The following is a 288358-nucleotide window of genomic DNA, read 5'->3' on the forward strand; positions in this document are numbered from 1 at the left end:
TTCCTAAAGCTCATGCTTCAGGGTTTCAGCTGGCCACTGCCAGGGGTCAGGGAGGTATCTCTCCCCCCCAATGTATTCTGGGAGCATTTTTTATCTCCTTCCTCTGAAGCACCAAGGATGGCCACAGCTGGAGATGGGACACTGGGTGGGGAGGGCCAGGGCTCTGAGGTGGCGCTGAACATGCTCTCTCTCAGGTGCTTGGCTGGCTGGTCATTGCTCATGTGCTCAGGGTCTAACTGCTCGCCATCTGTGGGGTCAGGCATGATTCCCCCCCTCCCCCGGTAAGATTGGCAGTGACCTTGATGGGAGGTTGGGTGTGGTTGCCTTCCTCTGCAGTGTAGAGTGCAGGTCATTTGCCAGGATTATCTTGGTATCTCTCATTTAACCATCTCCTTGTCACTGCAGGTGCCTCAGGCACTGGTGCACCTTGGTCCCGCCTGTGGCACACAATGGGCTTGAGGGCTGTAATACTTTGGTCACATTTCGGTTGTGGGGTTTAGTGTGTGGGTGCTGGATGGTGTTGGTGGCCTGTGCTATACCGGAGATTGGATTGGATGATCAGATGGTCCCTTCTGGCCTTAAATTGTGACTAACAAAAGAAAGTTGTGTTCATTCTGCTTCTGGCATCATCTCTGGCATCACGATGCCACCACCATACTGCACCAAACTTCCATGGGCAGAGCATAGCTGGCATCGGTGTGGCTGAGTTAACAGGAACAGCCTTTGCTTCTGGCTCAGCAGGGCTGCTTCTCAATGAGCCAAATCCTGCCTGTGGCAATAAATGCAGAAGATTTGGCTCAGAGGCTTGCTGGGGCAGGAATGGGGGGCAGAGATGCCACTTGGATGCACACACATCATGGCTATGGCCTTGATCACACTTCACGTTTGTTCCCCACTCTTGCCACATGGCGTCTGGCATCTTGGATTTATAGTGTGAGCCGTGAAGTCCTGGGGCCGTGGTTTGTGTTAGTTATGTGGTGCTGCTGCTGCCCCCTAGAGTCCATTGTAAGCACCAGCAGCAGAGCATCCGTCTGTACAGCGTGAGCCGGCCTCCCCGGCACCTTCAGTTACCTCCCTATACGCAGCGTGCACAGAATGGCAGGGACTTGGCAAATCCCCCATGACTCTGTGCAGGGTGCAGAGCGAGAGGGGGGATGCAACGCTCTTGCCTTCCAGGGAGTTGGACTGCCCCCCCTCCTGCCTAGATACCACGGTGATGGGCGCCACAACTAGCTAGAACAGTCACATGGAGCTTTCTGCAGGGAGTTGCATTGTGCAGTCTGCACCATGTTACGCTGTGGTATTACTAACCCATAAATCTGCAGCACACAGCTTATTGCGACTCCTTGACAGCGAGGAGACGGGGAGTTGTTACGGTGACAGATGGACTGACAAGTCTATTCCCAAAGAAAAAGCTTTGTTAAGCTAGAGTTAAGGCTGTAAATATATAAGCCCTACACAACAGGCCTGCGATTAGAACCCTGTAGCTCAAGAATCGCACACAGCTCCTGGCAGGGAATTCAGGATACAGGTTACCCAGCTAGCTTTGCTGCACGGGGGTGGGGCCCGTGGGTCAGGCATGAATATCGAGCCGTGGTTACATGGGTTCAGTTCTCTGCACTTCCACGGCTGCCCTGGGGGACTTTGGGAAGTCACTTTGCGCCGGGTTTTCAGGGGTAGTCAGCCCCCGAAAGCTGCCAAGAGACCACAAGTGGCATTACGACAGCACCCAAGCATGAACTTCAAACAGGCTAACTCACCTGGGTTCTGTCATATGTCCCACTGGGTGCCCATCTGAATCTTTAGGTGCCAACCACCCTTTGTAAATCTGCCCCTCAGTTCTCTTCTGTACAATAGGGATAACAGTGTAGCCTATCTCCTACGGGGTGGGGAGAATACATTAAAGACGGTGAGGTGCTCAGATACAACGGTAAGGGGGACTGTGGTGGGGCAACGACTCACTGGCGCAGCGCCGTCTCGGGAATTAGCTCTTTCCAGCCTGGAGCGCCCTCTACAGGCCGATATCTCACCTGCTGCTGGCCCCCGTGTCCCTCCTGGACCCCGGTGCCCTTTTACACTGGGGTTCTGCCCCCAGCAGTAACCCACAATCTGGGTCTCCCGAGCCAGGGGAACCTCCAATCCTCTATTCCCGCCTTGCCTCAGTGGCTCCTGCCAGTCACCATCTAGCCCCGATCACGGGGGCAGACGGCAGCCTGGAAACCACCCATCATCGGCAAGGGGGGTTAGGACCTCCTGCCTTTGCCTATCTCCGGGCTGCCCCTCTGCAGCTCCAGTACCTTTTTGGCCTTTTAGCAAGGCCTGAAGCCTGGGGCTTGACTAGGGTGGAGCTCCCCAGCTCCCTCTGCCCTTCCCCAGCACTGCTCCACTTCAGGCATCCTGCTCAGCTCACAGGCAGCCAGGTTCTTCCCTCTCCAGAGCGAGAGAGAGATTCTTCTGCTTCTGGCCCACTGCCCTCTTATAAGGGCCAGCTGGGCTCTGATTGAGCTGGCCACAGCTGTGGTCAGCTCCTCACTCAGCTTTCCCCAGCTGTTCTTAACCCCTTTTACCCCACCACAGCCCTCTCCAGGACTGCTTTTAACCCCTTTGGGGCAGGAGTGGGGCAGCCGCCCCACTGCAGGGACATAAAAGTAGCCCAATGGCCTCTGTACTGTGATTTATCCACCTACAGGAGACCTGGGTTGCACTTCAATGGCTTTTCAAATTGTTTGCATCATTAGCAAGGGGAACATGAACACTGTTTGCAAGTGTCAGCTCCACCCGGTGTTGGGCATGGACTGGACAAGGGCCCAGGACGGGCAGCGTGGGAGGGAGAGGAGATTGGCTGAGCCTGGTTGCAGAAACAGCAAAGAGTCCTGGGGCACCTTATAGACTAACAGACGTTTTGGAGCATGAGCTTTCATGGGTGAATACCCACTTCATCGGATGCATCCGACATGCATCCAACAAAGTGGGTATTCACCCACGAAAGCTCATGCTCCAAAACGTCTGTTAAGGTGCCACAAGACTCTTTGCTGCTTTTACAGATCCAGACTAACACGGCTCCCCCTCTGATACCTGGTTGCAGAAAGAAAGCAAAGTTTGTAAACGAGGCAAAACAAAACCCGCCAACAGGAAAACAGCAGGGTAGCATGGATTGGAGAAACACGAGCAAGAGCCGTTGTCAGGAGAGGTACCCTCTGTGGATCCCACTTGCCCTAGGAGTGCAGTGCCACACCAGCGATAAGTGCGGCTGACACTTTCTGTGACACTTCCCTTGGTACCCAGGGTTGGGAGGCACCTCGCTCTTATCACCTGCCCTTAGCGTGAGCAGGTCTTGGTTCCACTGGCCATGGCCTCAGCCTATGCAGGCCTCACTCTCTATACAGGCTAACCCAACCCCCAGCCTGAGCGGTGCTAAGAAGGCTACTGCATGGCCGAGTGGCCACGCAGCTTACAGGGAACTTAGTTCTTGGTTACCTGCCTTAACTCCAAGGCTTTGAGAACATCATTTCCAGTGTAAACTCCTTACATGTCATCCATACTTACCTTTGGAAATGACTATGACAACCAGTGAGCTAATGGTGCTTGATAAAAATGTTACATACCACCCTTTGGTTAACTTAATATGCAAATATCTGACCCAGGAGATCCCTGAGAACCCCTGTGCGCTTCCTGTACCCTCTGCCTGTTGGCACCACCAGGTCCCTGGGTCACCCTTTCCCACAAGTTTCCTGAAGGGTGACACTAGCTTGCTTTGGAAGGAGAACCCCTACTGGGTTGTTGCCATCAGCTTATGCTGGAGCTGCTCACAAAAGTCCCATAGAAACAGTTATTCAACAGAAAATTGGGTTGTGGATGGAATAACAATATTTGTGGCAGTGTCTGTGTGTTCCTCAAAAACAAATGTTTTCAGCCTAAAACCTGGTGGAAGGTCACCCCACCACCTAGCAGAGAACAGGTGCTGGTTCAGGCTTAATCCCCACAATGCAGTGGATGCAGGTCAGTGGAGGAGCCAGCCTATTGTCGCAGTTCTTTGCAGTCTCAGGACACTGCTAACCCCCACTGCTTCTGGGTGCCTGATGTTGTTAAGTATGTTGCTGAAGGATGTTGTCCAGTCTGCCAGGTTGTTACGGCTGCTGCGTGCTTCTGTTCTTGGAGCTCCAGTGTTATTAGCACCAGCAGATAGCAGAGCCTGCTAATTCAGCAGACCTCAATGTGATTTATAAAGAGAGACTGCAGGAACGATTCGGTGACAAAAGCACTCAGCCAGGTTTATTGTCCTCAAGGCACAATATTAGCATCCCATAGGAGCTACAGGGACACTAACACACTAGTGCCCAGTGGTAAGGAACGGCTCAGTCAGCAGTGGGAATTTCTGCTGTTCCCTCAGCTGCACAAAGGGTTAAAGTGAAGCACCCTGATGTTTATAGACTGAGACAAACAACTCTCATACCACCGTACATGTTTCGTGACATCTGCTTGTTACCTGCCCTTGCCCCAGGTGTCTTGGCAAATCCATATTCATCCCTTCTGCAAACCCTTGTGTCTGGTGTAAGGTCAGGCTGGACCTGGGTTAGTATTTTGGAATGTGTCCACATACACACCCAGTATGTGCTGGGTCCCAGGAGTGCCTGTGTTTTAGTAACACTAGCAATACCTTTACCAAGGTCACATATACGTGGCCCGACTTTGCTTCATGGCCTGGACTGATTGTGCAGACTATGGTTCAGGCCATCTGGTCTTACACCAGGCCCTGCTTCCAGGCTCTCTCTCTCTCTCTGACACCTGACAGCACCTGTGGATAGACCCCCCCCTCTCATTTTTGGTTAGCCATGGCACTAGCCTGTGGCTAACCCTGAAATCCATCCACAAACTCCAGCTGATGCAGGCTGCAAACCCATGGAGGAGAGCAGACCAGGAGCCCATCTCACCTAAGCTCCGGGCTCTGTACTGGCTGCCAGTTCTTCTCTGACTGCCATTCCAAATGTTGCTCACTTCCCATAAAACCCTAACTGGTGAAGGGCCCCCGTTATCACCACGTGACAGCTGTGCTTAGAGAGAACACACCCCTCAGACATAGTCTCCTTAGCGTCACTCTCCAGGGAGGTGGGGCAGGGCATAAAGAAAGATGGGTTCTGTTCCTGGCTCTGCCAGACTCCTTGTGCCTCCTTGGACAAGTCCTGCCCCTTTCTGTGCGTCAGTTGCCCGTTGTGCGTAGCACCTCCCTGAGGTGTGGGTCATGCCTCCTCCCTGGTGCTTGCTAATTGAGTGGCTTCTCCCCCCCAACCCCGCACCTTTGCATAGGTTGGATCCTGAGTTCTTTATTTCAGCACCCGGTGCCTCCACCCAAGCGGACTCCTCTCTGGGGCTGGGGCACAAGGGGTGCAGTCCTTTTGGAAGATGACTAATTCTAGTACTCTGTTCACAAGGAATATAACCCTGCACACCACATACACCACACAGTAATGCAAGCCCCAAACACACTCAAAGTGAACAGTTTAAACCAGGGGACTTTACAGGGACAGGAAATAGAGACTCCGGGGCAGGAAAGAGCTAAAAATAACTAAAATACTCAAATTTTGACAATATAACACATTCTCCTCCTTCCTGCATTTACCACTATACATAACCCCCAGCTCCCTCTCCAGCCCCTTCCTGGGGCATGGGATGCTGAGGATAAGTCCTACGACGAGTGCTTCTCTTATGGGGCAGGGTCCTCTCTGGATCCCTGGTCTGGAGCCCTGGGAAAGTCTCAGTAACCTCCAGGTACTGGCGCCGGGTTAGTTCCCTGCCTCAGTGATCACTGGCCTCCACAGGGCTGCTGCTCCCTGGTCACATACTAACTCCCACAATAATTTGGCGTCTCCCTTTGTGTGGGGAGTGGGAGCTGATCAGACTCCCCGGGCTGCGCTGGTCCTCTCCCAGCTCCAAATTCAAACCGCCTAAAGCGACAAGTCAACAGCCCTGGCTCCTCCCTGGCCGGTGTAAATCACTCCAGAGGAAATGGCCATTGGCATCTGTAGGAGTTTCCAGCCTACTCTGTCCTTGCCCTTGACCCTGAGCAGGCTGGGACACGGCGGCTGGAGGTTCCGGAGCTCTTGTCGCTGTAGCTGCAGAAGCCAGCAAACTCCACAAGGGGTCACATCTGTAAAGGGGGATGATGCTACTGACCTGCCTCCGGTGGGTTTTGTCAATGTGCCAGGTGCTCTGGGAGCTCAGAGGGCAGGTGCCAGAGAGGGGCTATTGCAGATGAAGCAGATGTTGCTGAAACCAGTCCGAACATGGAGGTCACCCCGATCTGTATGCTCCTTGTGCCTCATATGTGGCTGCACGGCGCCTTAGTCCAGCCAGCCAGAAGTGGAATCCATGCACATCCCTCTCCACCACTCACCTCCCTTCCTTCATTCTGTCTCAGGCTTTAGGCCCATCGATGCCTCCTGCTATTTGGGGCTCCCTTTTCAGCACTCACTTCACCTGTCCCCTCCCCCCACACAGCCAGGCCCCAAGGCTCTTTCTCTATAGACATTTCCAGGGGCCAGGGTCTCACGTCCTTCCGACCGCTGTCCCGGGCACGTGGCTGGCTGTGTGCATGCAGAGAGTTGACTCACAGGGCTCTGTGCCTATGCTCTCAAGGGTACCAGGTGCTGGCTGCAACCCCACCCTGACTCCAAACTCATTCTAATACACGGAGGTGGTACTTGCACTTAACATCTTTGACACTGGATTTGGGGAATAAAGGTCAGACTCCTTAGAAAAGGGCAATGCAGATTTAATACACAAAGCCTGGCAGAGTCCAACGGCTGCAGCCTTTTTTAAGGTGACCAGATGTTAAGGGGAAAATATCGGGACCGCTGCAGGGGGGGCATTTTTTTTGTTTTGTTTTTTTACACTCACTCGTCCAGGAGTTCAGCTGCAATTCGGCGGAGAGCCCTTCAGTCACGGATGGTCTTCAGTGGTATTTCGGCAGGGGGTAATAAACCTTGTGTCCAAAGACAGAAGCACCCGCCGCCAAAAACTGTCCGCGATTGAAGGACTCTCCGCTGAATTGTCACTAAAGACCAGGAAACAAAACATGGGACAAATGGCGTCCTGACCATACTCTGGTCGGGATGCGGGACAAACTCTTCAAAATTGAGACAGTCCTGATTTTATTGGGACGTCTGGTCACCCTAAGCCTTTTGGAGGGAGGGGTGGTGATGGGATCTAGGGAATGCCACTGCCTGCTCCAGAAGTGACTGGCAGGTGAGCATGGTGCTGCGTCCCTACAGAACTCCCCAACAGTACAGCTCACATCTGCATCGCATGCCAACCCCTGCCAACCCACTGCCTGCATATCCCAGGACACAATGCAGCTGTTCTCACCACAGACCTGAAATTACGCCAAGTCAGTAGGAAATCCCAGCCTTCTGCATGGTCAGATGCCAGATATCCCGCTGCAGAGTGTGGTTCACTCCTCACCTTTCCCAGGTTTTTCCACTGGCAATGAGTTGAACCTACCATTCACATTCACTTCTGTCCCCATTCTCCAGAGCTTGGCATTCTGTGCAATAAGGGGAACTGATCACCAGCTAAATGTCAAGTATCCCCCTGTGAAAATGTTCAGGGTCCCCCCACCACACACACAGAGAATACGTTTCAGTGAAGAAAGCATCCACACCGTCAAAAACAAACCAAAGATGAGAGAACTCAGCTATCCCAGAGACCGTGTCCCCTGCCTCCCCAGCCCCGCGTGATCTCATTCTGTAGTAGCATCTGAAAGCCTATTCCATCACATGGGCATGGCGGGTGACCCACCTTCTGTGCAGTCTCCCTCAAACAACCAATGAAATTGTTGCATGTAAATTAATTGTCAAGTAAGTGTGGTGACTGGCTGAGTTACCTCACAGTGGCCTAGGACCCTGGGCATGGCACAGATACATGCCTGACTGTAGCTGTACATCACACGGGTGTAATTCGTGAAGACAAAATGCCTGAGAACTTAAAAACTGAATGGTAACAGACCGTGAATCCCACTGAAGACTGAACCTGGTGATATTCTGAAGCAAAAGAGCTCTAGAGGCTGCCTGTAGCTGCTTCCACCATCTCCTCACACTGACTCAACAGACATTCCAGGCTTCAGGGTGACGTTCCTGGAATCTTCTTATATCTATGAACATGCACAGCTCAAGGACTGCAGGACAGTGTCAGCATGGGGTGAGCACTGCTTACTACTTGGTATGTCCCAGAGCCCTAATGTGAGCTTTCAAGGTTAAGAGCACTGTCCACTGATCCAGAGTGGCAGCCTGGGGAGATGGCTGAAAACCCAACATCGAGCAGATGGCATCTGTGGCAGTGGGAATGTGTGACCTTACGCCTTCCAGCCCCACAATCCATATGGTCCCATGCCTGCCCCAGCAAAGGGAAGGGTTCTGGCTGCTTGGAGTTCCCCAGAAGAGCCATTCTCCTCGATAACAGGTTGGCTAGAGTAGTTAGGAGAGGGGAAACTAACAGCAGAAGGGGAGGGTAAAAAGAGGGAAGATATGAGCATCTGTTAGCACAGAATTGTCATGCTGAGAACAAAATTAATCTAGTAACCAAAGGACATGGAGAGGAAATTCTCAAATTGCCTATACACCACTGAGAAGAGCCTGGGTGATGAACGAGAGGAACTAGAATGGCTCATTTATGAGCATAAATTTGATCTAGTTGGTATGATTGAAACCCGGTGGGATGATTCGCACAAGTGGAAAGTTGAAATCCATGGTTATAACCTATTTAGGAAGGACTGAGTGGGCAAAAGCAGAGGGAGGTGACATTCTACATAAAAAATGTTTGTGTCACTGATAACTCAGAAGAAAATGATCTTGAATGCTTACAGATCAATGTCTTAACATAGAAAGCACAAGATGGGGTATAATTGGTGGCTGCTACAGACCACCAAAATATTCTAGGGAACAGGATGACTGCTTCCTTACCCACCTATCTACAATTTGTATGGGGGGCGGGAGAGCTGCATGATCATGGGTTCTTCAAGAGTGACATATGTTGGAAGTCTCAGGCTGCCAGTACTAAAACATGGTTTGAATTTCTAAACACTATCATGATTTCCTAACATAAAAACTGTTGCAGACAATGCAGAGGACAATGTCTAATATAGAATTCCCAACAGTTAAAGAAGAACTGATCACAGAACTAAAAATTAATGGTACCTCGGGTACAAGTATTCATGACTTGACCGCATTTATAGTGTGCCAGCAGAATAAAGTCCGGACCAGTCATATATATACTTGGTGCTTTAATAGGCCTAATTTCACAAAGCTGAAAACAATTATGAGCCAAATCAGCTGGGAGGAAGAATGTAATCAGACAAATGTGAATGATAATTGAGAATCATTAAAGAACACCTTACCAGAGGCCCAAAAAGTCACAATCCCACGAATGAGGAAGACGGTCATGCTGGTTAAAAAAAAATGACCTGGTTTAGAAGGAAAGTTGAAGGCAACTATTATATGGGTATAGATACAGATATATAGATATAAAATTACAAATGGAAGAAAGGGAAAGTTAATAGTAATAAATATAAATACAAGCAAAGTTAAGGACAATAAGGAGGAGTTTTTAAAATATACTAGGAACAAAAGAATCCTGACAAGGCTATTGGTCCATTACTACATGGAAATGGTAGAATTATCAATAATAATGCAGAAAAGGCAGGGAAGTGTTCAATAAATATTTCTGGTCTGTATTTGTCTCATCACTCTTTCCATTCCCCTAGTACCTCTGGAGGATGTTAAACAAAAGCTACTAAGGTAAGACATTTTCAAAGCAGCAGAGTCAGATAACTTGCATCCAAGAGTTTTAAAAGAGCTGGCTGTGGAGCTCACTGGATCATCAAGGTTGATTTTCAATAAGTCTTGGCGCACTGAGGAAGTTCCAGAAGACCGTAAGAAAGCGAATGTGCCAATTTTTTAAAAGGATAAATAGGATGACCTGGGTAATTATGGGTCTGTCAGCCTGACATTGGTCCAAGGCAAGCTAATAAGTGGCTGATACAAGACTCAGTTAATAAATAATGTAAGGAGGGTAATGTAATGAATGTAAATCAACATGGGTTTACAGAAAATAGATCTTGTCAAGCTAACTTAATATCTTTTTTGATGAGATTACAAGTTTGGTTGATAAAAGTAATTGTATTGATGTAACATACTTAGACTTCTGTAAGACATTTGACTTGGTACTGCATGACATTTTGATTAAAAAACTAGAACTATATAAAATGAATGCAGCACACGTTAAATGGATTAAAATTGGCTAACTGATAGGTCTCAATATGTAACTATAAGCAGAGAATCATCACTGAGTGGATGTGTTTCCAGTAGGGTCCCGCAGGGATCAGTTCTTGGCCCTACGCTAGTTAACATTTTTAATGACCTGTAAGAAAACAATATCATCGCTGATTTGCAGATGACAGAAAAACCGAGGGAGCGGTAAATAATCAACAGGACAGCTCACTGGTTCAGAGTGATCTGGATTGCTTGGTAAACTGAGTGCAAGCAAACAATTTGTGTTTTAATACAGCTAAATGTAAATGTGTACATATAGGAACAAAGAATATAGGCCACACATAAAGGTTGTGGGAACTCTATCTTGGGAAGCAGTGACACTAAAAGAGCTCTGGGGGCCACAGTGGATAATCCGCTGAACCTGAGCTCCCAGTGTGATGCTGTGGCCAAAAAAAGCTAATGCGATCCTGGGATGCATAAACAGTGAAATCTCAAGTAGGAGCAGAGATGTTATTTTATCTCTGTATTTGGCACTGGTGCAACCAGTGCTGGAATAGTGTCCAGTCCTAGTGCCCACAGTTCAAGAAGGATGTTGATAAACTGGAGCAGGTTTAGAGAAGAACCACAAGAACGATTAAAGGTTAAAAAACCTGCCTTCTAGTGATAGACTCAATGAGCTCAATCTACTTAGCTTAGTAAAGAGAAGGTTAAGACATGACTTGATCACAGTCTATCAGTATCTACATGGGGAACAAATATCTAATTATAGACTCTTCAATCCAGCAGAGAAAGGTCTATCATGATCCGATGGCTGGAAGTTGAAGCTAGACAAACTCAGACTGGAAATAGAGTGTGAAATGTTGACAGTGAGATTGTAACCACTGGAACAATTTACCGAGGGACGTGATGGATTCTCCGTCACTGACAATGTTTAAATCAAGATTGGCTGTTTCTCTAAAAGCTCCGCTCTAGGAATTCTGTTGGAGCCAGTTCTCTGGGCTGTGCTGATCATCAGCCTAGATGATCACAATGATCCATTCCGGCCTTAGAATCTGTGAAGGGTTGGCAGCATCTGCATAGTTCCTGCTCTTGCATTCCAGGTGGCTTCAAGGCACATCTTAGACACACTTTCTCTGTTCAGAAAAGGCTTTTCCCAGTTGCCTTTTCAGACTCCCAGACACCTGGCTTGACGTATTCTCCCTGTCAGTGCAAAGACAACACAGTCTGGCAAAACACCTGCCTGAGCTTCCCAGGTTACTGTGTTTTACATTTTAAAATGCAGCTTGCCTGGGGTTTGACTCCTAGCTCAGGACAGGAGGGGCAGAAAATGTTTCCATTTCCAAACCATTTCCTCTAGAGACACTTGTCTCCAAGTAACACACATTAGCTACCCACAGGTCACCAAGCCATCAGTGTCTGAATCTTCGATGCTGTATCACTGCAGCCCCGTGCAAAGGCTCTCAGGGAGCTGCAGTGACTAAACTGGCATTTGGGCCTCATGGGACTTCAGGTCTCGTGTTTGCTCTTGGCAAAGGATGAATTTCACTGTCTGGCAGTAGAGAGGGAAGGGGGAGGTTCTGAGGGCACTTAGCTGCAGGGTTACAATGAATCACTGGAAACAGACTGACAAACGTACACCGGAGAAACTCTGCCAGCAACAGTGCAGGCAGCGAGTTTATGCATCGATCTGAAGGCCAGAAACGAGCATTCTGATCATCCAGCCTGACTCCTTCATAGTGATTCCCGCATGGAGCCCATAATGCCTGGCTGGTTGAAGCCTGGTGTTTAGAAAGAGCTCCAATCCTGATTTTTTAAAAAAAAATCTGTTTTTTCTTTAGGAAGTATTAATTGGTTTACAAATCATTGCCATGCAAATATCGGCAACATTATTTGTGTGTGTGTTTGTTTCCAAACTGACCAGACATAATTTCTATTGAAGTTAGTTCCCATATAAAACAACTTTTGAAAGTTGGGAAACATAATGCGTAACCCGTCCTGATTTAAAGACTCCAAGTGCTGGAGAATGCATCACATCCCTAGGTAAGTTGGTCCAATTATTAATTACCCTGGTTATTAAAAATTTGCACCTAATTTTTTCTGAATTTCTCTAGTTTCCACTTCCAACTATTGAATCTTGTTATGCCGTTTTTGGTTAGATTAAAGAGCCATCCACTATCAATAATCTCTTCCCTATGTAGGTACTTGTAGATCACGATCAAATCTTCTCTTGGACAAATTGAATAGATTGAGCTTCTTTAGTCTCTCACTATAAAGCAGGTCTTCCAGTTCTCAAATCATCCTTGGTGCTCTTTTCTGAGCCTCTTCCAGGTTTTTCCAATACCCTTTGTGAAGTGTGGACACCAGAACTGGACCCAGTATCCAGTAATGGTCTCATTAATGCCATATACAGCGGTAAGGCTGCCTCTCTATTCCTACTTGGTCTCATTCCCTTGTTTATACATCCAAGAATTGCACCAGCCTCCTTAGCCACAACATTGCATTGGGATCTCAGGTCCTGCTGGTTCCTACCAGGACCGCTAAGTCCCTGTCAGAGTCACTGCTTTCTAGGGTACAGGGCCCAATCTAGTAACGTGACCTACAGTTTTGGTTCCTAGATATATGACCCTGCTTTTAAGCACGTGTTGTTCAAATGAACCCAGTATATCAAGTGTTCAGAACACTCTGTATAACTAACCTGTCCCCATCACTCCACCATTTTTCAGTAATTTACAGACTTGGCATGCAATGATTTTATATTTCCCTCAAGACCATTGATAAAAGATATTGAATGGCACTGGGCTGAGCACAGGTCCCTGGGGGACCCCACGAGGAACATGCATCCCTACTGGATGAGGCTTTCCCACTTCCATTTTCGGATCTGCCACTTAGCAGAGCAGAGCACACCCCAAGGGGGTGCCTGATAATCCCAGATGCTCTTTCCGTTGATGACCAGCTTTCAGAGAATGCCTGGGGGACAGCAGCCACACCAGCAGGCCTCCTTAAATTCAGCTGATACAGGGTGTGGCCAGCCAGCATACCCATGAAGACTGGGGGGCCACCTGACCTCAGATGTCAGAATCAGTCAGGGCCTCCGGTCCCTGCACACATCAAGCTGTTGGGGAAACTCTTCATCCACAGCAATTTCAGTCAGGGCTGGAAATTACTCATCCAGAGTGAATGGCGCAGCCGAAGTCCGGGCAGCCCGGCATGGATCCTGTGCTCTCACTGAGTTCCCATGAGGTGACCTTTCATAGCAGAATGAGCCAGACTGGGCCTTTCTGGTGGGTCAGTTTCTCTGTTGCCCCAACCCATCTGAAACAGCTTTGCTGGAAGAAATCTCCAGCCAGTAGGGCAGATGCATACCTCAGCTCGAGATGGTAACACTACAGAAAGTTCAGTAGAAACCTGAAGGGCTGGCTGCTTGTATCATAGAATCTCAGGGTTGGAAGGGACCTCAGGAGGTATCTAGTCCAACCCCCTGCTCAAAGCAGGACCAATCCCCAACTAAATCATCCCAGCCAGGGCTTTGTCAAGCCTGACCTGAAAAACCTCTAAGGAAGGAGATTCCACCACCTCCCTAGGTAACCCATTCCAGTGCTTCACCACCCTCCTAGTGAAATAGTGTTTCCTAATATCCAACCTAAACCTCCCACACTGCAACTTGAAACCATTACTCCTTGTTCTGTCAGAAGCTTTTACCAGCCTCTCAAGGGCTTGCTCTTCATGCCCTGACCTCTGGTGTCTCAATTACTCCCTCTCACCTCCAGTTCATCCAGACCTCAGGAGTTCTTCTCTGGGTCACACACGCCCCATAATGCTTTACTCGTCCTCCCCCTTTACTCCAGAAAGCTCAGGAACACACTAGCTCTGAAGAGAGCAGCTGGTCTAGTAGGGACTGTCAAGGCTGCTGAATGTCTGTGATGGGTTCTGCCACGGTGGAATAGGTGCCCAGTATATTGGAATAAGTAGTATCCCTTTAAATAGGGCGTGAGCCCGTCAGTGGCGCTCACTGTGTCCTATGTTGCAGGAGTGGCTAGAATCCTGCCAGAGCAGCTGTGGGTATGTAGCTAGGCCTGGCTTGTTGTACATGCTCAGGGAACACGGTTATCTGGACCCCACTGGGCCTGTGCGGCTCTTTCGTGCGTTCGTTGTGGAAAGAGCAAAAGCCACCACAAACGGTGACAAGGGAAGGACTCTAGTCCAGAAGAACAGTGACCCAGAGAGTGACGGCAGATGCCTAGTGAAACTGAAAGCGCAGCCACTAGGACTGCAAACTAATTGCTCATTCAGAGAAAAATAAATAAAAGGGGGTTAAATATGTCTGACTACTTGGGGAACATGGACCTGTTTGGTAGCTCGGTAGAGAACTGGCCCACCCTGTACCGAGGGACTGGGACAGCCTGGAATAACAACGGGACATGTGATGAGAAAAAGGTGATGGCTTTACTGAGTGTAATGGGAGCTAATGCCTGTAGCTGTCTATGCAGCGTAACGGCTCCTGTTAAACCCATCGACACAATATGTGCTGAGTTTGTGGAAATTCCACCCACCCCCTGATCTCCAAAGCTGCTGGGGATTGCGGAGCCGCTTCGCTTTTATAGACAGACTCCAGAAAACAAAACCAGACAGTTCCTGAATCTGTGGCTGGATTAATGAGCTGGACCGAGCACTGCTCGTTTGGAGAGAGTTTAAATGATGCATTAAGGGACTGGTTAACGGGAGGGGGATGCAAAACAAAGCAACCTAGAAACGGCTGTTGACTGAGGCTGATTTGACCCCAAAGTGTGCACTAGAAATTGCCGTATCACTGGACACAGCCATTACCGCCGCCAGGGAGCTGCAACAGCAGCATGTGATCTGGGCGTGTGATAAACTGGGGAGTCCAACGGAAAGCACAGACTGGAGGCTAGTCGATGACTGGGGGCTTTCGTTGTGCAAAACCGTCTCATACTGCAAGTGACTGCTGGTTCAAGGACAAATCTTGCAGAAACCGCAACAAATTGGGGCACTGTCACAGGGTCCACTCACCGGTAGGGGTGCCTCCTCCTGGCCACTTTGGGGATTAGCTCCTTCCAGATGCTGTGCCCATCTCTGGCAGTGTCTCCACCAGTCATCCTCTCTCGTCCTGTGGCCCCTCTCGCTCTGAGAGCTGCTGCTTCCTCTTTGTGATGTGGCCCTCCGGCCAGGTCACCATGGTCCTCCCCTTGCAGGGCAAACTGTCCCCAGCTGTCTGCTCTCCGGTGCCTGGTCTGTGCCACTTCCTCGGTGGCTGTTCAGGGAACCCCGACCTGCCCTCTACTCAGGTGCCCAGCTCAGGGACCCTCTGATCAGCAGCCAAGGTCTGCACTATCCTATGCCTTGCTACTTGTCCTCTAAGCCTTTCCTACCTTTCTGGTTCCCTCTGGGTTTGCCAGACCAAACTCCTCTCTCTCCCACCCGGAATAAGTGCAGACTACTCTGTAGTCACAAACACACCTCCCGTCAGTGAGTGCAGACCACTTCCCTGCAGACCCCAGCTGCTCGCAGCTCCTGAGCTTTATACACCCCCCATTTCCTGTCCAGCTGAGCCTGGTCTAATTAATCCCTGCTCCCTGGCTTCTTCTCCAGGTGCAGCCTGGGCAGTTAATTGGCTGACCCAGCCACCTTAACCCCTTCAGGTCTTGTGCGGGGTGCACTCCCCACCGCAGGCACACAGAGCAAATGAGCAGGTCAGTGCAAAAGGTACCACCAACACCTCACAAGGGACTACCAGTAGATTTCAGATGAATCATCTTGCAGATGCCAACGTGGAGTCCAGTCAGAACATTCTAGCGTCTCTACAACTGTCTAGTTTAGAAGACAATACATGCAGTGTTATTTGCATTTCTTTACAAGTGGAAGAAGTAGGACTGAAAACCGAGCTTGATTCGGGCTCTTCTGTGTCTGTAATTTCATAGCAGGATGATCAGAGAATTGAGGAGATGAAGTTGTAGCAAACTCAGTGCCCGTCAAACATATACAGAGGAAATCCTCGCTATCCTGGGAGTTATTACAGTGTAAACAGCAGCTGCTAAACCTCTGTATTGTGATGCGAGGGAGTTCTGCATTATTTGCTAGAGAGAGGCTTGGAGAGATTCACCTGGACTAGCAAAGCATACAATGCCTGCAGGTTTTAAAAACAAAACAAATGTTGAACTCTGGCCCCAAACAAAAATCCGCTGAACTTTTGAATGAGGCAGCTGACACCTTTCAGTCTGGTATCAGAGCCTCAAACTACATCAAAGCAAGAACTGTGCTTGAAGACAGAGCAGCTCTTAAATGTGGTAAAGCTCATCCACTGCCTTTTGCTTTGAGTCCAAAGGCAGGGGCAAAACTTCTGCCCTTACTAGACTCTGGAATTCTATCAAGGTTAACCGGAACGAATGGAGGGCCCCATCAGCACCGGTAAGGAAAAAGACTGGGACGATCTGTATTTGTGTTGATTTCAAGGTTACCACTGATACCACCCAGTACTGCAGGCAGATTGGTATCCTTTACCTGGGACTGAGGATATATTTGCCTTATTCACTGTGGGATGCTTTTCTCCCAGATTGACCTGACCTGAGCCTATCTGCAAATGAGATCGAAAACAGAACCTCCCGGTTAATGGACGTACTGTACGCGTACCCTGCAGATAGAAGGTGTGATTCCCAGCTGAGGCAGCCCTCCTTGAGTTAGGGGACTCAAAATAGCCACGTGGGCCTGGCGGCACAGGCAGTGTCTCAGGCCATCTGAGATCCTAAGTACGTACCACTTGTGCCATCACAGCCTGTTATTTTTACTGCCGTAGCCTGAGCCGTTAGCATGTGTATGTCTGTGGGAGCTGGGAATTACACCCCCACCTCCAGTGTAGACATGCTCAGATGGGCTCATTCCGATATAACAGGGTGGTATTTTGACAGACCAAGTCATACAGGGCATTCCTGGCTCTCAGCGTTACTTGGACAATATGCTCGTCATGAAAGCTGGTAATGAGTGTGGTCTAGAGCAAACAAGGAGAAGTGTGAATTTTTCCAAGACCCAGTTACATACCGCGGCCTTTCCATTGACAAGACGGGTGCATAAAGCACAAGACACAAAAGCTGAATGTACGCGTACAGTACGTCCATTAACCGGGAGGTACTGTTTTTGATCTCATTTGCAGATAGGCTCAGGTCAGGGCAATCTGGGAGAAAAGCATCCCACAGTGAATAAGGCAAATATATCCTCAATTCCAGGTAAAGGATACCAATCTGCCTGCAGTACTGGGTGGTATCAGTGGTAACCTTGAAATCAACACAAATACAGATCATCCCAGTCTTTTTCCTTACCGGTGCTGATGGGGCCCTCCACAAGACACGAGTGCAGCAGGATGTTTTATACCAGCCATACCTATTGAACATACCAAGCCACTATACGGCTGCTGACAATGCCTGGTGGTAGTGCCAGTGTGTCTCCTGGCCCTGTTGCTATGAGTGATCTTGATGCTACCTCAGGAAGAACAGAAACTAGCCCAGACACTGCTGGGAGGCCTTTGAGAGGTTACCTCCTGAACTGAATGTGTAGCACGTGGTGTGTTCAGGGACCATGGATCTGACAGCAAGACAGATGGAACTTTTCTAGGCCCTTGTACCCTAAGGTGGTGGAGTATGTAGTGTACAGGAATAGGGTGATATATCTTTACACAGCTCATGAGCCCTCGAGTGGGGCACACACTGTCCTCTGTTTTCGAAGCTGCCAGAGCCCAGCCACAGCCGCTGTGTGTATGGAGCTGGGCCTGGCATGTTGGGTGCAGTTAGTGAACGCAGTTAGTTGTTCTCACCCTGCCCATGGTACATGGTCAAGCTGCAACATTTTCTCCACTCAGGACCATGCTGCTGCTGCCGCCATTGCTAAAGCCGGTATTCCTGTGTTTGCCTGGAAATGGGAGACCGACGAGGAATACTTGCGGTGCATCGAGCAGACCCTCTATTTCAAGGATGGGCAGCCATTAAACATGATTTTAGATGACAGTGGGGACCTCACCAACCTGGTTCACACCAAACTCCCACAGCTCCTGAAAGGAATTAAAGGCATCTCGGAGGAGACAACTACCGGGGTTCACAATCTGTATAAAATGAAAGCCAATGGGAGCCTGAAAGTGTCAGCCATCAACGTCAATGATTCTGTCACCAAGAGTAAACTCAATAACCTTTATGGTTGCCGAGAGTCCCTTATTGATGGCATTAAACATGCCACGGATGTCATGATTGCTGGGAAAGTGGCCGTCGTGGCAGGCTACGGTGATGTTGGCAAAGGTTGTGCTCAAGCCTTGAGAAACTTTGGAGTCAGGGTCATCATCATGGAAATCAATCCAATCCTGATCCAATGGATCCAGCCCTTTTCTAGGAAGACAGTCACTAGTCTACCAGCTCCGAGTATGACCATGAAACAGCAAACCCAGCCTCAGCAGAGCAGACGCCCCGGCCGTGAGAGTCACCAGCCCCCTTTCTTGGAGCCAGCCCAGAGGGATGCTGTGGCTCAGTGGCAGGGTCTCAAGCACATCTGACATGTGGTCACTGCAATTCTGCAGAGTGCAGCTCCCCAGGACCAGCCGCTCCAGGGTCGCTGCTCTGAATTTCTAGCCCCACTCTGCAGATCCTACTTTGCAGAGCCCAGCTGCTTCAGTTCAGTGCTGCAGGGCCCACCCATTGTGATTCCAGCCATCCGGCTCCGATGCTACCCGCCTGGCCTGGCTTGAGTCCATCCATCTGGAGCCTGGATCACTGGGCCCACCTGGGTCAGTGACACCCATGCAGGTCGCACTTCTCCCAGCTCCCCCAGCTCTGAATAGCTCAAGTGCCTGTAAGAGCCATGAAAGCCAAGGCGTAAGAGGAGCGACACTGAGTTAACAAGGCAGAGAAAGCTGGGATGAAAGGACCCTCCCCGACGACAGCCCATAGTCTGCCCAGCTCTGAGCACATAAAATCAAACCCTCTGGTTCTGCTGCTCCTGGGTCAGCCCTGTCTGCTCTTCTCCTCACGCCCTGGGACATTCAAGGAGTGTCTCTAAACACAACGCTTTGCTGCTGCTGTGAGTGTACGAGACCTGCTGCAGAGCTGAAAGAACCAGGCCTGCTGGAGCCCTTCCCTCTGTCAGCCACAGGGCACTGATCACCCTGCCCCAGCTCTGCGAGTCAGCACGGTCCCCCAGAATCCTTTAGGCCTTTGACGCACCCAGGCACTGCCCCAGATACGTCCAGCAGAGAGCAGCCCTTGAAAGCTCGAAATGGGCTCTGTTATTTTGAGCACAGAGAAATGTGATGGACTGTTTCCCTGTATGAAAACCTGAGGCACCAAAATGGGAAACAGATGGGAGCCTCTGAATCTGGGCAGTGTTTAACAATAATACCGGCCAGTAGCATTGTTATAAAAACTCAGTAATAATTCTGTCAGTGTCTGTGAGTAACAGGAGTACTTCCAGCAAGTTGCACGCCTTGTTTCTTACACAGGCCAAGCTGTACACCCAGCCGGGCCCCTTGCTTCACTCCAGCCCCTCGAGCAGCCCTTTTGGTCACTCAAGATACAGCGGTGGTGGGTGAGGGGCCTAACCGGGGGGGGGGAGGGGAGGGTTGGCCAAAGCAGAGGTGAGAGGCCCAACTGGAGGAGCTGGTGGCAGAGATGGGACAGGGAGCTGCCCGGAGAGGGAGTGAGGGGGACTGGCTGGAATAGGGGCAGTGGGGGTCTAACTGGAGGGGTGAGAGGTCCCTTGGCAGGAGGGCTGGCTGGAGGGGGCAGGGGCAAGAGGCTTCCAGGGGCCTGATCTCTACTAAAATCAGGCCCACTGACTGCCCCTTTGGTGCTGCAGGCAGAGGAAGCTCTCAGCTGCCCTAACTCCGGCCCTGACGTCACTGCCTCCCTCTGAATCCAGAGTGAGCACAGGGCCACTTGGTGGGCCTGACTTTTCTGGTTTTCACCAAACAGTCCCTGAAACGTTGGCACTGATCAAAGGTGACTGTGGTCCATACAGAGAAACCCCAGCAGGTCGAGCGTAGAGCTCTGCTTCACGTGGCTAAGTATCAGTGTGGTTTTGCTGTTTGTTGTTGCAAGGCCGAGGGCACCAGTCACACAGCAGGGCCCTGTTGTGCTTGATGCTGTACAACCACAGAACAAAATGACCAGCCTTACCCCAAGGAGCTTATCATCACAGTAGCACCATCGCTGTGCCTATGGTGCATGAGCAACCTTCAGTGTGGCACTTTCCTCACTTTTGAGCACTTGATTTTGCAACCTTAATGTTCTTTTCAGCCATGTAGTTGTGTAGAGGTTCTTACCCCACCCTCATCACTGCAGCATCTGAGCACCTTCCAGCAGTGCATTTTGCGAAGCGGCTGTCACGTGTGGTTCTTTCTCACTCATCTTCTCGCTGGGGTAGAATTGGATGCACAGAGGCGTGATTTGTTTTCATAGATTCCAAGGCCAGAAGGGACCATTGTGATCAACTAGGCTGGCCTCTTGCATGCCACAGGCCAGAGAACTGCCCCCCAAATAATTCCTAGAGCAGAGCTTTACCCAGCAGTTCTCAGGGCATATCACAACTCCCATAAATGCAGAATCCTGTGGCCAGGATGCTTGTTCTCATTCCTCCAGCCCTCGCAGTAAGTACTGGGGTCTCGTGGAGGGGCCCCTGTATTTGATCATTCATTGTCTCCTCCCCACCTCCCACTGCGTCACAAACAGCCTCTCCCTGGTTCTGATAAATGACAGCATATCCCATTGCGTGGAGACAGCTAGCAAGGCACCACGGGGATCAGAATCAGGCTCAGCTTTATTGAACAGCTTAATTAATGATCCAGAAGTGCTGTACAAACCGGACAATTAATTAAATAAGCTGATGACATTAAGCTGGCAGGTGCTGCGAACACCATGAAGCCAGAGAATCAAAGCAAGGGGCTGAGAAGTGTTAGAAAGAGAGGCAAGAAATAATGGAACGAGCTTCAGCCTGGGAAATGCAGCCACTGGACCCTGGGAAAATCCACTACGTCTCCTGGGCAGCGCGAGCCTGTTGCTTCTGGTCTTTACACGGGAAGCAGACATAGCACTAGAGAATACACCACAGGGCACAACCCTGCTCCGGACAGGATGGGATCAAACCCAGATCCTCCACCTCAGCTCCCTCTGATCCTGTGAACACAGGTGGACACACTATTAATTATTTGGTGCTAATTAATGATTCATTTTAAGGTAGCCACCGGGGAGACAATTGCGACAATGCAGCAAAGCAGGGCTGCTGAGAAGCAGATGTAGGGCATGCCCACACAAACACTGATCTACAACGCTCCAGCCTGCTGCGCACTGACTGTCCATGTGAACCCTGCTGCCCTGCACCAAACGTTCCCCCGGGTACAGCAGGGAACTTTTAGAGTGCAGCAGCAGAGTCCACATGGACATCTAGTGTGCAGCACGTTAGAGGATGTCAATGTACACTCCAGCTTGCAGTGCAGTAAGTCTTCCTGTAGCCATGCCCAAAGAACCAGAGAGCAGCTGGCTGCCAGCCTGCTGTGGTGCCCTGATACAGAGGGGACGGGTGCTGTATCATGATCAGTCGAACCGGAGTCAGAGGGCCCCTGTTCCCTGGAAGGATTGTACCTGGTGGGGACACCAAGAAAATAGGCAATGGAGGAGCTGGGCTGGAAGCAAGGCGGTCGCATGGACAGAGCCATGAACATGGATTTGTAAATTTCCTCTTGTTCAGTTTAACCTGCACTCAGTTTCACTCCTTGCAAATGAAGCATGGCGGGCAGCGGCCGAGCTGTGAGGTCTCTGCAGCGCAGAGCCAGCCGCATGAGCCATGGAACTAGGTCTCCTCACAGCAGAAGGACTGAAATCAGATCCCAACATGATCCAAGCAGGCAGAGACCTGCCGGGTCCAATGGCCAGGGGAGGATTACAGTGCTTCATAAGAATGGTACATTTTTTTCTCCAAAAGTTCTGTCCACACCTGATGGCAGCAGTGGAACCCACACATCATTAACAAGGCAGAGTGTTGAGTTAGACTGGACAGATCCCCAACAGGAAGCATTTGATGCACTGAAACAAATGATAACAGATGCCCCATCCTGAAGTGCTACCAGCCAGAAGAGCTGCTCATACTCCAGTGTGCAGCTCTTGGACAGGAGCAGGCAGTCACTTATGCTGGGAGAGCCCTGTCAGAGACTGAACGGGGATATGGCCAAACAGAAACAGCTTCTGGCTGTGATATTTGGAGTGAAACGATTCCATCTGTACACCTACGGCCACCCAGTAATTGTGCAACCAGACCACAAACCCGTAGAGACAATCATGGCAAAAGCCTCCTCATAGTGCTCCAAAGAGTTTGCAGCACATGTCGCTGCAGCTCCAGAGTTACCAGGTAGAGATTAAATAGTGTCCAAAATGATTACTGCTGTTAGTCGACACCCTGAGCAGGCCCTAACCACCACCACTGGTGAGCTGGGGAAACGGGGTCAGGACACTGAATCCATTAACGTGCTGCTCTGGCTCCAGTTTCAACAGCGAAGCTGATGGAAATCAATGAGGCTACAGAAAAAGACATCCAACTGCAGGCAGTCAAGACTGCAATCCTATCAGGGTGGCCAGAAGACAAAAGCCAAGTTCCAGTAGGAGCACATCCATGTTTCCAAAAGAAAGATGAGCCAAGTGCTCATGATGGAATCATATTTTGAGGACAGAGACCTGTCGTCTGTATCTCATTATGTCGGGATGTCATGCAAAAAGCACATGCATCACACCTGGCTATTGGCAGCTGTCTTAGAAGGGCTCAAAAGTGTGTTTGCTGGCCAGGAATGAGTACACCACTCTGCTCCTTGATAGAAAGGTGTGACACCTGCCAGTCATGTGATAGCTGCCAGCATGAACTTTCCACCTGGGGAAAGGTGGGAGAGGACTTATTTACCTTCAGTGAAAAGCAGTCCTTGATTATGGTGAACAATTACTCCAGTTTTTGAGAGATTGATGCCCTGTCTGAAACAAGAAGCAAGTCAGTCACTGGCAAACTGAAGGCCCACTTTGTAAGATATGGCACTGTGGACACTGTATTCACCAACAACAGACCCCAATTGTGCCGTGGAAGAATTCAAGGAACTTGCATGCCAAGGGGAGTTTGACCACCACGCCACCTCCCCAGCATGCCCACAGAGTAGTAGTAAGGTAGAATCTGCTGTGAAAACAGCTAAGAGACTGTTACACAAGGCTGTTTCTTGTGGTTTGAAAGCATTTTTGGCACACAGGAATAACCCATAACAGAGGTGCCAAAACAGTCCAGCGCAGGCACTGACTGGACAAAGACCAAAGCCCTGCTACCATGGAGGGAAAACCTGTTGCGGCCAGATTGATGAAAACACCCGCAAGAGGAGATGGCCAACAATTGGAGAAAGCAGGCATTAGAGTACAACAGGCCAGCCAAGGACCTACCAGCCCTGGAGACAGGCACTTCTATAAGGATCCACCAGAAGGAGGGGACTGAAGTAATAGTGAGAGGTGTAGGGATATCCAGGTCATAGGAGGTGACTATGCAAGAGGGACAAGGAGACACTTGTTAGCTAGCAGACAGAAGAGTCTACAGAGATACACTGGTCCTCTCAGAACAGAAAGGCAGAACCATCCAGAGGCCAATCCCACAGGGAGGGAGGAGATAGTTTGCCAGACTCGGAGACAGGTGACACGGAGACAGAGCTAGGTCATTCCTGGTGCCGTTGCCTCCTGAGGAGACCAAAGTATCTCAAAGACTGTAACCAGCTGAGTTTGTGAGACTCCCATTTGGCTTTGTGCTAGCAACCTCTGGCTGTAGGGACACAGTGTGGGGGTTGGGTGTCATTTCTTTGTTTGTAATGTTTATATTGCAATGTTTGTAAAATAGGGAAAATGTATCATGACCAGGGATCCTATAAATCTGTTTGGCATGGAAAAATGCAGAATGTGTGTTTTTATAGATAATCTTTAGTTTTTCCATTTTGTGGGGAAAAAAACCCCATATATCAACTAAATTTTACTGAACGTACCAGTGTCACTTATTCAATGTGCACAACCTCCCCCTCTTGTGGTTGATTTTTGAATGTGCTTTAAATTTACATCACTAAACAGACTCCAATAAACTGCTTCCGGAGCATAGAGGTTACTCAATGGCATATAGGGGGTCATGTTTAAATGCATCTCAAATTTCACTTCAGTGTCAAGACATGAGTAATTAAAGTTATGAAAAAATGTCAAAAACTTTAAAAATCACCCCTCAAGATCATGACATGGAGTTTGGGAAGGAAAAATGTCATGTTCATTGTAATGTGTTGCTCTGTACTGCATGCAGCAAGGCTGTAGATTACGTTTGAAGGCAGATAATTGTAGAATACATGGAAAGCCCTAAACAAACTGCATGAAAAGAAACAAAACCAAGAGGCTGAAACAGCAGGGCCATCAATGACAGTAAAGAAACAATGCAATGTGACTGGATCATTCCAGCGTTTCACAGCTGCCAAAGAACAGCGTGAAACTGTCACTTCAGATTCTGTTCAAGTGTGTGTAGAAACAGACCTTCCTCTGCATAAAATGGATTTACCTATTGTCAGAGATTTTGTTGAGCATGCATGTTAAGGGAGGTGGTGCCATTCCCAACTCAGATCAGTTGTATTCCCATTACTTACCAACTCTTTTTGAGGAGGAAAAAACTGCGCCTTCTCAATGACCTGAAAGGAAACTCCATTGCTGTGATTGCCGGCAAAAAAAAACAAAAAAACTGACTTCCAAAATAGATCAGTTGGCAACATTTTATTTCAGGTGATCAAGGTAGCTCCTCATAAGCATGCTGACATTACCACACTACAGCTTGTAAAGACAGTGCACCTCAGAAAAGTTAATCATGCCACTGTTTCAGAAGCCTTTATTTTTTGTACGTTGGAATTCAGCACCCCACTTGATTGTTACAAATGCTAATATTCAGACAGTGCAAGCTACATGGTAAAAGCTTGGAACAATGTGCTTTGCAAACAGTGCTCAACCTGTGCCCATATTGGTTGCTATGCACATATAGTCACTCTGACAGGAAGTACTTGGCCAAATACTTTTAAGCAAGTGGTCACTTTGATGAAGTCACATTTCGTGAAAGCTCCAACTCCTCACGCACGGCTCTTGAGATACTTGAACAAACAGAGTGTTGATTCCCCAACACTTCCACCCAACCATTTGTAACAAGGTGGAACACATGGTTCAACTGTGTAAAGTACCATGTGCAGTACTACCTGTTCTACCATGGGTTCATGGAGATTGGTTTTTTATCTTGGAAAACTAGGATTCCTGATCATGACCAATGGGGGACTATTATTGAGGGGACACCAGGGAAAGAGAATGTGAGGAGTGGGGCTGGAAGCAATGCAGCCACCTGAACAGAGCATTGCACAGGGCTTAATGAATCATAGAATCATAGATCATAGAATCTCAGGGTTGGAAGGGACCTCAGGAGGTCATCTAGTCCAACCCCCTGCTCAAAGCAGGACCAAACCCAACTAAATTTCCGCTTGTTCACCTTAATCTGCATTCAGCATCACACTTTGCTAAAGAAACAGGTGCCTTGGGATTCATCACTAATAGTCCTGCTACTGAAGTCCGTGGGAGATGCAAGTACTTGGTAGCTCTGATATCAAGTCTGAGGTGTCCCAGCTTGGGAACCAAAAACAGAGGCTCCCTTAGAGGCCACTTTTGAAAATGTTCCTTTTCCCCTCTGCTAACTACCCAAACACATGGCCGCTAAGAGCTGAGGACAGCTGCCCTGGCGCTGTGCTGAAGAAGACCGCTCCTTTATCTCCTCTGCCTCTTGCCGAGACATTCCACCCTGCATTGGAGCCCCTGGTAAATCACCCCCATGTTCATGCTGCTGGTGCCTGCGTTTATGCTGTATCCTCGCTCACTGCTGTCTGCTAACAATTGCTGTTCTGCATACCCCAGAGTGGTGAATCACTCGCCTCCTCTGTATTTAGATCTTTATATCTTTGCCTGGTTTACGTGGAGTTACTTCTTTAAAGAGAAGTGGAATGCTCCTTCCTGCGGATGCTAGACTTTGCAGCAAGATGGTCTGGTGGGACACCTATCTCCCTTCGGCCTAGGGCTTCTCTCACCCTGAAGCACCATGACACCGTGCATGTCCCTGCAGAGTTGGGAGGCAGGGCCAAGTATTCACTTGTACCTGGAGATGAGCCTGAGGGAAGGGGTGACAGATGGACTTTAACTCATCAGCAGTTCAGACGTGATGCAGGTTGATTGGTAAGAGGCAGCTATCTGGAAAATGTAAATACTGCTGCTTCAAGACAGACTGACCTTGACTCAGTCCAACTATTTCAGCCAGAGCCAAGTCACAGGCCAACCAGGACCTGGTGAAATGGGGCCTTTGGGGAGACTGACCTGCAGGCAAGATCTAAAAAGGGCTCTTGGAAACTGGGAAGTGTCCCCAGAGCAAGACAGAGGGGTGTTGGGCAACAGAGAGTCCCGGTGGGAGAGGCAAAGTGCCATCACAGATCAGACACACAGATTAATGATTTGTTGAGGAAGAAATCAACACAAGTTTTATAAAGGGAAATCATGCCTCACCACTCTATTAGAATTCTTTGAGGAGGTCAACAAGACCAGGGTGATCCAGTGAATAAAATGTACTTGGACTTTCAGAAAGACTAACGCTCTTAAGCAAAGTAAACAATGATGGGATAACATGGAAGGTCCTCTCATGGATCAGTAACTGGTTATAAAACAGGAAATGGGGTACGAATAAATTCTCAGTTTTCAGAATACAGAGAGGTAAATAGCAACATTCCCCATTGATCTGTACTTGGATCAGTGCTATTCAACCTCTTCATAAATGATCTGAAGAAAGGGGTAAACAGTGAGGTGGCAAAGTTTGCAGATGATACAACATTACTAAAGATAGTTAAGTCCAAAGCAGACTGCAAAGAGTTACAAAGGGATCTCACAAAACTGGATGACTGGGAAACAAAATGGCAGATGAAATTCAGTGTTGATAAATGCAAAGTAATGTACATGGGAAAACATAATCCCAATTATACATACAAAATGATGGGGTCTAAATTAGCTGGTACCACTCAAGAAACAGATCTTGGAGTCATTGTGGATAGCTCTCTGAAAACATCTGCTCAATGTGCAGGAACAGGAGTCAACAAAAAAGTGAACAGAATGTTAGGAACCGTTAGGAAGAGGGTAGATACTAAGACAGAAAATATCATAATGCTATATATAAATGGTACACCCACACCTTGAATACTGCATGCAGTTCTGGTCACCCCATCTCAAAAAAGATATTAGAATTGGAAACGGTACAGAGAAGGGCAACACAAATGAAGAATATGGAACAGTTTCCAAAAGAGGAGAGATGGAATAGAGTGGGACTATTCTGCCTGAAAAAGAGACAACTCGGGGGATATAATAGAGGTCTATAAAATCATCAGTGGTTTGGAGAAAGTGAATAAAGAAGAGGTATTTACCCTGTCACATAACACAAACGTCAGGGGACACCCAAAGAAATAGACAGCAGGTTTAAATCAAACAAAATGAAGTTCTTCTCCACACAGTGTTCAATCAATCCGTGGAACTTGTTGCCAGGGGATGTTGTGAAGGCCAAAAGTATAACTGGGTTCAAAAAAGAATTAGATCAGTTCATAGAAGATAAGTCCATCCTCCCTGATTGAACTAACCTTGTTAACTCGAGCCTGATTCTTGCTTGCATATTTATACCTGCCTCTGGAAATTTCCACTACATGCATCTGACGAAGTGGGTATTCACCCATGTAAGCTCATGCTCCAATATGTCTGTTAATCTATAAGGTGCCACAGGACTCTTTGCTGCTCTTACAAGTCCATCAAAAACTATTAGCCAAGTTGGTCAGGGATGCAACCCCATGCTCTGGGTGTCCCTAAATCTCCAACTGCCAGAAGCTGGGACTGAGCGACAGGGGGATGTATCACTCGATAATTGCTCTCTTCATTCCCTCTGACAATTCAGATATTAGCCTCTGTCGGAAGACAGGATACTGGGCTAGATGGACCATTGGTTTGACCCAGTATGGCCGTTCTTATGTAGACACTGGCCAAAGGCAGAAAATAAAGAGCTAGAAGAAATGGTCAATATTCATCATGGCGAACTGTTTACAGTGGGGTGCTGAGCAGTTGCATGGTTTAAAGGTTGAAGGGGTGTCTGGTAACAGAGATACGGACAAGCTGCCTTTGCAGATCTTCACACCCTATTTGAAGGCGGAAAAATTTGAGAGAGACAGGAAGTCAGGGCAAGGAAGAAGCAGCATAAAGATGCAACTAAAAGACACTGAGGGCTGGAGAGTCATGTGGAGCGGAGTGGACTGAGTAACAGAGCAAAGGAACAAAGGAAGAGCCAAGAGAAACATGGCATGTCTTGCAGATTGTAAAGAGGAATCCCCCAGAAGAGGGTGGCATGCTCTGTCATGCGGAGAGAAGTGGTTTGTTAGCATGCCCAGTGAATTGGCACACTGCAGCACACTGCACTAGCTGAGGGAAGCAGTCGAGATGCAGTGTTGCACACTGCACTAGCTGAGGGGAGCAGTGAATATTGGTGCAAAGTACTTCACTTTACAGTAATGCCATGCAGCATGTTCCAGTGAGTGTAGGAATCAGCATCTTGATGGAAGGTAGCTTGCTGCAAAGTTCGGTGATGCAGTGCAACACAATTCAGGTTTCACTGAATTGGCTGGAAATTGGGATGAGGGTTGTACAAATGTGCAGCGATGGGTTGTACAAATGGCACAATATCTGAACGAATATTTTGCCTCAGTCTTTAATGAGGCTAATGAAGGGCTAAGGAATAGTGATAGAGGGACTGATGGGAATGAAGATATGGGGGTAGACATTACGGTATCTGAGGTAGAAGCCAAACTTGAACAGCTAAACGGCAGTAAATCAGGGGGCCTGGATAATCTACATCCTAGAATATTAAGGGAATTGGCGAGTGAAATTGCAAGCCCGTTAGCGATGATTTTTAATAAATCTCTAAACTCGGGGGTTGTACCGTTTGACTGGAGATTAGCGAATATAGTTCCTATATTCAAGAAGGGGGAAAAAAGTGACCCAGGTAACTACAGGCCTGTTAGTTTAACATCTGTAGTATGCAAAGTCATGGAAAAAATTTTAAAGGAGAGAGTGGTTACGGACCTTGAGGCCGATGGCAACTGGGACAAATTACAGCATGGTTTTACGAAAGGTAGATCGTGCCAAACCAACCTGATCTCCTTCTTTGAGAAAGTAACAGATTTTTTAGACAAGGGAAATGCGGTGGATCTAATATATCTTGATTTCAGTAAGGCGTTTGATATGGTACCGCATGAGGAATTACTGGTTAAATTGGAAAAGATGGGGATAGAAATGAAAATCCAGAGGTGGATAAGAAGCTGGTTAAAGGGGAGACTGCAGAGGGTCGTATTGAAGGGGGAACTGTCGGTTTGGAGGGGGGTTACCAGTGGAGTTCCTCAAGGTTCAGTTTTGGGTCCGATTTTATTCAATCTATTTATCGCTGACCTGGGAACCAAGAGTAGGAGTGGGCTGATAAAGTTTGCGGATGACACCAAGTTGGGAGGTATTGCAAATTCGGAAAAGGATCGGGATATCCTCCAGGGAGATTTGGATGACCTTGTAAACTGGAGTATTAGTAACAGGATGAAATTCAATAGTGAGAAGTGTAAGGTTATGCATTTAGGGATGACTAACAAGAACTTTAGTTATAAGCTGGGGACGCACCAGTTGGAAGTAACGGAGGAGGAGAAGGACCTAGGAGTCCTGGTTGATCATAGGATGACTATGAGTAGGCAATGTGATGTGGCCGTTAAAAAAGCTAATGCGGTCTTGGGATGCATTAGGCGAGGTATTTTTAGTAGGGATAAGGAGGTGCTAGTCCCGTTATATAAGGCGTTGGTAAGACCTCATTTGGAGTATTGTGTGCAGTTTTGGTCTCCCATGTTTAAGAAGGATGAATTCAAACTGGAACGGGTACAAAGAAGGGCCACTAGAATGATCCGAGGAATGGAAAGCCTGTTGTATGAAAGGAGACTTGAGGAGCTCGGTTTGTTTTCCTTAACCAAAAGAAGGATAAGAGGAGAAATGATTGCACTCTTTAAATATATCAGAGGGATAAATACCAGGGAAGGAGAGGAATTATTTCAGCTCAGTGCTAATGTGGACACGAGGACAAACGGATATAAATTGTCAGTCAGGAAATTTAGGCTTGAAATTAGATGAAGGTTTCTAACCATCAGAGGAGTGCAATTCTGGAACAGCCTACCGAGGGAAACAGTGGGGGCGAAGGACCTCCATGACTTTAAGATTAAGCTAGATAAGTTTATGGAGGAGATAGTATGATAGGATAACGGGCTTAGTCAATAGGTCAATTAAGTGCCACACTGGTAATTAGTACAATGGGTCAATGATAGGATATTGTTAGCCTTTTTCCAGAGGGTATGGCTGGAGAGTCTTGCCCGCATGCTCGGGGTTCAGCTGACCGCCATATTTGGGGTCAGGAAGGAATTTTCCTCCAGGGTAGATTGGCAGTGGCCCTGGAGGTTTTTTGCCTTCCTCCGAAGCATGGGGCAGGGGTCGCTTGCTTAAGGAGTGGGTGGATCGGCTTATGTGGCCTGCATCTTGCAGGAGGTCAGACTAGATGATCATAATGGTCCCTTCTGATCTTGAATTCTATGATTCTATGGCTGGCTGCTCTGACAGCTGGGCAGCAGTGTAAGATGATGCAGAATGATGTAGCCAGAGCTGATTACTGGGCTGGTTTGAGGCTCCTACTGCAGCTGGAGGGCCTGCATTGAGATTCTGTTGCACAGTGCAATGTGGGGAGAGGACAGGGGGTGCTGCCATGGAAAAAGTGTTGGGGAAGGAATGCTGGTCTTGAAAGAGTGGGCAGCTGTGGGAGAGGGAACGTTTTGGTATGTGGGTGGGTGAGGAGCAGGACATCAGGGTTCTAGTGCTGGCTCTGCCCTGACTCAAGGAGATGGCAGACAAATCCCTTCCCCTCTCTGGCCCTGTCTCCCAGTCTGTGAAGATGGGATAGTGACCCTGTACCAGCACTGGGCTCCATGGACAACAATGCTGAGCAGTCTAGGGGTTATTACTCAGGGGTGAGGAGGATGGTTGCAAGTGCCGATGGCTCTGTGATGTCAATAATGAGCATAATATTTCAGAGCCTTTGCATGGTCTCTAGCCATTTCTCCTAGATGGCTCCCAGCTTTCCCCCCGCTCCCTGCAGCTTGTCCAGGGCTCACCCTCTCTGCAGAGTAGCCCATTTAGGGCTCAGGCGTGGACTCTGAGCTGCTCTCTTTAGCTGAAGGCCCAGAACTTTTTCTTCTGTTTAAAAGAACCAGATGCATGTCAGAGACTCTGTCAGGAGAGAGTTCAGGCTGGAGAAAAAGCCCAGGAATAATGAGGCTAAATCATAAAATGTGTGAACTTCCCTGCTCACATCCATTGCCTGTCACTCTGACAATCTCTGGTGGGCTGAGGGAACTGAGCAGCCAGGTTTTATCAAAACAGCTCCAGGGTCAAAGTGAAGGAGCAGAGAATAATTCTGTGTGGGCAGCCGCTCTGTGCATGCCCCTTCCTGCCAGCAAAGGCTGGGGCTGTGCCAGGCTGCTGGGATCTCTGAGAAACAGGAGGCAGGAGCCATATTATTCCAGGCACAGGAAAGAGAAGTTCAGAGGTTTGTCCAACGAGCACCTGGCTTTGGGGGTCTGGGTTCTGGTTGCTAACCTGGTGGGGATGGAGGAATCCCTGCTTACGGCAGCCGCTTCCCCTGGGCCTGGCGTGGGCAATAAGAAGAGTGTTTGGACTGGCTCTCCCTTCCGACGCCGGGCTCCGCGGTGAGCTGTAGCTGCATGGGCATCCCGGGGATCACGCAGTTATTAGAGAGGGGGAGCAGCCTGGCTGGTGACGTCCCCTGTTGCTGGCACACCCACTCCTGAGGCAGATACGCTCACTCCTTCCCCCCGCCGGGGGCTGACACACCTACTTCTTCCCCCTCCAAGAAGGGCCAGTGGGAATTCTGCTTCCTGGGTTGCTGGTCAAGACTTGACCTTACTCCCTCCCAGAAGGTCTCGCTGAGTCTAGGCTGGGCCCAAGGCCTTTCTCCTTCCTGAACCTGGGCAATAGCTCTGGTCTATTAGCTCAGAGTGACCTAGGAGAGCTGCTTTCCCCAGGTGCTAGTCCAGGCTGTCTGTCTGCCCACGGCTCTGCATGTGGTCTGGGCTTCACCAGACAGGCATGGAGCTGACCAGGGAGACTCCCGCTATGCGTCAGAGAGAGCCAAGGGCCACAGCAACCCAGCAGAAATCTCTGTTCAAATAATTGACAGGTGGGAATGCCAGGCCCTCCCTTGCATCACCTCAGACCACCTGAGCCTGCAGCAGGACAGCCAGCCACTCTCTGTGCTTCAATCCACCGCAGGCAGCTCATATTCACAGACACTTTCCCCCTCCCCATTGTCTTCTTTCCTAGGCACCTACTTCGCTCCATGGCGATTTCCATAGCCTTTGTCTGTCTCAGCACTCGGTGTGCCCTGGCGTCTCCTCTCTGGCTGGATGCTTTACCCCCAGCGGCTCCCATGTGTGGTTCACATCCCTGGTTTAAAGCACCCCTTAAGCATGCACCTGTTTGCTGTTGCTTTTGCAGCATGATTGTAACTGGGTGTGAATTAAATGTCTTTAAAATGTATGTATTTATTTATTTTTTCCGTGTAGAGTTTTGTGATAAGCCGTAAAAGGTACGCTATAAAAATGTGTAATTGCACTGTATTCTCCCCCCCACCATGACACATGGCAAAAATATACGGTATTGGGGGCAATATGGAATGTAGGGGGGAAGTGGCAACAGTCAGCTGGGTAAAGATTAACTGCAGAGCCTGCCTGCTATGCATTCACGCCAGATATTCAGAAAGGAGAAATCTCAGACACTGGTGCCTTTGTTGCTAGGCTTTGTCTGTGAAGAAGCGGCCACTTATTCTAGAGAGAGTTCTGTTGAGTTGCAGGTAGCAAGGAAGCAACAGTTCAGTAACTGGGTGGCTGTTTCTACATGTGTCAGTGTTCCTCTTCGTTCCTACTTGTTCCCTAGGAAGTCAGTCAGCCATGCACATCTTTGTCCTAACAAGCAGAGAGAAGAGTTTAGCGCAGAGGTTAATTGTAGTCCAAGGCAGAAGCCCTACACTCCATTATTTCTTAGCCTGGGTGGTGAGTCTGAGTTCTCAGATTCGGCTGCATCGGGCTAGTGTGTGGGACTTTGAATTAGGTTAGCTACAGCGATCACACTCCCAAAGCCTTGGCTTGTGTGTGCTGAGCAGACGATTAGGGAGAGAGGCTGGTGGGAGCTGGGGGTTGGGTTCTGGACTGCAGTTGAAATAAGGTATCACCGTTTGTCCCATGTAACTGCCCGGCTGGCGGGGCCCCAGAAGCAGAAGTCTGTGGAGCTAGTTTGTTTGATGTAAAGGATCTCTGGACTTGACTCCAATGAGACCCTTGTTTAGGAACAAGTTAAAGAGCAGGGAAAGAACTGGGTAGCTTAGTAATCAGACTGAGCCTACTTTGTGGTCATGCTTTGTCCATGGGAAGATCCTAATTTCCATGAACTTGGTTTCCAGCCTGTGGTTCACCCCCAGGTGGATCAAGGTGAACATACAACGGTCACAATTCAGAATTCAAGCTGTGAGATTGGTCACCCCAGTTGCAATGATCTGGGGAATTGGTATGTACAATCTGACATTGGGGCTCTATACATACGTTTGTCAGACTACAGACTCCATTTGGGATACGATGCTCTTCCCCTGCTCTGTTGTCCTGTTACCTCCATGTTCAACTGACATTCCCAAGGCCAGTGGCAAAGCCTGGACAATAGAGGGCTGTTAACTCAGGGACGTCCTCTGTTCAAATCCAAACACTTTTGACAATAGCCTGGCTCCCAGCCAGGAAAGCTGTTTTGTGAGGGCAGAGGTCACTTGGCAATGAAGTCACCCATAGAAGGTTGAGATCACCTGAGAAGACTGATTCAGGAGTCAGCTGAATGTTTAAAAGGGGACTGGATAAATTCATGGTGGCTAAGTCCATAAATGGCTATTAGCTAGGATGGGTAAGAATGGTGTCCCTAGCCTCTGTTTGTCAGAGGATGGAGATGGATGGCAGGAGAGAGATCACTTGATCATTGCCTGTTAGGTTCACTCCCTCAGGGGCACCTGGCATTGGCCACTGTCGGTAGACAGATACTGGGCTAGATGGACCTTTGGTCTGACCCGGTACGGCCTTTCTTATGTTCTTATGACAGAGGGACTGGAAGGTTATAAAAGGGAAGAATCACAGAGCAAGAGACACATAGGAAGGACCGGGACCAAGTTAATGAGTCACATGATGAAATTCCTGGAAAGAATCATCAAGAAAAGACTTTGTGAGGAATTGGAGCATTGAGTAAGCGACATTCAATTCGACTTTACGCTGGGAAGGTCAACCATGGATGCAGTGTTTGCAGGCTGAATATTTCAGGGGAACAGCAAGGAACTGCACGTTGTGTTTGGGGATCTAGAGACAGAGTTCCTAGAGAACTGATATGGTGGTGCCTGCAATCACACAGTCTACCAGAGTCTATCATGGACTTGCAGAAGGGTAGTGAGAAGTAGCTGTGGGAACAGTGAGTTATTCACTCTGAGGGTGAGTCTGCATCAAAACATCAGCCTTTGGTCCATTCCTTTTGTGACTGTTATGGACACCTGTTGTAGTAACTGGGCCTACAAATGTACCACAGTTGTGAGCCTAACTGTGGAAAAGGAGGTAAAAAGTTTATAAAATGTCACAACAGCCTATAGCGAGTGTTGAAGGCAAAAGGTGCAAAAGTGAGAGAGACTGAATTAGTCCCAACAAAAAAGGACTGTGTTAAGATCATGCTTGGTAAACAAGAACATGGGGGACCAGAAATTAATTGTACCAAAATTGTGTGTCAGATATCAAGCCTAATTGGTGCACAACATAATGAGGGGATGGGCTACTCCACCAGTCACTCACTTTTCAGGGGTCCCTAAAGAAAGACTTTGGGGAGAAAAATTGACTACTGGTGCAAGCTTCACCATCAGGGCTGCTACCCCTACAATCTCCTGGGTCTCTGGATCTTCTTCATCCTGACTCTGAGAGATGTCCTGAGCAGCATGGCCAGAGAGAGGGACCCAGATGACCTCACCACCTCCACTGGCTTCAGTTAAATCCCAACCACCACCTGGGTTAGAATCATAGAAGACTTTCTCTCTCCCCGTCCCATGCCCCCCGCCTCCCAGTGTGTCCTTTTCCTTCTATTTTCTGTCCCTCTCCGTTTGTCTTCTGTCAATGCAGCAGAGCAGAGGGAGCCCCTCTGGACTGGAAGGGACGCGCTGCTCCTTATCTGACATGATGCTGTTGATTTTGCAGTGGTTTATGACTATACAGAGTGAGCTCCACTGTGCACTAAAAACCAGCTCCAAACTGGGGGCAGAGGGCAGCTGCATCAGCTTAGCCGGGGCTACTCCACAGAGCAGGGCCACTGTGCCACTCCGTAACAGGGGCAGCCGGCCTGTCCCAGCATAGAGCCGGCCCCAGCCCCCACTGCCTCCGGGCAGGGCCAGCTCTAGACCCCAGCGCGCCAAGCGCGCGCGTGGGGCGGCATTTTGCCGGCAGGGTGGCAGGCGGCTCCGGCGGACCTTCCGCAGTCATGCCTGTGGAAGCTCCACCGGAGCCGCGGGAGCAGCGGAACCTCTGCAGGCACGTCTGCAAGAGGACACCAGGAGCCGCGGGACCGGCGCCCGGCAGCGCGCCCCCCGCGGCATGCCGCCCTGCTTGGGGCGGCCAAATTCTTAGAGCCGCCCCTGCCTCCGGGATGCTAGCAGCCCGAGTGTGGCACCAGGGACCTTGGGCTGTTCTGTGCTCTAGGAATTTTGGGGGGGCAGGGTGAGAAGTTCTCTGGCCTCTGTTATACAGGTCAGACTAGATGAGGCCAATGGTCCCTTCTGCCCTTCCAGTGTATGAGATGGGGAGGTGGCTTCCTGTATCCCTTCCCCTGCCACACACAGAGCAGGCCATGGCCAAGCCCGGTATTTTCTACACAATAAATATCAGACTGTACTTGATGTCAGCCCTGGGTGACCCCTGCTTCACTCACGCCGCTGCATGCTGAACTCCCTGTTCTGTGTCCCAAAATACCTCATCAGAGTGTCAAGACAGCTGCTTCCTGCCTCACCCTGACACGCCTGGCAGTTGTAACTGCTTTGCCCTCCTTTGCAGGGACGGGATGTAATTAGCTGCCATAAGCAGGAAAGCTCTTAGAATCTCAAGGGTCATCTAGTCTAACCCCCAGCCAAGACCCAGGATTTGTTGGGTCTAAATCAGCCAAGACAGCCTCCTTTTGAAAACCTCCAGTGAAGACGTTTCCACGACCGCCCAAGGCAGTGTTCTGTGCAAATTTCCTTGAGGTAATGCTACAACCCCATCAGGAGTAAGACCTAGCCGGGCATAGGGATATTTATTCTCTCCATATACTGCATTACCTAGGAGGAATTCCTTGCTCCGAAGGCATGTGCTTCATTCTGCTAGTTCCTGCAAGAACTTTGCCAGGTGCGACACATTGTGATTGATTGTTTATGGGGACGGTTGGTGTGTTGTTTGTATCTGCAGTTTATGAGCCGTGTCGTCGCTATTTGCAGGATAAATACAACTCAACGACGAACGCTATAGAAGCAGAAATGTCCCCCCACGTAACAACAACTACACAATGTGCAATAATAGGCATTAAAAAAAGTTTGAAGCTATTAGTCAATTTTAGCTGCATGAAATTTTGGTCATACAGCATTTCGCTTCTGGTTAATATCCTCTTCTAAGTGTAATAGAGCCGCGATTGCCTCCCCACTGTCTCGGGGTGCAGAAGATTGCTTCTCTAGGAAGGATGTAATGGGCATTTTAATACCTATTGTGTGGCAGAGGCAAATAACTTGTGAAGGTTTGAACTGTCTTGACAGCTACAACGGGCAATAAAAGGAAAAGCACCACTATGACCGGTACGTGCATTGCTGCTTCTAACAGCTTTGTCTTGCAAACTCCTTTCTGTTGATTTATCTCCTTCCAGCCTGCGGTCTCCATGAGCCAGACCACAGCCTCCCACTCACAAACAGCATGCAGTCACTTGCTTAGATGGAAGCAGCGCCCTCTAGTCCTTAAATATCTCCCAGGCCCCCATGGCCACTCAACACTGTGACCAGGCCAGTGTCTGCCTGTCCATCTGTAATGAAATGGGAATTTCCTGTAATATTTTTATGATGCCTATGCATGCCTCAGTTTCCCTCTGTACTTTGCAATGGGGCCAAAGGACTAAAATGCTGCTCTTGGGGCAGAGCAGGAAGCATGAGGTGCTGTGTCACATTCCTGTCTGGGGTGGAATGAATGGGTTGGTAACAGAATGGCTGAAACCAACCCATATCAATGGAGGGTCCTCAAAGAGGAGAGGAGCCCCAGCAACTGAATGATTGACACTTATCCCTGGGAATCTCCAGCGAACAGAGCATGTGAAGGCAGCATGGGTCAGCAGGAGTTGGACAATGGGCTGAAAGGTGGCAGGGCTAAGAGTTAGCATTTGCAGAAGCAGCGAAAGCATGAGGAGGGCAGCAGAAGCACCAGATGGGTTAGCAGAAGAACTAGGAAAAGGAGCCGTAGCAAGAACTGGATATGGAGAATCAGAGAAGCAAGAGGACACGCAGAGAGGTAAGTGGGGAGAGACCACAGGAAGCCAGTTGCACATGAACCTAAGGTGCCAAATGTCGCCCCAGTTTAAGGAGGGTGCAGGGGAATATAGATGCCTACCTCTCTGCCTTTGAGAAAGCCTGCAGTGTGAACCCAGGTTGATCCTGCAGACTGGCTCTGCTCTCTCAGCCCCTTACTTGGCCCCAAAGTGATAGAGGTGAATTGCCAGATGGACGGAGTGGATACTGGGGACTAAAAGCAGTAGACCCTTGAACTGTTCAAAGTTGGAATTGACATGTGAGATGCTGTGGGGCTGGGGATGCTGGGGAGGTATGCCACCCGCCCAGGGTTGGGGGGGCGGGGCTGGCAACTGTGATGGGCAGTGGGCTCTGGTGGGGGAAGGAGGAGCGGGGCCTCAGGCGGAAGGGGTGGACCAGGGTGGGAGCTAGCCTCCCCGAGCCCATGGTTTGCCCATCGGCCTTGCCTTCAGGAGTAGTCGGAACCCTTTGAGGATCTGGCACACTAAAGAGGTTCCTCCCAAGAACTGTTCAAAAGCTGAAGCATAGCACGGATCCTGTGCATCTGTGATGCCCCCTCTCACAGGGCTGTCGTTATTTCTGCCAGTGGTCCTGGAGGGGGAGATTAAAAGGGCTATTTGAGACCCTGTGTAAACAGTGGCAACTGCGTCAGGCTGGGATTCTCACATGAGGCCCTAAATCTCTCCAGAGTGGAAACTTAGATCATCCCCCCATAGCTTGATGCGCACACACATGCATCCGACGAAGTGGGTATTCACCCACGAAAGCTCATGCTCCAAAACGTCTGTTAGTCTATAAGGTGCCACAGGACTCTTTGCTGCTTTTACAGATCCAGACTAACACGGCTCCCCCTCTGATACTTCACACACATATTGTCTGTCTGTCCTGACTCTCCAGGAACTGCCACAGAATCTGGGACTTTGGGGTGCAGAGTCCCCTGCCCCCAGGGAGGCAGGTCAGTATGTTTATCCCACAGTACAGGAGTGGGGGAAGGAGACACCGAGTGCTAGAGTAACTCCCTCAGAGGCCCAGAGCACTGGGGATTGAACCCACAACTCCTGAACCAGGTCCCTAACCAGGAGCCAATGCTTGTGTGTTTTGCACACAGCTGAATGCCCCAAGCTTGGTGCCAAGAGGAAGCCCGTGTTGTGCAGGGCTTGTCGTGACTAGGAGCGGGATCTGTGAAACTGCTTTGGGGCAGCCTTGGCAGTGTCACTGAGTGAGCCGCTTGCCTGCTTCCTGTTCCTTTTGCAAGGACCTGTTATCAGACACTGACTGGGGAGCAGCATAACACGGACCCACCTGACTACCAGCCTTTAACTCAGGGGGATGCAAGGAGCTCAGAGTAGAGGAGAAAGGGCAGGAAGTGGTGTCAACAGAGGTATGTGATCTCCAGGAGCAGGCAGTGACGGGCCCATAGCTTCAAACCCCAGTGGGGATGTGTAACAGGGTGGCACTCGCCTCTCACGAGGGCACCCTTGTTCAGGTGTGCCTGCACCTCTTTCAGTCTGTGGCGACCCCTTCTGGCAGTGTCTAGTGACAGTCCTGTGGCCGAGTCTCACACAGTCTGTGAGAAACACCTCAAACTGACCCTTCCAGGCTATTAGTCAACAAAGTCTTTAAGCGCTTGTGGCCCTGCTAAGGGCCCATGCCCCCAAGGCTTCCTCCCTGGAGACTCTTCGCTCACTCTGGTCTCTTCTGGCCCTAGCTCTCCAGCTAGGTGTCCTAACAGTTCAGATCCCTTCTGGGAGTTTATTGCTGTCCAATTGTAGGCCACTTCCCCAGTGGCTTATGTGGGGACCCAGACCCACCCCCTACTCCAGGTCCCAGTCCAGGGACCCTAAGAATAGCAGCCACTCACCTCCATGTCCCTTAAAAAAAACAAAACTGCTTTCAGTTCCCTGGGCCACTTCCCCACAGCCCCAGCCTTCACCAATGCTTCACCCTTACCTCAGGGCTCTTCTGTGTTCAGGCCCAGCAGCCAGCTAGGAGCTCATCCTCACTCCACCCGTTGAGCTGTCCAGGGTGCGGCAGTCCTTCAGCCCACTACAAGCACCAGCTGCAATCCTCAGGCTCCAAGACAGAACTGACTCTGAGCTGCATTGCAGCTCCTTTTATACTAGCCTTCAACCCTCTGATTGGATAGCGCTTGCAGGCTCCCCCTGATTGGCTGCATCCCACAAAGCCTCTCTATGCAGCTTGGAGGACTCCTCTACTATTCTTTTCCTGGGATGAGTGTGGCAGGACTCTAAGGCCTCCAGCAGGGAGCCTCTGTGCCTAGTCCAGCCCACCACAGGATGACTTTTCCCTCTGTCCCAGGTCAGGTTCTTCCTTCAGTCATACATCGCCACATCTAAACTGTTACTATTTGTCCTGTGTTCTCTTAGGACTTGGGGCTGTGGTGTTATGCTGGAAGGAGCTAATGGCCATCAGAGACTCTTGGATCCAAAAAGAATGACAGACCTGCTTAAAACCAATGTATGTGACCAAGCCCCCTGTGATGGTGCACCCCATAAGGCTTTATGGAAATATGCTTATTGATGTGTTATATATGACATAACTGGAATATGTTTTATGCTACATATGCCATGTAACATATCTCTGCAAAGGTTATGATCTACTGAATCTATTCATCCTATTAATATGCATGTGTCATTGCTGTATTCAAAGTTATGAATATTGGCTGTGTACTTGCTTGATTTCTATGTAGCCTTAGTAAAGCATTTGGTCAGCTTCTTGAGTATGGAATGTGCAAATTAAGTGCCTAATCAAGAAACACCTAAAGGACAAAGAATCTTGGAAGGCTCCAATCCAGATAAGAAGTCTACCTGAGGACATTCAGGGTAACATGTAAACAATGGCTGCTGCCTGTAAAAACTGAGTCATGCATGGACATGTGACTTGCCCATGTGACTCCAAAACTCCATCTTGGAGCTGGACTTTGCATAGGAGAGAGGAGGGGGTCTCCACCCACAAGAAAAAGTCTATTTAAACCCCTGGGACACCCCTCCATTTTGTCTTCAACTGGCTCAAGAGATAGCCTCTCCACCCCCCAAGGATACCTGAAAGAAACTGGAACAAAGGACAGTAACTACAGGGAGTGTGACCCAGACTAGAAGGAGACTAGTCTGTAAAAGGAAGCTGACTGGAACTCCACGGAGGGTGAGATTTTGTCTGTATTCAGTTTTCTTACTGTATTAGACTCAGAGTTGTGTGTTTTATTTTATCTGACTTGGTAATTAACTTTATTTTGACTGTTACTACTTGGAACCACTTAAATCTTACTTTTTATATTTAATAAAATCACTTTTTATCTATTAATTAACCCAGAGTATGTATTAATACCTGCGGGGGGGGGGGGACAGCTGTGCATATCTCTCTATCAGTGTTACAGAGGGCGGACAATTTATGAGTTTACCCTGTATAAACTTTATACAGGGTAAAATGGATTTATTTGGGGTTTGGACCCCATTGGGAGTTGGGCATCTGAGCGTTAAAGACAGGAACACTTCTTAAGCTGCTTTCAGTTAAGTCTGCAGCTTTGGAGCACGTGGTTCAGACCCTGGGTCTGTGTTGGAGCAGACTGGCATGTCTGTCTCAACAGGACAGGGTGCTGGAGTCCCAAGCTGGCAGGGAAAGCAGGGGCAGAGGTAGTCTTGGCACATTGGTTGGCAGTTCCCAAGGGGGTTTCTGTGATCCAACCCGTCACACACCCATCTTCAAGCTCACCAGTGGGTGCCCAGACCCCTGTGTCCTAGAGCAATTCCCTAGAGCAATTCACAGGCTAGGGGAAGACAGGCACCTGGCCTCCTAAGTCATGTGCAGGGCCCAATCCAGTAGGTGTGTTCAGAGGGTGCTTACTGGATCAGGGCTCTCAGGTGAGTTCAAACAAAATGGGGGCAGGAGGGAAGGCAAAGGTGGGGATCTTCCTTATGACTTTTAGCCCAATGCTCAGGGCACTCACCTGGGCTTGTGGGAGACCCTTGGTTGAAGTCCTGTCTCCAGCTGATGGGGAGAAGGCTTTGACCAGGTGAGTATCCTAACCACTAGGCTAAAAGTTATGAGGAATGTCCTTCCCCCATGTCCCCGGCTTCTTGCGAAAAATTTCTTCAGTGCTTAAATCCAAAGAGGGCTCCTGGCTGTGGATTGCAAGCAGAACTAGGTGCCTCCCTGCAGCCTAGTCTGAGCCACCTATGTCTGTGAAGGGGTGGGGCTTAGCCCTGGGCTGCATCTCCAATTGGCTAGCTCTGATAGCTCGCCACCTAGCATGCTGGCTTTTGTGGCTCACAGTCTAAGGCTGCAAGTTCCAGTCAGCGGTCCGCAACCCCATGGGGGGCTGGACGCAGGTTTCAGGGGGGCTGCCAAAATAAACCAGGGAGCATACAAAAAATTAAAGCCATTTCACCTCGTGCTATTTGGACACATTGTTTTTTTTTACTTACCAGACAGTGTGTTAATTTTCCTACGTGATATGCTGAAACCTATGGGGTTCAGTATATCTAAGCATGTGCAGAAACGAACACATTCACGTTCTCAGGTTACAGAGCACGTGCTCCGTTAACGTAAGGTGTAAAGGAGCTATTTCAGCAAGAGCGCAACAAGCTACACAGCGCAGAGAAAACCCTTGTAAACACAAACAATAAATATCCGATATGGATAAAGTTTTAATTTGACCAACTTCAAAACAACAAAACCCCCAGAGTGATGATACCAAACTTCCTTCCACAAGTTCAGCCACCGGAAGGGCTGAAGGGCACCGAGGAGGTGGTGTGGGTAAGAAACATAAAGCTGTTATTAACCTGGCCACATTTAGGAAATATGAAGACAGCTATTTGAATTTTGGTATTATTTGCTCTGGAAGTGGCCATATACCTGAACCGCAGTGTGTAATTTGCGCACAAGTACTGGCCAATGAATGTGTGAAATCCTCCAAATTACAGAGACATTTAATTACAAAGCATGAAATCTGTAAGGACAAACAATGTTCATTTGTTTGAAGAAAAGGACAAGGAACTGCTTGGTACTAAAGCAGTGATGAAATCCACAACTACAGCAGATAAAAAGCTTGTAAGGTCATTCTGCATAGTGGTGCAGAAAACTACTAAAGCAAAAAAATGCATAGATTGCTGAGACTTTGATAATGCCGTGTGCTATTGAAATTGCAAAGGAAATATTTGGAGAAAAGAAGGCCAAGGTACTGGCAAAAATACTGATGTCAAATGACCATGTCAAATGACAGATCACTTCTATGTCAGAAGGCACAGTTTCACAGTCTATCGATCAGCTGGGTGACAATGATTTTGCTATACAACTAGATGAATCCACAGACATTTCAAAAATGTCGTAAATGTCCCCAAAATGTCCTTGCTCATGTTTGGTATGTGTGGAATAAGGAAATAAAGAAACCCTTTTTGTTTTGCCAAGAGCTCAAGATGACAACAAAATCAGATGACATTTTCAAACTGTTCGATGATTTACGATTTCAGCAGAAATCAGCTGAATTAATTGCATCAGGGTCTGCACTGATGGAGCCGCAGAAATGACCAGAAAACATTCTGGTGTTGTGCAAAAAATAAAAGCCGTTCCACCTCACGCTGCTTGGACACACTGTCTTTTTACACTGAGAGGTGCTTGCTGCAAAAGATGTTGACGCAGGTTTTCACAGTGTTCTGAACACGACAGTAACACTCGTTAATTTTATTAAATCCAGAGCAACAAACTCCAGGTGTTTTGCTGGACTTTGGAAGGAAGTGGGTGCAGACCACCACTCCTTGCTCATGCATACAGAGGTGAGATGAAGATCTCGAGGCAAAATGCTTACCCATATATTTAATCTCAGGGAAGAATTATGTACTTTCTTAGCCATTAAGAAACCTAAACATGTCAAATTGCTGAAAGATGACGTGTGGCTGGCAAAACTGGGTTACCACGCAGACATATTCAGTTAAATGAATAAGATGAATAAAGATATGGAAGGTGGGAGCACTAATTTTATTGCCCAGTGTGAAAGAATTGAGGCTTTCAAAAGAAAATTACAACTCTACAAAGTTTGTGTCTGTGGGGGCACGACTGATATGTTTGAGCTCTTACATTCTTCCACTCACAAGCGAAACGTTGACTTTGATGTAATTAAACCTCAGCTAGCAAAGCGTCTGGCTGGTCTGTTTAACAAATGGAATGCTTATTTTCCCAAAGTCACAACAGAACAAGCCACTACACACATATGGACTATAAGCCCCTTTAGTGAGAACATTAAAGCTAAACTGCCATCCACTGTCCCATCAAAACTGTTAGAAGAGCTCATTGACATTTCGTCAGACAGCTCCCTCAGAACCAGGTTCAATGGGATGCTGTGGGAGACATTTTGGTGTGAGTGTTCTGATGAATACATAACTGCTTCTTCCGCAGCGCTGAAAGTTTTGATCTCCTTTGGTACCACCTACTTATGCGAAGCCGAATTGTCAGCCATTTATTTAGCATGTGCATAGTCATCTAGCCAGCGATGACATCTTCAGTGGCATGATGCAGTTCTTCTAGGCCACCGCTGAACCTAAACAGCAGGTGTTCATCTACAATGTGCGTCTGTGACGTTGCACTCCATATGCTTTATGAAAATATGCTTATGAATGTGAATATGATGTAACTGGAATATGCTTTATGTGAAAAGTCTCTTGTAAGGTATCATTACAAAGCTTATAATCTACTGAGTGTGATCACCCTATTTGTTTGCATGTATTATTTCTATGTCTGGAGTTAGGAGTATAAGATATAAACTTGTATTACTGATGTAAACATATTAAGTGGAAGCCATTAAGGGTGCTTCAGAATTAATGAACTGTAAATGGCTGTTTACTTGCAAACCTTCCTGTGCACCTGTGAGCCAGCCCGGGAAGAATGGAGGCTGGGGCCTCCCAGGACATGTGATCATGCCACCTGATACTGGAAACCATCTTAAATCTGGTACTTTTCCATTTTGAAGGAGGGGTGGAGACCCAGAGAAACAAAAGATTCCCACCTTGTGCCAAAGCTATAAAAGGGGGTGGAGCAGGACAAAGGGGGCGGTCATGAGAAACCCCCCGATTACCACCTAACATGTCTGCTGGAACTAACAAGGGCTGTGCCAGGGGAAAGGATTGGGCCCAGACTAGGAGGGTGTCTAGTCTGGGAAAGAAGCTTATTAGAACATCTCTGAGGGTGAGATTTCTGAGGGCTTGTCTACACTACCGCACGGGGTCAATCTAAGAGTACGTGAATAGCGTTGCTGAAGTTGACGTACTTCGATCTATTTACCGCAGTGTCAAACGCTCTCCTGTCGACTCCACTTGTGCTCCTCGTTCTGGTGGAGTACCATAGTCGACAGGAGAGTGCTCAGCGGTCGATTTATCACATCTATACTGCCCACCGATCCAGTGGGTAGTGTAGACAAGCCCTAAATGTATTAGGCTTAGACTTGTGTGTTTTTGCCTTATTTTGCTTGGTGACTTACTTAGTTCTGTTTGTTATTACTTGAAATGACTTAAATCCTACTTTTTATACTTAATAAAATCACTTTTGTTTATTAACGAACCCAGAGTAAGTGATTAATACCTGGTGGAGCGAACAGCTGTACATCTCTCTCTATCACTGTTATAGAGGGTGGACAATTTATGAGTTTATCCAGTATAAGCTTTATACAGACAAAATGGATTTATATGGGGTTTGCATCCCATTGGGAACTGAGTGTCTGGGTGCTGGAGAGGTAACCTGCTGAGTGGTTTTCAGTTAAAGCCTGCAGCTTTGGGGCCGTGGCCCTGAGTCTGTGTTGCAGCAGGCTAGCGTGTCTGGCTTAACAAGACAGGGTTCTGGAGTCCCAAGTTGACAGGGAAAATGGGCTCAGAGGTAATTTCTGCACATCAGGTGACAGTCCCAAGGGGATCCCTGTGACTGAACCCATCACAGTGGTGTAGTTGGCAGGATCTGTGCACAGCTGATTGCTTTGAGATACTGGTAGTGATTTTAAGTGAGTTTAAAGTGTGCTGGCTAGAGAACAGACAAATTGGTTACTGGTTTGTTATTTTCTGTTTGCTTATTACGGGTAAGGGAAATAGAGGCAGGAAAATCAGCAAAATGAGTGAGGATGAGGCTCAGAAGAAACTAGAACTGCACAGGTTGCAGATTGCTGAGAAGGAAAATGAACATAAAAGACAAATGGAATTAAGACAAATGGAGATTGATGCACAATTTGCCCAGTGAAAAGCTGCTCACGAAAGAACCATGGAAGCCCGGATGTTAGCCCAACAAGCTGCTCAAGAAGCAAGGCAGCAAGCACAGGAGGAGAAGGAAAGAGAGAGGCAGCAAGCCCTGGAGTTAAAAGACAAAGAAATACAGGCCCAAACTGAGGCCAAGAAACAGGCTCAAATTGAAGCACAAAAAGCTGCCCTTTGCACCACAGTTGCACAAAGGGCTGTCACGGAGGCCCCAGTGATACTGGTTGGCTTCACAGAAACCTTGCCCAGTCCAGAACATGTTCAACAGGGACCACTGGTGATGCGACAGGTCAAAACCAGGCGGGTAAATTGTGGGGTTGGCAACGAGGGACTGGTTGGGGATTATAACAGATCCATTCCTCTCACCAGAGTGTTTCTGCCCTAACATCCTGGCATGGCGGATGAGACCATAAATGGCGACGTGACAGCAAATGTGCAACTGGTGGTTTAAAAAAGTAATTGGCGCTTTCTCCAATAACTTGCCAGTGGTAACCTCTCATCTGATCTGAGGAGGAGCGACATTGCTCAGAACTGGGAGCCCTGGGAGTGGAGTCGACGCAGAATGCCGGAGATGATACACATGGCGGCATGTAACTGCGTATCCACCATTTGGTGTGTGACGATTGGCTCCATACTGGTGCGCAGGACTCCACCACTGAATACGAGGTGGCAAGAGCTGACGTCCACGGAGTTGGAGCATGAGCACCCCATGACGAACCTGCCAGTTTGTTAAGATGATTGTTGCGCATCTTAACTTTAGCTACTGTCTTCCTCAGGTGGGCATGGTAACTCAGTGTGTGGTTTAAGGTCACACCTAGATAGACTGGTTCTACTTCATGCTTCACCTTTTGACCGTTCAGATAAATATTCAGTTCTCGGGTTGCGCTGGCATGATGAAGATGGAACAAACTAGAGACTCTTTTTATGACGCTTGTCTGGGGGTGCCAAGTCTTACAGCAGTCAGCTAACTTTGTCAGGTTCCGCTTTAAAGTGGCATCAAGCTTGTGGAACGTCTAGGCCTGGATACCGCTACAGATGTCGTCTGCATAAATGAACTTTTGTGACTCCGTTGTTGGCAGGTCATTTATATAAAGGTTGAACAGGGTTGGCAAAAGCACAGAGCCCTGGGTAACCCATTGCTTTGTCATCTCCAGGCACTCGTCTTCTTCCCCATATGGACTCTGAACTGCCTATCATGGAGGAACAGTTCAACGACACCTGTGACCCAAGGTAGCAGGACCCGTGATACCTTCAAGAGCAGGCCAGTGTGCCCTCCCCTATCGTTCGGTTGATGAAAACAGCACCTGTTTTCAATTTTCTCTGGAAGCCATTTTCAACAAATGTGGTCAGTGCATGTACTTGGTTGCATGTGCTATGGCCATGACATCAATGAAAACAAAATACCCAGCCAAGATGAACACTGACCATGACATGCGTGTGTGCTTGTCAAAGACACCCCCATGCCTGGACAGAATTGTTGATCAGCACCAGCAACAAGTTTCACACTAAGGGCAGGTCTGCACTACGGTGGTAAGTCAACCTAAATTACACTACTCCAGCTATGTGAATAACGTAGCTGGAGTTGACATAGCTTTGGTCAACTTACCCTGGTGTCTTCACTGCGCTTCGTTGACAGGAGACGTTCTCCAGTTGACCTCCCTTACTCTTCTGGGAGAGCTGGAGTACTAGGGTTGTCCAGAGAACACTAGACCCACTAAATCGATCCCTGCTGCATCAATTGCAGCACTGTCGATTTCCCCGTAGTGAAGACCAGCCCTGAGTAAGTAAAATAAAGATAATATTTTTATTTTTGTACTATATTATTCTTTTCTTTTTTTATATTATATATATGTGCGTGTTTGTGTGTGTTTAACTGTCTAATTATCCATTTAATACAGCCTTTAATCTACTGGATATGCAGAAAAAATGTTGTTGTAGCACAGGTAGGTCATGGAGTTTTTACAGCATGTCGGGGAGACTCAAAAAAAAAAGAAAAAGGTTGAGAACCCCGATCTAAGGCGCCCATCTCGCCGCATTCATTGTGCATGATGCCAGACGCTTAACTCAGGCTTTGTGAATCCCAGTGTGCTCCTGGGATTTTCCAGGCACTTGAAAGTTAGGTGTGGTAACACCAAGCATTGCAGCGCCTAAGTCCCTTCATGAATCTAGGCCTTAGGCACTTTTGAAATGTGTGCCCCATGTCTATGAGGAAATACTTTGTATTGACATCAACAGATCCATAACATAGGTAGCCTTCAAACAGCAGTGTTCTGTGCTGAGTGCATTTATTACACAAGCTGTAACTAATGCGAGCAAAGAGAAGTGATTTCCCATGTATGTTGTGACCACAGTGCAACTGGAGTACAGTCAACGTACAGGCTTGGCACGCTGTAAATGTAACTGTAGCCCCTGGCTCAGCATGTGCTACTTGTCCCCATCTGGTCTGATGCACACAGGATAGGAGTACGTTACAGGCCCCAGCTACAGAGACTCAGACCTTGAGCTCTGCAGGTCCCCAGCTCAGCCTCTGGTGTGTCAGCCCAGGTGTGGCCATCATGCAGCAAAGTGCAGTGAATGCACATTGACAAGGGCTGTGGACTCCAGTGGTTTCAGACCCAAAAGGATAGCTCAAGAGGCCTGAAAAAACATCTTCCTGAGCCTGCCTAGCACTGATGAGGGTTGGTAATTATACCCTCCATCGGAGGGCTCACCAGCTGGGCACAACAGGAGGAGAAAGACCTGGGGGCATGGGTTGATCATGGGATGTCTATGAGTCACTAAGGGTTTGGCCCCTCACCCTGAATCAAGGGGGCGGCGAGAGGGAACGGAAGAGGGACGTGACCACCCCAATCACCCTGGCAATCCTTCTCCCTCAATCAGCAGGAGACAACAGCAGTCCCCAGCAGCCAGTCAGAGGGCAGGAGCGGGGCCGGCTCCAGGCACCAGCCCAGCAAGCAGCTGCTTGGGGCGGCCAGCGGTGAGGGGCGGCACGTCGGGCTCTTCGGTGGCAATTTGGCGGCGAGTCCCTCACTCCCTCTCGGAGCGAAGGACCAGCTGCCAAATTGCCGCCAGAGACTGAAGCGGCGGCGGTATTGCTGCAGATCGCAATCGCGGCTTTTTTTTCTTCTTCGTTTTTTTCTTTTTGCTGCTTGGGGTGGCAAAAACCCTGGAGCCAGCCCTGGGCAGGAGGCAGCCTGCAAACAGTCTCTGACCCTGGGAGAGCCCAGGATGCTGGGAAAACAGAGGGAGTCTGTGAATAGCCTGGCCTTCCCTCCCTGTGCAGAGCCCAGCTGTGGCGTGGACATCTCCCTGCAGCCGGCCAGCAAAGCACTGCCAGGCTCGGCACCTGGCCTCTCTCTAACCCCAGCCTGCAGACAGGCCTCAGGCGGGGACAATCCACTTCTTCTGCCCCTCCTGCCTGCAACAAGAGGAGACCACCCGTCCCTCCTGCCACCACCTGCAGCCAGCCCACACCAGACACAAGAACAAGGGGATGTTCAGTGACATTGAAAAGTGGGCAATTAAAAACTAACAAGGAAATATGTTTTCCACACAAAGCACAATAAGCCTGTGGAACTCACTGCCACCGCAACTCAATGAGGCTCAGAATTTAACAAGACTAAAAAAGGGACTGGACATTTCTAACAAGAATATCCAAAGCTGTCATAATTAATGACACCAGTTTTGGAAGGTATATTAAAGCCCTGGCTTAAGCCAATCTCTGATATTAGAGAGCAAGATGAAAGCTACCGGGGAAAGGGGCAAATTATCCCCCATCTGCTACTGCAGAGTTCTTACGCCTTCCTCTGCAGCATGTGGCGCTGCCACTGTTGGAGACCGGAGACTGGGTTGATTGGACCCCAGCTGTGGCCCAGTCTGGCAGTTTCTGTCACTGTTCCCACCTGCGCCCCTGCACCCCCCCCCCCCGCACACACACCGTTTCCCTCGCAGAAAAGGACACACAGGGGCGGGGATCACTTGCTGTTTGGAATGAGTCACTCAGCTCCAGTCTCACCTGTTTGCAGCTCCTCTTGGCCCCTTTCTAGCACCCTCCTGTAACCCTGCAGCCTGGCTGCAGTCATGGGGGGCCGGTAGCTGCACTGCCCTGGAGCAGAGTCAGAGCCACAGCCCCCCGCTTTGCACTGGGGGGGCAGTAAGTTACCTCACCTCTCTTTGTGGAGCAGCTTACTCCCCGCTGTGCGCCTGGAGGGCAGGACGGAGCCAGGGCTACTCCCTCTGCCCTCCCCCCCCAACCACCCACAGCAGGAGGCCTGGCTGAATAGCCCTTGTTCTCCCCAGCTTGGCCAGTCCATCTATGAGTAGGGGAGAGCAGAGCATGGCCCAGGAGGGGCTGGAACAACCTAACCCCATCCCCGGCTGGCTCTGCCAGCCCCATTAGCCTTTGGGAATTACTTTGCCATCACATGTGAAGTTCACACCCATGAGGTGCCCCCCCCCCATGCCTGTCTGGCTGTCCCTGGCTGGTTCCGGCATTGGGCTGTCTGGGACAGGCAGACATGTGAGCTCCCAGGAGCCCGCTCTGCTCCCAGCACCACATAGGCAGCACGTGGGCATGCCCGGCATCCTAATTTAGTCAGTGTGCTGTGCTGTCAGCTGGTGTGCAGTTCAGGGCGCCTCCTGTCCCCCTCCTGGCAGCCCCCCCCATCTCCTCCCTGTGCACTGCCAGTGATTGACAGGCACTCTCCTGCCTCCCAGAGACAGTTCAACAGCCAGGAAAGGGGGTTTAATCCTCATGTCTGGCTCTCTTATTTTTCTCCCTTCCCAACTGATGTTCAGGGAGCTCTTCCGTCTTCCCAGACTCCGGGTATGCTGGGAAACACTCCCTCCATTCTGCAGCAGGGCCCGGTCATTTCCCTTGGGCTCAGTTCATTATCAGAGCACAGGGAAACCAGGCGGGACAGGACCTTGATGGCATGTGAACGTCATGAGGGACGGACAAACGATTGGCCCCTAACAATGCAGACAAAGCCAAGGGCCTTTCCTTTGGTTCTAACAACTTAAACCAGCCCTTCCATCTTTATAATTTATATTACCACAGCGCCTAGGACCCTGGTCACAGACTGGGACCATGCTGGATAGTAGAGAGACAAGCTGGGGGCGGGTAATGTCTTGTATTGGTGAGAGAGCCAAGCCTTCGCGTTCAGACAGAGCTCTCCTTCGGGTCAGCAAGCTCGGAAGCTCGTCTCTCTCACCAACCGCGGTTAGTCCAATACAAGATATTCCCGCCCCTGCCTCGTCTTCTCTCTTCCTAACAGGTGGGCAGGTGGGTCCTCAGTCCAGAGCTGTGGGCTTCTCCTGAAACAGCCTGAGACCTCACAGCCCCCACCCCAAACCCAGCTGCTTTCTGGCAACTCCCAACTCCCTGCGTGGGGCAGGGAAAGCACAGATGCTGAACCCACAATGAACAGGGGACAGGCCAGCACGGGCAGCAGGTGTCCTGCACAGAGCCACCGGTGTTGCCGAGACTTGCACAGTGACCTCGCCCTTGCCCCACCGGCTGCCACTGCTTGTTTCTGCACCGCGGCCTCACTTTACACCTTTGCACAGTCGCCTCAGCACCTGCCTGTGTGCAGCAACCCCACCCTGTGCACGTAGCGGGTTGACCGCCAGCCTGCAGGAATGGACCTTGACTCTGGGGCTCTGCTGCAAGCCAGCCAACCCACCAGACAGCTGGGGTCCAGACCCCGGTTCCTTTCCTAACTCATTGTCTGGCTGCAGCAGCTTGGGTAGATTTAAGGGGCTGAATCCTCATCTCAAACCATCCCACGATAAACAGATTTTATTTTGTTCCAGCTTTTCAGCTCGGCTTTAAAGCAGCAGATAAAACAAAAGAAGAAAAGCAAAGGGCTCTTTTGATTGCACTCCTCTTCCATCGCAGCAAGGCTCCTTTTTGGCTCACGCAACCGTCACATGGGGCCTGCTTCCCTGCCGTCTCTCAGCCCCTGCCCCATTCTCTGAGCACTGGTCCCAGTTAGTCATTAACCAGCAGCTACTTTGTGCTAATTGACTTTAGCCAGCTTTCGCCCACCCTTTTCTGTCCTGCTCTGCAGAGAAGGGAAGGCAACGCTGACTGAAACTGACAAGCTTTCTTTTCATAAAAGAAAAGGGAGTGAGCCTACACTGGCTCCATCAAAGACTTTTATTAAAGCCACACGGGGAAAAAGCTGCCCTCTCAGACAGCTCTCGGTATCGAGAAAACATGAAAGAAACCATCAGCTATAATCAGCTCAAGAAATTTATTGCATGTTTGACCCTGATGTGGTTGTGCGCTGCTCAAGGAAGATTTCTTTGAAGGTGTTGCAGGTTTATTGATTGTGAAAAATGTCAATGTGTCACATGCCCAATTAACTTGGCACTTCTTGCAATCAATACACTAATTGCCTTCTCTTTAGAGAGAACTTTAATGTAATTAACCCTCCCCCCCACTTGTTTTGCCAACTATCATGTTTTAATAAATAGTTGATCCAGGCTCTGTATTCAGCGTGCCTCGGCAGAGCAGAGGGGATGGATTTCGTAAAGGAGACTGGCTTTCTCATAGAGACCTAGCATCCATTTTCAGGAGCCCATAAAGCTGTATATCAACTTAGCAGCAGTGCCTGTAACCCTCACACCTTCTGGGTGTGGTGTTCTGTCCCATCTAATGGCACTGAGACCACTTAGAGAGAGAAAGAGATTGTATCTGCTCTACAGCCTTAGCTAATAGCCAGTTGGCTTTTAGCTCATGCACTAAGCTCCAGAGGTCCCTGGTTCAATCCTGCACACTGACGACCAGGGTCTGTTGGCGTGATAGAACACTACACCCAGAAGGTGTGTGGGTTACAGCTAGCCAGAGCCAAAGGCATCATTATACTTATTCAAAGAGTGGTTTGTCTGTGCCGCTCTTCAGACACAGAGGGACAAAATCCCTTTCGTGGGGAAGAATGTGAGAAACTGGAAAGGTCCTGACCTCTCTGGGCACTGAATGGGGTGGCCGTTCATGTGCTGCCGCAGGAAGGTCATGTCTGAAATGAAACGTTAGGAGATGCACTGATGGCAGCCTTGGGTTTGCTGGAAGCTCCAATGTCACCGTTAATTTGCATATATATTGGCAGCTGCAAAATTGATATCACAGAGATTAACTGGGGTTACAAACTGACTAACTGATAGATCTCAAGATGTAAGTGTTAATGGGGGATCAGCACCTAATGGGGGTGTTTCTAGGGCATTCCCACATGTAACTGTTCTGGGTCCAGTGCTATTCAATATATTTCTCAATGATCTGGAATAAACTATAACATCATTGCTGGTAAAGTCTGCAGCTGATACACAAAGATTGGCGGGTGGTTAATGATGAGGGCAGATCGGTGATAGAGAGTAATCTGGATCCCTTGGTTTGCTGGGTGTGATCAAACAACGTGTGTTTTAATGCAGCTATCTCCAAGGTCACCGGTCTGAAACCAAACATATAGGTCACACTGAGAGGATGTGGGGCTGTGTCCTGGAAAGCAGGGACTCTGGAAATGACTTAGGGTCAGAGCAGAAACCAGCTGAACATGAGCACACAGTGCAGTGGTGGGGCTAAGAGGGTAAACCTGACGCTTAGGTGTAGAACTGGATGAATTTTTAAAATTTAAAAATGTTGCTGAAATTAAAAATTTTGAAGTTCAATGAAAAATTGGCAACATTTTCAACATTTTCCACTAATTTTTCCTTTTCCATTTCCTAGAAATGGGAAAAATCTTCTAAAAGTTTTGATTTTTTTTAAAAAAGAAAAAAAAAAAAGAAAAAACTGTGTGGCTGACTTTTTTGGGCCCTTTTTTTGATTTTTTTTGTTTGGCTGCAGAAATGAAATGTTGAGTAAAGCACACACAGCTGCAGCAGCACTGGAAGGAGGGAGGCAAGGAGGAGTCCAGCCAGAGCCGGCCCTCCCCCCCCCCCCCCCCCAGCTAAACTGTACTACAGGTGCCCTGCCCTCTGAGACACGACGACGATGCTCCGCCCGACCCGCCGCCATAAGCTGCAGGGAGGAGCCAGCCAGAACCCAATGACTTAGGAAATCATTGTGGATAGTCATCTGAGCTTGAGCTCCCACTGCTGTAGCCAAAGGTGATAAATTGATCCTTCCATAAACAGGGGTATATGAAGGAGGAGTAAGGAGGTTATTTACTTCTGTATTTGGCATCTTTGGACCATCAAGCCCTTGGGACCACTCAGGAATGGACCAAATGGTGAAGGATCATTCAGCCTAGCATTAAAGAAGAAGAATTTGTCACTGGTGCGACCACTGCTGGAATGCTCTGTCCAGTTCTGGTGCCCACAATTCAAGAAGGATGTTGATAAATTGGAGAGGGGTCAGAGAAGAGCCACGAGAATGATTAAAGGATTAGAAAACCTGCCTCACAGCGACAGTCTCAAGGAGCTCAAAATATTTAGCTTAGCAGAGAGAAGATAAAGGGGTGACTTGGTTAGAGCCTATAAATATCTACATGGGGAACAAATCTTTGATAATGGGCTCTTCAGTCTAGCAGAGAAAGGTGTGACAACATCCAGAGGTGGAAGTTGAAGCTAGAGAAATTCCGACTGGAAATAAGACGTACACTTTTAATGATGAGAGAAATTAACCCATTGGAACAAGTTGCCCTGGGGGTGGTAATTTTCCATCACTGACCATTTCTAAATCAAGACTGAATGTTTTGTTTTTTTCCCCTAAAAGATCTGCTCTAGTTCAAAGAGGAGTGAATCCAGGGCAGGTCTCTGGCCTGTGCTATTCAGGAGGTCAGACTAGATGCTCACAGTGGTCCCTTCTGGCCTTATGGCTGATGAATCTAAGGAAGAACTGCTACGTGGCTGCGAATGGTGGCCTGGTGCTTGGATCAAAACCAGAATGCGAGGGGCCGGAGGCTGTAACCAGGCCCAGGCCGCGCTTCTGGCTGTGCCCATGGTAGTGGGGCTGGTCACACAAGTGCCTTCTCCTCGTGGCCTCCTGCTGCTACAGCTCTGCTCTCATTTCCTGCCAGGCCCCTCCCCTGCTGCCACCTCCATCATCTGCTTTTCCCATTCTCCTTCCATGCACCTCCCTTGTGTGGAGCCGCCTCGCCTCTGTCCTCCTTCAGACACCCCTCTGCTAGGCAGAGAGCTCCCAGGGGCTGGGATCGGGGCTCCTCGTGTGCTTAGGGGAAGCCATGTATATTTATGTCCCCATAGTAAGGGGTAATGCAGGCCCAGATCTACAGGGAACTGTGATGTCAGAGCAGGCAAGCTCTGCCCAGCCTCTCTAGCCTGCTCTCAGGCCACAAGCTTGGCTTCCATTGTCTAACTGCCCTTGTCACAGCTTGGGCCCTTCTCCAGGCATCCTGTGACCCCAGAACAGCCTCCCACCCTCCTCACTTCTGTGTGTCCTTTCGTGCCCTGGGCCTGCCCTCCAGAGCCACACACACTCAGACCCTGTCTCTCCTGAAACAGAAGCTGTCATAAATAAACAGATCAGGGTTAAGGTCTCTTTTACCTGGAAAGGGTTAACAAGCTCAGTAACCTGATGAACACCTGACCAGAGGACCATTCAAAGGACAGGATAATTTCAAATCTCTGTGGAGGGAAGGCTTTGTCTGTGTTCTTTGTTTGAGTTGTGTGCTCTCTTTGGAGCTAAGAGAGGCCAGACATGTCTCCAAGTTCTCCTGGAGTATTTCCTACTATCCAGTATAGTGAGTATTAGAAAGGCAAATTAGTCTTATAATTTGATTTCTACATTTGCAATTGTGTGTTTGCTGGAGAAATATCTTTATTTCTGTTTGCTGTTACTTTGATTATTCTGAGAAAGGGGGCGGGGGGAGAGCCTCTCCAGGTTTATAAGTTAGACCCTGTATTTTTCCATCCTGGTATTACAGAGATAGTGTACTTTCTTTCTTTCTTTTAATAATTTTTTTTCTTTTTAGAATTTGATTGATTTCTTCCCTTGTTTGGATTTTCAGGGGAAGGGGAGGGGGAAAAGTGAATCCCTCTTTGTTTGATTCAAGGAGTTTGAATCAAGGTATTTTCTCCAAGGACTAGGGGAAAGGGAGGGGGAAAAGTGAATCCCTCTTTGTTTGATTCAAGGAATTTGAATCCAGGTATCTTTCCCAAGTACTAGGAGAGGGGAGGAGGAAAATGGATTATTTCCCTTTGTGTTGAGATTCAAGGTGTTTGAATCTGTGTCCCCCGGGGGAAGTTTTTGGGGGAACAGGGAGTGTGTCAGACACTTAAAACTTGACTGGTGGCAGCAAAAACCAGATCTAAACTAGGATTTGAGTTTAGAGGAGTCCATGCAGGTCCCCATCTTGTGAACGCTAAAGTTCAAAGTGGGGAATAAACCTATGACAGAAGCACAAAACATTGAGGAGCAGGTAACACACCAGCTCTGCGATCTGGGTCCGGTGGGGAAAGAGCCCTCAACCAGCAGCCCCTTCCCCCGTATTTCCTGTTGTCTCTACTCCTCTCCTGCCTCTCTTGGCATTGCCGGAGCACCTCCAACTCCCATCGACCCTACAGAGAGCTTAGAGTGGGGGCAGTGAGCCTCAGCCTGATTCTGATCTCCCTTCCGTTGGTGTCTCCCTATTGACTGGAGGGACTTACTCCTGATTTACGCCACTGAGATCCGAATCTGGCTCCTCTGACATATTACATTGCACCTCTGTGGTGCTCTGCGCTTCATCCTGACAGCCCCAACCCCTCTTCCTTTTACTGGTGACAGCACCGGCACTGCACAGAGCCCAGACTGACCCGCTTTGGGTCCCACTAGCTTTGCATTTCACCTCTGCATTCATGAGCAGGCCTATTGCCCAGGCTGCTTGTGCTGAGGATGCGGAGTGCTGCAGGTGAGACAGGACAGGTTATTTCTCCTCCCTGCTGGTATCTGCTGCCCCCTTTCCACTCTCATCCCCCATGGCAGATTAGAGTTCGGGGCTCTCCCCTGTTCAGTGTCAAGACATTTGGTTTAATAAAACACCGGGGAAGTCCTGGCTAGCACTAGGGTGACCAGACAAGAACTGTGAAAAAACGGGACATGGGGTGGGGGGTAATAGGCGCCTATATAAGAAAAAGGTCCCCCAAAACGGGACTGTCCCTTTAAAAATGGGACAGCTGGTCACCCTAGCTAGCACTCACTTATTGACTGGAGGTGCAATGCTCAGTGGAGACAATGGCGATTTACTTTACAGGCCTCACAATTAGAATCGATACAAATGGCTTGTAAATCCCTGCTGTTATCAGCGTTATCATCAGTCACTGGAGCAGTGCCTGAGGCTCTGATCAGGACTGGGGGGGGTCTCACTGTGCCGGGCAGAGCCCCAGCACGCAGGCAGACTGCCCCAAGGAGCGCTCTGTCTAATTTCACAAAGTGTGTGACCAAGCCTAGGAGGCAGTGAGAGAGAGCAGGGCCCATGTGTGATAAGATCGCACGCCTCCCCTAGCGGACAAGGGGCATGGCCCGAGGGCCCAGACTCTCAGAGGAGAGCGTTGGTCCTGAGGGTGAGTTTGTTAATTTGTTTCTGGCCCAGTCACCGCTGGGTGGCTGGTTTCTTGCAGGTTTCTCCTCTGCAGGGTCTTGATTATGGATCTGAAGCAGTTGGGTAATAGATGTCCAGACAAGTTCAGGGAGGGCAGCCCTTGTAGAAGGGGCGGCGTGGAAGAAAGTCTGGAGGTGGCTGTGGGAGAAGCAAACTCAGAGGTGGCTGGCATCACTGGCAGGACGGAGAAGGCAAATACGAGACAAGAAAGGAAGTGCTGATAAGCCATTAACATGATTGTGGCCATCCCTAGACATTCCCTGAAATAACACTGTGACACTGGCAGACCAGATGCCACCGCATGCCAAGGCCTCACTGAACACTGACAAATGCGGAGCAGGGAACCAGTCTGGCTTACACACGTGTTAGCATTACCAAAATCAATATTCAATGTTAAGCTGATGAGAATGTGTTTAGTGTTTTATAAAATGCTTGTAGGATGCTGCCGGTGTTATACCCCATGTTATAAAGTGAGAGCAAGCAATTGCATTGTAAATCCCCCCCACAACTCGGCAACTCACCAGACAGGAAAAATGCCTTGTCTACTGCAAATGATGGTCTCTAACAAGAAGATGTTGAATCCTGTTCATCAAACGCAAACGAGCCATTGTGTGAGATCAAGGGTCAAAGACTTTGTTAAGTGCATTCTCTCCCACTCACCCCATGAAGAAGGGACCCGTGCAGTACCGTATTTTCCGGCGTATAAGGCGACTGGGCATATAAGACGACCCCCTAATTTTACAGATAAAACATAGGTATTGGCCTATACTCGCCGTATAAGACGACCCCCCCCTTCCGAGGGGGGGAGCCCAGAGCCTTTTAAAACCCAGCCGCGCGGGGAGTCAGAGGGCTCTGGGCTGCCTGCTGCGGCGGGGAGCCCAGAGCCTTTTAAATCCCAGCCGCAGCAGGGAGTGCGGCGGGGAGCCCAGAGCCTTTTAAATCCCAGCCGCGGCTGGGAATAAGAGGGCTCTGGGCTGCCCGCTGTTTATACCCGGCGTATAAGACGACCCCCGATTTTAGGGGGTTGTTTTTTAGTATATAAAGTAGTCTTATACGCCGGAAAATACGGTAATCGTTGCTGTCAGTTTGATTTCAGAGGAAAAGAAAATATAAAAATGCCTCACAAGGACACAGGATCGTCTGTTGGCTGTTTGGACTCTCCCAGAGCCAGAGACTCTAAACTGAAGTGAGAGATCCCCCAGGTTTTCCGTAGGTTTGCCCTGAAAGACATTTTGAATTGACAGATTGCTACAACTCTGTCACTCGCAGGATTTAGATTGGAACTCATTTGTGTGTATATCTGTGCTTGCTTTAACCAGTAAATAACTCTTGTATTTCTTTCTCCTACCAGTCAGGGTGTCTGCCCTGCTTTTTGACAGCATGCCCCAAGGTTGGCACTCACGGTCGTGAGCTCCTCCAGGCAGTGTGACAAACAGAGCATGAATAGATGGCATTGAGAATAAACCTGTGTGAGAGACTGTCCTTCTTAGGCAACCTTCTGCCTTTAGAGACCATCCCAAAGTATCTCCAAACGCTGAGTACCGTTCTGTTCCATCTTGAAGAGGAGCAATGATTTTTGTTGGTCCCTTGAGTGCTCTCTTTGGAAAGGTTTCACTGACTGGCAAAGGCAAAACTGTAAAGATTTTACTGTCCGTCCCTGTGTTCCAAGCCGGTCTATCTGCATGTTGATAAGAGGGCTGCAGTGCATCTAAGCTGGTCTCCCATTTCCTTCCTGCTCTCCCAGCGGCTCCTTTTGCTTAAGTCAATATTTGTGTGTGTGGAAGGGCAGGAAGGGTTCCTGTGCATGAGCATGCTGTGACAAAGTTCCTCCCCTACCTTGGTGGGTCCTGCGCTTATTGGCGGATTTGCTCACCTCACAGATTCACCCTGTGGGTCGGGAAATAGCCCAGAGACCTTCCCCTCTGGTAGAAACCACAGTCCAGGTCAATACCTCCTGTGTTTGATCAGGAATTGGGAGGTTTGGGGGAACCCAGGCCCACACTCTACTCCAGGTTCCAGCCCAGGGCCCTGTGGACTGCAGCTGTCTAGAGTGCCTCCTGGAACAGCTGCGCGACAGCTACAACTCCCTGGGATACTTCCCCATGGCCTCCTCCGATCACCTTCTTTGTCCTCACCACCAGACCTTCCTCCTGATGTCTGATAACGCTTGTACGTCTCAGTCCTCCAGCAGGATGCCTACTCACTCTCAGCTTCTTGCATGCCTCTTGCACCCAGTTCCTCGCACGCACTTCCTCTCCTCTGGCTCCCTCTGGCCTGACTGGAGTGAGCCCTTTTATAGCATCAGAGGGGCCTTAATTAGAGTCAGGTGCTTATCAGCCTCACCTGACTCTTAGCAGGTTAATTAGAGTCAGGTGTTCTCATTAGCCTGGAGCAGCCCCTGCTCTGGTCACTCAGGGAACAGAAAACTGCTTATCCAGTGGCCATTATCTCTCCCTTCTACTGCTCTGCTGTTCCCAACTGGCCTGGGTCTGTCACAACGCGTACCCCACTGAACCAATTCTTAAAATGCACCACGGGGATAGACACAGCTGCAGCAATAGCCTGGCTAGCATCAGCTTCAGCACTGGCGCACATCGACTCACTGGGAATGTTAGTGTGTGGGGGGTGGACTCCAACCCTCTGATCAACACGTAATGACTCCTGTCCTGCCACCGCCCTCCTCAGGCAAAGATATGAGGGGCAGAGGGGCATTATGACCAGTGGAGTCTGGCTCAGGTGGACCAATGGGAACAACAATTTCCTGTGTCAAGGGCTACAGCTGAGAATCTCTCCCTCCAGCCCCCTGGCAGTCACAGTTAGCAACTGGAGTGTAAAAGCCTTAGATGCCCTAAACTCTCATTGCAGCACACAGGGAGGCAGTGTGTGTCCCACCCACACCCACACCAGGGGAGAGAGAGTGTCACCCCATCCTCAGAGGGAGAGATGCATTGTGTGTGTGTGTGTGTGTGTCTCTCTCTCTCTCTCTCACACACACACACAGGGAGGCAGTGTGTGTGTCACACCTTCCTGTTAGTATCTAGGTCTGTTTGTTAGCCTGGGATAGAATTTTGGGTTTGCCTTTTTGATACTTATACTAAAATGTGTAAACAAGGGACAAAGCCACTGTGATGTTGCTTCTGCCTAGTCAGCTGGATTTGTTAGTACAGTGGGATCAGATCAGAGCAGTCAGTGTTACCGGCGAGCACACTTGAAGATTGCCTCAACCCCTATCCCAAAGCAAAGTCAAGCAACCAATCGGGAGGATCAAAGGGGTTGGGGTGGGGGGGAATAAAACCCTAAAAGACCAAGCAGCACCTCCTCACTCCTTACCCCTCCCATGGGGTACAAAAGAGGTAGGATGAAGACCCCAGACCCAAAAAGGGAACATGACCCTTTAACTTGTTAGGGGTGGGACTATGGGTGGGCATTGCAGGTATATTTGGGCCTGTTAAGAAGGAGGAAGTGGGAACAGGGAAAATGGGGAATGGAAAATGAGAATGGGGAATAGGGACATGGACAAGGCTCTGCAGTGTCAGAGCTGGGAGGGGGACGTGGGGTAAACGCTCTGCGGTGTCAGAGCTGGGAGGGGGACATGGACAAGGCTCTGCGGTGTCAGAGCTGGGAGGGGGACACGGGGTAAACGCTCTGCGGTGTCAGAGCTGGGAGGGGGACACGGGGTAAACGCTCTGCGGTGTCAGAGCTGGGAGGGGAACACTGGACATGGACGCTGCTGGCGTGTAGAGCTCTGGATATGCTTGTTTGGAACTAACCCCAATAAATATCGCATTGTCTGCGCTTCGGACATCTGGTCCTTTGCTGCTTGCTGTCTGCGTGACAAAAACCAGGGAAGTGGGAGGGTGGCGGGAAAGCCCTCTAACACTTCCCACACACAGGGATAGAGGCATTGTGTATCTCTCTCTCTCTCTCTCACACACACACACACACAGAGGGAGAGAGACATTGTCTCACACACATAAGTGTGGGTCTCTCTCTCACTCTCCCCAGTTGAAGGTGCTCCACTGTGTATAAAATAATGAGACCAGAGAGTGTGAATGACTACTGGGGACAATGCTAAAAAAAAGAGGGCAGAGTTAAGGTTACACGGGCAACTTTAACTGTGCATTTCCTATTTTCAGAAGTTTTTTAGTCAATTCAGAGGGGACAACCTCCCACCAAGCAACCTTAACTCTGTGTTAACATAGTTTTTTGCCACTGAATTCTTATTCTTAGCATCATCATCTGGGAAAGGCAAGAAGAGAATGTGAACAGGGGGGAGTCATTAATGGACTTAGGAGAGGAGCATAGGAGAAAAGCCTCATCCCAGAAATAGTTAACGTTAAAGGTATGGAGGCAGGATGGCCACAAAGTGGTAAGTACAAGTGACTGAAAAAGAGCAGTAGACCATGGATTTATCATGAGCAGAAGGCCAGAGGGATAAGAGTGGCCCGGAGACAGAAAGTGAGCTGGGAGGAGGGAAACAGAGCTGTCTGAATAGCTACAGCAAGCAGGTAACCAAGGCTGATAGCATCATGAATGAGAACCGTAAAGACACAGATTTTGTGGGCCATGAAGACTGAATTTCACTCCTCAAAGTGCTTCCTGCTAGCCCAGGTGATGGGACGTTGGCGGGATGATGTGGGAAGCCCCTGTCATGCCTGTTCTTTGGATGGGGCTTTGTTCTCAAGGCCTCTCTATCAGGCACCTTCCCCAGTGCAAGAGTCACTAGTTTTCTTATTTCTGAGGATTAAAAATAATAAGGGAAGCCAGAGAGCGTCTGTGTTCATCACACATTCTTTTTCCAATCCTGCTCCCCAGCTGTGACTCATCACCCCCTGCCCACTGGGGCCTGGTGGAACGTCTTCACAGAAAGGTCACGGGCTGCCTCGCAGACTCCAAAGTTAGCTCTGCGTGTGTGTGTGCATGTGGAGGAGCATCCCTCTGGCCATATGGTGGGGTAGAGCTGCTGAGTGGCTGTACCCACCACATTTCTCACCACTTCCTGATGGCAAGAGGAGGAGAAAGCCGGGGGATTCTGCTCTAGAGGAGAATGCCCGCAAAGGCAGTAGCTCCCTCCAGAAATCCGGGCAGGGCAATAGGGCCTGGGGCAGGGTTTGTCGTGCTGTGACTCTCACATTATCCTTCCCCTGATGGAGAGGGGGGATTTAGGCCAGTCCATTTAAAGGTGATTTTGTGACCATGGCGACAGAAGAGGGCAATGTGCCCTGAGCTTGGAGTGAAGCTGAGAAAATGCCTGACAGGGGAGCTCTCCAGCTCCGCTTTTTTGGTGAACTGCTGCCAGCACAGTTACTATTGCTTGTGTAGGATAACAGAGCCAGGTACCGCGTAGCCACTGGAGACTGTTGTGGGCCCCCTGCTTACAGCACAGGCCTGGCTATTCTAGGTGCTGGACTATCTCTGTCACATGCTACCTGTGTGGCTTTGGGCCCGCCACCTGGGCGCACTGTGCCTCAGTTTCCCATCTATACAGAGGGATTGTAGGGCGTCACCACTAGCATTTGCAAAGGGCACTGGATGGAAGATGTGTGAGAAGGGCAGCTCAGCCCATTGGATTTATGGGGGGGATGATGTTATACCCCCAAGGGATTCTGAGGGGTTGGGCCATGATCTGGGACCGACTATACACGCACATGCACCTCAGACAGAGGCTGTACCTGGCATCTGGGTACGATGGGCCCAGTTCACAGATTTTAATGCAAGCAGAGACCATTGTGATCGCCTCGTCCTGACTTCCTGCATAGCACAGGCCACAGGACTTCCCTGAATCAAGTCCTGCTTCAGAACCAATAGCTGCACTATTAGAAAAACATCCAATCTTGGATTTAAAAATGGTCAGTGATGGAGAATCCACTGTGACACCCTGGTAAGTTGTTCCAATGCTTAGTTACCCTCGTTGTTAACAACTTGCATCTTATTTCCCATTTGAATTTGCACCGCTTCAACTCCCAGCCATTGGATCATGTTACACCTTCCTCTGCTAGACTGAATAGCAAATTCTCAGGTTTTTGTTCCCCATATAGGTACATACAGACTGTGATCAAGTCACCCCTTCACCTTCTCTGGGCTAAGCTAACCAGTTTGAGCTCCTCGTGTTTCTCACTTTAAGGAATATTTTCCAATCCCTTAATCATTCCCGTGGCTCTTCTCTCAACCCTCTCCAATTGATCAACCTCTTTCTTGAGCTGTACGCACCAGAACTGGACACAGTGTTTCAGCAATGGTTGCACCAGTGCCAATTACAGAGGTAAAAGAGCCTATTTACTCCTATTCAAGATTCCCCTGTATATACATTCAAGAATCACATTAGTCCTTTTGGCCATAGTATTTCCCGGGAGCTCATGTTTGGTTGAAGCAGCAAAGAGTCCTGTGGCACCTTATAGACTAACAGACGTATTGGAGCATGAGCTTTCATGGGTGAATACCCACTTCGTCGGATGCATGTTTGGTTGATTATCCACCTTGACACCCATGTTTTATTCTGAGTCAGTGCTTCTCAGGGTAGAGCCCCCACCCTGTAACTAAGACCTACATTCTTTGTTCCTAGATGCATACATTTACATCTGGCTCTATTCAATCTCTGTTTGCTCGTGCACAGCTTACCAAGCAATCCAAATTCTATATTCACTAGGAGGGTGGTGAAGCACTGGAATGGGTTACCTAAGGAAGTGGTGGAATCTCCATCCTTAGAAGTTAACAAAGCCCTGGCTGGGATGATTTAGTTGGGGTTGGACTAGATACCTCCTGAGGTCGCTTCCAACCCTAATCTTCTATGATTCTATATCAGTGACCTGTCATTGATCCATTGAAGTGTGTCGTATTGATTCTCTACAGCTTCATTCACTAACAAAGGGGAGTGGAGCAAGGTGGCACTAAACATACCTTCCTGCATTCTTGGCCCTCCCAGGTCCCAGCCCATGTTTCAGCTGCCCTGAGGTTCCTGTAACTTATACCGCACTGCAACGGCTCCCTGTGGATCACTGCAGCAGGGGAGCATAAGTGAAGCACAATGCTTTCTGACTCTGCCCCCTTCCTGCCCAGCACAACCCCTCTCACCCCAGAGGAGCCACCTGCAATGATCAGGGCCTGGGCAATCACATCTACTGGTCAGCCAAGAGTCAACACCAAAGCCAACGTCGGTGCCATGGCAAAGGTCAGAGCTGGAGACAATGTCAGGGGTAAGGCAGAGGAGCAAGGACTGAGAGTAGGTGGGGGTCTGGGATGGGTGGACAGGAACCAGGAGCAGGTGAGGAGGCAGGACTCAGGTAAGCAGGACGAGTCCATAGTAGCAGCCAGCCAGGAATTCTTCTAGCTGCTCAGACAACTTCCTGTTGTTACTTCCTGGTTTATATAGCACTCCTCAGCCAGTCGTGGGGCTGGATATTTCCCCCAATCAGGAGTTTTGGGGGTGGGGCCCTCTGCAAGCTAACCCTTCCCTAGACCCTTTCCTGCTTACTCAGGTGAGCAGCTGGGAGATGGTTGTGGTCTGAGCACAGCCCAGGGACCCCGGGGCCTAGGTTCAAGGTCTGTGATCCCTCCCACCACATCCTATTGAGGATCTGGGGCAGAGCATAAGCCAGTGACACAGCTTTAGCCAGGCTCTGTCTCAGCACAGCCTCTGTCTAAGAACGTGACTCATGACACACAGCAGCAGGGGTGAGAAGCTCTTTGGGGACGCGTCAAACAATGCTAACCCCAGTGTTTAATTTGTGCCAGATCTGAGCCCCAGCACCTCTGGGCCTGGCGGTTCAGAGCCCGGCACCTTTGGGCCTGGCAGTTCGTAGCCCCAGCACCTCTGGGCCTGGCGGTTCAGAGCCCGGCACCTCTGGGCCTGGCAGTTCGTAGCCCCAGCACCTCTGGGCCTGGTGGTTCAGAGCCCAGCACCTTTGGGCCTGGCAGTTCGTAGCCCCGGCACCTCTAGGCCTGGCAGTTCAGAGCCCCGGCACCTTTGGGCCTGGCAGTTCGTAGCCCCAGCACCTCTGGGCCTGGCGGTTCAGATCCCCGGCACCTTTGGGCCTGGCAGTTCGTAGCCCCGGCACCTCTAGGCCTGGCAGTTCAGAGCCCTGGCACCTCTGGGCTTGGCATTTAACAGCCCCGGCACCTTTGGGCCTTGCGGTTCAGAGCCCCGGCACCTTTGGGCCTGGCAGTTCAGAGCCCCGGCACCTTTGGGCCTGGCAGTTCAGAGCCCCGGCACCTCTGGGCCTGGCGGTTCAGAGCCCCAGCACCTTTGGGCCTGGCAGTTCACAGCCCCAGCACCTCTGGGCTTATTGCATCAGTTATGAATGTAAAAAAGTTACTTGAGCCCCGGCACTTCTTTCATTACAAATTAAGCACTGGCTGAGGACCGGGAAAGCTCCAATTCTCTGTTCCTCTAAGGAGCCCTCCATCAAACACAAGACAGAACTGTGCACATCAGGGAAACAATAAAGGTCACAAGTGTTGTTTGACACTGTTGATTCCAAACCCTGGTGGGTTTGTTCTAACTTAGGATCCTGTTGGGATCTGCAGGATTGGCGCTGACTACAAGCCTACTGGTCAATTCTACAAGAAGATGGTTTTTGAAGATTAAGCAATTGAACTTGTCCTCAGTGGAAGGGTCAAAACATCTGCGTCTCCCATGCACATCAGTATGAATCTCCTGTTTCTCCGGTGTCAAACCCAGCCTCCCTGCTTCCTGCCTGGCTGATGTAAACCCAAGTTGCCACATGAAAGGTGGTAATTACTCCCTAACTGGCAGCATGCGGATCCACGCATATGTGTACTTCACAGCTTCTGGGGAGAATGTGCACTGAAGCCCCTTGAGAGATTTCTGGGAGTCCTTGGAATGGGAAGCAGGAGTTGCTTCTGGTTTCCATATTGGTTCGCACACGGGCACCAGTTGCAAAGAGGTGCGGGCTCCCTTGTCAATTGCATCTGTTCTGTTCCACTCCACAGGCAATTGGTAGCTTTACACAGCTCTGTGCCTGCCGCCATACCCAAGGGTCAGATCCTCTCAGGGCATCATGGGAGGAGCTCAGCACGTGCAGGAGCACAGGGATTTTGCACCCTGTTCACGGGGGGCCTGCTGTGGAGATTCTGAACAGCACCCACATCAACAAATATCCAGGGCTGAAGCGGAAAGCCCGAGTCCCGCGGAGGAATTCTACCTGCCCAGACTGTTCCCTAAGCGAGTTCTCAATGGCTGGGGCTTATTGCTCTCCCTGCGGAGGCTGAAAGTAAGGGAAGGGCACTTAGGCCTTGGGAGCAGTAGCTGCGGTAAGTGGTGCTAAGATGGCTCTGTGGCCATTGCCTGCTGTTCCCTGGCACTTTGCACAGGAGTGGGAGAATGGAATGTGCCTGGTATTGGAATTGGGGAACGAGCTCTCTGAGGAGGAGAATGAATTGCCTGCCTGCCTCCCCTTCAGGCACTCAGCCTCTCCTCCTCTCAAGGAACACTCAGGGAAGCAAGCTCCGAGCCCTCCTCCCACCCCACACACAGCACAGCCCTCCACACACACAACAGGGCTCAGGGGTCTGGGGGTTACCCACCCACCCCCAGTGGCAGTGGCTCGCCACCCACTGCCTGCTGAAGGGTGTCCTCTTTGAGCAAGGGTTAAACGGGTGCCCGGACACACAGTCGGCTTCCTTGGCGACCTTCGCGGGGCCTGGAAGAATAGAGCCCTGAAATGAGATTTTGCATCTGCATTAGCATCCCAGCAGGCCGCGCCGGCCTCTCCACGCTGATTCCCCGCAGCGTTAGACAGCAGCACTATTTTTACCTAAGCAGTGGGAAATTTCTCAGCGAACTGAAAACGAAGAGAAGAGAGAAGCAAGCGCAGCAGGTGAGAACTTGCGATTTCCCATCTGGTGCTGCAGACTGGTCGGGCTGCCCCTCCCCGTGTGCTGTACTTGGAGACGATAAGCCCAGGATATCGAGAGAGGCGCTTCTCGAGCTCCCCGTGCTCCTGGCCACATTCACAGCGAAAGCCAGTGATACAGCTGAGGGCCTGGGCCTGCCCTGCTCGCACCCAAAGCAAGGGCCAAGGGTCTGCTGGAGCGATGGGAGCTGCCTTCGGCCCTTACATTTCCCTTCTAATCTCATTTTGTCACCACCACCTTTGGCATTGCCTGCCCCCTGCTGAGTGCCCCTTGCCCCCATCTAACTCCTGGCGCTGCACCTCCCAGCTGTCCCACCCAGCTGTCCCCACACCAGGCCTCTGCCCCTGCCCTGCCTGCCTCCCCTCCCCCTTCCCTCATCCCAGCCTCTGCTCTGCCCCTCCCACTCCCTCCGCCTCTGCCCTGCTCCGTCTTGTCTCCCTCCTCCCCTGGCAGTGATTTCCAGGCTAGTGCCTCTGGAGCTCCCCCGCCTCTGCCAGCCTGGGCGCTCAAGCACCAAGCTCTACGTGCCGCCTCCCACAGCGCCTGCACCTCCCCCCCCGTGAATCCTCAGGAGAGGCAATTCAAGCACGTTCTCCTACAAATAGCGGCATAGCCTTGAATTCACAATGGCTGAGCTCGCCGCCTGCCTCTTGTCGTTCCTTTGTTCCCCTCAAGGCCAAGCAGACACCTACCTGCATGACTCTCCAGAAGGATTCCTGAAAACACGGGCCACAATGCGGCAGGTCAGATAGTTCAGCTTTTGTGCTGCACACTCAGGCTAATGGGGCGCTTCTTCCCTGCATTTCAGAGCCACGTGCGCTGTGTTACGTTCCGAGTGCTGGTGTGCATCCGTGGGAGAGCTCGCACCACGAGATGGGACACGATTCTCTTTCCTAGCACCAGCCACTTCCAAGCATCACAGCTAAATCCGCAGCCATCCCATGCATGGGCACACATGCCAGACACGCAGGCCTACGCTTTCACAAGCTGCCTCTGCACCTAGCTACGCACCAGGCACCCCCACATGCCAGCTTATGCAATCCCACACACCAGCACACCCTCCGAAGGCTTTGATTCCCAACCGGGGTCTCCCTGGCTCTGTCAGGACAGATGTCACTCAGCTGCCATACTGGCACTTGGCCGGCTCTGTTTGTGAGTCCTGGTGTGTGTGTCGCACAGATCCCTCAGAAAACGCCAGTCAGTCTTTGGGGTGAATGTCTCAGACTCGTGCGCTAGTTTGACAGCTCCCGTTTTCTGGTTGCGGGTGGGCCCCAGTGTAGCGGCTCTTTGTTTCCAAGGCCTTTTCATTGCTCTTCTTCCTGCTGCCTCAGCAGATCCAAAGAGACGGGGGTCTCGAATGGCCACGCTTTGGAGCGCTGACCAGGAGGGTTCTGACGTGAGTGCAGATAAGCCTGAAGAAGCTGAGGCGAGCAGTGCCAGAGAGGCACTGAAGTGGATTCCCTTCACCAGCCTGGAGACTGACAGTATCTCCTTGGCAAATAGCAGGAGACCAGCTCTTTTCCAGTGGCTGGGTTTGAAGATTAGGGTCAAACTGAAAAGCAACAAAATCCCCAACTAAACTAAACGGAGCCCTGGCCTCGGTATGGAGCGGGGGAGGAAATCAAACTCAACCAGGGAGCCCCAAACTCAACAAGCAGCAGAGAAGTTTGAGCCTGGCTGCAAGAGGAGGAGGTTCCAGGGATGTGTGAAGAGAAAATGAGATAATAACGTTTGGATTTATTTATAAACCAAACCCTGCATCTGCTGCACCCAAGATAGCTTGGTTCAGTCTTCGGCATTAAACATTTCATTAGCCCACAGCCCCGCTGGCGCTGCTCACACCCTCCTGCTGCCTGCCAAGCAGCCAATCCATCTAGGCAGCTCTAATTAAACTTCAGAGGTAATGAATTTTTCAATGGTTAAATGATTAAATCAGTTAAAGTAGAATATGGCCGGATGGCGTGACTGGTTTGCTCATCTAAACTGACTGCAGCGGGGGCGCATGGGAGCACCTGGGCCATTTGCTGGGCGAACAGGTCTCTTGTGGGTGAGGTTCTCTGGAAATACCCACCCTGCCAGAATCAGGCGGAGGCTTTGATCTGAGGACGTGGGAACAGTCGGCCCCACCACCAGACAGGCAAGATGAAAGGGTTGGGGAGTCTTTAAAGGGCCAGCTTTCCTTTTCTAAGTTACTATTTGTGGCTTTTGTTGGGACAATTATGTGAAAGATAAATAGCCACCACCCACCTTTCATGCTGCTGACAGCTCCTCAGCTTATGAACAGCTGCTATCAGCTTAATCAGCTGAAAAATCATCTCTAAATGAGAGAGTCCCAGGCAGAAGAGTGATTTATGTCTGTGCACCAAAAATAAAGGGCTCCCATTAGCACTTGGAATGAAGAACATTCAACGTCATGTTCTGTAATGGGTCAGTGATCATGGGAGGAACCTATAATCCGTGGCTTTCAGAGAGCAAGTGTAACCTATGCACCTTCTGGTGTGCCAGTTGGCTTTTAGCTTATGCTATAGAGGCTCATGCACTAAGCTCCAGAGGTCCCCGGTTCGATCCTGCCTGGTGACGACCAGGGTCTGCCAGCGTTACACCAGGCCAGGGCATTATAGAGAGAGGGAATGGCTGGGAGCTCACATCATATCAACCCTCCATCATGGAGATGCTTAGCAGAATTTACGGAGGTGTATACATTGGGCTGGGAATCCTATAAGGAAGGGCACACTCATGAATTGAGGGCTCTGGAGAGTGATGTTCTATACTTACTCCCAGAACATGGCACCACCATGCCAACGATCCTCAGTCCTTGCATGGGATGACAGGATAATTCGGTCTCCAGGGACTGTCCAGTTTGTTATCTCTCTGCTGAGACCGATAACGAGAGGGCCAGTGCAGTGATGCTGATTTTGTGATATAGGCCTTTGTTGGCTCGCAACTGAGTGGAGACCCATCAACTCAAAGATCTGAACGTGGAGGAGGCTTGGAATGACTTTAAATCAAAGTTGCAGAAACCGGCATCTCAAGCCAGGGGGAAAAAATCATAGGGAGGAGCTTCAGACCAAACTGGATGAATGAGCATCTCCAACAGGTTATTAAGAGAAAGCAGAAAGCCTACAAGGAATGGGCAACGAGATGGATCAGCAAGGGAAGCTGTACACGTGAATGGCAGATCTCTGCTATGAAATCACTGTTGCAGACGGCTGGTTCCCTTTCAGTGTTTGCCTTTCATTAGACATGTATACGAATAGGAATTGTGCCTGAAGTTATACTAGCTGAGAAAGAGTGTGGAGAAAACCCAAGTTAACAAGCTTCAAGCTTCAGGGCATAGACTCATCCATGATCAACTGGGGCAAGATAAAAACTGCCCTTGTGGTAGAGATATGCACAGTAAGATGCATGGGAGGGGCATTTAAACTTTCTTATGAAACATCCACTATGAGTCACTTCTGGAGACAGGATGCTGGACAATTGGCTTGTTCCAACATGACAATTCCCACATCTCCAATTTGCCACTGTTGTTATTATATTGCCAGTATTAATATATTCTGCTCCTCCATGATATTTTCTATGTAGGTGACAGGCTACATAGACACCACCAGCAGCATTTGCTTCCCCGGGGGAGAGTTTGCATCTGGGAAAAGTGAGTTAGGCACCCCAAAGCCGACACGTGACTCTGTGCCCAGCCCATGGCTGCTCTCCAGCACTGCCAGTCTGATAATGTACAAAAGCACAGATCTTCCTTCCTCTAAGCAAAGAGACTAATGAATCAGTCCCTCAATAGAGATCAGCAAGAAACGAATTATCCAGTGACTCAAAATAAGGCCCTTGTCTGCCCTCAGCTATGCCAGCTGAGCACCGCTTTCCGTGGGCGTCCATGCCAGCGAGATGTTTCAATGGACTCTCCTGCATCAATTAACGTGCTTGAGACCAGGAAGGCCCTGGCATGCAGAAGAAAGGAAACATCAAACAGCCACTCTGACACATGCTTAACATTTTATATTTCTTGTAAAAATGCAGAAAGGTTGAGTTTTAAATATTCATCTCCCGGGAAGACAACTGGGGTGGATGAAAGGCTGCAGGTCTCCAGGGTGGGGCGAGGTGGCTGACGTGTGATTCCTTAGAGGGGTTACGAGGCTGTCGGGCAGTTCCCTGAGGGGGCGGAGAGGTGTCGTGCCATTACTCGGGTGAGGGGGTGGGGTAAAATGTTGGTGTCATAACAGCGCCGTGCTGAGCTCTTCACACCCCTTGCTCTGACTGAGAGCATGAACACAGAGCCAGTGTCGCCACTCTCTTGAGTATATCACAAGTCTCATGATATTTGGTGGTTTTCTGAAAGTCCCACTCCCAGAGGCCGATGATTAGAGGAAAATCCCAGCTTTCATTTTAAAAAAAGCAAGTGCCTAGCCTCACAGTGGTGGGGAGAAGCTTGAAAATGTGACCTACGACTTGGAAACCATGAGGCAAATAAAAAGAATATATTTTTTTAAATCTTGTGGTTTTTAAGCCAATCTCGTGATTTTGGAGTGTCTGGCTCATGAGCTTTAACAAGACGGGTCAGCAATGCGCATACACAGAAGCAAGAGTCACCTGTTCAGCTTCCAACCTGGAACAATCTAATCCCCAGACAGCATAGGCTCTCAACACCTCCACTCTCCTATGAACCAGCCCCAGGGAGCATCGCTCTGCTCTGTGTGGCGAGATCAGATGACAGTGCTATTATGCTCGGTGAGAGCAGGGGTGAAAGTCTTCTAAAAACCCGAAGCCGGCTTTCAAGGGCCTTTCATAATTGTACAAGCCCTTCTGTGGCGGTTATAATTAGGAGAGCTCATTGAATTCCTTTCTCAAGGCCAGACAGATGCGTGGTACAGCAGCTTCCTCTAACAAGGGAGCAGAGCGAGCTGGTGCCGCGTCATTCAGGGAAGGTTCTGATTAACTTCTCCTCTTCCCTGGCTCTCCCAAAGGCGGCTCTTCCACTAAAGTCAGACATTGCGACCCACATGAGCAGCACCCAACTCACAGTCCCACACGACAGGCCTAGGTCCTGCCAAGGGCCTGCTCAAACCCTGCCGTGTCTGGGATTCCCTAGGTCAAAGGATAAAGTCGAGGGGAGCATGGAGGGACAGCTGCCCTCCCCCGCCTTGGCTGGACAGTGCCCGTTCCCCCTCCCGCTCCCTTTGGTTGGGCAGGGCCCCCCACAACTCCCCTCTCCCTCTGTCTTGGTTGGGCAGCACCACCACCCCCGGCAGCTCTCTGGCCCCCTTAGTTGGTGCACGCCTCCCATCTGGCTGTGACCAGGGGTCCGGATGAGGGTAGGAGGATGTCCTGGTATCCTCAGGGAGCTGCTGGGCTCCTCAGGAATTGGGGACACTCAGGCCATGTCTACACTACACATCTTAAGCACGGTGATGGACATGGGGGTGCTGGTGTCTATGGATGCGTACCCCACAGTATGGGCTCTGGTAACATTCCTGAGGGAGCTGTTGTAATGTTAGGGGAGCAGACAGTGTCAGAACCCCCCGCCACAGCCAAAAGGCCTGTGATTGTCAGAGTTTAAAGCTGAGTGGGTCTAAAGAGCGGAACACCCATCACTGGGCATCGATTTAGATGGGCTGGCTGGTCAACCGGGGAAAACCAGAGTGACTCCATAATGGCCCTGTAACAGAGGCCCCTGGGATATGTGGCAACTGGGCTTCAGGCTTACCCAGGGAAGGTGAGGCTTTGGGAAAGAAGTGTTTCCCTGCGTGGGTGGCGGGCAGGCAGACTGGGATGCACTCTCTGGAAGGGAGGTTGGGTCCCAAGAGCTTGGGGGCATGCTAAGAGATTGCAAGATGGGTGGGTTCTACTCTGGTAAATCTGCCTAACTTAGCTCGCAGAGGAGTGTTGTATCGGAGGAGTTCAGACCGGTGCGCTGGCTGTTTGTGGTTGTATCATCCTTTTCTCTAGTGCTTTGTTCCCTTTGCTGAGTACATCTACTTGTTGTGAGATCACTGTTGGACACATGCTCCCGAAGGGAAGAAACACCAGTGTCCAGTTGCACCTGCATGGTAACAAGCACTTGGCTTGGGTGGGTTGCGGTACCCAGATCCCAGACGAGGAGTGAGAGAATTGCACAATTGCTCTCCAGACAGGTAAGGGCCCTGAGGCCTACCACCCAAGGGAGTGCACGCCACAGGGAATGCAGACCACGCTGCAGAACAGGGGCTATGTCCTGGAAAGCAGGGGCTATGAAAAGGAGTTAGGGGTTGGAACAGGCAAGCGACACAAAAAGAGCGGCAGCAGGGAGGTGGTTTCACCCCTGGATGTGACAGTGGTGTCACCAATACTGAAATTCTGTGTCCAATTCTGGTCTCTACGTTTTAAAAAAGGATGCAGAAAAAAGCTGCACAAACGACTTGTGGGCTGGAGAAAATGAGGTAGCATGAGAGACATAAAGAGCACTGTTACCTGGGGTTCTTTCAACCCAAAGCTCTTGGTAACGACCTGTTTAGCTGATCAGAAAGAAGACTGAGAAATGACTTGATTACAGTGTATAGATATCTTCATGAGGAGAAAATACGGGGCACTGAAGGGCTGACAGGCAGAACAATACCCAAAAGCTGGAAACTGAAGCCAGGCAAGTTCCAACTGGAAATCAGGCCCCCATTTTTATCAGTGATCAACCGTTGGAACAAACACCCAAGGGGCGTGGTGGACTCTCCATCTCTTGATGTCTTCAGATCCAGCCCGGTTGCCTTTCTGGAAGATGCTTTAGGCTCAGTAGAAGGGTAAATGGATGAGATTCTCTGGCCTGTGATGTAGATGCTGTCAGACTGGATGAGCTATGACTCATTCAGAGAGACCAGAAAGGGAACAGAGGTGCAAGCAACCCCAGCACCATAACAAACACCAGCCAGCCGGCCAGTGCTGAGCTCCACCTACCACACTATTTTACAAACAGACAGACAGGATCTGAGGCTCCTACATGCATCGCCCAGGGCAGTGCTTTCCCCAGGAATTGAAATTGAGAGGTGTTCAAATGTACAGGGAGGCGAAGGCCGAGGTTGTGCCAAGAATGCAAAATTATATTAATTCCTTCTCTATATGCATAAACTTTCATGACATTTCAATAAAAAAGAGGAGTTAAGCTTCCTGTGGCTGCCCCGGTTGCTGTAAGCACGTTTCGGACGTTTTCGTCGGCAAGGCGATTCAGTGCTAACTCTCGGCCACACATTTGAAACATCAGAAACCATCACCAAACACCAGCAACTGAATTTCTGATGATGCACTGTTGGCTACAAATCATCATTTGAAATGATTAGGCCCGCCAACATCGCCAAAACGAATGAGCTGACATTGTCATCAAAAACAACAGCTGTGAGAGGCAGCTCGGCTTTGTTCATACAAACCTATTGTGCGTTTTCAGGTATGAGGGTCTTTTAATCATATATCTACTTTTAAATTAATGTGACGCCAGCGTATGAATGTTTCAATTTCAATTCGAATTTCCAACCGACGACTAAGTGGAATGTTTGTCCAACTAGAAATGTTTTAAAACAGCTAGATCTGGTTGGAAAATGACTAAATTGGCAATGCTGTGAAGTTGACTTTTGTTTTTGCCGGAGAACGCTCCTCCGTGTGTGTTGTGGGCGTAGCCTCCCGGGGAAAGAGACTGAGTGGAGCCAGGGCCTTGGGGCAGAGCATGGGCAGAGCTGGGGGCAGGGCCACGGTCTGGGCGCCAGAGCTCTCAAAAGATTAATCTGGCCCTATGGGTGCTGAGCACCCGGTATTTTTTTTCAGTGGGTGCTTGAACCCCGGAGCACTCATGGAGTCGGCACCTATGAGTTGACCACTGGAGTGAGGCAGGGGATCCCTGACCCAGGGAATTATTTTACAGATAGGAAAGGAGTATGCTCGTCTTGCTCAGGAGCATGAGCCCCCGGAGTGCAGTGCCGGGAGTGGGAGCAGGTACATCATAGTGACAGACTGCAGATCCTAGAGTGGATAAATAAGGCAACATTCCCCACGTAGGGGTGGGCAGGGCTTCCCTGTGTGAGGAGGCACCATGCACTGAGATGCTGACAGCTAGTGGTGCTGTCTGCTGCAAGTCCGAGACGGGGGCACGGGGCATGCACCTGTGGGCAAGGAGGGTACCTGGCCAGATATGTGCACCGCGGGGTGCACTGATATCCCCCTTGTGAGGTTGCCTCGGCCGCTCTGTACAGTGGGGTTTGCCTCTCACGCCAGTGACCATGAGCTGGAATGACGACAGCCAGCCAGGCCCAGGCTCCATGTTTAGGGAGCCATGTCAAGAGGGCACCTCCTGCCCCAGGGCTGCTGCTCGCCTTATGGAGCAGCCAGCTGGGCAGGAACAAAGTGATGGCAGCTCCACTCCACAGCGTTTACGGGGCATGTGAGCAGGACGGGGCGCATGCAGGGAACATGGAGGGGCGGGTGATCGTGATGAGCTGGGGAGGGCCTGCAAGGCCTCACAGGCCTTTGGGGGCGACTCTGACAGGCAGCTGGAGTAGATGCTCTTCGGGAGGCCCCTGCCAGGGGGTTCCTCCTCGTCCCTGAGCCCTGCTAGGGGGACCAGACAGCAACTGTGAAAAATCGGGATAGGGGTCGGGGGTAATAGGAGTCCAAAATCAGGACTATCCCTATAAAATCGGGACATCTGGTCACCCTAGGCCCTGCTGGCTCTGAGTATCACACCTCTCCATGTGCCCTCTCTGCATCCATGACCAGGATCCAGCAGCCTGTCCCAGTGCGTGCGGGGGCCCAGAGAACAGGACCGACCGGCCTGCTGGCTGGGTCCCAGACGGGTCTTGACGCCAGCTCAGCGAGCCTCAGGATAGCCCAGGGCACATGGAGCCGCAACCAGCTCGCTGGAAGACGCGGCAAGAGCCACAGCTAGAGACATTCTCACCGACGGGCTAAACATTCACTGAGAAGCACATCAGCTGCCTCCCCCCAAAGGTGCCTGAGCTCGAAGGTCAGCCGGGAGCAGGTGGGGGTGGGGGGGCTGCACGGTGGGTCGGGATCAAGCTGCCAGGGGCTGGTGAGGAGAGAAGGCAGATGCGGCTCCCCAGCGAGAGGCCTGCTGGCCTGTCTTCAGGATGTTTGTTTGTGAACATGGGCTCTGGGCTGCTCCCTGGAGAGGGCTCCTCTTTCACTGATCTCCTAAACAGCCTGTCTGTGCTGTCCACATGAGCTCCCAGCTAGACTCCACACTGCAGTCAAAACAACCCCTGTCCTTGCTCCCCGCAGCAGCCCCGCCTGGCTCCGATGGGTCACCGTGACTCACCTGGGCCGGCCTGTTTGCAGCGGCGGGGGCGGGGCTGGGTGCGCAGGCTCAGGTAATGTTACACTGTTCAAGGTATCAATATTATTGCCCATCACCCTGGCCTCTGGCTCCCCACTCGCAGCTGGCTGAGGATGCTCTGCCAGCTCTTCTCATCCCTGCTCGATGTGCTTTTCAACCAGCACCCACCAGCCTTTTGGTCAGTTTTGCTCCTTTGCCCTTTGCCTGCAGTTTATGGCCCATCTTCCTGGTCCCCAGGAGTGAACTCAGGGTCCCCCTTTGACTTGATGCTTCCAGATTTTTGGCACTTTTGTGTTGTTGTATTGAATTGTGAGCCTCCAATTTGCTACTCCCCAGGACGGCCAGTGCATTTTCCCTTCCCATTGGCTAGCTGCATTCCGGATTAGTTCCCCCAGACTTATCACCTTGTATTTTCCTATGCCCAGTGTCAACTTGTCATTTCGGGAATGTTTACACTGTGGAGACAGCATATGGCAGCAAAACCCTGTAGGATAGACACAGCCTACACAGGTGGAAGGGGCTGGTCCATCGGTGTAGGAACATCACCTCCCCAGACAACAGTTGCTATGGCATCAATGGAAGCGTTCTTCCATCGACATAGCTGTGTCTACGCTAGAGGTTAGGATGGCATACTCAGTTTTGAAGTGTGGTGCAGGTCTTCCTGCCCATGCTTCAGATCCCTTTGCATTGTCAGCATCCCTCTATGTAATGTTGGCTGCAAGTCTGCGGTGCCAATCAGCCCCTTGCTCGCTCCTGCCTGCAGAGGGGCACGGCCTTTCTGATTGCTGCTCCCCTGTCAGATGCCACCTGAGAGGTCAGTGCATCGGGAGACACCCATGCTGCTATTATCAGTTAATCATAACAAGGTCCCGCTTCAGATTGTCACTAATGCATTGAGCAACTCTGGTCTCAGCACTAACCCCTAGCCTCTCCACCCACTCTTAGTATCTGTCCACCCATAGGAATAGCTGTTCCCAATGAGCTTGTGAGTCCCATTCCATCCATGACAGGGCTTTGCTCCCATTGATTTTCCCAGATCCTCTTATCAGGGTCTCACCAGCATTTTTTGGAAATCGAATCAGGTCACTTCTGCAGTTTCCTTATGATCGGTGGACAGTGAGGGGCCGCCCTGCCCTCTGTCCCATGTGTGAGGGGTGAGTGGGACCCCTCATCCCAATCTAGCCCAAGGGCTGCCCTATATTATCCTTAAATTCCCAGTCCAGCCCTCTGCTCCTCACCAACATGCAATTATCAGCCCTTTTCTCCTGTTCTGTGAGAGTAAGTGGGAGTCTGCACCACACACCCCTGTGCTGCACCACACACCAGGGGGCTGGTTACAGGGGACGGGCCGCAGTGGTGTGCCTGACACTGGACCCAGAGCAGATAGGTGACAAGGGGATGGGGAAAGGATCTTGGCTCCACCCTCCAACACTCTTGCCAGGTGCAGAGTAGGTGTGAGGACGAAGTCAGCTGCACCCAATAAAGTTACATACCTCCCGCGACAGAATGGCCCCTTTCTGCATCCTGGTCTGTCCCAGGGATGCAGCTGGCTGACACTTTCTGGGTGAAGAATTCTCCCACTGAGAAATGGATTTTTGTCAATACCAAAAATGTTCATGGGAAAATCTGGTTCGGATGGAATTTCTGGATGTTTATATAGATGTATATACACAAAACAAAACTTTTTTTCATTTACATCTAAACAGAAAATGTTTGTTTCATGTTCAAAATCTGGAAAATGTCAGCTTCTACTTTTCAGATTTGGGGCTTTATTTCTCCCTTTTTCGCCTTTTTCTTATATTCTCTCTTTTTTTCCCCACTGAGGAAGGAGGGAAAAAACATGTGAAACTGAAAAAAAAAGTCAGTTTTTCCCACTTTTTAATTTTTTTCCCACTTGACCAAGGAGGTGAAGGTTCACCTGGGGAGTGCGAGGGAGAGGAAGGGTCTTATCCACTTTCTCAGTCAACCCAATGGAGTAATAGAGTATCTTAGAGATTAGCCAGAACACTCAGCAAAATACATACATATTTTAAAATCTGTAAAATAAAAAAGCGCAGATTCTCCCCTTCACTTAGATTCAATTTATACTTTTGAAACAGCCCATAAAACAATATACAAAAATAAAATTACAATATTTAGGAATAAACGGCTCCATTTAGGCCCTTAAGAGTATTAGTTTCACACAATTCTTTTTACTTTTGCTGCTGGCAAGCAAACAGGGAACTGCCCATAAACCCAAAACGTTATCACTGCTTAACTGATACTCCAGTTTTCGACCCAATGAGACAATAAGGTTCTAGCTATTTAGTTTCAAATGGCAACAGAAGTAGGTCATGTGGCAAATCTTCGATCTGGCTGAACCTACATGGGCAAAAACATTGTGTGTCAGTGCTAGTGACCCGCCATTCCCGATGAGCCAACTGCATTGTTTGAAAACGGAGAGCTCTACGGGGCCTCCGCTGCTTATTATTATTCACAATTTCCAAATACTTGAGTCTGTGGGCTCAAAGAGGGATCCAAGAAGACATATCTGTTTTGTTAACCTCCACCATAGCCGCTTGTTTGCAAATATCTTCAGCTCAATGGGAGTTTCCACATTGTCACAGCCCTAGTAATCAGATCCTGGCTCACATCTCTTCTCCTCATGAGACAGAGGAGGAATGCGAACCAGGAGGCTTCCACATGCTGAACGCTCTAACCACTGGGCTGAAGGTTATAAGGGCGATGGTGCTGCTTCTCTGCCTCTCCATCCCAGGTATCTTGTGTGGATCTAGTCATCCTCTGAGCACCTACCAGACTGGGTCCCATATAAGAGTAAGGCCGAGACACACCTGTTTTCCCATGGCTAGTGAACTGAGAGCAGAGATGGGCAGACCCTTGCATCCCTGACTTAGGGACCTAGTTCTCAGAGAGGGGTGGGGTTTACCACACATCCTATAATTAGCATCTCCGACCACCTGCCACTCTCGCTATTCAATGGATAGGGAGGCAAGGTGTCTAACTCGGGATCACAGCGTTTCTGCGATTTTTCTAGGCATCTTAAAGTTACATGTTGCAAAACTCAGCGTTGTAGTGCCCAAGTCCCTTTGTGACTTAGGGTCACTTAGCTCAGCCTTCCATTCTATCTTGACCCTGGCCACTGTTTGGCCAAGCAGGGCTCTCAAAGAGAGCTGAGTGAATAACTGGGTTTTCTGTTTGGTGGCTGAACTGAAAAATAATTTAAAAAAAAAATCAGTTCATTTCAAACTGAAACTATTTTTTTTTCCTGACTGAAACAAGAAATTGGAAACATTTCATGTGTGTCAAACACAATGTTTCCCATGTCATTTCAAAATGACATTTGCTAAATTAAATGTTGAAAGGGTTCCTATAGAAAATGTGAAAAACAAACGTTTTCAACATTTGAGGGATTATTTTCTCTCAGGGGTTTTTTGTTTGTTTTTTTGGCTGAAACAATTTGCCACCTTTGACTTAAATTCACAAATCATTGTAATGCTCTGAAAAAATCCAGTTTGGGGGTGAATTTACTATTCCTTAGAAAAAGTTTTCAGTTCTACTCTCAGAAGATAAAGTACCCTAAGATCTATCCCAGCCCTCTTATGTTTTTTTTTTCAAAAGACGATCTCTGTCAACAGAACCAAAAGCAGATTTCAAATCAAAGACCGCATACAATTTCTACCCTTGGAGGAACCATATTTATAAATCAGAATTGGGAGCATAAAGCAATTATCCATGGTTGAGGGACCATTCCTAAAGCCGGCTTGTTCCTCTACCAAAAGGTTTCCGTTCTGAGCCCAGTTCTCTAAACGCCACAGAAGCCTCTGGTATGGATTATAAAGACCATATCTAAAAGGCTGATTGGTTGATAATTCCCAGGGTCATTTCTATCATCTTTTTTATGAAGAGGGAAAATAATACCCAGAGACCATCCTGCAGATAAAACCCTGGTGTTGTTTACCTTAGCAAATAATTTTGCTAAAACAGCAGCCCAACAATTAATATTGTCCTTGTAGACTAAAATCTTCACTCAGAACTTTATTATTGTAGTGTTTATACTTCTTCCTTGGAAACCGCTGACCGTTCTGGAAGACTACCACAGGAAAAGACTATTGGGACAGACTAGGCCAGAGTGTTAGTAGTTGGGAAATAATTTAAAGAGCACGTTTAGGGATACAAGCTTCAATATTAACACTGACCCTATCATGGCCCATTGCCACCAACTTCCAAAATAAAAATGAATTTCTCTCTAGGGCAGCAAGTTCAGATTCCTTCCAAAAGGGCCCTTTGATGATCAATCTTTTTTCTTATGTGACAATTGTCTAGACTCTCTTCCCAAAAGATCTCACTTTCGAGTGGAATCTGACCAATGATTATTTCTAACAGAACTTGCCCTAATCTGAAGCTGTTTCTTATGAGTGAAGCATTCCATGTTGTATCAGATTCTTTTTTTTTTTGTGTAGCAGCCAGCTCATCCTGGAGTTCTGTTAATGTCAGGGACTATTATACAGACCTGCAGTGCAGCCTTAAGCTCCGATAGCTGGCTCTTCAAAACAAACAGGTCATTGGATGCAAGTTTCTCTTTGATTTTGAGCTTCACTAAGGGATTGTATTTCATTCACCTCAAACTTACAACTGCAAATTCAGGAATGCCTGAACCTATTTCGCCCCTATAAAAAAGGTGGCAGACAAGCCAAAAGTCACCAGAAGAGGTTGGTGATCACTATCTGGTTTAAAAGCCACTTTACAAATAGAAACAGGTGGTGATATAACCTACCCCGGAGGTGAATTGAATGTAAACTGGCTCTCCCCAGAATTGCAGCCTCTGGCATTCAACACTTCCAATCAGAATCTATTGACAATTACAGAAAATTCACAACCCTGGTGTGCTGGGATGTCCACTCCCAACAAGACCTGAGGGGGCTAAGGCGGGTGGGTTGGCCAATTAACTGCCCAGGCTGCACCTGGAGGAGGAGACAGGCAGCAGGGATTAATTAGAGATCAGGCTCAGCTGGATAAGAACAGCAAGGAGCTGTATAAAGCCCAGGACTGAGAGCAGTGAGGGGCTATAGGGAAGCAGTCTGTACTGACTGTATAGGTGGTGGGAGGGGCGTTTGGGACTATAGTGGGAAGCAGCCTACAATTACTCTGTGAAAGGAGGGAGTTTGGGCTTGTAAACCCAGAGAGAGGGAGACAGACAGGTAGGAAAAGCTTAGAGGACAAGCAGCGAGGCATAGGATAGTGCAGACCTTGGCTGCTGATCAGAGGGTTCCTGAGCTGGGCACCTCAGTAGAGGGCAGGCCTGGGTTCCTTGACTAGCCACTGGGGAAGTGGTGTGTACAGCTGGGGACAGTTTGCCCTGAAATCCATTGATACCATGGAGAGGGAGGCACTATCATGACCTGGCCAGAGGACCAAGTCACAAAGAGGAAGCAGCAGCTCCTGAAGCAAGAGGGGCTGCAGGGTGAGAGAGGATAATGGGTGGAGAGACTGCCAGAGGCAGGTGCAGCACCTGGAGAGAGCTAAACCCCACAGCAGCCAGGAGAAGGTGGTCCTAGGGGTGAGTGGACCCTGTGACACCTGGATAAGCTGAGAAATACCCAAGGATGAAAGGAAAAGATCCTTTCTCTGAGTTAGAGAAGAGAGTAAGAGTCCTTGTCCCCAGGACTCATCAGGTGTTAAATGCTCCCCAAAGAACAAATGACTTCCTAAACAAGTCAATGGGAGACTCAAGGTCTGCCCAGGTGGAGACTTTCATTTTTTTTTTAAAAATGAGTCCAAGGAGGACAAACTAACATCCAGGGCTAATAACTTTTACCTGGAAAAGTAAAACTAAAGGCCTTGAAATAGGGGTACCCTGCCATTAACTTGATGATCCCCCCCCCAATGTTAAATGTGATATTAAAAGAGCTAGACCGCCTGCCAATCTGTCCCAGTTAGCGCATTCAGCGCTCTCCACTACAAAGGATTCCTAGCCAGGGAGACAAAGTCTCTTCTCTTGAAAGAAGATTAAGTCAAACGGAGATAAAATTCCTATGAAACAAATCCAGAGATTTACATACAAGCTCAGCAATATTCCATGAGACAATCCGGAGCAAGCCCATCTGCTCATTCCCCCTCCTGCTGTAGGGCCTCTATTGGAAGATTGTCTTTGCAACGCTAGGGGCACTGTTTGCCATCAGGCTTATTTCCCCCAGAATGCTGAGCTTTAGCCCTATGGTTGAGTGTAGGTCTTAAGTGATAAGGCCTAGAACTGGGCCATTTGGTTGAACCTGAATTACAGGATAAAGGCTGACTGATTATTTTATTGTTATGTGGAGTAGAAATTCTCCCTGAATGAATGTTTTTAGGCTGTTTCCCTATCATCTTTACCCCTGTTTGGGTTAGCAGGTTCAGAGAGGAGGCCTGAGCGGTAATGTCTCCTGAGCTGTTTTGCTAAATGTGCCACAACTCCCCCCCCACCCCAACCTTGAAATAAAAAAGTTTGTTCAGATTTCTGAATGCGATCCTAGGTGACTATCGAGTAGAAGTTGAGAAGTGACTGTGCCTCTGTATGCAGCACTGGCAAGATCACTCCTAGAATAGTGCACCCAGTTCTGGGGTTCACACTTCAAGAAAGATGTGGAAATATTGGAGCGTGTTCAAAGGAGGGGCCACAAAAACTGTGCAGGGGCTGGAAAGCAACTTATTCAGCTTAGTGAATAGAAGGTTGAGAGGTAATTCAGTCATTGTGTCTAGGCATTTACACACGGAATAAAAGATCTGATAGTGGGAGAGCTTTTCAATCCTACAGACAAAAGCACAAAAAGATCCAGTGGTGGGGATTTGAAGCTAGACAAAATCATCCTTGAAATAAGATGCAATTTCCTAGCAGTGAGGCTGGTTAAACAATGGAACAGCCCACTGCGAAGGTGGTGGACTCACCATTGCTTAGGCCTGGTCTACCTAGGGGACTTTAATTAAATTTATCAGCGCACTACTAAACCAACAACAACCCACACCAGGAAGCCATTTAATTTCGACTAGGGGGGCTTTTGGTTCGGATGGTACCACACCCGCCCGTGGAGTAACGCTAGCGCCGCGCTTTTGCTGCGAATGAACTTGGTGGGATGCTGGCTAATCTTAGCAGCTAGCTCCTCAGCACCACCACAGTGCACCACTCTGTTGCTGCTCTGGTCAGAGCTGGATTTTGGATCAGCTGGCCAGCCACACAGAAATTTGAACATTGAATTTCATTTTCCTGTTTGTCTGGGCGGTTTAGATCTGACGTTCTGGTGCATCATTGGGGCACATTGGGGCCTGCAGCAGAGCAGCAGAGAGCAGCAGAGAGCTCCAGAATCAATCCAATCCCAGAAGAGAAGGAGCATGGACTGAGATCTGGGAAGATCAGGATGTGATGCTCTGTGGTCGAGCTCGGGTCTGCTCTCGGCCAGCGCTCAAGCAAGAACGCGCAGACCGAGCAAGAAGAGAGAAAGCCTAAAAAGATGCAAGACAGAGGAAGCAGATGCGCCGTGATGCCGAAGAGTGTAAGACAAGGTAGGAAAAGCAAAAAGTCAGAGCGGCAAGCAGGCACTCGAGCGCCCCCCACCCGCGCCCCAGCCGCAGGCACGAGGCACCCCATTCGCACTGCTGGCCATTCTAGGTGGGTAGTGGACGTGTGCGGGTGAGTGGAAGGGCGAGTAGTGTACCGGGATCTCCTGTTCCCTGGCTGGATGGATGAGGAAGGGTCTTTCTCTTTAGAGCGAGGCGCAGGCGACACCTCCCCACTCCGCTCTTCCCTGCCAGCCAGGATCTCTCACACACAGAGATCCCCTCCCCCCAACCGCCCCCCCGGAAAGGACTAGGAAGGATCAGGAAGGAAGGAATACAACAGGGAAAAACAGATTACATTTATTATTTTATATTAATTTAAATTTTATATAAAAAAAATAAAAATTATAAATAAACAATAAAAATTTTTAACAAACTAAACAAACAGCAGGTCTAGCAATGGAGCAATAGATAAGCAAAATCTGGGGAAAAAGCAAAAAGAAAAGCAAGAGAGCTGCTGGAAAAGCAAGAGAGGTTTCTGGGTGAGGTGCTTTATTGGTGTCTCCGCTCCATCACATCCGCGCCATCCGCCATGCCATCCTCAGGTCTAGTCCTCAGCTTCAGGTCTGCATAGGGGTCTGGGTCTGTGCAGGCTTCTATTTCTCTCTGTGCTCTCGCTCTGTGTCTGCTGTGACTCCCTGAGTGGTGATGTTGGAATTAGTGCATGCAATGTACTTAGAACTTTGTGCATGGTAGACTGTGTGCATGGTAAGACTTTTACTTTTAGTTTGCAGACCTCAGACCCTTACTTTTTACTTTGCATGACCCTGACTTTTTCTTTTTTAACAGAGTTTTACTTTATGTGCAGGCCTCAGAGGGCAGTTGAGAGGCTCAGGGCACAGGCTCAAGGGCACTGCGCCATCTCTCATCTTACCTATCTTTTCTGATTGCTGCTGCACTCCCTCTGCTTAGCAGCAGCTAAGCACTAATCTGATAGGCAGCTGTAACTGTAGAGCAGCAAGAGGAGGCTTACCAGGACTTTGCTGTGTCTCTCGCTGCAATCGCTGTCAGCGCAAGATCGCCGTCTAATCGCATAGATCTCCTCAAATCGGACTAGTTCCGAGATCTCCTGAGACAATCTCCTGAGACTTGACTCTTCTTGTGAACTCTGTTTAGACTGTGTTTTGTTCTGGGAAACATTACTTTTACAAATCACCTACTTTTTCTGTTCACCACCATTCGCTCCTCACCCACACGCTCCTCACGCTCCACGATCAGCTTCAAGGAACACGGCCATTAGACGCCAGAAGAAAAAGCAAGGGAGAACCATGAAGGGAAAAGACATGGGAGAGCGGAGAGCAGGAACTGTGGCCAGCAGGCGGCGGCAGGGAGAGGCAGAGCAGCAGGGCAGACAGCAAGACAGGCAGGGCAGGGAGCACGCGCGGGAGGGAGCAGGGCAGGAAGACCAGCAGGCAGCGGGCGCGTGGAGCGCTCGCAACCATGTGGAGGAGGCAGGAGCGCGCCTTGTAGATGTTCTGCAAGACCACAGGCAGCCAAGGCAACAGGCAAGAGCCCAAAGAAGTGAAGGACCCCGAAGACCTGTCCCAGAGAGAAGAAGTGTAGGGGGACACCCAAACTGTCACTGCACCTCGCGCTCAGAATTTGTCGCAGACTTCCCTTAAGAAGTTCGAGTCCCAAATTCAACAGGATCACCCCAGTGTTCTACAGGTAAACTTATTTACCAATACAAGTTTCTTTCCCCAGTGTTTTTTTGTTACTTGTCAGTTCTGGGTGTCTTTTACTTTGGTGCCAGCCCACACTCTCGTTTCAGAAGACTTTGTGGGGAGACTACTACAGGGGGGGGGGCAGTGGGAGAGGTCAACTGCAGGGCAGGGGTCACTGGCAGCAGGGTCACAGGGTCACTTGCAGTGTGAGGCTGTGTGGTGTGTGTTCCCGTCCCTGGTGTAGTCTTCCCTGCCCTGGCCCGGGTCTTTCCTTGATGTGTAGGGTGTGGTGCCCCTCATCCCCGATCATCCCTAGTGCCACCTCCACTCCACCACCCCCCCCCACCCTTCCACTCCTCCCCACCCCCCACCCCACCCACCCCTCAGTCACAGCACCCCTGCCCACCCCCACCCTCAACCCCCCACTTCACCCATCAAACCACACCCCTCATTGCACCCCCCCTTTCCTTCCTCACCCCTCACCCCAACAATGCAAGTTTTATGTAGAATTAACAGAAACATTCCTGCAAACAAAAAAAAACAGAAATGCAAAGTCAATGAAAAAGTTATTATTAATTACTAAAATCAGTAAAAGTTTTAAAACCAGTCACAGGAAAGTGGGAACTGCGTGGAAAAATTGAGGTTCTTAAAATCCTCTGCTTAAAATCAAAGGGTTACCCTGCTCTCTGGAAACTCTGCTTTCTGGCTGATCTTCAGCACGGTGTCTGGCTGATCATAAACAGCAGCCAGATCGCCTCCTCAGCCATCAGGCTTGCTCAAAGGTCTCAAGCAGCCAACAACAGCTCCAGCATTCCCCAGCGGCGACTCGAGCAGCTCATGTGCACTCGCATGAACAGGGCATGTCTGGGCAGAACCTTGATCAGCTTTCTGCTCAGTCCGGAGATGTCCCATCTCCCTTCAGTGTTCCAGCACCTTCCCTTCATGAAGTCACTTTGCAGCATAAGTCAGTTGCCCAGGCCCCAGGTGGTTGTATAGGGCTTCGGGCCTCCCCCATTAGCGGGCCGGCCGGGTCCCTGAGGATCACTGTAGGCATCTGCACATCCTGTCCCGCTATTTTGTGGTCCGGGTGCAAGTCGCCTGCGGACCTGAACCGAACAGACCGCGCATTGGTGTGTACACACGCTAAACAGCCCACCACCATGAACACCCCTTGGCCGTTGCCCTGCCCGCCCATGTCCCGGCTTCAGCACCTGGCACCTGCAGCACTCCCCAGCTAGGTCACCAACTGGCCTGGTGGCTTGGCTTAGCTGGATGGCCTGGCCCCATCATGCCCCACCGCAGTTTGGGAATCCCATCGCGCGGCGATGTCATTCTATGATTGACATTTCAGCTGGTATGACAGTTGATCCAGTGCTTACCGGACGACTTGGTTGCTTTGAGCAATCTGCACTTTGCTTGGATTGAATGAGATTTGCCCACGCCAAGGCTGACCGCCGCTGCTGGCTGGGCTACTGACCTGGCACCAGGGCGTGGCTGTCCCAGTCTGCACAGTGCAGCACAGCAAGTGCTTCAGTCCTGCTGCTCAGCATCCTGCAGGCCTTCAGAGTTATGCAGCTGGTGTGCCCCCCACAAAGTGCAGGTACGCATCCCTCAGTTCTGTGTCTGCCCAGAAGACTCCCACTGCACCAGTTGTCACCCCAGTTGCCAGGCACCCCGCACACCGCCACCAGTGCCCGCGCCACCTGATTTGACACCCTCTCCCCACCCCCTCCTTCACCTGCGGCCCGTGCTCCCCCTGTCTTCCTGCCCTCTCCAGGTGTCCAGAGTGTCTCGCTTTGCGCGAGGGCTTGTGGCCGGTTTCTCGTGCGTGGAAGGGAGCCGGCGAGCAGCAAGAGTGAGCTGGTGGCGTCCGCGCGATCGCAGATAGCGTGCAGTGCGTCGACAGCGGGCAGCGCCAGCGAAGGGACGGGAAGCGCCAGAATGCTTTTTCGCCGACGCTTCCGACGGGGAAGGGCGGAGCAGAGATCGGCAGGTTTCGCGACGAAGCGGAAGATTTATTGGGGATCATTTTCCCAATCCCCCCAATAAAGTCGAAGCTGGCCCTTGTAGCTTGGACTCAAGTTCGAATTTGTGTATTGTGTATGGACACACAAATTGGATGGTAAAGTCGCAAAAGTTCGACAAGCCCTTAGAGAGTAGGTATCTTTCTAAAGGATACACTTTAATCCAAGTTCTGTGAGGAAATCTATGGCCTGAGGGGGGCAGTAGAGGAGGAATGGGCTGGATGGGCCCTTCTGGCCTTGAAGACCATGAATACCCCTGTGTATTCCATTCCTTCACGTGCCATGGGGAGTGCAGGAAGTTCTGCAGTGCCCTCGACATGTTCGTAACCCCTTGCAGCTCTGCATTAAGACAAAGACTATAATCAGATCTCATGTTTCAGGGCTTTAGCCGGTTGCCTGCAGGGGTCGGGATGCGCAACTGGCCAGATGTATTCTGGGGATTATTTTCCACTTTCCTCTGATGCATCAGGGATTGGCCACAGCTGTAGACAGGACATCAAATGGGGGGGCCGGTGCTCAGAGGTGGTACAGAGAACACTGTTTCTTAGATGACCGGCTGTTGAGTCTTGCTCACATGCTCAGGGTCCAACTGATCTCCAGATTTGGGGTCAGGAAGGAATTTCTGCCCCAGCTCAGATTGGCAGGGACCTTGGAGTTTTGTTGGTTTTTTTTTTTACTTTCTCTGCAGTCTGGGATGTGGATCACCTTGCTAGGACCGTCTGGGCATGTTTTCCTTGTCATTGTAGCAGCCTTAAGCACTGGTGGCACTTGGATCTCCCCTGGTCTCTGTCTGTGGCACACGACAGTGTATTCTCTTGTGGACTGAAATGCTTTAGTCTAACCCAAGTTATTGGGGTCACTATGGGGGCAACGGGGTGAAATTTAATGGCCTGGGATGTACAAGGGGTCAGACTGGAAGACCTAATGGTCCCTATAGTGAAACAGTGATCAGCACATGGCAAAGCTCTGCTGATAAGCTTGGAGGACAGGCAGTGCTATTTCCCCTGTGCAGAACCAAGGGCAGCAAACAATCTTGGAGTGAATCAAAAAGGGAGGGCTGCCTGCCTATTAGGCACATTATCGTGAGAGGGCTGTGCAGTCCTCATCTTACAGGGAGTGGTACCCAACCCTTGATCACTCCTGGGAGCCACACATTGAACCAGAGAACTCAAAATGGGGACGAGGCAGGTGCCAGAGAGGACAGGTGGATCAGAAAGCCCATCAGATAAAACATTCTCCATGAGCCCCTCACTCAAAAATAGCTGAGTGAGAGTTTGGGGTACAATGAAATTCTCCAGTCTAGTCGAAGCAAAGGTGGGAATGGAATCAAAAGCATATGAACGTTTTGTTTTGATTTAGAATTTTCCAGTCAACAACTGAAAAATGTGCAATGGAAATTACTCATGTGGAAATGTTTGTGGGAAAGAAACGGGTTATTTTTTAGCAGCTCTGCTCCAAACACGGCTTCCAGCTAAGGCTCAATCTGTCCCTGTTAGCAACTTTTCAGTCTTCAGAAACAGCTGCTCTTTCTAGGGTGTATGACACACCCCTGCCAAGATCTCCATTATTTCAGTTCCATACAATCCAGCTCGGGTCATTTACTGTGCTTGGCTCTCCCTGACTGCTCCATACCCTCCTCCTTAGGGCTGGCAGCCTCCACAAGGCAATACACACTACAGCAGGGTGGGAAATGGTTTTCCGGCGTGCAAGAATTTTCATGATTTCAAACAAATTTTCCCATCCTGAATCAGGACAAAAATTTGAAATTTCAGATAATCAGTTTGCAAACATTTATGACAAGATTCAGGCTGGGACCATCGAAATGTTTCGTAGTCATAATTTCAAAACATTTTGATTCCAATCTTTGTAATTTGACTGTAAATTAACTAAAATTTTGAAATGAAAAGTCATTCTGAACTGAAACATTTTGTTTAGAAAATGGGAGGTTCTGACAATTTCAGAGTTATTTTTTTTTCAATTGGTTTTCCTATCGGGAGATTCGGCAAAACTGACCCTTCCCAGTGAACAGCTCTGGTTTTGGCCTGTCAGCATTTTCAGATGAAAAGATGTTTTTTTTTCAAAAAATTCCTGACCGGTTCTAGCTACCACTGACTTCCCAGAGAACCAGCAGTCAGGGATCAGCAGTCACCCAGTCCAATCTACAGTAAAAATGGATGCAAAACATTTACTTTTCCCACCCCCTTGATTGTCTACCTCCCCTCACCTCTAGCTGGGGGACTACAATCCCTCGCTCCCAGTGTGGGCAAACATTTTGTGCTATCTACCTAGACACTTGCCTGGTCTCTGTAGCATTGCCTTGTCCTTCTGATTTTCAAATTCTATCTTAACCAGCAAAGTTGTGCCATCGCCTTCTACTTTTCAAGGATGTTCTTGATACCCTAGTAAACCTATGAGGTCAAATCCTGCTCGCTCTTACATTGGTGTAGATGGGGAGTAAATCCATTGACATCACTGGAGCAGCTGGATTTATACCTGAGTGTCTGAGAGCAGGATCTGGCTCCTGATACTTTTCAGCTTAGCCAGGCAGGCTTTGTACTTTTTGGTTTTGCTGGTAAGTGCCCAACCATCGGCCCCACTTCTCCAGTGCTCTCTGCAGGGGCGGCTCTAGCCATTTCGCCGCCCCAAGCACGGCGGCACGCCGTGGGGGGCGCTCTGCCAGTTGCCGGTCCCGCGGCTCCGGTGGACCTCCAGCAGTTGTGCCTGCGGATGCTCCACCGAGGCCGCGGGACCAGCGGACTCTCTGCAGGCATGTCTGCGGGAGGTCCACCAGAGCTGCCTGCCGCCCTCCCGGCGACCGGAAGAGCGCCCCCCCTCCCCCCGTGGCGTGCCGCCCCAAGCACGCGCTTGGCGTGCTGGGGCCTGGAGCCACCCCTGGCTGTCTGCCATCTGTCCTAGGGAATAAGACCACTGTCAGCTCCCAATGCTTGTAGATGGCCGAGTTAACAACTGAAATGATGCTGACTTTGCCGAAGAGGAGACAGAGGCTACAGATTATTCATTTGCTTTATTATTTTGCGCTGACTAGACACTAACCTGAACTACTTGGGCAAATACTATGGAGACTGGGTTTAAATAATTCAAGGAGCTTTATGCCCACAGGCCTTGTAGAGCCTGCAGGAGCCAGGCTCAGAAAAACCCTCCCCCTGCACAAGGCTCCTACAATAGTGTCTGCGGCCACGGACAGGCAAAGAGAAAGTCAGTCCGCTTGGCGAGGAACAGACTCTCCAGCTGGCAGGCAGAGCTGCCACTCCTCGGGCACTGGCACACCGTGGCCCACACATGGCAATTGCCCTGGGTAAAAGAGGCCAATGGAAAAACAGCCAGCCTTTCTCCAGTCTGGGGAATCCTTTCTGAGGTGACTGGTGCGCTTTACAGCGGAGAGAGAGGTCTGAGGGCGGGCCGAGTCAGAGCCCAAGCAGTATGTCTGCACCTTAGGCCACAGGAGAGAGAGGCCAGCTGCTGACCTCAAAGTGGCAGCTGTCACATCTGGCTCAGGCCCAACAGGCCTCTGGGTTGAAACTGAGCAGAAAACTGCTGCCTTCGGGCCTGATGAGACCTCACTCGGGGGCAGTAGATGTCCTTGGAAACATGTTCTCTAACTCCTGCCTTGTCACCTGTGCCAGCTGCCTTGTCTCAGCTCAGCTGCCTCCCTCAGCAGGGGACCCTGAGCCCTGCTCAGCCAGCTTAACAGCAGAACCAGACGGGGTCACACTGTTCGAGGGGGTTCTGTGAGAAAGGTCCAAAGGAAATGCACGGGTTTTCTTTCATTTGGGAGGTCTCACTTTCCCCAGGTTTTTCAACATGATTTGAAACTCAATGAAACTTTTCCATTGAGAATCTTAAACTCTGCTCTGTCCACCCTGGTTCAAGTGGGACATTAGCTGACAGGCACATAGCGTGTGAAAAAGTGAAAACAGATTTTCTGCGTTCCCCTCTCAAAGCAAACAGCCCCTGTACACTGACACAGACCACGCTGTCTGAGTAGCTCCTGAACCTACACATCTCTTAGACCTTATGTACCAGCCAGCTCAGATTAGAGCTTTACAGCCCATAGCCAAAGAAACAGGATGACCAGCTGAGCTAGAGAGAGATGGCAATGTTTAGCAAACACTTCTATACAAGTAGGTTGGACAGTAGTCAGTAGCAGTGCAAGGGTGCAGAGGGAAGATTTTTTGGGGTAAGTTTCACCAAGATTTTCCATCCCTTTTTCTTCTTTTTTCACCTAAACTTCCAATGTCCAGGTTTTTCAACATTTGTTTTTTAAAAGCTTTGTTGTTCCTTTGTAGGGTCATTTTGTTTATAGGTCTGATCCAAAACCTATTGAAATCAAAACGGCTCTAAATAATTGCCATGTCGCTACAATCATATCTACTTCTTAATCAAGTTGCATGGTTTTTGGTCAATAAGCATGTGCTGATAATTTTAACTTTTACGGAACTAATTTGTATACAGCAGTAGTATCTATCTATCTATCTATCTATCTATCTATCTATCTATCTATCTATCTAATCATGCTCATCTGGGCAATCAGCCACAGCTTGCCTATGTGACAGCTATTTACCAAATAACTGAAATGACAAAAAGGAGAGAAGCTGAAAACCAGAGATGAATTGATGTGTTTTTGATTGAAGTTTGCTGTTATTGATCATCTCACCGGTTAAAAGATTGAGACTCATAATATAATCTTCACAGTGAACATTGATACACTGCATTCCACCTTCCTTATAGATTTAGGTAAATAAGCACAAATATTTAGCATCTCATCACAAAAAAAGTCAATAATGAAATCATATTGTACAATCCAAGGTACAACCGTGGCACTTTTATTAAGATATGTAGCATATTGTCACCATAAGAAAGGAATTCATAATAGGGAATTCTCAGATGTGCCATCAGTCTGTGGCGTAAATATATGTATATTAAAATTAAAACCAGTAACTTCTACACTGAAATGATATTATACCAGGCAACAGATTTTATATTAAAATCTGTTGCAGTGTTTTTAAAACATGTAACATTCTCCCCACGAAATTGCTGTAACTCATATGATGGAGGATTTTATATCACACCATATGCCTTCATTCCATGTATATTTAAAAATCATTAGCACATTTGTTCAGTAAAATTAACGCGACTCATTGCAATGCCACCATAGCACTGTAGATTGAGAGATCCAGTGTAGATTCAGTTCTGGGATTCACAATGGGAGGATGGGTGCAACACATCATAAAGTTCCAAGGTGATTACAGCGCAGTGTGAGCTCTGCTGAGGGAGTGTTCTGCATGTGGAGCTCCTCCCAAAGCCAATGGGAGTCGGGCGCACGGAATCAGGGCCGCTCGCCCAGACATATGGAGGTGATAAGGGGGAAGACAAGATAATTGACCAGAAAACAGGAACTATGAGCGTATATTCACTGGAGTTAGCAATGCCCACAACAACTTCTCCGCTGCTACAATCCTGCTATTCCCCTTACTTCTTCAGAGGGAATGGAGCCTTTCTTTGTCTGAGGGCTTCCTGGTTTTCTTTGCATTGTGACCAGGGGAGAAAGTAACTTAAAGGACTTACTGGTACTCCGGAGTCCTTAGGAGGGGGCAGGGCCTCAACCGGAAGAGGCAGGGCCTTTAAATACCTGGGCACTTTAAATCAGGATTTAAAGGGCCCAGGGCTGGGGCTGTGGTAGCAGCAGCTAGGAGCCCCGGGCCCTTTAAATCACCCCCAGATCTGCCGAGCCCTGGGGAGGCGGCGGTGGGTCTCCTGCGGCTATTTTAAGGGCCAGGGCTGTAGCGGCTGCCGCAGCTCCGGATCCTTTAAATAGCTGCCGGAGCCCCGCCGCCGCTACCCCAGGGCTCCGGGGATAATTTAAAGGGCCTGGGATGGTAGCTGCGGCAGGCGCCCTGAGCCCTTTATATCACTGTCCGAGCCCTGCCACTGCTTCCCCAGGGCTCTGGCGGCAATTTAAAGGGCCCAGGGCTCCAGCCTCAGCTACCGCCCCAGGCCCTTTAAATTGCTGCCAGGGGAAGCCGGGTCACCCCGGTACGGCGCACCGGCTCTTGCCACTATGCCGGACCGGGGAGTACCAGCTTACTTTCACCTCTGATTGTGACATCCTGGGTGTCCCACTGACAGATCTAGTGCAGCATGCTGAAATCAGCTCCTCACCTTTCCTTCTAAAGCCTCCAACCTAGAGGTGGGTGAAATTTTTCACCTGAAACTTTTTTCCAGAAAAAAAAGGCAGATTCAGCAGCACTGCAATGTTTCATGAACTTGCATCAGTTTCATCAAATTATTTGGTTAAAAAAATCTGAAAAAATCCAAAACATTTGACGTCAACATTTTTATTTTTTAGTTTGAAACAACTTTTCAGGTCAACATTTTTTTTTTTAATTTTAAACAATTCCAAAGCATTACAAACGGTTAAATGAAAAGTTTGTTTAAATGTTTAGTTTTCCCTTAAATTAATTTTTTTCAAACTTTTCGTTTTCACTTTAACCTGAAACTAAATGGTTTTTCAACTTTTTGAAATTGTCAGTGAACCAGAAAAATAAAATCTTGACACCATGCAAGGCACTGCATTTAGCCGTATGGAGTGGAAATCCATCAACCTCATGAAGCTTTTTACAAGATCCAGACTAACACGCCTACCCCTCTGATACAAAAAAAAAAAATCTGTTATTCACACAGCTCCACTCCCTCCCATTCCATATTCACAATTGTCCTTTGCCTAAGCTCATAAGCTTGGTCTTACATCTTATTTGTGGAGTGCCGCCCTGCCCTGTAGAAACCTCCATCTTCACATCTGACTTCTGTGGGTCCTTGTGGGGCTGGTCCTGCTTTGAGAAGGGGCTTGAACTAGATGACCTCCTGAGGTCTCTTTCAATCCTAATCTTCTATGATTCTAAAAAGTCTAAATTCCTCCATGGGCCCTTTCAAGCCATTTCCCTCCCCCCTCCCCCCATGGCTTCTTCTGCAGTCTTTGTACACAGGTTCATTTATGAAATTCATATATTAACCAGCAACTTTTTAAGAGCAAGAGATGGCTGTTGACTGTAAGCAATTGTCCTTCAGCCACTTCAACTCCCCTGGAGGGATTTGGTTCTGGATCACAAAAGGACATGGGTGTTGTGACGCTGAGAGTCACCACGTCTAACTTTGAGATGCCTAAAAAAATCACAAGAGTCAGGCACTGCTGCACTCAGGCACCTAGGCTCCAAATACAACGAATGGGGAGAGACAGGAACTTTAGATGGTGATTCACAAAACCCAGTACACCAGGTGGGCAGCTAGCTAATCGGGGGTGCCAACCAGTGTGTGCGGGTGTGCATGGGGTTACAGTCCACCCCTTTCTAGGAGACAGGCCACTGAATTAGAAGTTTAGAGGGAGTGCCTCCTCCAGCTGTGTTGCATGAACTTGCCTGAGGGGCCCAATGCAGTAGGCTTGCTCAGAGGCTGCCTAGTGGATCAGGCCTGCACACGACTTAGGCAGCTGAATGTCTCTTTTCCCTGGTTTGTGAATCACTCCGGGGCTCAGGTGCCAGGTGCCTGGACAGAGGCAGCAGGGCACACGGACAGAGGCTGAGATTTAGGCACCAAGGGAACTTTTTACTGCCAGAATGTAGGTGCCCAGTGAGTTTAGTCACCCAGAGGGTTCAGTGGGAGTTTTGTGAAAGGCAGGAGAGCCTAAAATTGGCATGTAGGTGGCTAAACCCCTGACTTGGGTGCCTAAGTGCTTTTGAGAATGTAAGCCTTGATGATTTCTATTATCAACAGCAGGAGCATCTTCCTCAATGGACAGGAAGGTCAGTGGTGCTGGGTAACAGAGTGTCTCCCACCTGAATTCTGAGTCACTTCCATCCTGAGTCAAGCACTTTAAATTCTTCCTCAGCAGTTTCGACTTGAATGGTACAAAGCTCTAGTCCTAGATCTTGCAAATGCCTTGGTGACTGAGAGCAGCTTGTTTCCAAAGAGAATTATCCCTGATTTCTACTTGTTTTTGTCCAGTACATATAGTGAATAAAGCTGCTAAATATACTGAAGGTTATAGTCTTACCTGTAAACAAAATTTAGCTTCAAAACATGCTATCTGATCCATCTATCCACTTGTCTACACATAATAACTAAACACTACCCAGGTAAATTAGATTGGTATGGATATATAGACTCATTCATTGACAATAGCTGAGTCCACTAAAAGAACATCCATGCCAGAAAAGCCCTTTGATGCGGTGGGTGAATTACTAATCCATGTGAACACTCTGATTCTAGATGTGATTTATCCTAATTTAGCTCTTGCTATTGTCTTGTGTATCATCTTGGAATAAGGCAATCTTGAAAATACACCCCAGACACACTAATGCATGTTGAATGCTCACTGCGGAATTATGGAGTTTTTCAGCAGCTCCTCTTTTTATGCCCAATGACGCTTTTTTGGAAGGAATTTTTTTCAGCTGGTTGCACTTTTCTTAGAATTTTCTTTTTAATACTATGGCCTTTTTTTTTCCTTCCAAAAATTAAACTGTTGGCAAAAAATTGTCAGCATTAGCCACATTTTTCATTAAGGGCTTGGCTACACTTACAAGTTGCAGCGCTGGGAGTTACAGCGCTGCTCATGCAGCTGTGTAAGGGCCAGCGCTGGAGTGTGGCCACACCTGACAGCGCCCAGCGCTAGTGTGGCCACCACACTGCACTTTCAGCGCTGCGCTGTATTGGTGCATTGTGGGCAGCTATCACAGAACACTCGTCCCGTTGGCGCTGCGTTTTGGCGCTGTATGGGAAGGAAGGAAGGAAGAAGGGTGGCTCATTCCTTCCTCTTCCTGCCGCCCCAGCGTGGTGCATCACATCATCACATCATTTTCATTCCGTTTGCGCGCCATTGTGAGTGTCTTTCTGTTACTCTCTGTGAATCTTTTCTGTGGGCAATGGAGCCCGATCTGCTGAGGACTGATGATGAGAGAGAGCTGACAGCAACAACCAGTTGGCAGTCGAGCTATTCCTTCAGCTCAAAGTCGTGATGAGAGTGACGAGATATAGTCCGTGATGGATATCAATATGGATGACACTGCAGTGCTTGCGGGCATTGTGCGCTCAGCCTCAGCACCGTTGAACCGCTGACTGAGGCTCGAAAGCAAGCACTGAGTGGGTGGGATCACATCGTCATGTCGTCTGGGATGGGCGCTGGGCTGCAGAACTTGAGAAGAAAGAAAAGCCACTTTCACTGTGCTGAGTGGCCCCTGTCGCCACTCTCTGCCACGCAAGGACAGAAGAGGAGTGAAGAAAAAGCTGCCGGTGGTGCCCTGATGGCAGGCTGCAATCTGGCTAATCCATCATCTCGGACGGCTTCCAGGTGTGTCAGAAGTCGTTGGGAAGGGAAAGTTGGTTTGCGTTTTTGATGCAAGTTTGTTTTGCATCAAATCAAGAAGATTAGTGAAGACAGACCGTGACTCCGTGTGGTGTGCGGATGGGGTGGGGGGATCCCTAACCTTTCTGTGGAGGCGGGCGATGGATGGGGCGCTGTCCTATTCACCCCCCCACTATTCCTCAGATTTACGTTAATAGTAAGTAATGGTTCTTGGTTCTCTGCTGGTGCTTGCTCGCTTTCATGGATCACCATGCAGGCAGGCTGGGCTGGAAAGGTGCATGATGCATGATCTTGGAATCTGATGAACAGTCAGGAAGGGAGAGGCAGAGAGGCAGAAGAGCAGCAGTGAAGAAGAGAGGGATGTCAGGGAAAATCCAAATGCCCACTGTGATCCCGCATGCCCGACCATACCCACCTTGACTACTGAAAGAGAATACAGGGAAGCTTGACAGGAGCAGAGGGGCGGTTCAACTACAGACTGAGCCGGTGCAGAATGACTGTGTGGTGTGCTTTGGGCGTTTAAGGGCGCTTCTTGGAGATGTTTGTATGGGAAGCTATTTTTGGAAAGCAGCATCCCGGCGGTTATAAAGCAGCTACTAATATCCATATAGGGAAGGAAGGAAGGGAAAGGGTGAATGAGGCAGAAGGCACCGAGGTTCAAGTTGAAGTCTGAATATGCACATAGCCAGAGCAGAGGGGGGCTGCAAGGAGGAGGCCAGCACAGGGGGGGAAAGGGGAGGGGGGATTGAGGGAGGGAAAGGTTTGCTGCCTTGCCCAGCCAATGCTTGCTGCTTTGCAACAAAGTCATTGCTGCTTACAATGTTTTATTCTATTATCCAATATAAATATGATTTGCAGTGCCTCTTTTTCTTTATTTTAATATAGTGCTTCTTTCTTTGCTATAATAAAGACTGTTTTTAAAAACAAAAAATTGTTTTATTACAAAAAAAAAAACACACACACACACACACACACAACACATTTCACAACACAGGTGGTTTCCACAACACATTAGGAACTGGTATGGTGTTACAACTGCTATGCTGTTGCATATGCTGTCTGGCACTTTGTATGGTGAATTGCACATATTGAGGGGTGATGATGCAGGGGGGGTGGTGGTGGGGTGGGTGGTGGGTAGTGGGGGGGGGTGTAGGTGGGGTAGGTTGGGGGGTGGGAGGGTGGTGGTGGTGGAGGTGGTGGGTGGAGCTGGGGGTGGGGGAGTGGAGGAGGTGGCACAAGGGGAGCACAAGGGGGCGGGGGGGGGGGGCATGGCAACGCTACTGTGCTTATGGACTCTCCTTGCAGCCTCCTCCGCTTGCTCCAGCAGGATCTCTCGCCTCCTCCTTGCCTCTTCTTCTTTTGCCAGCTTCCTTTCTTCTTCTTTCTTCTCTTCTTTCTCCTTTCCTCCTTTCTTCTTTCTCTCTCATCTCTTTTTCTTTGCTTCTTCTTTTTCTGTTTTTTCTTTTTTTTTCTCTTTCTTTGCTCTTTTTGAAGGGTTGATGTTTTTCAACAGGTCACTGTTCACATGTCACACACAACACAACACATTGGCAGCACAGTAACTACAGAAATGACTACATTTAACCACTGGCATGTTTACTCTTACATTCTCACTTGCAAATCTTACACTTTGGGACAAACACAAAAGAAGCCACACAACAGGCATTGGGAAATGGGGAGGAGAAGGAGGGAGAGGAGAGAGTGGTGCTGGGGGAGTGGGGAGAGGGTGTGAAGGGAGAGAGATGAGTTGGTGATCTGGAGTGTCTCCTCATCTCTTTCTCTGAGAGATGCAGTCTCTTCTCTTTCTTCCCTATCCCAGATGGGTCCCCTCTCCCAACATTTAACTAGGAGCATGTTTTCCGGGGAACAGCCCTACTTCCAGTCCTCAATGGGCGCGGCGTGCCTGTGTTCAGTTCCATGCCCCCGGCCCCTGACTTGGTGTGCCGTGGGGGCGTCGACAGTCCCCCCGACGACACAGGCGCTCTGCTGGGCACTGCCTATAAACAAAGGGCTGAGACAGCTACGGGAAGCTTTTCACGAGGCATATTATGCACAGCTCTGCTGATTACTTTTGCTGAGATGCATCACATCATATTTCCACATCAGAATCCATCCATCCATACTCCACATCCCATCCATCCATCCCACCACCCAAAATTAATCCTCCCCTTCCTGCTCTGCTCTGCCTGAAAATTGCCCTGCTGCTGTGCTGCTCTGCTGCTGCCTGCTGCTGGCTGCTCTCCCTGCTGCCTGCTGCCCCTGGCTGCCTCAGGCTGCTCACCTCTCCCTTCCTCCTGGCCCCCTCCCTCCTCCCCTGGTTTCCCCCCCCCCCCCATCCCCTCCCTCCTCCTCTCCCCCCCCTGTCCCCCCCCTCCCTCCCTCTCCCTGGGTGTCCGTTGGTCACATCACCCCGGGCGGGCGGGATCTAGAGTCCCAAGGGGCGGGTGGTCCTCTCGATCCGTACCAAGTACCTGCGTGAGGCGGATCGGATCATCCCGCCTATTCTTTTACTTTCCCCGGCCCTTGTAGCAAGCACTCCGTGCTCCTTTGCAGCAGCATAGCTGTGCTCTGATATCACGCCCCCAGCATGTCCTCGCGGCCGTGCCTGGCTCTGTGACTCAATTCCTCACCTAACACTGATGAGGTGCTGCTGTTCTGTGCTCCTGGCACCTGCAACACTGACTGGCGATTGCATTGCACTTACTGCCTGTAACACAAGCTGAGATTGCACTCACTCATGGCACTGCTGCACACCTGAGGAAGGCAATTTTTTTGCAACTTGGGCTTCAAAAACAGGACGAGGAGCAGCAGCAGAGAGCAGTGCCATCCAGGGAGTTCAGGAAGCGCTGGTGTGAGTGCAGAGGAGCACTGAGAGGCGCTGGTTCCCTGGTGAGCTGCCAGCGCTGCTGCAGCTGCCTGGCAGGATGCGGTGCCCTGAGTGGACACCAGCGCTGGTGAGCCGAACCGCCAGCGCTGCCCAGGCCAAGCTGGGCAACTACCCAGCGCTGATGGAAGTGTGGCAGGTGCTGGTGCAGGCAGCTGCACAGGTGTTGCCAGCATGAGTGTAGCTAAATCTTCCATGATCGTTTTCACTATTCTTTTTAGAGCAAACATTAATGACATTTTCAGTTGACTGAAAACTCCTTTTTTTAACTGAAAACCACATTTTGGGCATGTCCACACAGCTGACGGTAAAGCTCTGCCGCTTTAATTCAGAGCTCTCCCAACGCTGTAAAAAACCCACCTCCGCGAGGGGGAATAGCTACCAGCTCTGGGAGTGCACTGTAGCGCTGTCTACACTGCTACTTTACAGCGCTGAAACTTCCATCACTCAGGGGGGTGTTTTTTCACCCCCTGAGTGAGGAAAGCTTCAGCACTGTGAGTGGCAGTGTAGACAAGTCTTTTCTGTAAAGAAAGAGTTTCAAAATTGGTTTTAGTAAATTTTTTATGCAAATTTCAGCAAAAAAAAAATCAATTAAAATATTGTGGAAAAGTTTACAAACCATGGATCTATCTTGAGCCCTGCAAAATGGAAACCGTTTGGAAATGTTTCTCAAAATCCATATTTCAGCTTACTCCAGAACGTTTGCAGCCACTGGTGTGTTCAGAGGCCCCTGTGCAGACACTGCGTGTCATCAGTTATTGCTGTAATGCATTTTCCTGCTGTCAGTTCCATGGTAGATGCACCATTTCCCCGATGGTATTATCTCAGTTTGTATCTTTAATCCGTTAATTACTATCTATGTACAGTTACTTTCTCCTACAAAGCCATAGTCTCACAGACACACACGGACCTCATTAGCCATTGCTTATCCTGGTAGAGTATGTCCTCATTCAAACCTCAGGTCCCCCAGATCATGGGCAGAGCACTAAGGTTATGGCTAGCCCAGAATAACATCCCCCGCCTCTCTGGGACCCAGCCACGGAGGGGATGGGGCAGGGAGATATGGTAACGAATAAAGTCCCTGTTGGAATCCAGGATACCAACATGACTCTGTTATTAGTCACTGTCTCCCACAGAACTCATGTGGCCCAGCTGGAAACAGCTCCCGGCAGGGACGTTATTAAGAGACAGGTCACTAGCACTCCCAGCAACCTGCCCCAGCTGGTCAGAGGATGCAGCCTGAAGCGGAAGCAGGGACTTTAGATAACACTATCGCAGGATAGTGTTGTCTGGTGGGGTGAGGCCTGCTCATGTCGGACGCTCAGGACTTGACTCCCGCACAGGGAGATGCTATTGCACCTACCTGTGGGGATTACCTACAGGGCAAGAGCAGGTGGCTGTATCACTGCAGGGGAAGGCAGCTTTAAAGCCCACAGAGTCCCGAGCATTTCCGGGGACCCTGGTCCCACACACTGGCCAGCTGGTCCCTCCCATTGCATGGGCTGCAGAGTAGGGTTGTGAGCAGCTTTTGCCATTGCGTGGAACTGTCCATCACTGGGGTAGCAGCCAAGGAGTTTGTCCAGGCCGCAGGGTGAAGCCAGGAGCAGTGGGTTTAAAGCAACCAAAAGACAAATTCCACTGGATGCCAGGCAAAGCTTTCCTATGGCCAGGAGACCGGCTGCTTAGGGACATGTTCTGACATTCAGATTAGACATTGGCATGGGAGGGGCAGTGTAGATTGGCCCCTGCGTGGGGCAGGGGCTGAACAAGGGGTCTCCTTGCTGCTCTAAGTGTCCAACCAACCATGGGACAAAGCCACCCGGCCCCTTCTGCGAGTGGCCCTAGGATGGTGCCCCTCCTGCCAGGCATAGTCTGAGTCGTGGTGATCCTCCAGTCACTCTGGGCCCCATCAGTCATGATGCGAGGGGTCCCCCTGCATTCCGGTGGGGCTGATCAGGAAGCCTGGCATACTCAGCATGAGGTTTTCCCCCTAGCAATGTCAATGTTTTTTTCTCAGCGTTTTTCTTCACAATGTTGTGTGTTTTCATCAAAAGGCGAAAACTGAACATTTTCATTTTTTGTCAAAAACCAAACCGAACCAACAACAAAATGGTGGACAATGGACATTTGCTGTGGAAATTTCCATTTTGACCAAAAAAGAGCCTGTGTTTGACAAAAAATATTTTGAACAAAATATTTTGAGCAGCTCCAGTAACAGGGCGGAGGCAGGACTGGGCCTTTCATCTAGAAATGAAGACACTGTTCAAAAGCACCAGCTGGTACAAAATGCAGGAGCCCTGTCTTCAGAGTCATCAAGATAGCCAGGAACACATCACTAAGTGCTCATCTCTGCCTGGGCTCTCCAGGGAATAGAGTCTAGCTCAAGGGGCTCTGAACTGGTCAGGCTCTGTGGGGTAGATAGACGTGTGACTGAGGACTAACTCTCCTGAATCTCACGGAGTAAAAGCTGCACTCAGCAGAAGGGAGTTGGCTCAACGTTTTATCTGAGCTGCACTTTAAAATGCAGAGGAGGTTCCCCAACTGTTGCAGGAGCAACTGTTGTTTTGCATTTCAGATGTAGTGCAGAATGTTAGTGTGAGTCACACACTGTGCTCACTCTCTCTCTCTTAGACTTTATATATGGTCTTTCTTTGTTGCTTTCCTTAATCTGTGCTATTTCACAGACTGAACGTGCATGTTTTGCTCATTCCTAACTTAAGCAAATCCTGTGGCACTCCTACCCGCCCTGAAGAGGAGCTGGGAATGTCTCTGTTTCCGAAAGCCCCCTGGTGCTTTCTGATTTCTTTGGCTCATTTCTTGTAACTAGCACATTGTAACTCTGCTCCAATTGACCTCACTTAACTGGCACTTAACAACAATTTACACTTGGCAATTTGGAGCTTGTATTGCCCTGTTTATTTACATCTGTGTATTTCTGGCACTAACCCCTGCTGCTCCTGTTTTAGAAGCCAGCAGAAGTGCAGCAATTAGTTTGTTCGGATGTACCTCCAGTATAATCAGGGGTGTAATACCTGGGGGCAGGGGAGAGCTGACGCATGGCTCCAGCCTGGAAAGTTCAGGCGTGCTCTTGGCTTTTGCTGATCGTAGCACATCCTGGCTGGAGTCTGTCCCAGAGTCAGCGCTATTTGGAGTTGCTGCCTGGGCTTGTGTGTGGGACTATGCCATGGGAGAGAACTGCGGGGGAGAGCTATTCCCAGCACTTTCACACTGCTCCTGTTGCTACGGAAACAAGGTCCTTTGACTGTCGGTCTGAGGCAGGGCTGTGCTAGGCCTGAGCTGCTGGGGATCATTAGAGAGCAGGCACTATTCTGGGAGAGTGCCTGGGTGAGGAATGAGTCGAACAGCGGGAGGCCCCGCCAGGGCCCGGGGATGTGGCCCAGGGGATGCATCAAACAGGATGCCAACAACTGCATGTGGTCTCAGCTGTGTTAGCTGGACTTGTGTACATTTCACGAGGCAGCACTTTATTTCTCCTTCTTCTCATGAATAGATCACGGGTTCCCACCCTGTGGCACGTGTACCACTGGGGGTTCGTTAATTTGTTGGAAATGGCACACCACGGCCAGGAAATGTCTGAAGCAAAGTGCACTCTTCTGGGTTTTGCACACACACAAACACCCACACTCTCTCTGTCTTCTGCCTTTATCAATACCCACCCACCCATACACGCACTTAATGCTGATTAATGACATGTTGTTCATTTTCTCCAGTGTTTGGTATTTTCTCGATTTCCATTGTATAAAAGGCTTGCAGAGCAGGCTTCAGCTCACGTTCACCAACAATCCAGATGCAAATTGGTAGGAACGTCAAACTTAAATTCGACAAGCTACATAGTCAAGCCGCTGGCTGCAGTTCAGCTGCACTCACCAAAACACATCACATCATTTATGACATCTTCAATTGTATCTTGCAATTTGAGTGACACCAAAAACAAACCATAATAATGGTGGCTTTGTGGCTGTTTCTCTTTGATGCACTGTCTAAAACCCTGAACTCTTTGTAGAGGATGCTATACTCCAACATTTAGGCCTCTTTGGGCATTTATTTTACTGCAGAGTCTGGAAGTATTTAAGGCAAGTCTATTAAGGCCTAAAATAGATGTGCCCCAAAAGAAAACATTTGCATGTGGTACTTCAAACATCCAATACTTACAAAGGTAGAATGTGAACCACTAGAATAGAACGTCTGTCCCATCTCATTTTGTGGCCATCTCTGACCATGCCAGTCAGAGGAGGCTGGTTTGATTTTTGTCTTTTACATTAAAGTACCAACTTTTCCCCCAAAGCTACACAACCCTAACCTCTGTTCATGTGAGAGGCTGTCAGTGATGAAGGGTTGACACTGCTCTCTTATGAAGAGAGAATATTTATCTTAGAGAAGAGATGAATGAGAGGAGATTTGGTAAAAATCTATAAAATAATGACTTGTCTACAGCAGGTAGATTGGGAGTTTCTATTCTCCCTATCTCATAACACAAGGGACATACAATGACATTCAAAGGTGAGAAATTCAAATGGAGCAAAGGAAATACTCCTTCAGAAGAAGCATAATTAGCCTGGGGAACTCACTGCAACAGGAAATTACTGAGGCCAATAATTTAGCAAGATTCAAAAAGGGATTGAACATTTCTATGGATCACAAGAATATCATAGTGATCATAGTTAATGTGAACAAATTTCATTAAGGAGATAAAATCTCAGAGATCAGGTTTTAAGTTGATCTCTGACAAAAGGGTTTAAAAGGAGACATAATGTGTATGTTGGGATGGGGGTGCAAATTATCTGTGTACTGCAGCATCCGGTGCTGGGGCCACTGCTGAAGGCAGGAAAGTGGCCTAGATCGATCTCAGGTCTGATTCAGTCTGTCAGTGTCTATGTTCCTATGTTCTAATTTGTGCAAAGCCTGATGCTTTCTTCTGAGCCATCCCCCTCACTCATCTGCCCACTCTGCCCTTTGCTACCTCTCATCATCCTGACTTGGTTTCTTCCAGCTGTTACAGAACTCAAGAATTCAGCATGTCAAGCTGCCTGAATATGCTGACAATGAGCCATGGCATTCCTTTTAATCAGGGTAGCTGAACCATCTTCCATCAAAACTTTTTTTTGATAGTACACTGGGTTTTCAGCAAATATTTTCAGTTTCTGCTTTCCTGGGCATTTTAAAATTTGTCGCCAAAACTGGCTGAAGGAGCACCAAGCAGCCAGAGCCAGTTATGGATCTGCCCCACTTCTTTTACCAAGTGAGGGCAGCCTGGATTCATCAACCTCTGCACTTCTCCAGCCCTACTGGATAAGACTCTGCAGATCCCTGAAGAGAAGAGGAAGAGCCTCCTGGGGCAGGGGTTTAAAATATTCTCTCCCCTGCAGTCCACTTGGCTTGGAGTGAGATGAAAGTCACCATTACTTTAACCTCTCTCTGATAGCTGTTGCAGGATAATGTAATTCTTCACGCAATGCACAGTTACTCTGTGGAACTCACTGCCAGGGGATGCTGTGAAGGCCAAAAGTGTAACTGGGTTAAAAAAAGAATTAGATTAATGGCTATTAGCCAAGATGTTCAGGGACACAACCCCATGCTCTGGGTGTCCCTAAACCTCCAGCTGCCAGAAGCATCTGGCACTGACCACTGTCAGACAGGATACTGGGCTAGATGGACCATTGGTCTGACCCAGTATAGCCAGTATTTTCTTAATGTCAAGTCCTAGCCAACAATCAGTATAATGGTCCACAGAATGCACAGTACTGGTCCTAGAGATGTTGGATTTGTCTCTCCAGATTGACCAGGAAGCTAGGTTGTCCTTCCTGTCCTGTTTACCGTAACTTGCTGCCTGCTGTCCCCCATCCCTCATCCACATCTGTATTCTGTCATATCCCACATCATGGGAGAGCTGTAGTTTGCATTATTTCTCCCCCGCTGGGCTAGGTTGCAGTTATCCGATCTGAACCTCATTCTCTTATTTCTTGCCCATATTTTGAACCTATCTAGGTCCCTTTGTATTCCGTTCCTGTCCTTGTTAACGTTCAGAACACCTTCTAATTTAGCATTAGCTGTGAATTTCATTATCATGGTGCTAAACCCAGCTCCTTAACAAGGATTAAATAAAACCAGACTGAACAAGGATCCTCATGACACCTGCTAGGCCTCCCCCAGCAAGAGTTAGCAACAATGAACAGACTCCTCTGAGAGTTCTAAAACAATTAACCATGGGGGCTCAAAGCTATGAGTCTTCCAGGAATTAGAATAATTTTCACTAACACCCTGGGAATAACGAGCATAGTGACCTCACCAAGCCTATCAGATCTAAGTGGTCACTCCTTCTCCTTCAGTGGAGCCACTTTGTCTTCATGAGAGCTACCCCCAGTTAGCTATGTGGGAGGAAATTTGGGTCCTGTGTTTCAGCAGAGCCATATACATGGGCTGTAGAAATGTTTCACAATAATAAAATTAACAATATTGACAATCTGTGGGTCATTTGCTGCCCTAAGAACGGCTATACCAAGTCAGACCAAAGATCCATCTAACCCAGTATCTGTCTTCCGACAGTGGCTGAAGCCAGATACATCAGAGGGAATGAACAAAATGGGTAATCATCAAGTGATTCATCCCCTGTCACCCATTCCCAGCTTCTGGCAAACAGGCTAGGGATACCATCTCTTACCGTCCTATCTAATAGCCATTGATGGACATATCCTCCATAAATTTATCTAGTTCTTTATTGAACTCTGTTATAGTCTTGTCCTTCCACAAAGAGTTCCACAGGTTGTGTGTGCATTGTTTGAAGAAATAGTTCCTTTTGTTTGTTTTAAATCTGCTGCCTATTAATTTCATTTGGTGACACCTACTTCCTGATCCATGAGAGGACCTTCACTCTTATCCGAAAAAGCCTTTTGACAAGGTCCCTCACCAAAGACTCTTAAGCAAAGTAAACCAAACCCATTGGATCAGCCTATATGACTATGGCCACAGTCAAATCAGTTTGAATTATTTTTTGGCGTACAGTTTCATAAGACACTATATCAAATGCTCATAAAATCCAGATCGACTGCAGCTACTGAGTGTCCTTCATCCACTAATTAGGCGATTCTATTCTAACAAAGCAATCAAGTTTGCCTGAATGACTTTTTATGATCCTCGTGGTTGTATTATCCTCCCGGTGTTTCTTTCATTCAGGGTATAACATGCGGTATGTTGTTTTGCCTGGGACTGAACAGCTAGTTACAGAATAGTCATTGCCAGGATTGTATGGCTGTGATTTTTTAAAGATGGGTTTCCCATTTGCCTTGCTGCTGTCTCTCTTGCCTCCTCACTGCTCCCTGACTACACAGAAATAATTGTCAGTGTCCTAGGCCAGTCAGTGACTAATTCTTGTAGTGTCCCAGGGTACGGCTGGGTGAAATTTTTAAAATAGTTTATTTGCCAAAAAATGCAGTTGTGGGTCAACCCATGCTGTTCGTGGATTTGACATGAATTCACAATAGTTTTGGTTAATTTTTTCCCACAGGGACACTTAGATGCCGTCCACAAAACCACTGGAAGAGGAGTCCCCCACCACCTCCTCATAGTCGATAGACCAGTAGCTAGAACCTTCACCCATGATGTGGGAGACCCAGGTTCAAATGGCTGTGCTGCATTTTGTCGAACAGGGACTTGAACATAGGTCCTCCTTATCCCTGCACTCTTGGCAGAGCACTACCCACTCCTCCTCTAGCTGCTCTGTGATTAGGCCCATCTTGTGACTCCTTCGCACAGTCTGCTGGCACCAAGGGGCCTTAAAGTCGCTCTGCACGAGAAGGGTTGAGCAGAGGGAGAGACAGCAAGACAGAGAGATGGTAGAAAGTGGGTCAGTAGTAGCATGGCTTTCTGAGGGGATGGCTCCCTTGGGCTGTGGTCTGAGCCGTCTGTGGAGGCTCCCGGGAGGAAAGGAATTCACCCAGGCTGCTGTTCCTTGAAAAGGTCTCCAACTTTCTTCTCCATGGTAAGTGCTGTGGACAACTCCCACTTCCAGTCTTTGGGGTATGTCTACACTACAATTAAACACCCGGGGCCGGCCCATGTTAGCTAACTCAGGTTCATGAGGCACAGACTATGGGGCTGTAAAACTGCAGTGTAGACACTGGGGCTTGGGCTGGGGGCCGGGCTAGCGGACTCTCCCCACTCTCAGGCTTACAGAGCTCAGGCTCCAGCCCACAATATTCCAGCCCCACAGCCTGAGTCCTGTGAGCCCGAGTCAGCTGAGACAGGCCAGCCACAGGTGTTTAGCTGCAGTGTAAACGTACCCTAACAGGGAAGGACCGGGATCTTTCTCATAGCGAAGGAGAGTTCCTGTACAAACAGCGCTCACGGCCAAGGATGCTTCCCCAAGGCAGAGTGGGTAAGAGGTACCAGCCAGGCCTGCTAGGCACAGCTTGGCTCGTCCAGCTAGGTCAGCAGGGATCCTGCCTGTACTGGTTTCCAGGAGGTGCCTCCTAGCACCCTTGGGTGCTTGACAAACAATCAGTGAGAACGAGGCTGGAGCAGCAGAGCAGCAAAGCGCTCATCCAGCAGGGGGCAGTTCTGTCGCAGGACCAGGGAGCACTGGAGAAAGGCTGCAGCAAGTACTGGCAAGGTTAGCTTTTTAGAGATTATCAGTCTGGCTGCGTGGAGTCTTGCTGGGTCCCACAGGATCTATTGCAGATGTAGTTTTGGAGGGAGGGATGAGGATGGTAGCCTGGCACTTTACCATTTCCTGTGCCATCTGGCTGGGGGAGGATAAATTCATGATTTCCAAGGCCAGAAGGGACCATTGTGATCAACTAGTCTGACATCCTGTACAACACAGCCTGGAGAACTGCCCCCAAGTAATTCCTAGAGCAGAGCTGTGACAGAGGCTCCTTGGCAAAAGGTCCTTTGCAAACAACTCTCACCTCAGACCTGACAAACTCACTACACCAAACATGTGTCTTGCAGGCTATTTATCCATAGAGAATAGCTGGTAAGGTATTTACAGAAAGCTGGTAACTTCTCAAGATTCATAATCATTGTGAGATGTATGTTTGGGTAATCTGTAAGGAATATTTTAATTGAAAACATGCTTTATGGCCTTGGAGTAAAAGTTAGTCACCAGGGGATAACTTGTTCCAGTGATGGCTCACTCCGGCAGGAGGGAGATGTTACCCTGACCTGGTTAATGGTGATGCAATGCAAGGGTCAATTATTCCACCTTGCTCTATCCCAAGACTTGCAGTGGAAGACCACCAGAGACAGCTGCAAATGGAGACCACTTGGAAGTAAAAAAAGAACATTACAAAAGACAGAATTACTGTACCTCTGAATAAAGACACAAGACTTGTTCAGTATAACGCAGGGTGGGGAAAGGCACGCTGGATCCTTTTACCAAGGGGACATCTTGAGGAGCCCCGAGGGGTGTACTCATGAAAAATTGGATTTTGGTTTCTGTGAAGACAGACAGCTTTGCAACAGACTGACCTCCTGGGTGAACCTACTTGATTAGATAGGAAAGGAAACTATTAATAAGTGTGCACCCAGGTTTGCTTTGTATGATTTTGTTTCCACCTGTAGCACGGTGCAGCCTCACTCCTGCGGCGCCTCCTGCTGGTGACTCCTGGGAATTAGCTCTTTTTCCAGCCAGGAGCGCCCTCTACAGGCTGGTGATCCACCTGTCCAAAGGTCCATCCAGCCCAGTATCCTGTCTACTGACAATGGCCAATGCCAGGTGCCCCAGAGGGAGTGAACCTAACAGATAACGATCAAGTGATCTCTCTCCTGCCATCCATCTCCACCCTCTGACAAACAGAGGCTAGGGACACCATTCCTTACCCATCCTGGCTAATAGCCAGTAATGAACTTAACCTCTATGAATTTATCTAGTTCTCTTTTAAACGCTGTTATAGTCCCAGCCTTCACAACCCCCTCAGGCAAGGAGTTCCACAGGCTGACTGTGCGCTGTGTGAAGAAGAACATCCATTTATTTGTTTTAAACCTGCTGCCCATTAATTTCATTTGGTGACCCCTAGTTCTTATATTATGGGAACAAGTAAATAACTTTTCCTTATTCACTTTCTCCATACCACTCATGATTTTATATACCTCTATCACATAGCCCCACTTAGTCTCCTCTTTTCCAAGCTGAAAAGTCCTAACCTCTTTAATCTCTCCTCACATGGGACCCGTTCCAAACCCCTAATCATTTTAGTTGCCTTTTTCTGAACTTTTTCAATTTGCCATTTATCAGTTTGCCATTTTTTTAATCCATTTAATGTGTGCCATGATAATTGTATATTGTTCTAGTTCTTAATCAGAATGCCGTGCTGCACCGAGTCAAATGCCCTACAGATGTCTAAGTAGATGACATCAGCACTTTATCTGTATTGACCAAACTGTAATCTTATTTAAAAAAAAATCAGGTTAGTTTGACAGGATCTATTTTCTATAACTCATGTACACCCTGGGGTGCCTTTCAGCATCCCAGCCCTGAATATCGACTCTAGGACAATTCCTGCAGCTCAGACTAGCTTTGCTGAGAAACATGCTGCCAGGGGAAGAGGACGCAAGGGGGAGCAGTAGACCCAGCCCTGCGAAGCACTTCGGAGAGATGGATTCTGCATGTCAGAGCCCTCAACGGCTCATTGGAACTAGAGCATTCGTCGCTCACTCCCCCCTCGGTCATTTCTAACAAAAATGAAGTCATTCTCTGTAATTGCCAATTAGTGGCATGCCACTATTTTACCGGCTTTCGGTAATTAAAAAGGACTGTGCACTTGTTTTCCCTGACTCCAGTTCTCCTCATTCAGCCCGGGTCTGCTCAACGCAGATCCTGGCTGAGTGCAGTGCTGGCTGTCACAGAACGGGGGAGAAAGAAGCGCAGTGAAACATTGGGCCATTTTGCCGGCATTGGGGCCCAAGCTAAGCCCCAGTGTAAGGGGGCAGAACTCCAGTGCCAGTCAAAGGAGTTGGGCCCACTGAGCCAGAAGTGACATGTGGCGGGCATGTGGGGTCATGTGCCCGCTCCAGATTTGCTTCTTGGCTTGTACTGAGCATGCCCACATGGACTGAGCATGCTCAGTAACATCTGTGGAAGCCGCTGCCCTCAGTCTGCCCCCCACTATCGGCAGACTCAGGTATGCCTTCAACCCATGGTGACTTTGGTCTGCTGGGTTCTACTAACCCCTAGGAAGGACAGTGTATTCAGGGAATAGCACCAACTGAGTCCACTCGCCTCAGCCTTCGACACCTCCTGTTTGGTTGCCCGTTTGCAGAAATCCCGGTCTGATCGTGGGAGGTATCAGATTCCCCATCACTGGGAGGCGCTATGCGAAGACCAGGCATCTCTCAGTGCAGGATCGGCTCTAGCGCCATCAGAAGCTGTGGGCTTGATGCGGGAGTCGCTGAATGAAATCTTACGGCTGGGGCGCTGCAGGGGGTCAGCATGGCTGATGACACGGGTCCCTTCTGGCCCTGGAATCTGGGACTGTGTGAAATAAGTGTCAAGGGAATAACACACTATTCCTGCTACAGCTGGCAGCATTTCTCTGGGTCTCCTCCATTGTTTCATGAAGAGGTGGGCTGCCCCCCAACCTAGAAGATGTCCAAGGATCAGTGGGAGGTAAAGGCTCCAGGTCCTAACTCACGGGCCTTCCTGCCCCTACAGAATGTTCACAGGCAGGTGACAGTACATCTGTGCATGCAGAAGGGCAGTGCAGACGAGTGATGTCAAAGGTCACGGTGATCATCCAGACCTCAAGGCATGTGGGGTCACCTAGTCATTCAGGGCACCGTGCTCGTGCTGGTTCGGGGCATGCCAGAAGGACAGAACCTCGGAGTGAGATGTGCGGGGCCGGCCTGAGAGCAGGATCCAAGCCCGATGTGACAATGTAACACACATGGGCTATTGCTTTCTAAAGGGAGAGCAAGGCCCAGCCAGCTGAGCAGTGATCGCCTGCCCCAGGTTTGTACCGACTTGCACAGAGGGCTTCACGTCCCATCCAAGCTGACCGATTTCACCCCTTGGAAAGGGGAGAATCAACTGGCTCAGAAAGCAAAGCTCGACCCTGAGGTTTCTAACATGAGGCTCTAGTGAGAGGGAGTAAAGCTCCACAATCCCACCAGGTGACTTGGACCTGATTTGCCCAGCACTTCTCAGCCAACACTATTCGGGGCTGTGGGATCCTCTATGCTGGTAGCACAGAGCCATGTGCGTGTTTAGGGAAATGGCTCCACAGAGGGGGTGGAAAGGGATCCGAGGGCGCATGTTACCTCTTGTTTGGCTAACGAGGGATCCCCAACATGCCTTGCTCTGCAGGGCTGCCCAGAGGATTCAGGGGGCCTGGGGCAAAGCAATTTCAGGGGCCCCTTCCATAAAAAAAAGTTGCAAAACTATAGAATATGATATGATATTCTCATGGGGGCCTGGGGCAAATTGCCCCACTTGCCCCCCTCCCCCCCCCCCCCCGGGCAGCCCTGTCACTCTGAGCCAGAGTTTGCTTTTACTTATAATTTCTGCTTGATTGGTTCGTCATCAAAAGCCTGTTCGCCTGGGAGGATTCCAGGCAAGCGCTAAGTCTGTTCCGACTTGGGATGGAGCACAGACAGTCTAGCTCAGTCTGTCTTTGTAAGTTGCTGTAATTGGAAGAAACAAACAATGGGTCAAATTCATCTGTGGTGGAACTACTGGCTTCAGGGGATCCCCCCGAGCTGCGTTGTGCCCATTATGTTTGGAATAAAACATGCCAGGCCTCGAGTTCCACTTTAGAGTCTTAATTAGTTTTGCAAGTGTTGCATTGAGTTGGTGTCCCTTGCTAGATGGCCTGCTGACATGGTCTCCAGCAGGCCTGGCTCGGGGCTCTGGTGTGGGGACTGTGCCCTCATTTGCAATTGCTCTTCTCCCCCCCCTTCGCTGGAACAGAACACTTTGCTTTTGTGTTTATTCAGGGAAGCAAGTAATTATATGAGTTGCATATGGTAATTAAACCCAAAACCACATTAAAACCTGAGGGTTGGCTTCTTTATTTGAGATGATGCATTCTAAGAAATACGCGTTAGCAAGGGAATTGAGTTTCTCATTCAGAGGAATGACTGTGCTGCTGGCGGTTGGATGCTGGGAATTTGGCTTCTCTTTGGTCCACAGCGGAACACTGTGGTCTTGTGGCTAGATCGGCACCCAATGCCTGACAGGTCTTGTAGTTGGGCTAGAAGTTTCAGAATATGATGATGAACTTTCTCAGCCTGTGTCATCTTATTGCTTCACCTCAGCAAATAATGAGCAGCAAACAATTTATCCAGTGAGTTTGTTCAGCCAGTTCACTTGACTTGCCTGTGAAGATCCTGACACCATACCGTGTTGTCTAATAGTGAGATAAGTCGCATGGTATTTCTGTCCCTTGAATGAATGAATGTTGCTTGCCACAGCAGTATTGTCAGCCCCGAGTGTTCAAAAATCATGAGATTGGCTTGAAAGTCATGAGATTATTTTAAAATGAATAAAGCTGGGGAACTTCTGGCCTTTGAGCCTTAAGGTCTGATTCACGTCATGTTTTCGAGCATTTCTCTGCAATCACAAAGGTTTTTGTTTTTAAATATAAAGAAATGCAAACTGAGATCTTCACATAATCACAGGACTCCAGGAGCTGGAGATTTAAGAACCACATTGTAATGAGATTTGTAACAAAATCATGTGAATTGGAAACACCGATTCCATGACCACAGAGGCATTTAGGCCCCGGGGATGGTTGCTGTAGACAGCTCCATAGCGTGAGTTCTGGACAGCCCTGCCCTGGTCAGGTTTCCCTCGTGTTTGCTGTGTCCATCCTCCCCTGAACAGCGCCCTTTGCTACAAAGGCCCTGCTGGAAGAGCGAGAACAGCAGCAGGCTGGGGAAAGGGCAGGGGATGCTCCTTGTGCTGCATCTTGAATGCACTGAAGCCCTTCGCAAGGCTGGGCAGAGGGCTGACCTTGTTGTTAAGGCTGGGGCTGATTGGTATGCTGCAGGCTCAGCAGCAAAATGAGCAACGTGAATGCAGCACCGCATGAGGAATACATTAGAGACAATCAACCCTGGATCCATCTCCCATTGTCTGGGCATGGTCAGAACACAGAGCTCACGGACTGCCCTGAGAACAAGACCCATCCTGGGACCCATGCTGTCTTGGTGTGGATACAGGGTCCTTGCCCCACCAGAGTCTGGGGCTGCAAAGGCCTATTCTGGGATCCCCCCCGCCGGACTCCGTTGTCCCACCAGAGAGTAGCTGCTTCACACACAGACATGCGGGGCCGCTGCAGTACATGAGACATTGTGATAAATGAAGTGTGCGTGTGGGCCAGTTATCTGTAAAGTCCCTCTTGGTGTCTGTGGTCTGCTTCCTTAACTGTAAAGGGTTAAAAAAGTCTTCCAGGTAAAGAGAAGGGAGTTGGGCACCTGACCAAAAGAGCCAATGGGGAGGCTAGAACTTCTTAAAATGGGGGAAAACTTCCCCTTTGTCTCAGTGTGGTTCTCCGGGACAGAGGGGAACAGGGAGCAGTTGTGCTGTGAGAAGCTTTAAGCCGGGTGTCATCATAGATCATCAGATCATACCTAGAGCGGCTTACTTGGAACCCCCAGATGTGTAAGTAGATCAGGAATGTTTAGAAATACGCAATTAGGTTTATTTCTGTTTATTTCTTATGGCTAGTGGACTCCTGTGCTAATCTCAGATGCTTTTGTTTTGCTTGTAACCTTTAAGCTGGACCTCAAGAAAGTTTATTCTTGATGTTTAATTTTTGTAAGTGGGTTTTTTAAATCTAGCAAAAGCCTAAGTTCCAGATGTATTTTCTGGTTTTTTGTTTTTAATAAAATTTATCTTTTTGAAGAACAGGACTGGATTTTCGGTTCCCTAATAGGTTTGTGCACATGTTGTTTGATTAGCTGGTGGCAACAGCTAATTTCCTTTGTTTTCTTTCTCAGTTCTTCCCCACAGGGGCGTGAAAGGGCTTGAGGTACCCCACAGGGAGGAATTCCCAAGTGCGCCTTCCTGGGTTCTCAGGGGTTTGCATTTGGGTGGTGGCAGCATCTACCCAGCCAAGGTCAGAGAGAAGCTGTAACCTTGGGAGTTTAATACCAGCCTGGAGTGCCCAGTATTAATTTTTTGAATCCTTGCAGGCCTCCAACTTCTGCACTTGAAGTGCCAGAGTGGGAAATCAGCCCTGACAGACATCCAGCATGGGCAGCTTCTGGGAGCCCTATTCTGTGACCCATCATGTGAGCACCTGGTACAGCACACGGAAAGGACAGCGCTAGCAGGGCTCTCCTTCCCCTTGGGCTGGAGAGTTTGGTATTAATTTCTTTGTGTTTGGCTCCCACCTACGAGCCCCCAGCTAACAGTCCTGGTCACATTTGCCCTTTGAATACACAGCGAGGTGCTCCCCAGTGCGCCAAGGGAATGCACAGGCTTTATCTGCAGGGGCAGGTGCTCAGCTCCTCAGGACACAAGCGAAAGGAATTTTACAGACTCAGAAGATGCTAGTGCACAGCCCCAAAGCACCATACAAAGGACCTATCCTGCAGCATCCCATGGGCAGAGATGCTTTTCATCACCTGCCAGTCACACGAGGAGCTGTGCCCCTTGGGGCATACAGGGCTGAGATCATAACTGGTGTAGTAAATAGGTAGCTTCTAATGTTGGAAAGCCCAAAAAAGAAATAGTGGGAGGCAGCGTATTGGGACTGAGGCGCACCAGTAGAGGTTTATATGTGGGGAAGGAGCCCAGGAAAGAAATAGCTTGGGGGCTGTGTGTCAGGGTTGTGGGGCATTGGCTGAGCCATGGGGCTGGAACCCAAGTTGGAATAACGGGGGCTGTGGGTGTACCCCTAGAAAGGAATATTGGGGGTCTGCAGGTTGGGATTGGAGGAGGCCTCAGAAAAGTTGTGTGTTGGAAGAGGGGTGTGTGTGTACCCCTAGAAAGGAATATTGGGGGTCTGCAGGTTGGGATTGGGGGAGGCCTCAGAAAAGTTGTGTGTTGGAAGAGTTCAGGACATGAATAAGAGGAAGATGCGTGGTTCAGTGTTGAGGGGTATCAGTCGAACGGGGTGTTTGGCGTTGGGGTCTGTGCCGTTAAGGATTGTACCTCCTGGGTAGGCTGCTGCTCAGCTCCTGTTGTGGTCATGCATGGCCAGATGGAGACAGGCACAGAGTAAAGCTGAGCTCTTGCAAGCACCATAAATACTGAGGCCCACATCCTCAAAAGTATGTTGGTGCCTAACCCCACTGAAATCAAAGGTTAGGTGCCTAAACACCACTGAGGATCTGGACCTGAGGGATCACAGAATCGCACCTGGTGCCAGGAGTAAAGAGGAACTAAGAAAATACCCTGAGTGGCCCAGCGGAGCTGTTAAAAGCCCCACCCGAGCTGAAACTGTCTGTAAATGTGGAATACAAGTGGAGAAGGTTTAAAGAGCCCTTCACTCTGTATCTGCAAGCACTGGGGGGCCAGCAGACAGGAGGACGGTCACAAGGTTGCTTTATCCCTGACAATAGCTGGTCCTGAAGCACTTGATGAGTTTAATCGTTTTCAGTTAACAGCGGCACAGGGATGCGAGGAGCTCTGCACTCCACGGAAAAATGAGACAGAGGCGAGAGATGCTTTTAAACAGAGGGTACAAAAGGAAGGAGAAGCCATAGAAGAGTCTCTGACTGCTCTAAGGCTGAAGAGCCAATCTTGCAATTTTGGGGGGCTAACAGAGTCCCTCATAAGAGCCAGGTCGTGATTGGAATCTGGGACAAACAACTCAGAGAGATGCTTGAATTCATCCTTGACAAAGCCATTCTAATTTGCCAAGGAGGCATCTTAAGCGCTGAGGCCCAGAACTGAATGGGAGTTAGATGATGAAGGACCTTTGAAGAGCTAGGCCCCAGCGATCGCTGCATGGCACAGGTCGGTGGGAAGTCCGGGACTGGGACAGTGAGTCAGGACTGAGGGGCGTCAGGGGAGGCTTTTGTCCGTGTCTAGGGGAGCCAGAGTCAAGAGCTGAAGTCACAGAGGAATTGTGGGCTGGGTTGGAAGGGCCTCAGCGGAGCTGTGAGTGGTGGGGACCCCATGGCTGGAATAGCAGCGAGGAGCAGAAGGGGTGGAGAGGAGAGCAAGGAATAAGGTGTGGGGATGTGAGGAGCTTTCTGGGGTTGTCTGGCATAGCTAGTGAGTACCAAGGATGGAGCTGCAAGGATTTTGGGGAGGGCAGATTAAGCCAGGGCATCTAAGTGCCCGTGTCAGGACAGTCTTCCCATCAGTGACATTTGTGGTGCGTAGGGTAGGCCAGGAGCAGCGTTACTCATGATATTTAAAACTACGCCAAGCAAAGTGCTAGCCACTCTAGGCTACGGCCCAGCTCTGCCTGCCCAGGGTGATGGGCTCACGGACCTTCTGACCTGTTCCCTCCCTCCTGTCTCTTTCTATAGAAACCCTGTCGAGTGGTGTTTACTTCTCCTTTCGTCCTGGAGAGGATTTGCGTGATTGATCGGCGTGACAAGCTGCTGCCAGCTTAGCGACTGCAGGGTTACTCTGCCACAGTGCAAGTGGCTATAATGAGCCAAAATAATGAGCTGTGCTAAGGCCGCCGCAGTCTGAGCTGCGGCACGGTGACAGATGAACGCTCAGATCTGCCTCGCACGTGTGTAGCTGTGAGGGCTGTAGGGACAGTGACAGTGCACTGTATGCAGTGATGAACTGGAAATGTGACAATGAAATCACCCCCCAAACACAGACCCCAGGAAAAACTGCAGTTTGGGCGTTGAAATAAGGGAGTCCTCATTACTGCGCCGAGTCTGACCTCAGAGGCTCCTCTCCGCTCCTCTGGGATTGTCTCCCCCTTTACTTGTTGCCGCAATCAGACAGTAGGGTACTCCCAGGTGTTGTCACTCCGATAATGCCAAGGCATGGGGAAACCAATTAAAATAAAACCCGGCACTTCGCCAAACACAACACAGGAAGCAGATGGAATGAAAATACAGTGGATTTCAACAGCACAGGTAGTTTCTAATTAGCAAGGTGCTGGCTAAGGCTTGTGATTTCATCTGGGGAAAACGAACACTCCCACTGCAGCCTTTTTCAGTGACGCTAACATGCCAGAAGATGTAGCTCTCCGGCACCTTATCCAGCTCCACGCGTCTGCAGGAGCTAGGAGTCCTCCCGTGTGTCCCTGCACTATTGCAGACTCTGCGAAGCAGCCATTTGCACAGGCATCACGGGCTAAAGAGACAGTGAAGCCAGAAACCTTGGCGAAAGTTTCCAGGAGTGTTTTACTCCAGGTTTATACTAATAAACTTTGGGAGTGGTTCTGTGCTGAGCCGTGAGTGGTTTCTCTCACTCTCGGGGGTATTTAAAACGATCACATCAAATTCTCCCATTAACCACCAATGTGATTAATGTTTCCTGTATTGTTATAAAGTGATTCTCCATTGTAGAGCTTTCCGAATGCTTCCTGAATTTATCATTTCTTTGTCACAGTTGCCATTGGTGACGGCCTTGGTGAAATCCCTAGTAACATATAGAATGCAACCTACATAGAAATTAGTTGAATACTTATCCGTATTATAGTCATAAAAAGACCGATTTATTAAGTATATGGCTAAAGTGACACCTTAACAGCCCCGGGGCATTCATTGACCGGGGGACCATTAATTTGTATGTTGGTATATCGGTATGCTATGCCACCACTACAATGAACTTTATTGCCAACATCAAATTAAGATATGTTGTGGGTAACATCATTAGGGTGGATTGGACTGAACTGAATTTAAATAATGTCTTTAAGATGCAGATATTCTGCTGCCTCAAAATGCTGCCTAGCTAATCTCACATGGCACCGGAATGCTAGCCAGGGAGCACAAGACTTCACTCAGAGAAGCGCCGTTACACAACTATACCCGTCTGCTGCGATCAGCTTGCCAAACTACCTGCGCTAGGCTTTGCAGAGACCATGCTGCGGAATATAAATCCCTAGAGTTGAAGGCCAGAATGCTGCTGCAGGATACAGGCCAGCGAATCCACCCGGGAACTCCTGCATCCAGCCCAACACCTTATGGTTGAGTCAGGGCTGGTCTTTTAGAAAGAGACAACCGATCAAAACATAAAGACTACAAGGATGAAGAATCAACAAGATCCCTTGGCAATCTGTTCCTATGGTGAATTACCCACTCTGCCCTATCTCCAGTTTGAATTTTTATGGCTTCAACCATTTTTGTTTGCTTGGTGATCTCGAAGGCTCCTTAATCTATCTTCTCTTGGTGCAGGTACTTATAGAACATGAACAACTTGTGTCTTACCCTTCTCTTCGATTAGCTAAGTAGATTGAACTTCTTAAGTCCCAGAGAAGAGAGATCCCTAGGGAGGCAGCAAACATGGAATTCATACATTCATTGATTCATAGAGTTGAAGGCCAGATGGGACCATGAGATCATCCAATCTGACCTCCTTTGTATCACAGAGCAGAGAGTTTCACTCAGTTAACCCCGTAACGAGCCCAATAACTTGTGTTTGGCTAAAGCATCTTCCAGAAAGGCAGCCGGACTTGATCTAAAGCCATCAAGAGATGGAGACTCCACCACATCGCTTGGGCACTTGTTCCAGTGGTTAATCACCCTCACTGCTTATTGGTGCCTTGTTTCTAATTTGAATTTGTCTGGCTTCAGCCAGAGGTTCTTGCTATACCTTTCTCTGCTAGATTAAAGAGCCGTTTAGAACCTTGTATTTTCTCCCCAGGAAGGTACTTCTACACTGTAACCAAGTCACCTCTCAATCTTCTTTTTGATAGGCTCGACAGAATGGTCAGCGTGTGATTCTCCTCGGGCCATGTAACAGGGTAGGGCCAGTCAGCTGCTAGATCGCTCCTGACAGATGGGGGGCTGCTCTCCTGAGTTGCCACTCAGCCATGGGGAGGAAGCATACTTTCCCTCAAGAGCTCTGGCAAAGGAAAGGGGAAGGCTGGCCCTGTGGGAACTTCACGTTGTGTTTTCATTGTGCTCAGTCCAGGCGGCTTTGGTCCAGCTACCCTGGATCAGATCAGTGCTGGAGAGTGGGTGACTTAACTTGTCCAAAGGCTGTCGGAGTGCGCATGTCTGTCTGATGTATACGAGACTGAGCAGAGGCCTGGACTAGACATTGAAAAGATTGGGATTGTTAGCTTGGAAGGGAGAAAAATAGAGGCAGTTGAGTAAGAAAGGGCTTGATAAACAATCACATAATGACTGGTCTACAGCAGAGAGTTTGGGAGCTTCTGTTTAACCTGTCTCATAATTCAAGAACCAAAGGATGTCCAGTGCCGTTGAATGGGGGCAACGCCAACGCTGATGAGAGTCCCAGGGCTGGCAGTCAGTCCATCCTGGGGTGGCTGTAGATGGGGGGGCTCCATTGCTCCTCTGCAGAACGTCTCAGAGAAGCGCCATTGGCTGAGGCCATGCACACAGCACCAGGGGGCATGACCCAGCAGCACACTGCCTCCTTCCCTGGCTGCTCTCTGCCCACACAGACCCAGCTGCTGCCTTTATGAAGGACCAGCATGTTAGAGCTACTCTTCTCTATGCAGGCAGGTCTGGGAGCCTCAGATATCCCTCCCCTCTCTGCCCCCCAGGCATGCGGGGGGCAGGGCAGCTGACTCTTGCTGCTCCTGTCTCTCTCCTCTTGGCTATAAACCCTTCTGCAGGCTCATCATTCTGCTGGTGTTACGATTTGTGCCAAGTAGAAAGGCCAGTCCCCCCCATCTCTTTAATGAGTCTGGAGACCTCTCCGCATTCTGCTAAGCAATTGCTTAGTTGTGTGTTTCCAGAGCACTCTGGGGGGGCCGATCCCGGGAGAGCCCTGTGCTAAGCCAAGACCCTATCCCACAGCACCCCAGACAGTCTCCCGGAGGGTGCATTCTTTTCCAAACAGCAGGGAGGTCAGAGCAGAGGAGGGAATCCAGAATGAACTACAGTGAGCTCAGCAGAGTTTGGCACATTCGAAGCTGCCTGGAGAAATACAGCCCCAGTCACTGCTGAAGGCTTAATGCTATTGCAATTAGTTCCTCTTCAGAAATGGCACACACTTACAAAGGGGCGGTGCTTCTGAGATGCTCAAAACCACTTCTCTTGCTCTGTGTGGCTAGATTTTATGCTTTAGTCAATGCTGCAGTAGCCAAGCACTCTGCAAAGATGATGCTTATTTAGGGTAAGATGGCTCTCTGGAATTCCTGCAGAGCAGGCTAATGGAAGCAGAGGGTGATTTCACGGTACCTTCATCCAAAAGGAACTGCTCCGACGTCTCCCTGTAGCACACCAGCTGGGATTGTACAAAATCTCAAATCCTGAGAGGCTGGAAGCAAGGGTGCCAGCAAAACACCTGTGACGTTGCAGTCGATATGATTTTATAAAAATATGCTAATAGATTAATATAATGCAACTGGAATATGCTTCATGCAAAAGGTCTCTTGTAAGGTATCATTACAAAGCTTATTGTCTATTGAGTGTGGTCATCGTATTTGTATAAAGGTATCACACTTGTATCTGAAACTAGAAATATGAAATGTAACTTTGAGGGACTATTGTAATCATGCAAAGTGTGGGCCATTAATGGTGGTTTGGAGTCTTAACGGCTCGCATCAACCAGGACAATTGATTGGCTGGCTCTGTTTGCAGGCAGCCTTCCTGGGAGTCAGGCTGGGAGGAATGAAGGCTTGGGGTCTTACAGTGACATGTGATCATGTCATATAAACTAGAATCCATCTTTAACCTGGTGCTTTTCCAGTGAGGGGGGGTGGAAACCCAGAGGAACAAAGGATTCCCGCCTTATATAAAAAATATTTCAATGGGTTGAACAGAACAAAGAGAGGAGCCATCATGAAGAATCCCCTAACTACCACCTGAGCTGGAACAAGAGCTGTACCAGAGGAAAGAATTGTGCCCAGGCCTGGAAGGGGTCCAGTTTGAGGGAAAAAATTTACTGAAGCGTCTCTGAGGGTGAGATTATCTGTGTTCAGTTTGATTAGACATAGATTTGCGCATTTTATTTTATTTTGCTTGGTAACTTACTTTGTTCTGTCTGTTACTACTTGGAACCACTTAAATCCTACTTCCTGTATTTAATAAAATCACTTTTTACTTATTAACTCAGAGTATGTATTAATACCTGGGGGAGCAAACAGCTGTGCATATCTCTCTATCGGTGTTATAGAGGGTGAGTTTACCCTGCATAAGCTTTATACAGGGTAAAATGGATTTATTTGGGTTTACACCCCATTGGGAGTTGGGCATCTGGGTGTTAAAGACAAGCACACGTCTGTGAGCTGCTTTCAGGTATACCTGCAGCTTTGGGACAAGTAATTCAGACCCTGGGTCTGTGTTGGAGCAGACGGGAGTGTCTGGCTCAGCAAGACAGGGTGCTGGGGTCCTGAGATGGCAGGAAAAGCAGAGGTAGAAGTAGTCTTGGCACATCAGGTGGCAGCTCCCAAGTGGGGTTCTGTGATCTAACCCATCACATCCCCCATTTGGAAATCTGCAGTGGAGATGAGGAAACATTTCCCGCTGATCCAGACTCTGTTATTAGCCCCGATTCAGGAAACAAAAACATTATGCTTCACTACAAGCACATGCTTGAGTCCCATTGACTTAGTGAGAGTTAAGCACATTGTGAAGCTAAGTATTGCATTATTTTTATGGGTTTGGTCAACTCATAGTGGGTTGAGCTTAATTCACTAACAGAGCCACTGTGGAATTGTATATCAAGATGCTTTATTATATATATTGTTCAGCGACCACAGGCTCCACTGTGCTGGGTGCTCCGCAAACACATTGGTAAAAACAGTCCTTGTGCCAAAGAGCTTATGCTCAGCAAGGGTTTGTCTACATGGTCTGTTAGCGCACAGCAAGCTGGGATGTGAATCTACAGCGCACTGACGGTTCTCTAGCGTGCTTTGTGCTTCATGATATTGGTGCCAACCTCATGAGTTTTGCAGGGCTGGGCTCACAAGGGGTGGCGAAGCTGTGCAATCCAGTGCAGGTGCTGAAAACGTCTCACTTTGCATGTTGGCTACACTCACGCTCCCAGCCGGAGAGAGAATTGCCTGGGGCAGTCGCACACCCTCACTGCTGGAGGAGTGTGTTTGAACTCTGGGTTGGGATCGCTTTTCCTGAGAACTCCGCCCAGTAATGTACAGGGCTGCTTGGTCATAGGTATTCTAAGAAATTGTTCTGAAAATAACCGTCGCTTTCCATCTGCGTATAACCATAAAGTAGCAAGGCCCATACAGTGCATCTCAGCCAGGAGCATGGCTCACCCCTCTGTTTGCAATCATGTTACATGATAATATGATTAGGCTTTCTGTTCCAAGGTGATTATTTGTGTTCCTTATGCCGTTCCTCATCACATCCAAGTGCTGATCTTGCTGTATTTATTAGATGGCTATTTGCACATTCAGTTAATATGCATTTGAGATGCAAAGAGCATCCCTGCCGAAATTGCGGACTCCCAGTACAGCACTCTCAGCAGAGATGTGGCAGGAGGAAGGTAGTTGCAGAGTGTGCACACATGTGCAGTTTGCATATAAAGAAGCTGATTTTCATGAGCTCACTTAGGCCCTGAGAAACATCTCTCAGAGCAGAGGGAACACAGGAAAATACCGTTCACAAATATTTGTCTGAGATCAAAAGTGAATTTTGATTCAACTTGTGTTTACTGTCCCTCCTTGTTTGCTTTCCACAAACAGCTGGGTGCTTGCAAACTCCTGGTGCAAATACCCACAAAGCAAATTTGAGAGCACTTTGGGAAAACTAAATAAATGAGCTATCAAACGTCAAAGTTTTTATAGTTGGGTACTCGGTGAGATTTGCTGCAACCGGGGTGCAGAACTGCACCCATTCTACCCCCTGCTCTCCTTTGCGCAGACTTTCTGAAATGTGCATCTTCCAGGCTACCATTGTCCAGGTGTGGGCTTTGGCCACAGGTAAGTTTCATTAGCCTGTTTTGTGTTTTTTAAATTTGGGATGAAAATGTTTTCTTAATTCTTTTTTTACATTTCTTTTTATTTATTTATTTTAAGGCATGGCCCATGATCAGATGTGCTTGGAATCATTTCTGAACAGCTCTAGCAGTGAAACGGCTGGTGAAGAAAAGCTTTAAATTTGCCAGGGCAATAACCATCATAGAGGACAAGTGCTTCTGGGATGTTAACTCAGACCGACACCTGGCAGAGGAGATTTCAGCTTGAATGGTAGAAGTTGCGGTAAATTAAATAATTTGTGCCAGGAAATACAAGTGCGTTTTACGTCAAGTTAAGGAATCAGCTGGGGCCTGCTGTCCGCTCACACCTTACTCCTTGTGTGGTCATTCACACCTCTGCACAGTGGCTGTAAATCACTCCCATGCCAGCACATAAGTTACTCAGCCTCTGTCTTACTCCTCAGCTTCCCCGTAACCGTCCAAGCACAACTGTCTTGGGACCTTGCTGCTTATACGATAGTACATGCTGCCCAGACATCTGCATTCATTAGTGACTAATTTCTCACGGGGAGTCCAGCTGACACACAGAGCAATTACCCCGGCAGCTGATTAAGGCAGTGTGAGGAGAAGTCCCGGGAAGTGTTCAGTGTAGTTACGCTGCTCTGTGAGAGTCACAGAAACAGGCCGGGCAGTGTGTGCTGGCCATGTCGATTCCCCTGAGAAAGCACCGGCGAGGCAAACAGCAGGTCCCGTGCTGGTGAGTAACCACTAGCTTGCAGCAGAGCAGTGCTGCAGACACCACCCGAGAGGGGTGTTCTCACCTCAAGCAGCCCAGCCTGCAGTGGGACTGCGCAGATACCTCCTCCCTGCAATCACCTGGGGCACCGAGTCCCTGCTCTCCCTGGTGAACAGCAACTGGGATAGAATCATAGAATCTCAGGGTTGGAAGGGACCTCAGGTGGTATCTACTCCAACCCTCTGCTCAAAGCAGGACCAATCCCCAGACAGATTTTTGCCCTAGATCCCTAAATGGCCCCTTTAAGGACTGAACTCACAACCCTGGGTTTAGCAGGCCAAGGCTCAAACCACTGAGCTATCCCTCCCCAACAGGAGGGGATAGGAATGGAGTAGCCCACAATGGTGGGGGAGGGTCCATTTCATGCTCCCACCTCAGCCCCCCAGGCTCCAGTGTGAGGGCCATTCACAGTCTGGCCCCTAACAAATCTCTCCCCAAGGACACAAACCCGCCTGCAGGCACAGCATGGAGGTAAGAGGTAAAAGGTCCCTGCAGTTCTCCCCGCAAATCTCTCTCTAAGGAGCCCGAAGGGGAGTGATGAATGAAATGGCCCATCCTCTCATGATTTTGTCCACCAGCTGGGCCTGATCACCAACACACCCATTTTGGTTCCTTGGTTTCTGATTTCCTGCTGCTCTTGTCATGATTATCATTCAGTCTTAGCACAGTCCTGGAGTAGTGCCAGCAAACCCTTTTGGTTTAAATTAAGTCACTCTTAATGTCTCCTCACACCTTTTCTCAAACAGTTCTATAGAACAGATCATTGTGACAACTCATGAACCTTCACCTGCTTGCCACCAGTTGATCTTACAATTGGGGTAAGTTTGTAGGCCCAGTTATCACAACAGTTCCCACCCACCCATGCCTTCAAGTCAACGGCAGCTCAGCCATAACCCAGCTTCCAGTGTTCATGCTGTCGGCGTGGCCTAGTGGTTAGAGCAAGGGATTGGGAACTCGAGTTCTGCATTCATGGCTTTGTCACAGGACTTGTACACATACCACTTATGTCGGTCTAACTTTTGTCTCTCGGCGGTGTGAATAAGCCACGCCCCTGAGTGACGTAAGTTACACCAACCTAAGCGCTGGTGTGGACAGAGCTTCTCCTGCCGACATAGCTACTGCCACTCGCAATGGTGGTTTTATTATATTGATGGGAAAACTCTCCTGTAGGCATAAAGCGTCTTCACATCCCCACCTTCATAAAGTGCTTTGTTCTGTGCAGAGGGAAGGCACTATCAGAAGTCCAAAGAAATATTACTACAAGTGCTAGGAGGAGAGGTGTGACTCATTCTCCCAGGAACACACTCTTTTCATTCAGAGCCTGGAGCATTTCCCAAAAGTAATTAACTAGGAGAAGGTACTAATTAAAAGAGCTGGTGCCTACATTTGGCAGTGATGGGTGTTACGGTTCCGATTTCAAGGAGCTTGGAGTTAGTACCTAAAACTCTGTATTGTGGGAAAGGCGTTTGCACATCTATCCGGCTGGGTCGCTGCTGTGGGAGGAATGAACCAGTGCTAGTTGTAGCAAACAATAAATCCAGCACCTGTAGCTCTTCTGTTTGTGAATTGTCTGTGAACAGGCAGATTTTCAGTCCTGAATTTCAGACCAGCACATTGAAGCCTATGGGTTGCTTGACAGCTCATCACAGCAAATATTCACTATCTGACCTGTGAGATCGAGCACTGAAGTCACAGGGCATGATTCCTGTTTCCTGATAGGATGACCTAACATCCATATTTCAGGCACTAGTTTGCATTTTTGCGATCAACATTTTCAAAAGTGGCCCCAGATTTTTGGGTGCCCAACCTGAGAAGCGCAGAGCCGAGCCCTCCCAAAGACAGTTGCAGCCGACCTGGTGGCATGGGGGTTTCTGGGTTGTCTGTTCTGTTGTTGACTGCTTCGAACCTGGGGACGTGCTGCTTTTCCGGGAGTCTGTTCCATGAGGCAGTGATCTCTGTGTGGGATGGTTAGTGCATAACCCACAGGGTGCCGTGTCTCCTGGAGAGTTCTGGCTTGGTTTGGGTGCAGCTGGGTCCGTTGTTTAGCACTGGCACTGCGTTTCTGAGATATTTGCTAGGTGGCTTTTGGAATTTTTGTTTGCTTGTTTGTTTCCTGTGGAAACTTTGAGCCAGACGCTGCGCTATCTGCCGTCTTTGCAGCTGTCGGCGCTTGGGGCCATCCTGTGCTAACCAGAACTAGCATCTGGAGTCCTTCGCTCGGACCTGAAATGCTCTTCCTACACAATGGGCTTTTCAGGCACCTCCTCCCTCCTACCCAGATCCATCTGACCCTTGGAGACCTTCCCAATGGCACCCTCTCCCTGCTGCCTTCTCCGTAAGCAGGTCACTGCTCCGGGGAAAGTGGCTTTGCTGGAGCTCAGCAGGAAGGACAGTCAGTTTCACACAGTGGGTTCAGGGACGTTTTAACACCAAGACAGGCTGGAGAGTAAAGACAGGCTGGTTTTAATGGACTTGCTTTGACTTCTAGGCAGTGATGTCTGGGCCTTGTCTATGCAAGGAGAGAAAGTAACACCACCCGCTGTGTATGTGCGTGCGCACACACACTCTCACTCCCATACTCATGCACACTCCTGAACACACACACACACTCTGCTAAGCAGTGGCTGGCTAATAGATTCATAGATTTTAAGACCAGACAGGACCATTCACTCATCTAGTCTGATCTGCTGAATAACACAGGCCAGAGAAGCCACCCACTCACGCTTGCCTTGTACTCAATAACTTGTGTCTGCCTAAAGCATCTCTTCAGGAGACATCCATCTACACGCTGCCTGCCTTATTCCTTCCTTTCTCTTGGGCATTTCTCTCTCTCGACCTGCCACAGAGCTCTTGCGGGAGGCTCCAATACAGATTCTTCCTACCCAGTGACAGGGCCCGGTTCTCTGCACCAGAGCCACCTGCACGGAGACATGACATAAGTCAGATGATGATGGATGGGGCCCTTCCAGGGGAGTGTGCACAAGTCTTTGAATTGACCAGTTATCTGCCTCAGAGCCGCTGCGTGCATCAGGCATGTTGTGTTTGAGCTGGGTGCTCTCCCGAGCAGGCATTCCAGACACGCACTGACTGCCAGGGATTGTAATTAGATACTTGTTTTGCACGGCTTTAGCCATCTATGGTTGGTATTAATGACTTGCTGATAGTCTCTGGTCATTAAGGTAATAATTCTTGTCACTGTAAGAACAGGACTTGGTGCCAAGGTGCCCCCGGGGGTGCTGCATTAGGCTCCTCTGCCAGCAACTTTGCTATCACACTTTTGAGGCTCAGAAGCCTGACTACCCCGTATGTGCATGGGACGTGAAGTCCTTCTACCACCCCTAAACCCTCTGGAATACCTTGGCAAGGGGGCAGGGCTGACTCAGGGAGAAGAGGGGTTTAAAAAGTCTGCTTCTAAGCAACTAGAGGAGCTAGCGAACACGAGCAGCAAACAGGAATTTTGTGAAGCCATTCAGAGAGGGAGCACGAGAGTCAGATATAGCTGGGTGCAAACTCTAAACTTAGGCCAACATCCCCCTCCCGCCCCCCGCAAACAAACCAACCCCCTGCAAGCTGTTGGCCTCGTAGTCTTTGACACATTTGTTTTGCCCCCCCTTGCTTTCCCTGCTGCCAGCAGTTTAACAGCATGTTCCAGGTTAGAGAGAAAGCCAAACGTTAAGGAAAAAGAGACGCAACTGCAATACTGCAGGTCCCCATGCGATGGCACTGTTACATATAGCCGTTCCTGTTTAACTGAATGTGCGGGCAGTTAGATCTTGGAAGAAATTCTGCAGCTCTGAATCTCCTCTAACTTACACCAGTTTTACCCTCATTGTAATGCTGCCTTCATTGGAATTGCTCCTGATTTATATCCACATAAGGGAGGGAAGAGTCAGTTATAATTACATTCTTTTTAGAAACGACACCATTCAACAGTAAAAATGCCTACATTGCCCGACGCGCTCCGACCGAATCACTGAACAAGAATGAATAAAGTATAGGGCTGCTCCCTGATGGAAGCCTGCCATGCAAACAAACCTAACTACACGCACATGCACATGCATATAGCCACTGGGCTGCTGGTGCTCCGTCCTACCCCTTGCTGCCATGGCTCATGAAGCCATACACAGGCAGCCTGGACAGTAGTAGGGAGCAGTTCAACTATAGGCTGAGCAAGTGCAGAATAGGGGTAGCACGTGCCTTTGGACATTTAAAAGGGCGCTGGCGCTGTTTGCTGAGTAGGTCAGACCTCAGCACAACCAGCATTGCCATTGTTATTGCTGCTTGCTGTGTGCTTCATGATATCTGTGAGAGTAAGGGGGAGATGTTTATGGCAGGGTGGGAGGTTGAGGCAAATCGCCTGGCAGCCGATTTTGAGCAGCCAGACATCAGGGCGATTAAAAGAGCACAGCAAGGCGCGCTGCACATCAGAGAGGCTTTGAAAACCAGTTTCATGACTGACCAGGCTACAGTGTGACAGTTGTGTGTGTTTCTCCTTGATGCAAACCTGCCTCCTTTGTTGATTTTAATTCCCTGTAAGCCAACCACCCTCCCCACTTCAATCACAGCTGGCAAAGGAAATAAAGTAACTATTGTTTGGAAACCATGCATTCTTTCTTTATTAATTAAAAAAAAAAAGTGAGATAACTGACAAGGTAGCCCAGGTGGGATGGGGTGGGGAAGGAGGGAAGGACAAGGCCACATTGCTTATTGTAGCCACACTACAAATCAAACGGTTTGAATGACAGCCTGCTGTTGCTTGGGCCATCCTCTGGAGTGGAGTGGCTGGGTGCCCGGATCCTCCTCCCCGCATTCTTGGGTGTCTGGGTGAGGAGGCTATGGAACTGGGGGAGGAGGGCAGGCGGTTATACAGTGGATGCGGGGGGGGGGGGGGGAGGGGGTCTGTGCTCTTGTTGGCTTTCCTGCAGCTCCACCAGATCCCTCATCATGTCCATTTGCTCCCCCATTAGCCTCAGCATCGCCTCCTGCCTCTGCTCATCATGGTCACTTAATGCTTTCCTGGCCTCTGTCACCAAATTGCTCCATGCATTAAGCTGGGCCTATCAGTGCGGGAGGACTGCATGAGCTCAGAAAACATGTCATTGCGAGTGCGGTTTTTTTCACCTTCTAATCTGCGATAACCTCAGGGACGGAGATGATAGGGGGAGCATAGAAACATTTGCACCTGCGGGGGGATAAAAAGAGAGAGTAAAATTTAAGATGATACATTTCTGAGAACAAAAGGGAGACTCTTTCACAGCGAATCAAGCAATTCACAGCAGACAGCACATGTGCTTTAGGTACAAGTTCACATTTTGCCTTTTATATTGAGTGCCTGCTGGTATGGTGACACATCACACACGGCTGGGCAACAGAATTCGGTTTCCAGGCAGCCCTGGTAGGCCAATGGGTATGCTGGGTTGGCTTCTTACGCCTTCATAATATGTGGGAATGGTTTCAAACTGCAGCACCCTCCTTTCCCATAGCAAGCAATGCCAGTTGGGTTTCACATTTAAAAGGAGGGGCTGCCTGCTGTTTTCAGGTCGATGTGCAGCACACACCTCTCTGGCTATTCTCTGGGATGATCCCTTCTAGCCAAGCGCAAACAGCCCAGCATGAACGGGGTCCTTTTACTGTTCCCTTACAAACATTCCCATATTTCAACCAGGTGACCATGAATGATATCACTCTCCTGAGGCTAACACAGAAAGCTATAGACTGAATGTTGCTTGAATGCGGCCAAAACCCAGGACTATTTGCTGCCATGCTTTGCGCTGCAATGATTCCAAACTACTTGCTTGAAGTGGTAAGTGTCCTACTGTGGAGGATGAAATAAGGCAGCCCTCTCCAGAAACCTTCTGCCAAGGCTTTCAGAGTACCTCCAGGAGAGCTTCATGGAGATGTCCCTGGAGGATTCCCACTCCATCCCCAGACATGTTAACAGACTTTTCCAGTAGCTGTACTGGCCGCGAATGCATCCCAAGTCTTCAGGGCAAATCAGACATTAAACACTATTGCTTTAAAACCCTGTACTGTAGTTACAAATGTGCACTCACCAGAGGGGCCGTCTCTGGCTTCAGGGTCAGGGATCGTGCCGTGGGAGGGTATTGGCTCCAGGGTGATGAAAAAGTCCTGGCTGCTGGGGAGAACAGATTCACCACTTGCCTGCTGTGCATTCTCCTCCTCCTCTTCCTCATCCACAAATCCTCCTCCCTGTTGCATGAGACTCCCCCCTTGCAGGTGTCTATGGACAGTGGTGGGGTAGTGATAGGGGGTCCCCCCCAGAGTGCCATGCAGCTGATCATAGAAGTGGCATGTATGGGGATCTGACCCGGAGCGACCGTTTGCCTCCTTTGTTTCTTGGTAGGCTTGCCTGAGCTCCTTAACTTTCACACGGCACTGCTGTGTGTCCCTGGTGTAGCCTCTGTCCACCATGCCCTGTGCGATTTTGGCATATACATTAGCATTTCTTCTTTTTGATCGGAGTTCGGCCTGCACAGATTCTTCTCCCCATACAGCAATCATAGTATCATAGAATCTCAGGGTTGGAAGGGACCTCAGGAGGTCATCTAGTCCAACCCCCTGCTCAAAGCAGGACCAAACCCAACTAAATCATCCCAGCCAGGGCTTTGTCAAGCCTGACCTTAAAAACCTCTAAGGAAGGAGATTCCACCACCTCCCATGGTCACCTGGTTGAAATATGGGAATGTCTCCCATTTGCTCTACGCTGGAGCCTTTGAAAAGACATAGCCCAGCGTCCCAATTCTCTTCTGCACTAACAGATTCCAGCCGTTTGTTACCCTGGCTGTGCAGTGGCCCGGCCTGAGGCCTCTGATTATTCCTGGTGTTTGGAACAAAAGGGCACATGGCAGCAAGCCCATGGCTTGGGTTCCGGATGTTGCACTACAGCATTAGTCCAATTGGATTGTTTAATTCTGAATGGCTATAATCATTTCAGGTCATGTACTAATGGGCTTGAAAATCAGCAGAGAATGATAAATGACTGTACACTGGGTCTAACGAAGGGGCTGGATTATCGGGTTATAAATCAGTTAAGTGGTTCTGAAGAAGTTGCAAACCGCGAGAAACAACCACGAAAGGCTAGAACAACATCCAATGTCTGGGGCTGATTGGGAGCCAGCAGGTGCTGGGTGAGCCAGCCATTACTTTACCTATAAATAGAAAGCATCTGAAATGAAAACACTGTATTTAAACAAATCTCCTCTGACATTAGCCCCTGTGAATGTGTTGGTTGCAGAGGAGGGGAAAGTGTATTGCTGGGTGATTATTGGCGGGTTACTGGCTGGACTCTGCCTTTTCCAGGAAATAGATCCTGATTTTCTGATACAGTCTTAAAGTGACCATGTGCCCTGTTTTTTTCTGGTGCCCCTTGTTTCTCCTGATTTCCTAGGAATTTCTTTTCAGACACATGAAATGCCATAGTTTTTTCACAGACTCCATCCAAATGTTTTTGTGGTTTGGTTTTCTTGTAAGCACAAAACGTTTGTTCGAAGCTTGGTGGCCTCTGCTCCATTTCCCTTGGGCCGGGGGAACGAGAGCTCAGCTTGAAGAGCTGAGTTTGGAGTGAGGAACATGAGTGAGTGCAGACGCAATCAGAGCTGTTCTTTGCTGCAAGTCAATGTTAATGACGCTTGCTCGGTGTCTCACAATACGTGCTCAGACACTGAGTTAATGGAAAAACCCTCCGGTCAGAGAACTACATCCATGCTGCTGTTCGGTCGGAAGGCGGCAATAACGCCACCAGGGAACATTTTTATAAAACGGGCACTTTGTGTCTGTTGTGGGACCAGTTTGTGACCCTACAGAAATGTAGCCAGAGAAAAGAATGTGGTGCATATGGATTCTGACAGCATGGCCACCTTGCAGGTACTGGGTGCGAGAGCTGGAGTCATTTGCTAGACTGGCAGAGTCTGTTAGGGTGACCAGATGTTTTATAGGGACAGTCTCAATTTGGGGGTCTTTTTCTTACATAGGCACCTATTACCCCCTACCCCCGTCCTGATTTTTCACATTTGCTGTCTGGTCACCCTAGAGTCTGTTTGGTTTGGACAATGGGGGCTACAGATGCACATTCAACAGAGCAGGGAAACCAGTGGAGGAGATGCTGAGGCTGTCTGTGGGAGAGGGATGTGTCTTCAAGTGATTGTTCACATGGATTACACCTCCTGCATGCAGCATTGGACTCATTTGGCCAGCAGTATCTGCTGGGGCCATGCCTGTGTCCTCGCTGTCCTCATGACCTCCCCCAAACTCAAGGGCATAAACGGCAGAGCAGGGCCAACCATCCCTCAGTTCCTTCTGACACCCGCATGGGAAGTGGAACATGGCTGGGTCCTCTTGTTCCTCTGTGCACGGTGCTGTTTATGATTAGATAGTTATTAGTATTGTTCATTAGTGTTAATTAGTAGATAGTCTTCTGTCCCTCGGCACAACCCTCCCAACTTTTGGTCATATGGTTTATTGGCTCACCTCTGTGTCTCTCCCCTCTCCCTTCTCTCCCCCCTCCCCCCCACGCATACAGGGCTCTAGCAACAGGGTAGAAGCCAAATCCCTGGAGTTCAAAACCTTCCCCTCAGGTGCCTCCATTATCAAAGAGAGGGTCGTATTCCTGAGGGATGTTCCATATGTTGTTCCTTCTCTACGTGGACTCAAAAACCTTCTGACACCCACCTAAAATGGTTCCTCCTGGTGCATTCGATACAAGCCTCCACAGACACGAAGGTCAGGACATGGTGAAACCTCATCCTTCCATTGGTCGCCCTCCAGGAGCACCCTGGCATGTCAGGATTCTACCTCACACTCCCATCTGTGATCCTGGGACCAGAGCCAGCCCTCCTCGAGACGGGGAAGATGGTTCTAGTTAAGCTAAGGCTTAACCTGTTGTTGGTATGGCAGATAAAGTAGGTATCTCTGCTACTGGCTTCATGCCCTGCACAGTCAGGGAGGATACAACACAGTCTGCATCTTCCATGAGATGTGATGCTAGCATCAAGAGTTTGGCAAACCCTTCCCTTCCACCCCCCTTTGGTAACAGCCTTTTATTTTGGGGAAATCAAGCAACTGCTTGTTTGTCCTCAGATCAGAATCATAGAAGATTAGGGTTGGAAGAGACCTAAAGAGGTCATCTAGTCCAACCCCCTGCTCAAAGCAGGACCAATCCCCAACTAAATCATCCCAGCCAGGGCTTTGTCAAGCCGGGCCATAAAAACCTCCAAAGGATGGAGATTCCACCATCTTCCTAAGTAACCCATTCCAGTGCTTCACCACCCTCCTAGTGAAATAGTGTTTCCTAATATCCAACCTATATCTCCCCCCACTGCAACTTGAGACCATTACTCCTTGTTCTGATAGAACAGCCTAGTTCTATCCTCTTTGGAACCCTCCCTTCAGATAGTTGAAGGCTGCTATCAAATCCCACCTCATTTTTCTCTTCTGCAGACTAAATAACCCAAGCTCCCTCAGCCTCTCCTTGTAAATCATGTGCTCCAGCCCCCTGATCATTTTCATTGCCCTCTGCTAGACTCTCTCCAATTTGTCCACATCTCTTCTTTAGTGTGGGGCCCAAAACTGGACGCAATACTCCAGATGTGGTCTCATCAGTGCTGAATAGAGGGGAATAATCACTTCCCTCGATCTGCTGGCAATGCTCCTACTAATATATGCCGTTGGCCTTCTTGGAAAAAAGGGCACATTCCTGACTCATATCCAGCTTCTCGTCCACTGTAATCTCCAGGTCCTTTTCTGCAGAGCTGCTGCTTAGCTAGTTGGTCCCCTGCCTGTAGCAGTGTATGGGATTCTTCCATCTTAAGTGCAGGACTCTGCACTTGTCCTTGTTGAACCTCATCAGATTTCTTTTGGCCCAGTCCTCCAATTTGTCTAGGTCACTCTGGACCCTATCCCTACCCTCCATCATATCTACCTCTCACCCCAGCTTAGTGTCATCCGCGAACTTGCTGAGGGTGCAATTCATCCCATCATCCAGATCATTAATAAAGGACATCGTGAACAGGAGCAGCTAACAGGGGAGTTTGGCGAGGGAGTTTTAGAGGGAGCGTGAGCAGGGGCTAGATACACCTAACATTCTTTGAACTTAAAGGTCAAAACACTGCTTGATAAAAACAAAGCACCAACAAGGGAACAAGCTTCGGGAGTAAAAAGAGAATGCAGGAAGAAGTCCAGCAACAGAGAGGGAGCTATTTAGTTTATTGAACCCAATGCAGCGTGTATGATTACCTGCCCTGTGGGTGGGTGGCATATATTTGCATTCGGTGCAAGGAGCTCCTGGCCCTCGGAGACAGTGTACAGACTATGGAGACCAGGGTGGCTGAGCTGGAGGAGCTAAGGTAGACAGAGAGGTATGTTGATGAGACTTTCCGGGACACAGTAGAATGGTCCCACCCCTGGTCTGACAGCCTCTGTGCTGTTGAGGAGGATGAAAGCCTCAAGGAAGGAGAACATCCAACTGGAGCAGAGGGAAATGATCCCATAGTTAGGACCCTCCTCTCAGACAATGATGTGGTAGCCTCTTGCACTGAGGATACTTCTCCAAGGGAGGGAACTCCAGTTATTAGGAAGAGACAGATATTAGTAATGGGAGAGTCGATCATTAGAAACATAGATAGCTGGGTTTGCAATGATCGGGAGAACTGCATGGTGACTTGCCTGCCTGGTGCAAAGATTGCCGATCTCTCAAGACATCTAGATAGACTTATGTATAATGCTGGGGAGGAGCCGGGGGTCATGGTACATGTAGGTACCGATGACATGGGGAAGGATAGGAGAGAGGTCCTAAAGGCCAGATTTAGGCTGCTAGGTAAGAGATTGAAGTCCAGGACCTCCATGGTAGCATTCTCTGAAATGCTTCCAGTTCCACGCGCAGGGCCAGTTAGACAGGCAGAACTGCAGGGTCTCAATACATGGATGAGATGATGGTGTAGGGAGGAGGGGTTTAGATTTAGTAGGAACCAGCAAAGCTTTTGGGAGAGACAGAGCCTATACAGGAAGGACGGGCTCCACCTAAACCCAAATGGAACCAGATTGCTGGTGCTTAAAATTAAAAAAGTCGTAGAACAGTTTTTAAATTAAGGGCTGGGGGAAAAGCCGACAGGTGTGGAGGAGCATGTGGTTCAGACATCCCTTAGCAGGAGGATCTATAAATGGAGATTCCCTGTGTCCTAATAAGGAGGAGAGGATGAAAAATGATAAAATACAGGGAGGATCTGATGAGAAACAGTCAAATGAAAAAAAGTCCCATTCAATTACACCATGCAATAGGGGACAGCCAAAAAATGACAAGTTTTTAAAATGCTTATAGACCAATGCTAGAAGTGTAAATAATAAGATGGGTGAACTAGAGTGCCTGGTATTAAATGAGGATATTGAGATAATAGGCATCACAGAAACCTGGCGGCATGAGGATAATCAATGAGACACAGTAATACCAGTGTACAAAATATATCAGAAGGCCAGAACAGGTCATGCTGGTGGGAGGTAGCACTATATGTGAAAGAAAGCGTAGAATCAAATGAAGTAAAAATCTTAAATGAACTAAATTGTCCTATAGAATCTCTATGGATAGTAATTCCATGCTTGAAAACTAAGAATATATCAGTAGGGTTATATTACAGACCACCTGACCAGGATGCTGTTAGTGACTCTGAAATGCTCAGGGAGAGTAAAGAGGCTATTAAGATTAAAAAAACTCAATAATAATAATGGAGGATTTCAAGTGTCCCCATATTGACTGGGTACCTATCACCTCAGGAAGGGGTGCTGAGATAAAGTTTCTTGACACCTTAAATGACTGCTTCTTGGAACAGCTAGTTCTGGAACCCAAAGAGGAGAGGCAATTGTTGATTTAGTCCTAAGTGGAGCACAGGGTCAGGTTCAAGAGGTGAATATAGCTGGACCGCTTGGTAATAGTGACCATCATATAATTAAATTTAACATCCCTGTGGCGGGAAAACTCCACAGCGGCCCAACACTGTAGCATTTAATTTCAGAAAGGGGAACTACACAAAAGTGAGAAGGTTAGTGAAACAGAAATGAAAAGGTACAGCGCCAAAAGTAAAATCCCTGCAAGCTGCATGGAAACTTTTTAAAGACACCATAATAGAGGCTCAACTTAAATTTATACCCCAATTTAAAAAACATAGTAAGAGAACCAAAAAAGAACCGCTGTGGTTAAACAACAAATTAAAAGAAGCAGCGAGAGGCAAAAAGGCAGCCTTTAAAAAGTGGAAGATAAATCCTAATGAGGAAAATAGAAAAGAGCATAAACTCTGGCAAATGAAGTGTAAAAATATAATTAGAAAGACCAAAAAAGAATTTGAAGAACAGCTAGCAAAGATTCCAAAAGTAATAGCAATTTTTTTTTAAATACATCAGAAGCAGGAAGCCTGCTTAAACAACCAGTGGGGCCACTGGACAATCGAGATGCTAAAGGAGCACTCAAAGACGATAAGATCATTGCAGAGAAACTAAATGAATTCTTTGCATCGGTCTGCATGGTTGAGGATGTGAGGGAGATTCCCAAACCTAAGCCATTCTTTTTGGGTGACAGATCTGAGGAACTGTCCAAAATTGAGGTGTCATTAGAGGAGATTTTGGAATAAACTGATAAACTAAACAGTAATAAGTCTCTAGGACCTGATGGTATTCACCCAAGAGTTCTGACGGAACTCAAATGTGAAATTGCAGGACTACTAACTGTCATCTGTAACCTATAATTTAAATCAGCTTCTGTACCAAATGACTGGAGGATAGCTAATGTGACACCAATTTTTTTAAAAGGGCTCCAGAGGTGACCCTGGCAACCATAGGCCAGTACGCTTCATTTCAGTACTGGGAAAATTGGTTGAAACCATCGTAAAGAACAAAATTGTCAGACACAGAGATGAACATAATTTGTTGGGAAATAGTCAACATGTTTTTTGTAAAGGGAAATCATGCCTCACTAATCTACTAGAATTCTTTGAGGGGGTCAACAAGCATTGGACAACGAAGATCCAGTGGATATAGTGTGTTTAGATTTTCAGAAAGCCTTTGACAAGGTCTCTCACCAAAGGCTCTTAAGCAAAATAAGCTGTCCTGGGTTAATAGGGACGGTTCTCCCATGGATTGGTAACTGGTTAAAAGATAGGAAACAAAGGGTAGGAATAAATGGTCAGTTTTCAGAATGGAGAGAGGTAAATAATGGTGTCCCCCAGGGATCTGTACTGGGCCCAGTCCTTTGTAACATATTCATAAAGGATCTGGAAAAAGGGGTAAACGGTGAGGTGAAAAAATTTGCAGATGACACAAAACTACTCAAGATAGTTAAGTCCCAGGCAGACTGTGAAAAGCTACAAAAGAATTTGTAACGGTGTGAGACTCACCACTGCGACGCCTCCTGATGGTTGTCCAGGGAATTAGCTTTCCATCCTCCAGAGCACCCTCTGTCAGTCGGTGTCTCGCCTTTCGCTGGCCCCCCATGTCCCTCCCAGACCCCAGTGCCTCTTTCTCTTGGGGGCTGCCCCCTGGCAGTACCCTCATGGTTTCTGGGTCTCGCCACCCAGGGGAACCCCCACCCACTATCCCCACCTCGCCTCAGAATAAGGCTACTGCCAGTCACCAACTCACCCCCACGCACTGGGGCAGACTGCAGTGTACAACCCCTCATCACAGGCAAGGGGGGTTTGGACCTGCTGCCTCCGCCTACCCTTGGGCTGCCCCCTGCAACCCCAGTACCTATTTGGCCTTGCACAAGGCCGGCAGCCTGGGCCGTTGCCAGGCAGGAGCTCCCCAGCCCCTCTCGCCTTTCCCCAGCCCTGCTCCACCTCAGGTACCCTGGTATGGTCCCCAGCAGCCAGGCCCGTCTCCCTCCACAGCTAGAGGAGACTCTCTTAGCCTCTGGCTCACAGTCCTTTTCTAAGGGCCAGCTGAGGTCTATTTGGGGCATGGCTAAGCTGTGCCTGCTTCCCCAATCAGCCTAGGAGCTGCTTGCCCCCAGCCATGGCCCTCTGCTGGGCTGTTTTAAACCCCTCAGGGCAGGAGTGGGTGACCACCCTACTACAGATCTCATAAAACTGAGTGACTGGGCAACAAAATGGCTGATGAAATTTAATGTTGATAAATGCAAAGTAATGCACTTTGGAAAACATAATCCCAACTATACATATACAATGATGGGGTCTGAATTAGCTGGTACCACTCAAGAAAGATCTTGGAGTCATTGTGGATAGTTCTCTGAAATCATCCACTCAATGTGCAACGGCAGTCAAAAAAGTGAACAGGATGTTGGGAATCATCAAGAAAGGGATCGATAATAAGACAGAAAATATCATATTGCCTCTATATAAATCCATGGTACACCCACACCTTGAATACTGCGTTCAGATGTAGTCACCCCATCTTAAAAAAGATATATTGGAATTGGAAAAGGTTCAGAAAAGGGCAACAAAAATGATGAGGGGTATAGAACGGCTTCCATATCAGGAGAAATTAATAAGACTGGGACTTTTCAGCTTGGAAAAGAGGTTACTAAGGGGGGATATGATAGAGGTCTATAAAATCATGACTGGTGTGGAGAAAGTAAATAAGGAAGTGTTATTTCCTCCTCCTCAGAATAAAAGAACAAGGGACCACCAAATGAAATTAATAGGTAGCAGGTTTAAAACAAACGCAAGAAAGTATTTTTTCACACAACACACTGTCAGCCTCTGGAACTCCTTGCCAGAGGGTCTTGTGAAGGCCAATACTATAATGGGGTTCAAAAGGGAGCTAGATAGATTCATGGAAGATAGCCATTGATGGACCTATTAGCCAGGATGGGCAGGGATGGTGTGCCTAGAAGCTGGGATTGGGTGACAGGGCATGGATCACTTGATGATAAGCTGTCTGTTCATTCCCTTTGGGGCACCTGCCATTCACCACTGTCAGAGGACAGGATACTGGGCTTGGTGGACCTTTGGTCTGACCCAGTATGGCCATTGTTATGTTCTTACGTTCTTATGTTGAACAAAAATGGCCCCTGGACCGACCCCTGGGGCACGCCGCTTGATACCGGCTACCAACTAGACATCGAGTTGTTGATCACCACCAGTCTAGCCAGCTTTCTATCCATCTTATAGTCCATTCATCCAGCCCATACTTTTTTAACTTGCTGGCAAGAATACTGTGGGAGACCGTGGCCAATCCACATGGCCCATCACTCAAAGTAAGAAGAATGGTTACTGACCCTGCAGCAACTAATTCTTCAAGATGGGTTGTCCATACGGATTCCATGACCCACTATCCTTCCCCGCTGCTACAGTGCCTACTCCTCTGGGGTTGTCTGGAAAGGAACTGAGGGGTAGTTGGGGCCACTCTACCTGTTTATGACTTTAGGTGGGGGGCGTGAGGGCACTTGGGGACGTGACATGCCCCACCAGGCAATTCAATCTATTGCAGGGTCATCACCGCTACACAGTACCTGGATATACAACATACACAGGGAACGAACTAGCCAGCAGCTCTGCAGCCATTGCAATGGGCACAGGCAAGTTCTGTGTGATTTATGAAACTAACATTTTGCCCCGTGGCTAGTGCCTTCCATTGGAGCTTGGCATGGGCTGGAGAACGTGGCATAGGGCCCAGGAGACCTAAGTTCTGTTTGCAGCCTCTCTGGGTAAATTCTGTGCCTCAGATTTATCTGTCTATCATTTGCATCTACCTAGCTATCTTATTTCAGAATGGTAGCCATGTTAGCAAAAACAACGAGGAGTACTTGTGGCAACGGGGTTTGTAGCAAGGATACGTTCTTGGGTTAGTGTTTTTGTTGTGTGATGTGTACTTGTTGGTGAGTATTTGTTTCAGGTTGGGAGGCTGTCTGTAAGAGAGGACTGACCTGTCTCTCAAGGTCTGTGAGAGTGAAGGATCGTCCTTCAGGATAGGTTGTAGATCCTTGAGGATGTGCTGGAGAGGTTTTAGTTGGGGGCTGAAGGTGATGGCTAGTGGCAGTCTGTTACTGTCTTTGTTGGGCCTGTCCTGTAGTAGGTGACTTCTGGGTACTCCTCTGGCTCTGTCAATCTGTTTCTTCACTTCAGCAGGTGGGTATTGTAGTTTTAAGAACACTTCATAGAGATCTTGTAGGTGTTTGAGGGATTGGAGCAAATGCGGTTGTATCTTAGGGCTTGGCTGTAGACAATGGATCGAGTGGTGTGGTCTGGATGAAAGCTGGAGGCATGTAGGTAGGTATAGCAGTCAGTAGATTTCCGGTATAGGGTGGTGTTTATGTGACCATCACTTATTAGCACTGTAGTGTCCAGGAAGTGGATTTCTTGTGTGGACTGGTCCAGTCTGAGGTTGATGGTCGGATGGAAATTGTTGAAATCCTGGTGGAATTCCTCAAGGGCTTCTTTTCCATGGGTCCAGATGATGAAGATGTCATCAATGTAGCACAAGTAGAGTTAGGGGATGAGAGCTGAGAAAGCATCAGCCATAAAAATGTTGGCATATTGTGGGGCCATGCAGGTACCCATAGCAGTGCCACTGACTTGAAGGTACACATTGTCCCCAAACGTGAAATAGTTGTGGGTGAGGACAAAGTCACGAAGGTCAGGCACCAGGTTTGCCGTGACATTATCGAGGATACTGTTCCTGACGGCTTGTAGTCCATCTTTGTGTGGAATGTTGGATGTAGAAGGATGTATATGGCCCCAATTACTGTAATATAAGAGCACCTCACAATCTTTAACATATTTACCCTAACAGCGCCCCTGTGATTTAGGGAAATGCTGTGATCCTCATGGGGAACTGAGAAACAGCAACTTGGCCAAAGTCTGCAGAGCGCTTTTGGCAAAGCAGAGAATTGAAACGTCCAAGTCCGAAGATAGCACCCTAACCACTGGGCCATCCTTCCTCTCATCATTGTGGTAGCTGAGCATCTCATTGGAGGATAAATCTTCATGCCAAACTCCCAGGGGTGTTGTGAGAATAAAACCTTGTCTACACTTGCCTGCACTTGCAGCAGCATGTAGGGTATGTGCAGCTACATGCCGCAGTGAAAGGCTCTAGAAGGGAGGAAGGAGGCAGTGGGAAAAGTCTCAGGCAGCAGGATGCTACACTTCTAAAAACAGCCGTGTAGATGAGGAAGGCGCTGTAGGGTGTGGAGAGTGTGTGTCGGGTTCAGGCATGCAGAACATTCTACACTACTTGCCTCAGCAAGGCCTGCTGTCTGCATTGCGGTTTATGCCCAAGCTAGCTGGGCATGCAGCGTCTGTAGTCTCCGTCCCGCTGCAAGTATAGACTTACCCTCAATTCACAGTTTGCATAGTGTTTTGAGATCTTTGGATGGAAGGGGCTGTATTATTATTATTTATTAATTTATTTTATGAAGACTGTAACTGGAAAAGTAAAAAGCTTGTGTGAACTAATATACCTCCCCCCACCATTAATTTTTTTTGATCATCTCTGAATACTGTGGCAGAGCTTCGACCTTGTCCCCGTGGGTCCTGCGCTTTCAGGCGGTTTATGCTAGCCTCAGAGGCTCACTGCGACCCTCCACAGAGCCCTTCTCTCTCTCGGGCCAGGGTACAGTCTACTGAGCCCTTTTCATCATAAGCCAGCAAGGAGGTTGGTGAGAGAACTCCCACAGTCTCTGTTGTCCCTACAGGCTTATTCAAGAACAGTTGAGTCTCCTGTCCTGACAGGGACCTGTCTTCTATTGCCCATCCCTTCAGCCACACTTCCTCTCCTCTGGCTCCCTGGCTCCCTCTGGCCTGACTGGAGTGAGCCCTTTATAGCATCAGAGGGGCCTTAATTAGAGTCAGTTGCTTAACAGCATCACCTGACTCTTAGCAGGTTAATTGGAGTCAGGTGTTCTCATTAGCCTGGAGCAGCCTCTGCTCTGGTCACTCAGGGAACAGAAAACTGCCTATCCAGTGGCCAGTATATCTGCCTTCCACTACTCTGCTGTTCCCAACTGGCCTGGGTCTGTCACATATCCCTTCCCCCTGCTCAACACCCAGGGGTTGGGTAGCTTGGGACGCCAGACAGTGTATGCGTGATAAGCCATCAGCATTGCCATGGCGACTCCCTGCTCTGTGCTGTATGCGGAACTGGAAAGGTTGGAGGGATAAGAACCACCTGGTTACTCTTGTGTTCTTCTCCTTGTGCCGTTGCATCTATTGAAGAGGGGCATGGAAACATTGTGTTGGGTAATCAGGGTTCTACCTTGTTGTGGGGCATTTTCCAGGGGGAATCATCCTGGTTCTTGGGGGGCACTTTTTGGTAAGGTTCTGTGGGGGTCCAGCCTTGTTTTGATGGTTTGGGGGAGGGGGAGCACTAGAAGTGTTGGTGAGGAGGGATTGATTGTGGTATCTTCAGCATGCTGATGACATCCATCTTCATATGTCTGCACAACTGGGGCCTGAGTGGCCAATCAAGTGTTTAGCTGCCAGCATGACTGAGAGCTTGTCAGCTCACACACAATCCAGCTCAGACTCTGGAGATGGTGATTGGCTGGCAGAGGCTAAGGAAGATATGGCAGGGACAATTTCTGTCTCTTTGACTGACAGCACTTCTCTGCCACTGGGGAGGAAGATTGCAGTTTTGGGGTCTGCTCAGATTCCCAGCTGGTTCACGTAGCTCCAGTGGCAGCTGTTAACAGTCAGCCGTCTGTCCACCTACAGCCAGGAGACTGCCCTGGTTTCTGTCAGACATGGGATGCTGTAGCCCTGATCTGGGCCCTGGTCACCTCGTGATTAGACGCTGCAATGCACTCTGCATGGGCTGCACCCATAGAAGGGACACTGAATTCAACAGCCTGCTTGTTAGGGGCAGCCTGTGGTCCCCCAGAACCTGCACTCACTGCCTATTGGTTCCTGGGTGGAGTTCTGACCTAGGAAACCCTGCACGGTCTGAGACCTGCCTGTCTGAGATGCCTCCTATCCCCCTCCTACATCCACCCGGTGATACTGCTGAAGCCACAGTCTGCGGAAGCATCACCCATAATAACAACCAGGGGCTGTGGCCAGGGTGTTCTCCATGACGGGCCCAGAACTCATTGCCCCCTGGGTCTGCTGATGTTCAGAGCAGACTGCAAGGCCGGTCCCGGCTAAGTGTGGCGAGAGTCTGGCAGGGAGCTGAAGAAGATTTGTTGCATGTGGTTATTGTTGGTGGAAGGCTGGGGTAGGGGCTCTGGTTAGGCTAGTGGGATGGGAAATGCCCGGAGGCCTAGCGATGGGGATGGCACAACCTCTCAACTCTCCAGTGGCAAATCAAATCAGCAACTTTGCACATAATCGGCCCCGGACGTAACTTTCTCCTCGAGACGAGGTTCCGCTTGGAGAGGCTGAAAAACTCCTGGCTGCTCATTTTTCAGTGTGGGGCACATTTGTACAGAGGAACCTAGGAGAGGCGATTCCATTGGCAGAATACCATGGGGAACTCTTTAAGACGCATCTAGATCTTCAGTATTCAGGTGCTGAACTTCCCACCCGGACCAGAGCTCAGGTGATCATTCTCTCCCTTTGATATATTGGATTTTACAGTGACTGTGGTATGGTGATGAGACTGCAGTATCCCATAATATATGGCTCTTTCTAGCAAGAGCAGTGCTATAATTGTATTTATGAGCAGAATACTTACACAGGCCTTAAGGGAACTCCAAGGATAAAAACATTCCTATAACAACATACAGACAGCCAACAGCCAAGCAATTAATTTCTTGACGACAAGCTGCGTTTGGGTCTCTGTGCTGGCTACAGTGCATCCATTAACACTACAAATATTCCACTGACGGGTGCGACGGGGACTGGTAACTGGACCCGGAGCCTTTCGCCTACACATTCCATGTTAAATAATAACGTTTGTCGAGGTTCAAATAGCACCAAAGCCATTGCAAGTTGTGCATTCTAGGGGGGGAAATCTATTAATTTTAGGTAGTTGTGAGAGCCCCCTCCTCTCTGTTATCTGATTATCAGGTGTCTCACAAAGTAGCTGCCCTCCCAACCCACCTGCGGGGGCAGGGCAGGGCAGGGCAGGTCGATTATCCCTGTAATGGAGACAGGCCCAGACTTGGGCAGATCAGCCCGGCATCCAACCACCTTTTCAATGTTTCACCCTAGGGCAGGAGTCTCAAACTCCCGGCCCGCAGGCCATCCCCAATGTGGCCCATGGGGCTCTAGCAGTTTTGGGGCCGGGTCACTCCCTTGGCCCCATCTGCCACCCCCCAGCACTCCCACCTCAGGGGCCCTGGCAGTGCAGTGGAGCTGAGCGGCGTCTGCCTGCTTGCTCCAGTGGCTGCCAGCCCCTTCCTGCAGCCCAGGGGCGTCCGCACGCTGCCCCTGCCCCAAGTGCCCCTGCGGCCAGTGGGACGGTACCTGGGGGCAGAAACGCCCCGGTCCACCCCACCTTGGAGCCCCAGGTAAGCGCCGCCCCCCGCCCTCTCCCAGAGCCTGCACCCCCTCCCCACACCCCTCCCATCCCCAAACTCCCTCCCAGAGCCTGCACCTCCTCCCCACACACCTCCTCCCATCCCCAAACTCCCTCCCAGAACCTGCACCTCCTCCCCACACACCTCCTCCCATCCCCAAACTCCCTCCCAGAGCCTGCACCTCCTCCCCACACACCTCCTCCCATCCCCAAACTCCCTCCCAGAGCCTGCACCTCCTCCCCACACACCTCCTCCCATCCCCAAACTCCCTCCCAGAACCTGCACCTCCTCCCCACACACCTCCTCCCATCCCCAAACTCCCTCCCAGAGCCTGCACCTCCTCCGCACACACCTCCTCCCATCCCCAAACTCCCTCCCAGAGCCTGCACCCCCTCCCCATACACCTCCTCCTATCCCCAAACTCCCTCCCAGAACCTGCACCCCCTCCCCATACACCTTCTACCGTTTCCAAACTCCCTCCCAGACCTTTGTCCCCACAAACTCCATTCCAGAGCCTGCACCCCAGACCCCCTCCCCCACCCAAACTCCCTCCCAGAGCCTTAAGCAGGTGGGGGGGTGGAGCTTTTTGGGGAGCAGGTCCTGGACGGCGTGAGTGACATTGGCCTGCTGGGAGGATTTGAGGACTGGCACTGGCCCGAAGGTAAATAGAGTTTGAGACCCTGCCCTAGGGGGTCGCGTGCAATCTCTGCAGAAAGCGAAAGCTAAGAACAGGCTGATTGTCATGGGTATTGCAGGGTGTTTGCATGGGAAATAACTGTAGACTCTGTAACAGGTAGCGCTTTGTGTTCCAAAACTGCTGGAAGTGAAACTTCTCCCCTGAGGACGGGGAGTCTGAGTCCTGACCCAATCAGCGTGAGAACAAGGGGCATCCGTGGAGACAGCCTGTGTTTACTGTCTGGGCTAGATGCAGGCTGGACATTTACAAACCACAGGAGATTTCTAGTACATGTGTAGGAGCTTGTGCCTGTAGGAGCGGAAGAAATGGCCCAAGCTGCTGCTCTTTATAGAGAAGTGACTGTTAATGGGGAGTGCTCTCATGAACGGTGGATCCCAGGTCTCTGAACTGGACAAGCACAGCAAGAACTGACCAGTGGGTGAGAAATACCTTATTAGACAGGACAGTCACTTGTGAATAAGTATAGGCTAGAGCTTGCATTTCATGTGTTTGAGTTTCCAAACCCATCTCTTTGCCTTGTATTTGAATCTGGAACTCATGCTCTGTTGCATAAACTTCACTTTGGTTTTACTCTAAACCCAGTCCAAGTGCCTTGTGCTAAGTAGAGCGTTGCACGGAGGTGAACCCAGTGACGTCGGGTGCTCTGTTTCCACGGAGGCGGGGGATCAGCGTACATTGCAGGTGAACAGAAAAGAGGCCTGGGTGCTCACGTTTAACAAAATGAAGGGTGTGCCTTGCTAGCCTGCAAAGGGAAAGGGAGCAGTTGTGTTGCCAGCAGCTGGTGGCTGGGGAGAGTTTCCTCTGGTGGGCACTGACAGGGCTCCCTCCTGCTGCGTGCAGGTGGTAGCAGTGATCACCTCAGGTAGCCCCCAAAGGCACCACATCCTGTTTACAGATGGGAAACGGAGGCCCCAAGAGGCTAAGTGACTGGCTCAGGGTTGCACAAGGAGCCTGGGGAGGAACAGGGAATTGAGTCCAAGGACAGCACCTGAGATACTCGGTGTCCCTGTGACTAACCATTTGTGAGATGGATTTACGTGTGCACATGGCTATAGTAACCAGATCTTAAATAGGGAATGCTGCAGGTGCACTAAATATGGAGGCCTTATTAATATAGCTTGATTCCTAAAGGGAGCCATGGGGTGTGGTCTAGTTGCTGGGGTACTAGGCTGGGAGGCAGGAGACCTGCCTCCTAATCCTGCTTCTGCTCTGACCTGCTGTGTGAACTGGAGCAAGTCACATCTCGTCGGGTTCCCCTCTCACCCTTTGCTCATCTTGTCAATTTGGACAGGAAGCACTTCAAAACAGAGCCTGTTCCCTGCTCTGTGCATGTGCAGTGCCCAGCACGCTGATCTCAGCTGGGGCCTGTACACATTGCGGGAATTCTGGAGGCGCTGGTCACAATTCCATAGCGTCCGAGTTAACATTAAACACTGGGTTCTTCAGGAAATTCAGCACCTGTGCCAGTCATTGCTTTGTCCCAAAGGAACTTCGTAATAGGATAACGCAGACACTTCAAACTTCCCACATAGAAACATTATTTGAAATCTTGCCTCCAGGGCATATTTAAGCAATTAAGCTGTAATTAAAGTAAATTATTTACAACTGTTGTTGTAAATTGCTGTGATTATACAGGCTGCAGACTAGCTCAGGTGTAACAGCTCAGGTATCTCCCAAGTGAGCTGTTCTTTTCCATTGTATCTCCTCCCCCAGCCTGTCCATCTCTTGCAGGTGGGGTGGGGCGGGGTGGGGCTGGCTGAGCCCAGAGCAGCTCCTCAGCCCCTCATTGCCCACTGTGAGGTTTGTAAGGAGCTATTCCGTGAAATTAAAAGGTGGCAAATTCAACACTGAAAAATATAAATACTTTTCCACACAACATGTTCTTAGACTGTGGAACTCATTGCCACAAGAAGTTGTTGAGGCCAGGAACTTAACAAGTGCCCAAAAGGGATTGGACAGCATAGATGGATGTGTTTAAGACTTGTTTTCCAGGATAGGAGTTGCTGAACAGATTTTAAATGACAATGGTCCTCAACTCACAGCCGAAGAGTACCAATTATTTGGGAAATGAAATGGTATCAAATACGTCTCCTCAGATCATCATCCCATCCTGCCACAGATGGGCTAGTTGAAAGGTTTACACCGACATCCAAGCAAGCCATCTATGTTACAACCCTGAATACAGATAGCTTACAGCACACGGTTAGGGATTTCCCATTGGCCTGCAGGAGTGCAGCCTATGCTACTACAAACCAGACACCAGGGATATTGTTTATGGAATGTAACTTAAGGTCTCACTGGGACTTGTTAAATCCTGATCTACAGAGGGATGTTCATAATACACAGTGTGATCGAATGGCCACAAATAGTCACACTTGACTGCAGCTTTTCCGGAGGAGAGAGACACCTGGGATAATTCACAGAACCCTCAGTGATATGTTACAGACTCGTCTCTCTGTCCTACTGGGTAAAAGTGGCACCAGACACTGGACATGCCAGGAGGGATGGCATGAAGGAAAAATGGTATGAAATAATCTAATTTGATTTTTTTAAAAATTTTCATCTAATCTGGGACCACTATCTCTCATATGCCTTTGTCAGAATCATATTGTTATTGCAAGGCATCATAAGAGGGCAGAGTTAAGGCTGTTTAGGTGTCTTAATTTGACATTTCTCACCTTACTGTGTTTAGGGTTCTTTTCAGTGTACGCTTGACTCTGAATTTCCTGCGTTGGTAATGCTTGCTTTAGGGATGATTACAACAGTGCTGTCGTGTTTTCACCCTTACATTGCTGAACGTCCTCTCAACCTTCACCTCAGAGAAGTTTTTGGTCTGGGAATATACATAATGACAATAATAGTATGGAGTTAATCACGGATTTGTGAATGAAGGGCAGCGCAGCCATAAAGTCAACATAGATGGTGCTAGCAGCCTCCTAGACACAGAGGATTCATTGTGTATATAGACCATAGCTCTTAGAGTACAGATACCAAGGGCTTGAACCTCTACTGATGACAACAGTACGAGCTGCTGGTTGAGCCAGCAGGCAGGTGGGGTGAGAGGAATGGGGCTGTGTGGCTGGGACCAGACATTGTGTCAGTGTTTTACAGCAGTGTCAGTGTTTTGATGGTTTGTCAGTGCTGCCATGCAGGGCACCAGAGAGCAGCCCCTAAGACAGAGGAATTGAAGCAAGGATTTCGCAGCTTCACCTTTCACTCGTGGGATTCGGTTCCACCCTGTCTGCAGGACACGGAGAAGGGATCTGAATGGGGTCTCATGCAATACAGATGAGTGGCCAGGCCACGGGATGTTTTGATATGAGACTCTCTTAATCTCTTCTCTTGAGGCTGTGTATAAAAAATTAAATGTGTTTGGGGCTAGAGAGAGCACGAGGCTGCCCCTCCAGCCTGGGAGGTGGAAGACTTAAATTCAAATCTCTTCTCTGCATCAGGCAGAGGGAAGAACTGAAGCTGGGTCTCCCACAGCCGGGGTGAGGGCCCTAACTACTGAGCTAAAGGTTGTAAGAGGTTGACTCCCCCTGTCCCAGCTATTGTGTATGGGTTTAGGTATGTTCTTAGCCTGCCTACTGGATTGGGCTCATTATGCTTCTTGTTACCTCCTACCTCCAGCAAGAGGGAGCCTTTCTTGTGGTAGCCGGATGTCACCACCTCCCTGACACTACCAGCCGCTCCAGCTCTCTCCTCTTCGCCTTGCAGGTTAACAATAGGTGCCCCTAATCCCTGTATTCCTTTGAATCATTCCCCTCTGATATCTGGCAACTCAGAATTTCCAGATCCTCAGTACCGAAAGGTGCAGCCTGCCTTGTTTTACCGTCAACCACCGCTCCTGTAAACCCCACCACACTTGTGCGCACTCATGATACAACAGAAGTAGGCTTATTTCAGAATGAATAAAGATTTAACCAGAGTCAAGAGGGAGTGGTGGAAACAAGTGGTTCCAATGGAAAACGCACTCAGAAAACACAAACCTGGGTCTCCGCTTGTCAATAGTTCCCTTGCCGATCTCATAACCAGGGACCCTAGAAATCCGTTTGCCACGGAAAAATGCGGAATTTGCATTTTTACAGTGAATCTTTAGTTTTTACATTTTGTGAAAAAATAAAAACATATTAAGTGAGTTTTATGGAAAGTACCAGCGCCACTTATTCAGTGCGCGCAACCGCCCGCTCTTGTGGTTGATTTTGGAGTGCGCTGAGAGCTGGATCCCCTGCCACTGTCACTGATAGGCTTCAGACTTGCTTAAAAATTGGGAATCTGTCAATAAAACATTGTGTTCAACTGATACTTGTATGTAGTGCGGCTTGGAAAACTAAAGTTCAGCGTTTCATTTTATTCAAGGAGAAACGTGGGATTTTAGGATAATTTTGTTTTTTACATGGAAAACGGGGATCCCTGCTCATAAAGTAGATTTCCTCCCCCCGGTTCAGTCTGTTGCAGGGCTAGCTGGTTCCCTAATAATGAGGATCCAAATATTCTTGAAAACACCGTCCTCCGCCAGGGGTTTTGCCTCAGTGAATAAATCCAGAGTCTTTCCCCCCAGTCTGTTATACTGAAAACAGGCCTTTGTTTCTATTCACAGGCAGGGCAAAGTGCTGTCTGTCTTAATGGTCCTTTTGCATCTCTAAGAGGTTTTGATTGTTTGTGGTACCACTGACAGTTTTCCATTGATAGAATTGGGACGGAGCAAGGCTGGTCGATTGAGCCTGGGATTACCTGGCTGGTTGATGAGGTAGGATTGACAGCTCCCTCCCGCTTGGACGGGCCATCCCCAAGGCCCATCATTGTTTGGTGATTGATTTCTCCTCCAGATTCATACAGCCAATGCGAACACATTGTTCCTTAAATATTATCTGTACCTAAGGTGAGAACTGTTTACAAAGCATCGGTGTCTCTGCTTCACAGCCCCAACAGCAAGCTAGGCAGGGGAATGCCTGGTTTGTGAACCCCGCTGGAGCTTAGATACCAAGCTGCTGGGTGGTGGCAGGACTGAGGTGGCCACTTTCCAGGGGTACCCAGGCACCTCGCTATCACTTGCCTTTAGCATGAAGAACCCTGCTCTGTGCCTGCCATGGGTCAGCTCCCCAACCCCACCTACCATGGTCAATACAAGCTCTGCCCTCTAGGCCTCGCAGGCTCTGCTGTTTCCCTACAGGCTAACGATAGGCACGATCCAACCGCTCAGTCACCGATCCCTACGCTCAAAGAAGCAGCATGTCCCCGCATACCACTGCCACCTCAGCTCAGCGCTCCATTAACACACAGCACTTAGATTCCAGTGAAATCAAGGATACGTCTATTGAACAAAGCTCAGAAATTCAAGTAGCAGCAAGTAGAAGTATTGGAAACAAGTGGTTGCATATCAAATAAAATCATAACCCCCATGCTAGAGCGTAGATTAAATGAACTAGACAGTCTCATGGCTGGTAGAGTTTAGCTAACCCCAAATCCTTGCTCTGCTGTAAAGCCAGGTTTGGCTGGGACATGCTGCCTGCCTCCTAGGTGAGGGATCCTGTGTGTTTCCTTGGACCCTCAGTTAATCTTTTGTCTTTATTCATGACCAGGACCCTCACCCCTCCCCTGGTTGTTTTACCCTGTGAATTTCCTCTCTCATAGATTTCACAACCTCTTCTTTTGCCTGTGGCTCACTATGCAATAGGCCTGCTGTGTGATACACAAATGTGTGGACAGAGAGAGGTGTCTGCTGCCTCCAGAGTGAAAGGAACATTTGCAAGGCCCGTTACCTCTTGATGACCTGCCATAATTCCAAGACCTTAAGAACATAATTTTCAGCAGAGCTAAATAACTCCTTAAATATTATCCATACAGACATCTCACAATTATTATGATGACCAGAGGGCTACTGGCTCTCAGTAGAGATCTCACATGCCACCGTTCAGTGAGGATCCAGGGGAACCCTGTAAAACCCTATGCACCTGCTGTGTCCTCCGCCAGTTGGCACCAAGCGGTCCCTGGGTCGCACTCCATTGGCACACACCTCTCAGAACTGTATCAGGCTCTCTGCAGACTCAGGCAAACATGACTGCATTGGTTTGCATTTGGCTTGCATACTGAAGGTTCCAATGCAACCAAAAGGGCTGGTGGCTTAACTTTGTTGTAAATGAAAATGTAGGTTGTGGAGCACAAGATGGCAGCCTCTACTGCAGCTGGATGGGACTCTGGGGGCAGGCCCAGCTCCCCCCCAACTACGAGCACATATTCCCGGGATGCTGGGTTTGTTGCAGGCTAGAGGGGAAATATTTGTAAGCGGAGCCCTTTGCTCAAATATTGATAGCACATCCCTGCGTACACACAGGTGCATGCACACAGGGTCCTACACGTCACACGTGTGCACATACCCAGCCCTTCTCTTTCTCAGAATACCGTTTGCAAACAGTAACATGCCCCCAGGGCTGTTTTTAGCCCATCTCCAATCTGGTGGGGCAGGCCAGGGACAGGGTCACAAATCTGGGCACTCGCGTTGGATCCCATCTTGCAGAGGCCCTAGTCTGAGGGTCTAATGAAGGGTCCAGTTCAGTTGCTTCCCCCGTGTGAGGCTGCTGGGAAGGTGCAGAGCTGCCTGCCACTGGAAGCGCTGACTAATTGGACCTTATTAAAAATTTACTTCTGTTTTACAACAGAGCCGGAGCATTTATCATCCCCCAGCAAGCCATTAATTAACAGCCCGGCCCGCTGCGCTGCGAGGATTGCAGCACGGCCTGCCTGACTGCCAATACGCTGCCCGGGCAGCAGCCTTTCCCGCCAGCTTTGTGCGGTCAGCAGCCCTCCCCACGCCAGGCGTGAGCAGATACAGGCAGATACATGCCCCCTCCCCCAGCCACCCCACACAGCTAAATATGCCCAGCCCCCAGCAACCCTATACCCCCAACTAACCACCCCACACTGCTGTATACCTCCCACCTCCTACCATCCCCAAAGTGCACGTCCCTGTGTGCGTACACACACACACACACACACACACACAACCCCATATGCTCCCTGGCATGACTCGCCCCGCAGGCAGCTCCAATGTACAATCTCCTCTCCCACGTGGGTGCCCATTAAGGCTTCATCTGCTCAGCCAGCAAATCAGCTTCGCCACTTCACTGATTTGTCCCTGATCCTGGTCTATCCCCTGCCTTTCCCAGCACAGAACAGCCAGCGGTAGCTGAGGATGGACGCTGGGCAACAACCCCACTCACTGTGCCTGGGGTGAGGGAGCCAAACTGCCCTGCCCAGTGTGCAGGAGATGCCATCAGTCCATGGCTCAATGGGTAGTGATCAATGGCTCCATGTCTAGCTGGCAGCCGGTATCAAGCAGAGTGCCCCAAGGCTCAGTCCTGGGGCTGGTTTTGTTCAATATCTTCATTAATGATCTGGAGGATGGTGTGGACTGCACCCTCAGCAAGTTTGCAGATGACACTAAACTGGGAGGAGTGGTAGATACGCTGGAGGGTAGCAATTGGATACAGAGGGGCCTAGACAAATTAGAGGATTAGGCCAAAAGAAATCTGATGAGGTTCAACAAGGACAAGTGCAGAGTCCTGCACTTAGGATGGAAGAATCCCATGCACTGCTACAGACTAGGGACCGAGTGGCTAGGCAGCAGTTCTGCAGAAAAGGACCTGGGGGTTACAGTGGATGAGAAGCTGGATATGAGTCAGCAGTGTGCCCTTGTTGCCAAGAAGGCTAACGGCATTTTAGGCTGTATAAGTAGGAGCATTGCCAGCAGATCGAGGGATGTGATCATTCCCCTCTATTCGACATTGGTGAGGCCTCATCTGGAGTACTTTGTCCAGTTTTGGGCCCCACACTACAAGAAGGATGTGGACAAATTGGAAAGAGTCCAGCGGAGGGCAACAAAATTGATTAGGAGGCTGGAGCACATGACTTATGAGGAGAGGCTGAGGGAACTGGGATTGTTTAGTCTGCAGAAGAGAAGAATGAGGGGGGATTTGAAAGCTGCTTTCAACTACCTGAAGGGGAGTTCCAAAGGGGAGGGATCTAGACTGTTCTCAGTGGTGGCAGATGACAGAACAAGGAGCAATGGTCTCAAGTTGCAGTGGGGGAGGTTTAGGTTGGATATTAGAAAACACTATTTCACTAGGAGGGTAGTGAAGCACTGGAATGGGTTACCTAGGGAGGTGGTCTGGCTTGACAAAGGCGGTCTGACAGGGAGACTTGCATGTGCAGGATATGGAGTATCTGAGCACTTGGCCTGGGAATCTGGAGCTCACTCCTGGGAGAGATCAGGACGTCCCAAACCTCTCCACCTTCAGAGACAGATGCGAATCCACTTCAACTAGCCTACCTGGAATAACAGCCCTAAAGGAATGCAACAGATCCGCTCAGTCCTTAAGGCAGGACGTGAGGGGAAGAGAGAGAGATAATGAGAGCTGGTTGGGAAAATGTCAATGGAACACCTTTTCATTGGCATTTACCAATGTGTTAAAATCAAAATATTTTTCAGAGATAGTTCGATTTCACCAAAAGTCCCTTGGAAACCAGGCCGGTTTCAAAACTTGCCTGGTTTCCAGCCAGCTCCTCTGTTGGGCTGATGAGGAGTTGGGAGCCTGAAAGCCCTGGAAGTCCTGGATTCCAAGCCCTCCAAGCTCGTGGCTCCTTGGCAACCTGGACTTCCAGGGTCTCTGGTGGACTGGCCTGGGCCAGGCTCCCAGTAGACCTGGGCTCTGTTTCATGGAGAAATTCAAAATTTGGGGGGCTGTTCTGAACTGGAATGAACCCAAATTGCAAAAAGGAATGATCATTCTCCTCGCAGTTCTAAAGATAACCTGCCTGCATGCACAGCTCTGCCAGGGGCAGACACCCCATCAGAAAAGAACCTAGATGCACAAAACTTGCTATTAACCTGTTGACTCGGGTGCATCAAGAAAGCATATGACAGAGCAGCTGGGGAGTGGAAGAGCAGCAACGACACAGTTAAACGAAGACCCACATATTGAAATGAAGGGCTTCATGTTCCCAGACTTTCCATTTTCTTCAGTAAGGAGCAGCTCATCTGGTAATTCCCTCATGTTTATCTGTTGTAACAGTAAATCCTGCCAGTCGAAAACTTTTCATTCTCAGGCCAGCTGAGCTGTCCTGTCTTTGCTTTTCAGTCAAAATGAAACTTTTCCCATATTCTGTTCAGATCAGTCTCTCAGGCTCCTAACAGAAAATCCTCCCTCAAAGAGCTTTTCATCCCACTTTTTGGTGCTGGGTTTTTCATTCCGCAACTGTGTTGTATAGTGCAGCATTTCAAGAGTAGTTATAGATTTTTCTCGGGACTATCCTTCAGGGATCCCCGGGATTTTTCTGAGCACACTGCAGCATACTGAAAAGCCTGCTTGATCACACGCCACACTGACATAACAAGGCGGCCGTGTGTTCCCCTTCTACTAGAGTAGCGATAAATGAAAGGATGGAATCAGAAACTCGGTGCTTAATGAGAGCACTTCACACCCAGGAGAGAGAGAATGCAAAACTCAGGTCTCGTCCCCTGCTAACACAGAGGCCTAGTGTACACTAGCACTCTAAGTTGACGTAAGTAACGTAACTTACGTTGACGTAGCTTACATTGACTTAGTGCGGTGTAGACATGGCTTTATGCCGATGGGAGACGGTCGCCTGTCGACATCGCTTCTGCCTCTCGTTGAGGTGGATTAATTAAGTCAAAGCAGGACCAACCCCAAAGAAAGCATCCCAGCCAGGGCTTTGTCAAGCCGGGCTTAAAAACCTCTAAAGATGGAGATTCCACCACCTCCCTAGGTAACCCATTCCAGTGCTTCACCACCCTCCTAGTGAAACAGTGTTTCTTAATATCCAACCTAAACCTCCCCCACTGCAACTTGAGACCATTACTCCTTGTTCTGTCATCGGCCACCACTGAGAACAGCCGAGCTCCGTCCTCTTTGGAACCCCCCTTCAGGTAGTTGAAGGCTGCTGTCAAATTCTCCCCTCACTCTTCTCTGATAAATAACCCCCGTTTCCTTAGCTTCTCCTCGTAAGTCATGTGCCCCAGCCCCCTAATCATTTTCCTTGCCCTCTGCTGGACTCTCTCCAATTTGTCCACATCCCTTCTGTAGTTGGGGGACTAAAACTGGACACAATACTCCAGGTGTGGCCTCACCAGTGTCGAATAGAGAGGAATGATCACTTCCCTCAGTCTGCTGGCAATGCTCCTACTAATGCAGCCCAAAATGTCGTTAGCCTTCTTGGCAACAAGGGCACACTGCTGACTCATATCCAGCTTCTCGTCCACTGTAATCCACAGGTCTTTTTCTACAGAACTGCTGCTTAGCCAGTCGGTCCCTAGCCTGTAGTGGTGCATGGGATTCTTCCGTCCTAAATGCAGGACTCTGATCTTGTCCTTGTTGAACCTCATCAGATCTCTTTTAGCCCAATCCTCTAATTGGTCTAGGTCACTCTGGAACCTATCCCTACCCTCCAGCATATCTACCTTCCCCCCCCACCCAGCTTAGTGTCACCTGCGAATTTGCTGATGGTGCAATTCATCCCATCATCTAGATCATTAATAAAGATGTTGAATAAAACCAGCCCCAGGAGCGACCCCTTGGGCACTCTGCTTGTTACCAGCTGCCAACTAGACATTGAGCCATTGATCACTACCCATAGGGTAATAACACCATGCACCCATGTCAATGAACCCAGACTACCGAGCAGCAGCAGGGGAATTACTTATACTGAGACTGCAATGGACTCGCGACTGATTCACTAAGTAATTACTGTTCATGGAGGCTGATTAATGTGAAGTGAAGGCCAGGCTCAGAAATCTCCGCCCGGGATGAAAAGCATCCTGGACTATAGAGCTGGGCAAATGTAACAGAACAGAACTTGTGCATAATCTGCAAATTAATCCTCCTAAATGGCCATCCCTTTTATTCGCTTATTTGGGACCCTTCAGGCAGAAAGAACTGCTGGGGCTATTTTGAAAAGATCTTTACTATTCACAATAGCCATGGGAAGTCAGGAAATCCCTCCCTAAGTCCTCAGCTGAAGGCAAAGGGAAGGGGCTCTGGGTGGAGTCTCAGGGAAGCAGGGTAGTGGTGGAGGTAAAGGAAAAACCTGGGGTGGCCTGGAGAATGACCATGAAAGGGGAGGCAGGATGGGAGCTGCCTGGGAGGGGGGATGAGCTGAGGAGCTGAAGTAGGAGCAGCAGTGAGAGATGCTCCTCTTTAACAAGTCCCAGCCCATTCATCTGAGCTCAGCTCCTCCAACTCCAAGCCAATCACCAACCCCACCTTCCACCCCACAACTGCTGTCCCAGTCCAGGGTAGTGCCTGATTGTCCCATAAGAGTCAGATGGCTGGCTCCCAGAGTGCTGCAGCAGGTGCCTGTCCCTGCCTCCCATAAGAGATCGGTTCTCCCATGAGGCATCCGGATATGCTACGCTGTGTGAAACGAAACTACACACCTCCCCGATTCCTACTGCTCTCTGTGCATCCCAGTGCATTCTTGATTTTCCTTTTCCTGCTCCAGGCTAAAGCTCCTCAGGGCAGGGACCATCTCCCATTGGTGGCTGTGTTGTGCATGTTTGTGCTTTCACCATTAATAACAGATCACTCATGAGATTGCTCAAAGACTTCAGGTCTATAAATACTGCCAGGACCACATGACAGTTCCCCTTCAGATACAGTCTCGAAATCGCCCCCAAGCAGTTCCTAGGACTGTATGAAAATTGTCCATTAAAACTGCTTTTGATGGAAAATTGGGGTTTTGGCTAAACAGATTTCTTTTTTCCAGAAAAAAGAATCTGCTTTTTGTGGAAACTTTTGACTTTTCATCAAAATTAAATAAAAGAACACCCCAAAACCGAGAAGCTATTAATTTTTCAGCCAAAACCCAACAAATTTCAGCAGAAAACTGAAAATTTCCATTTGGAAATATTGCTGCAGTGCTAGCCTGATCGGAGTCATAGTTTGGGTGACTCATTCCCCCATTCTCTTCTTGAGGCTATGCTCCACAGTCAGACTACATCTCCCATAATGCACTGAGGTCATGGGACTCCCATGATGCACCTTGGCAGCCCACAAGAGGGGAGATATGGGAGATGTAGTCCAACCAGGGAGCCTGGTTCATAGTGGAGAATGGCAGCATGAAATACATGAATTGCAACTCCCATGAGGGACCACAGCAGCATTTCAAAATCAAAATCTTTAATTTTTAGCTGAAATGTTTTGGTTTTCAGATGAAAATTTTCAGATTTCAATTCTCCACTGAACCCCTTCTCCCCCTCCCCCCCGTTGGCTGACCCGCTGTAACTGTGAGACTGTAGATGAGAGACCCCCGGCTGGCCCATCAGACATCAGGTAGACCTTGCTGGAGCTGGAGAATTGTTTTCAGATCGCATCAGAACATTTTTCTTGTGCTGCTGGTTCAAAGACGTAACATTTGTCACAAGAGCACGAATAGGAGGCGAATTAAGTGCACGTCCCCACAACAACATGTAGCCACTTGACAGAACCTACTTTCAAATTCAATCTCCCCTCCCGCTCCCACACCTCAGGAGTTGCAACAAGAAAGCTGTCGGGATGAGTCATCCTGTCGCGGTGTCACGTCAACGGCTGCCCCAATGCCACTCTGCACCATACACAAGCGTAGGGCTCAGCTCCCAGTGATCAAACCCTTCTCTTCTATGTCACCTGTCAGTTCTCTCAGCAGAAGTAAGACATCGCTCTGAATCTCCTGCTTCATCAGTCAGGCCCTTGTCCCCATTAACACACTAGTGGGAGGGGGTGACTAGCTCTCTACCACCCCTCCCTCGACAACCGGCGCCATTGCCTTTGCTGGGTCTGCCCCAGGATGGTGTCTAATTGCTTCCTGCATTCCACCAGCCCCTTGAACAGCGACATCTCCACGATGCTGCCTGCTATAAACCATTCCAGTTTCCCTCTCCTCTGCGGAAGGCAGTGGGCTCCCTGACATCTGTTCTAGAGAGCTGCGGGAAGCCAATTATCCTTGAAGGCAAACTGTCCACAGATAATTGGAAATATAGACTTTTAACTGATAGAGTGTCAGCGGAGCTCCAGGGTGTCACGCTGAATCGCTGAAGCCTCTTAGAATGTTTAGTAGGTGCATTATCATGTCACATCTAGACAAACGCCAAGGTACCACACCTAATTGGAAGCCTGGCTCCCAACATCACGCTGCTCCCTCCCACCGCTGGTTAAGCTGGGATATTGTCTGTGTTTCCACCGTAACGGGACGAGACGCAAGGTGCTGGTGATAAGTGCAGAGGGGGAGGCAGTGGTGGTAGCAGCACACAAGGCAGAGGTGATTGTGGGAGGGGGCATGCGGGGTCACATGATCCCCCCCCCGATTTGCTGCTTGGCTTGTACTGAGCATGCTCAGTAACACCTGCTGAAGCTGGCTGCCCTCACTTTACCTCCCCCCGCCCCATTGGCAGTCGTCTCTGACACAAGGCCCCGTATGGTTCACTTCAGCCGTAGAACAGGGTGTGTGGCCCAGAGGCAGCTGTTGGAGATAGGCCTGGTGGTTTGCAGGAGAGGAGAGGAGGTTCAAATGGGAGTACTAAATCCAAGCCAAATGCCAAGAATTAGCCTCCCCTCTTTCCACAGCATGACCTACAGTCTGTTCAGGGGGAAAACCCCAGTTTGTCCTTTCCCAGGATGCTTTGCTGTCCCCCAGAGGCGTTGCAGCTTTCTGGTGCCAGACTAGGAGTGCTCCTTCTGGAAGGAGAGCAATGGCTTTTGGGTCCTGTTTTGTTCAGAAGGGTGTCAGCTCTAGAGGAGGAAGGGTGAGCCCCCAATATCTCCTGTTGAAGGGAAGTGTGCAGTACACACCCACTCACATCCCTGAGGCCCCTCCCTGTGTATCGCTGAATTCAGCCTCTAGAGCAGGGGTAGGCAACCTATGGCACGCGTGCCGAAGGCAACATGTGAGCTGATTTTCAGTGGCACTCACACTTTCCAGGTCCTGGCCACCGGTCCGGAGGGCTCTGCATTTTAATTTAATTTTAAATGAAGCTTCTTAAACATTTTAAAAACCTTATTTACTTTACATACAACAATAGTTTAGTTATATATTATAGACTTATAGAAAGAGACCTTCTAAAAATGTTAAAATGTATGACTGGCATGTGAAACCTGAAATCAGAGTGAATAAATGAAGACTCGACACACCACTTCTGAAAGGTTGCCGACCCCTGCTCTAGAGGATACACCCAACCCGACTCAGCACAAGGAAGTCGTCAGCTCACCATTCACCTCCTGCAAGCTCAGCTCCTCACAGCTGTGCAGTGCTACACCAGCCCATCGCCCAGCCCCAGGGATGCACATCAGATGGCCTCTGATTTCTGTTTCCATCATGCCTAGGGCTGCTGTCACAGCCATGCTGCTGCTTTCAATGCAGACACAGAGGGAGGGATTGATGTGCTCCTTTGTGATGTGTGAGGCCCTCAGAGAAATTAGGATGGTGGCCCTGTGGCCCCCAAAAGAGCTGTCCTCTGAACCCACAGATAATGAGGGTCACACGCACACTTATTGTCATTGTACTTCAGAGTGACAAGCCCTTCTTCAGCGCTCTGTAAGCACGAACACGTGTCCCTCTCACCAATAGAAGTTGGTTCAATGAAAGATATTACCTCAACAACCCTGTCTCTCTAATATCCTGGGACCAACAGCGCTGCAAACAAGTCACCGGAGTCTCTTGCACTTTTGCAGGGGTCTTTAACAAGAACAAAGGGGGCATTTTCTAGGAATTAACCTTCTAGCCCAGTGCTGTGTGGGGAGAGCAGGAAGTCTCCGAATAGCTAATACAGACTCTTGGTGGCTAGGGTGACCAGATGTCCCAATTTTATAGGGACAGTCCCAATTATTGGGTCTTTTTCTTACATAGGCTCCTATTATCCCCCACCTCCGTCCCGATTTTTCACATTTGCTGTCTGGTCACCCTGTTGATGGCAGAGTTATAAAGAAGAGCATGGCTGTGATTTACTCAGCATACCATGGGACTCTACCGCATATACAGAGTGACTCCTATTGACACTTATCCTGGAACGTCAAGTGACAGGCGAGAGAGCAGTCCCTGGATCTCAGGCAAGCAAGGAAAAGTCCAAACATTTCCCTGAGAATCACCGGGATACCTGGAGCTTTGATTTCCTCCAACCAGCCAAAGAATTCTCTGATCCTTGGGTAACTTGTTCCCCTAGCTTCAATCAGATGGAAGAATGTCCAGAACACAACAATGATACTGAAAAATGGAAGAGGGTTCTGAGAAGAACCGTGGGAGGATTAAAGGGTTAGAAAATGTGCCTGTTATAGTGAGAGACTCCAAGAGCTCAATCTATTTAGTTTAACAAAGAGAAGGTCAAGCGGTGACATGGTCACAATTCCAAAGGACCTATACAGGGAACAGAAGTTGGATAATAGAGGGCTGTTCAGTCTAGCAGACAATAATATAACAAGACCCAATGGCTGGAAGTTGGAAGTTGAAGCTAGACAATAAGTTGCAAAGTTTTAACAGTGAGGGGAATTAAACAAACAACTTACCAAGGTCGTGGTAGATTCTCCATTGCTGGCAATTTTTAAATCAAGATGGGATGTTTTTCTAACAGATCTGCTCTAGGAATTATTTTAGGATAGTTCTCTGGCCTGTGCTATATAGGAGGTCAGACTAGCTAATCACAATGGTCTCGTCTGGCCTTAGGATCTATGAACCCTGCATCCCAGCTGCTCCCTGGGAGAAGCAGGAAGTCTCATTCTTTATGGCTAATGCAGGCTGGATTTCACAGCCTTAAACCTGTGTTTCCTGTCCAGAAGGCCATGGAAAGAGCTAGAGAAAGTGTTTACTTCATTAGCAATTGCCATGACATCATTAGTGTATGTTCTGTGACCTCAGGTGAACTGTGATAATTTATGATGCACCATCTCCTCTCAGACTGTAGCCCAGTCAGCCACCTTGCTGGTCACCCCCACCAGGCATTACGCACACAGCTAATAAATAAATAAATAAATTAATGGAGATATTCCTATATCCTAAAACTGGAAGGGACCCTGAAGGGTCATTGAGTCCAGCCCCCTGCCTTCAGTAGCAGGACACTGAACCATTATCCAGCTGTCCTCAGCTCCTAGGGTTGATCAACCTGGTCTGATTGGTATGAGATTTGTGTAGGCTAAGAGCATTTAACTCAACCAGCAGCTCCTTGGGCTGGATGCAGGATTCTCTGGGGAAGGTTCTCTGGACTCTGCTATGCAGGAGCTCGGGATGGTCATAATGGTCCCTTCTGGCTTTGAAATGTATGACTCTAAACCATTTCAGTGAGGTTCCATGACTAGCGGATGAAGGGATATGTTTATCCTCACAGAGTCCCTGACCATAGTGCACTTAGAAACCAAGCATCCAGAACACCTGAGCTCTGCCAAGCAAGGAAATCTTCCTTGGGGTTGGTTGTGGCCAGCCTCTCAAAGTCTGCAAAGACCTGACCTCGGTGACTCAAGTATTCCCCCAGAGTCGCTGTCTAAACAAATCTATAGCCATTACGTTTTTATTGCCAAGCGACAACAGACACGAGTTCATAGGAGCTGTAATCCAGACTGGCTCTGTCACCCGTGTGACTCAACCTGGGTCACCAGAATTCACCAAGCCTCACCCAGAATTCACCATGGCCTCTCCCCTGTGCACACCCTCTTTTACTGACTTACAGAGGGGCTTGCTTGTAATGGCTGTTGGAGAACAAGGCTCTGTTTCCTTGATGTCACATTTCCACCAGGATTTCTACTAGCTGAAGCTGCCTCGCAACAGTTCTTGATTTCTGAAAGTAATTTCTCCAAGCCTGGGGCTGGGCCGAAGCTGTGTCAGAGAGAGGGACAGGAGCTATTCGCAGCCTAGGCCAGCAGGCTTTGAGCAGCAACACTGCGCGGCCAGTTGGAGCTCCTCACACTCAGATCTTCGCAGTGTTTTCGTGGCTCTCTTTGCTAGGGAGACATTTCCACTGCAGCATTAGCCATGCCCACGTGTGTGGTTGTGGCACCCGTCTGACCCCCACGGACAGTTTGCCAGCCCTTCACAAGTCTGGGGTTTGGTACCGCATCACCCAGCATGAGGAAGTCCTCTGGGGGGAGTAAAGGCTGCCCCAGCATTGGCATGGAGGGGCAGTTCAGGGGCAGGGGCTGCAGCGGACGTTGACTCTCAATATGGAGTCCAGGGCCCAGGATCCCACACAGAGAATTTAATATCAGTGCTTCTTATTGCTGGCAGAGGGTATGGTAGGGGTGGCCTGGTGGAGGGCATGTTCACGCTGAGATGAAGAGATCAATAGAGGGTAGCCTATAGAGGTATAGAGCTCCTATATGCTACCAGTTCCTCTGCACTGAGGATTCCACGCTGCTGGGGGACTCTTTGCTGGGAGATGATGCAGGAGCAGCTCCTTTATGGGGTGCAATGCAGAGACTGCTCTCCTCTGAAGCTGCAGAGGACACCGGCTGAGTGGACCCCAACGACCACCCTTCCCCTTCCCAGCCTCTAAAGGAAGCTGCAATTACTCTAGCTGGGTTCCACGGTGGAACCTCAGGACAGGACCTGACAGCATTTCCCCTGGGGCGGGGACTCTGGGACTGTGTTACCGTGTCCCCAAACTGCGAGTGAGGTGGACGTTAGCACCTTTCGGCGTAGCAAGGCCTTTTATGTGCACAAAATGTATTTATACGCAAACACGTCAACCTGGCTAACGGCGTTAGGAAGTGGGATAAAAGCTGGAACGGTGCCTCACCCCCAGAGAAACTCCTCAGCACTCTTACGGGAGAAAAGAGGGATCAAAAACCCACCAGAAAAAAACAAAGCCAGCTTTTACCCCAGCCTCTGCAGTCCCCCATTTAAATCAAGCGCAAAGTGCCGTACTGGGGCAAGGGGATGGAGAAATGGGGCCGGACTCAGCACTGTTACTCCAGATTTCTGCTGTTATAGCTCTCTTGATTTCGATGGAGTGACACTAGCATAAAGCTGGATAGGGCAGAGGAGTATCAGGGCCACAGTACTGAACTGTACTGGGCCAAGAAGAAATCCTCAGAAGACAAAATGGAGCATTCAGCCAAATTGATAACGTTTGTATTGACCTACACAGAGATAACGTCATTATATAATTCTAATTAGACTTGGAAGGGGGCAGCGGGTTTTATTTTTCATGCAGCTGATTGATATTGGCTAAAATGTTTTCACTAGCAGGAAATAAAACAAAACCAGCTCTTAAATGCAGTGATTGTAGAAGTTGAAATTCGGAACTAGAATCAGAGGATGTCATCGTTGTTTTGATTGCCAAACAGAAGTGATGGCAAATGAGGGCTGTCTGGAGGTGCAGTGAAGGGTGTGTTTGGAATTAACTCTCCCTCTCTCTAGGGTGGATTTGTAACAAAGGTGGAGGGATAAGTGGATCATTAGAGGTTTAGTAATTAAAATGCAATCATCCCCATCTTATAAGATACTTGATGTCAACATCAGCCCCTGAGTGAGGGTCCCTGGCTCCTCTTTGGAGGGTACTTTTTTTTTATAATCTAATAAATAGCATTACTTGTGAAGTTTCCAATGGTGATGCAAGAGTGTGAGTACCAACCTCAGGGCAGATGGTTCAAAACTCCAATTTGGTTGTGAGTTCTGGGCTTAGATGTCACCAACCAACTGTGCCAAGTGCAAACTCTTTGGGCACTTAACAGCCAGTCCCCTTGGGTACTCCCGTCTGCCTTGCCACCCAGGTAAGCGTATCTCTGTGACAGATGGCCTCTTCCACCAAGAATCACAGCAATATTCAGGTTACTCCTAATCCCAAAGGACCAGTCACTTACGCCAGGTCAATTGTGTTTTAGGTCTCACACCAAAGATAACACTTGTAGCCAATCCTACTGTAAACTATATGAAGATTTATTAAATTAGAAAAGGAAATTATAGCGTTATTTACCAGATTAAAGCAGGTAAACATAGATACACAAATGTGTTATAGTCTGAGGGCATATCTACAGTATAAAATTAAGTTGACCTAATTTACATTGACGTACGGTCACCTCAGTGATTTAATTGGTTTGACACGTCCACAGTATGCTCCTTGTGTTGGCAGAGTGTGTCCTCACCAGAAGCGCTTGCACCAATGTAACTGCCAGTGTGGGGCATTGTGGGATGGTTTCTGAAAGGCAGCCACATCTGATGTAGGCAACACAGTGTTTACACTGACACTGCGTCAACCCAACTGCACTGATCTAGGCGCTCTGCATCTTGTGGAGGAAGAGTTAAGCCGGTGTAGTGGGCGAGTTGCATCGATGGGAGTTGCAGTTTAGAGTAGAAGCTTACAGAGTTAGGTCGACATAAGCTGCCTTACGTCAACCTAATGGTGTAGTGTAGACCAGGTTTCAAAAGGTAATATAAGCATGCTGACGAAGCACGGTGCCAATGGTGCTAACTCAATGGTTACAGTTACACTAACCCATGTACGCCCGTGACTATGGACCAGCTCAATCAGTGATGGGACTCTCCACTGCCCCCTGGGCTGGAGGAAGGGTCAAGGCAAGGGATCCCAACATTTATAGACTGAGACAAGCAATCTGGGATAAACAACTTACGTATCTGCATTTCACGGCATGTTTGTTACCTCCCCTTCTACTTTCCTCCTGAAGTTTCAGACAAAATATCACCATTCATCACTTTTGTCAAACCATTTTATTGTGTGCTAGGTTGGGGTGTTCTTGTGCTGGCCTATGTTTACATATTCGGTGTGTTTTAGCAATAGTGGCGTCGAGTTTGTGTACCGGACACTGGCTTGCAGGCAAGCATCTGCTTTTGCTAGGGCCTGACTCCTGCTCATAGCATAACTTCTGCTGACTTTGGTTCAGGCCCCAGGCCTATGTCCTTGTGTCTTAGATGTTTCCAGCAGTCATCCCGGGTGGGGATTCAGTGAAGAACGAACCCTGATCATGTCCCTCCTCTGCCTTAAATAGGTTTTACATATGGCGGGAATCCTTTATTTTCCAGTGTGGTTCCCTGCCCTCAGTGGAAAAATACTAGTATTCTATCATGGAGTCCAGTACCAGGTGACTTTATCACATGACCTTGCATTGTCAAAGTAGCCACGAGTAAGAGGTTGTTTGTAGCATCCCAGGAAAGCTTTTCAGAAAGGTGGGAGATTAGCTTCTTCCAAGATATATTGTTCAACCTAATGGTCCATTGACTTGTCCCCAGCTAGCCAGCCAGACTGATTGAATTATGTCTGGTGGGCATTCCACAGGTGCGAACACTTTTCCAGTACAGATGTATAGTTAATATTCCTAATTTTAGATACAGAAATGATACATCCATCCATACAAATAGGATAATTATATTCAGTAAATCATAACCTTTCCAGTGATATCTCACATGCCTTATGTTGCACAAAATATATCATAGTCAGGCTATAATCATATTCTAAGAATATTTCTATGAAGAAGACAGAGTGTAGTATCACAGGGGACAGAGCAGCAGGAGAGGGGGCAGAGCAGAACTGTCAGTAACCCCTAGAACAGTAGTCTCCTCCAGAACCTGGAATGGAACCCAGGAGTCTTGAGTCTGGGTCTTCCTCTGCTGTCAGCAAACAGCTGTGAAAGCCACTGGCAAAGTGTCTCCACCCCTTCCAGGGATGGGTCCGCACAGACGATAATAACTGCCTCCCACTACTGTCAGGTTCTCTGCCAGCTCAAGTGATAGAGGAGTGTGCTATGGCTCTAAAGACCCCAGCCCTGCTGATGACCCGGGGAGGGGACAGACAACGTGGTGACACAAGATGAAATTTTCATTTTTTTCCCCAATTTTTAAAAAGGTACATCCAAAGAAACAAAGGGAAGACAGCTGAAGAGTTGCAAAGTGAAGCCCTCACAAATTAGAAAATGCCACAATTAAGGTTGTCCATGCAACATTAGTTTGGCTCCCTTGTGCATACACATTATGATTCAGTCTTTAACTACGTGATCACATACCATGATTTACAAAGGATCCCTGCCCAGGATGGAGCGGCCTAGGGGTGGACCAGGGTTGTTTAGTATTTGAGGCTATTGTTTATAGGCTCCTTGCTCTGTTCGTTACAGAAGTTGGAGAGTGGGTAGTGAATGAGGCAGGGGACTGCAGGAAGAGAGAAGATGGTTAAGGCAGTTGCCACAGAGTTCCAATGTGATGCAGGGCAAGTGGTTTAAAGCAAACTTTTCAGAGGTGGCCACTAATTGCATGTTCCTTATTTTCTGAGCGCCTGACCTGAGACCCTGGAGACGGGTTTGCAGAAGTGCTGCGCACTCACAACGGCAACTGAAGTCACTGGGGGCTCTGCTTTGACCATAGAAAATGCTATATAATGCTAAGTACTCTGGAAAACAAGGCTCTACAATTGGGCATCCAACATTAGTGGACACTTCTAGCAATTTGGTTTTAATATATTTTGCCTCAGTTCCTCATGTGTAAAATGGATATAGTAATACTACTTCACCTCGCCGAGGTGTTAGGAGGATCAATTCATTAATGTTTGTGAAGCGCTCAGATACTGCAGTGATGAGCACAATGGAAAAGCCCATGAGGAAATGAGTAATTCTGTATTCAGAGCAGGGTTTGAATAGTGCGCACTACATAAGGCCTGGGGCAACACACTGCATAATGAAAATAACACAAAATATTAAATACTCACTCTGTGAGAATCAACCATCCTGTGCACTGAAAATAGCATAACAGTATGTATTTAAAGGCTGTACAGTAATGCATACACACAATATGCAAATTTAGATTGTACGGGCAACCTTAATTCCGGCATTTCCTAACTTTTGAGTGCTTGACTACGCAACCTTAACATTCTTTCAGAAGAATCTTTTGTATGTGCGCGCGCGCACACACACACACACACCCCTCTCTGCCATAGTCTAGGTTGTGTTATTACCCTGTAAAGTTACCTTCCATCCTGATTTTGCAGGTGTGATTCTTTTACTTTTTCTTTAAATAAAGTTCTTCCTTTAAGAACCTGTTTGATTTTCAGTGTCCTAGGGACAAAGAGTCTGATCGGGACTCACATTGTTCTCAAGGCTCCCCGGGAAAGGGGGTGAGAGGGCTTGGGGGAATATTTTGGGGAACAAGGGACTCCGAGTGACCCTGTTCCTGATTTTTTGTCTTAGTCACTTGGACGGTATTGCTGCCACCTCCAAGGACAAGGAAAGGATTTGTGTCTTGGGGAAGTTTTTAACCTAAACTGGTAAAAATAAGCGTAGGGGGTCTTTCATGCGGGTCCCCACATCTGTACCCCAGAGTTCAGCCAGGGAAGGGAACTCTGACACGGTTGGATGAAAATTGGATTGATACAGAGAGAATAGTAAGAGTTAAGATATCTCCCCTTTGGACATTTGTCACTGAATTGTTTCATTTTTCTTTTGCAATAATCTAAAGCATTCTGGGATCTGTCCTTTGGCCACATTGTTGTTCCTCATGTGCGGATTTCTAGAATACCGATTATACATAGATAGTGTTTGTCCAGGAGCATCTTACAACTGTTTAGTCATAAGCGTAATATGTGCACCAGGCCAAACCTTCTGCAACTGATGATGTCTCTGCCATGGCATGAGTGCAATCACTGACTCCGTTCCTACCCCAAACCTAAAAGAATGAAATGAGAAGCTACAGGAAAGACTTGTGCGTTCCTTGCCTGCCACCTTCGTATTGCCCACAATACTGGATAACAAACTCCAACACTCTATAGGGTTTCCACTTCCATCTCATCCCATATTGAAAAGCAGCGCAGAGCCAATTCGAACAAACTTGCATTCTAGTGCACGACCTTAACAGTGACCTCAGCAGTGTTAAGACAAAGAAGGGTTCAGAGAAGAACTATGAGAAACATTAGAAACATGCCTTATAGCAGTGGTCCCCAACCTTTTTGTCTGGTGGGCACCAGCCGAAGGACCGTGGCGGCGGTTGAGCATCCGCCAAAATGCCGCCGAATTTCAGCGGCATTTCGGCGGGTGCTCGACCGCCGGCCAGGATGCGGGCGCATTTAGATGCGCCCGTGGGCACCGTGTTGGGGACCCCTGCCTTATAGGGATAGACTCAAACAGTTCAATCTATTTATCTTAACAAAGAGAAAGTCAAGGGGTGACTTGATTACAGTTTATGAGTATCTACATGGGGAACAAGTATTTAATAATGGTCTCCTCAGCCTAGCAGAGATAGGTATAATATGATCCAATGGCTAGAAGCAGAAGCTAGATAAATCCAGACTGGAAATAAGGCGTACACTTTTGACAGTGCGAATAATTAACCATTGGAAACATAAACAAAGGGTTATAGTGGATTCTTCATCAATGCCAATTTTTAAATACACATTGGATTTTTTCTGCCTAGAGTGTGGAGGGTAAGTGAAGAATATATGTATTCCTGTGCAGCAAGTTATTTTATTCGAATATCACTCTATCTATCTATCCTCATATAAATCTATCTATCGCTGTCTCTTTTGGGGCGTTGGGAGGTTCGCACAGTATTTCCCAATCAGTTGTCCCAAACCATCATTTCCCCAAGAAAGTATGGAGAGCTCCAGAGTGGTTAGAAAGGAATACGTGCAGAATTGTCCCTAGCCAACGTATCCATCAGGTGAAAGTGTAGTTAATGTAGAGAAGATAGAGCCCAGCATTATCCATCACTGCTGCTTGGAACAAAATAAAGGCTCCAATTGATTTTGTGTTGTAAAGTAATTAATTGTTGTGCAAAGCATGGTTTAAAGGCCACATTCCTACAGCTAGAACCTCTGGCTGTGTCAGAGAAATGGCAACTGAGAAATGTTAAGAGTGTCACAGAGATTGCCTTGGGTGCTCAGAAAACAGATGTAATTTGCAATAAGATGATAAAAGATGTAGTGAGTGAGATGTGAGAATTGGGAAGAAGTTGCATAAAGCACTAGGAATTGTGGACCTGATTCTAAGAACATAAGAGCTGCCAGACTGGGCCAGACCATGGTCCCTCTTGCCCAGTAGCCTATCTCCCACAGTGGCCCATACCAGAGTTTCAAGGGGAGCGTACAGAACAGGGCAGTTGGAGTGATTCACCCCTGTCTTCCACTCTCACCTTCTGGTAGTTAAAGGTTTAGGGGTTGCCAATGGCATAGCGTTTCTGAGCCTTTTGGCCAATAGCCATTGATGGACCTGTCCTCCATGAACTTATCTATTTCTTTTTTGGCTATCACAATATCCCATGGCAATGAGTTCCACAGGTTGGCTGGGCATTGTGTGAAAAAGTACTTCCTCTTGCTTGTATTAAACCTTTTGCCTGTTAATTTCATCGAGTGACCCCTAGCTTTTGTATTGTGTGAAAGGGCAAATAACACTTCTCTATTCACTTTGTCCACACCATTCATGATTTTATAGACCTGTATCATATCCTTTTTTAGTTGTCTCTTTTCTAAGCTGAACCACCCTAATCTTTTTAGTCTCTCCCTGTATGGAAGGCATTCCACACACATGATCATCTTTGCTCCCCTTCTCTGAACCTTTTCTAGTTCCACCATGTTCTTTTTAAAATGGGACAGCGAGAACTGCACACCGTACTCAAGGTGTGGGCACACCAGGAATTTATATAGTGGCATTATGATCTTTTCTGTCATATTATCTATCCCTTTCCTAATAGTTCCTAACCTACAGTTAGTCTTTTTGACCACTGCTGTGCATTAAGCAAAAGTTTCAGAAAACTCTCCGTGGTGACTCCTTCTTGGGTAGCAGCAGCTAATTTAGAACCTACTGTTGTGTATGTGCAGTTGGGATTATGTTTTCCAGTGTACATTACTTTGCACTTATCAGCATTGAATTTAATCTGCCATTTTCTTGACCAGTCACCCAGTTTCATGAGATCCCTCTGTACTGCCTCACAGGCTGGTCTAAACTTAACTACCTTGAATAAGTTTGTATCATCTGCACATTTTGTCACTTCACCGTTCACCCCCTTTTCCAGCTCATTAATGAATAAATTGAACAGCATAAGTCCCAGTAGAGATCTCTTAGGGACCCTACTGTTCACTTCTCTCCATTGTGAAAACTCACCATTTATTCCTACCCTTTGTTTCCTATCTTTCAACCAGTTACTAATTGTAGCAGAGCGAAGACTTACTGGCACAGAGCCTCCTGCTGGTCATTTGGGAATTAGCTCGTCCAGCACTCAGAGCCCCTCCTGGTGGCTAGTGTATCGCCTCCTTCAGGCACCCGTGTCCCTCCCGGACCCCGGTGCCCCTTACCCTGGGGTTCTGCCCCCTGCAGCACCCACACACACTGGGTCTCCCCTCCCAGGAGAACTCCCAACCCTCTACACCCACATTGCCTCAGTGGCTACTGCCAGTTGTCATCTAGCCCCCACTCACTGGAGCAGATGGCAGTCTATAAAGGCCACGCATCACTGGCAAGGGGGTCAGACCTGCTGCCTCTGCCTATTCCTGAGCTGCACCTCCCAGCCCCAGTACCTGCACAGGCCTTTACTCAGGCCTCAGCCTGGAGAGTTGTCAGGCTGGAGCTCCCCAGCTCTTCTTGCCCCTCCCCAGCACTGCTCTGCTCTAGGTACCCTATTCCCAGGCAGCCAGGTCCTTCTCCCTCCACGGCTGGAGAGAGCCTCTGACCCAGCTCCTTCCTTAGGCCTTCTTATACTCCCAGCCTGGCCCTGATTGGCTCCCCAGGGCAGCCCTTTCCCAGAGCTGTTTTTAACCCCTTCCACACCGGAGTGGGGTGACTGCCCCGCTACACTAATCCATGAGAGGGCCTTCCCTTTTATCCCATGGCTACCTTGTTTCCTTGTGAGCCTTTAGTAAGGGACCTTATCAAAGGCTTTCTGAAAATTCAAGTACATTCATAGAATCATAGAATCTCAGGGTTGGAAGGGGCCTCAGGAGGTATCTAGTCCAACCCCCTGCTCAAGCAGGGACCCCAACTAAAATCAAATCATCAGCCAGGGGGCTTTGCAGCCCTTAAAACCTAAAAGGAAGGGGATTCCCACCCACCCCTAGGTAACCTATTCCAGTGCTTTCACCACCCTACTAGTGAAAAAGTTTTTCTAATATCCAACCTAAAACCTCCCCTCTGCAACTTGACCATTATTCCTCTGTTGTTCTCTACCACTGAGAACAGTCTAGATCCATCCTCTTTGGAACCCCCCCTTTCAGGTAGTTGAAAGCAGCTATCAAATCCCCCCATTCTCTCTTCTCTTCTCTTAATCCCAGTAAATAATCCCTCTCCTCTCTCCTCATAAGTCAAGTCCCCCCTACCTAATACCTTTTTGCTTTTCTCTCCTCTCTGCTCTCCACCTCCTTCTCACATTGTAGTAGGGTAGGCAAACTGACACAACTCTCAAATGAGGCCTCTCACCAGAGGGGAATAGAGGGGGAATCATCATCCTCTGCTGGGGGAGAGGGAGAGGTGGTTTGAGGCTCAGTGGTTTGAGCATTGGGTTAGGGTTGTGACCTCAAGGTTGGAGGAAGGATCTTGGGGCAAAAAGGTCCTGGGTGGTGCTGGCAGGGAAGGCAGGGACTCTTTCAGGTCCTTCCAGTTTTAGGAGATTTTTTTGGAGATTTTTATATTACATTATATTGACTGGATCACTCTTATCCACAGGCTTGTTGAGTCCCTTAAAGAATTCTAATAGATTGGTGAGGCATGACTTCCCTTTACAAAATCTGTGTGTGTCCTCCCCAACAAATCATGTACATCTATGTGTCTGATAAATTCTGTTCTTTACCATAGTTTCCACCAATCTGCCCAGTACCAAAGATAGTTTCCTCATTCTATAATTGCCAGAATGGAGATTCTGGAGCCCTTTTTTAAAATCGGCATTATATTAGTTACCTTCCAGTCATCTGGCACAGAGGTGGATTGCAGTGATAAGTTACATACCACATTTCATTCCGAATTCTCGAGTGAATACTGTCTTCTCTCACGTGTGCCAGCTGAGGATCTATTTAGGAATTTTATGATAATGGGGCACTGATTCTGCATGGGTTACTCTTGAGAGTTGTCCTTAGCTTCTCCAGTCATCACAGAGCCATGGGATACTCCCATAGTTCAGAACCAGTGAGTAAGGGCTGAAAGATTTGTTCCTGTATTTGTCATGGAGGCTAATAAAGTGTCTGATGAATAGCCGAGCATAATGAAGGGGGAGAGATGAGGCAGAATTTTCTATTGGTTACAGTGCAACATGTCTTCACAGAGGTTTTATAAAGAATCTGACCCTTTCCCATTATTTTCTGCCTTTCCCCTGTGGACTCCACTCAGCCACTACCTTGCCAAGAAATTATTCAGATCTGTATGGAAAGCCAGGCAAGGAAAGCATCACCCAAAATGTGAAAGTGAAGAACGGCCCTTCTGGGTAAAGCAGAAGAATTAGTCAGCTATTGTCTATAAGGTGCTAGTCCTGTAAATTAAAAGCACAGATGAGAACACAGAGACAGTGAAGTTGGGATCAGGTTTTAATGATGCGAAGGATAGCTGGTGTCATGGACCTTTCATGGAAACGAGCTTATTGCTGAATGTCAGAATCTTTACAAGGCAATTAAAAACGTTGATAGTTTGACTTGTAAGACATCCCTAGATTTCTGGCATTTCTAAACACCACAGTTAATACATTCAAGTGATGGCATAACCCCAAAGACTGCACAAGAGATGAGAAGATCTTTAGATGAAGTCTCTTTCTCCTACTGTGACTTTTACATTAACCAATCTTTGGCCTCAGAGTATAAATAAGACTTTTCTGAGTTCTCTGTTTTCCATTTGTACAATGTCTCTCATTAAAGTACCAGCTACCAAACATGTGCTGTCATATGCGGCACCACTTGGAAAGGTTGATTTCAAATTATCATATGAAATCATCTGCAAACACTTGGAAGGTGCTAAGGTGATAGGGAATAGCCAGCATGGATTTGTAAAGAACAAATCATGTCATACAAATCTGAAAGCTTTCTTTGATAGGATAACGAGTCTTGTGGATAAGGGAGAAGCAGTGGATGTGGTATACCTAGACTTTAGTAAGGCATTTGATATGATCTCGCATGATATTCTTATCAATAAACTAGGCAAATACAACTTAGATGGGGCTACTATAAGGTGGGTGCATAACTGGCTGGATAACCGTACTCAGAGAGTAGTTATTAATGGTTCCCAATCCTGCTGGAAAGGTATAACAAGTGGGATTCTGCATGGTGTCTGTTTTGGGACCGGCTCTGTTCAATATCTTCATCAATGACTTAGATATTGGCATAGAAAGTTCGCTTATTAAGTTTGCAGATGATACCAAACTGGGAGGGATTGCAACTGCTTTGGAGGATAGAGTCATAATTCAAAATGATCTAGACAAATTGGAGAAATGGTCTGAGGTAAACTGGATGAAGTTTAACAAAGACAAATGCAAAGTGCTCCACTTAGGACGGAGCAATCAGTTTCACACATACAGAATGGGAAGAGATTGTCTAGAAAGAAGTACGGCAGAAAGCGGATCTAGGGGTTATAGTGGACCACAAGCTAAATATGAGTCAACAGTGTGATGCTGTTGAAAAAAAGCAAACATGATTCTGAGGTGGGAGAAAACTTGTTCATCTTAGCCTCTACAGATAGAACAAGAAGCAATGGGCTTAAACTGCAGCAAGGAAGGTTTAGGTTGGACATTAGAAAAAAGTTCCTAACTGTCAGGGTGGTTAAATATTGGAATAAACTGCCTAGGGAGGTTGTGGAATCTCCATTTCTGGAGATATTTAAGAGTAGGTTAGATAAATGTCTATCCGGGATGGTCTAGACAGTATTTGGTCCTTCCATGAGGGCAGGGGACTGGACTCGATGACCTCTCAAGGTCCCTTCCAGTCCTAGAATCTATGAATCTATAAGAGTCATTGTTTGTTGTAGATCCATTAGTGAGTTTCACTTTTAGAATGGATCTAGATGGCTGTAGACTTCAGTCCAGGTGGTTCAGTTATTTAAAAAAAAGAATACTACAAAACTGTCTTCTCTAGTCCCTGGTTTTGTTGAGATACAGGGCTGACTTCAGGAGAAGACTTTCTCTGTCATACGTTGATGGGAATTAGTCCGTTTATCATTTGATTAAATAATGGAGTATGTGGAGTGAGTAATTCCCAAGTATTCTAGTAACCGAAACAAGTTACTTTATAAACCACTCTACTGCAGGAGGAATCTCTCACATTGCAGCGAGGATTGAGTTGTTTTAATTTGCCTTCTCCTTTCTGAGCTGTTAGGTGAAATGCGCCTCAGGTTTTCATGGTTTCTAGAAACTGGCTTCTTGAATCGAACAGTGAGTTTTTTTGTAAACAGTTAACAGCAGGAGCTGGAGCTGTAAGAAAAATACCAAAGAATGCAAGACTCAAGATAATATCCTGAGAGTTGGGAGCAGCGAGGTTAGGTTGGGCGTGTTATGAGCGACATTGCTGCACAACGGAAGCCATTTGCAGTAATGACTTTTACTGGTCCTAGACAGGCTGGGTACAACACTGAATTCTTGGGTGCTGTACACTGGCACCTGGTCTGTTAACTACTTGCTTTCTATTTACAGACTTCTCCTTTGTCGGGCACGCTTGCAACAGGCAGTAGGTAATATGTGTTAGCTAACCCCAAGTTATCCTCAATCAGTTTAATGGTCTAGATGAACTCTAGGCTTTCTCAACCAGTTCATGCATGGGAAAATACTAGGGTATTAAAACATCTTAGTTAAAATATCGAAGCTACCAGGGTTGAAAAATGCCCCTTTTATTTTAGTCTAGATAAGTCATAGTGAAGAACGGAAGGCTGGTTGCGGGAGGCTTGCATGGCAAGGTAAGCAGCTCATTTTACGGTCCCGAGATGAAATTCAAGTATAGAGTTTAAGGCCAGAAGAGACCACCAGATCATCCAGTCTGACCTCCTGTGTATCACAGGCCACCAGTACAACCCAGCACCTACACACTAACCCAACGAGCAAAATGAGACAGGGTACAGGAGCACAGGTGCCTGAGGACTCTGCAATGGAAGAGAAATGAGTAAGTGAGAGAGACCCAGATGATCTTGGTAAGTGACCTGCACTCCACACTGCAGAGGAAGGTGAAAACCACCCAAGGTCACTGCCAATCTGACCTAGGGGAAAATTCCTTCCCAACGGCACAGATGGTGATCAGTTAAACCCTGAGCATGTGAACAAGAACCAGCCAGTCAAGCACCTGAGTGAGATAATGCTTGGTGCCACCTCAGAGCTCTGGCCTTCCCCGTCCTAGGTCCCATCTCCAGCCATGGCCATCCCTGATCTTTCAGAGGAAGGAGATAAAAAACCTCCCAGAATACACTGGGGGAAAAATCCCTTCCTGGCCTCTGCAGATTGCTGGCTGAAACCCTGAAACATGAGCTCTGGGAACTTAAGACATATACTGGAAGTGAGCCCCAGAGCTGCTAAGCCCTGTCCCCCAGCATCACAAGCAACCCCTGCATACAATCCCACTCATACATTTGTCCAGCTCTCACTTAAAAGTAATTAAGTTGTTTACCCCCACAACTCCTATTGGGAGGCTGCTCCAGAACATCACCCCTCTGACGGTGAGAAACCCTCTAATTTCCAGCCTGAATTTGTTTCTGGCCAGTTTATCCCCATTTGTTCCTGTGCCAACACTGTCTTTTAGTTTAAACAGCTCTTCACCCTCCCCCGTATTTACCGTCATTTTTATAGAGAGCAATTAAATCCCCTCAGCCTTCTTTTTGCAAAATGAAACAAATCCAGCTCTTCCAGTCTCCTCTCATAAGATGGGCCCCCGATCAGCTTAATAACTCTTCTCTGCATCTGCTCCAGTTTAAATTAACCCTTCTCGAACATGGGGGACCAGAGTGGCGCACAGTATTCCAGACGAGGTCTTACCAGTGCCTTGTACAATGGTACTAAGACTTCAACAGCTCGACTGGAAATGCCTCGCCTGGATCGCATTTGCCTTTTTTCACAGTCGCATCATATTGGTGGCTCAGTCATCCTGTGGTTGAGCTACATGCTCAGATCTCTCCCTTCCTGTGTTGTTTCCAGCTGATGATTCTCCAGCTTGTAGCAGAAATTCTTATTATTAGATTCCAAGTGCATGACCTTGACCTTTGTACTTCTGAATTTCCTCTCGGTTCTGGTTCTGCGCATGTGGAGAAGCAGGGGGTGGGCAGAGGGTGGCAGTGGTTTGGGGCCTTACATCCCTCCCTAGGAGGAGGGGGATATCGACCCCCTTCCTGGGTGATGAGTGTGCAAGAGAGATGCTGAATATGCCGGCTGGGGGAGGGTCAACTGACAGTTTGTATGACAGCAGTTTGGTCTCTAGCCTCGGGGGAACCTGCAGTAAGAGGGAGTGAGGGGGCCGGAGCTGTATTGTGATTAAAATGCTTGGGAGGTGTTAAAACTAAAAATAGTCTCAAAAGCCCTGAGGCCTGTTAAGTGACAGAAAACATGGTGTCCTTCCTTCAGCTGCACTGCTACTCTGCTTCTGACAACCCCCACCCAAACACACACACTCTGAGGCTCTCACACATACTAAGGGATCCATTTTAGATTTGTGTCAGAGGTTGTGTGAGGGCTGGTGGGGTGTGTGTGTGTGTGTGCGCACAGGTATATGTATGCACTGGCATGCAGGGCTCTCTGTGTGTGAGTGTGTACAGGAATGCTGGGCTGTGTGTGAGCATGCACACATGTGTATACATGGTCATGCTGGGCTCTGTGTGTGTGTGTGTGTGTGTGTGTACAGGCACGTTGATTTGTGTGTGTGTGTATGCACATGCATATGTATACACTGACATGCAGGGCTGTGTGTGTGTGTGTGTGTGTGTGTGTGTGTGTGTGTGTGTGTGTACACGGGCATGCTAGTCTAGCCGCAATGCCTAGAAGCCTTTGTCCTACCCACCCCATGTGGTTTGTCCTTCAAGTTGCTTTGAAAACTCTCCTCTGCTGTGTTACCTCCAAAACACTGGGCAGTGTCTTGGCAGCTGGTGAGCTGTGATGGCTGCGTATGTGACGGCTCATCCCCCTCTCATTGTGCTCCCCACCTCTCTTGGTTGTATTGCCCTCAGGTCTCTGACCTTATCTTAGACTGGAAGCTCTCTGGGGCATGGACTGTCCCTTTGTAGTGTCTGTGCAACGCCTAGCACAGTGGGCGTCGGCCCCTTACGCTTTAATAATAATCAAAATAATCATCGTCATCATTCCACTAAATCATAGAATCATAAAACCCTGGGGTTAGAAGGGACAGCAAAGGCCATCACCCCTCCCGAGATGCACTGCGTAGAGTGGTACTATCACCTCCCGTGACTTGTATGCTGTGCCTGAATTCATGCAACCCAAAATTGCATTTGATTTTTTTGCAACAGCATCACACTATTGACTCATGTTGAGGTCATGATTCACCACAACTCCCAAATTTTTCTCAGCAGCCAAGCTGCTGCCAAGCCAGTTATCCTCCATTCTGTATCTGTGCATTTGGTTTTTCTTCCCTGAGTGTAGCACCTTACGTTTGTCTTTGTTGAATTTCATTTAGTTGTCTATAGCACAGTTCTTCAGTTTATCAAGATCCCCCTGGATTTTAGCTCTATCCTCCACAGGGTTTGCACACCCCTGCCCCCCCAGATTTCTGTCATCTGCAAATCTGATCCGTTTGCTCTCTATTCCTATATCCAGGTCATTAATAAAGATGTTAAACAACAATGGAATCAGAATAGATCCCTGTGGAACCCCACTTGAGACCTCCCTCCAATCTGATATCATTCCATCCATAGTTACTCATTGCAGTTTTTAATCAATTACGTATCTACATAATGGTAGTTCTACTGAGCCTACATTTCTCCAGCTTACTTATCAGAATGTCATGTAGGAATGTGTCAAAAGCCTTGTCAAAGTCCAGGTATATTATTTCTATCACATTCCCCCTATCCACCCAGCTAGTTACCCTGTCAAAGAAAGAAATCAAGCTGGTTTGACATGATTTGTTCTTGGTAAATCCATGGTGGCTGCTAGTGATCACCTCCTTCATCCTCCCGGTATTCGCAAATTGAATATTTTATCCATTGCTGTAGTAGCGTCCCAGGTATCAAAGTCTGACTGACTGGTCTATAGTTTCCCAGCTCCTCCTTTTTAAAGATGGGCACTACGTTAGCCATTCTCCAGTCTTCCAGGACCTCTCCTGTTATCCATGAGTTTGTAAATATTATTGCCAGTGGCGCCGAGATTTCTTCAGCTAATTCCTTCAGTACCCTGAGGTGAACTGCATCCGGCTCTGCTGACTTGAATTCATTCAGATCAGTCAAAAGTTCCCTGACATGTTCTTTAGTTATCCTGATAGGCATCCTTTCTCCTTTATTGTCTATGATAACTTTACTAGTAATCCGGTCACGTGTTATTTTTTTGTGTGAAGTCTGAAGCAAAGTAGGCATTCAGCAGTTCTGCCTTCCTATTATCTTCTGTTCCCAGCTCACTTTCTCCATTGAGCAGCAGACCCGCACCATCCCAGATCCATCTTTCTTGTCTGACATAGTTGTAGAACCCCTTCTTGTTGTTTCTAACATTTCTGGCCAGTTGTAATTCATTTTTTGCCTTGGCTTTCCTGATTTTGTCCCTGCACACTCATGCTATTCCATGTAAATTCCCTTGGTGACATGCCCCTCCTTCCATTTCCCAGATGTCTCCCTTCTGGTTTTAAGATACCTAAAAAGCTCCTTGCGCAGCCACATTGGGCTCCTCTGACTCTTCTTATCTTTCGAACTGCATTGGTGCACTGCTCGCAGCTCTGTTACAGCTCAGAGTCATTGTCATTCACTCCACTTCTGAGGGGAAATAGTACAACTGTTCGGACAATTTTCATCAAAAGTTTTCCATCAGAAAATGACATTTCAATTAAACTGATTTTTTTTCACCAAGTCACATAAAATTTGAGAACATTTCAAAAAAATGTTGTTGAAAATTTCATTTCAGAAAAAAGTCATAATTTCAGGAGCAGACTGTTTGCATAGACACACCTATTCTGCCTACATGCGCAGCAGGATGGAGCTGCGTTGACAAAGTCATCAATTTTGGCTAGTGTGTCTATGCAAACACAGTCTGCTCCTGAAGTCTTCCCCGACTGTGCATCACTAGATGGCAAGGGAGAGCTCATTCAGACCCTGCTTATACATAGTGTACTTAGATTTCCAGAAAGCCTTTGACAAGGTCCCTCACCAAAGGCTCTTACGTAAATTAAGCTGTCATGGGATAAAAGGAAAGGTCCTTTCATGGATTGAGAACTGGTTAAAGGACAGGGAACAAAGGGTAGGAATTAATGGTACATTCTCAGAATGGAGAGGGGTAACTAGTGGTGTTCCCCAAGGGTCAGTCCTAGGACCAATCCTATTCAATTTATTCATAAATGATCTGGAGAAAAACAGTGAGGTGGCAAAGTTTGCAGATGATACTAAACTACTCAAGATAGTTAAGACCAAAGCAGATTGTGAAGAACTTCAAAAAGATCTCACAAAACTAAGTGATTGGGCAACAAAATGGCAAATGAAATTTAATGTGGATAAATGTAAAGTAATGCACATTGGAAAAAATAACCCCAACTATACATACAACATGATGGGGGCTAATTTTGCTACAACGAGTCAGGAAATAGATCTTGGAGTTATCGTGGATAGTTCTCTGAAGATGTCCACGCAGTGTGCAGAGTCGGTCAAAAAAGCAAACAGGATGTTAGGAATCATTAAAAGGGGATAGAGAATAAGACTGAGAATATATTATTGCCCTTATATAAATCCATGGTACGCCCACATCTCGAATACTGTGTACAGATGTGGTCTCCTCACCTCAAAAAGATATTCTAGCACTAGAAAAGGTTCAGAAAAGAGCAACTAAAATGATTAGGGGTTTAGAGAGGGTCCCATATGAGGAAAGATTAAAGAGGCTAGGACTCTTCAGTTTGGAAAAGAGAAGACTAAGGGGGGACATGATAGAGGTATATAAAATCATGAGTGATGTTGAGAAAGTGGATAAGGAAAAGTTATTTACTTATTCCCATAATACAAGAACTAGGGGTCACCAAATGAAATTAATAGGCAGCAGGTTTAAAACAAATAAAAGGAAGTTCTTCTTCGAACTCCTTACCTGAGGAGGTTGTGAAGGCTAGGACTATAACAATGTTTAAAAGGGGACTGGATAAATTCATGGTGGCTAAGTCCATAAATGGCTATTAGATGGGTAAGAATAGTGTCCCTAGCCTCTGTTTGTCAGAGGATGGAGATGGATGGCAGGAGAGAGATCACTTGATCATTGCCTGTTAGGTTCACTCCCTCAGGGGCACCTGGCATTGGCCACTGTCGGTAGACAGATACTGGGCTAGATGGACCTTTCGTCTGACCCGGTACGGCCTTTCTTATGTTCTTATGTTCTTAAATATTTCTGAAATTTCCCATGAAACAGAAATTCCAAGTGTCTCTGTGTGTTGTCCATAGCAGTGCATGTGACACATCACATGATGCACTACCACTGACATGCCATACAACAACGTAAACTTCATAAAAGCCATACACAAATGAAAATAAAATGCTTTGCTAAACAAAAAAATCATTTTGAACTGAAATTATCACACGTCTCCATACAAAGGGCCAGAGGGCGCTTCTGGTAGGATCCTTGTATCCGATTCTCGCAGGCTTTTTGTCCGCAGATGTCTAGTAGGCATGTGGCTGTAATGCTCCCTCGCTCTCCTGGTCGGAGGGAGGCCACTCAGGCTAGTTCTCTCGGGTCAGGGCCAGAGTCTGTCAGGCAGGCAAGAGCCCCAGTAGGGCTGCGTGATTCATAGTCACTACCAGGGTTTGGGTAGCACAAGCCGTCAGCCCTTAAACACGGTCTATCAGGGCTGGCTGGGGCCTGGGCGGAGCTCGGGCAGCCAGCAAACAAAACAGTCTACAGGTGAGTGGTACGGGAAGCTCCTCTTCAGAGCTAGAGCCTCCTTTCACAGTGTAAGGGGTCAGCCACCCTGGGGTGGGATTGCAGGGGGATGTGGGCCCACCCTACTCCTCCGTGTCCCAGCCCAGGGCCCTGGCAGGGGCAGAATCGGCGGGGATCCAGCTGCAACACACCGACTGGGCCACCTCTGGCTCTGCAGCCAGCTGCTTCAGGACTGCCCCTGGGCCACTTCCTGCCACCCTGGGTTTGGTACCTGCGGCCTCCAGGCCTCTTCCAGCTCCTCGGGACATACGGCAGCAGGTACTCCGGGCCAGTCCTCGTCAGCGGCTGGGCATCAGGAACAGCCAGACGCAGGTTCCTCTCCGGGATGCGGGAGAACAGGCAAAGCCTCCTTCTCCTCCGCAGGCTCTCCCCCAACTGTGCTGCGGGCCGGCCTTTTATCCTTCCGGCCACGCCCTGGTACTTCCGGCGAGGGGGGTGGGGCGATCTAGGCTCCGCCCTCCAAGGGGGGTGTAATGCTCCCTTGCTCTCAGGCTCACTACTGTGGCACATTCACTTTAACCAGGGGGAAGGCTAAGGGAGGGTGTTTTAAACACGCCCCAGTGACAGACTCAACCCTGACCGGCCAGAGACATGGAGGTGCCCATTGGCCTAAAACACAATTAATGATCCTGCTGCGAAAAACATGCCTGAGTCCATTTTTCCGACCTAGCCCAAAGGAAACAAGGCCTGGGATTTGCTCAGAGACACGAGGCTCTTACCCGTTAGTCCCTCTGCCTTTCCAGGACTTGGTAACGTTTTGTTTTGTGAGATGAGGGCACTATCAAATTTCCTGCTGCTTGGCTGTGCCGTGCGTTGCTCTCATTGGCACACCCCCTGGCGCTCGTGTGCCACGTTGTGACATTACAGCAGTGCCTCGCTCAGAACGGGCGGGCGGAAGTGGCTGCGCATGCATCACATGGATCTCGCTTCAGCCTGGGGCCGCCCATATTGTCTTTTCCAGGTGAGGCTCCTGGGGCCAGTCATGGCGGGAAGGGTGTTCATGTGCTCCGGCCGCCTCCCCCAGCATGGACTGCACAGGGAGGGCTCTGCTGGGTTTGGGGGTTGCCATGGAGGCGGCTGGGTCCTCCGCCCCCAAAGGGGCTCTGTCCATGGAGGAGTCCTGTCCTTACATCGCCTCAGGGGTCCAGTGTGGCCCATCCCTGGGACACGTTCTGCATTCTCCCCATCATCCAGGGACTGAGGTGGGGGCAGCGGTGCCTTAGGGGGCCAAAGAAGCTAATGAGCTTTCCCTGGTGAGTGGGACACAAACCGGGCAGGCAGGTCTCCCGAGCTGTCCACGCATCTCAGCTGATCCCTGCCAGTGCTGCCTGGCATGGGCATTTCACCCCGCCCAAGGAAAGGCATGGCTGCTGCCCACCCCGGAGCAGGCCTAGGCCAGAGAGCAGGCAATGCAGCGAGGCCAGTGGGCAGAGACCCTGCAGCTGGAGCTCTGCGTGAATACCGGTGCCTGTTCCGTTTTGTTTCGCAGACCAAATGGCGCTGGGATGGCAGGCAGGTGTGTGGTTTATGTCTGAGTCTCTGCTGCATGTGTCATGCTGGGGCCAGCCTGGCCATTCTCCACACGTTCCTGCTCCTGGCCCCTCGGGGATTCATTCGCAGCCCTTGAAGTGGCCGGTTAGTCTGTAGGGAACGGCTAGTGCTCCGCAAGGCAGGACCCCCGCGGGACAGCTGCAGCATGCTGATACATGCTGCTCGGTGTGCTGGTGAGGTGAGACTAGCTGGCGGCGTGCACAGCTGATCAATGGGAGTGCAGGGTGATCTATGTGCCGTGGTTTGCTTGCATCTGGGCGCCTTTGGATGGGACGGCGAGGACCCTCAGCACGACAGTCTGGATTAGCTCTTCTTCTTAGAAGAAAATCTCAGCCGTGTGACTGCAAACCAGGAGTGGAGCCTTAACCCCTCCACTGCTGGCTAGAGAGCACACACGCCACCGCTGTTGTTCTCATCGGGGGCTGTGTGTGTTGGAAGAGCCCATGAGAATGAAGTGGATGCACTGCGCTCTGGGAGCACACGGCTGGACATCTCTGATACGTGACAGACTGCCTTGTTCTGTGCTGAAAACACACGGTAGCATTAGCTTGAAGGGAACGGGTTCTGCATTTCATCTCTTTGTCACTGCGACTGGGCACAAAGGGTTTGCTCCCCTTAAGCCGGAAATCCAGGGAGGAGGGGGCCGTCGCGGGAGAAGGCAGGCACATTGCTCCTCTGCAGAGGGCCCATGCACCACTCCGGTCACACTTTCAGGGCTGCAGAGGGATTGAGTGGTGCGAAAAGCATGTGCTGGCCCTGCAGAGTGGGAAATGCTCCTGTAGTGAGGGTGCCAGGCTGTCCTACACACTCAGCTGGTTGGAATCCCAATTGCTAATGAATCACTAAGCAGATCCCTCCCCCAAACCCTGCTTGGTGTGAAGCTCACCTGCGAGCAGTCATGAGTATTTGATACCAGCAGCATGGGTCCTTCTGCCCATCTCCAGCTTGCTCTGTCTGTTGTGTGCCCAGATGGGTGTAATTCTTAGAAGAAACAGGCTTTGGGGATTCTCGTGGTGATCAATTTCCAGTGTCCTCTTCCCCACTATCGTGCACCATTCCCCTGTAAGGTGCTGCCTGCCAGAACGCTTGTTCCTTAGAACATTACCGACCAGTGAAATCCATCCCTGTGTGGGGGCAGGTACACGGTTTTGGCGTCGCTTATATCCACTTCAGCCCTTTTCTGAGGACCTGAGCAGGAGGTCAGCCTTGCTCTTGTTCCTCTGCATGGGGGTGGAGCTCAGCCGGAGAATAAACGCAACAGGGGCCTGAGCACAATCAAAGCAAACTCACCAACAAATCCCAATGGACATTTAGGGTGATGGTTTTGCAGGATTCTTCTGAGGCAGAACAGAAGGAGACTCTTAGCCACCGTGCCACCTCCCAGACGGGAGAATGAGGCAGTTAGTTGAGGGATACAGCCCATCAAGTGGAGGTTCTCTCTACAGTTCAGTTCAGCACTCGAAAGTTAGGAACAAATAGTATGTGATCATGTAGTTATAGACTGTATCATAATGCAGATGGACGGAGGGGTGGGGAAGGTGGGGATTGTGAATTAAGGTTGCACGGACATTCTGGCCCTTCCTAACTTAGGGTGCTGGACTCTTACTAATATTCTTTTAACATAGATCTTTGTGTGTAATCTCCAAGGTGTTCAAAAAAGCAAACTGAAAAAACCAGAAATTTCGTCATGTGGGTCCCATAACACCCCGACACGGTTCGTCAGCAGGCTTGGACCCTGCACTTGAGCTAATGGAGTAACTGATGAGTTACTGGTAGCAGTAGTAGGTTGTCATCCTCTATGTGAGCCAATGAGTTACTAGAGGGAGATGAGGACAACCCTCAGGTGACTGGTCTTCAGGGCTGTCCCAAGGGGACCAGGATGTTGATGTGCCAGGTCTCACATCTAAAAAACAAAAGTGACTCCTCTGCAGGGGTGAAAGTGGGCCTGTATGGGCCAGTATGGCGTTCCGGTAAGAAGCTGGTACTGGCCCATACACAGCTGACATTAAAGTGCTGCTGCAGCAACTACCAACAGGGCTGCGGACGGGGGATGGGGGTGATAAAAGGGGCAGCTGCCCCAGGGCCGGCGATTTGAAAGGGCCCGGGGCTTCCGGCCGCTGCTGCCACTACCGCAGCAGTGGCTGGAGCCTCGGGCCCTTTTAAATCGCTGCCAGAGCCCCGGGTGGCACGGGCCAGGCAGTGTGGGGATGGGAGGCTGACCCCAGCCCTGTCCCTTCTGCCTGAGGCCCCGCCCCTCCGGGGGGGCCGGAGTCAGGCCCCCGTACCGGTAAGAATTTAATATTACTTTCACCCCTGCTCCTATGAAATTGCTGGCATGCCCTGACTGTGGCTCCACCTGATTCCCAGCCCCGGTGGGACACACCAGCGATGCTACTTGAGTAGGTGATGTTTCCTTAGCACTGCAGAACAGAGGAGGAATGAAAGGAAAGCAAACCTGTTCATCTCTTTAAAGGATGAACTCGAGTTCTAGACTCTTATCTCGTCTCTCTTGATGTCATGTTAAGACTGCTCTGCTGCGAGACGTCGATGAGGCTTTTGAGTCTTTCTAGCACAGTTTAAAGAGCGGCAAACACATGTTTGAGTTGCTAATTAAAGCCTGAACCAAGGTCTTTTGTAGAAATCCGGATCATTCTCATGTCACCAGCAATAGAAACCAAAGCAGCCTCCTCCTCTGAATGCGGAGCTCTCGTTGCAGAGCAGCGCTGGGCTTCTTTGCAAATCTCTGGAGAGGTGTTTGTTCTGCTGCAATTATAAAGTTACATGGGGAAATCTTTCCCCACAACTGCAGTGAAATGGAATTAGAAAGGCACCACCCCTGGGAATAAACCCAATCAGCTGGCTCCCAGCTAGGAAGGAGTGAGGCGACTCTGGGTTTTGCTGACCTGAGGCAGCTTTTCTGTCCCATGTGCCTCCCTGCTTGGTGTGAAGCTCACCTGCGAGCAGTTTGTCATGAGTATTTGATACCAGCAGCATGGGTCCTTCTGCCCATCTCTAGCTTGCTCTATCTGTTGTGTGCCCAGATGGGTGTAATTCTTAGAAGAAACAGGCTTTGGGGATTCTCATGGTGATCAATTTCCAATGTCCTCTTCCCCACTTCCCTGGATTCTGCCAGGTGGGTTTGAATTTTTGCTGCCAGTCATTAGGTCTCAGCTGGGGGCTGAGGCACCTCAGCTACATTTGGAAGACAAAAATGAGTGAGCTCCCTGGGTCAGCATCTACCCTCAGTGATGCCCAGGCTATGCTCCTGGCATCCGTGCCATGACATGGGGGTCCTTGGGGGCAGTCTCGCCACTGGCTTGTTCAGAGAGCAAGCGCCTCCTGAGAGGACCCAGAGCTCACAGCTCTGCAGAGAACGTCTGCTTCTTACCATTAGATTGTAGCTCTCGAGAGCCAGAACTGCCTACTGCACTGTGTCCAGTGCCCAGCAGAACTGCACCCTGATCTCAACTGGCCCCTCGGCATGGCTGTAACAGACCCAGCTCAGCAGCAGAAGCCTAGGAAATTTCCTGAAATGTAAAAACCACATGTTCAAATTTAGATCTGAAACGTCTGCCGGACACGTGTCACTCGTCCGTTGGTCTGGACTGGGGCTCCAGGGAGCTGGCCTCACTTCTTACCTCTGCCGGAGCCTTCTGGTGTGAACTTGTCCGCAGTGTAGTTTTAGCCGCTGCGGGGCGTGAAAGCTTGTCTCTCGGACCAACCGCAACTGGTCCAAAAAAAGATAGCGTCTCACCCACCTTGTCTGTGTGAACTTGGGCAGGTCACAGCTTCTCCGTGCCTCGGTTTCCCTATCCGTACAATGGAGATGGCATCTTTCAACTTTTCAAAACTGGCAGAGAATTGAAAACTCAGTTATTCACCCAGCTCTCACCCTGAGCAGCCGTCATCCACCAGAGTCCTTTTACTGGGCCTAGAAAGAAATTGTAACCCCAGGACCTTTTGCAGAGGGAGGAATAATGGGAGACATGGCAAACCAGGCTGGGAAATACGTGAGCCGTGTCTGTGAGGTTCAGAACAAAGGCAAACACCCCAAAGAGACCAGGCCCACTCTGACTCATCTGGGCAGCTCCCGCAGAGCTGCAATGCACGTGCGTGGAGGGCAGCATGAGACCTAGGCCCCTCACCCCTATGGGGGCTTGTCTTGGGTAGTGTTGCCAACTTTCTATTTGCTGAAAATCCAACACCCTTGCTCCGCCCCTGCCCTGCCCCTTCTCCGAGGCCCCGCTCCCACTCACTCCATCCCCGCTCCCTCCATCTCTCGCTCTTCCCCACCCTCGCTCACTTGCTCACTTTCACCAGGCTGGGGCAGGGGGTTGGGGTGTGAGAGGGGGTGAGGGCTCCGGCTGGGAGTGCGGGCTTTGGGGTGTGGGCAGGGATGAGGGGTTCAGAGTGCAGGAGGGGGCTCAGGGCTGGGGCAGGGGGTTGGGGTGTGGGAGGGGGTGTGAGGTGCGGGCTCCAGGAGGGAGTTTGGGTGTGGGAGAGAGCTCAGGGCAGGGAGTTTGGGTGCAGGTGGGGGTTCAGAGTCTGCGCTCTGGGCAACGCTTACCTCAGGCAGCTCCCTGAAAGCTGCCAGCATTTCCTTCTCTCTCCTAGGCAGAGGCACAGCCAGGCACCTCTGCGGGCTGCCCCTACCTGAAGGCACCACCCCTAGACTTCCTACTAGCTGTGGTTCCCAGCCAATGGCAGCTGCAGAGCTGGTGCTTGGGGGAGGGGGGAGGAGCAGCGCACGGAGCCCCCATGGCCGCCCCTATGCCTAGGAGCCAGAGGGAGATGACAGTGGCTTTCTGAGAGCTGTGTGAGCCAGCAGGGGTGGCTGTAGACATTTCGCCGCCCCAAGCACGGTGTCATGCTGCGGGGGGCGCTCTGCCGGTCGCTGGTCCCGCAGCTCCGGTGGACCTCCCGCAGGCGTGCATGCGGAGGGTCCGTTGGTCCCACGGCTCCATCGAAGCCTCTGGACCAGTGGACCTTCTGTAGGCAAGCCTGCGGGAGGTCCACTGGAGCCGTGGGACCAGCAGACCCTCCGCAGGCTGCCGCCGAAGGCTGCTTGCCTGCCGCCCTCCCGGCGACCGGCAGAGCGCCCCCCGTGGCTTGCCGCCCCAAGCACGTGCTTGGCATGCTGGTGCCTGGAGCCGCCCCTGTGAGCCAGGCAGGTATCCGGCCTGCCCTACTGTGGGTGGCCAACCGGACTTCCAACGGCCCAGTCAGCAGTGCTGACCAGAGTCACCAGGGTCCCTTTTCAACCAGGTATTCCAGTCAAAAATCAGACGCCTGGCAACCTAGTTCCAGGGCTCACACTCGCCTTGTCTGAGCTGCTGCCTTGCTTCTCCACGCAGGGCTCCCCATTCCAGGGGGAGAGAACTCAGGGGCCCTTTCCCAGGGGCTCAGCACCCACAAGGGGTTGAAAAGGGACTTGGGCCTGCTGCTGGGGGAAGGGGAGAAATAGAATAGAACATCCCCTGGCCCAGCTCGGAAGAAGGGCAGGGGGGGACCTCACAAAGTCAGCAGTTGCCAAGAGCCCCACACAGCAGCTTTTTTCAGGAACATTTTGGAACAAAACAAAAGTCTTGGTTTTATTTGCTTTCCAAAACCAGAAAACGTCTTGAACCTTCCCGGTTGTCATTTTTCCTCTCATTCGCCCAGTCTCCTTTTGGGCCCCGGACGCACCAGCACGACTGATGTCAGGGAGAGGAGAGGTTGTTCACGTCTCCTGTTTTCTGCTTTTCATGTTTCTTACTGGCGTTCCAGCGCTTTTCCCAAAATTGGAGATGCTGGAAAGTTACAGAGTGGGAAGAAGGCAGGAACCCCAGAATCATTCATTCAATCCCATTCAGGCACCCAAAGGAACAAATATAAGAAAAAACAAAACCAGAACATTTTTTTAAAATATTGAAATGTTAAAAACTGAAACAAAACAAAAATTTCAATCCAAAATGAAGCTAAGCGGGTATTTTAGTTTTGTTTCATTTCAAAATTGCTGAATGAAAAATTAAAAAAAAAAATTAAAAATGACATTTTTTGATGAAACCCCATTTTTCGAGGGGAATAGTTTTCATTGAAAAAATGCGGAACGTCTCTCGTCCCCGGCATTAGCTGGAATGATCTCCGACGGGTCCGGCTGGGCAACAAGAGGGGTCTGGGTTGCACAGACCTCACCCCTCTCTGACCTTCTGGACAAGGCAGGGTGGGAAGGCTCAAACACCCGCTGTCACCAGTTAATCCGATGGTCCAGATGGCAGTGGCCTTGGTCAGGATCCAGCTCCTGCTGCCCTGGAGGGGGCACTTCTGCTGCACTCGATAGCTCAGATTGTAATGCTCAGCACCCACCGTTAGGGCCAGATTAGCACGTTGGGTGCACGTTGGATCACGATGGGAGCTGCTGGGTATTCTGACAATCCAGCCCCAAGATAAATTAACGATGACCTGCGAAGGAGTCTCAAAATATTGGGTTGGTGCCATTTTTCCTCTTCATCATGCACGAGGAAGGCCTGCGGAGGAGGTGGTTCTGCTTGTTTGATTAGCTTGGAAGTATCAGAAAGGTCCACTCTGCTCACCCCGGTTTTTGTTACAGGACTCATGGGGGGTTGTAGGGGAAATGACTTTCCCCCCTTAACTGAAGAGGCAGGGCATAGTTACTCTTAAACAAAAACTGCCCTTCTCCGGAGTGTCATTGGTCATTGCAGTTGTAGGGTGTTAACAAAATAAATAAAAAAGTGCTTTGAACAGTCGCTAATGAAAGGCCTGGCCGGGTGTGATTTGCGCCTTACAGTCTTTGCTGGGTTGTGAATTCTGAGGCATCCCAAGCTCAGGCGTCCCCTCAGAGTGGATGGTTTGCAATTCTATCACCACAAAACACCCGGCCAACGGTTCCTGGGGCGAGGTGAAGTCCGACTTCTGCACAACTCAGCTATTAATGTTCATAGATTAGGGAGAGCTTGAGCTGGATCAGAGAAGTATATTAGCACATCATCTGCATATAGCATTAGCGTAAAGCTCTTTGATCCCACATAATGCCGGAGATATTTTTGTTTTGGCACATACCTGACGCCAGCAGTTCAGATGCTAAATCGAACTATGCAGGGAGCGAGGACGTCCAGCTAATGCTGTTCTGGTGGGGAGGCCATTGTTGTTACTCCAGAGGAAGCATCTGAAATAAATCCATTTGCAAAGCCATGGAGCAAGCTGCTGCTCGTGTAGCTGGGGCCCTGCCGGCGTCACTCAGCCAAAAGCACTGCTGGAATCAAAGGGAGATTGTCAGCAAGGAGAAATATTCATCAGGATGCACGCTGATGGGTGTCTAGCACAAGGGCAGGGAGGGAAAAGTGAGGACAGCCGAAGGGCTGCCGTGTCCTCTACAGATCTCCATCACAATGCACGTTGATAAGGGAGTGTCTGGCCAGGGCTGCGATGATGCAGCACTCAACATGGGCCAGATCGGCCTAAGTGCTCAGCACCCAGCGGGATACTTGTGGCCAGACTTTCGCAGGGTCTCAGTGTCTCAAACGCTCGGTTCTTCTGGAAATCTGAACAAAGGGGTGTTATTAGTATCTGCCTTTGCCTGCCTTCACTTCCAGCCCCCAGGGCTTATCCCCTCATCTCCCTTCATTATCTAATAGGCTACAGTGGAAACATCATCTTATTGATGAAGAACTGGTCTGGGGTCCAGAACCCCTGGACAAATCTTTGCCCTTTTCTGTGCCCCAGTTTCCCCATCTGTAGCAAGGGGTAAGGACCCCAACTGACTTTCTTCCATGGGAAGGCATCATTTCCTGTACTAATCATGTGCTGTCAGAGCCTTGCAGCACAACCACACAAACTGGGCACTATGGGAGCTCTACGGACCAGGGGTTGGCAGTCAGTAGCAGGGCCTGATGGGATTTGTGTAGCTGGAGGATGACTTCTCCTTTCACGGGGGAAATGAAATCGTATTCACAATTGTCCCCCTGCCTGTACTGCATGGACTCCCCTTGCCCATACACCCGCCCGAGCCCCGAGCTCTCTCGGCCTGACTCCTGAATCCCCCTGACCCAACCCTCCTCCCCACTCTGGCTGTCTGTACAGGGTTGTTCTGAGATATGCTGTTAGAGAAGAAAGACCTTTGTGTATTTTTGTACTTCCGTGTGATTTCCAGACTACTTGATATGGCACCTAATTGGATGGGGTGCTGTGATGTCAGAGTTTACTTAGCCAATCAGGATTCTGTACAAAGAGAATTTAGTTTGTTGAACACAGAAATTGTACTAGTCAGAATAACATGATTGTTCAGACATTTTCCTGTCCTTTAACTGACAGCTGTTCCATTTTGATGAGTTCACAGGCCACAGGTACCACAGGGTAATGTTTTGGAATGGAGAGAGGTAAATAGTGGTGCACTGCAGGGATATGTACCAGGACCGGTGATGTTCAGAAATGATCAGAAATGTTCTGGAAAAGGGAGTAAACAGTGAGGTGGCAAAATTTGCAGATGATACAAAACTACTCAAGATAGTTAAGTCCAAAGCAGACTGTGAAGAGCTACAAAGGGATCTCTCAGAACTGGGTGAGTGGGCAACAAAATGGCAGATGAACTTCAATGTTCATAAATGCCACATTGGAAAGCATAATTCCAACTATACATATAAAAATGAATAGAGTCTAAATTATCTGTTACCACTCAAGAAAGAGATCTTGGAGTCATTGTGGAAGTTCTCTGAAAACATCCACTCAATGTGCAGTTGCAGTCAAAAAAGCGAACAGAATGTTAGGAACCATTAGGAAGTGTTAGATAATAAGACAGAAGACATCATAATGCCACTATATAAAGCCATGATACGCTCACATCTGGAATACTATGTGCAGTTCTGGTCACCCCATCTCAAAAAGGATATATTGGAATTGGAAAAGGTGGAGAGAAGGGCAACAAAAATGACTGGGGGTATGGAACAGCTTCCGTATGAGGAGAGATTAAAAACACTGAACTATTCATCTTGTACAAGAGACGACTAAGGAGGCATATGATCAAGGTCTATAAAATCATGACTGGTGTGGAGAAAGTGAATAAGGGAGTGGTTTTTTACCCCTTTACATCATACAAGAACCAGGGGTCACCCAATGATAGGCAACAGGTTTAAAACAAACATAAGGAAGTACTTCTTTACGCAACGCACAGTCAATGTGTGGAACTCATTGCCAGGTGATGTGGTGAAGGCCAAAACTATAACTGGATTAAAAAAAGAATTAGATAAATTCATGGAGGATTGGTCCATCAATGGCTCTTAGCCAAGATGGTCAAGGTCACAACCCCATGCTATGGGTGTCCCTAGTCCTCTGACTGCGAGACGCTGGGACTGGATGACAGAGGATGGATCACTTGAAATAGCGCTGGTCTATTCATTCCCTCTGAAGCATCTGGCATTGGCCACTGTCAGAAGACAGGATGCTGGGCTAGATGGACCATTGGTCTGACCAAGTATGGCCATTATTGTGTATGTACCCACTCCCCACAACGTCCTAGACAGGCAATAAGCCTGTCTGGGAATGATCCGAAAATGATGTGCTCACAGCACAGCCTGTGCAGTTCTATAGCACTTTCTTAACACAAGGCAGGCAGGTGTGACTGCACCAGAACGCTGTGCAAGTCTAGGCACCTCCATGTCAGACAAACAGGAACACAGTGGAGGCAACTCGACAGGGAGAAGCAAAGGGCAATTCCATTACCGGAGGGAGGGGGAGCCAAAGCTGGAGAAGGTAACCAGAGGGCGGGGTGTTGGGTATGTGTTGGCTTACTCATCACTCAGTAGTTGCTAGTTAACCATGTCCTGTTCCCAAGGTGAGTTCAACCAATGAAGAGGGCTCTATGGTATAACGTGTCAAGCTTCTCTTTCATTGGCTGAGTTATGATTCAATAGCCTACTGGGAGAACTGTGGAGCTGACTTTCTGGAATCACCCAGAACAGTCCAGCTCTCCTGCCCAGATGGCTGAATTAAGACACTGAGATACCCTGGTGATGAATGTGGCATGGATGGATGGGATGCTAGTTGGCTTGGTAGACATGCTGAACACAGCTGGGCGATACATTCTAATTCACCTCAGTCGACGTTAATTCTGTTACTCCAAATCCAAGTGTCATAGAATTTGGAGCTTAGCAAACAGATTGTAATGAACAACTCATTCAATTTCATTTCACTTCTTTTTCTGTTCATCATTTGTCCATGAGAGGAAAAGGATTTTCTCTAATTAATTTATCATTCAAAAATATTCATCAAATAATCTCTGCAAATAACTAACGGCTTTGAGACATCTGATGCAAGCAGTTGGTAACCGAAACACCCAGTTCTAGCTGTCTTTATTAGTTTTGATTAGACACGTCAGCCAGATGATCTGGTCCCTCTATCCCTAAGGAGGACAAATGTCACTCTTAGAATGTTCTTATGTCCCCCTATGGTTAGTGTGTGTTGCTCTCCTGCACACCTCACAGAGAGCTGCTCAAAGGATAAGGGGGTTCCGTGGAAAATTTGACTTTTCATTTTGGGTTTTTGACTTCGAACAGAAAAGTAGAAAATATCCAAGGCAAGCAGGTGCCTCCATAACAATGCTCATTTAGCCAAATGCCCAACTTTCCAGTGGGGAAAGAAAAGTGTTGACGGAACATTTTGACTGCTCCTCACCTCACTGTGGGCGGTGCCATTGGGGAACTCACGGAGTAAGGAGCTACTGGCAATGAATGAAGGCGTCACAACCTGACCTTTTCCTTTCGCTTTGTCGGCCAGCATTCCCGCCACATACTGCTTTGTTAGACTATCCATGAAAGCGAAGCTGGGAAAGGAAATGGTGACCCTATTCTGCAGAGAGCAGGAGTGGAAAACCAGAGGCTGAGATCCGTACAAAGCAGACTAGACAAGACACGGGGGGATGGAGGGCAGAGGGGCTGTCCATAGGGGACAATCCTGCCCTGATGACCAGAGCAGGCACCAGCGTGGGCTCCATATGCTCCCCACAGAATGAGCGACTGGCTTAGACACCAAACTGTCGGGTCCAGCACTCTGTTCACTGGTGACATGACGTCCCAGCCTCTGAAGTGATCTGTGCGCTGGCAGCCCCGGTGGGCTTGCATCTGTCAGACAGGATTGCTCTAAATGAAGTCAGAAGAGTCTGCGGCCTTTCAGGGACTGCTAGTTAATGATTTCTTCTCCTTCTCTTGGATTAACAGTTTTTCTCTGGCTGGAAGCGCAGATGAAGTTGTCCTTCTACGTCAGGCTAATCTGAGTTGAACTCTGTTGTCGCAAGTCAATTACCTGCCACGCTGTGTAAAGCGAGCCTGGAGTGTTTATTATGGATGAATCCTCATTTGGGGAGGAAGAAATCAGCTTGTCAGACCTGCCCTGCATCCGCCTCCTCGTTATCCCCGCAACTTAATCCAGCGAGTGAGAGGGACAGAGCTGCAGAAAGGCAGAGCTTGGCATGTCCAGCAAGAACACTGGCTGCAGCAGGATCACCCCAAAGCCATGGGGGCAAGGGGACTGTTCTGATAACTGGGACCTAGCAGGCCTACTCCAACTGTGAGTTTAGCTGATGGATTGGTTTGCACCTGTTCAAGTTTTCCCTGGATCTTCCCTTTTTTGAGTTATCTGTCCTGGGAAGTCCATCAGGATGCTCAGCACACACTGCCAGCCGCCCAGTTGTAAGGGGCTCAGGATCATCTCAGCTGTCCTGGTTTTTTTGTACCTCGGAGGTGGTGACCCTACTGGTGGAAAGTGGGTAAAGTTTCATGAATCTGCCCTGTTATGTAAAGCTGTATGAAAAGATGCCAGAAAGAGACATAAAGTCTGAATTAATTTAAACCAAAAAGGACTGTGTTCAAATGATGTCTGGTAACCAAAAAGAGTATGGGCACAGACTTCAATGAACCAAAATGGGTGCTTTGGAAATTAGGCCTAAGCAGTGAAGAAACTAATGAGAAGATAGGCTATTCTACCCAGCACCCCCGGGCCGGGGGCTTAAAAAGAGACTTTGGGGTGCAGGGAGAGAGAGCACTGCCACCGTTGAAACTGCTGATTTTTCAACCTTGGCAAAAGTCAGAAATGTTCAATAAATATTTCTATTCTGTTTGAGAAAAAAACATGATGTAGTCTGATCATATAATAATACTCTTTCCATTCCACTGGTATGTTAAACAGCAGCTACTAAAGTAGACATTTTTAAATCAGCAGATCCAGAGAACTTGCATCCAAGAGTATTAAAAGAGCTGGCTGAGGAGCTGACTGGACCAGTAATGTTGATTTTCAATAAGTTTCAGAACACTGGGGAAGTCCTGGAAAACTGGAACAAAGTAAATGTTGTGCCAATATTTTAAAAGGACGACCCCCAATAATTACAGGCCTGTTCATCTGAAATTGATCCCAGGAAAGATAATGGAACAACTGATACAGGACTCAGTTAATAAAGAATCAAAGGAGGATAATATAATTAATGAGAATCAATATGGGATTACGGAAAATGGATCCTGTCAAATTAACTTGATTTTTTTATGTCATTACAAATTTGTTCAATAAAGGTAATAGTGCTAACATAATATACTTAGTCTTCTGTAAAGTATTTCACTTGGTTCCGCATGACATTTTGATTAAATAACTAGAAAAATATAAAATGAACATGGATTAAAAATTGGCTAACTGATAGGTCTCAAAATATCATTGTATAATTGAACGGATCTGTTTCTAGTGGAGTCCTGCAGGGATCAGTTTTTCCCCCATGCTATTTAACATTTTTATTACTGTTTAAAATCAACATTGATAAAGGTTTCAGATGATACAAAAGTTGGGGGAATGGTAAATAATTAAGAAGACAGGTCACTGATAGAGTGATTTTGATTGCTTGGTAAACTGGGCACAAGCAAACAATATGTGTTTTGATATGAGTTCTACATCTAGGAACAAAGAATGTAGGCCATACTTACAGGCTGGAGGACTCTATCCTGGGAAGCAGTGATTCTGGAAACAAAATGTGGGATGGTGGTGGATAATCAGCTGCACATGAATTCCCAGTACAATGCTGTGGCCAAAAGGGATAATGCAATCCTTGGATGCATATGTGGGGGAATCCTGAGTAGGAGTAGAGAGACTATTTTACCTCGATATTTGGCACTGGTGCAATGGCTGCTGGAATACTGGGTCCAGTTCTGGTACCCACAATTCAAGAAGGATATAGATACATTGGAGAGGGTTCAGAGATGAGCCAGAAGAATGATTAAAGAATTAGAAAACATACCTTATAGTGATAGACTCAAGGAGCTCAATTTATTTACTTAACATAGAGCTTAATAGGTGACTTGATTGTAGTCTCTAAGCATGTACACAGGAACAAATATTTAAAAATGGCTCTTCAATCTAGAGGAGGAAGCTCTAACATGCTCCAATGGTTAGAAGTTGAAGCTACACAAATTCAGACTAGAAATAAGGTGTAAATTTTTAACAATGAGAGTAATCAGCCATTGGAGCAACTTACCAAGGGTCATGGTGGATTCTTCATCACTGACAATTATTAAATCAAGATTAGATGTTTGGCTAAAAGATGTTCTCTGGGAACTATTTGGGGGAAGTTTTGTGACCTGTGTTACACTGAAGGTCAGACTAGATAATCAGAATGGTCCACTGAGGCTTTGGAATGCATGAATCTGGAAAAACCTACCCTGCTATTCTCAATCCATTTTGCAGTTTTTGTGACTATCTTACAGTACCAACACAGCGTACATTGCTGATTGTACTTTCCATTGTAAACTTGCAGCTCACAATTTGCACGTGTTGGCTGGTGACACCCAATCATGAAGCAGAACCAATGTCATCTGGTTTGTGTAACCAACCAGCTCTGCACACAGTGTCAATTTTAAAGTAAAAAATATTATTTAAAATGAGTTTTAAAAATAACATTTGTCTTTTCATTTTGATCTCAGCAGCAAGGCCGAGATCTCGAATGTCAGTGTGACGCGAATAGGAAAGACTTGTGAGCAGGGTCAAAATAACATTGGTTTTTGAATTCCAATGACTGTTAAAAACTTTTCTCAGTGTCCTCTCCACTCTAGTATAACGTTAGAACTGCTGCGTCCACTTTTTCCTGCTCCAATGCTCAAACCTCAGCCGCAGACTCCCCCCGCCCCCCAAATCACATCTGTTCCGGTCTCTCCGTGGCACTATTTGAGCTTGCTCTTTATTGCAAGGAGCTCTCTCTAAGGCCTGCAGCAGCTGAAAAGGCATCTGCAGGAGCTGATTTGTGGGGTATCTGTGGGCTAGCACGGGAGCTGGACGGACAGGTTTTTTGCTGACTCAGATCCTTAGTTCCTACAGTTTTTCAGGCTATAATGGACGGGCTGCTTCCACGGAGCTTGAATCTTTGATGAACAGCTGGGCCCTGCACTGAAACACTGTATCATGCATTGTGGAGCACTCACTATGCCAGCGTCATTTGCGTTGTGCACAAAAGCCGCGGATTGTTGTAAAGGCACCAAGATTTCCAAAGCCCGAGTCTAGGACCAATTCTGCTTCTTTCAGCGGGAGGCTAATTGTGGGACTCCCCTCCCCGAGCGGGGATCAGCTTTCAGAGAACCAGCACTATGTTTCGCATAGAAACAGCATCCAAGCTCCAGGGTGCTGGACCAAGCTGATAATGTGAAAGGCATCGTAGACCCTCCCACCATCCCACAGCCAAGAAAGCAGATCTGGAGATGACTGTGAATCAGCTTCCAAGCCAGCTCTCTGTGCAGCTTGAAAATATCTCCTCCCAAGAAGAGGCAGGAAGCTAAGGCCATAACCCGACTATTAGCCCTTCCCGTCTCTGCTCAGACACAATCCAGATGAGCCACTGGGGGAAGAGGGACAGCCAGTGAAGATAAATGGGGGCAGATGAGGCCACCTGCCTGCAGTGTGATTCATTTATCACCTACCACACAGCTCACGCCCGGCCTGGTTGTCCCCAGAGAGCAGGGCCCGTGCTGGGAGTGAGTATCCGTATTCAGACACATGGCGCTGAGAGTACTTTGGGCACGTGTCCTGGAAGGAGGCTGCTTACCAACCAATTAATTAATTCAAGTGCTGGCCTAGGAAACAGCAATGGTGGGTTCTGCTACCAAAGCCAGCCACTAGGGGGTGCTCAAAGGCATGGCACCCTCTGTCCTTCTACTGGTCCCTCCATGCTCAGCATCCTGCTAAGCTCTGCCCTGGGGTCTCTCCTAATCCTGTGCCCACCCGAGGGAGAATACGATACCCGTCACCAGCAGGCAGGCCAGCATCTCCGCCAGGTCTGCGGAGAAAGCTCTGCTGTTGTTTGTGATCGTTATTGTACCAAAGGAGCCAGAGAAGAAAGGGAAGAACAGAGCCCAGGTACTTCCCAGAGCCGGCTCTGTGCCTGTGCAGAGGGGCCGCCATCTGCTGCTTTGAGGCCGGTTTCATTTACAACACCTGCCTCTCATTTGATCACAAAAGCTTCAAAATGACACAGAACTCCCCTTCTCTTGGGCTGTCATCGAAAGCCCTGAGCAGCGGCGCTCAGCTCTCCCTCCCCTCCGCCTTTGAAGCAAAGAGTCCCAGGAAGGAGGGTTTGCAAACAGAAGCTGAGAATAACAGCCGGGCCTCAGCACAGCTCCTCCCGGGGGAGCAGGCCTCTGTGCAGCGATTCGTACCTCTGCCCCCTGGCGCAGCAGCTGCCCAGCACTGAGCCCACTAACCTTTGCCGGGCACTGAGTGCTTGGCTTCATTTTGTCAGTGGCGGGGGTGAGGCCCCACCGATGAGGAAAAGCAGGCTGAGAGTTTGCTGCGAGGAAGCCCATGTGGTCGCCATTCCCATACTGATCTGTGCCTTCCCATTACTGCCATTAGAAACTAAATCAAACGGAAAAGACTCCCCGCTCATTTGCAAGGGCATTTAGCTCAGCTATGGACCCAGCATGCTACCAGATACCGGGCAAAGGAGCTGTGGCCAGGAAGATCGGCTGAGCTCCAGCTGGGACACTTTAAGGGCCCGATCCTGCTCACACTGAGCCAGTGGTGAAACGCCCACAAAGTAAAGGGATCATTCAGGATCAAGCCCGCCAACCGCAACACAAGCGGCATGTCTGTATCATGGGTGGCCTTTGCTAAGTGTGGGGCTGGGAGGGGAGACAGAGCTGGGAGTGGGAGAACAGGAGGGGAGCCGGGGTGGGAGGGGCACTGGGGAGGCGGGGTCAGGTGTGAGGGAAAGGGCCAGGAGGTGGGGCCGAGCATGGGGGAACAGGAAGAGAGTTGTGGTTGGATTTGGGGGGATGGGAAGGGAGGCTGAGCTGGATGTGGGGCAAAGGGAGGAGAGAGGGGGACTGGGTGTAGGGGACTAGAAAGGGAGGTGTTTTGTTTGTACAATGTGTAGTGCGGTGGGACCTGCTCCTTGGCCATGGTTCCTAGCTGCTCCTGCAGTGAACCCAATAGATATTAGCCCTCCTAATCCTCTGCATGTGAATGTGATCCCCTCTGTGATCGAGCCAGGCACTGCTCTGGGGGACATGGCCATTGGGTTTCTCTCCCTCTGTTTCCCCCCTCCCCTGTCCCCAGAGACAGGAGCTCAGCCAGCACCGCACAGCAGGGTGGAGAAGAATGCCGGCTGGCCATGCAAATACCAGGGGAGCGACAGAGCCCATCAGCGGCTTGTGGCCTAGCAACAATCCCCCCGAGAATGCCGTGTTGCCAGCCGGGACCTGTGCAAGGGTGGCCTGCCACCAGTACAATATCCCTGTAAGGGAGCAGCGTGTGGGGGCGAGAAAGGATGGCTCCCGGACCTGGCAGTCTGCATCCCGAGCCAGCTACAGTCACTCCCCGTGCTCAGCAGCTTAGAGTGAATCGGCTCTAGGGCTTCTGGTGTCTCCGGTGCTTTGGCACTGCGCTGGTGTGAGCTGGGTGTCAGTCCTGCTGCCATCTCAGTGAAACCAGTCCCAGGCCTGGCATGCTCACGGCGTCAGCTCAGGACCTGGAGCGTCCCTCTCACCCACCACCGGCCTCTGGCATGGGCATTGCTCAGAGAGCAGCAGGTGGCTGGTGAAGAACTCCTGGCTGGTAAATCCACTCGCCACTACTCCCTTCCGGTATTAAACGCTGGGATAGTTTTAATTAGAAAATTCTTGAGCTGCTTTCCGCTGTGTGTCTCATTTAACTTGTCCTCTCCTAGTATGGCTGCAACAATGGCCTGCTCTCTGGCTGCCCACACCCTCTGCCCTCTCCAGGAAAGCAGGGCTAGGAGAGCGGGGAACCTCGCCCGCCTCTGGCTGAGCGCAGCGCTACAGGGTGAGGTGTTTGTAGCATTAGAGTAACTGAAGGGCGATGATGTCACTTGGTTCTGTGTCCTGTGCTGTCAATGCAGGATCAGGGCCCAGTCGACGTGTTGCAGGTCAGATGCAGAACCGCTGTACGCACTGTCTCTCTCTCATGGAGATTTTCTATTGGCCCTTTCTTTGGACCCAGTTCTGCCCCCTTCACACTGATCAGAACTAGCCGTGTCTAGTTCTGGGGTCCATGCCCCACTGAGGAGGCTGACAAATTGAACAGGGTTCAGAAAAGAGGGATGAGGATGAGTCAAGGTTTGAAAACCTGCCTTATAGAGAGAGGGAGAAGGAGAATCGACGTATGGAGTTTATCCAAGAGAAGGTTAAGAGGGGACTCCATGGGGAGAAGATTTCTGACAGCAGAGGGCTAGATTACAGGAGGAATGAGAATCCAGTGGCTGGAAATTGAAGCAAAACACGTTCAGACTAGAAATAAGATACGTGTTTTTAACAGTGGAGGGAATTAATCCTTGGAACAACATACTGAGGGGTGTGGTGGACTCCCCATCACCTGGCACCTTTACTCCAAGACTGGGTGTTTCTTTCTACTAGATCCACTCTGGCTCAACCACACACTATCAGGCCGGGTGCAGGAATTGCTGGGGGAGGGGCTCTGCTCTCCATTCTGCAGGCGGTCAGACTGGGTGATCAGAATGGTCCCTTCTGGCCTGCAGAACTATGAACTGCCGCTAATTGTCCCTATCTCCCTTGACTCCAGTGGGTAAAATGGCTCCCAGGAGTCCATGGGCTGGCTGGACCACAGCAGATAGCAGCTTCTCTAAATTCTGCAGCTAACCCTATAGATGTGCAGTGAAGGAGGCAGGAGGAGAAAAGATGATCTCACGGTTAAGACAGCTGAATGCTATCCTGGAGAACTGGATTCTGTCCCTGCCTCTCCGCCAGAGTCCCTGGGTGACACTGGGCAAATCATTAAACCAGAACCTGAGCAAGTGGCCACTGATTGTGGGTTTCTCGTTTTCTGGGTGCCCAACTTGAGACACAATTAATTTCCATTTCCTGTTGAGCTGGAGCCCTGGGATCCAGGCCGCCCAGTCATTATGGGCTGCAAGCACAGTGGAAAAAATCCCACTGTTGAAATATGACCTATCAGAGGTCACTACAAGGCTACCAGTCTCTTTCCAGCAGCTGTACATCCCTGGGCCCTGACGTTGTCGGGGTGATGCTAGATGATCCAACACGAGTCATGAGGAGAACCGAAGCTCCCCTCGGGTCTCTGGGTCTATTGATCAGAGTTTAGCCAAGATCCTTCCATCAGAGCATTTTGCAGGTATGGGATTCCACGGCGCGTCACTTATTTCTGGCAGGGTTGGTTTTTTTCCCCAACATTTTCCGTTTTCCAAATGTTTTCCACAAGAAGGTTGGCGAGCCCATAGCCAATGGAGCAAACAGATTCTCGTGTCTCACTTTCGGTTTTCACTTTCATTTCTTCCCTCGCTTTTGTTTCTTGCTTCTCTTGTGTTGAGTTGTCACCTCCGGTTGCCAGCACCATCCTGGTCCTGCTTTGGGTTTGAATCCTATTGACCTTCTCAGGCTTAGTGACTGAGCTTTGTCTCCAGTTGCCGCTGCCCCTTTCTCTTGTGTTTGGTTGTTGTGGTTCATATTACAGTCTGGGCTAATGCGGGGGCAGTAAGGCCATGAGACCCTAAGAGGTCACTCATTCCATGCGGGACACCTGGCACAGTTGTTGTTCTTTACTCGTTTATTGGTGCTCATTTGTCACTCTCGTTCTTTGTGTGGCCAACCGGGGAGACGTCCCTGGTTGTTTTCAGTGTCCATGTTTTATATGCAAGAGCTAGCTCTCTAGCTGCCATCGTCACCATTTGCTTCTTTTTCTGGTTCTTGCTCATCTGGGCTGTGACTCAGCAAGCCAGTGCTTCACATTAGGTGAATTCTGGAATCCCTTGAAGTCCCAGCTTTCCTGAACAGGGATGGCTGTAAGCGTGTGCTTAAAAGCTTTGCGGAACAGGGCCCTTAGATAGCTCAGCTTGTCCCGTGGGGGGAGAATGTGCTTTTTGATGTTTGAATCTGGCCAACGCTGAAATGAAAAATCAGCAACAAAAACCCCTCAGGGAATTTCCACATGGGACAAAATCAGCCTGTTTCCAAAATAAAGACAAGGAAAACAATGGGGAGAATTTCGAAATGTTCGCAGTGGTTTTATGGGTTTTTTAATCAGCTCTAAATTATAAATGACTGAAATGCCAGAGCCGGGTGAGACTCCTCATCAGTGTGCATGTCAGTCTGGCGCCATCCTGGTGTCAGCCTGGATTCTGTTCGGCTGACTTTCAATCCGTTCTCCCTGGGCTAGTCCCTTGACGGGTTCATTTGGGAGGAGTCCATAACAAGTCCACCGTAATGATCGTGTTGGGGTTTGCCCTTCAAAGTGTGATTAAAGCCCTCTTGTTTCCCCCTTCAGTCCCTGAATTCAGTTTCCAGCCTTTCCAGTCACCGCTCGCCGGATGAGTGAATTCTCTGTCACATTTTCCGGGTCAGTGTCTCACTCTCTTTCCAAGAGCAAACGTTTGAAAACCGCTCGGCTGGAAATGTAGCCCCCAGGTATCTCACGTGTGTTTTGCTCCCAAGTAGCAATGGCGCTGGGTAATTGGTGACTCTCAGGGTGAGGCTGTGGCCCTTAGATGCACCCATGCTCTGTGAGTTCAAGGCCTGCCCTGGGCAGCTCTCTGGAAACTGCTGGGTTGCTCCTTCATTGTTCTCATCTGCAGTGGCTCCTTGGGGCTGCTTTGACATTCTCTGACCTGTGTTATACAGGAGTAGATGATCCAATGGTTTCCTCTGGCTTTAAAATCTACAGACCTATGATACCACAGCGTGGGTAAGCTGCAGGCCTCTCCGCCTCCTTCCCACTTCTCTCCAACACAAGCCACTTCAGTTCCTCAGAAGCTGTTCTCTGGAGACATTTTGTATTCAGCGAGATGCCGACGCAGCTCTCAGCATGTGCCTTGTGATGCTTTCTTGGGGTGCCCAGGGCGAAGTCACCTTGTTACCCCCCCGCCTCCGGTGAAAGGAAAACTTGCTGGTGCTTAACTGGGTGCCAGCTCCCTGACACCCCCAGCCTGCCAGCCGCCCAAATAATCTCCTCAGGGCTCTAGACGCTCTTGTAGGAATCTGGCTGAACGATTGCCATAGCTTGGCAGGTGTGATGTTGTGAGCTGAGCTGGTTATATCGATGGGTTCACGCTACGGCTCCTACAGCCCAGAGGCTTGGTCACTCTGCATGGCGTGAATGCAGGACCAGCCGCGGTAGCTGTCCATCAAATGGCCCTTGTGAGGCTATTCGGCCCAATGGAGCAAGGCCTTTCCCTCCCCTTGGCGGCACTGCTCTGGTTGTCTGTCACGCGGTCGCTCTCGAACACAGCATCCGATCAGTTCTGAAATGTCACGAACGGGTCTGGGCAGAACCCAATTGATTTTGATGACCCCCGGATAACCAGAAGAGCCTGATTTGCACTGGTGTGAGAGGCAGATCAGGCCCACCCAGTGCCCAGAACGCCCTAACACAGAACACCGGCAGCAGCTTAACATGCTGCTTTCATTGGGGCCCATCTGAGCCCCCCCCCCGCCATGCCCAATTTCATACAGTCACAGATTCCAAGGCTTGAAGGGACCATTGTGATCAGCTCCTGTGTAACACAGGCCAGAGAACGTCCCCAAAATAATCCCTAGAGCGGAGAAGCATCCCATCTTGATTTGAAAATTGTCAGTGACAGAGATTCCACCACCAACCTCAGTAAGTTGTTTCAATGGTTAATTAGTCTCTGTTACACATGTATGCCTTATTGCCAGTCTGAATTGTCTAGCTTTGTCTAGTGTGCGCCCCTCTAGCTGTAAGTTAATTTTCCAAAAGCCTGTTTTTTGGCAGGCTGGAAATGTGGGAATTGCTGTATGTCATCATGACCTTCCTGGTGTGCAGCTGCTCCCAGAGCCCCCCACCCCTCAGTGTGTCCCTGAGGATCAAGGCTTATCTGGAGTGTGTATGAGAGGAGCTCAAACTGTCACCTGTACAGTGGAACCCAGGTGGGTGAATATATCTGGGACCTTTAAACAGTCAGTTCCAGGAACCATATTCCCCTCTCCTGCAATCCAACCAGCCGAGAGGTAAATCTGCATCCCCAGACAGACCCAGTGTATTGTGGAGGTCCAAGCAGGATGGCTGAGAACCTGAACAACAAACACTGAGCCCCTGGCATATTTCAGAAGCCAGTCTCCCAGTGATTTGTACCTCTTGGAAGTGTTGCTAACTCACGTGATTGTATCATGAGTCCCATGATATCTGGTGTTTTCCCAAAGCCCCAGCTCCTGGAGTCAGGTGATTATGTAGGAGTTAGCTTGCACTTCAGAAGAAAAGTTCCTAGCCCTCATGTGTCCAGAAAAGAGCTGGAAATCATGACCCTGTGATTGGGTGGCTACCCCTCACCCCACAGATGATGGAAGGATTAAAGTGTCCTGACAGGGCAACTAACCTACCAGGCTGCACCTGAAAGGGGTTATGCATAATTCACGATCAAACCCAGCAAGTGGGGGTCTTCAGAAAGGAAGGAGCAAAGGGTTGCAGCAGGAGGGCCCAGGGAGGGGACCCAGCTGGGAACTTTCTCTCTTCGACTGAGAGAAGCCTGGGAGAATCATAGAATCTCAGGGGTAGAAGGGACCTCAGGAGATCATCTAGTCCAACCCCCTGCTCAAAGCAGGGCAAATTCCCAGACAGTTTTTTTGTTGTTGTTTTGGTTTTTTTGTTAGCCTAGCTGGGGACAGGGGACATTCAGGGACTGCCACCTGCCTGACTCCCTGGGGTAGAGGGAAAGTGCGACAACCCAGGAACTGGGGTTGGCGTTGGGACAGTTTGCAAAGAAGAAGGTAACAGCTGAGCCCAGTGGGGCTGAAGATTCAGTTGTTTTGCTGTTTCTGTTGGACTCTAAGTGAAGGGCTTTGAGCTGCCAAAGGTGGGACTCTGTTACCTGGCTTGGCTGGAGAGCCAGGTCACGCCCACACTGAAATAGGCCAAAGAAGGCATGGGGGAAACTGAGGCAAGCTGTCACAATGCCATATACAGCCACTAGGGGGTGCAGTGCAGTGGCAAGTCTGCCACAGACCCTACAGGCTCCAGCCAACATTTAGCAATTTTAAAACTCCCCTGATATTTAAGCCAATTGGATGATTTTTCCGGGACTGACGTGTGGTTTTTGCACGCCTGGGCTTGGCCACACCTTTCTCCTCCTGGCCAAATAGCCCTGTTCTCCCACGGGCCTCGCAGGACGGTACTAGAGCACATGATGCTTCCCTGGCATGGTGACTCGTGAACGTCGTTGCAGCCCCCAACCCTGCTTATGGGGAGCTGCTCTTGCCACCTGATGCTGCCACAAAGAATTGTGATGAACGTTCGCACGGCAGCCTAAATGGCCTGTGCCTTTAAATGCCAGAGTCTATAGGCCCAGGTCTGTTCCTGTGGAAATCACTGGCCCCTGGAGAGCAGTGCTGTAGGATCGGCCCCTCGGTGCCCAAGGCAGGAAGCCCTTAGCTCTGGGCAGTGCACCTTCTCCTTTGCCTCTGGCCTCGTAGCTTCAGCTTCAGGCTGGCTCTTCGTGTCAGCGCCTCATTCCCCCAGCTCTCCGAGTGCGGCACCAGGAGCCCTCGCTGGGGCAGCTTTCCCCGTGGCTGTGATGGTGCGATTAGCCAGGATAATTAATCCTGCTCCCCCACCCGGATGCTGCATTTGCCGTGACCTTTTCTTGCACGGCACCTCCTGCCAACCTCGAGCTGGAGCAGTCGTGGTTAAGCAGCGAGAGCAGCTTGGCAGCCTGTCTGCTGGCTGTGCGGGCACACGGCCGCTCTCCCCACGGCCGCACGCTGAGTGCACGGCTTCAAACGAGCCGCCCCAGCACCCAGCACTGCCTTCACGTCTCTCCCAGTCCCTGCAATGCTCCAGCCTCTCATTAATCGGGTGCAGAGAAGCACTGGGCTTGCTGGGAATTACTTGTGCTCCACGCCCAGTGGGACGGTGCTGCTGAGCTCAGAGAAGAGAAGACCTTGTGGGGACGCTGGGTGGAGAAAGGCCAGGCCAGGAAATGCAGGCAGGCGCTGAGCTGGGCCGCTCCAGAGGCCTGCATGGGTGTGAGACAGGCCAATGCACCTGACCCTGGGGTGAGCAGAGAGCCAGCCATCCCCTCACACATGGACCCAGGGAGAGAGATACCAGCGCACACAGCTGGAGAAATGCACCCAGCATTGCCAGCCCCAAGACAGCACGAATCATGGGTCTGACCCCCAAAATCATGAGACTGGCCAAAAAAAAATAAAAATAAAAAAAACAGCTCCTGTTTTAGTGTCTTTTGACTTGCTAAGGCCCCTCTGTCCTCGGCCAGCAGGTGTGTGAGGCCGTCAGGGCGGGCGGAGACTCCACGTACTCTCCCCTCGCCCCACAGCGGGGAACTGCCTTCCGTTTCCCGGGTCCGTCCCGACCCAGCAGCACCATGGTGCTGCCTCCCCCCCAGACTTCAGGCCAGCTCCTCCCATAAATCACAACCCATCACTGAGAGCTGGTAACACGACCACACGGCCTTCTCCTGGCTGCTTGCCTGCCCCACCACTGCCCCCCGGCTGGGGGAGCTGCCAACCATCCTGCCATCTCCTATCCCGTCACTGTCCTCTGCACCCCACAGCCTCCTTCCTCCCCGCTCAGCCTCCCTCTGCCGCCCACATTCCCCTGGGTGCGGGGGCTGCTGTGTTTGGAATCACCGAGAGAGCTTTATAAACATCAGTGCTTTCATTCCATGTGTAACCCACACACCTCCTGGGCGTGTGGTGTTCTGTCCCCTCGGGGGCAAGGGCGGGAGGAGAGAGATCTATCTATCTATCTGCTCTACAGCCTTAGCTAACAGGCAGTTGGCTTTTGGCTCATACACTAAGCTCCAGAAGTCCCCAGTTTGATCCTGCCCGGCGAAGACCGGGGGTCTGTCAGTGTTACACATGCACTATAAGGTAGCAAATGCACTGCTCAGCAAGGCCAAGCCAGAATCCGACATGGCAGAGCACGGCCCCCTCGTTACCAGCAGGATCCTGGCAGAGAGGCTGGAACAATGTGTATAGTGTGTGTGGGGGGAGGGAGCTGAGAGCCATTGAACCAAACTGCAAACCCTGTATATGATGGAACCCACTTCAAGCCAGGGAGTGCTGCTGCTGCACCAGGACTCCTGGCTACCCAGAGCCATGACCAACCAGCGAGGCTGGGGAAAGGTCAGACCCTATTGCTGTCAATTGCTGACCCCATCCTTGAATGAGACAGGTGCCAAAAGGGATTCAAATACGACTCAGATATGAAATTGCAGAACTACTAACTGTGGTATGTAACCTGTCATTTAAATCAGCTTCTGTACCAGATGACTGGAGGATAGCTAACGTGACGTCAATATTTAAAAAAGGCTCCAAAGGTGATCCTGGCAATAACAGGCCAGTAAGCCTAACTGCAGTACCAGGCAAATTGGTTGAAACTATAATAGAGACCAGACTGATCAGACACAGCGATGAACATGATTTGTTGCAGAAGAGTCAGCATGGCTTTTGTAAAGGGAAATCATGCCTTAGCAAGCTATTAGAATTCTTTGAGAGGATCAACAAACGTGGACAGGGTGATCCAGTGGATATGGTGTACTTGGACTTTCAGAAAGCCTTTGACCAGGTCCCTCACCAAAGGCTCTTAAGCAAAATAACCTGTCATGGGGTAAGAGGGAAGGTTTCCTCGTGGACCAGTAACTGGTTAAAAGACAGAAACCAAAGGGTAGGGATAAATGGTCAGTTTTCACAATGGAGAGAGGTAAATAGTAGGGTTTAAATAGCTCTCACCACTCAAGAAAGAGATCTTGGAGTCATTGTGGATAGTTCTCTGAAAACATTTGCTCAATGTTTAGTGGCAATCAAAAGCCCAGACTGTTGGGAATGGTTAGGAAAGGGATAGATACGAAACCAGTAAAGATCATAATGCAACTATATCCACACCTTGAATACCGCATGCCGGTCTGGTCGCCTCATCCCCAAAAAGATATATTAGAACTGGAAAAGGGAAGTTACAGAAGGTAAAGGTAAAGAGGGCAACAACAATGATTGGGATACGGAACAGCTTCTTTATGTGGAGAGATTAAAAAGCCTGGGACTTTTCGGCTTGGAAAAGAGACGACTAAGGGGGGGCTATGGTAGAGGTCTCTAAAATTGTGACTCGTATGGAGAAAGTGAGTAAGGAAGCATTTTTTACACCTTCACATAACACAAAAACCAGAGGTCACCTTATGAAATTATTAGGCAGCAGATTGAAAACAAACAAAAGGAAGTGCTTCTTCACACAATGCAGAGTCGAAGGCCAAAAGTATAACAGAATGAGATAAGTTTCTGGAGGATCAAAGGATGATAGCCAAGATGGTCAGGGATGCTCTGATTGCCTGAAGCTGGGAGTGGATGATAGGAGATGGATCACTCGATTACCTGTTCTGTTCATTCTCTCTGAAGCACCTGGCCTTGGTCACTGTCAGAAGACAGGATACTGGGCTAGATGGACCATTGGTCTGAGCCAGTACGGCCGTTCTTATGTTCTAAAGTCTGTGACTCAGCTCTGGTTGAGCATCTGTGCATGTGTGGCGCTGTGTGTGCCTCACCACACAATCCCAGGCATCACTTTTTTCACAGGGCACAGACTGTATCACCATTTAACAACTGCATTATTTAGAAATATTAACATCTTGAAATGGGAGGAATGCCTCCTAATTACACGGCCCTGCAGATTGCTGGGTAATTATAGCTGAAGTTCTAAAGTAATTCTGAAATTAACGAGAGAGCAGCTATCTCATGGAGCCTAATAACAGTTTAGTTGGAAAACAGAAATGCCCAGCTAATTACCCTGTGATTACAGTGAGTTGTAGGCATTTCCGCTAATCACAGGGTTGCTGTGCCTGTGCTGCCAGGCTGTGAAACACGGGGTTCATGAATCAGCAGAATTTCCTAGTCAATCAGGGGCATGTCTGCTCCAGCTGCCCCATTCATCCCCACAAAGCCAGTGGGTCACGCGCTGCTTGTGTCATTTTCATAGACAAACACAAATACAAATCTGTCTCAGGGTGTGCAGAAATAAACGCTTCTAACAGCACCTTTGGGCTCCCACCAATCATCTGGGCCTGAGATGTTCTTTTAAAACAACTGCATCACAGACATTAATGTCTATAAATATTGGCAGAGCATAAACCCCGAGGTGGAAGAGGAATTACACAGGGCTTGATCCAATACCCATCGAGGTCAAGGGAAGGCGCCCATTGATTTCAATGGGCATTGACTCAAGGACTTAGCGTGGTGGAAGTGGGAGGAGGTGACTAAGAGGACGGAGAGGAAATTAAGGAAGGGAAAATTGCAGGTGAACATCAGAAAAGAAAGATGCACTGGGCTGGGGAGGGTCTCCCAAGGGGAGGGAGGAAGGGCCGTGATAAGGGAATTGAAGTTGATATTGCTCTGCAGGGCCCTGGGAAGTAGGTAGGGTAGGCTGAGGTTTAACCAGCTACAAAATGGTCTCATGGGGATCGGGGGCTCCACTGTAAAGTGATTGATTTACACTAGCTGAGCATCCGGTCCAGATCTGAACGGAGAAGAAACTAGGAAGTGGAGCCCGAAGAGCCTCCCTTGTGATCTCTGGATTTGAAAAAACTGTCCTAGCCAAACTCACCCGAACACCAAGAAATGCCCATTTGCCCCAGGTACCATGGGAAAGGGAGGTGGGAGCTGAGTTCATAGTGCGTGTAGCTGAAAGCACGTCCCAGGGACAGGCGTTCCACCCCAACAGCACAGCGGCTGTGTTCAGAAGGCAGCAGCTATGACACGTCACTCACATCGCTGGAGATCCTGGATCTCCAAACTAACAGGTTTAGGAAGCTGCCATCCTCACCCCTGGGGCTGATCCTTGCCACGTGCCCAGGCCACGGTCCCTGCTGTCTGGGAGAGCAGGGGCCTCATGCTATGGTTTAGAAGCTCTGTCTGGTCATCCTTGGCCTTGCCAGCCTGCTGGATGGTGTCTAGCGGGAAATGCAAATGTCCCAATTTCCTTTCTGCTGTCACAGACACTGGGTTTCCTCTGCTCCAGCTCCTGGCTGACCCTGCTCAGCACGTGAAGGCATTTTTAGAACGGCTGCTCCTTCCCCAGGTGGGTTTCTCGCTGTTTAGCGGCACATTTGGCCAATATTTGCTTATGGTGATGAGACAATTTATAGAGCTGTGAATTTGTCACTTCACACAGCCTTGGATGTGCTAGAGCTGAGCTGAATAGAGCTGTCTAACTCGCTTTGGCCTATTTCTCAGACACAAGGGATTTGAATTGGCATTAACCCTTAGGAGCTCATATGGGAGCACGCTCATCCTCTCATTAATAGCCCTGAGACCGGTGGGTGCTCCACCCCCACTTCTACCCCAAGGCCCCACTCCTGCTTGGCCTCTTCCTACCCCTGCTCTACCCCCTCCCCCAAGGCTCCACCCCCCCACCCACTGCTCCCTCCTCTCCACCCCCACCCCAGAGGCCCGCTGCTCCCTTGTTGATCTGCGGCCAGCCCTGATCTGGGGCCAGCCCTGGGGCTGGAACCACTGTGGATGGTGGGTGCTGAGCACCTCCTATTTATTTCCGTGGGTGCTTGAGCCGCAGAGCACCGATGGAGTCGGCGCTTATGCCTGTACCCCATTCAGTACAACCCCATCCTTCTCCCTCCCCTCATCAAAAGAAGCCCTGCCCCACCGCCTTAGCCCTCGCCGAGTCCCAGCTGTGCAGGTCTTACAGCCATTGCGTCTTTGCCATCAGTTTTCAGCTCTAGGCTCCTCTCCGGCACGGACCTACTCAGCCCCCACACCAGGAATTCTTCATCCTGCTCCGCTCCGTGGTGCCACGTGATGTACTGGGGTACCACTGAGCCCACCTGTTCCACCAGCCTGGGCTCCCTCACACTGTCCTGCTGAGCCAGGCCCTCAACCTCCTTCAGCAAACACGCCCAGCTGCAGACAGACACAGACACTGAGATCAGCTCTGGGTGGGAAGACTCAGCTAAGGAACTGCCCAGCACCCAAGTACCCCCCTTTCGAGCGTAAACCCCAAACTGTATCGTCTTGGACTGCACAGAAAACTACACAGCGTAAGCTCATGAAGTTCGCCCCCTCCCTCAATGTGGAGGGAGATTTGCACAGCTTTGCCCCCCCCACCCCATTGTGAATTCCAGAAACTGGTTTTAGAGAAAACAAAAACAAGTTTAACAACTACACAAGATAGATTTTAAGTAATTATAAGGGATAGCAAACAGATCAAAGCAGATTAACCAGAAAATGAAACAAACATACAAACTAAGCTAAAGATACTAAGAAACTGGTTACAAGTAGTAATTTCTGACCCTAAACATTGTTTTAGGCAGATTGCAGAAATTCCACATATTTCTTTTACAGGAAAGACACCTTCCTAGTCTGGGCTCAGACCTTCTCCCCCACTCAGCCTTTGTTTCTTAGATGTTTCCAGTAGTCATCCTGGGAGGGGATTAAGTGAAGAATGAACCCCGATTATGTCACTCCCCTGCCTTAAATAGGCTTCATATATGGCAGAAACCCTTTGTTTTCCAGTGTGGTGTGTCCCCCCCAGTAGAAAAATACTGGTATTTTATCATGGAGTCCAGTACCAGGTGGCATGATCATGTGACCCTGCAGTGTCAAAGCAGCCATGAGTCAGAGGTTATTTGTAGCATCCCAAGAAAGCTTCTCAGGAAGGGGGGATTCTAGCATATTCAAAGACCTATTGTTCTCCCTAATGGTTCTTTCCAACCAGCAACCTAGACTTGATTGCATTGTGTCTAGTGGGCGTTCCCCAGGTGTAAACATAGCTGTAATAGGTGCATAGACAATATTCCTACCTTCAGATACAACAATGACACTTGCATACAAATAGTATAATCATATTCAGTAAATCAGAACCTTTCCAATGATACCTCACGTGACCCATCCTGCATAAAATATATCTTGGGGCAGGTCCATACTCACCGCGCGGGTCGACGTGGTGAGTTCGACTTCTCAGAGTTCAAACTATCACGTCTAATCAAGACGCGATAGTTCGAACTCCCCACGCACTCTGGTTGACTCCGGAACTCCACCACCGTGAACGGCGGCGGCGGAGTCGACCTTGGAGCCGCGGAGTTTGACCCCGCTGCGTCTGGACGGGTAAGTCAGTCGAACTAGGGTACTTTGAGTTCAGCGCTATTCGTGTAGCTGAACTTGCGTACCCTAGTTCGATCCCCCCCCCCCCTTAGTGTAGACCCGGCCTTAGTTATGCTATAATCATATAATAACAATATTTCTATGTAGAATATGGGGCATAGTGCCACACCTACTTTCTGCTGAAGGCCCAGGCCACCTCGCCCCTGCTGGTTACTGGGCTGCAGCAGCAGATGGGTGCCAGCAGCTGACCTGGCACCTGTTAGGGTGAGGACAGGCTGCTGGGGTGGGGTGGGAATAACTGCAAGCAGGAGACCAACCCAGCCCCATCTCCTCTCAGACAAAACCAAACCAATGGCCTCATCACAGCCCTAGAAATTAGCCAAGTGACTAGCCAGGTTCTTAACTCTAAAGGGAGCCAGACATGGAGCTCCATGAATAGAGTGATATTCACCATCCTGCAGAATATCCCGACACCTGAAAATCTTCCCCAGCTGTTTCCCATGGAACCTCTGGTATCTGCTGCACCCTTGCAAAATCCATCTCACCAGCTCCCCCAGGCTGAGCCATGAGTATGACAGTGAGTGAAACACACTTCGTGGATTCACAATCAGTGGAACCGGGCAAAACATTTTTTCATCAAAAAATGGCCATTTATTGGAGCAAGAAACACCTATGGAAGTTGCTGCAATTACCATCATATTCTGTTGTTTGCAATATGTTCTTATTGAAATGCATATCCAAGCTCTCCAGTAGATTAACCCTTTCAGTAACCACAGTGATAATATTTCCATAACATTTTTTATTAAAAATACCACAGAAACTTTTGTGACAAACAAAACATGGGGGCGTTTGGAACCTTGTGAAGCCAAAAGGATGGTGACATTCTGAATTCCTTTGGTAACATTTCTCCTCTCCCGGTTTTGCATCAGCGCCAGTGCTTGGACCCAAAATGCAGCTGAGGCCATTTGGTGACAGGGCTGGCCCCAGTCCTAGTATCACACTGCAAGGCCGCCTTATTTCTTACAGCTGCGGCATCTGTGCAGATGTCAGTGCCACTAGTAGCACAGGCTAGGGTCTCCTCTACCGGCTAGACAGCTGCCTTTGCAGTGGCAGAGCCCACAGTACTGCAGGGCGAGGCAGGAACAACGGCCATCTCATCGTTAAATTCGTCTGAAAAGAGGAGAGAATCATATCAAACATGGAAGCAGCTGGGTATCCAGAACTGATTGGACCATCCATCTCAGACCACATCAGACCATTCAGCCCACATTGGAACAGGCCAATAAACATTTCTATTCTATACTGGGGGAGAAATTGTATGCTGTAGTTATATTATATGATAATACTTTTCTAACTTGAAAACTAGCTAAAACTCTTGGATGCAAGTTAACTGAACCTGCTGATTTAAATATATCTAACTTGAATAGCGGCTGTTTAACATTTAACAGCCGCTATTCAAGTTAGATATAATTAAATCAGCAGGTCCAGTTAACTTGCATCCAAGAGTTTTAAAAGAGCTGGCTGTGGAACTTGCCGGACCATTAATATTGATTTTCATGACGCACTGGGGAAGTCCCAAAACAGTGGAAGAAAGCTGATGTTGTGCCAATATTTAAAAAGGGCAGATGGGATGACCTGGGTAATTATAGGCCTGTCAGTCTGACATCAGTCCTGGGCAAGATAATGATGCAGGACTCGATTAATAAAGAATGAATGGAGGGTAATATCATTCAGGAGTTCCCAATTTTATTCTTTCTGAGGCCCCTCAACATGCTATAAAAACTCCATAGCCCACCTGTGCCATAACAACTGTTTTTCTGCATATCCAGTAGATTAAAAGCTGCATTCAATGGCTAGTTATATAGTTACACACACGTATAAATAACACACCTCTACCTCAATATAACGCTGCCCTCAGGAGCCGAAAAATCTTAACCACGTTATAGGTTGAAACCGCATTATATCAAACTTGCTTTGATCCGCCGGAGTGTGCAGCCCTGCCCCCCGGAGCGCTGCTTTACCACGTTATATCGAATCCGTGTTATATCGGGTCACGTTATATCGAGGTAGAGGTGTATAAGAAAGAAAAGGATAATATAGGTACAAAAATAAAAATAACTGAGTATTTTTTTTTATTTATTCAGCATGAAACTTGTTGCTGGTGTTGATCAACAATTCTGTCCAGACATGGGGGTGTCCTTGACAAGCACACGCATGTCATGGTCAGTGTTCATCCTGGCTGGGTATTTTGTTTTCATTGATGCCATGATTGAAAATCCAGATTTGCATAAGTAGGTGGTATTAAAAGGGATCAAAATTTTCACCAAAATGTCTCCCACAGCATCCCATTGGACCTGGTTCTGAGGGAGCTGTCTGATGAAATGTCAATGAGCTCTTCTAACAGTTTCGATGGGACGGGGGATGGAAGTTTAGCTTTAATGTTCTCACTAAAGGGGCTTGTAGTCCACATGTGTGTAGCGACTTGTTCCGTTGTGCGTTCGGGAAAATAAGCATTCCATTTGTTAAGCAGACCAGCCAGATGCGTTGCTAGCTGAGGCTGAATTACATCAAAGTCAATGTTTCATTTTAAATGCAAGAATGTAAGAGCTCAAACATATCAGTCGTGCCCCCCCAGACACGAACTTTCCAGAGTTGTAATTTTCTTTTGAAAGCCTCAATTCTTTCACACTGGGCAATAAAATTAGTGCTCCCACCTTTCATAGCTTTATTCAGCTTATCCATTTCACTGAATATGTCTACGAGGTAACCCAGTTTTGCCAGCCACACGTCATCTTTCAACACTTTGGCAAGTTCAGGTTTCTTAATGGCTAAGAAAGTACATAACTCTTCCTTGAGATTAAATATACGGGTAAGCATTCTGCCTCGAGCTCTCCATCTCACCTCTGTATGCATGAGCAAGGAGTGATGCTCTGCACTCACTTCCTCCCAAAGTCCAGCAAAACACTTGGAGTTTGCTGCTCTGGATTTAATACAATTAACAAGTGTTACTGTTGTGTTCAGAACACTGTGAAAACCTGCGTCAACATCTTTTGAAGTAAGCACCTCTCGGTGTAAAAGACAATGTGTCCAAATAGTGCGAGGTGCAATGGCTTTTATTTTTTGCACAACACCAGAATGCTTGCCGGTCACTGCTGCAGCTCCATCATGCAGACCTCCTTGCCATTAATCCAGTTGATTTAGGCTGAAATCATAAATCATTTAGCAGTTTGAAAATGTCGTCTGACTTTGTTGTCATCTTGAGCTCTTGGCAAAACAACAAGTCTTTCTTTATTTCCTTATGCCTCACATACCGAACATAGGCAAGTAAATGGGACAGTTTTGAAATGTCTGTGGATTCATCTACTTGTATAGCAAAATCATTGTCATGCAGCCGATCGATACACTGCGAAACTGTGTCTTTTGACATAGAAGTGATCGGTTGTTTGACAGGGTCATTTGACATAGGCATTTTTGCCAGTACCTTGGCCTTCTCCTCTCCAAACATTTCTTTGCAATTTCAGTAGCACACGGCATTATCAGTCACAACAATTGTATGCAATTTTTTTGCTTTCGCAGTTTTCTGCACCACTATGTAGGACGACCTTACAAGCTTTTTATCTGCTGTAGTTGTGGATTTCATCACTGCTTTCATACCAAGCAGTTCCTTGGCCTTTCAGTCAAAAATGAACATTGCTTGTGTTTATAGATTTCATGCTTTGTAATTGAATGTCTCTGTAACTTGGAGGGTTTCAAATATTCATTGGCCAGTACTTGTGCACAAATTACACACTGCGATTGAGGTATGTCTCCACTTATAAAAGAAATAAAACCAACATTCAAGTAGTCGTCTTCATAGTTCCTAAGTTTTGCCAGGTTAATAACGGCTCTATGTTCCTTACCCACACCACCTCCTCAGTGCTCTTCAGCCCTTCCGGCGGCTGCCCTTGTGGAAGGAAGTTCAGTATCATCGCTCTGGGGGGTTTGTTGTTTTGAAGCTGATGGTCAAATTAAAACTTTATCCATATCGGATATTTATTGTTTGGGTTTACGAACATTTTTCCTGGGCTGTGTAACTTGTCGTGCTCCCGCTGAAACAGCTTCTTTACAAGCAGATCTTAAGGTGGCCATCCTCCAGCAAAAAAACTTTAGGACCAGACTTCTAAGAGAAACTGCTGAGCTTCAGTTCATTTGCAAATTTGACACCATCAGTTTAGGATTAAACAAAGACTGTGAATGGCTTGCCAACTACAGAACCAGTTTCTCCTCCCTTGGTTTTCACACCTCAACTGCTAGAACAGGGCCTCATCCTCCCTGATTGATCTAACCTCGTTATCTCTAGCTTGCTTCTTGCTTGCTTATATTTACCTGCCCCTGGAAATTTCCACTCTTGCATCCCACGAAGTGGGCATTCACCCACGAAAGCTCATGCTGCAAAACGTCTGTTAGTCTATAAGGTGCCACAGGATTCTTTGCTGCTTTTACAGAACCAGACTAACACGGCTCCCTCTCTGATACTTTACAAACGGAGTGCGTGCTAGGTAACCTGCAGGGCCGGGGTTAGACTCCCTGGGGCCCACAGCAGAAACTGGAGAGTGGGCACCCAAGAAAGGCACATGCAACAGTCTCTGGGGTGGAGCCAGGGCTGGGCAAGAAGGCGTTGATGCTGACCCACCAGCTGGGCGGCCCACTGAGGTGAGGGGGTAGAGGCTGACCCCCACGGGGTGGAGGTGGCGCTCCCTCCTCAAGCCCCACCCTCAGGTTTGGGCTCCAGACCTTGGCTGCAGGCCTCAGGTTCAATCCCAGGCAGCTTCTCCCAGCCCAGCCTATGCAGTCAGCAGGCATAGCTCTGTTCACTAGGGCAGCAGGGCTGAAGCCTGGTCTTTTGCAGACCCCCTGAAACCTACTCGCAGCCCCCCAGTGGGCCATGGACCCCCAGCTGAGAACCAATGATATAATTAATGCCGATCAATACATATCCAGGCAAACTAACAAAATCATTTTTTTTTGCTGAAATTACAAGTTTGGTTTATAAAAGTAATAGCACTGATGTAATAGACTTCGATGTCTGTACAGCATTTGACTTGGTGCAGCATGGCATTTTGATTAAAACTAGAAAGATATCAAATGAATGTGCCACACATGAAATGGATTAAAATCTGGCTGATAGGTCTTAAATTGTAACTGTAAACAGGGCATCATCATTGATGTGTTTCTAGTGGGGTCCCTGGGGGCTCAGTTCTTGGCCCTCTGCTATTTAACGTGTTTACTAATGAGCTGGGAGAAAATATAAACTCATCCCTGATACAGTCTGCAGATGATACAAAACTTGCGGGAGACAACAGGTAACTGTGAACTGGGCTTACACAAGCAATATGCATTTGATTATGGCTAAATATAAATGTATACATCTGGGAACAAAGAATATAGGCTGTACTTACAGGATGGGGGACTATATCATAGGATGCCGTGAGAATGATGTAAGGACTAGAAAACACGCCTCATAGTGATGAACTCAAGGAGCTCAATCTAATTAGCGTAATGAAGAAAAGGTTAAGGGGTGACTTGATCACAATCTATAAGTACCCACATGGGAACCAAATAGTTAATAATAGACCTTTCTCTGCTTGATTGAAGAGCCCAACATGATCCAATAGCTGGGAGTTGAAGTTAGACAAATTCAGACTAGAAATAAGACATCCCTTTTTAACACTGAGAGTAATTAACCATTGGAACAACTTCCCAATCGTTGGGATGGATTCTCTATCGCTGGCAACTTTTAAATCAAAGCTGGATGTTTTTCTAAAAGATCTGCTCTCGGAATTAATTACATTGGGGCAGTTCTGTTGCCTGAGCTATACAGTAGGTCAGACTAAATGATCACAGAGGTCCCTTCTGCCTGGCCTTGGAATCTGTGAATCATCCAACTCAGACCAGATCAGATCATCCAGCCCAGATCAGCTTGGACCATCCAACCCCGTCTCCTGTCTCTGACAGTGGTCCACACTGGATGCTTCAGAGAAAGCCGTAAGCCCCCAAGGACCATTGTGGATTGCAGAGAGTTTGCGACACAGACTGGACAGTTCAGGGCCATACTGTGCCCTGGGCATGGGGTGGCAGCTGAGCAGCTCAGCTTACAGGCCCTGAGTCCTGTAGACACCCGCCCTGCCTTGGCTCCAGCCATGGTACCCTGATGACTCACAAACATGACAGAATTCACCAGTGCTCACCCGCACCATGCAGGGTGGGACAGGGGAGATTTATACGCTGCTGGCCCAGACCACTCATGGGGGGTAGTTATGTGTTGCTGGCTTATACCATTCGGTGTGTGTGTGTGTGGGGGGGAATTATATACTCCTGGACCATACCGTTCTGGGGCTGGGGGCCGTTACATGCAGCTGGTCCATACCAGAAACAAATTAGGACAGCGCTGTCCTGGCTTAGTGAGCTGCCTGTGTGGCAGGGGAAGAGCAAAGACGCTGCCCACTTCATACCCTCTCTGCCCCCCTGGCTCTGGCAAGATGCCCCCTTGACTCCTGCAGGCCAGGCCCAAGGTCTGGCCAGCCCGCACAGGAGTGGCAGAGGGGTCTCGGGCTCCTTTATCCCCGATAAATGCGCAGCCCAAGTCACACTCCAACCCTCCATGTGGGTGCAATTTGTGGCCTGTACAGCGGGCCCCCTTTCACAACGACAAGTGCTGAGGATTTTCCTGATGTCCCTCATGAGCATTTTGTTTAGCAACAGCCTCTCGTCACGGCAGCCCGAGGCAGGCACTCTGTGCAGGACAAGCCGTGCCTCAGGTCTTTCCTCCCCAAGAGACGGGGAGCTTAAAAGAATCCAGCTGCAGCAACTTCCCATAATGCACCCAGGGATGCTTTAGATTGATTGTAAACGCTTAACCTAGGAATATGTAACCCATTATCTAGCGCTGTTTCCCAGAGGCACCACACATCACTTCTCTAGGAAGGCTGAGGTTGTGCCCATCCTGGCAAAGGATGCAGACCCCTGCTCTAGGCTAAGCCAGGTCCCTGTCATAGAAGGGTGGTGCTGCCAGCACTGGGACCACCCTCTGGTGCCACGTGCTGGTACAGCAGGTGTCACAATTCAGGGCAGCTGCACCTGCAATCCCTTTCCATGGTCCACCAAAGACACACGCCACAGGCTCTCTCTCCTGTCACCTCCCTTGGGCAGACACCTGTGTCTCTCTTCCTCTGGACCAAGGTGTTTCCAGGCTGCATGGTTCGGTTCCCTATCTCCACAGAGAGATTGCCAGCAGGCAGACTGCCTATCGTGGCCAGCGTCTGAACTTTGCTTTCTCTTTGACGGCTCATAAACAGCGTAATTGCCACAGTTACAAGTATCACACAGCTCTTTATAAGCAGGCACATGTATTCCTAAGGTGAAAGCATTACAGAGAAAACATGTTCAAAGCAATAAAAAGAACCCACATGCACGCTCCAGCCTCAGGCACGGGCTGGTGTCAGTCCCTCCAACTCTCCCCTAAGGATTGCCCGCCCCCCCTCGGCCAGAAGGTCCTGTCCATTTACTGGGTCAAAAAGCAGGCCATGAGTCAGTGTGAACTCAGGCTATGTCTCCAAAAGCCATTTCTTTGTCTGTTGGTCTCTGGAGAATCCAGTCTGAACCAGTACATGGGAGCCTCTCCAGGTGGTGATACCTTTCTGGGGGTGTTACAACCTGGGTGCATTTACCCACTTATCCCCTCACTGGTCCTAGTCCCTGGAGGAGCTGGGATTACCCTCCCCCTGGCCCACCCCGCTACATAGGCACAATGCATTGGGATCTCCCACAGATACTGCAGGCATTTGTGATGTCCGGCACAGCTGGTACTGGGGCTGCCAGGGACTGGGCTAGAATTGCACTGTGGCTCCTATGGCTGCTCCGAAATTTTCCAGCAAAACTGATTTTTTTTTTAATTGAAAATCAGGTTTTCGGCAAAACAATGTTTGTTACGGAACGTACCTGCTTTTTGTGCAATGTTGTGATGTTTTGTTTGCAAACCTGAACACCTGAAAAATGGAATATTTTGATTCAGAATGGTGCTGCAGTGCCCCATGGGAATAATAGGTCAGTTGTCTTATGCCCCTAGTCTCTGTCCGTTGGGCTCCCTGGCAGGACTACCTCTCCCACAGTGCATTAAAGCCAGGGACTTCTGTGATGCACCTTCCCCTCCTGATGAGAGGAGAGAAAGTGGTACATCCTGGGAATTGTAGTTTGGCCAGCAAGCCTGGCCCGCAGAGGAGAATGGGACCAATAGAACAGCCACACTACAACATCCAGGAGGCTCGGCAGCACAGGTCAGCATTGAAATAGTTTAGTTTCCAATATTTCACCGAAAAGTCAAAATTTCCCATGGAAAAAAATGTTTTTTTTCTGACCAGTCCTAGTGGGCACTGATGGCCATTTGCCATCTAACTCCATTAGATCTTCAGGACACTGTGAAATTAAAACAGGCCCCAGCACTGCTGATGAAACATAATGATTATTTAATCTAATCTAATCTATCTCCATGCACAATTCTCTCTCTCTCTCTCAACCCTCCTTGCTCTGCTCTCCAGAGGGGTTTCTGACAGCTGCAGTCATTATTCCATTTCTAGTGAGTGATGGCTCCAAGAGCAACAATCCTGACAGCGAGACAGTGGGGCCACCCGCAGAGCGTGCTGGTGCATGGAGAGAACCCAGCACGACAGCGCGTCTCCCTGGCAGGTCTCGTCCTGCTGCACAAATGGGCAAGATAGCAATTGAAGAAACCTCTTCCTGTAATAGTAGACAAATGGGCGAATCCCCACAGGCTCCTGCCCTGCTGACGGGGCCTGCTGCACCAACTCTGGAGATCACAGGGGAACTGGGTCACTACAGTTGGGTTATAAAGCTGCTGGGAGACACTCTTGCCTCCAGAATGAAGTCCCTGGCTATTGGAGCAGCGCAGATGCCACTGGGGGGGAAACTCCTGTACTCACTCCCAGAGCGCACTGGGGAACGGGCAGCCCCTCCCTTTGCTCTCCCCCAGAACCGTGTCTTTGGTCAACTGAGGGAAGAATTGAACCACTTCAGAGCTGAACAGTGTCAGGTGCTTCTGGCAAATGAGCTTGTCCAGTTGGTGCTGATGGCCTGGCTAGGTGTCACCTGCTGAATGTTGTGATGGGACGTGCCCATTTCCTATCAGCTGGGGTCCATTTAGGCCACTCCGGGAGCCTTGCAGGCTCTGCCTTCAGGCGATGGGTTTCTAACGTGCCGGCTGCTCTTTTTGAATCACACACTCAGTCCTTCCTGGGCTCTTCTCCCCACCCCGCCTCCAGCTGGCCCCGATTCCTTCAAGGCAGGATCCTGGGTCTCAACACACTGGGGGTCTCCAGCCCCATGGAAACAGCCCAGGTGTCTGATCCCTGACACGTCTGTGACTGGTTAAGAAGTGACAGTGACCTAGCTGCAAAGCAGCCTGGGGGCCTGTTAATCCAGTGAACATCAGCACTGGGGGATGAGACCTGCCTGCATGCTGGGGTGGATATCTTGTCTCTTCTGATCCACACATCTCCAGACAGGACAGTCCGCCCAGGCACACAGGGCAGCATGCTGCCGGGTCACTCAGCTCCTGCCCTCTGGCCAGGAGAGATGTCACATAGAATATCAGCGTTGGAAGGGACCTCAGGAGGTATCTAGTCCAACCCCCTGCTCCAAGCAGGACCAATCCCCAGACAGATTTTTGCCCCAGATCCCTATAATGGCCCCTTCAAGGATTGAACTCTCAACCCTGAGTTTAGCAGGCCAATGCTCAAACCATTGAGCTATCCCTGGCCCCAGTGCAGGCTCATCTTAGCAGGGGCCTCAAGCCAGAGCTGGAGAATAAATGGCCATATCCAAAGGGCTGTCCCAGCCCCTCAGTCCCCTGCGTCTCTGCTCCTGCACCTGGCCCTAGCACAGACCAGGTTGCTTTGTGGGTGACCAAAGCCTTTGGCTGCCTTGGCATGGCCCGGTGAGCTCCTGCTTGGGGCAAACGCTGGGCTCTGTAGGCTCCAGCACTTGCTGGGTTCCCGGTAACTGAGGAAGGAGACTTTCCTTGGGCTGCCAGAGACAAAAGGCCCTGGGTAAAACAGTGTAGCCACTTTGCTAGAGTCACCGCGTCTGAGAGCCAAAGGCCGTAACTGGGCTCCCCATCCACCTCCCTGACTGGGCAGAATCCCCCGTCACCTTCACTCCAACTGAGCTGCCAGGAGGAGTCCAATGGGCATGTACCAGGACGGTGTCTCCCCGTGGGCTCCAGCACCTGGCCTACTTCAGTCTGTCCCTCTCAGGATCCCGGGCCTTCCAGGCTCGAGTTTACCACCTCCCCCTGGCAGTTAGCTGATGATTCTGCTCCTCCCCCAGATGAGCCCCTCTGGATTTACCCTGGCGAAATGGGGAGAAGAATTTTGCCCAAAGTCTTTTCTTTCTTTTAACTGTATCAATTTAATAACAAAAAGCAGAACCTCTCTGTTGTACGCAAAGACCTGGACCTGGACCTGCGAGAAGTTGTTTGCTGGCTTACTCTTGTGATTGTCTGGCTTTGGGTCTTCTATCGTCCTAGGTTTTATTTCCCATTGTGGCCAGAGCCTCTAACTTACAGTCTGTACAATAAATGCCAGTGGAGCGATTCTCTGTTATTTTTACACCACCCGGACTCGGTGTTGCTCACTTCCGGGGACTTCCCTAGCAGGGTCTTGGGTCATGTTTTAAAAGCTCCTTGTCTTCCCTGGGACGGATGGTGCACTCCTGCAATGCAGATTCAACAGCTTCACCAAGGTCGATGGGAAGAATGCTCTCACTATTTGTGTTGCTCCTGTAACTCCAAAATGGCTGCTTTTAAAACGCCAGCAATTAGCCCACCATGGTGCCATTGTTTGAAATATGGCACCAGATCCCTGGGGCCAGGCAGCCTGTGGACAGCAGCGGAGCTGGGGTGGAATGGGCAAAAGCACTTCCTGCCTCCACTCAGCCTCACTCTGAGCAGCACCTGACTGGGCCCCTCCCCTTTTAATTTATAGCAGCCTACTGGGGGATCTAAGTTACAATGGCTGGAGTGGTCTCCGGGGGCAGAGGTTCTCAAACTTATTTAATCACCACCACCCCATCTTGTGTCTGTAGGGGTTTATGCCCCCCAGCCACTAAAATCAACATGCAACTCTCACTAAATATTAAAAACACCAAGGCATTGATTCGAACAGAGCCACTTAAGTATATAGGAATGTAAATTTTAAATGAGATACGATTTACTGCCATCACACCATTGTTACAAGGGTGAGCCTGTTTTTTGGAGCAGAGCAATTCCACCCTGGGCTGGATGCTTGAGATATCTAGCCGGAGATCCCCTTGGACCTGAAGACAAGATCCTTGTTTGGTTTTTTTATGTAAACAGTATCACCACCCTTCCTTCCCCGCTGCTGGTGGTGGTAGCGCTGCCTTCAGAGCTGGGTTGCCAGCCTCTCCAGCCATCTAACTCTGAAGGCAGCACCGCTGCCAGCAGCAGCACAGAACTAAGGAGAACATATTGTTGTGGGTAAAATGTGCACAGTAAGTTCTTTTTTCCTAAAGCTTCTCATGCCCTCCCAGAATACATTCCCTGCCCTCTCCTCCCACCCTTTTTAAGAACCTCTGTCCCAGGGGTTGCTTTGCCAGCCAGTTCTCACCAGAACACTGTGCACTGTGGCTCCAGCCGCCCCTACACAAAGGAGATAGCAGAGACCAAGCAATACTGGCTTGGTGGACCTGTGACGGGGTGTATCAGCCCCGCACTGGTAAGGCAGAGGTTAACCCTTCTCTCTTAGCCAAGGAGGCCACACCCCCTAGCTCTGCTGGGCATGCTCCAGCTGGAAGCAGGGTATAAAAGCCAGCAGAGCAGCTCAATCTGGGCTGACTGCCGATGGGGAAGGAGGTGTGTCGCTAGCTCCTGAGGGAGCACAGCACCAGCCACACCGGCTCGGGACGTCATGGAGAGTGGCGAGACCGGAGAAGCCCAGAGATGGGCAACCCCAGAGACTCTGGTAGGAAGTAACCCAGGGAGGTTTTGCAGGAAAACGCGAGAACCAGAGCAAGACTTGGTGTGTTTCAGTTGGAGCCCTGCCACTGATAGGGCCCTGGGTTGGGACCTGGTGGAGAGGGCGGGCCTGGGTTCCCCTATCCTGGCCACTACCCACCCTGGGGTGGTGGTACCGCTCACCAGTATTATGGACTCTATCCGCTTGGTCACACTGCCCTGACGGTAAGGGCTGCAGTACTGCCTCTGGCCATTGGGCCGCACTGCCCTGACGGTAAGGGCTGCAGTACTGCCTCTGGCCATTGGGCCGCACTGGGCTGCAGTGTTGACTCTGGCCATTGGGCCGCACTGCCCTGACGGTAAGGGCTGCAGTACTGCCTCTGGCCATTGGGCCGCACTGCCCTGACGGTAAGGGCTGCAGTACTGCCTCTGGCCATTGGGCCGCACTGCCCTGACGGTAAGGGCTGCAGTACTGCCTCTGGCCATTGGGCTGCACTGCCCTGACGGTAAGGGCTGCAGTGTTGACTCTGGCCATTGGGCCGCACTGCCCTGACGGTAAGGGCTGCAGTACTGCCTCTGGCCATTGGGCCGCACTGCCCTGACGGTAAGGGCTGCAGTGTTGACTCTGGCCATTGGGCCGCACTGCCCTGACGGTAAGGGCTGCAGTACTGCCTCTGGCCATTGGGCCGCACTGCCCTGACAGTAAGGACTGTATTATTGATTCTGGCTGCTAGACTGCACTGCCCCGACAGCATGGGCCATGCTACTGACTTTGGCCACTAGGCCAGACTGCCCTGCAGTCAGGGATGGTATTATTGACTCCAGCCATCAGGCTGTTCTGCCCAGATCACAAGGGTCATCGGACTAAGGACATAGGGCCATGCAGCCCTGAGACCAGAGGCAACCCTACAGATGCATCTGTGGGGGCGTAACACCCCCCACCCCCGCAACCCACAGGGTGACGGGTGTATCAGCCCCACAACAGGCCCCCAGGGTCAGGAGAACTCCCGGCTGCCCTGTTGGAGAGAGTAGCTCCCAGTGGCCCCATGCCAGCAGGGCCCAGGGGCAGAATCTGACAGAGTTGCTCTCTGAGGACAGGGCAGAGCCCAGATGGGGGTGCTGGGCTGGCTGACTCTGCCCCATCATTTCAGAGGGCAGGAAGAGGGCTGAAGGTCTAGCACACATTCCTTTGAGCTGCTCAGGACATGCAGAGAACATGGGCATTGTAGTATAAAGCAGAAAACTAATGTGACAAGAAATGTTTCTGTTCCCAACACATAGTGGTGGGGGGGGAAAGGGGGTGCAGAGGTATATTGTCCTAGGTCCATTGGGGATGAGCCGCCCTCAGTGTTAGTGTCAGGGAGTACATGGCACATGCTGGGTAACTGGGTCATGTCCCCCTCCAGCAGCTGGTGCACCTTGAAGAAATAAGAGCCTACTACTTCTACCAGCTAACGGAATTACTCCTTCAGCTTAAGTGTCAGAGGCTTTGGTGCAGAAATTCCTGGGTTAGCTGTGGAGTGGGGCGAGGACTGTGATGCTCTTCACCCGGAATGACCGAGTAATACACAATGACCTGTTAGGGTTCCTCAGCTTCTCCAGCAAGTAGGATTCAGCCCTTCTCTGGGAGGTGCATCGGCCTGCACTGCACAGCAGTGACTTTGCAAATGCATCCCAGAGCCAGGCCATTGCAGAGAAAGCCTTGAAGGCTTGACTTGTTCACATCACCTACAAGTCCACGCTCGGCTGTGCCAATATGAGACTGATCCATTCAGGATCTCTCCAGATCCTGCTCTGGGTTAATGGGGTTGCTGCTGGCTGATCCTTGCAGCCCAGCACCAGGGCAGGGGGCTGTGTGTGGCACCTTGTGAGGTATTTTGCACCTGTGCAAAGTGAGTGCTGAAGCTGATGTCAAATGCTACCACTGTAAGTGCTGCCAAGGAGCAAGGTAGGGGCAGTCAGGGCATGAGGAGATGAACCTCCCCCGTGGTCCCTTTTGCACAAGTCTTTTTTAAACCTGCATGCCTTCCTGTCATCAGTCCCCTTCACACGGACTCATCTCTCCTTTTGGGGGTCACTCAGGATGGCTTTTTCCTTGAACACCCAAAAGCCTTTATCTTAATGAAGTGGTAATTAATGTTTTAAATACTAAACAGCCCCTGAAATCCCTGAGAAAGACACAAATTCTGCTGCAGAGCTCCAGGATACAGCTCAAAGACAAACTATCCACCATTCTCATTTGAAGGAATGTCTGTGCCTCTCATTATCCCGGATTCATAGATTCACGAGGGACTGTTATAATTATCTAATCTGTCCTCCCGCAGAACAGATAATTTCACCCTGTGATTTCTGCTTCTAGCCCCACAGCATGTTGATGAGCCAGATCTTTTAGAAAAAAAGACATTCAGTCTTGATTTAAAGACTCGACGTGATGGAGACTCTACTACATCCCTTGGTGATCTGTTCCCATGGTTAATTACCTTCACGGGTAAAAATGTGTGCTTCATTTCCAGTCTGACTTTGTCTAGCTTCAGCTTCCAGACCTTGTTCTACATTTGTCTGCTAGATTAAGGAGCTCTCTAGCATCAGAGATCTCTCCTCTGCTAGTTTCTTATAGATCACAATCACGTCACCTGTTGACCATCTCTTGGATAAACTACATTGATTGAGCTTCTCAAGAGCCTTATTACAAGACATGGTTTTGGTTTTTTTTCAGAACTTGATTCATTCTTCTGGCTCATCTCTGAATCCAAAATCCTTTTAAAAGAACTGCACGGAGTATCCAGCATCAATCTCACCAGTGCTGTATACAGAGGTCATACCACCTGCCTGCTGTTGGACTTGCAATTTCATATGCCAGTTCCTTTAAATATTATTGGATGGAGATTATCCAAGCCCCAAAATTTGGTACTCACTCCCACTGCTTCAAACATCATAGAATCATAGAAATGTAGGGCTGGGAGGGACAGCCAGGACCAAGTAAACCTAGACCACCCCTGACAGGTGTTTGTCCGACCTGTTCTTCAATCCCTCCAATGATGGAATTCCACATCCTCTCTTCAAAGCCTATTCCAGAGCTGAACTATTCGTATCGTTAGAAGATTTTCTTCATATCTAACCTAAATTGTCCTTGCTGCAGATTAGGCCCATTCCTTCTTGTACTACCTTCTGTGGGCAGAATTCCCTAATCAGCAGACCTATAAAGGTAGCCAGCCAGTGATACAGGAGCCAGCATGCCTGTTAGGGGGCTTATTCCTTCTCCCTCTCACTTCCCTGGTCCTTCTCGCATGAACAGAGAGCAACAATACCCAAAGTCCGAAGGTGCAAACAATTCTATGTTTATTGGGGTGAACTTCCAGCGAGCACGATTCCAGTTTCCTTCCTCAGTGTCCCCCTTCCCAGCTCTGACACCACAGAGCCTTGCCTGTGTCCCTGTTCCCATTCCCCCCTTTACTTTCTGATTGACTGCAGACTATATAGTAAAACTTGAGTTCTGCTTAGCTATACCTCAACCAACCATTTTACTGAAATGTAACTAACCAATCCTAACACATTGTAACATGGTTATTTAACCAATTATATCCCACCACCTTAACTGGTTTACACCCAGCAAAATTAATCATTCAGCAGACAGAAACAATCACAGAACCAGACAGAGATTATACAGACAAACAATAGGGAAGTAAAGACTACAGTAATAAAACAATACAAAAATAAGAATTTTACACCTCAGCTATTAATAAGTAAGGTTTTGCCAGACAGGATGCTATCAAACTAAGTTTTCTTTAAATCTTTTAGGCTCTTCGCTTCCTCTGCAGGTGATCGATCGAATAACCTTTCTAACAGCCCCAGATTGCCTTATTTCAATGTGACTAGTTTGGAATGTGAGGATGTGACTGTTCACTTCCCAGCTTATGGCTGCCTCTGCTGCTTAGCCAAAGGCCGGCCTTAGCCTAAGAACAGGGCCTTAGGCTATCACAGTGAAACAAGGCCCTATACAGGTAGACAGTGATTTTAATTCTTTCTTTTATACCTCTATAACTAGCCAAGTAATAAAAATACACCTAAATTCTTGAAGTATAGGCCTTTGCAGACAGGCCTAAATATCTATATCCTAACAATGCTGAGATAAAAACAGGAGAATTTGTAAGGGGAGGTGTGGTTGTGATGGGTTCCCCCCCAGGGGCAACCTGGAACTGGGGTACTGCCGAGCCCTCTGTCTCACCAGCCTGGGTTCCCTCTCCCACTGTGCTGCTGTGATAAGCTGCAGATCGCTCCTGGTCCTGCACTCCCACCGGCATTCACACAGGCAGGGACATACCCGGCTGCAGTTACATGAATGCTTCTCCTAAGCCGCTCAAGAACTGACAATGGAGTGAGGTTCCAGCCAAAATACTCTGAGCTCCCCAGCCTAGGACCCCAGAGCTGTGCCGCCTTGCCATGGTCAAAAGCCTGACCAATATAAAAGTTATTACCCAGTCCACCACTTCGACAAAGGAAAGGGGATGAGCACCAACTTTTGTTCCTGAGCTAAGATTTCCCCCCCAAGCACTTCACTCGAACCCTCCTGTTTTAGGTAAAATATAGAACAGATTTATTAACTCAGAAAGATAGATTATAAGTGATAGCAAACAGATCAAAGTAGATTACCTAGCAAATAAACAAAAATGCAATCTAAGATTTATACACTAGAAAGGATTTGAATCAAGCAGTGACTCACCTTGTTAGATAGTAAAAACAGGCCACCGAGCTTCCACACACAGACAGGTTTCCTTCTTCCCTGCCTGGGACCAGCACTTCCTCCAGTTCAGTCTCTGTCCCTCAGGTGTTTCCAGGTGTTCTCTTGTGTTGGGAGTGAGGCCAATTGATGGTGTCACGTTCCCCTTTTATAGCTTCTTCCATATGGTGGGAACCCCTTTGTTCCAAGCCAAGTTCCCACCCCAGCCCAAAAATACAGGTACCAAAATGGAGTTCAGTATCATGTGGTCTAGTCACAAGCCCTTGCGTGCTCTGATGAGTCATGGCAGCCATTATCCATAGGCTGACTGAAGCGTCCCCAGGAGAGTACAGCAGGTGAACATAAGCTTTTCCCATGGCTCATTGTTTTCGGGGATGGACCATTAACACTGTCTAGCTTCTTCACTATTGTACCTGAAAGGCAAGTTGTTGGTGTTTACAACTTTACATCTTTCAGTAACACACACTAGGCAACACTTCATAACTTCACATACAATGACAGCACATACAATCCAACAGGATATTAATGTTCAGCAGATCAAGACTTCTAGAATGATACCTCACAAGGCATACTTTGTACAAAACATGTCATAATGATATGACAGTGGTCAATATGGGGGTGCCAGGGTGTTGCTTTGGGGCACAGTGTCACAGTGGTGTTTTTCTATTTTCCTTCTGGACAGGAGCTTAGGTGGGAAGGATATGACAGCTACAGAGGCAGCTGTGGTAGGGACCCAAGGGATAGAAGAGACAATGAAGATAACTGGATGTGCAAGTTGAAGGATGTACATTTTTCTGTACTGGGTATCTGAAAGGTGCTGTGTTCATATGAAGTGCCGCCTGATAGAGAGCTGATCGCACCAAAGTAACAAGAGGTGACACCATTTTAGATTTGGTATTGAATAGTGAGGACCTCATAGAAGAATTGGTTGTAGAGGACAACCTTGATTCAAGTAATCATGAGCTAATTCAGTCGCAATTAAATGGAAGGATAAACAAAAATAAGTCAGCAAGTAGGGTCCTTGATTTCCAAAGGGCAAACTTTAAAAAAGTTAAGGGGAATGAGTAAGAGAATTGACTGAAGAACTCAAGATTTGAATGTGGAGGAAGCTTGGAATTACTTTAAGACAAAGTTGCAAAAATTATCTGAATCCTACATCCCAAGCAAAGGTGGGAATAACATAGGGAAGAGTTGCAGACCAAACTGGATGAACAATCATCTCAAACAGGTTATTAAAAGAAAGTAGAAAGCCTACAAGGAATGAAAGAAAGTATGGATCAGCAAAAAAAGCTACCTCTTGGAGGTCAAACAGTGTAGAGATAAAGTGACAACAGCCAAAAGCCAAGCAGAGTTGAACCTTGCAAAGGTAATTAAGACCATTAGTAAAAAGATCTTTAGCCATATAAATAAAAAGAAAACAAGGAAAGAAGAAGTGGGACCAATAAGCACAGAGGATGGAGTGGAGAGTAAAGATAATCTAGGTATGGCCCACCATCTAAATGAACACTCGCAGGTCTGGGGAGAACACAGATACGGTCCCTTTCAAATGTGATCCTCTCCCAGGTATCCTGTTGTTCTCGGTTGATAATAGCCATCTCGTTGGGTTGAATTCCAGAGACAGGCAGAGTAGATGCGCATGAGCAGATGCTGGCAGTGGGTTGCACTGAGGAAGTTGTAGGACTTGACAATGTGGGCTGGTTCCAGACTGGGCCCTCTTGAGTCAGAGCCATACCTTTGGGACAAAGCATCAGCCTTGTCATTGCTAGGTCCAGAGCAGTAGATCAAGTAAAGCTGAACCAGGAGAAGAATAGGGTCCACCGGAGCTGTCGTTGGTTTAGGGCCTTGGCCCTATACAGGTACTCCAGATTTTTGTGATCACCAAATGCTTGACCAGATGATGGGCCCCTTCCAAGTAGTATCACCATTCTTCAAAAGCAGTCTTGACTGCCAAGAGCTTTCGGTCCAAGATTTCATGGTTTCACTCAGCAGAGGTGAGCTTCGTCAAGTAGCAGGCGATGGGGTGCACTACTTGCTTGGGTCTGCCTCTGGGAGAGGACTGCCCCAATCGCCATGCTAGAAGCATCGGCCTACACAATGAAAACTTGTATCCTATCTGGATGGGCCCAATACTGGAGCAGTGGTAAATGCAAGCATTAGCTGTTAGAATGCATGGGCCTCAGGCGACCAGTGGAATTGAGCATTCTTCCGGAGTAGAGCAGTGAGTGGCTCAACTTGTTTTGCAAACTTTGAGATGAACCTCTGGTAAAAATTTGTAGGTAGCACACATAGTGGGGGACTGCCCGGTCACAGACAGCCTGGACTTTGCATGGGTCCCATTTTTTATTCCTTCTGGGAACAAGATGAGACCCAAGAACTCAGTTGAGGTGTGATCAAATATGCACTTTTTGAGTTTAGTATAGAGACCATGTTGTCGTCGTCTCTCCAGAACTGTGTGGACCTGAGCAGTGTGGTGGTCCAGATCTTCTATATTGTTTAAATATACCACTACATTCTGGGCTAGTAGTCTCGTAGCACATCGTTAATGAAGTGATGGACTGTTGCTGAGGCATTAGTCAATCTGAAGAGCATGAGTAAATATTCATAGTGGCCATAGCAGGTTTGAAAGGCAGTCCTCCATTTGTCCCCCTCTCAAAAACGAACAAGATTGTAAGCTCCCTGAAGAGCCAGTTTAGTGACCGGTGCCTGAAGACAGTGGGAAGCCATCAATAGTTTCAGTCGTGTCCGGAGGGGCCTTGTGTTGCAGGGAAATCTGTAGGGCCTGAGCTGTAGCTGCATCCATAACATTGTCCACTGCTCCCAAATCAACAAGGGATTGTTCGAGGTGGATCTGCTGGGGGTCTCCCAGGATGCACAGGCAGATAGGCACCTGCAAACTGTAAGACCCCAGATGGGACTCAGGGTGCATCTCAGTGGAGACTAGGATACAAGGAAATTCTTTTCACTCAAGGAGCAGGCCGATTCCCCACACTGTGTTTGAACCAGCTTGTTTCCCCAAACTCCTCTGCATTCATACTGGGCAGGTCAAGATGACATGGCCAAGTTTGCCGCAGTAGAAGCACAGGTGGTGCTGATGGTGCTGTTCTTTTTCTTCAGGGGTGAGCCACTGATGAGTCAGATTGGCTTGCATTGGTTAGCTGGGCATACAGAAAGGGAGGTCCCCATACGGACTGAAAGGAAACTCTTTTCTCTTCTCAGCAAAGAGTCTTGTGGCACCTTATAGACTAACAGACGTTTTGGAGCATGAGCTTTCTGGGGTGCATGCATCCGACGAAGTGGGTATTCACCCACGAAAGCTCATGCTCCAAAATGTCTGTTAGTCTATAAGGTGGCAGAAGACTCTTTGCTGCTTTTACAGATCCAGACTAACACGGCTCCCCCTCTGATACTTTTCTCTTCTCTTCATTCTCACAGCCGCTCTTCTATGTGGAGAGTAGGGTTCACAAGGTTATCTAGGACTGTAGGCATCTCTGTGTGGGCCAGTTCATCTTTAATCTCTTCCTGTAAGCCCCACCGGACCTGGTACAGCTGTGCCGCTTCATTCCACTGAGTATTCATGTGAGGTGGCGGAAGCGCGCCGCATAGGGGGCCCCTCCTTGGGACGGCCTCAGCCATTCGAGCTCAGAGTGAGTCATCAAATATGGTTGAGATCGACTGGAGAAAGGCATCCCAGTTTGACAGCGCTAGGCCATGGCCTTCCAGCAGGGGAGAGGCTCATCTAATGCATTTCCTGTCAGCCAGCTGATTACCAAGGCCACCTTGTACTGGTCAGAGGCATAGGTTCTGGGGCACATAGGGAACAGAAGGCGGCATTGGTTCATGAAGCCCCGGAACCACCAAATGTTCCCATCAAACCTTTTGGGCCAGGGTATCGCAGGTCCCTGTTCAGGGCAAGGCACTGCAGGCAGTGCTCGCAACATGGTATTCTCAGCACTGAGCCACCTCACTTCTTCCTGCAGCTGCTGGTTTTCCCTGATCAGCTGCATGACTTGGGCCTGCAGAGCTTGCTTATCTGCCTGGAGGCGGTGGCCCGAGTCGGGAAAAGCAAATGCTTCTGGTTGAGGTGGTGATGCAGCTGGGTGCATTCTTCTCACACCAGGCCATAGGGTTACCATGGTCCAAATGAGTTTTCAAGGCTGTGGGGAGTCAGACCTAGTGGTCAGAGCCAGAGTCCACAGCCAGGAGTTGAGAGTCAGCTGGGTCAGGATACCAGCAGATCAGAAGCAGGAGACAAACTGGAGATCAGGACCACAAGTCAGAGGTCAGGAGCCAAGCCAGGTCATAACACTGGTAATAGGTAATAATTGGAGATATACCAATCTCCTAGAACTGGAAGGGACCTTGAAAGGTCATCAAGTCCAGCCCCCTGCCTTCACTAGCAGGACTAATTTTTGCCCCAGATCCCTAAGTGGCCTCCTCAAGGATTGAACTCACAACCCTGGGTTTAGCAGGCCAATGCTCAAACCACTGAAGTCAACCTGTGGGACTGGGAAGCACCAGGGACACAGGGTGGATCCCAGTTGTTAGGAGAGCTTCCTGTTTGTGTTGCTGTCTTAAGTAGGGCCAGTGTGCCAGTCAGCTGCTCTAGGACTCCACCAATAGGACATCAGGGCGAAGCCTCAAACCGGGGCTGGGCTTCCTGGCAGCTGTCAGCAGGCTGCCAGGTGCAGGGATAAAGGTGGCTGCTTTTGTGGGCCTGGGTTTGAGGTCTGTGGGCCATGACACAGTCCCACAGTAAGACACACATTTTACATTGATTCTAAGACAGACTCTAAAGCTACTTAAATTTAATTCAGTAAGATACTGCAGGGAACTGGCAGATCCAGCAAACTAATGTTTCCACTCTTTGTAGGTTTCCTGTTTGATTTGAAGGTCATTCAAGACCTCCTGATGCAGCCATATTGGCCTCTTACTATTCTTCCTATTCCTCTGCATCAGGACAGTTTGCTGTTTCCTGCCAGTTCTCCTGAACTCCTTTATCCCTTAGATTTTCTTCCCAGGCACCCTACCTACCCATTATTTGAGTGTGTTCCAGTCAGCATTTTTAAATCCATTGTCCTTATTCTTCTGGTCTCACTCCTTCCTTTCCTCAGAATCATGAAACTTATCATTTCAGGATCACTTTCACCCAAGTTGCCTTCCACCCTCAGATTCACAACCAATTCCACCCTGCTGGTCAGAAAGACATTTAAAATGGCTGCCTTCTTTGTTAAGGCGTTTAGCCACAGCGTTGCACTGGGAGCTCATGCTCGGTTGGTTTCCACCATGATCCCTAAATGCGTTTTCAGAGTCACTGCTTTAAAGGATACAGTCTCTCATCCTGTCAGGGTGACCTACACTCTTAGTTCCTAGATGTATGGCCTTGCAGTTGGGTGTATGAAGCCATACAGGTGGCTGTATGTATCTGACTGCACCTGGCTCACCAAGAGATGCAGATGGCTCCCTGTTGGTGATCTGTCTTTATTGTTTTTTTACCACCCCACTAATCTTAGTGTCATCTGCAAATTTTACCCGCAATAATTTTATATTTCCTTCCAGAACATTGACACAGCTATTGAATGGCACCAGGCCCAGCACTGATCCCTGTGTGACCCCATTAGAAACACCACTATGGGCAGATGAGAGAAGAGAGCACTGTAAATACACCTAATGACTTAGTGTTACCGGATGAAAGCTTCAGCCTGATTCATAACACTTGTAACCAGCAACTGTCCAAGCAACAAGCTGAAGCAAACTTCCTAGTAATTTGTCTCTGCAGACCTGAACTGCATCATCAGAAACCATTCACAGACCATGATGTAGGACCAGTGATGCTTCTTGGCCACATGGGGATCCCTGGCCTTTGGAAATCAGCAATTAATCTCCTATCTGTGTCTAATCAGCACTCTGCAGTAGGCCAGCACTGCTCTAGAAAGCTGCCTTATCTTGCTGAGCAGAGTAGCGGGTCAAACTGATTACTTTAACAGTTGCATCTTGCCTTGACCTCAGAATTTGAGCATGGATTATCTGAGAGTTATAGTATCTCGGAAATATATTACTCCAGGATTTGCTTCCACATCTCAACGCCGAAGTTCATCTCTAAGCTTGCATTTTCAAGCACCCGACTTGCAAGCAGCTGCTTCTTAAGTATCCAGGATATTGTAAGTGTATACAAGAGGTGGAATACATGCAGGATGGCAGGCATGTGCACTTCATGCTGGGAGAAAAGCATGATGTCCATCATCCCACCTGCTGCTTTGTGTTTGTGACACACAGATGCTCAATGAGACACACTGATGAGGAACCTTTCTATGCCAAGGCTGTGCATATACGCCACGCATTCCTGCCATTGAAAGCCCCCCACTTCGTACAATGAATTGGGCTATCCCGCATCCCTAGCAAATACCACAAGAACATTAGACTAATTCATAGGGAGGGTTTTAAATTCGCCCAGAGATTCCTGTGACGGGTTCGATCAGAGAGACTCCCTTGGGACTGTCACCTGATATGCTGAGATTACTTCTGAGCCTGTTTTCTCTGCCAGTTTGGGACTTCAGAACCCTGCCTTGTTGAGCCAGACGTGCTAGCCGGCTGCAACACAGATCCGGAGTCTGAACCACGCTCTCAAAGCTGCAGGCTTAAGTGAAAACAGCTTAGCAAGTTCTTCTGTCTCCAGCACCCAGACACCCAGCTCCCAATGGGATCCAAACCGCAAATAAATCCGTTTTCTCTGTATAAAGCTTATGCAGGGTAAACTCATAAATTGTCCGCCCTCTATAACACTGATAGAGAGATATGCACAGCTGTTTGCTCCCCCCAGGTATTCATCACTTACTCCAGGTCAATTAATAAACAGAAGTGATTTTATTAAGTATACAAAGTGGTTCCAAGTAATAACAGACTGAACAAAGTAAGTTACCAAGCAAAATAAAACAAAACACGCAAGTCTAAGCCTAATACATTAAGAAACTGAATACAGGTAAACCTCACCCTCAGAGATGTTCCAATAAGCTTCTATCACAGACTAGACTTCTTCCTAGTTTGGGCCCAATCCTTTCCCTGGTACAATCCTTGTTAGTTCCAGCTCAGGTGGTAACTAGGGGATTTCTCATGACCAGCAACCTTTGTTCTGTTCCACCCCCTTTTATATCTTTGGCACTAGGCGGGAATCCTTTTTCTCTCTTTGGGTTCCCACCCCTCCTTCTAAATGGAAAAGCACCAGGTTTAAGATGGATTCCGGTTCAGGTGACATGACCACATGTCACTGTATGATTTCATTACCCACTTGCTGGCTCACAGGTATACAGGAAGGCTTACTAAACAGAGCCATTTACAACTGATTGTCCTAGTCAATGGGAGCCATCAAGATTCTAAACCACCATTAATGTCCCACACTTTGGATAATTACAATAGAACTTCAGAGTTATGCTACATATTCCTAGTTTCAGATACAAGAATGATACATGCAAACAGGATGATCACACTCAGTAGATTATAAGCTTTGTAATGATACCTTACAAGAGACCTTTTTCATAAAGCATATTCCAGTTACATTATATTCCCACCATGTGTTTTCACTGAAGCAGGTGCATCTGTGTCACTCATGGGGAGGAGACAGAAGGCCATCAATGAGCTGGATGTGTTTGGAACAGCATCGGAACAATTTGGGAGCTCATCTGTTCCTAATCTTCTGAGCTTCACTGAGCCTCAAACTCTGGCTGGACTCTGTTAGTGACATAGGTGTGTTCAGTTCAGCCCAGCATCTTCGGAAGCTCACCAGTCACTGGAATGGTGACAGAATAGGGAGTGAGATGGGAAGTGAAAGGCATGGAGATGGAATTACCCATGATCAGTCACTGAGGAATTAGCAGGCTGGAGTGTAGGGTGCTGGTTATTAGAAGGTCTGTGATGGCCACTTGGGGTCCAATTGGCTTCTTGATTAGTGCAATGTGTTCTCATCAGGAGAGAAGAGGTCTGAACAAAATGAGATTGCCTCCAAAAAGAAAGGGGAGAGTTTGATTAGAGGGGCTCTAGCAATGTGAAGTAACATAATTCATCCTACTTACAGCTCAGCTTCATTCCACCGGAAGAATCAACCTCCTCTCCTGCACAATCAGAGGGTGAGGCCAGCCTGGGGGAGGTAGAAACCTAAGCCCAACGTTGTTGGACAAGGCAAAGAACTGCAGTGGGGACCCGGCTTTCCAGGAATCAGGACCCTGGATGAAGAAGGGATTGAGGTTTCCACTCAGGAATACTCCCTGGCCTCTGGTGGTTCTGCAGCCACAGGGTTTGGTAGTCAACCCCTCATGTACCACCTCACCCCACAGCAGACTCTACCCTGGACTTTGCTGCTTGTCTCATTGTTCAGCAATTAACCCTGGCAATAAAGCAAGGAAACCCTTTCCTAGGTGTCACCTGAGATGATGATCTGGAGAGAGAGGTGGGCCAGATTTGGAAATGCCCAGCAATCTAAAGCCCTGGCATGTACACACCATTAGCCACTATTGTACAAGTTGTGTGTGTCCTCCACCCCAGCAGTCCCCAGACTGGGGCGATACCCAAATGCATATGCACAAGGGACAGACTTAAAGTTGCAGGGCAAACTTAGTTCTCACACTTCCTGACTTCTGAGAGCTTGACTTTGCAATGTTGATAATGCTCTTGTGGTGTAGTTCCATGTATGGAACATCCCGGGTCTTTTGTTCCTTTCCAAAAGAGACTCAGGGAAGTTTGGCCTGCCCCAGTCTCTTTGCCTGGCTCAACGTCTGTGGGTGCTTTCAGGTAACTATTGAAGATGGGGGTGAGACGTGGGAGTAGCTCACAATGCAATGCTGTGGGGCCTGGACTCATGGCAGACACAGGGACGTGGGAGGAGGCGCTCGAGAGGGAACCATCACAGCGAAGGAATTAGAAAGATGACAGAAGTCGGGCATGTGGTCCATTAAACGTGAATGAAGGGGACATGGATTACATCAGTGAGAGGCCCAGCATGCAGCTGGACACATGGAGTGAGAAGCCAAGCCCCATGGACTGTTAAGTGAGCAAGAAAGGGAGTTTGAACAGGTGATGTAGAAACAGCAGCCCAGGATGGGGCATGTTCTTTGCTGAGGAACCTCTCGCTTGATTCCACGCTAGAAGACTGCCCAGAACTAAAGGACGGCAGTAACAACAAACTCAAGACAGAGAGGGGTGTGTTTGTGGGGTATGTGAAAGTTGGTGGTGTTTGTGGAGGAGGTTCGAGGGGCGTGTGTGTGTGTGAAGATTGTGTAAGGTGTGTGTGGGGGTGCAAGGTGAGGAGATTTTGAGGGGTGAGGTGCGTGTGTGAGGATATGTCAGGGCTGTGCAAGCTGCAGTCTGTTCCCTGCCGAGGTGATGGTGCCAATCCAGCACTCGGCCATTTCTCCCCACTTTTGTGGTGTCTCTGTGGCTGTCTCCTCTCCCTTTTCCTGCATCTTGCCTCAGCCCAGGGCTGTTCTCTCTTCCCCTTCACTGTCAGGGTGTGTCATTCTGCACCATCTCCCTCTTTCTCTAGTTTCTTGCCCTAGATTGCACTCTCTAACATCATAACGGCTAGATTGGGTCAGACCAATGGTCCATCTAGCCCAGTGTCCTGTCTTCTGATGGTGGCCTGTGCCAGATGCCTCAGAGGGAATGAACAGAACAGGGCAATTTATCCAGTGATCCATTCCCTGTTCAGTCCCAGTCAGAGGTTCAGGGACACCCAGAGCATGGGGTTGCTTCGCTGACCATCTTGGCTATTAGCCATTGATGGACCTATCCTCCAGGAACTTCTCTAATTATTTTTGAACCCTGTTATACTTATTTTTGATCTCCACAACGAGTTCCACAGGTTGACTGTGTGTTGTGTGAAGAAATACTTCCTCATGCTTGTTTTCAACCTGCTGCCTGTTAAAGTCCTTGGGTGACCCCTGGTTCTTGTGTTATGTGAAGGGGTAAATAACACTTCCTAGTCACTGTCTCCACACCAGTCATGATTTTATAGCCTTCAATCATATTTCCCCTTACTTGTCTCTTTTCCAAGCTGAACTGTCCCAGTCTTTTAAATCTCTCCTCAGATGGAAGCTGTTCCGTACCCCTAGTCATTGTGCCTTTTCCATTTCTAACATGTCTTTTCTGAGATGGGGCGAGTGGAGCTGCAGGTACCATTCAAGGTGTGGGCATAGCATGGATCTATGCAGCATCATTATGATATTTTCTGTCTTATTCTCTATCCTTTTCCTAACGGTTCTCAACATGGTGTTAGCTTGTTTGCCTTCATCCCTCCCCATTATGGACCTGCTCCTGCTCCCATTGGCATCTCTGGTGAATATGGGGTTTGAGTCAATCAATTCCATCCCCTCCCTGTCCTTCCCCCACGCCATCCAGCTTTATCCCTTCCTCCCTCTCTCCCAGGGCAGACCATTTGCTCCTCTTCCTCTCCGCTGCAGGGCCCCCTATTTTGCACATAGCTAGCTGTTCACCCAAGCAGCCAGAAGCCAGCACAAGTCTGGCCAACCGAGGGCACCTCATTCCCAGGGCCCCTAGCAGCAGTTCTGGGCAAGGAAGCACAGCTTGGAGCAACAGGTGCCTCACCCGCTGTACAATGAGTATCTGGGGTGCATGTACTGTGTGCGTTGGCAGAATGTACATCAAGTGTGGCTGGGACCGTACATCTCCCCTTTGGCCAGTCGTGACAGGTGGGTTAACAGTAGAGTTGCCAACCCTCCGGGATTGTCCTGAAGTCTCCAGGAATTAAAGATGAATCTTTAATTAAAGATTATGTCATGCGACAAAACCTCCAGGAATACCGCCAATGCAAACTGGCAACCTTAGAACGCAACAGTGCCACAGACATTGCATCCAACCTCAGCAGATTGTCTGGGCTGCTGTCCTAGGGAAAAACAAGAAGTGAGTCAGTTTTGCAAGGGACTGGCTAGTATGCACGCGCCTTCTGCCCTGGATAGGATCTGTGGGGCCAGCTAGGGTGCCCACAGTGCCCACCATGGTGTGTGCATTGGCGTGTGCACATGCATGTGCATATTACATACAAAATAACAACTTTAAAAGGTTGCTTGTTAGGTTGCAAAGTCAAGTATTGAAAAGTTAGGGAATGTGAGTAAATACGGGGGCTCCACAGTACTGGAGTGCACTGACTCCCTAGGGTGCCAGCACCAGGCCAGGAGTACCATGCCTCAGAGGCCAGCGCAGCAGGTGCTTCTGCAGCTATGCCATGTAGGCGCCAGTCTAGGTGGGTCGCAGTAACTGCTCAGACAGGCTGCTCGGGGAAAGGCGATTTTCCTAGGGCTGGCAGGGAAGGTTGCAGATCCCCTAGGTGCAGAGGCTTAAGCAGTTACAGTTCAATGTGAGCAGTAGCGGTTGCTGTTGGGCCATCAGGAGTCAGGACTTGGCAGGGCCAGTGCCTGGGGTGCTCTCTCCAGCACAGTCTCTCTTCCAGCAAACAGGAGCTTGCAGGTTTCCAGCCCAGGCTTGGTTAGTGTCTCTACTTGGGCCCCTTCTTTACAGGCTCCCTGCTGCTCCCCCACATGTTCCCCATGCACCTGCACCCAGCTGCAATGGCCAGCAGACACAGCCTGTTCCACACACATTTCTGCAGGTGGCTCCTGGGCAAAGCTTTCTGCCTCCGGCTTCCCTGCAGCTCCTAGCTCACCATGAAAACATTGTTTTCCAAACAGCCCATCACTGCCTGGGCCAGGAGGGCTCCCCTATCTGACTAAGGGAAAGGAGCTGATAGGACGTGTAGTCAACTGCTGAGCAGATGCGCCACATCTACAGTCACCTCCACAACCTGGATTGTGCACCTCCTCGCACGTCCATCCCATGCACAAGGTCCTGTAGAAAACTAGACTGTGATCACGTAAGTCTCGGGCAGCGCTTCCTGCGGCACCTACTCTGCACAGCGCTCCCTGGTCACACCTATGCATGGCCTGCTGGTGGCGCTGTGGGATACTCAGCCGCCCTAGACTCTGTAGACCTGGGTTGTAGTTCTGACACCTGCCCTCACAGACAGCCCTGCTACACAATCCCACGAAGAACTCTCTTAAATCTAATTATATTGTTTGCCCTCGTCACTCCCACTGGGAGGCTGAGCCAGACCTTCATTCGGATGATGGATAGAAACCTTCCAATTTCCAGCCTACATTTGTTCATAGCCAGTTTCTCCTCATTCCTGCGCCAGCATTGTCCTTTAGCGTCAATACCTCTTCTCCCTCCCATGATGTATTTATAGAGAGCAATCAGATCCCCCCTCAGCCTGCCTTTTGCTAGGCCAGGCAAGCCCAGTTTTTTTAGTCTCATACTTTTGACTGCTTGACTTTGCAACCTTAATTCAGGTCTGTTTGGGTGTATGTCATTCCCCAGGGCTGTTGTTTTTTTAAAGGAAACAGGTAAAAATAAATTGTACAAAGTACAATTGTAACAACCCCCCGCCAAGCTTGGAAGTGTGTAGCTTCCCGCCCCAGAGCATAGGCTGGCACTACCTGGCCTACGGGGCATGAGTCAGCAAGAGGAGAAAGCTGTTATCCCAGAGCCAGAATAGGCCACTGGGTCCAGAGAGTGATTGTCAGTGGGGGGAGCCCAGCCCAGCCCAGCATTTTCTCTCTCCGCTGGAAGCTGGGTAGCTTGTGGCCCAGGGGGATGGGGCCATATTCTGGGCTTCAGGTTGGTGGTGGAGAGTTGGGGGTATTTTGGTCCACGCAGTGACCTCAGAAGGGGGCATAGGCCACAGGGGCCAGGTGCTGGGTCTAAGGGAGGGAGCCCTCCCCCCCCACCTTCTCTGGCAGCGTGTGCATCTGCTGCTGCTTTGGCAGCAACGTCAGCCAGGCCCTAGACTGTTCCTGTCCAAGTGTGATTTTGGCTGGCTGCCACCATTCTCCTGGGGACGCCAGCAAGCAATGGGAACGGAGATCTGTAACAGGTTATAGTTCAGGAAATCTGAATGGCTGTTCACGGGGGAAAGCTAAGCACTGCTCTTACAGACACAGTCATAGACACATACATCTCCGCACACCACTGCCTCCTGCTGGAGAGCTGATCCCACACTCCAGGTTCCTGTCCATTATCTGTACATAGAAAAGTGTCTCCAGACAATGGCTGGCAGAACCTCCCTGCTCGCCCCCAAGGAGGGCCCTGTGTCGGAGGGACCAGAGGCCGAGATGCCTGTTACCATCTCCCTGCTACTAGGCCAGATGCGTTTCTTCCAGCCCTACTTCCCAGCTGAGATCAGGGCTTGGGTTCCCTGTGAAAGGCGGGACCAGCTCCAGGTTAAAGTCCACACATAGTCTGCAACTCCACCCTCGCTGCAGGCGTCTCACTCCCTGGTCCTCAGCTAGTATATGAACTGCTCCCAGGACTGGAAGTTGGCTGTTGCCTAGGGAGTAGCGATCGGGACCTCATGACACTCACTACAGGCAAACAGGGCCCGTCCCACCAGGGCTCTGTAGATGTGGAGCTTCAAAAGGGCCAGTTTGCCAAAAATGAGGAAAATTATGAGCAAAATTCCTTGGGGGGGGAGGGGAGATGTATACAGAAAGATGTGATGGAACAATGGCAGTTCTTTCAGAGGGGAAACGATTCCACACTTAAGGCAACTTTGGCTAAAGGCCTGTCCTGGTTCACTGGCGAAGCGAAAGCAGCAGTTAGAAATAAAAAGCAATCGAGTGGGCTGAGTGAGGAGAGAGCTGTTGGCCCCTTGCCTGGAGGGAAGTGGGGGCAAGGGGCGGGGCAGGGAGCAGAGCAGCTGGGTCTGCCCCAGGTGGAGTAGGGAGAAGTGGAGGGAGCTACTGCAGAGCTGGAGGGAGGACAGCCCAGCACTGATGGGCTGATTTTGGGCAGGAGGAGTCCACATTGACTGGATCACTGAAGACGGGGGAGGGTCCCTGCTGTTTACCTGTGCATTGTATCCCCCTGGTATGTAAACCCAGCCCCAGCATGTATCTTGGCCAGCAGCTGCCACTGCCAGCTCAGGCTTTTTTTCCTAGCTTCTATTGGCCATCTTAATTATCACTTCTTTTCCTCCTGCTAACGATAGCTCATCTCAATTGATTAGACTCTGCCTGTTGGTATGCCTTCCACCTTTTCATGTTCTCTGTTTAGTCTTTAAGGTACCACAAACTCCTCCTCTTTGTTTAGGAGACACTTGTTCTGTGAACTGTGGCTTCAACCATCAGTCCCCCAGGACCCTGCTATCAGACTGGCACCTTCTTGTGTCCCAGGGTGTCATGTCCTAAGGGACCATGACCAGGGACCCGGAGGAGGGAAGCTGGTACCTGCCTATGACTCCTGGCCCCGTTGCTGCCGAGCACAGGGACATGGCAGGAATTCCTGGGGGCCTAGCCCCCTGCTGCAGGATGGGAGTGGGTCCCGTTGAAGTCAGTGGGGTTCTTCATCTCCTGCAGTGGGACGATGCCCCCTCCCAGCGATTAATGCAAATACTCCTGGCCAACCCTATGAGCTCTGGGGCTTCACACGCCACAAAGCAGCCCCGTCTCAGAGCAGCAGCCTCGGCAGGAAAACAGAGAGTGTTATTCACGACCTTGATGGCTTGAGCCAGTGTTTCCTTCCCCTCCGCCAGCTGCAGCATGGGTTCCGCTGCCAGCCCTGGGCACAGGACCCAGCTCAGCCACACAGAGCCAAGTCACTTCTCGAAATGGCAGAAAGAGACAGGCAGGAACTTGGCTGGAGGGTGGAAAACAGTGAAATGCTCATTGGAAAAAGGGATGGTCCAAGTGTCCCCTGCTTCCTGCTTCACCAGCTTGTGCGGAAGGGGCGGGTGAGCGGCCAATCACAGTACGGACCCCCATCCCCAGCTCATTAGCATATTGCAGTGACAGGACTTGGCAGGAAATTCAGCTCCTGGCTGCTTTGCAGACGGATTGTAACCCAAGAACCCTGTTGGGATCTCCAGACTCAGCAGTCTGCACTTCTCTTGGATAGGCCAGTGCCCTGGACACAGGTCACGTACTTAGCAAGAGTCCAGCCTGTTTCATGCATCTTGGAAGGATCGAGCAGCCCAGCATCCAAATCTACTCCAGGCTTGTGTTTTGGGGCAATCAATTCGACACCAAGAGATTCACAGTTCACTGTGGACACTCCCATCCACTCTCGGCTTGTAGTTGTCACTTTACAGTTTGGGAGGTGACCGGCGCGCCCAAGGAACTGAAACTCGAGAGGCAATGGGGACCTCCCAAGGACTCCTCCAAGCCAGCCGATGATCTGATGGGCTCACAGTGCCAATCAAAGCCCCTGGCTAAACAGGAATGAGATGGGAGCATCCCTGGCAGTTCTGCAATGTTGTCTTAGTCAATAGCTTACAAGATGCTGCTTGGTGGCTGTGAATTACCATTGGGACATTACTGTGCAATCCAAAAATAAGGGGCTGCCTCATTCCAAGCCAAGCCGAGTAGGAGTGACCAGCTCCACTGCTCAGAGCCTGTCTGCTCCCTCCTCACGCCACAAGGGATGATGCAGAGCCAGGCCACTGTGGTGTGGTAGGGAACGGCTTCCATAAGGGGAGAGATTGCACAGATCAGGGCTGTTCAGCTGGGACACAAGACCACTAAGTGTGTGTGAGGGCGGGGGGATCTGACAGAGGTCTAAAAATCATGCATGGTGCAGAGAAAGGGAACGGAGAAGTGCTATTTACCCCGTCACACCATATAAGAACCAGGAGTCACCCGATCAAATTCATAGGCAGCAAACAAGAGGAAGTACTTTTTCCAAAAAACACACAACTAACCTGTGGAACTCGTTGCCAGGGGATGTTGTGAAGGCCAAATGAATAAGCGGGCTCAATAAGAACTGGATAAGTCATGGAGGATAGGTCCATCAATGGCTATTAGCCAAGATGGACAGGGACACAATCCCATGCTCAGGGGGACCCTAGATCCCTAATGTGTCTACTCTCTCCAACCCACTAGAGGAGTTCCTGGGCTCGTGGGGCAGAGGGGCTCGTTGCACCGCAGCGTCAGCATAGGTGGCCTTACCTCACCCTTCCTCCCCATGGAAATCAGCTCCCAGGACAATGTGAGAGGAGGATGGTACAGCTGTGCCGCTTCATTCCACATTGTCCTAAGTGCAGGACTCTGCACTTGTCCTTGTTGAACCTCATCAGGTTTCTTTTGGCCCAGTCCTCTAATTTGTCTAGGATTTAAATTCCTAGAGTTGCAAAGAAACAGGGAGCATGTCTGAATCTGCTGGCAACTCTCCCTGGGCACAGCACAATGACCCTCTGTTAGCCACTTTCTTAACAACTGCCTCCTTAGTGGACAAGCAGCCCCTTCACCGCTGGGACGTTTCACCCACACAGCGGACCAGGAACTGCTAAGGGTCTGTAGTCTAGTATCCTGTGTCTGCTGGGGCCCGTGCTGAGGTTATACCCCTAACCCTAACCCCTAGGAGTTATATCCCCAATACACACCTACAGCAGTAACACTGTTCCTTGTGGAATCACTTCCTGTCCCCAGCTGGGGACCACGAGGTTCAACAGCCTTTCTTTTTTCTCTCCTGGCGAATGCACAGAGCTGTGGAAAGGACCAGTCCTGCAATCCTTCCTCCCACAAGTAGCCCCATTCAGCATGCTTGCTCGTGCGAGCTAGGATAGGCTTTCAACACCTGGACTTCCATGACACAGCCAGGGCCAGGGCCAGAAGGAATCATGCTGACCACAAATCTGAAGACAGCAGAGCTTTCACATTTGCCTGTAGGGCTTCAAACCCAGGACCTTGGGTATCACAAGGCAACCTCATACCCTTAGGCCATGTGTGATCGGAATTCTGCAGATCTAGAATTGCTGAATTTTAGAAATGTAGGGCTGGAAAGGACCTGGAGAAGTCATCTAGTCCAGCCCCCTGTGCCATGGCAGGACCAAGTACACCTAAACCACCCCCAACAGTGTTTGTGCAACTTGTTTTTAAAGGCTTCCAATGATGGAGACCCCACAATTTCCCTTGGAAGCCTATTTCAGAGCTTAGCTACCCCTAGATATTAGGAAAACCTTTCTAACTCTAACCTAAGTCTCCCTTGCTGCAGATTAAGCCCATTATTTCTTGTCCTACCTTCAGCAGACATGGAGAACAATTGATCACTGTCCTGTTTAACAGCCCTTCACATAATGGAAGACTTATCAGCTCCCCTCTCGGTCTTTTCTCAAAAGTAAACGTGCCCAGTTTTGTCACCTTTTCCTCACAGGGCAGGTTTTCTAAATCTTTTATCATGTTTGTTGTTCTCCTCTGGACTACCTCTAGTTTGTCTACATCCTTCCTAAAGTGTGGTGCCAAGAATAGGGGACAGGACTCCCACTGAATCCCCACCGGTGCCTGGTAGAGCAGGACAATGACCTCCTGTGTCTTATGTTCAACACGCCTGTTAACACACCCCAGAGTCATATTAGTCTTCTTTGCAGCTGCATCACATTAATTCATTCAGTTTGTGATCTACTACAACCCCAGATCCTTTCCAGCAGTACCCCCACCTAGCCACTAGTCATTCCCCGTTTTGTAGTTGTGCCTTTGAATTTTCCTTCCTACTTTGAACTTGTCTTTATTGACTTTCATCTTGTTGATTTCAGACCAATTCCCCAATTTGTCAAGGTCATTTTGAATTTCTGACCACTAAAGTGCTTGCAACCCCTCCCAGCTTAGTGTCATCTGCAGCTTTTATAAGCATACTCCCTACTCCAGGATCCAAGTCAGTAATGAAAATACTGACTAGTCGAATCACAGAATATCAGGTTTGGAAGGAACCTCAGGAGGTATCTAGTCCAACCCCCTGCTCAAAGCAGGACCAGTCCCCAACTAAATCATCCCAGTCAGGGCTTTGTCAAGCCTGACCTTAAAAACCTCTAAGGAAGGAGATTCCACCACCTCCCTAGGTAACCCATTCCAGTGCTTCACCACTGTCCTAGTGAAACAGTGTTTCCTAATATCCAACCTAAACCTCCCCCACTACAACTTGAGACTATTACTCCTACCGTAATACTAATATTATTTAACATGACTGATGGGAAAAATCACTCTCCTTTTAGAATCCTACTAATCAATTTGTCTCACTACCATCCAGAGAGTACCACAGGGTAATTATTAATCACACGTTGTTTAAAAAACAAGTCACAGAAAAGTCTCTTTTGGTTGAATTTTAGGTTGGCTGACTTCTCCAAGCTCTAAATTCAAACTATTGTGGAATGTAATTATCTGCTCTCTCTTTCTCTCTCTGTTTATTGGTATCCAGATAAATAATAGATTTTCACTGCATCCACCATATTTCTGTGTTAGCAGCAGAGACACAAAAGCCCTCAACTCTGAGATGAGCCGTGGCCTCAGCTCCAATGAAAATGCAGCTGGCTCCATCGCCTGGGCTTTGATAGACATCTAAGCTGTGCCAGAGTCCAAGGGCTTTTGTTTCTGAACCGCAGATTACAAAAGCGTCCTAGGAAGGTTTAGCGGATATAGTTCCTCTAAAGCTTTTGTATTCTGCTCAAACAGCACTTCTCTCAGCACAGAGAAATCGCCCAAAAAAGAAAAGGTCAGGCCAAATCTCTGTGCGAGTGGAATCCCTGAAAGAGACGGGTCGCATTGTCTGATTCCGATGCTGTATTTGCCTGACTAAGACACGGTCCCTTTGTGCCACAACCAGGAGTCACAACGGGCTGCCTTTAATGACAGGTGCAGTCAGAGCCCAGTGACCTTGATGGGAGCATTTAACTAGGGCTAAACTCTAATGGCCACCTCCTCGGTCTTAATTGTTTAATTAATACTCTGCACCAGCATTCAGCAGCATGAAAGAAAGCAGGTGTGCGGCTGAGAGCAGCCCTGCAGAGCAGCTTCCCATTAACATTCACTTGGCTTTCTGCAGCGGGAAGCAACAAGGCAGATAAAGCATCATTAAAGGGCCATTCATGCAAATGTTACATTTACATGGAGGTCTAGCGGCATCAGGAACATGCCAGCCTGGCACGGGTCTCCCAGTGATTTCAGCCATGCCCATTCGGAAATACCAGTGGCCCAGGGGTTTGCAGGGAGTGTTCCCCCACCCCAGTCACATCTCAGCCTGCAGCCTGCATTTCCCAGAGCGCTGCTTGGTCAGACAGAGCGTTAGTGTGAGGGACCCCAGGGGAGGCGATCTGCCTTGGCAGGCACTGAGGCACAGCCACAGGAGGAGATTCAGGGCGCTTGGAGAGGGAATGTTTGTCCAGAGAGGGAGTTCTCATGGGACACCGTTAACTCCAGGTAAAGCCAGGAGCAGGGACTATTTCTGATGTGGCAGCCCTGCTAGGGGCTGGATTTCGGGACGAGTTCGCCACACCCACTGCCCCTTGCTAACGGGCCTTGCCTCTGGCCAGCAGGGCCCCTCTAGGGGTGGGGCTCCCCCATCTGTGCTTTGACTACCACAAATGGGGCCAGAATAGCAGTGAGTTTGATAACACGCAGAGCTGCCCCCGGCGCCAGGGTGAGGCAGCCCAGGGCTAGGGGAACGGAGGGCCAGCCCCACCACTGCTGCCTTTGCTCGTTAGTCCTCCGAGTGCGCTGGCACCTGTCAGCAGGGTCATTCCACAGGGCAGGACACTAAATGGCCCCCACCTTCTGCACTCCAAGTGCCTGAGTGGGGAATCAGCCTTGCCAGCCAGCAACACCCTCACTCTGCCCTCCTGCTGTCAGAGCCCGGGGGCTCCCTTCCCCCTGCTCCTGGCAGGGAGAGTTTGACAGGAGACGGGACTTGCAAAGTGGACTGGGCTCCCCTAGGAAGCCGGCACAAACCTCCCCCCACTTGAAGTGCCAGGCATGTTTCTCGGGCCCAGCCTCTCTAACAACCAGCAGCATGTGTGTGGCTAGTCTGACAAGAATTCCAGCACACGCTTCTCCCCCGAGCAGAGAAACACAGGACAGCTGGTGTTTAACACGCTCCTGGAAGGGCCTCAAACACCCCTGTGATGAGCACACTACGAGACCCTGCGTAATAGAAGAGACCTGATTCTTTCTGTGCTGCTTCACCGCTTCAGTCAATTCCAGCTGCAGCCGCTGAGCTGAGCGGAGCAAGCGTTTGTTTAGAAACGGTAGCGAACGATTCCAGCCTTCGCCCAGTGCGGACTCATTAGCATGAGGCCAGGACTCAGGCAGACTTCACAGAGCATTGTCAAAGGGAGGACTACAACAAACAGCCATTGTCTGAAAGCCGGGCTAGGAGGCTGAAGCAGCAGCGGGTTTCTACAGGTGTCTGCAGCTCCATAAGCAACATCTCCCTCCCCCACAAGGCTGCCAGGAGCTCATCTGCTCCCAGAGACCCAGCGCGCAGCCCTGCAGGCTCTTTAAGCAACATCTAGGGCTGGGATTCCCGGTTGCAGATACACAAGAAAAGCCAAGCCAACGTCCTCCATGCAGCGGGACAGCTGGAAACGCAGCTGGGAGCCGCAGCCTGCCCAAATGGAGGCCCGGGGCTTCCACCATGTCTCGCATCCGGGAGCAGCCCCTTGTCACCTGCAAAGCCAACACCCGGGGTTTGTTCCCCAAGGTGCTGGGAGAGGGCGTCATTGGGACCGGATCGTGAGAATTTTTATTCACTACACTTGTGCACGATAATGCCATAGTGGCCACTGGGTTTCTGCTCACCAGAGCGCCTAGGTACTCCACACGTGCCTTGGGCAGGGGCGGTTCCAGGCCCCAGCACGCCAAGCCCTGGGGCTTTGTAGGGGAAGGTCGAGCCAATACACACTAGACAGCAGGGGACATGGAGCTGGCAGCTTTCGAGATGCCTGGGTTAACAGGGGGTGTCTTGTGCTTTGGGGATGTGCCCTGGATTTGTGACTTATATCCATTCCAGTAGCGTCATCAGGGCCCCGCTGTGTTAGGTGCTGTACAAACCCACTTCAGAGACAATCTCTGTCCCACTCTATGTAGACAAGGCACACAAAGAGGCACAGAGGTGAAGGGTAACTGTAAGGATTACCTCTCACGAGTGCCTCCGTGTTCACGTCTGTGTCTGCACCTCTGTGGTGACCCCTTCCGGCAGCGTCCAGTGACTCAACCCTCCAGCCAAGTCACACACAGTCTGTGCTGAACCCAACGCAAACAGACCCTTCCGGGGTGGTAGCCCAACAAAGTCTTTAAGGCTCCTGGCCCTGTAAGGGGGCCATGTCCCCAGGGCTTCCTTCTTGGAGACTCTTCACTCCCTCTGGGCTGTTCTGGCCCCAGCTGAGCCTCTTAACAGTTCAAATCCCCTTCTGGGGGGTTATCACTGTCCAATTGTAGGCCACTTCCCCAGTATCTTAGGAGGGGACCCAGGCCCACCCACTACTCCAGTTCCCAGCCCAGGGACCTTCAGAAAGCAGCCAGCTACTGCCATGTCCCTTTAACTAAACTGCTTTCCATTCCCTGGGCCACTTCCCCATGGCCCCAGCCTTCACCAATGCTTCACTCCCACCTCAGGCGATTCTGTGTTCAGGCCCAGCAGCCAGCCAGAGCCGGAGCAGGCCATGGTGCTGCAGCTCCCTTTGAGCAGCCAGGAGCACCACCCACATTCCTCAGGCTCCAGGCAGCAACTGACTCTGGCCTGCACTGTAGCGCCTTGTATACAAGCTTCCAACCCTCTGATTGGCTAGTGCCTTACAGCCTCCCCCTGATTGGCTGGTTCCAATGCAGCCACTCTAGCCCACTTGGAGGACTTCTCTATGGCTCCATTCTGGGATGGGTGTGGTAGGATCCCGAGGCCTCTGGGTGTGGTACATCCTGCCACAGTAACATTTTCAAAAGTGCCTAAATCCCACTGACGTAGAACATTTTACTCAAAATGCCTTGCTCAAGGTCCCACAGCCGGTCACTGGCAGAGATGGGGTATTAGAACCCAGGTCTCCTGACTCTGGGTGTGGTGCTCTAGCCACTAGCCATGCTGGCCCCAGATCCCTGGTTTCAGGCCAACTCAGGGTATGTGGCAGCTCAAAGGGAGAATTGGTCCTGAAGGTCCTAGGTCTACTAGGGCTCTGCCAGTGGCAACCAGAAGCCAATACAGCACGTGAAGCATACAGTTAACATGGTTAGAAGACAGGCTGCCACCTCCTGCACCAGCTGATATTCCCAGGTGGCCTGCAGGGGTAGGCTTAGGAGGGTCTCACTGAGAGGTGCCTGATGACTGAGGGGAGGGCTTCATCAGAGAGCACAAACTTTTGACCAGATGAACATGGAAAATAAAAAAGTCTCTGGCCATTTTTGTCACTGGGGAATCTAGGAGCAGAGATGGATCTGGGGATTGTGGGACACTTTGATACAGAGCACACGTCTGACCTCAACTGATGTAGCAGGCAGAGACGTGGATGGTTCCTCATTGCTTTCTCCTGCCAATCAACATCAACTTTGGCATGTCCAGCTTGTGCTTAAGCCTGGCACTCTCCCAGGGCCCACCTGTGCCAGACATTGCAGGGAGAGTGCAGGAGTTCGAGACCACACTCGCACCCCGCCCCAGGCTGACACAGCTTGGTGGTGAAGAGATTTGACACACACAAAGTCAGGAATGCAACTGTAAGGTCTCTGGGGCAGTACAAAGTCTCCCTAGCCCATCCCACACTGTGTTGCATTATACACAATCCATTGTATATCCATGAAAAACAGTGGTGCATGTGCGGGGGGACTGACACTGCAGGACCCATCCCCTTCCTGTATGTCCTCGCTTTCAGCCTGTTTACGTTCGCATGCTTCCACTTCATTTTATTTTCACGTCCTTCTGCTGCTTTCGTCTCGGCAGTAACATTGCCCACGGGGGGAGAGCACTTCCCACTGCGCTGGAACAGGGACAATGGCTCATGGCAAGGAGACAACACAGCAGGGGCATTTTCAGGTGGCAGCCTCCACTTAGCATGATCAGAGCTGCGTGGGCACATCCACCCCTGCTCTTCCCCGTGGCAGGTGCAAACACTAGTCTGTGTCTAATGCCTCTGTGCACACTTCCCAGTGGCGGCACTGGGCACCAGCGCTCCAAGCGCGTGACTGGGGGGGCAAGCCTTGGGGGGTGGCCTGCTGGTCCCTGCGAGGGCGGCAGCCTGGCAGCCTTCAGCAGCGCGCCTGCGGGAGGTCCACCAGTCCCATGGATTCGGCGGCAATTCAGCGGTGGGTACGTGAAGGCGCGGGACTGGCAGACCTTCTGCAGGCAAGCCGCCGAATCCGCCGGACCCGAGACCTTCCGCAGGCGCACCGCTGAAGGCAGCCTGCCTGCCGTGCTTGGGGTGGCAAAGAAGCTAGAGCCGCCCCTGACACTTCCACTAGCCCAGTGGTTCCCAAACTGGGGTTTGTGAACCCCTGGGGTTCACAAAATGTTACCGGGGGTTCTTGGGAAAAAATTTCCTAATGGCGGACAGAGCTGTCCCTAGGGACTCCGGGCAGCACAGACTTCCAAGAGTTAAGCAGTTCTAAGCAAGCCTATCTATCACACTGAGGAGATTTAAACGTCAAGACTCCTTATAAGAAATGGAAAGGGAGGGTTGTTTGGTTTTCTTTTGGTTTTTTTTTTCTGTTTTTAAAATGAAATAGGCAGCCAGTATTGTTTGTAAAATTATGATGAAGAACAAGTTTAAGCTTTGTTGTAACGTGTGTTGTTTTCCTGGACTGCTCAAGACCTGAATGCTTGTGTAGGAGGAACTCTTTGAGTTGGTTTCTTAAATCCCTTCCTGCTGTTTCACATCCGATACTCCTTGATGAAACATAGGAGCCTTGTCTTATAACAGGCTTGTTCAAAGTGATACAAGCTACAAAAGTCAGATCTTGGAAGAGTGTTGCTGTTTTCTTAATGTAATAAAAATACTGTAATGATAAATAATAATAAATAGTGTGTAATAAGCATGTCATAAAAACAATTTTTATATTTCCAAGATCACTGCTTTTATCATTCATATTCAGGTAAAGGAGAAAATCCCTGGAAATATTCATTTTTAGGAGGGGGGTCGCAAGACTTGACATTTCAGTGAAAGGGGTTCCCGGGTTGTTAAAGTTTGGGAACCACTGCAGTAGCCCAGCACCTCCGCCCATGCAAGGGGTAGATTTCCACCAGCTCACACAGCGCACGTACCGGGACTGGAACGCTGACAACGTCTGAGCAGCTGAGTGCAGGCACAGGTGAGCACCAGAGGGGGCTCGTCAGATGCCCTTCGACTGCAAGGTCAGAATCACACCACTGATGGGATTAAAACCCAAATTGGTTCAAGCCCACAAGGCCAGTGCATCCCCCGTTTCCGGGGCGTGGGGTCTTTGGGCCTGTGCAGTGAAGTGAAGCATCACTAGGCTGTCACCTCCAACGTGCACTGAGCGATGGGACGAGGAAAACTGCATGACGGCAGCAACAGCGGCTGCTTCCTATGCTTGGAACTTTGCCCTCAAAAGTTTCATTGAAACCCAGGTGCTGCCAGACTGGATTAGACCCACAGCCCCGCTAGCTTCTGATACCGGCCAGTGCCAGGTGGTTCAGAGGAAGGGGCAAGAAACCCAGCCACCCATAGGGATGGTTCTTTTGCATTGAATTATCTGGGGGCTTTTAAAATTAATTAAATAAATAAATGAGAAAAAAAAGATGAGGGAAGAAACCTCCCTTCTGACCCCTCAACCACCTTCTCTTTTCCATCCTGCCCTTTTTACCTCTCTGCAGCCTCCAACTGGGTCCCCATCTCCCTCCTCACCAGCCCTTCCCCTTGCTTCACCTCCTTGATTCCCCCATGTCAAGACCGAGTGGCACCATGTAGATATCAGCCTCTGCCATCCTAGCCAGGGCTCAGAGACGCTTTCCCTCCCCGCTCCCCAATCAGCTGTTCAGTGGTGAGTGGAAATGACGGTTCCTGCCAGGGTCTGTTCTGGGTCCAATATCAGTCAATATTTCCATTAGCAGCTCAGAGGATGGAGTTGAGCGTGTGCGAATCAAATGCTCGGATGATAATAAGATGAGGGATTGGCAGGTACTTTGCAGGAGACTGTTATTATACACAGTAGGAGCCTAACAAAGGAGAGAAATGGGCTGAAATAACATCCACATTAATGAGGACAAAGAGTGGGGGCTGCAGGGGCACGGGTGGGCCTATGAGAGCATGTGTATGTGAGCACGGAGGTTTGGGCTCTGGTTTCTCACTGGCACAGCTGGTTTTCTCTGACCTCATGCAGAGATAAAACCACATTAAATCCAAGGATCTTCATTAGGTGGTGGTTCTTACAGTGTTAGGTTAGGGTTCCCCACCCTCTGGCACCCAGAGAAACACCATCCTGGCCTTAGACTTCAGGAGCTGCTGCTTCTGTATGCTCGTCTCACATCCCCCAGCAGAGGGCAGAGTTCACTATGGCTAATGACGGGCGAAGGCTGCAACCTTGACATATACAAGACATATGTGTTTTTTTTTCACATCCCTGCCCGACGAACGTTTTATGGACAAACGTGCTAGTGTGGACATAGTTACTCTAACACATAGTCAGACCAGATTTCTCACACCGCCCGTGCTTCAAAATACCCCATCTCCAGGAAGAAGTGAGGGTTGATTTGTTTTGGAAGATTCTCTTTCGTTTGACAAGTCCGGCTACATCACGCTGATGGAAGTCACAACCCTCTTGCAAAGGACGGCGCTTCTAATAAACGCACAATGCTTCAAGTGTAAACTTATTCCCTGAAAGACCAAAGCTGATAACTTGCTCAAGTGATCCCCGAACAAGAAGCCAGGCAGTAATGGAATGAATGAGTTTGTGTCAGGGTCAGTCAGGTTTGTAATGAATACCCAGGGAGCTGTACGAATGCTAAATGGGGCTCATTTGTGCGGGAAGAGGTCACTAGTACATGCCCTTCATTACATGAAGTCTGTAACAGGCAAACGCCTCTGCTTGTTATGAATGAAGGAAAAGGGAACTGACGCGGATGCCGCTCGCCGTATGATCACTCGGTAGCTACTGAAAAGTTCTTTGAGAAAGAAACGATCACAGCTAATGAGCAAGTGACTCTTTCCATTCTGAGTCTAACAATGAACCGTTTCCCCTAGATATTGGTATCACAGGCGCTGACTCTGTGGGTGCCCTGGGGCTGGAGCATCCACGGGAAAAAATAGTGGGTGCTGAGCATCCACTGGTAGCCCCCTATCCATTCCTTCCCCTCCCCCCAGCACCTCCTACCCACCAGCGCCCTCCCCGATCAGCGCTTCCCACTCCCAGCACCTCCCACCCACCACAATCAGCTATTCAGCAGCGTGCTGGAGGTGCTGGGGGGAGTGGGCGGAGCAAGGGTGGGGCACGCTTGGGGGAGGGGGCAAAACAGGACAGGAAGATGTGAGGCTTTGGGGGCAGTGCCTGGGGCAGAGCAGGGGTCGAGCACCCCTGGGGAAAGTGAAAAGTTGGCGCCCTGACTGGTGTTAAACATCTTCCCTTTGCTCACTTTAAGCCACTCCCAAGAAAGCGCTCTCCCTAAATCTCGCCCTGCTAGAGTGTCACCAAACACTTCCTCCATGTGCTCATTTCCAACCACTCACCCCAAGTGCTCCCCCTAAATGTCTCCCCCTAGGGCTCACTCACTTGAGTGCCCATCCTAAACCATGTCCTGCTCAGCTCTCCCTGAAACGACTCCCATTCCCCTGGAGTGCTCCCTGAAAATCCCCCCACCCACCCCCAGGATCCTCAAAAACCACTAACCCCCCACCAATCTAAAACACACCTGAGCTGGTTCTCATGTGAAACTGCTCCCCACTAACCAGCTGCTCTCCCCTCCCTGATGACCGTAAATCTCGCAGAGACTCGTGCTAAACACTTCCCCTGAGTGCGCATCCGAACCTGCTCCCAAACTACACCCAATTCAGTGCTCGCCCTACAATACTCTCCCAAATGTCCCCCATTCATTGCTCCTCCCTGAGTGCTGACTATAAACTGCGCACAGGGGGTCTCATCCTAATGGACTCCCCTGAACAGCCCCTTAATGCTAACACCAAGCTGTCCCTGCCAAAGCTGTTCCCTTTACATCCTATCCTCCCTGGAGTACTCGATGAAAACCACCTCCTGAGTGGTCCTCAGAACCTGCTCCCTGAAGAGCACTCAGTGGGAGCTGTCTAATATGCCATGAATATATTCTTAGCAGCTCTTAATTTCTTCTGGCTCCTAAAATACAAAAAAGCCACATCTATTCCTCCGTCAATGACAGCCAACTTTGCACCTCTGTTTACTCCAGAATAGGGCTTGCCTGGTTCTGAACTTTACCTGGAAACTAAATACAATAAGAAAACAATTCCCATTGTATGAGACTGCTTGTCAAAGGAAGCCCAATGTTGGCACTTCTATTTTGCCAGGACTGGAAACTGAGATGTCTAAATTAAATCTTCAGGCTATTGTTTGTCAAGAGTCTCATGATTTACAAATGTCTGGAGCTTTTCTCTCTCCCTGTATCTCGCTAGAAAGAAACACCCTCACCCACACCCCTTAAAAAGTGACAAAGGAACGAAACACGTTGTTTTCCTGTGGCAAGTGCCCCACTGTGCCCTGTAGGTTAATCAATTCGCAGAGACAGGTGTGGAAACTATAAGGCCTTGTCTACACGACACAATTAAGTCGACCTATGTTAGACTGACATACAGCCACCGCAGTACTTACAGTGGTTTTTCATGATCACACCACCCTCCTTCTGCCAGTGGTGCCTGTCCTCTCCAGGGGCACTTGCACCGACTTGAGTGGGGCAGTGTGGGGGGGCTGACAGCCCTGCGCAGGGCCCTGCACTGGGACCCCGCCACTCAGCGCTCACAGCTCAGGCAGTTGTCTCCATGCAGACCTCAGAGCTGACGGGTCGGGCTCTCAGCACCACCCAGCGGACCTGGCAGGAGATGTAAGTAACGCAGTGTCTACATGGACACTGCGTCGTCCTAACTATATTGACCTAAGCTTATATCAGGGAGGTAGAGTCATTAGGTCAGTGTAGTGGGGGACTTAGTCGTTAGGTCAGTGTAGTGGGGGACTTACATTGGAGGGAGCAAAGCTGCAGTGTAGACACTTAGGGCATGTCTACACCCACCTCCAGAGCAATCGATCCAACGGGCATTGATTTATCATGTCTAATGAAGACGCAATAAATCAACCGTTGAGTGCTCTTCCGTCGACTCCAGTACAGCACTGGAGCAAGAAGCATAGGCGGAGTCGACGGAAGAGCGTCAGCAGTCGACCTACCGCAGTGAAGACACCGCGGAAAGTAGATCTAAGTATGTTATTCACGTAGCTGAAGTTGCATAACTTAGATCAACCCGCCCCCCATGTAGACCAGGCCTTAAAGAGTTAGGTTGATGTAAGCTGCCTTATGTTGACCTAACTCTGTGGTGTAGACCACTACATTAAACTGGTTAAGAACAGCTGGCAGAGTGACCTGTGGAAAGATGAAGGCTATATGGGTCAGAGTTTGCTAATCCCCGAAGAAGACCAATTATCTTTCTGTCCAAATTAGAAATGTATTGATCAGAAACACATCCTGTTGAAAAAACAAGATGGGTTATCCATGTATAAAGAGATGTCTCTTGTTCTTTTGAAAGTCCTGAGGAATGCGAAACAAAAGCTACTATAGACAATCAAAGAATGTACAGATCATCCACTAAATTTAGAGGAACGAGGAAGGATTTTGTTTGTTTTTCTTTCTAAATGTTTGCTGCACTCTAGAAGTGATATGGATTGTGTAGCTCATGGAGGAAAAATAATATTGAAAGATATCAGCTCCTAGCATGTGCCTAGCTCTCAAGTACTAAAATAAATTGCTTAAAAGGGAGAGATTCCAAGTAACAGTCTGGCTGAATACAGAAATACAATCCTTGAAATGAATAAAACAGAAAAAGCCTCTGATAAAAAAATAAGTAATCAAAGAAATTTGTTATACACCAACACTACCTATTGGATAGCAATAAATGCATAAATCAATAAATCAATAAAATAAAAATCAAAGAAAATGAGAGCAGATATCTGCGAGCTGTTGGCAAGTGTCCAATAGAAAACAAGAAGATTTCCCTCCTTCCCTGGTACTAGAGCCTTCCTCTATCGTTATGGGTGGCCACGGCAGATTGGAGCAGTTTGGGTATGAGTTTTCAGTGTAGAGATTTAAAAGTGAGACAAGAAAGAAGGGGTGGATCTTCAAGGATTCAGGCAGCTGTACCTTGAAGGCCATTGGGTTTTCCAATTCTATAATCCTGAAGGAACCCAGGTATTGGCAGACTAGTTTTGCAGATTGGTGCTTGATTGAAGGTTCTGGACAGACAGCCACACGTTGTCTCCTGTGTCCAGATTTTGGGCAGCCCAGGGGTCTTGGTGGACTGCAGGTGTTCTATGAGCTCCTGGTGCACCCGGTGTAGGTGGGAGGCTAAATACACAGTGGCCAGCACTGGGGAGCTTATGAGTAAGTCCTGGTGGCATAGGGGCAAGGTGGCCCTCAAGTGGTGAATCGTGGCCTAGTTTCAATACCTGAAGCCTAGATTGTCCCACCAGAACATAAATACAACCCTTGCAATAGAGGAGGCCATTCTGAAATTGGAACTCAGAGTCAGGTTGGGTACCTGAATCATACAGGATCTGGCAAATCTGGATTGTGAACTGATTGTTGGGAGCAAGGAGTGGATTGAGGACATCAGACAACTGTTGATATTCCCCTTGACAATGTTAGACACCCTTGAGCATGGTAGCAGGGGGCTTTTCACCAGGTTTGAGATATTCATCTTTGAGAGATAGGGCATTCACTTTCCCATTTCTTGTCCATGGGTGATAGGTTACCACAAAGTCAAAGAGAGCGAAGAAGATGGACCAGAGGATCTGGCCTTGGTTAAGGTATCTAGCAGTCCATAGGTATTCCAGGTTCTTGTGGTCTGTCAGGACTTAGACCAGGAATTGGTCTCCTTCTAGGAACTGGTACCACTCTTTGAAAGTTGCCTTGATAGCCAGTGCTCTTTGTCCCAAATATAATAATTTCTTTCTGCCAGGGTTAGCGTCTGAGAATAAAAGGCACAGGGGTGGTGTTAGTTGTGGGGACCTCTATGTTGAGATAATACTGCACCTATGGCAAAATTCGAGGTATCAGCCTTGATCATAAATGGTTTAGTGGGATCTGGGTGAATCAGGGTGGGTCCTGTGATGAATGTCCTCTTCAGTCAATCAAAGGCTGACTGAGCCTCTGTGGACCAGGCGAACCAGCCCCCCTTTTGAAGGAGCACCGTTATGGATGCAGCCAGGCTAGATGATCCTTTAATAAATTGCCTGTCAAAATTGGTGAATCCCAGGAATCACTGCACCCTGCATACTTACTTGGGTATGGCTCAGTTGGATATTGCTGCCACCTTGTGAGGGTCCATGATAAATCCCTCGGATGAGATGATATATCCCAAGAATTCCACTGTGTCTTTACTGAACTCTCATTTCTCGAGCTTCACATACAAGTGGTTCTGGCAGAGTCTCTCCAAAACCACGCACATAGGATGATTGTGGAGGACCTGACTTTCAGAGAAAATGAAGACGTAGTCCAGGTAAATGACAACAAATTGGTCCATCATATCCCTAAAGATGTCATTTATGAAATGCTGGAAGGTCTCCAGGGCATTACACAATCTCTTCTCCCCACAGCGTGCCTCAAAAACCATTCCTCCTAGTGTGCACCTGAAAACCCACCATCTCCCAGTGTGTCCAGCAGATATGCCACCTGCCAGCATGTCCATCATATACCACCGTCCCTCTTTGTACCTGTTGAACCCAACTCACCCCTAGAACGCCCATTATATACCACCCCCCAAGTGTGTTCTAATACTCTTTCCAACCCTCATTATGTGTCAATAACTCTTCCCCCCAGTTTATGCCCATGAGTACCACTCCCCTGTAGGATTGCATCTCTGAGAGTGTTTCAAAGACCACTTACCCCAGAATGTGCCTCAAAAACCACTTCCCCTTGAGTGTGTCTTGAATACTGCTCTCACCTGCCTGTGGAAAAGCACTGCCCTCACTGTGCTTCAACTCCACTTCACCCAGGGTGACCATCGAAAACCGTTCTCCCAGGTGTGCGACTTGAATACCCTTCCCCACCACTGTGCACCTCGAATACCGCTCCCTGTGGCGTGTGCTCAAAAACCACTCCCCTCCCTGAATTCGCCTTGAAAATCATTTTCCCCAGAGTGTGCCTCAAAAAACCTCCCTCACCAGTGTGTGCCTCCCTGCAGCACGCATCTTGAATATTGCCTCCCCCGCAGTGTGCTCCTCGAATACCCCTCCTCGCTTTCCCCCAGAGTGGGCCTCTAATACTGCTCCCCCCATATGCCCATAAAATACCATGTCCCCAGAGTGCTGGTCAAATACCACTTTCCTCCAGGTTGTTTTAGAATTCTGCTCCCCTCCAGAGTATGCCTCAGACAGCCTTTTCCACCACTGTGCACCTCAAATACCGCTGCCTCGAGTGCCTTCTGAAACACATTTCCCCTAGAATGTGCCTTTAAAGCTGCTTTCTTTGAGTGCATCATGAATGCCACTCTCACCAGCCCCCAGAGTGCCACTGAACCCCATGTCACCCAGTGTGCCCATCAAATACCTGATCCCCCCTCGATTGCCAATTGAACCGCTCTCCCCAGCTGTGCCCATGAAATACTGCTCCTCCCAGAGTGCACCTCGAATGTGGTCCCTCCACAGGGACCACTGCACTCCAAGTGCCCCATCGAATACTGCTCATTGTGCACTGCTGCTCCCCTAAATCCTCACCCACAACTTTTCCCCAAGGGTGCTCACTCTAACATTCTCCTGGAGCGATCACTCTAAAGTATTGGCTTCTGAACTCTGACTTTAAAGACCACTCCCATCTGCTCAGAGAGATTCACTCCACAATGAACATTCACCAGAAACCACTTCCCACTGCATGCTGCCCCCTAAACCACTGTCTTGTGATCCCTCCTCCTTTCCCCTGCAAAGTGCCCACCAAAACTGCTCCCCTCTGAGCCCTTAAGCCATTTCCCTGAGTGCTCACTGAAAACTATTCCCTAGTCTGTGCTCACCCGAACCCACTCCTTCCCAAGAACTCACTGAAACCACTCTCCAAGGACTGCTGACTCCAAACTGCTCCCAGTGGGGGGCTCACCTGGAACATCCTCCTTTTGCATGCTTAGCCTATACCAGGGGTGGGCAACCTTTCAGAAGTGCTGTGCCGAGTCTTCATTTTTTCACTCTGATTTAAGGTTCTGCGTGCCCGTAATACATGTTAACATTTTTAGAAGGTCTCTTTCTCTAAGTCTATAATCTATAACTAAACTATTGTTATATCTGAAGTAAATAAAGTTTTTTTAAATGTTTAAGAAGCTTCATTTAAAATTAAATTAAAATGCAGAGCCCCCCAGACCGGTGGCCAGGACCTGGGCAGTGTGAGTGCCACTGAAAATCAGCTCGTGTGCCGCCTTCGGCACGCGTGCCATAGGTTGCCTACCCCTGGCCTATACTCTTCCTCCAACTCATCCTGTAAAATCACTCTCCACTGCGTGTTCACCCTAAGAAGCTCCAAAGGTGCTGCTTTTTTGCCAGAGGGAGCATTGGGGGCTATCCAACTGGAATCTTTATTCAAGCAAATTCACACAATGGAACAGCTCCACAGTCCTGCTAATTGCCATCTGCCCTCCCTGGCTCTTTTCTCTACATCCTCTTGTGTTTGTTCCCATGTATTACTTCTTCTTTCAGTACTTCTTTCGGCTCTGTCCAATTTATGAGCATCCATAGTTCAACATGCGTCTCCCTCATTTGCTTTCTTGAAATCGGCAGAATTTAGTAAAATTTCAAGTTATCCTCAAATAATAACAAAGGAGAGAGTTTTAAGTCAACATCTATCCTCTTTTTTTCTTTTTTGTGGATCCATATGTTATTTGCATCTATCTATCTATCTATCTATCTATCTATCTATCTATCTAATTTTTCCAGCTGCTAGTTTCATGATATCTAAATACTTCTCAAGAATAAAATGACAACAACATTCATCCATTCATGCAGGCTCTGAGCCTGCCTATTCAATGCCTGTGTCACACTACATACAGCAAAGCTGACATGAATGCTAACCAAAAGGGTTATTATTATTGTAACTAAGGTGTGATGCTTCCCAAAAAAGACGTCACATTCGTCCACTCAGCTCACTGGGGAGGTTTTTCTTTAGCACTGGGTGAATCCAGCTTTTGGGGCAATTCAATGAGAACTGCTGGATTATTCTTTTCTTTCACTGGCACAGCTACAGTTCTCTGATCTCATCCACAAACACACAAATATATGAAAGCAGAGGTTCTCCCTTTCATTCCAGGTTTTTAGACTGCTGGGATAGAATTCCAGGTTGCCTACTCCGAGAACAGACTTCATATCCAGGCTTCAGAGAATACTGGAAACATGAATATATTCCCCATGTGTCACTGAGAGTACCACTCCTGCTGTAGCCACATATGGCTACTCTGACTTCACCCAGCAGCAGAGAGCAGAGTTCATTCTTTTCTATCTCAAGTAATTAGCTGGCCCCCACTACTTCATAGAATCATAGAAGATTAGGGTTGGAAGAGACCTAGGGAGGTCATCCAGTCCCACCCCCTGCTCAAAGCAGGACCAACCCCAACTAAATCATCCCAGCCAGGGCTTTGTCAAGCCTGACCTAAAAAACCTCTAAGGATGGAGATTCCACCACCTTCCTAGGTAACCCATTCCAGTGCTTCACCACCCTCCTAGTGAAAAAGTGTTTCCTAATATCCAACCTAGACCTCCCCCACTGCAACTTGAGATCATTGTTCCTTGTTCTGTCATCTGCCACCACTGAGAACAACCGAGCTTCATCCTCTATGGAACTCCCCTTCAGGTAGTAGAAAGCTGCTCTCAAAACCCCACTCACACTTCTCTTCTGCAGACTAAACAATCCCAGTTCCCTCAGGCCCTCCTCGTAAGTCATGTGCCACAGCCCCCTAATCATTTTTGTTGCCCTCCGCTGGACTCTCTCCAATTTGTCCACATCCTTTCTGTAGTGGGGGGACCAAAACTGGATGCAATACTCCAGGTGTGGCTTCACCAGTGCCGAATAGAGGGGAATAATCACTTACCTCGATCTGCTGGCAATGCTCCTACTAATACAGCCCAATATGCCGTTGGCCTTCTTGGCAAGGAGGTCACACTGCTGACTCAGATCGGGCTTCTCATCCACTGTAATCCCCAGGTCCTTTTCTGCAAAACTGCTGCTTAGCCAGTCAATCCCCAGCCTGTAGCAGTGCATGGGATTCTTCCGTCCTCAGTTCAGGACTCTGCACTTGTCCTTGTTGAACATCATCAGATTTCTTTTGGCCCAATCCTCCTATTTGTCTAGGTCACTCTGGACCCTATCCCTACCCTCCAGCATATCTACCTCTCCCCCCAGCTTAGTGTCACCTGCGAACTTGCTGAGGGTGCAATTCATCCCATCATCCAGATCATTAATAAAGATGTTGAACAAAACCGGCCCCAGGACCGAGCCTTGGGGCACTCTGCTTGATACCAGCTGCCAACTAGACATTGAGCTGCTGATCACTACCCGTTGAGCCTGACAATCTAGCCAGCTTATAGCAAGTGAGCATCTCACAATTGTTAATGGATTTAGCTTCGCAGAACCTCCTGTACAGCAGGGCAAGGCTATTATCCCCATTGAACAGGTGGGAGCAGAAGCACAGAAACATTAATCAACTTGCCCAAGATCTCACAGGGAGCCTATGGTGGATGAGGCAATAGAATCCAGGTCTCCCAAGTCCCAGATTTGTGTCTCTAGCGCTGCTTCTGCTCTAGCACAGCTGGGGCTTACAGAAAGCTGCCTTTTCAGGATGTCACCCTTCAACAAGAGAGTGAGAAACTGGCCAGCTCAGAGGAATGCAACAAGCTTGGGGAAGGAAGAGCTAAGGGGAGAGAAAGATGGAAAGAGAGGAAATGAAAAAAAAAAGAAATAGAAAAGGAGGAGAGAAGCAGAGAAATAGAACTGGCTGCATGAAAGGTGAGTCAGCTAGAAATCAACAGGGGAGCTGAAGGTAGGGAAATATATAATAAATAGAGAAGATGAAAGAAGAACAAATTGATTTGTGAACCACTGGTGAAAAGGATCAGCTGATGCCCATGGAAAATTAGAAGAGAATACAATGACATTTAAAATATAAAGAATGAAATCTGAAACATGTCTGTGTAGTTCTGAGACTTTCAGTCACTTCTTTGTACCAAAGTTGTTTTCTTGAGGTCAGGATTTTTGTCTCCAACCTCACCTGCTCCTGCTTCTTTTTAGTTGCCCAGTGTCTGAAACATTCATTCTTTTCTGTGGCAAACATCTGTGATGTCATAAGGAGAAGGTAACCCAGGGAGGATGACCACAAGAAATGATGAACCTTTAAGAAAAAAAATTCTCTTTTATTCCAGTATCTCACATGATAAAGACCAAGGTAGTAGAAATACAGAGCATTTAATACCAAATCTATCAATCAATCTACCTAATCTCCATCCATGTAGTATCCGAGTACCTTTCAAGTGTTTATATTTAAAAACAATAACCATTTCTCTCTTTCTCCTCCTTACCAGTCTAAAGGAGAAATGGGTTGATTAGATTATTATATGTATTTTGTGTGTATATGTTTGCGTGAAGCACATGTTGGGGGAAAGTTAAGTTAAACAGATGAGTTTGCTTATGGTCCCGAACTTGGTTCTGAGGTCATGGTTAATTCTTGTGGCAGTGAGTTCCACAGTCTTGGCCCAGCTCCTGTGAAGATTCTGTATCCTTCACTCATAAGCCCCGGGTTATTGGATGGCAATTTCATTGTTTCAGGGAAGTGGGACTGATCCTCTAGAGAATGTTTTTTCTAGTCTCCAAGTGACATGTGCCATCCCTTTGATGTTCTTTGGCCCAGTTCTCTAGGACCTAGTTGGTTTATCTGGCTTAATAGGCATACGGGTTATGCATATTAGCTGCAGATAATGGTGCAAAGGCTGCAGAACACATGGATTTGAGGGGAATCTCCATCCTTAAAGCTTAATGCCTCTCTCTCTATTCCTTAGCCAGGAGCATTGTGTGTCTTTCTGCTCCCCTGGGAGCAGCTAACCCACCATCACCAATCCCAAGAATTCATAAAACATGAATCTGCCCTCTAAAAATCGTGGCATTGGCTTAAAATCATGAGCTTAAAAAAACAACAGCAAAAACACTGGGCAATTTGTTTTGTTTTTGGAAACCAGGTTAAATCCTGTTTCCACAATGAAGTTCCACCCTGAGCCCAAAGCCTCTGCTGGATGAAATCAACATGATTCTTGTCAGTTTCATGGCTGCCCATCTGCTGAATAGCAGCAGCAGAACTGTCAGATGGAAACCTGCCTGTGGGCTGTCAGAAGTTTGTTGACCTCTATGTGTTTTCCTACATAGGGGGAAGGATAGCTCAGTGGTTTGAGTATTGGCCGGCTAAACCCAAGGTTGTGAGTGTAATCTGTAAGGAGGCTAGTTGGGGATTGGTCCTGCTTTGAGCAGGGCGTTGGACTAATGATCTCCTGAGGTCTCTTCCAACCCTGATTTTCTATGATTTCAGGTTCAGCAAATCAGAGTTTCCTAACAAATTCCAGAGCAGAAGGACTCACCAGTTCTGAGCCAGCTGGGGTCATCAGGCTGGAAAGTAAGCGAAAGCTTCCTTTCTGGATGCCATCCTGGGTGCTACTCTCCTATTAGCTACATGATGCCACTTCTAGCCTATGCCACTGCACTAAATAACTGTTCTCTCCTGCATCAAGGAAGGCCCCTAAGTGCAGGAGCAGATATCTGCATGGGATAATTCATTTCAATTATTATTAGTTCAATTAGCCTACAACAAAAAGGTTATTTCCTGCAATTATATGACTGTTCAGTGGTATTTTCACTGGTGTAATTCACTCCAGACTCTGTTAACTACTAGAAGTAAAAACTGCATCTGGGGCAATATATTCATTACTCCTTTCCCTGGCAATGTGCAGGAAAACATCCCTTATAGGTACAGTTGTAACAAGTACAAATGGCATGTTGTGGTTCCTCCTGGCAGTGCTGTGCCAAGCTGAGGTGCCTGCTCAGGATTCAGGTGGCAGCAGGCAGATGGCACCTGCCACCATCAGAGATGCCCGCAGATTAGCAGAGCTAGTGTAGAAAAGTGCCGGGGGCCTGCAGCGTGCACATGGAGGTCACTGCAGGAGGATTGCTGGCATGCCAGGACATGCTACCCAGACACTGCAGCGGCAGAGACCAGCAGCCCTGCTGTATGTACTGTAAAAGCAGAGCAGAGTCATTAACTCCACAAGAGCAGGAGGTGTTATAGCACGTTGGGGCCCTGTGGTTTTGTCTCTGGTGGACAACAGCAGCCAGGTGAGGAGAGCTGATGTGGGGGTTTTCTCAGAGTTGGCTGCCTTCTGTCCCTCTGCTGCCAGCTGGAATGAAACTCTGCACTAAGCAACATCATCAAGCCCAAGTGTTCAAAAATCACTAGTTAATGCCCCAAACTCATGAGAATTTTAAAACTACCAAATATTGCTTCTTATTTTTTGCCTCCTGGTGTTGGAGCCTGCAGGGGTCCCATTTTCAAGACTTTGTCCCCTCCCACAGAGGACTAGACACTTCCATTTTAAAATGGAAGCTGCCATTTTCATGGAATCACATGACTCCAGAAGCTGGGGCTTTATGAAAAACACACATATGCTGAGACTCATGATCAAATCACGAGAGCTGGCGAGGCTGAGTTTCTGCTGCCTGCACTCTGGGGTGGTATTGAGTAGATCCAGATGCAGAGGTGTTTAGTGAACTCAGCATGCAAATGAAGGACACAATTGTGTGTTATCTGTTCTGAAATTCAGCTCACTCTTTGCAATGTTCAGGCTGCTGCAGCCGCTCAGATTTGCAATGCATAAACATGCTGCGGCAGTGGGAGGTGGGAGATTTTGGTAGCTGGGTTGGGGACAGCTGGGACTTTTCCACCTAGAATGTTAACCTCACCCACACTGCCTCGGTGAGCTGGAGAGGGGGTGATGCAGCAAGATGTACGGCCCAAAGCGAGGGGTCCCAGGCACTGCGGTTGAAGAGGGCACTGGGCCTGGGAGAGGGCAGGGGAACTACAGAAAGGATGGTGACTCTGTGTGGGGAGAGAAGCCCCAGGTGGGAGCAGGTTCAGAACACACGTTCCAGGGCACAAGTGGCAGACATGCTGAAGATGGAGTGAGAAGGGCCCAGTGGCCTCTGTCTACCCTCCACAGTCACCAAGCTGTGCTGAGAACCGCAGAAGCACAGAGAAGGGCACAGGGAACCTCAGTCCCACAGAGGCACAAACGTCCTGCCTTCCTGGCAGTCAGCTTCAATGAGCCTCCTCGGCCTTGTTTGCAGCTGCTGCCCTGGGTGCGTCCCCCTTCTGCTGTTCTCGGCGTCACCTCCTCTGAGCCCAGTGCCCCTGCCTCTCCTGGACATGTGTCCCTGCAGAGCAGCGTGTGCAGCAGCTCTGCCTTTGCTCTGGATTGCCAAGCCCTGTACGCTGGATTTACGCCCTCCCAAGGAATGCTGATTGGCTGTTGCAGATGAATTCTCTCCATCGATCCCTTCAGTGGCTCCAGTCTTAATATCAAAATGGCATTTTGTAAACATCTGTGGTAAATAGCCAGCTCCTCCCAGGGAGTGATGCCGGGAGCGGGGACGGGGCGCATAGGCCAGACAGGGCTCATGGACTCACGGAGCTGGATGGTGCCTTGAGAAATGGCACATCCTTAATGCGACATGCAGCATTGCCTTGTGTTGGACCCACCTCCCTGGTCTGCTGGAGGCGGGAGGCTGCCATGTGCAGATAAAGTATCTGCTGTGTGCTAAGCAGCCAGGCACTGCCTGTTCTGTGTGGTACAGGTGGAAATTGCCTTTGGCGATCAAGGGGAACCGTTTGGAGGTGGGGGCGGGGGTTTGGAGAAGGGTGGAGGGTACCAGCTGGAAGAACAGGAAAGAAGGTCTCAGATGGGCGTGGGACAAAGGTGTTCTGAGTGGACCGGTGTGGGGCGAAGAGCATGGGGGCAGGGGAGATGCAGGCGATGGGGAGGGGAGTATGGGAGGGGAATGTGGAGAGCAGGGTTCGGGAGTATTTATGAGCTGCTCCGCCTAGACAAGCTCAAAGTGCGGCTTCCCAACTGCGTGGGCTGCTGATTTGCAGTGTCCTCGTGCTGGTCACCCCCACCAGGCCTGCGTCCAACTGGCTACACGAGGGATGTGCTCTGTCCAGGGCGGACACCCGCCACAGCTGTCTCGGTCCACCAGCTCCTGGTGACCCCGCTCCCCGCAGGCCACCCCCTGCCTCTGTTCCCCCGAGGCAAGGACCATCCCCAGGGCTGCCTTTGCAGAACTCGCTGGCCAGGCGACAGCTGCAGGAATGCTTAGCCAGCGCCGGGGTGCAGATGGTTGGTGCCAGGCTGGGGTAGCTGGAAGCAGAGGTGACTCCATTGTCTTGCTAAGGTTCTCGTAACTGACGGGCCTGAGCCATGCTGGAAAGCGAGAGCCCTGGCTGGACAGACGAGAGCTGCCATCTTCCGAGTCCCCGTGGCCATTGCAGGGTTAACAGAGACGTTCTGGTAGCTGAGGGGCTACCCCAGTGTTACCAGTGGCCACGGGCTGCCCTGCACTGCTGGGGGGACTGGTAGGCAAAAGGTCTCCCTGCCTTGCGGGGAGAGGAACATCCCGGGGAGGAGTGACAATGCCTTAGAGAGGGATATCTGGGCCTCAGCACCAGGCTGCACAGCCGAATACGGGCTCAGATGGCTTTGAAGCGGCCATCACTGAACCTGGGCCTTCTGGTGTCAGAGGAGTGGCACCATTTCTGTGAGAAGCCATGAAGGTGGACGGGGGCAGGGCTGGTCGGGCCGTTTGACTGGATTCCGCCTGGCCCAGCCTCCTCCAAAACGCTCTCTCCTCTGAGCCATTGTCAACGAGCCTTTCACAGCTTTCCTCATCGTTGTGGCCAGATGTGGGGGACCTGCAGTGATATTTATCATTTCTGGGTCTTTCCCAGGGGTGCTGGGCTCTCTTCCCCCAACAGAGTGCCCCCCCCCAAGCAAATAACCAGAGCACTACCAAATTCATGGTGCATTTTGGTCAATATCTTGATTGTAGGATTTAAAAAATAATAAATATCATGATTTCAGCTATTTAAATCTGAAATTTCATAGTGTTGTAACTGTAGGGGTCCAGACCCAAAAGGGGGTTGCAAGGTTATTGGGGTACAGGGTGATAGTATTGCCATCCTTACTTTTGCACTGCAACTGGTGGCAGCGCTGCCTTCTTAGCTGGCCGGGCAGAGAGCGGTGGCTGCTGGCCGGGAGCCCAGCTCTGAAGGCAGAGCCGCTGCCAGCAGCAGCGCAGAAGGAAAGATGTCAAGGTCTGGTATTGCCACCCTTACTTCTGCGCTGCTGCTGGCGGGGCGCTGCCTTCAGAGCTGGACACCTGGCCAGCAGCCGCTGCTCTCCAGCCCCCCGCTCTGAAGGCAGCGCAGAAGTAAGGGTGGCAATACCGCGGCCCTCCTGTGGTCCCCTTTTGGGCCAGGACCCCCGGTTTGGGAACCACTGGTGAAATCTGTATAGTGTAGGGTAAAAGTACACAAAAGGCCAGATTTCCCGGGTGAGGCCAGATTTCATGGTCCGTTGCGCATTTTGCGTGGCCGCGAATTTGGTAGGGCCCTGCAAATAGCACAGCTCATTCATCACCGCAAACCACAGTCGCCTTTCCTGGAACAGCTTCAACGGCAATATGCTCAGGGCCCCTGGTGCGGCACTGCGACTCCTGGGGCCTGGCTCCCCATCCCTTACTCCCGGCTTTTCCGCTCTCCCGCTGGGTGGCCCTGGGCCAGGCCCTCCCCTCTCTTGCTGAGTCTGTTTCCCTCCTGCCCTGTGTCTAGGAACGATGCGGCGTGTAAGCGCTTGGAAGCAGGGGCTGCCTCTTACCCACAGTTTCTACAGCACCGAGCCCAGCGGAGCTCCCGTCGCGGCTGGGGTGTCGAAGTGCTGCTGTAATAGACATAAAGAAGAAATCAGTTCGAACCTTGCCGTCAAATCGAAGCCTCAGAGTGTCGAGGCCACATCTCAGTGTGTCACATAACTACACAGCGTAGAACTGGATCTCAGAGCATGGGTCACGCCTCATCCCGCTGTACGCAGCCTCTCGCCATATCTCAGGCAGTTATGGGTAACGCCTCTAGGGCTTGTGGTTCTAGATTCGATTAAGGTTATTTTTAAAGACACATTTTTTCCATATGCTCCCTGCCCCCACCCCCGCCCATGAAAGCCAAGTGATTTTCCAAAGCTGGTTATCGTCTCTTCTGCTGTGTCCTGTCCCCGGGACACTGTCTGTATCTCCACCTGCTCAGCCTAGCTGCTCTGTCTATTGCCGCGTCCGTGCGGCACGTCTATCACCGCATTCTCAGCCCTGCAGCGTGCTGCTGTCTTGCAGCCTGTACTTCACTGCCGAGTGATGCACTGGGTGCATATTGGGTCCATAACCCAGAGGTGAATTGACAGAAAATGTCCTGTGGTAGGTGCTGTCGCTCCCAGCTCCCAAGGCTTTGGTAACCCCCTGGAGCTTGGCTGGGTCATCTGAGAAGCCTCTCGGCTCTGTCTTTGGTGACTGACAGTCTGGCTGAGTTTTCTGGGATTTGCTCATGATGCTCCATTAGTTCATAAATGGCTGTTTTGAAAAATACAAATGGAAAATGATACCGAGACTAAGGACCTTGGGATTAGATGCTGCTTTTCGACCAGGGTTGAGGGCTCTGGCTGGGGGTGTGGACTCTGGGGTGGGGCTGGGGATGAGGCGTTTGGGGTGCAGGAGGGTGCTCCAGACTGGGGCTGATGGATTCAGAGCGTGGGAGTGGGATGAGGGCTGGGGCAGGGGGTTGGGGCATGGGCGGGGGTGAGGGGTGTAGGCTCTGGGCGGCGCTTACCTCAGGCAGTTCCCGGAAGCAGCAGCATGTCCCCTCTCCAGCTCCTATGCAGAGGCGCAGCCAGGCGACTCTGTATGCTGCCCCATCCACAGCTTCCATTGGCTAGGAACCCCAGCCAATGGGAGCTGCAGAACTGATGCTTGGGGTGGGAGCAATGTGCAGAGCCCCTGGCTGCCCCTATGCATAGGAGCTGGAGTGGGGACATGCTGCTGCTTCCAGGAGCCGCGCAGATCTACGGCAGGCAGGGAGCCTGCCTTAGCCCCACTGTGCCACCATCCGGAGTTTTTACGGGCATTGCAGTCACAAAACCCTAAGCAGGATGCTGGGCGCAGTTAGTTTGTCAGGCCTGATGGAGCTGCTGACCCAAGACCCTTTGCTGGCTCGTACCAATGGGCCGCTGGGCCACAGGTACCACAGCACAAGGCAGGGTCTGATGCCTGTTGTAACAGCTCGGTGAATGGGAGACCTCAACACTTGGTATTTCCCAGCAGACACAAGGGCCAAGGAGTGACGGGAACAGCAGTAACTGAGCGCCGCTGCTGCCACTGAGCGCCATCCAGAGCACTGTAGGGCACTGCGCATAGGCCCCTCACCACAAGCAGCTCACCTGCAGGATTTGGGGCAGGCTGGCGTAGGGATCTAGGCGGCCTGTAGAACGATCTCCTTTCCTGGGTCTCTCCTCCCCTTTCCATGAGGATTTGCTTTTTTGCGGTTTGATGAACAGGAAATGTATCTTTTAATAGCTCTTCAGTAAAGAGGCCCCATTGTTTCCCTGGCCAAAACTTCAATGAAAGCGGCTCCATCCTTCCCCTGTATCATCCTTGTCAGATCAATACAGTCTGGGCATCGGAGTTCCTGGGTAAATGAATCCATACTTATTTATTTAACAGTCAGAGTGAAAATCACTCCGCCAGCTTGTAAAGTGGAAGGCCAGTCTCAGGGCCTGATGGGCCTGCCAATAAGTAGATTAGATAGATAGATAGATAGATGATGCCCTTAGAGGGCTGTGTGGCTATGACATCATAGCAGAGTTCTGTGACAGGCGAGCACGCTCATAAGATGTATGTTAATGGAACCTTTTCAAACTTCCCTGGTCCACCCAGGTTTTGGGTTCCACACCGATTTGGTTCCTGAGTTTATAGGTGTGCATGTGAGATGGGGGAGCCGAGATTTAACAGCAGCAGATCAAGCGCCACAGCTGAATATTTTCTTCTCTTTTCCTTCTTTCTTTTATGTTTAAAAAGGAAATTCCACACACAAAAATCTCATAGGAGTGCAGTGTCAAGGCTGAGAAATGAAGCGCTCAAAAGCCACGAGATGTCGAGGTGAAGCGCAAAGTTCCAGTGAGGTCTCTAACTGAGGTTTCTCTTTATACACGGCGTATTATTTGGTAGATAATACAATAAGGAACACAAGCTGCAATGTCAGATGCAGCCTTGCAGGAAGGCCACACGCTGGGGCCAGTTCTGCATCCTGTTACACTGGTCTCAATGCGGAGTTGCTGTCCTGGAGACAATGGAGTTACTCTGGATTTACACCGCTCTAAATCAGAGCAGGATATGGGCCCATTTTTGCACTGGGCTGTACTACTGGGCTGATCCAACCCCCTTAAGATAACAGCGCCATTCCCACTGGTTTGTAACCCCCTGGCCTGTTGTTGGAGAGCTCGGGGCAGATTGTCAATGGTTCAAATGGGCCTTAGGCAGCCACTGACTTCCAATGGGAACTAGGTGCTTACCTGCCTTTTCTGACATTGATATTCCGCCCACAGAGGAAAAGCCACATGTAAATGCTTACAGCTCGTTAGCTCCATGCCGCCTTTCTCCCAGGAGGCCAAGGGCCCTTGTCCTCACAGGAGTCCAAGCCCTGGCATCTTGCAAACAAGCCATCGGCCGAGCTCACAAAAAAATACAGCGTCTCTATGGGCAGTGCCCCTTTGGGCTCAAAAGACTCCCAAGAGGCCAAGGAGGAGTTCAGGGGGTCACACACCACACTGGAACCAGGAAAGCCTGGCCCAGAAGGGAAATGTCTGAGGAATGTACACAGACCTGCGAACAGCTGCTGGGGGACGCCCGGGATCTCTGCCTGAACGGCATCAGCAGGCTGGGGGAGCCCAGAGACAAGGCCAACCCCAATGGGCGCCACATGAACACCGCTTTGGGGGATCCTGCTCTGAATCAGCCCCTGGGTGTGGTTGGTCCCACCTCCTCTCCAGCCCCCAGACCCGCAGGTGCCCCTCATTGTGGGCGCACCTTGGGACAGTGGCGGCCAAGGGTCTCCTCACAGTTCACTCTGGGGCTGCAACCCCTGGCAGCAGCTGCCCTGATCTCCCTCCCCCCAGCACAGAGGTGGTCACCACGTGCAGATAACTCAGTCCAGACTCCCTCACCCCAGGGCCTGCTAACCTGCCCACCCTCCAGGAGCAGGGGTAAGTGGGGATGTGGGAGGGGATCTGGGATGGGGAGCTGGGGCAGAGGGAGCCTGGACTGAGCCATCAGTGCGTGGAAGACCCACTAAAGCATCAGCACTTGGACAGCTGATGGATCGGCTTTGAGGCGGTGCCGGGAACCTTCGTCACCAGTGCCGGGGAGCCCCCGACCTGAGGGTTTCCCTTACACTAGGGGAATCCTTATTTAGCTGGCGCTGGTGGCTTTCCAGCGGCTTTGCATTGTGGGATCTGGCCCCAGCTGTAAAAGGGATGCAAAGATTTCCTCTCGTGTATATTTAAACTCTGGCAAGCCCATCCTCTGCCAGCCTGCCATGGCTCCTAAGGGATGGGAGGCTGCCAGGGCGCTCTGGACCCTGTCAAGTGTATGAAATGGCATTGGCTGCAGCTGTTGACACTGATGTCTGCCTATATTCATAGCTCCATAAAGCTATTTTATGGTGATGTAATAACCCTAAATAGGGGACATATTGGCACCAAAGTGTTAGCAATTCCAAGCGGTTTATCCATAGCGAAATAAATGCCTCCCAGCCATCAATAGAGGATCTTGACAGAGCCAAGTAAACAGCCACTTTTCAATATTTCTCTCCGCTGCAGACTCACAAAGTATCAATATATCTATTGGAGCCCCTTGTGAATAAGACATAAATCTGGCAGTTTTTTCCCCCTGGAACTAGCGCTTTATTATTAGCAAATGATAAAGCAGGAGCTCGGCTATTTGCTAACAAGTGCTGCTATCTGCAATTCTAATGGTGGTCCCGAGCTCCTTCTTCTCACACACACCTCGAGCAAACACCTTTGGAGGAGTGATTAGCAACTCCCGGTGACTGCTAGCCAAGCTTTCTCCTCCTGTATGTTCTCCCAGTTCTGATGCTGAAAATAAGAGCTGTGAAAGCTCCAGGCCTGGCAAAGGAGCTTACGGAAGAGCTGAGGGGATGCACTTCACACACAGAGCAGGGTCAGAGCGGTTTGACTTGCTGCCAGCTTCCCTGAAAAAGGTGGAAACAATCCATTTTCATCGGTTCTTTTCGGCTCATTGTTATAAAAAGCGTGCAGGGAGCGGAATGCGTTGAGAGCGAGGGGAGCCCGGAGCCAGATTCTGCTTCTCGTCGGCTGGGCCATTCTAGCATGGGGCTGGCAGACTGGCGCCAAAGATACCTCGGCACTGTCAAGGTGCCCAGATAACCACTTGCCCCGTCCTGTCCTGCCAGGTGAATTCCCTTGAACGATGCTGAGTTCCTGAAATCTAGGAAGCATCCACAAGGAGTTACAAGCAGTTTCAGCTGCTGCCCCTGCTGGGGTCTATGAGGTCACAACCCCCTTCTGCTCTCAGAACCATTGTGATCAAAATGTCCCTTCTGGTGCAGGAATCGATGCTTTAAAACCTGTTCGCCTCCTCCCCAGCTGCTAGGCAAAAGACCCACCTAAATCACAGGGGACAGTGACTCTACAGCTATCCCTGCCAGACAACCTGGGATGCACGGAGATCTTAATGGCAGCAAAACCGGAAAGACAGGTGTGTGGTGTTTAACTGGATGGCATCCCTTGAATGTCTGTGTCTAAGCCCCTACCTGAGAGCTGGAAGGCAGGCTCCATCATTCTCTGATGACTCAGAGCCATAACACCCCTGAAGGGAGCTGTTAATGACAGCTGTCAGTCAGGCTCAGACACAGCGTGCCAGGCAATTGTCTTAATGAACAACCAATCAACGTACACACAAACCATACTGGAACACTTCTGAATAACTTCCGAAGTAAATCCATCAGGCAGTAAATGTAGTGGTGTGTTCTCTATACAGATTTGCTCGCTGTGTTGCTGTTACATATATTTCAGTCTCTTTAGTGCAACCTCAAAATGTCGGTGCATGACCCGGGTTCTCCAGCGCCTGAGGAGAAGGGCGGCCTCTCAGTCCTCTCCAAACATGCCCAAACCTCCTCAGCAAAACCAGAGCCCCAACCTCCACATAGCCAAGCAAGCGCTGAGTAGCTGCTCTCTGCGCCCAGCAGTTCCAGGCGCAGATGGTCTCTCTCAGGGCAGCAACAGAAGCTGTCACCTGGGTATGTAACCAATCGGGTCCTGCAAGGGTCAGCTCTTCGCCCTACGCCATTTAACACTTTTATCAATGACATGGAAGAAAACATAAAATCGTCACTGATAATGTTTGTAGATGAGACAAAAACTGGGGGAGGGGAAGATAGTGAAGAGGACAGGTCACTGACACAGAACGATCTAGATTGCTCAGTAAACTGGGTGCAAGCAAACAATATGCATTTTAATACAGCTAAATGTAAATGGATATGTTTAGGAATGATGGAGGACTCTGTTCCAGGAAGTGGTGACTCTGAGAAAGATCTTGGGGATCATATATGGTGATATACCTATCTCACAGAGCTGGAGGGGACCCTGAAAAGTCATTGAATCCAGCCCTGTGTCTTCACTAGCAGGATCAAGTACTGATTTTGCCCCAGATCCTTAAGTGGCCCCCTTGCAGATTGAATTCCCAACCCTGGGTTTAGCAGGCCAATGCTCAAACCACTGAGCTATCCATCCCCCCTAAACAGCTGGACATGAGCTCCCTGTGTGATGCTGTGGCCAAAAGAGCTAATGTGATCCTGGGATGTGTAAACAGGGAAAAGCTCAAGCAGGAGCAGAGAGGTTATTTTACCTCTGTGTTTGGCCCTAGAGTGACCACTGCTGGAATCCAGTGTCCAGTTCTGGTGCCCACAATTCAAGACGGATGTTCAAGAGGGTTCAGAGAAGAGCCCGGAGAATGATTAAAGGATTAGAAAACCTGCCTTAAAGTGACAGACTCGAAGGGCTCAATCTATTTAGCTTAACAAAGAGAAGGTTAATGGGTGACTGGATCACAGTCTGTAAGTACCTACATGGGGAACAAATATTTAATAATGGGCTCTTCACTTTAGCAGAGGCAGATCTAACATGATCCAATGGTTGAAATTTGAAGCTAGACAAATTCAGGCTGGAAAATAAGGCAGACATTTTTATCAGTAAGGGTAAATAACCACTGGAACTACTTACCAAAAATCAAAATCTGATGTTTTGTCTAAAAGCTCTGCTCTAGGAATTACTTTGGGGAAGTTCCCTGGCCTGTGTTATATAGGTCAGACTAGAAGACCACAATGATCCCTTCTCACTTTGGAATCTATGAATCTTGCTTTGAAACCTGCTATGGAAAAACAGGGCTGTCAGTATAATACAGGGAAGCACAGGTAGATGAGTGGCTAATCTGTAGCAGGGGGCACAGAAAGGTCCTAACAGTTTAGCCTGAGAGAAGCGATAGAAGCACATGCTCCTACTATGCCAGGGGAGGCATCAGTTGTTCCTGGAGACTGATTTCAGGTGGTTTTTCAGCGTTTTTCCCCCTCTCTCTTCATTCTCAATAACTGGCTGAACTGTTCTGGTCTCCTGCATCTTTCACAGAACAGGCAGACACTGCTGGGCCTGTGTGTGGACACGCAGTCACCTGGTCTGAGAGGCCTTGTCCGAGTTAGGGAGATTGTACAGTAAATCCTCCCTGCTGCTAATACTGCTCCCCAGGGGCTGCTGTCAGCATTGCCAGGAGCTCTAGTGTAGACAGGTCTCTGTCTGGCCACTATGCTAGGGAGACTTGCTCTGAAAGGGGGTAATGGCTTGGCCCCCACCTCTCACGAGCACCCCCTGCTGGTTGGGTGTGTCTGCACTTCTCTCAGGTTACAGCGCCCCCTTCTGGCAGTTTCTCTGGTGGTTCCTAGTGACTCAGCCGAGTCTCACACTCTGTACAGAACACAACTCAAACAGCCCCAGCCTTAAGCAATGCTCCCCTCTTACCTCAGGGCTCTTCTGTGTTCAGGCCTAGCAGCCAGCCAGGAGCTCTTCCTTGCGCCTCCAGTGCCTGCCACCACTGAGCTGTGCATGGTGCTGCAGTTCCCTTGGCCAGCCAGGAGCACCAGCTTCCCTCCTCCGGCTCCAGGAGGGGAGGAAGGGCCAGGCCAGGGCTAACGGGAGGGGAGGAGGAGCTGTGGGAGGGGGAACGGGAGAAGTTGGAGGAGAGGAGGCAGGGCTGGGAGAGGTGGTAGAAGTGAAGAGGTATCCAGGAGACACCCTCACGCCTCCGGCGAAGCACACCTGGTGAAGTGTGTGTGTGTGTGTGTGTGTGTGTGTGTTTGGGGGGGTCCCTGCTCTTAGGGGCCAGGTCTCTGCTCCCTGGGTCCTTAACTTGTGCTCAAGCCCAGACTCCGGCAGGGTGCACGTGGCTGCAAATCATTCACATTCAGCTTTTCCCCTCAAATCTGAAATGTCACCGCCCATGTTTGCAGGAGCCAACCGTTGCCCGAGCCCATCGGCCAACCATGGCACTCTGTGCAGGGCCCAGGCTGGCCTGCTGGAGAGAGATGAGACCCATGTGTGCACAGTGCAGATTCCTGCTGGCCTTACTCAGCTGAACCATCTCCTGGCCTCCCTGAGTGGGCATGGCAGTTTGGTTCTCTCCTCCTCTCCCCATGGATTTAGAGCAAGCGGCACCAGTGCAAACCTTGGGCTTCGGTGGCTTATCCTGGCTTCCCAGGGCTCCATCAGTGGGGCAGCTGTGCCAGGGGCTGGGAGCAGGGCACAGTCCTAGTGTGGTGAAAGCCTAGACTCTCTGAACCTCAGTGAAGGACCCCACTCCCAGTTTGGCTTGAGGGGGAGCTCTGGTTGCGGATGGGTTTGGCTCTGTCTTCCTCTGATCAGTGATGCCAGAGACTCCAACTCTGCTGCACCGTCCGCTAGGGCTGAATGTCTCTGTCACCGCCCTGCACCCCAGCTCCAGCAATTCGCTCCAGGCCACGCTCACAGCTGATCAATCCCTCCCCTTACCCAGAGCTCAAGAACTGGCTCGTGGTGCGTTCGTTTTCTAGGCACGAGAGCCAGCACAGCTGGAGTATTCTGGGCCTGCTGGCATCCTACGGGTGTTCGAGTGCCAGCAAAGAGCTAGGAGCTAGCCTGGCACTCTGAAGAGAGCCTCGCCTGCCCTCTGTCTAGGGGTGGACAGAGTGCAGTGAGCAGAGGTTAGTGAGGGGAAGGGGGATGGCCGTGGTGACATGGGGAGGGTGGTCATTGAGTGAAGGGTTTCAGGGTGGTAGCCGGGTTAGTCTGTATCTGCAAAAAGAACAGGAGGACTTGTGGCACCTTAGAGCCTAACACATTTATTTGGGCATAAGCTTTCGTGGGCTAAAACCCACTTCATTGGATGCGTGCAGTGGCAAATACAGTAGGAAGAGATATATACACAGAGAACATGAACCAATGGGTGTTGCCAGACCACCCTGCACCAAAGGCTGAGGCAAAGGGGCAGAGATGCAAGGTACCAGGGAAGGCGAGAGGGAGCTGGGATATATCCCCTTCTCTTAGCCCCATCTCCCCTCCAGTTCCCCCATGCCCGGCCCTACCTCCTCTTCCGTTTCCCCCTCACCCGGCCCCACCTCCGTCTCATTCCCCGTCATCCAGCCCCGCCTCCCCTCCAGTTCCCCCATGCCTGGCCCTGCCTCCCCTTCCATTCCGCCTCGCCCAGCCTTGCCTCTCCTCCCGTTCCCCATCACCCAGCTCCTGTACCCCCTCGCCCAGCCTCCCACGGGGGAATTGCAAGTTGCAAATCACTACTTGCTGCGGTTCACCCCATCTGCATCAGAGGCCAGATTCTCCCCCCCCCCCCGCCCCAATCCTGGGTATTTCCTTCCACCAATGCAGGGTGAGATCAATGTGGTGTGAAACAACCACTCTGCTCTGGGAGCATCTGCCATCTGACTTGCATGGGAGTAAAGGGGGAAACCAGGCCAGGGACAGGGCATGAGACAATCAGTGCGTGGACAATTTTACAGTGCCCTGGAGGCTGGAGTCCCCCGTGCAGACAGGGACTTCTCATGTCTTAAATTGTCTATCTCTAAATCTATCCTCCATCCATCCGTCTCCATAAATATCCATCCATCTAGCCCCCTAAATGTATCTCTGTCAAGCCATCTCACCCTTCTCTATCCATCCACCAGTCCATGCATCCCCATAAATATTCCTCTGCCTATCGATCCACCCATCCATTCCTATCTCTATCTCTCTAGCTAGCTATTTGAGGGTTGTCTACACTAGAAAGTTTTACCAGCAAAAATTCTGCTGACAGACCACTCTCAACAGAGCTATTTCGGCAGGCTGCATTCCCATTTGACTGGTGCAGCGTGTCCTCATGGCATCTGGTTGTACTGGCCAAAGATGGGTGGTGCTGTGAGGTGGGAATCTCCCCACATCACAGTCGGTGCACAACCTTGTGGAAAATATTTGTGGCACATTCTCTGCTCAGGGAATTGGGGCATTTGGGGTCAAATTCCCACAATTCTCTCTGTTCCTTCCCACAAGTTACCCTTTTTTGCTCTGCTTTTTGAAAGATCCACAGTTGTCTCCGGTCCATCCTCTAAGCTGCTCTTTTTGGCAATCTTTTTCACTCTGTCATCTCACCGCAAGAGACTCAGATGCTGAACAGACCAGTGGAGTGGTCTTCTCGGTTTTAAAGACAGGGCATCTGCTGCAACCTTGTTCCACTGCCAAATGCCCTTGATTGAGGACACTGATTCCGGTTATGAGGCACTCTGCCCCAGGTTTGTGAGCTGCACAGTGCCAGGACAGCATGACAGACTTGGTGGGTCAGGGTTGGTAGCTGAGTCCTGACTCATTATTGACTGAGGATCAAGCAAGGCCTTAAACTGGTAAAGGAGCTACCGATGCCACAAATACCTCTGCCCTTCCAGATTCTGCCGGTAGCAGCAGCAGAAGGGCTGGAAGGGACCGTTTCTGACCACAAACAGGTAATGTGCTGTGTGCATTTACAGCGCTAGGTACAGGATTAGCAATAGTAATAATTCCCGGACCAGTGGAAGTACAAAAATGGGAATCCTGAAGAATCCTCTTCACATTAGATTGTCCAACCAGCCCGGCAGTCCCAAAGATCCAGGTAGCTCAACTGAGGATCTAGGAAAACTCGGCACGTCTGAGTTCTTATCCCAACAGAACTGGCAAGGAAGAGCACGGGTCAGATTGGGCCAATGAGCCCTGTGGCCTATCTTTGAGAGTATCCCTAACCGGAAAGGAGCAAGAGACCCAGCTAATGGCAATTATTGAGGAGGAGACAAAGAGAGGCCCAGAGGAAGAGTAGCTTCTTCCTAACTCCCCTCAGTCATTGACTGGCTCATGGCTTGAGCACACAATTTATATCCTCTCCAGATCTTCTATGTAATAGTCACTAATGTCCATGCAGCTATTCTCGTCCTGCTACGCATTTGGCCTCAGGGAGACCTTCAGGCGAGGAGTTCCACAGGTGAATGGAACCCTATGTACCAAAGTATTTTGTTTGGTCAGTTTTTGATGTGCTGCCTGTCAATTCCATTGAAGGACCCTAGTTCCTTTGTTAAGGGTAAGGGCGGTTAACCAGAGGCCCCATCTATCTCTGGGCTTTGCAATTAACATTCCAAACCTTGGCCTAACACAGAGTCTGCTGGCGTAGACCCTGGCAGAATTCCCCCGAGGTGGAAAGTCCTTTGTGGAGAGGCTGCATTGGTGCAAAAGGGCTATGCGGCCTCTTCTGCTGCTAGGCTCCTCCAGGAGCAGCAGCCCCCCTCCTGCCCCCCCACAAAGAAGGCATGGCAGGGGGGATAGAGAGGCTGACTCCAGGCACCCCCATAGGAGCATCTGGTAGTGAGACTCCCATGATGCCCCTAGTTGAATCCCAGGTCTGCATTCGCCTGCCGACACTCAGCACTGCAGCTCCCCGCACTGGCAGGGGGCAGCAGCTCCCACATCAGCGCAGCCCCTGGCGCTCTCGCTGTAATGGAGGGTGCGTGGAGGCTCTGAGATGAGGGTGGGGACGGGAATTACAGAAGGACTCACACTACGTCATCACCCCCAAGGGCTGTTCGGCGCCAGAGATGCACTGAGGGGTGAGTGATGGAGCAGGTCACAAACACCAGCTTGGCTATGGGCAGCAAAGGTCCCAGCAGCACAGTCTGAGCAGAAGGACCAAAGACTGAATATCCCACGGCGACCAAGCTCCTCTCTGCCCCCTAGAGGTGGCATTGACGGGTAGGGCTGAGATGCAGCAGCTGAAGGTAACCCAGGGGAAGCTACTGCCCCTGGGCACCCATTGTGTGAAGGGTTTGGTCTCCTGGCCTGTCAATCAGAGAACCATAGGGTTAGAAGGGACCGCAAGGGTCATCTAGTCTAACCCTTGGCCAAGATGCAGGATTTGTCGTGTTTAAACCTTCCCCTCACGTGGTCTTCACACGTCACCAATGCTCTTCTCGGAGCGACTCAGAGAAGGGTTGTGCTTTTCTCCATGAACATTTTCAGGTTTTCATAGAAAAACGGAAACCTTGAAACCGGCTTTCATTTTTTCGACAAAACCTCAAATAGTTGAATCAAAAACTCCAGTATTTCTGTGAAAAAAACGTCGATGCCGCCACAACCACCTCTGGGCCAGCTGGGCCTGTCCTCTCGCCGAGACTCTGTGTCCCCAAATGCGCAGTACAGTGGCCACATTCCTAACGTAGCCTGCAATCCCCTTTGCTTTTTCTGCATATATGGCCCCAGCCCTGCCCACCTTTAGCCCAGTTTGTGCCCAGGCCAGATGTTGAGTATATGCAGCAAGGATGCTCGGCGAGCTAAAATACAGATTCCGGCAACTGCAAACAACCCAATCCATACTGCTGGAAAATCTCCAAAGCAGCTGTTGCTCACTTTTCCTTCTCAGTGCCCATGCCAAGGTCCCCTCACCTCCTGGATTTAAATGCTGCCAGGTGTGTTATAGTGCCCAATATAAAAGTGAGTGGGTGCATCTGAAACCTGGCACCATGCAATCAAGTGATTGCAAATGCTGCACTTTGAAATAACCAAAACAAATAGCAGAACAGTTAGTTCTCCATCCTAGTCACCTCTGCTACAATGGAAAGGATCCACTGCGGTTCCCATTTTCACTGAATAGATGGTGCTAATCATTTCTACGTGCACTGGGATCTGCATGTGCGTATAGAAGTATGGGTGTGTGTCTATACAGCCAGCATACGTAAGGAAAGCGTTATGGTTTGATCGGGATCACCTGTCCACGCTTCAAATTACTTTCCCCTACATTTCATTGTGTTTAATGCCCATGTCAGACCCCAGCTCAGTATCCTGTCCATTGCTTTCATGTCTCTCCATTAAAGTCCCTGATAAAGGATCCATCATTCTGTGCCTCTGTAGTCTGCCTGGGATAAATCTAATGATCTCTCTTTCTTTTGTGCTGGGCAAACAATGTCTCTCTTTTCTCTTTATTGATGCTCCTTTCCTCTTCTGGGGCAGCACGGCCATGCCACTAACCGCCCTGCAGCGCTGGGTTTTCTGTTCTATCTCCCCACAGGTCTGGCCCGTTGCTTTCCTGAAAGTTGTCTTGTACTTTGCTTTGAATGCAGCAGGGAGTCAGAATTCCGCCCACTGTTCCCTTCTATTCTTGGCCCGCGTTTCCCTCACCTCCCCACCAAAATCTGTTCATCTTCTGAAGCTGGCTTTTATTTTCTGACTGCGAGAAAGCTTCTCGTCAGCGGGGGCTGTGGTGCCATTGGATGTCGCACCTCAGAGTGGAGCAGCCCCTGCTTATGGCTCAGTTTCCCACCCCCCTCAACTTCAGAATTCAGTTCAGGCCTCCTGGTGTAGCTGGGATCCAGGGGGTCTCCCAGCTGGTGCCTCGGACTGGAAATCACTTTGCATCTCCGGCAATTGGAGTTTATTTCATGGAATTACTTGCTTTATGCTAGACTTGCTAAATGTCTGGGGCAATGTCCCTGGGGGCTATTTCTACGTATGTTTATGGCTCCTAATGCCTGAGAGTGCTTGTTTACCCTGCAACTCCACCCGGCTATTCGTCCCCCCTCCAAACAAAGCGCGGAACAATTTCTCTGTCGAATAAACGGGAAGCGATTATTCAGCTGCTGCATGAGGCTAATTGCAAACAATCATCATACAAAATATGCTCTTTCTCCAAAATAATGGACAGCCCCATCTCTGCACAATCCCACACGTCTTGGTCCAGACAGCTGAACAAACCCCTCCACTCCAGTTGTATTCCCTTTGGTTAAATAGCCATTTACTTGATGGGGCGCCTCGTTTACTGAGGCAGCAGCAGGAGCTTAGTCATTCGCAGCCCAGAGAGAGCTCCCTAATCGCTGGAGAGGAGTGCTGCAGGAAAGGGCTTTGATTTGAGCAGCAGGGCTGCAGCCACCAAGGCAAACCAAGGCATGGCATTAGCAGGGGTAGCCTGACTCCCTGAGCTTCCACGGCCTGTCTGGAGCTCAGGTGCTGTGGGGCTGTCTTAACATGCTACGAGATCGCTGGATGAAAGCGCCTATGGACGTGCAAAGTAACAGCATCCTTAGTTTTGCTTTTACAAGATGCTGGGGCAGAAGGGTGACAGGGAGTTTTGGGGTCGCAGCAGCAGGGGGAGGGGACGTTTGACAGACAAACACTGATAGGCAAAGGAGACCACAAGATCTTCCCAGATCTGCCCTCTGTGCACAAGCTTCCTTGGTCTTCCTCCAAGGGCTGTATACTTCCTCCCAGGACTGGCAATCTGATCACAGATGTCAGAGGCCCAAGATTGCAGCATGGTGCCAGCCTTTAGTGCCTGCCTGGGAGCTACGGAGCCCTCTGGCTTCTGTTTCCATGTTCAGGGTGGGGTTTGAAGAGTTACCTTTACATCCTACCCTGACCCTTCAGAGATGTCTATGGTCTCAGAGTCCCATTGGTCAGGAATGGCATTTTCTTGGGCCCTTGGTGTCCTTGAGAAGCCCAAGGAATGGGGCCAGTGTGGGCTGATGGCTTATTCTTCCACAGCTTAACTCTCAGTGGCCAATTCTCAGGCCACAATGGCTTACAACAATTATTCACTTGGAGGGGAAGATGCCCTCCTGGCTGGGGTACATCCCCAAGGATAAGGATCTGGCTGCCTCTCTGCTTGCAAGAAAGGCAGGGAGTGTGAGATATTCATGGTGATGACAGCTCGTCAAAAAATGTTCTTTTTTCCATGGAAACTTTTGATTTTTCAGAGAAAATCCAAACACTGAAATTTCACCCGAAACTGAAAAATATTGACCAAAATCTGAAATACTTTGTTTTCAAAATGTTGCCACTGTGCCTCCTGGGGACTGCAGTTTGGGTTCCTCATGCTTCTGTTCTCCTCTGTATGCTGCACATACTCAACAGACTACATCTCCCATGATGCACCCTCTTTGCAAGGGGTAGCAATGCATCATGGGAATTCCTTGCCTCGATGAGTCATGGGAGATGTAGTTCAACCAGGGAGCTCAGCTGACAAATGATAATGGGAACAGAAGGCACTCAATCCGCAATTCCCATGAGGCACCACAACAGCACTTCCACATCTAAATATTTCAGTTTTCTGGCATTCAGTTTCAGGCTGAAAAATCATATAATTTTCCTTGGAAAGCTGACACTTCACACACACACAGGCATGCACACACACAAACACACATGCACGCACACACAAAATCATTTAAACAACATGCCAATATTTTCTTGGAAATCAGTTTCGGTGGAAAACTTTTGATCAAGCCCTACATGTGAACCTTTTGGACATGGCGGCTGGGTCCCTCATTGGGGTTAAACTCCCCACGGCCTCACCCCACCACCTAGCTAAGGAGTCCTGGACTTTCAGGGGAAGGGAATTAATCTGCTGTTGGAAGAATCCAATTCTTTTCACTGGAAAGGGGATATTGGAGACCACGGGGTCAATGACTGAATCCCTGGGTTTGCCCAGCCACCTTTCTGGAAGAGACCTACTGAGGTGAGGCCTCACCAGCAGGCAGCCATTTTGTCTTCCCTTGGCTCTGGCTCTCCTCTCCCAGCAGGAAGGCGCAGTGGGGTGTCATTATTATCATTTACTGTTTGTGCTAGGACAGTGCTGGGGGCCTGTCTGAACTGCTGGGCTCTCAGGCCAGGGCACTGCGGCTGTAGCTGCCCCTGGAGAGCTGGGATTCGGCTCATACCTTGCTCCCATTTTGCTATTTTTTGGCCCATGTGCTCTAGGTCCCATCCTCCCTGCATTCCCAATGTCTCCCAGTTTAATCTCCACTGGGAAGTACATTCGTCTGCAGACCCCCTGCTCCATGAATGATCTAGGTCAAATACAGCCAATCATCACACGCAACCCCTGCTCCTCGCCCCCTGGCAGCTCCATGCTTTGCTGTTCACCATTACTCAGCAGTTTATGCTTCTCAGCCAATTTCTCTTCCACATGACGGTTCTCGTATCCAAGCCAACTGGAACGAGCTTTGCAAGTGAGATTGTGAGACACTGAATCCAGCGCTTCCCTGGAATCCAGACTGAGTTCCACCTGCCCACTTTGTCCTTCTACCAAACAGCGATGGAGTCGGTCTCTGGAACCCTCAGGCTGCTCCCCACTGGAGACCCCCCATTCCTCTCGAGGGGCTCAGAGAGGTAATTCCTCTCTCCGATTGTTCTACCAAGGCGAGGGGGTTGCCTTCCCAGCTGGTAATTGCTAGGATCTCTCTTCTCCCCTCTTGGGACCTTTGATTTTCACTGTCCCGCAGGAGAGGGAAGGAGTGAAAGCAGGGGAGGGGGGAAGGCGGGCAGGAGACGGGGGCTGCAGGTTCCTTAAGCACCTAGCAATGGGAACCATTCCAGCTTGTTGAGCAAAATCCTGTGCCCTAGATTCTTGCGGTGTTGTGTCTGCTGCCTGTCCAGAGGTTCGAGGGCGGGGTGGGGGTCCTTCCCGATGTCCCTCCATAGAGTCCCGGTTGAGCATTCGGGTGGCCAACGCTGCACAGGCCTCGCGCACAGCGGGCTTAGAACAGCTGGCTTGCAGAGCGCCTGACTGGGCACAGGCCTGTAGTCCGCAGATGAGCAGGTGGAAGTGGTGAGCGCAGGCCACTGTCTCACTGGGCTCCTGCCCCATTCAAGCAAGAGACCCGACGCCCCTGGGGACTCGCTCTAGGAGCACAAGGGAAGGAACTGAAGGATTCCCAGTTAAGACACAAGCAGGGTGAGTCATCTGAAATGAATCATTTATTTGGTGAATTTTGCCTCCCCTGTTTACAGATGGGCTGGGAGCAGACTGCAGCCTCCTCACATTGATTCATTATTGGGGACTATTTGCAGCCAATTCCTGGCCTCTAGTTCATTTGCTAACACTGCTGGGAGTGCGGCGGGTTTGGAAGCTGGTCCTGACTGGCCAGGTGGTGCTCTCCTCTCCTCTCCGACTCGCCCCAGGCTGGAAGAACATGACTCTCCGAGTCAGGCTTTGGTGCAGACGCTCTGACTTATGCATTAGAAATTCACTTCTGTCACTGTTCTTCAGTCGTTGCTTCAAATGTGCTGCTCCTGGGCCCACTCTTGCCAAACTTGGTGATCGACTGGTCCCTTCTGGCCATCCACTCTGAATCTATGAATGCAAGTGGAGAGTGATCCTCCAAATGGAGCAGACCCAGCTGGAGGGAGGGTCGGTACAAATTGTGAACCGGCGTCAGAGGAAGGGTGGTACAGCTCAGACACACAAGGCTGGGGGAGAACAAAGCCCTGGCTGGGCATGTCATGGAAATGGGAACAAAATGCCATACAGCGACGATCCAGGCAGCCGATGCTCTTTTCTAAACCAACACGATGATGCTAGAAAAGGCAGA

At 49.4% G+C, this 288358-nt stretch overlaps 1 protein-coding gene and 1 long non-coding RNA gene across 14 annotated transcripts; one reads left to right on the forward strand and one right to left on the reverse strand.

The window, feature by feature from the left end:
* Nucleotides 1-7898: 7898 nt before the first annotated feature.
* Nucleotides 7899-124815, forward strand: LOC120385943 (adenosylhomocysteinase B-like). Of its 13 annotated transcripts, none has more exons than XR_005589438.1 (3): nt 7899-8193; nt 9755-9788; nt 124639-124815. XR_005589438.1 is itself a non-coding variant. In XM_039504560.1 (2 exons), the coding sequence occupies exons 1-2, from the start codon at nt 8149-8151 to the stop codon at nt 18805-18807; spliced, it is 747 nt and encodes a 248-aa protein (XP_039360494.1). In that variant the 5' UTR covers nt 7899-8148; the 3' UTR covers nt 18808-18890. The 13 variants fall into 13 exon arrangements, 2 of the variants coding, with proteins under 2 accessions (XP_039360494.1, XP_039360495.1); XR_005589443.1 differs by lacking the exon at nt 124639-124815 and adding an exon at nt 64924-65017 and having other exon boundaries at nt 7899-8214; XR_005589437.1 differs by lacking the exon at nt 124639-124815 and adding an exon at nt 64924-65015.
* Nucleotides 124816-125359: 544 nt separating this feature from the next.
* Nucleotides 125360-162256, reverse strand: LOC120385944. The gene is made up of 3 exons (XR_005589445.1): nt 161993-162256; nt 149123-149277; nt 125360-125453 (listed from the first exon to the last, which is right to left on the reverse strand). It is a non-coding gene; the product is annotated as an uncharacterized LOC120385944 (long non-coding RNA).
* Between the last annotated feature and the right edge of the window lie 126102 nt (nt 162257-288358).

Source organism: Mauremys reevesii, linkage group 18 (genome assembly GCF_016161935.1).
Source record: "Mauremys reevesii isolate NIE-2019 linkage group 18, ASM1616193v1, whole genome shotgun sequence".
Classification (NCBI taxonomy): Eukaryota; Metazoa; Chordata; order Testudines; family Geoemydidae; genus Mauremys; species Mauremys reevesii.

Coding starts and splice junctions, on each gene's coding strand:
- LOC120385943 (XM_039504560.1), top strand. CDS start 8,149: ATGAACATGCACAGCTCAAGGACTGCAGGACAGTGTCAGCATGGGGTG. Junction 8,215..18,126: donor TGAGCACTGCTTACTACTTG/GTATGTCCCAGA, acceptor TTCTCCACTCAG/GACCATGCTGCTGCTGCCGC.